The sequence below is a fragment of the Cryptomeria japonica genome, chromosome 10 (genome assembly GCF_030272615.1).
Source record: "Cryptomeria japonica chromosome 10, Sugi_1.0, whole genome shotgun sequence".
Taxonomy (NCBI): Eukaryota; Viridiplantae; Streptophyta; class Pinopsida; order Cupressales; family Cupressaceae; genus Cryptomeria; species Cryptomeria japonica.
Genome location: NC_081414.1, coordinates 14,821,891 through 15,110,248, shown reverse-complemented (window position 1 = coordinate 15,110,248; position 288,358 = coordinate 14,821,891). Strand labels below are relative to the sequence as shown.

The window sequence follows — 288,358 nt, the reverse complement described above, 5'->3', positions numbered from 1 at the left end:
AATTTCAAGAAGCACTTGGAGGAAATGCAGATGACGAAAACCCAAGTACTCCCACTCCTGCAACAATAGAAAGGGCTCAGCATAACCCTCTCTTTAACAGATTGTTTGACGAAATACTCAGGAGCAATGCGGATGCTCACTTCTTAAGACTCACTCAAGAAGGAGCAAAACTCCCCTCTGACTTTGATCTTGCCCAATTAAGACAAGCATCAGAAAGACAAAGTCGCCATGAAGAGGAAAGAGATAGAGATCCCATCAGATATAACATTCCCCGAGGTAACCCACCACCTCCTCCTCCAAATGAAATGGAGATGTTGCGGCAACAAGTTGAGAATCTCGCCCAACAGCTTCATAGTGGTGTCAAGACTAACCAATTCTCCCTCAATGACATCTATCCCTATCCTTTTGATAGGAATCTTTATATGCCACCCTTTCCCCGAGGATTTGAAACACCCAAATTTGAAAAATATAGAGGAAAGGGAGATCCCCGTGATCATGTCAGAGAATTTCATTCTGCTTGTCTCGAAGTAGCATATGAAGACACCTACCTAATGCGCCTTTTTCCCCAAAGCTTGGGAGGACCAACCACATCATGGTTTTCCCGACTATCAGGTGGCATTCGAACATTTGAGGAACTCATCCAGAAATTCCTCGCTCATTACTCTCATAACATTGAATGCGACATCACCATGGCTGATCTGTGCAACACCAAACAAAAACCAGGTGAACTATTCTCAGTATTCCTGCAACGATGGCGCCAAATGTCTAGCAGACGTTCTCTTCAGTTGCCTGAACGAGAACTAGTGGAAATATTCATTTCCAACTTAAACGAAGAAATGGAATTTCACCTGGATGTCAAAGGCACAGACTCTTTTAATGATATGATCACCAAGGGTTTGAAATGTGAAAGGGCACTCATCAATAAAGGACTCATCAAAATCTTTAATGAACCAAAAGATGGTCCTCGCCCACGCTTCAATAGCGATAAACCAAACTTCTAGAATAAAAACAAGAATATCGTCAATGATGGGGTTGTGGATGCCCGGACTATCCAGAATGCACAACCTGTGGTTCGGTTTGCAGGACAAAATCCTCCACCTCAGAATAACACAAGCATTCCTTCCAATCAAGGTCACATCACATCTCATGATGAACCAAGACCTCGTCAGCAAAAACAAAAACGCACATACACTCCCTTAGAGAAACCCATTGAAATAGTATTGCGACAACTCATTTCTCAAAATTTGGTCACTCTACCTAAACTATCAAACTATGAGCCTCAAGTCAAACCGGCATGGTGGAGAGATACTGAACACTGTGAATTCCATCAAGGAAGAGGGCACAAGACAAGTAATTGTCACCGATTGAAAGATCTCATTCAGGATCTTATTGATCGAGGAGAAATTGAAATTGAAGGACATGACCCAAAAACAACAAATAATGATCATCTGATGTTCAAAAATCCACTTCCATCACAAGATCAAAGGGGTCTTTCCACTTCCAAGCGAGGCCCTGATACCACAGATTATACGCAGGCTACGTATAATTACACTGTAAATCATCTGTATGATGCCAGTGAACAAGTTGCAACCATAACCTTCAAAAATCCCAACTCAAATTGCAATGTTGTTACGTGTCGCGGCAAAGTTACCATCAAGGCAGCTCCACAAGGCACCACCTCCATCCCAAAGTAGTACAATCTTGTGGAACAATTAGACAAAACCCCTGCGCTTATATCCATTTTAGAGCTTTTGCGCCTATCGCCCTCTCATAAAACTATCTTGGATCAAGCACTCCAAGAGGCGTCAGTCCCTGCAAATCTGAATACAGACCAATTTCAAGCCATGGTTGGAAGTCTAAAGTCATCACCTTGTCTCACTTTTTCCGAAAGTGACAATTCTTCCTTCCAACAACCTCATAACACTTCACTCCACATCGAAGGATTTATTAACCAACATAGGATCAAGCGAGTCTTGATCGATAATGGAGTAGGCCTAAATATTTGCACACTACAGTTGGTCACAGCATTGGGATATGCGGTAGAATCAGTGGATCCTCATCAGAAGATCACAATCAAAGCCTATGACGATGCGGAGCGTTCATCCAAAGGAGTTGTGGTACTACCAATTCGAGTAGGCCCTATGGTAAAGCACATCATCTGTCAGGTTCTAGACCTTCCTCTGCCATATAATCTATTGTTAGGGAGACCCTGGATACATGCCATGCAAGCCATTCCATCTACCTACCACCAATTTATCAAGTTCCCACATAACGGTGTAGAGATCACAATCCTGGGCGATGCAAATCCCTTTGCATATTGCCATAATATCAGCCATCAACCAGAGATTACCATTCCTAATAATAGAGAAGCCATTTCTTCCACATCATATATAAGTCCTGCCTCTCTTGCCAGTTCAAACACCACTATACCCAAGCAAGAAAAGCTTAAGATGAAGATAGCAGAGGAAGGTCCTGGGGAATACAACTTGAGTCAACTCTTTTGTGTGGGACAAATGCCCACTTCTCCTAGAACACATGGTAAACCACAGCAGGTACTCCCGCAACCACTAAACATACCAGCATGTGCCTTAACACCTTTCATTCTTGGAAAGAGTCAAGAGGAAGAAACACAAGATGAGGACTTGGCGGAATGGATCTATAAAGATCCCATCACCACTGATATACCACAAGTTAAACTTCCTACAGATCAGTATGGCAAAGGCCTCCTCATTATGCAAAGAATGGGATATGATGGTCAGAGTGCTTTGGGATATTGCAAACAAGGATGACATGAACCTCTGCTACCAGAATTCAAGCCCAAAGGTAACACAGGCCTAGGCTTTGAAAAAGAGATCTTTCCTAAGCTCAGATTCAAAGGAAAACCCAACAAACCATTTTGTCCACCTACTGCAAAGCGGACACCTTTCATAATCAAAGCACCCTCAAGCACCATCCCAACTGCCCCACTGAGGCTCCAAAATCCAACACCACCCTCTACAATACCAATCATCCCACCAAGCAAACCAATAATCCCATCAACAGCACCATTAGCAGCAGCAACTGTATCAGAACCCACAGCAGCATCTATGGCACCAACAGTTCTAGCAGAAACCACTGAGTCAACATTACCAATACTCCCTGTACCAAATCCTTTAATCCCCATCAAACGCCCTGCAGCACTGATCACTACAAAGGTACATCAACCAATCACACCTGCAGTGTTTAACTCAAAGGACATCCCAGTATGGTATAGCAATCAGATGCTAGAAAGTGATTCAAAGACCGACTCACATGAGTGGGAATTTGATTCAATACAGCTTAACACTTCAAATGAGGAAGACACATCACCACCTCCACCACGCAAAGACATCCCTGTTTACGGAGAAGCACAGATAAAGACCACTTGGGTTCCTGAACTGGAAACATCTTCCACAGACCCTACGTCTCATCCTACGCCTGATTCTGATAGGGAGAGTACCATTAATGACCTTCACCATAATGTCTTAACCCTCACTGATATGTCCAACGCACTTAACCTAATCGATGAGGTAATGCCCATTATCCACCCTGAACTCATCGAATGGAACCAACCAAATCCCCCATGTCTTGACTTCTTCCAAAATGATGAGGCCATCATTGACTTTTTGGAATTAAGGGATAACCTACCAAGCGGGGATCACAAAGCTGGATTCGCCATTGAACTTAATAGTGCAGCATACTTCGGGGCAGATGCCAAACCTTTCAGCTGCAAAAAATATAACACTAAAGCATGGATCTTCCAGTGAAAACCACATTGTGGCACTGTTTGATCCGACAAAAGTAAAAAGAAAGAGCGTATCCAATGGTGAAAACCTCTCTGAGGCGCCTAAGGATGAAGGGTTTAACATTCTCCCTGATAGTACACAACAGGAACGATCCACGATTCTCATAGAGGAAACCAAAGAGTACAATGTGGTGACTCCTAAAAATCCACATATCATACATCTGGCATCTCTCCTCACTCCAGAGGAATAGCCTAAGTTTATAGAGTTCTTTCAACAGCGTTAGATCAACTTTGCATGGTCATATGCAAACATGCCTGGGCTTGATCCTGATTTAGTCATGCATCACCTCACCGTAGCAAAAGGAGCCAAACTTGTCAAGCAAAAGCTTCGTAAGATGCATCCCCAGATTGCAGTACTAGTCAAAATAGAACTCAAGAAACTCCTAGATGTTGGTTTCATTAGACCAATTGATTATGCAGAATGGATCTCCAACATTGTGCCTATCGGCAAACCAAAAGGGGGCATCCGCATTTGTACTGACTTCAGGGATCTGAATAAAGCCTGCCCTAAGGATGACTTCCCCCTACCAAATATCGACATCATAGTGGATCTGACAGTAGGACATGCCATGCTTTCACTCATGGATGGCTTTTCAGGATACAATCAGATAAAGATCGCACCAGAAGATCAACATAAGACAGCCTTCACCTGTCCATGGGGCACATCTTGCTGGAATGTGATGCCTTTCGGTCTAAAGAATGCAGGAGCGACCTATCAAAGAGCAATGACCACCATCTTCTATGACATGATGCATACCATGATGGAAGATTATGTGGATGAATTACTAGCAAAATCACTCACCAGAGAAGGACATCTCCACATCTTAGATAAAATCTTTGATAGACTGGCACAATACCATGTTCGACTCAACCCCAAGAAATGTGTCTTTGGAGTAACCTCCGGGAAACTTCTAGGATACATTGTCTCAAGCAAAGGTATTGAGGTCGACCCAGCAAAGGTAAAAGCAATCATGGACATGCCACCTCCAAAGAATATCAGTCAGCTAAGGACATTACAAGGACGGCTTCAATCCATCCGAAGATTCATTGCACAATTGGCTGATAAGTGTCACCCATTCACACACCTGCTACACAAGAATATCCGTTTTCAGTGGGATGCCAGATGCCAGCAAGCATTTCAGACACTTAAAGACTATCTCATGAATCCACCACTGTTGATGCCACCAGATCCAAGTAGACCATTGTTACTTTATATCTCAGCAACAAGTACAGCATTGGGTGTACTATTGGCACAACATAATGCAGAAGGAAAAGAGTGTGTTGTATACTACATCTCTCGCACACTGGTTGGCTATGAACTCAATTACACACCTATTGAGCGAGCTTGCCTAGCCGTGATCTTAGCAGCTACTAAATTGAGGAACTATCTGTTGACAGCTCATTGCAAATATTGATCCACTCAAGTATTTACTCAGCAAAGCAACATTGACAGGTTGCTTGGCCAAATGGGTGATGATTCTAAGTGAATTTTACATTGAGTATGTGGACTGAAAGGCTATCAAAGGTCAAGTTATTGCAGATCAGTTGGCCGATGCACCCCTCACAGGCGATCATCCTCTTATTTCTAATTTTCCAGATGAAGAGATATTCATGATCACAACAACACAACCATGGAAACTCTACTTTGATGGCTCGTACACTAGGCACGACTCGGGGGCAGGCATTCTGTTTATCACACCTCAGGGTGATAGCATCCCAAAGTCTTACAAGCTCAAATTTCCATGCACCAACAACATAGCAGAGTATGAAGCCTTGATCACAGGACTCAGGTTAGCCGTACAATGGAAATTACAAGAACTGCAAGTATATGGCGACTCACAACTGGTCATTCAACAAGCAACTGATGAATATCAGACAAAGGATGATAAACTCATGCCATATAAGCAAATGGTGGACACTCTCAAGACATCATTTATTACTATCACCTTTGAACAGATACCAAGAGATCAGAATCGAGCTGCTGACGCTATGGCTACCATCGCATCTCTCCTAGATCTTCCACAAAATTCAACACGCTATGAGTTCTTGGTAGAACAGCTTTGGATCTCCTCTTATGATATCCCTGAATCCGAGATGATATGTCACCTTGTCGGTTCCTAATCTCCATGGTATGGTGAGTTCTACACCTATCTCCGCGATCATACCCTTCCTCCTAACCAATCGAATAACCAACGAAAAACCTTCATTCGCCAAACTGCTCGATATACCATTATTGTCGAAACCCTATACCGACGCGGTCTTGATGGTACTCTCCTTCGATGTCTGGAACAAGATGAGATAACAAAGGCTTTGGAAGAGGTACATGAAGGCATTTGCGGGACTCACTCAAGTGGTCCGTCACTCGCCAAGAAACTCCTGCGCAATGGATACTACTGGCCATCTATGGAAAAGGATTCCTACTACTTTGTCAGAAAATGCAAGAAATGTCAAGTTCATGGCGACCTGATACATGCACCAGCCCAGGAACTGCAACCAATCATGACACCATGGCCTTTTTGTCAATGGGGTCTTGACCTTGTGGGTAAAATCCATCCATCTTCATCCAACGGCCATAAATTCATTATTACCGCCATCGAATATTTCACAAAGTGGATCGAAGCTGTTCCACTTACCCAAGTCACCGACAAGCAGATCGCCTCATTCATCCTCAACTACATCATCTGCCGGTATGGTTGTAGCGTCCTAAAATTGTGACACTTGCAATTTCGACTACATTTCGGTCTTCACGATGGCGACGCAACATGCAACCTGAATGGAGACCCCGAAACCTGATTATGACACTAAAAACTGCATTTTCTTGCACCCTAGCCTGAACCTCCTTTGCACCCTGCTGTCCCGGGAGGTGGGACCAAAGCGCCCAGCGCCCTGGTCCTTCAAGACCAGGGCGCCCAGCGCCCTGGTCCCTGGGTCCTATTTTGGGCCCGGTCTCTTTTGGACTTCGGGTCTTATGTTTGCAAATTGGAAATTATCTTTCCTGGTCGGCCTAAGGTCGGGAAAATCAGTCTATCAGCCCTAAATGACAAGTATATAAACTACTTTTCCTCTCTCATTTTGGGTAAGATGAAAGAAGGACATATGTGTACAAGCGTGGAAACTATACTCAAGCATTCAAGCATTCAAGCATTCCTTCAAGCAATTGATCATTTCAAGTCTCCATTCAAGGCTAAGTGTTGCATTCAAGACAAGGATTCAACCATTGAAGAGGAGATCACATACCACATGCTACAACATACAACAAACAACAACATCTATACCTTCGCACATAAGGATACAAACATCCTTACAACAAGGTATTAGTACTTGTTTTACATACATTTACATTTACAGCACTTGCTCATTTCTTGGTTAATTCCAAAACCGGGGTTTGACCTAAAGGCAAACCCCTAATCCCTAACCCCCCAATCGTCTTCGCTTTTCTGTGTGTAGGTTGCAGGTACGCGGCTGAAATTGAAGATCTGGAATCCTTGTGCAGAGACGAACAGATCCCCCTTCATTTCGCGGATTTTTCGGAGGACCGTGGCGCTCGGGCGCCATCGTCCCGGCAACTTTTGCTCAAATTTGCAGGACAGTGCCGTATCGACATTTTACTGCTAATTCCAGGTCCGCAGCTTCATCCTATATCCCTATCTCAGTTTATAAGCGAATCTTTGTCACTTTCTATGCATTCCTAGCTTAATTCTTCTATGCACATTCTTTACAAAAGAGGGTAGCCTTGTTGTCATAACCCTTGAAACACATTTAGCATCCAATCTTGCATTGTGTGGGATTGGATCTTGTGGGTTTCAACCCCTCTTTTGAATGTAAAGTCTCTCCCCTAAGTGAAAACCATCAACCCTAGTGAATCTCCCTTCTCTCTCCTTGGAGTTGGAAGAGGGGAGAGCAACTAGGGTTCGATCGCAATTTTCCGCTTTACATTTTGGTGAACTCGACGTGAACATCCTTTCTGATTATTCATAGTTAGATCTGAAAATTGGATTCCTTGATTACATTTTCATGTTTGATCTTTTGCAAAATTTTAGAGGTTAATTGCATAAAAACCCTAAATTTTCTTTTTAGTAATTAAGCTTGTGAAATGTTTAATTATTAATGCTTGTTTCAGATCTGCCCTTCTATTACAAATTATCAATTCATATTTGTGCTTTAACTCTAAAAATTAAGTGGTTAAGTGTCAAAACCCTAATTTTTGAAACCCTCTTGATTCAACCTTTGTCCGACAATTTCACTGATCAAAACATCTCCAAATCAGCTGTAACTTTGGATTCCGCAATCAAATCACAATATCTTTCATCCCTGAAAATTTGGAAAAAAGTTGCGAGGACCGTGTGCACTCCGAGCGCCATCGTCCCCGACATTTTTTCCGAAATTTCAGGAGCGAGATCTTACTGTATTTTCCTGCTAAAATCCAGAATTTTGGCTGATTTTATCAATTTTAACACTTTCAAAATTACAGTCAAAGTTGGTCTAGGGATTGCTTGGATTAACGCTTCTAAACATTCAAAAATCATCGAAATTGAAATTTTGTGTCAAAATTGTGTTCTTACTGTCCTAAATTTGAAAAGTGTGTTTGCATTCATTCGAAATTTCAGTGCTTTATTCAAATTCTTACAATTTGTGACTTTTGAAATTAAGTGCTTAATTACAACAACTTTAATTTCTGCTTTCAAAATTGAATTTTGCGTGAAATTGAGTCAATTTTTAAATCTCAAAATTTGCATTGCTCTTGACATTCCCTCTAAAATCATAGCATTCAAAATTTCAGTTTCCCTCTCTTTTTCAAGATTCAAATTTTTGCATTTTTCGACAATCTTGGTAGGGTTCAATTTCGAGATTGCAACTTTAATTTGGCCTATCTACAGATCGTAAAATCACTCAATTTTTTCAGATTAGCTCTAAAATCATCATACCTTTCATCCCTGCAAATTTCGAAAAAAGTTGCAAGGACCGTGTTGCACTCCGAGCGCCACGGTCCTGAACATTTTTTCCGAAATTTCGGGAGACTGTCGTGATTGCATTTAACAGCTTAAATCCAGAAGATTGGCTGATTTTACTGAAAATTGCTACCTCTAAATTCAAAACTTTCTCTCTCTCTCTAGTGCATGAGTTTTACAACAATAAGCCCTACTTACACTATTCCCGTTAGACGAAGCCGTAGGATTAAGTCTTTCCGAGGTTTAATTACTGAGGAGATGGAACCTAATTTGAATGGTCTTTTTAACGAGGACATGGGTAATTCCTCTAATCCTCCTAATGATGAAGAAGCTCTCCATGAGGTTTCTGAAGAACAACTTTCAAAATTGGATAACCAATTTGACGATTTTCGACAATGGATGTCTCAAGAATACCCTGATAGTCAAGCTCTTCCTTTAATTGAGGGTCTAAAACGTATGCTTCAAAGTGATAAGAATGGAATTGATATTTTGTGTGGTATTGCACACATTGTGGATTCAAATGTGATGCCTATGAAAAGTTGTGCCGAAACCTTAAGTTATACACAACCTCCTACCCAAGACAATCATTCTATTCCTTTGACGACTCCTATTGCTAGTATACCTACTTTTACATCAAACATAATGGCTACTTCTACACAAGACATTCCTCCTGTGATCACCAGTCATGGGGGCAACCCTTCTTCTTCAATTAACCCTCTTCCTTCATTTAATCCGACTTCTTCATTCATCCCTTCAATGAGTGTCCCTATTATATCTCCACAAATGAACATGACGCAAGGGGGCAATTCGTTTAACCATTCCATTCCTCCTTGTAGTGTTCCTCATGTCCAATCATCTCCTATGACTAATTATCATAGAGTCCCACCACCTTACTCTTTACCTTCTTTCAATAACATAACACCTCCATCTCAATCTAACACATCTAATATGAATTCTTCGACTAAAGCGACCATTAACAATCTTGCACAAACTGTCTCCTCTTTACAGCAACAAATTGCCTCCATGAATCAATCTAAGTTTAGTGTGCCCACATTTGATGTTGCGAGCCCACTTTCTCTTGACATTGTTCGAGCTATCCTTCCTAAACATGTTGAAATCCCGCATTTGGAACTTTATAATGGTAAAGGTGATCCTCTAACACATGTTAAGACTTTTCAAACAATATGTACTGATTTTGCTTATGACCAAAGGTTGCTTGCAAAATTGTTCACTAGAACATTAAGAGACAAAGCCCTACAATGGTATTGCTCGTTGCCTTCTTATTCTATTACTTCTTTCGAACAACTTGCAAATGCTTTCATTCAACAATTTCAAAACAATATAAGTCCTAAAGTTACTTTGATTGATTTAATGCATTGCAAACAAGGTGTTAAAGAAAAAGTGACTGATTTCATTGGTAGATATAAGCATTTGTATGCTCAAATTTCTTTTCCAGTGCCTGACAATGATATTCAAAGAATCTTTATTTCTAATTTACAAAAAGATATTCGAGACAAACTTCTGTTTTCTGAGTTTACTTCTTTCCAATAGTTGTGTGCAACTCTTCACAATTATCAACTGACTGTGAGTCAAATGGAACAATCACATCCTATGGCTCCGAGTGATAAGGGTGATAGCAGTCAACAACCATTTGGGAAGTTTAAACTGAACAGAGATTCCATCAAATTCAATGAAAACATCATCAACAACAATGTGAATGCAGCATCAGGTGTGCCTCCTATTTCTAAATTTTTCAAGAAAGAAAGAAAGTATACTCCTTTGAATGAATCATTGCATAGTATTATGAATAAGTTATTGGAACAAAATGTGCTTACTCTTCCTCCTATAAGGCAAATTGATCCTGCAAAGATTAGTTCACCTTATTTTGATAACAAAGCTTTTTGTCAATTTCATCGTCAACCTGGGCATGATACTGAAAAATCTTTTTCTTTAAAGGGGAAAATTCAAGATTTGATTGATAATAATACTATCTCTGTTTCCGGAGTGAATGATAAAGGCAACACATCTGTAGCTCCTCCTAATCAAAATCTTCAGATTTTTACTGATCCATTACCTTCTCATACCTCTAATGCAATTGAGGCTAATGATTCCTCTCTCTCATCTGATGGTCTTGTGTCTATGACTCCGAATGTGATTAACTTTGTAGAGCAGCAAGAAAACCCTAAAGAACCTTCCATCACATTTGATTCTAGTGAAACCATTAGGGCACCTGATTGTCCTTTATACATAGTTGCAAAAGTCAAGAATACACCTTGCCGTGGAGTGCTTATTGATCCTTCGTGCATGATTAATGTTATTACTGAAGAATTTCTTTTTACTTTGCAATTGAATCAAGTGATATATGACAAAGCAGATGTGATTGTGCAACTATTTGATGCATTTTCTTCTCCTGCAATTGGTTCTATTACATTGCCTATTGAGGTCCATAACAAATCTCTTGATGTGAACTTTGCTATTATTCCATCTTCCGAACAATTTCGTGTGAAGCTTGGCTATCCTTGGCTATCTTCCATGAAAGCTATTGCTTCTCCTATTCATAAGTGTTTGAAATTTCCCCATAATGGTGAAGTTGTTACTGTCAATCATAGTCTCTTTAAACCAGCTGAAAGAACTTCTAGTGTTCCTATTGATTATTTTTGGCCTAAACAATTCCAATCTCTTCCTCTGTGAAGTGATCCTCTTTTCAAATCTTATCAAAAGTGGAAAACAGATATGATCCTATCTCTAAGTGAACCTAGAACACCCAAACTTGATATTCCTATCATTCTTGAGAAGGAAGTTCTTCCTTTGAAAGATAAAACTAATGTCTTTCCTCAAGAAGATTCCCAACCCATCCCTATGGATGTGACTATGTCTATGCCTAATAAACCTTCTAAAAGTAGACCTATACCTCCTTGTCATGATGGACTTGGTCTTCTTCCTAAACCAAAAATTCCTCCCTTATATGGAGCAGTTCCTCCTCCTTCTTTTTATAGAGAGAAGAGACCTTCTTCTTCTCCTATTATCCAGCCTAAGAGACCACAACCTAAACACCCAAGTGCTAAGGATGAGAACATTCCTCCTCCTCAATCTTCTTCACTTCCTACTAAGACTAAACGAAATCGTTCTGCACGTGAACGCTGACGAAAGCGTCGTCTTAGAGCTCAAACTTTACAATCTCCAAAAACACCTTCAACAAGCATTGTTCCATTTTCTCCTCAGCCGACGATTGAGCCGAAATCTCCTAAACATAAGATGCATGATGGTCTTGATCCTGTGCGAATTAAAGACCCTATTTTTATAAATCTTGATGATGCTATAGATGAAAATGTTATTCATGATGAAAATGTTACTTCTCTTGCTTCTGATAGTGAATATGAACTTGTTGATATTGATAACCATTTATCTAATGAATTTTCTAAAGCACTTATCCTAGCTCCTAGACAAGAACAATGTGGCTCGGAACATGAACATAGCCCTTGTTTGGATCTTGTGATAGCTCCATCTGTTGTGTTGAATGTTCCTCCTCTAGCGTGTTCCCTACCTTCCCGAAACATTGATCAGCAAGATCGGGGGGTAGATGACGTGCTAGACTAGTTTCATTAGCATAGCAGATTCTCTCCTCCTCTCTTTTGTTACTTCTTCTATGTGTTATTCTCATTCTTCTATTTGTTGTCCTTAGTGTTGTCTACTTGAGGACGATGCAAAGCATTGAGATCTCTCGATCTCTCTCATGTTGACTCAAAAGACACATGTGTTCCCTTCTTCTAGGTGACCTTCCTTGATTGGGGAATGAAGAACAATTATGCATACATACATATGATATATATACATGACTTATCATACAGCATACTGACCCCGAGGAACGCGAAGTCACCTCGTGCTTTGTGTTTTGTGTCTATTATCCTTGGGTTTATCTCACAATTGGGGGCTAAATCCTTGCGATAACGTGCTCCTTTCCTTTATCATTTCTTATGTGTATCACTACGTTAAAAAAATCCCCCCCGGTGAGGCGTGTGTGATCGCTTTAACGTAGGGGGGCATACATCCCGTTCATATCTTTTCAAGATACTTGAAAATTTCTTGACAAATTTAGCTTTGCCTTGAAAATTTTTGATATCTTTCTTGCATGACTCATAGTTAGGGAACCTTACTGCTGACAGTCATGGTTCTCCCTCGTGATCTTCCCTTTTACTTTGTCAATCGAAGTCGTAAGATCCTTAGTCCACTGGAGGCTTGGTGTATCTTGCCTCCTTGACGTGGTGAAAGTCTTTCAATGTTGTTTCCTTGTACTTTACCGGAAGTATGAGCATACATACTCCCGCTAAAGTGGGGGCTAAATGTAGCGTCCTAAAATTGCGACACTTGCAATTTCGACTGCATTTCGGTCTTCACGATGGCGACGCAACATGCAACCTGAATGGAGACCCCGAAACCTGATTATGACACTAAAAACTGCATTTTCTTGCACCCTGGCCTGAACCTCCTTTGCACCCTGCTGTCCCGGGAGGTGGGACCAGAGCGCCCAGTGCCCTGGTCCTTCAGGACTAGGGCGCCCAGCGCCCTGGTCCCTGGGTCCTATTTTTGGCCCGGTCTCTTTTGGACTTCGGGTCTTATGTTTGCAAATTGGAAATTATCTTTCCTGGTCGGCCTAAGGTCGGGAAAATCAGTCTATCAGCCCTAAATGACAAGTATATAAACTACTTTTCCTCTCTCATTTTGGGTAAGATGAAAGGACATATGTGTACAAGCGTGGAAACTATACTCAAGCATTCAAGCATTCAAGCATTCCTTCAAGCAATTGATCATTTCAAGTCTCCATTCAAGGCTAAGTGTTGCATTCAAGACAAGGATTCAACCATTGAAGAGGAGATCACATACCACATGCTACAACATACAACAAACAACAACATCTATACCTTCGCACATAAGGATACAAACATCCTTACAACAAGGTATTAGTACTTGTTTTACATACATTTACATTTACAGCACTTGCTCATTTCTTGGTTAATTCCAAAACCGGGATTTGACCTAAAGGCAAACCCCTAATCCCTAACCCCCCAATCGTCTTCGCTTTTCTGTGTGTAGGTTGTAGGTACGCGGCTGAAATTGAAGATCTGGAATCCTTGTGCAGAGACGAACAGATCCCCCTTCGTTTCGCGGATTTTTCGGAGGACCGTGGCGCTCGGGCGCCATCGTCCCGGCAACTTTTGCTCAAATTTGCAGGACAGCGCCGTATCGACATTCTACTGCTAATTCCAGGTCCGCAGCTTCATCCTATATCCCTATCTCAGTTTATAAGTGAATCTTTGTCACTTTCTATGCATTCCTAGCTTAATTCTTCTATGCACATTCTTTACAAAAGAGGGTAGCCTTGCTGTCATAACCCTTGAAACACATTTAGCATCCAATCTTGCATTGTGTGGGATTGGATCTTGTGGGTTTCAACCCCTCTTTTGAATGTAAAGTCTCTCCCCTAAGTGAAAACCATCAACCCTAGTGAATCTCCCTTCTCTCTCCTTGGAGTTGGAAGAGGGGAGAGCAACTAGGGTTCGATCGCGATTTTCCGCTTTACATTTTGGTGTACCCATGTCCATCGTCACAGATAATGGTCTTCCTTTCAAAAATCAGGATGTCCGTGAACTTTGTGAGAAATTTCATATCCAACATCGCTTTTCCACTCCCTATTACCCACAAGGCAATGGTCAGGCTTTAGCATCCAATAAAAACATATTGAGGATCCTAAAGAAGACAGTTAATGATGCTGGTCGTGATTGGCATGTTCAACTAAATCCAGCGCTATGGGCATATCGAACTAGCATTCGAACCCCTACAGGTGCAACTCCTTATTCATTGGTCTATGGTGCAGAAGCTATCTTGCCTATTGAAGTCGAGATACCATCATTACGGGTTTCCTTGCATAATCTGATCGATGACGAAGCATATAGAGTATCCCGTCTTCAGGACTTAGAGTTACTTGATGAGAAGAGACAGCTGCATACAACCATCTCAAAGCCTATCAGCAGCGCATGAGCAGAAGTTACAATCACCAAGTTAGACCTTGTACATTTGAGGTAGGTGATCTTGTTCTTTGAGAGAATCCTTGCAACCAACCAAACAGAGAACATCAGGGCAAGTTTGAATCAAACTGGCTGGGCCCATATGTTGTCACTGCTGTATTCGGGTTCGGGGCATATCAGTTGGCTACATCAGAAGGAGAACCACTTGCAGATCCAATCAACAGCATGCACCTCAAACGGTTTTATACCTAAGCTATACAGAGCATCAGGCTCCCCTGCATACTAGAAAATACCAAAAACATTCAGAAAAATGTCCTGAAGAAATACAAAAACATTCAAAAAAGTAAAGAAAAATCATGCATCCAAACGGTGAACAACCACTCCGGTGGCACCTTGGGTAAGTACGATGGTGAAAACCTGGCAAACAGGCGCCACTCGTAAAGGCTATGGCTCCATTGTCTTTCAGACTTGTTGCCATCACATCTACGTCATACATACATCCATCCATCCAAAAAACCATGGCTTGTTATTCGTCTGCAATTAAGATAGTACTCCATACATTTTGCATCCCGCTTTTTCATAGTCATGTCTAAAACTGGGGGCAATGCCTTTACCCCATTGATGGAAGTGGATTTTACATTGTCTTATGATTCATTAAGTTCTTCATTCAAGCAATCATCAAAATACCAAAAACATTCAAAACAATTCAAAATACCAAAAACATTCAAAAATGTCTCAACACAAAATCCAAAAAAAAAAAAACATTCAAAACGATTCAAAAATCAAAAAAACATTGACAAACCATTGAAAAATCACACAAAAACATGGCAACACTTTGTACATACTCATCCATGCAGATACCAAAACAAACATTGACAAAATACTCACAAAAAGACCACTTATCAATCAACCACACAATCGACATCAACACTCAAAACTGTCTTCAACAAGGATGCATCCTTCCTTACCCAAACCAAAGACAAAAGTGACGTTTTCTTTGACAAGAAAATTATGTTAAGCTATCAAATACTTGGTTCATTTGTGAGTACAATCATTCATTTATCTGTATCGAGATCTTTCAGCATTGTTTTATATCGTTTGCGCATTATTTCCGATGAAGTTCTGGGGCATGTACTAATGGTGTCTACGTGGGAAGTTCACCAAGCTATGTGATCATAGGCAAAAATGCAGTCATAGATCACTACGGCTTGCTGACTACAGCGTATACCTCGACCATATGGGCATGAACCATTACCAAGGATCCATATTCTTTATTCTTTATGTATATATTGTTTGATTGCAGGTACAATGCTCTCCCTTTGGTTCCTCCTACCTCATCCAAACTGGATAAAGGTTTTATCTCTTAGTATGGTATGCACTTGTCTCAGGATATGATTAGCCTAAGATCAAGGACGATGATCCAAGTCATGCATGAATGGAGATAACCCTTGTCTGTTCCGCAAGCATTACTCTGGTCGACTTGACCCTTATATCAAGTCGTTTGTATTAACTTGCTATATAAAATCCATGAAAGGAATACTCAGGTCATCTTGAATCATTATGTCAAGATGCTTGTATTCTCTTCCAACATTTTAAAGCTCAATGATGAAAATAGAGCACTATGGATCATCATTTCATCTCATCTGTTTATATCTTGCATTCCGTTGCATATCACCCATTCATTCATTCATATGTAGGTTTTATATGCAAATGTGAAAATTAAGCTGGTCTTGGATACAATCACGACCAAGTACTCTGATACATCATCAATGCATCATGCAAAGTCTTAAAAACCTTGCATTCCTCATGGTCATATCATCATCGCATTTAGTTGCATCTCGCATTAAGAACATTCATGTCATTTTTAACTTAACATTACAAATAGTTCATCTTGACATTAGTTTTCATTAAATCATTTGCATCATTGCATCAATCATCAATAATTCGATTCATTCATGGGATCAAATTGTCTTTGGTTGTTTTAAATCATTTATTAGGCATTCATTTAGTGTCAATTATCCATTATCCTCTTATCATCTTTTATCATTTATTATTGCATACATTCATTTATCCATTTAGTGAAAAAGTGCATTCATTCATCCATTAACTAAGTATCCTATTATGCTCATTTTAAGGTTCATTCGCATTGCATTCATTATATTCTTTTTAATTGCATTAAGGTGCAGTTATTAAAACATTAGTTATAGTATCATCCCATTATCATTTGTACTTAAATCATATTTAAGCATTTAGAATCATAAAATCCATTTGTTTACAAAACATTGGTTCTTAACATTTTATATCCATTATGCATATGCATTCATTTAAACACATTATCACATAAACATTTGTACTTTACATTCTGTTTATCCATATTGCATTCATTTAACACATTATCATATAAACATTTGTACTTTACATTTTGTTTATCCATATTGCATTCATTTAACACATTATCATATAAACATTTGTACTTTACATTTTGTTTATCCATATAGCATTCATTTAGGCATTATCATATAAACATTTGTACTTTACATTTTGTTTATCCATATTACATTCATCTAAAAACATCTAGATGCATATTCATGCATAACATCATTCATTCGACCATTGCATTAACACCATCACATAAATCATCTCATCATTATATTGCAATAGGAAACACCAAAATCCTATTCATAAATCATCATAAGCATACATCATCATCATGGCATTACATACATAAAAGCATTGCATCCAAAATCAAACAAATCATACATACATAAACCTACATTCATATGTCAATATCCAGCATCATAAAAAAGCATAAACACATGCATAAAAGAAACATCTCATCACAATGCATACATGTACACACATCCATCTAAGCAATCACTCATCATTCTGCATAAACATTCATACATAATCAAATGCATATCATCACAATATAGGACCTCCTCATATATCTCATCTCATATATCAGAGTACAATGAAGTCTACAAAATCGGCTACCAAGAGCCATCCAAGATACAGTCCAAAAAATAGACAATGATACAAATACATATATGCATGAATGCTCTCTCAAATGTCGCTCTGGCCCGATGCTGTCCCAACACCTCCCCCTACTCCACCACTAGTGCCTGCACCCCCTGATCCATCTCTCCGTGGAGGCCTCATCAAACCACCACTCCCTCTTGCATCCCCTGATCTCTCCCGCCTCAAAGGACCCATCACTCCCCCACTGCTCTGCACCCTCTGCGATCGCTCTGATCTGGCCTGCCGCATCTGCGAATAGCTAAGAGCTCGCTGACTCACTGGCACCACCTGCTCATATAACCCTCGCCAGTACTCTATCTCCGCCTGAGCTCGCCGCATCTCCCTCATCACCTCCCCTGTAGGCCCCTGTGCTCCTACTCCAACCCGGACTCTCTCCTGCAGCTCCGCCAATCTCTCCATTGCAGTATCTCTCTCCCGCAGCACCATCGTCAGCTCTGACTCCCGTGCAAATAGCTGCACATCCCTAGCTGCCACCTCTGCCTCCAAATCCTCTATCCACGTCTGCAAGCGCACTATAATGTGATCCCACAGATCTCCAGTGGCTCCCTCCCCGGTGTCCATAGCTGCCTCCCCTACACCTCCCTCTCCAGTAGTCCCCTCCCCTCTGTCCATCAGGATCTCTCTCTCCATCCCCCTCCCACTCAGCTGAACTCCTCTCGGTATCAGTGGTCCCTGTGAGATCTGTAGAGGCAGTCCACCTCTCCCTCTCCGCTGGCTCCACATCCCCAATCCTCCTCCACCTCCACCACCTCCTCCATCTCCTCCTCCACCACCTCCTCCATCTCCTCCACCTCCTCCTCCTCCTCCTCCTCCATCTCCTCGACCTCCTGCCCTCCTCTGTCTCTGTCCCCTCTCATCCTCAAAAGCTGGGATCGGCTCTGCTGGATCCGATATCCGTGGGATCAGGTGTGTCGCTCGGTACTGCGTGTACTCATCTGTAACCCCTGCATCAACGACCCTCAGTCGTAGGTCCCATGGCCTCGCTTGTAGTGTCTGAAACTCTGCCAGTGCCTGATCATAAGGTAGCATTGGACCCCATGCATACCTCTCTCGAATCACCCGCGCATACTCTCCAGATCCGCTAGGCAGTCCCTGCTGCTGTCCGAACTGCCTCATCACTCTCCTAGGCACCTGTCTCTCCACATGATATGCAGTCCTCCCAATGAGGAATCGAGTCATAAAAACATACGGCAGTGCCTCTACGTCATCATCCCATGGCTCACACTCCAAGTATGGCCACCATATCACTGCATCCAGATCATCCAGCACCCGCTGCCACCACTCTAACTTCCCCAAGTGGGGCTGACTCATCATACCACTGTACATAAACATGTACGGCTGATCCACCGCATGGAATCTAAGACTCACTGGACGAGTCACTGGTAGGTTCTCCCATGCCCAAATATGTAGCAGCGTCATGCGCACTGCTAAGGAACCCCTCCCTCGGTACACTACCTCATGCAGCTCCTGATACATGTGCGCCAGCACACACGGCCCCCATGCAAATCGGGTCCCCTCGATCATCATCATCTCGATAACCTGTCCCCATCCCACCGCCAACCCATGTGACCGCCTGTCTGGACACAGAAGTCCTCCCACAATCCCTGACAAAACTGTTGGAAGAGGCTCATACAGTGCCGCTATATCCTCCCACGCGATCGAGCCATCATCAATGAACACATCCTACTCAAAAATCCTCTGCACCGAAAGCGTCCCCCAGGATCTGTCATATGTGACCAACTCCCCTCGAATCGGAATCCGAAAGATGTGCCACACATCCTCCAAGGTCACAGTCATCTCCCCCTGAGCCAAATGGAAGGTGTACGTCTCACTGTGCCACCGCTCTGCCAGTGTTGTGATCAAACCGTGATTCATACAAATCACGGGCATGTGCATCACCTCGTATAACCCAGTCGTGGCAATGCAGTCTATCTCCGCCTGAGTCAATCGGTCCTGCAACCCCTGTGTCGCAGGATGGCGCTCGCGTAACTGCAACACGCGCAGATCCTCCTACACATAGACATTCATCAATCACTATCAGTTGTTTTGTTTTCAAACTTTCTTAAGTTTAAACCTAGACTATCATCAGATACTTTGATCAAGTATCTTTGGGTCTCAACAGGTAAGCAATCATGGCCACCTAGACTTCAACAGGCATTTATCCTCAACAAATGACCTAAGTCTCATCAGGCTGCTATGGTTCAAAACAACTCCCACTTCACCTCACCATCCATCAATCATTGGCATCGGGAGATTTTCTTCATCCAAATTGGGCATCTTTTTATCTTAAGACAAAAGTGCTATTTAAACCAACAAAAGCGCTAGTTTTCAACAAAAGCGCTACAACCCTAACAACAGCGCTCAATCAGCTATACAAAAGTGCTACAACTACAAAAGTGCTCAACCAACTATACAATAGCGCTATTTAACACAATAACGCTCAATTAACCCAGTAATAGCGCTACTTAATCAATAGCGCTAAAACTTGCACACAATAGCGCTAATGAAGGGCAAAAGCGCTCAAACCAAGGGACAATAGCGCTATTGCGGCACAATAGCGCTAATTCATGGAGCAAAAGCGCCAAAACCAAAGTTCCAGTGCTCTTGCTCTGACTTGACTTGGACTCAGCTAAAAACCTATCAAAAATGCAAAAAATTTAAGTTTTCGAATTTGCGTACCGCTGGTCCGTAGTCATCTGGGCGTTGGAACCGTCGGACTCGCTCGAATCTGTGCTCGGTGATGGGAATCGGCATCCTAGCTGCTGCTTGCTCCTCCAAACGTCACTATCAGAGCTCTCGTTTTCAACTGGTCGTGGTCACAAATGATCCTGTTTTCACTCCTTTCACCTCATTTATACCCTTCGTGGTCACCGTAACTTCTCCCCGCTCACCGCCATGGTCCTCGTGAACTTCCCAAGCCCCCCATTTCTCCATGTTTCCCCCATTTTCTTCTATTTTTCACCCGTATGGCTAACTTCTTCTCTTCTACCACCCTGCCAATTTTCATTCTTTTTCGAGAGATCGCCCAATTTTTCAAAAAATTTCGGCCCATCTCTCGAGGGGGCATACCACCCATTAAATTTACATTTTATGGGGCATTTTCTTCACACCAGTTTTTCTTTCTTTGAAATGACGCGATAAACTACACCGTCTCAAAGAGGAGCAAATGTAGTCACACAAATCTGTCCAACTTAATTAAATAAATATTCACTATTTATTTGATTAAAAATCCACTAGCCACCAGTTAATTAAATAAATATTTAATTAATTCATCCCCAAACATTCTTCTATTAATTAAATAAATTATTCAATTTATTTTAATTAATTCATTAAACCAAATACAAATCAATTAAATCCCCTTTTTCCTCTTTTAAATAAATTAAATAAAACATTTATTTAAATCATTATCCCCACCCCACTTGCATTTTCCTACAAATGCAACTTGCACACATTTATTGGAATAAATGAATTTTTATTTTAATAAAATCCTATTTTCCCTCACCCACCAAATCCACTTGCAAAATCTAATCCCCTTCTAGATTCTTCTAACCCCTTCCTAATTAACCTAATCCATCCCCTAATTATTGTCACATTCCTAAGCAAAATGGAGTCACTTCTCAAAGACTTCAAAAGTCTTTGAAAAGCATTTAATGCTTTGTGTGTTCAACAAATTAACCCCCAAAGTCTTCTAAGACCACTAATGGCTCTTACATAACCATTTATGGCTCTTACATAACCATTTATGGTTATTTCAAACTTGTCCCCCCAAACATTTATTGTTTTGACCATATTCATCCATTTCACATTTGCACAAGAGTTTATCTATTGGATAAAAGCTTTATTCTTTGAATAAAGAGTTTATTCATTCAACCAACCTTGACTCTAAATCCCAAGGTCATATCAGGCATTTAATGCTTATTCCCTCCCCTCTCAACCTATCTCACATTGACACTTGTCATCTTGGGATTGGGTTGAAAGCCCTCACATGGATTTGAAATCATTCAATCCTGACCCTTGTTGAGATTGCTCAATCTCAACCATCCATTGCTCCATTTTTCCTATAAATAGAGCCCATTTCTTCATAATCCAGATCCTGAAAACTTGTATGCATTTAAGCTATAGACATTTTTAGAGAGCATTTTAGCATAAGCAATCTAATATCTTGTTATTTTGGTTAAAATATATCATTTTAGCATCAATAGCATAGCATTAGCTTTTCATTTCTGTAAAGCGGAAAATCGCGATCGAACCCTAGTTATTCTCCCCTCTTCCAACTCCGAGGAGAGAGAAGGGAGGTTCGCTAGGATTCGATGGTTTTCACTTAGGGGAGAGACTTTACATTCAAAAGAGGGGTTGAAACCCACTAGATCCAATCCCACGCAATGCAAGATTGGATGCTAGATGTGTTTCAAGGGTTAAGACAGCAAGGCTACCCTCTTTTGTAAAGAATGTTGATAGGAGAATTAAGCTAAGCATGCATAGAAAGTGACAAAGATTTGCTTATAAACTGAGTTCGGATTATAGGATGAAGCTGCGGACCTGGAATTAGCAGTAAAATGTCGATACGGCGCTGTCCTGCAAATTTGAGCAAAAGTTGTCGGGACGATGGCGCCCGGCGCCACGGTCCTCCGAAAAATCCGCGAAACGAAGGGGGATCTGTTCGTCTCTGCACAAGGATTCCAGATCTTCAATTTCAGTCGCGTACCTGCAACCTACACACAGAAAAGCGAAGACGATTGGGGGGTTAGGGATTAGGGGTTTGCCTTTAGGTCAAACCCCGGTTTTGGAATTAACCAAGAAATGAGCAAGAGCTGTAAATGTAAATGACTGTAAAACAAGTACTAATACCTTGTTCTAAGGATGTTTGTATCCTTATGTGCGAAGGTTTAGATGTTGTATATTGTATGTTGTATGTTGTATGTAGCATGTAGTATGTAATATGTGATCTCCTCTTCAATGGTTGAATCCTTGACTTGAATGCAACACTTAGCCTTGAATGGAGACTTAGAAGGAATGCTTGAATGCTTGAATGCTTGAATGCTTGAATGTTTGAATCTTGCTTTCGCCTTTTTTTCATCTACCCAAATGAGAGAGGAAAATGTAGTTTATATACTTGTCAATTAGGGCTGATAGACCGATTTTCCCGACCTTAGGCCGACCAGGAAAGTTAATTTCCAAATTGCAAACAAAAAGACCCGAGCCCCTTAGGAGACCGGGCCCAAAATAGGACCCAGGGACCAGGGCGCTGGGCGCCCTGGTCCTGAGGGACCAAGGCGCTGGGCGCTCTGGTCCCACCTCCCAGGACAGCAGGGTGCAAGGAGGTTCAGGCCAGGGTACTTGAAAAATGCAGTTTTTGGTGTCGTGAGCAAGTTTCGGGGTCTCCATTCAGGTTGCGTGTTGCGTCGCCATCGTGAAGACCGAAATGCAGTCGAAATTGCAAGTGTCGCAATTTTAGGACGCTACAATTTCATATTTGGAGCTATACTACAATCTCAATCCTCCATAAGCATCCATAGTGCAAAAAGCTGCTGAGAGCTACACTATTTTGGAACTTGGAGAGGAGAGGAACAAGGGAGAAAGAAACTAAGAGCATGTTAGGAGGTATTTGGAGATGCCTCATCATGTTTGCTTTGATAGTTAAATATGCTTGCATGTTTTTAGTGTCTCTCTTGGTATGCCTTTTTAGATTAGTTTTTGATTGACTAACACTAACGGTTTTGTGTCTTTGGTGTTGTTTATCATTTGATAACCTTGTGCCATTTAGGAGGGCATCAGTTTGCATGTGTGCTAACTGGTTTGTCTGCTAAACTGTTTTACCGGTTTACTGTTAGTCTAGCAAAGTGTTTAAGTACATTGATTTTTGGCATACTAATTCACCCCCCCCTCTTAGTATTCATCAATTGGTATCAGAGCCAACCTTTCTATAAGTTTAACCACTTGGAAAGAGATATGGGGGAATACACATTGAGGGAACTTACTCATTGGCTCACTCAGTCCGAGCAAACCTTTGATGATCTTATGGTCAGATATAAGGCCTCTCAAGCAAAAAGGAGAGAACATGCTAAAAAGTTGATGGAGCTATCTGAAAATAGTTCTTCTAATGAAGTGAACATGGAAGCCCTAATCCAAGAAGTAGAAAAGTTGAATGAATCCAATTCCAATTTGAGAAAGGAGTTGGAAGGACTGACTATCTGAATGTGCCAAGAGCTTGAAAACCAGAGGAAAGTTGAAGATCTAGTCAAAGACAAAGATCATGAAATCTCCAAGCTAAAGCAAGAGATCAGTGCCCTAACTGCTCAACTCCATACAAGCAAAGTGGAAAAGGAAGACATGCAAGGAGAGCTGAACATTGTCATCTCTGAGAATGAAAATCTAATGGAAACAAATGCTGCTATTTCCAAAGAACTCTCTGAGTCAAAGGAAATACTTGCTAAGTTCAACAAGAGTTCTGTTAAGCTAGAGCAAAAGCTTGAATCTGCCAAACTTGTCAATAATACTGATGGACTTGGTTATTCCGGTCATGAGGAAGGTGAGACCTCTGGTACAAATGTTGGAGCATTAAAGAAACAACCGGCATCAAAGGATAAAAGTAAGCAAAATTTTAAACCTGTTTTCTTTAATTGTCTTAAAGAAGGACATACTGCCAATGTGTGTAGGAGTAAGGCTTACAATAATTTTCCTTATTTTCTAAATGATAAGCCTAGATCCTATAGATTCAATGGTAACTGTTATGAATGCAACAAGTTTGGGCATAGAGCAGCTGAATGTAGGTCTATTATGAACAACACTGGAAGATATCCTTAGAGGACTCAAGGAGTTGGTCCTAAACCTTTTGTGAACCAGAATCACAACCGGTTTAATGCCTTCAATCATCAGTCAAGAAGCGGTGGCTATCAAGCGGCAATCGGAAGGAGAGCAAAATGTATGGTCTGTCATGGTCATGGTCATGGTCATGGTCATGGTCACACTGCTACAACATGCAGGAGGAAGAACGGTAACATGAATAATGGACCTTGGAGAGAACCTGGAATGGTCTGCTATCATTGCAACAAACCAAGTCACATTGTCAAATTCTACAGATCAAGAAAGAACATATCGGATGACATACCGGTCACTCCAGAAGGAAAGATTTGATATTGACACTGTTCAAGTGGATATGAACAAAACCTAGAAAAAGAAACTAGCGGTGTTACAAGAAGAACAGGTTTCTGCACCTAATGTGGAAATAACGGAACCAGCAAACTAAGCAAATGGCGAAATGTTTCGAACCCCCGGTTTACACCAGTGAAAGACCTTAACCAGTATGCGATACCTGTCATTTGGCGGAAGACCAGAAATGGTAAAAGGCAAATTAGGGTTTACGCCCTAATGGTGGAACATTAATTACGATTGGTGAGGAATATGCTTAAAAGGAATTTTCAAATCATTTCTCACTATCATTTTTCGAGCGAAGAAGGTTTTCAAGTGCAGAGTGACGAAAAAGTGATTTGTGTTGCGATTCAGAGAAATTTAGAAACCTTGAAGTAGATTCAGAAGCAAATTACAATCGGTCAAGAGAAGAACGCAAAGCGGTGATTCTGCAACCGATGAAGTGTGAGGTGAAGTAGAATCTGAAAGCCCTAAATTCTCGATTTCTGAAAGGTATTTATCGAGTTTTTTGTTTTTATCATGGCTTTCGCATCTCATACTAGCTCTAGTGCATCTGTCGATTCAGTAAGCTTCATTCAACGCAAGTCCAAATACAATGCCCTATCACAAGTTCCTGCTGGAGTAATAGTGGAAGAAGGAATATCTGATTATATAGACTATAAAATTGAAGACCTAGGGTCTCTAGAAATTCACTCGCAGCTAGGTCTATTATGTGGGAAAGATAAAAAGATCAAACCGGAGTATAGCATTTTGGAGAAGAAGAAACTTCACAAAGCGGTTTACTTCCTAGAAGATTTCACAGATGACCACATAAGAATCATTCTGAGCAGAGTTCATGGTGACAAGATGTACCTGGAGAGAACGCATGATATCACACCACAAGTTGTTCATGCCCTCACCGGTTTCTGCACCATCGGTGAAGTGTCAGCCTTGAGAAAGATCATCAAGACTGAAATGACCAAGCTCACTGGTTCAGTGAGCGATTCACAAGGAATGACGGTTAATTCCATCAAGGATGACCTCGTGAAATATCCGTGCATGGTGATTGGATACCGGACGTTCCATGCCAGTAAAATTAACTCTATATCTGCTGCAGCGGTAAATGCTGCTTACCAGATGATCAAGGAAGATGCATCGTTTGACCTCTACACCGGTATGCAAAGGCAACTCCTGTTGAATCTTAAATCAGTCAAACAAGATAATGCATTAAAATTCAAGTTTGGACAACTACTAGTAGGACTCTTTTTCTACTTCCAAGGTTACTTCCCTAGAGTGGGAGATATTCAGTGGTCTGCGGGCCAATCGGTTACCAAGAAGAAAGCCTGCAAGTAGTTGGAACCGGCTACCCTGAAGTTCTGAACAAGTAATTTGATGAGTTCAAAAGCAAGATGAGTCTGAGGATGAGGATATCCGGTGACATTGTCAAGAAATATGAAGATGATATCTGCTTTATCATCAATGTGGATGAATGCATAATGGAGGTCGTTGAGTCCAGACAGGAAGAAGTAGAGCCTATGGGCTATGAGGTGATGTATGATATGCTAGACGGGTATGCTTCTACCCTAATCACCTCACCTCTTGATCCTAAGGCAAAGAGAACCGACACCTATCTAGAAAGGGTTGCACCGGTTGTAGAACCTCCTAAAAAGAAAGGAAAGGCAGTGCCTTCAACATCGGCACTGGTTACTATAGCTAGTCCCAAAGTGACCAAGTGGTCACCTACAAAGTCTTTCAGAGGAAGAGGAAGACAAGGAATAACTTACCGGACTCAGAAGAAACTATGTCTAAAGAAAAACCCAAGAAGACAAGACAAGCAAGAAAAAAGACAAAGAATGAACCGGCATCATCGGCACCGGTAAATATTGACATTTCTTCCTACAAACCTTTGACACATTGTCAAAGAACCATCAAAAATATTAGGAGAAAAGTGTTGAATGATTTGATTGATTGTTTTGATGATTTCAATGATGATGAAAAAGAAGCAGTTGAACAAGAAATCATTAAGTATTTATGTGTTAATGATCGGTCGCCTTCAGAAATTAGATCTGAGACACTGGATTCCTTGTATAACTCCTTAGACAATAAATGGTGCATTGCCATAGAAAAAGAATAGGAAATGAGAGAGACAATTTTTGCTCAACATTTTCTTGATGTATCAAATTCAGAACTTTTCGAAGTTATGAATAAATACAAAGGCCTCTTCTTCATGAGAAGAAGAAGACTCCTGTTGCTGGAAGGAAAGAGTCAAGAAGTGATCAAGAATACAAACACTCTTGCTCTAGAAGCTCTTAAGATGCATCAAGTGGCTGAAGCCAATAGGAAGGCTGAGCAAGAACCGGCAATAACTAAACCGGATGAAGTGTTTGATAATGAAGGAAACCCTGTTGTTGAACCTACAGACACTATTGATGGCGATGCTCTGGATGTAGAAGATGTTGCGCAAGACACACCATCTAAAGCAATAGGACAAGAGAAGTAGGTTGAACGGGTTGAAAAGCAAGCAAAGGACAAACAGGAAGAGGTAGCAAAGAAATAGGCGTAAAAGAAGAAAAAGGAAGAAGATGAGGAGAAACAGAAACAGGAAGAAAAGAGAAAAGAGGATGAGAAGAAAAGAAGAGAAGAGGATAAAGAGAAAAAGAAACAAGAAGATGCAAAGAAGAAGAAAGAAGAAAAGGATAAGGAAGAGAAGAAGAAAAAGAAGATGAGGAGAAACGGAAACAGGAAGAAAAGAGAAAAGAGGATGAGAAGAAAAGAAAGGAAGAGGAGAAGAGAAAGGAAGAGGAGAAGAGAAAGGAAGAGGAGAAGAGAAAGGAAGCAGAAAAGAAGAAGGAAGAGGAAGAAAAGGAAGAGGAGAAGAGGAAGGAAGCAGAGAAGAAGAAGGCAGAGAAGGATAAGGAAGAGGAAAAGAGAAAAGAAGCGGAGAAGAAGAAGGCAGAGGAGGACAAGGAAGGAGAAGTGGCAAAGAGCACGTAAATGGAGACTCCAAAGGCAACCGGCAGTCAAGCCAAACCGGCTGACCTCACCAGTCCTATTGACCTCCAGTCTGCAAACGAAATGGAGCTGCTACAGAGCATTAAGGTTGCTCAAGAATGCCTTGAAGTGTTAAGGAGGAAGAAGGAGGAAGATTTGATCCAAGCTACGGTGGACACTCTTACCGGTTTGTTACACGGCACAAACCTCCCCAGTACTGACTCATCATTGGCACAATTGAAGCTCCTATGCACCATAGTGGATGATCAGGTGCAGAGCCTAGAAGAGGTAGCAGAGGCAAATGCCAAGAAAGAGCATCAAAAGGCTCTCAACATTGCCCTGGTGAAGAAGCTTAATGAGCTCCGGTTCGAACTGCAAAAAGCACAAAAAGACATAAGGAATGCTCTGGATGAGGGGAATCTACTACTAAGTAAGATTTGCCAACCCCATCTCTTCTATGATGATGTGCTTGTACAGAAGTAAAAGCTGCAAACTAACTTGCAGTTATATATAAGTACCTTCAAGCTATCGTATGACTCTTTTACAGCTTATGGGCAAACCGTTCACCAGTTTCACATCCAATCTGCCAAAATAGAGTTGGAAATCAGAAACCGGACTCGAGATTTGCAAGAACTCCAAGTGGTTCTACTCCCTCGCCTGCAAATACTTCAGAAATGTTATCTAAATCTGGATGCCTTAACGGTGACTCAAGAGATGAGCACATTAGACGCCATGGAAGAACAAGTCTCCCAGATGCAGACAGAGAAGGAAGTGGCTACCTCCCTACTTGAGTCCTGGTCCTTATCTATGAAACAATTTTTGCAGGACTTTAAATCAGTTTTTGACAAGTTTTATTCTTTACTGTCATAAACACTTATTATTTTAATGAAACAGGGGTTAGTCTGTAATATTATTTTTGTCATTGTTGGAAAAGGGGGAGAAGTATAAATTTTGAATGTTTTGATGTATACTTTCATGTTATTTCTGTTATGAAGTAGTATACATTATATTTTATGCAAAAGGGATAGTGTATATGCTTAGGGGGAGTAATTTTGATTATGGCATATTTTTGTTGTAAAACACTTAGATGTCAAAATTTCCTAAGTGTTGCCATCAATGCCAAAGGGGGAGATTGTTGGCATTTTTTATGATTATGTTGTGATTGTCATTGATGGACACACACTTGCATTGAGATCACTTTTATATGTATGAGTTATGCTCAACTGGCAATTGTTCCCAACTGGTATGATGCATTATAGTCCTTAGACTATCGATGTTCTGCATAAAGTGTTTACCGATTTGAAGCAGTATGTTGACCCCAAGCGGTTTGAGGATCTCAAGCGGTACGAAGGATCAAAGTGACAGAACACATGTTTCCCAGTCTTCATTCTATCAAACCGACAATCGGTATTTTGCTTAAACCGGTATTTTGTATGAACCGGTAATACTCTGTGATGAGTTATCAACCATCATTTTGTGATGAGTTACCATCCACCGATTGTTTGACGGTGTCGACACTTCAACGGTGCTTTTTGTGTCGTGTTACAGAATATGTCTAGATGCATTGAACCTAGGAAATTGTATTGTAATCCTATTGGACCAACATGAAATCAAATTCCTTTATAAGGACATCATGTCTAGGGTTTTAGGTTGTTGTTGGGGTTTTAGGTGGTTAATGAGTTAGAGAGTGTGAATGAGAAGAAGATTGAAGTAATGCTCGAATGCATTAGGAATGTGCTATCAAGGATCTAACCAAGCAATCTATGCTATTAGCTAGATCACTCACTTATTGATTACTCACATCTTTGACAAGTCTAAAGCCCTTAACCGGGTAGGCCCAAAAGCCTTTTGCAAATCCTCTAACAAGGTGGTTCACATCCGTGGATCTAAAATCCTCTAGCAAGGTAGTCTTTAATCGGACGTATCTCCTAACAGAGATTGAGATTCCTAACAGGATCTGTTATGGTAAAGAACATTGTATGACCTTAACTGGTCTGACCTTAACCGGTTTGGTTCCTATTCTGTAGATAGTTACTTGTGAGTTCCATCTCACCGTGGTTTTTCCCATTTGGGTTTCCATGTCAAAATCTCTTGTGTTATGGTGTTTGTGCTTCTGTGGGTGAATGCATTATTTTCTATTTGGTTTGCATGTGTGCTAACCGGTTTGTCTGCTAAATTGTTTTACCGGTTTACTGTTAGTCTAGTAAAGTGTTTAAGTACATTGATTTTTGGCATACTAATTCACCCCCCCTCTTAGTATTCATCAGGTGAATGAAAGAAAAGAACATGATGAAGGTGAAAATGCCTCATAGGTTGAGGTAGTGGAAGAGGAAGAAGTTCAGAAGGTAGAGGTTGTAGAAGAAGTTGATCGAGGACCTGATGAAGATGGAACATTGCTTGGAGAGGAGATGAAAAATATTGAAGAGTTAAATAAGGAAAAAGATGTTGCAACAATAGAGGTAAAAAAGAATGTCGCAGTAGCTAAAATTATGAAGGTAATTAATTTTTTTTTTTGTGAAGTAAAGATGAGTAGAAATGAGTTAGTAGATGCAAGGAAAAAATATTTAGTTGCAAATTTGTAGATTTGTATGGAGATATGAAGTGTTTGCATGTGGAAGCAGTAAAGGATATTAAATATGAGACTTGGTGAAGGTGGTTGATTTGTAGTGGGTCAAAACCAATGAAAGAGGAGAGTGAAGAGTTGTTTGGTGGAGGAGGCCAAGTAGTGGTGGGATAGATCCCGTGAAGGAGGAGAGAGGAGAGAGTTTCCAGTGGAGGATGATGGTACATGGTGGAAGCAAATCCATGAGATGAAATAAGAGTAGGGATAAAAGTTGTGGGAGGAGGATGACTATTGTTCCAACAAGATGCTAGAAGAGAAGGAAAAATAAGTAATTTTGTGTACCTGAATTAGAAACATGGAGTTTTTTTGCAAGTTGTTTATAACCTAAAAGGGTAATTATATTACCTAACTCCATTTTGTAAGTTCTACTCACAAAATTTTTCCTACCCAACAAGTCTAATGCAAGATTATCTCGAGTGAATCGACAATAGGCATCAACCAAAAATATGTTTACTTCATTGTGTTCAATTTTGGTTTGGTTTTTAGTTTTGGTTGGTGTCTCTCCTTTAGCTTTGCAAAATCTTGACCATGACTGTGAAGGGTGAAAGGGAAAGTTTAGAACACGGATTTTTTCATCAACATGTTAGAGTTGCGATTGCCTGGTAGATATGACAAGTGTGTTGGTTTTGTGGATGTTGTGCCAAATTTTTAACCTAATAATTGAACTAGATGGAGTCTCATGGAATATAATAATTGTAGCTTGCATAAGGTGTGTAATTCCTCAAGAGACATTGGTATTGTTCATCAAATACAAAATATACCTATTCAAACCGATCAATTTACTCTCTTTGTTATTTTTCATGTATGTGCTAAATTAGCATCTTTGAATCATGAGGCATGGATTCTAATTTGATGTTGTTTTGATGAATATCATAATAGACATATATGTCAAATGTAAAAGCATACAAAAGGCACACAAATTTTTATAAAATGCATAATACAAGTGTGGTCTCATGGAATTTCATGATTGTAGGATATGCACAAAATGGATGCCTTGAAAATTTTTAAGCAAATGCATTTGGTACATGTTAATCCAGTCCCCTCAACCTTTTCCAACACTCTCACAACTTGTGAAATGAGAGTTTTGGAATAGGGCATGTAAATCCATCATCTTTGAATTGTTTTGGGTGAAGAGGCATTGTTGATGGGTGTCGATCCTATACGTAGAAAGAGACATTGTAGGTAGAAGTAGCCAAGAGAGGAGAATCGAGGTTTTCCTGAAAGCACATAGAGAGAGATTTAGTAAGGTTGTGTTATAGAGAAGGTAGTAGTTGAAATGTATATAGTTGAGTGATAGTGCGGAGTGAATGGTCCTTGAAGGCCGAAATGTAAATAAAGTGTTGCAGATTTGGTGAGAGTAAAATTTTGTTTCCTTGTTGCAATCCACTAAACTGGATTGAATGCTGAGAATATTTGCAAGTATTTTGTGTTTTAAGTTTTAAATTAGTAGTAGGAGGGATTCCCTCTTGCGTCAAAATGTTTAGAAATATATGCTTCCAAAATGTGTTGAAACTTGTAAAAATACAAATCTATTGTAAATCACATATATTCAAAAATATAAAAGTATTGAAATTCCAAACCAACTTAACATGTAGATGGAACCTTCAGATGGAACTACCCTTAAGATTTAAAACGGTTTTCATATTCCATATCTTAGAAATCCAATAGAACAATTTAAAGGCTTCCATCTTTAGATTTATTACTTGAACACAAGGCTCAAACTATTGAAAATAATAAAATAAATTTATAATAATTTTTATTTTTTTTTTAATTCTAATAAAAATTATTAAAATTGAAGACATAAATTTTGATGGTCCATTTTTATAAAAATAAATATTAAATCCTTCCAAACCAAATTGATGAAAAAGAGACATTACGATAAAAACAATTATTATAGTCTAAATTGGCTCTTAAAAATCTCACAAATACTTTTCAACACATTTATATTTCATTTTCTAGAGTTAAGCAACCTCATCTCAACAAAAGTTAATTAGATTAGAGTTATATAAATTAATGTAGGGTCTAAATCACTCATTGTAAAAAGCAAGATTCCATGAAAAGAAATCCTACCATGTGCCCTTTAAACTTTTTTATTTAAATTCAACGAACATACAGAATTGAACTTAAGAGGATTAAAAAGGTGATCATCATTAAAATTCAGCCTTAATTAAACTTAATAGACTCTTTTAATATGAATAACATATATGTTACCAAACTAATAGAATTTAAAAGGTAATCATCATTAAATTCAACAGTTGTGTATGCTTTTTCAATTTGATTAAAGTACATGCATTGTATAAAATTCTTAAATCAAAATATTCCATTCGAGGATTGTGGGTTAAAATGATGAATTGAATTGATGTTTCCACTTACTTAGCAAATGATGTGGTCTTGAAATGAGTAGGTGGAGTTGCATTTTCTTAGCACTAGATAAAATATCATTAAAACTATTCAAGATCAATGATTATGACATAAATTTTGAAATCCTACCCTTGGGAATTGTGACTGCACATCTGGCTTACAAAGTCAAATTGCATGTATGATTTTTTTTTAATGTTGAGGCATGGTAAAGGTTGAAGGTCAAATGTTGTTAGGGGTTTTTAATTGTTCTAAAACTTTATCATAAGTTATGGTGGGGTCTTTAGAATATAAGTGGGGAAATACAATGGGAACACTTATTGGGGATCATAAAGATGAATGCATTGCTTTCACAATCTGCCCATGAGATTCATTATAATTAGCTTAGTTGAGAACAATTTATTATTAATTAAGCATGGTCAAGAGAACATGCAAATCTATGTGTTTTGAAATGAAGGATTTTTCAAGTGAGAATGTGACTCTTGATATTCATTTTGGAGATCCATAAACAAGATTTCAACTTTTAAAAGGTATTATTGTATCGACATTTTATTTGATATTGATGTGTGAGATAAGGAATCTGGGGAGGAGAATGAAGTAGATATGTTCATTTAGAGGTATTTTAGGTTATTTGGGCTTTTGTATCAGTACTATTCAAATTTTCTTTGGTCTTGGAATTAATATATTGAATGCACAAGGTAGTTCTAATGCTTAAACTAGCATTCCATTTGAATTATGGAAGTTGTCAAATAGGTTTAGTGAGCTCTTCATAGTACCACTTAGATGGCATTCAATAGGATGAGAAATAGACATGAGCAATGAGGAAGTTTAAATTAGCCGCATAGACTATATTAGCAAAGGAGATCAATTTATTACCCCAATGCATGATTTTGGATTTGAGACAATTTATAAACTATTTCAACATGTCACTCAAGGAAACTCCTAGATCAGAGAGGATACCAAGGTATCAATTAATTGCTCTATGATATTTGTTTCCATTCAAAAGACATCCCTACGGGAGGAAGAGATGCCTTTCTTGAGAAATATTCTTTTATGCATAGAGAGCTTGGATCCTAGGATAGTGTAATTTTAAACTCAATAATAAGTTTTTTATTTCCAAAATACAAATGTTTTATAAACAAGTTATTGGACAAGGTGATGCAAGGAATATTCTTGGGTGCTTGGCATGGAGAAGCTAGCCCAAAAGTATTATTGTAACAACATAGAGGAAGGGTACTAGGGGTGGCATTTGGTGGATGTAACAGGAGTAAATTGTTTATTTTAATTATTTTAAAAATACTTCAAAATAATAGATGTTAATAATACTGTAAACCAAAATGAAAACTATTTATCCATTAGATCATTAGATGAAATATTAGAATAAAGTGTTCACTCCATTACCTATGTCTAGCATTGACTCAATTTCATGTTAATTTTCTTAATCTACATTGTGAACATAATCACATAAACATGTGTGAAACTTTAGAAGGATAGATTGAATAAATACACACACACATCTTCTTCACAAACCATTTTTAAAGTGTTATATATACACATAGTCCATTATCATATTCATAGATTATATACTCAAATTCCACAAAAGACTTATCACAAGTAACAAGTATTTAGAAATTTTTAACTCCTCATTATATGAAAATGACAACAATACATCATCCCCCAAAAAACCTATATCAAATTTTGGGAGTCCAAATAGGCTAAAGTTGCCCCTCCAAATTGAATGGAAAATTAACATGAAATTATAATTGTAAAAAAAATTGTTTATTTTGTATTCTTATTTCAAATTATTTTATATTGATATAATTATCGTACAATCTTCATATTTAATATGTCTCCTTTAGTGTGATCTTACTTTAAAGTCACTGCTCTTGTATGTTTAATCACGTAAAGTAAATTAGGACAAATTCTTTTTCTAGACTTTTTCTATTTCTAGAATAGGTTGCACTTATGATTTTAGCATTTATGGTCTAGGCCTCTAGTTTTAAATTAAAAATATCTTCTTTTGGACTTACTTTTTAAGAATGTGATTTTCATCTCTTATATTATACATCAAAGGCCTCAAGTTGTATGTCTAGGACTTGTACTTAAGGACATCATCGTGTGTCATTTTAATAGTGAACAATTAGCATATGTTCTACAATTACAAAAAATTCAAAATGATGCTAATTGCAATCATAAGTTACTTAGTTTGAATTGCATCACCATTTGCTTATGGTTTCTTGTGTATATTTGATTGTATTACATGGTCCACATGGATTGACTATTATCAAGAAAGTCAATTGTCTTCTCTCGACCTACAACAAGCCCTCAAAAGTACTTTTCAATACCACTAGTTTCCTAACTACAAGAAAGTCGATAGTCTTCCCTCTACCTATAACAAGCCCTCAAAAATAGTTTCTTAACTACAATAGTAGACAATAGATTTAGCCAATTCTAATTGCCAAAATCTACATGAAACTAATATATATCGGAATAAAATATTATAAGATTAGAAAACATATATAACCTTATCTCAAACATCAAAATATTTAAAAACCTATCTCTCATACATATGATGAATAATCTAATTTTATTTTTTATTTATTTTTTTATAACATTTTTCTTCACTCAATTCATAAATATCAGCATCACATGATAAAACAAAAACTCTATTTTTAGATTAATCATTTCAATTATCTCTATTTCAATTTTCTAAATCCAATTAAAGAACTCTATATTATTTTCTACATTGCTAATCTTATGTTATGATAACCTTGTAAATGTGTCAACATTTCAGGTTTGTGTTTACATGTTTAATTATTGGACGATAAAAGTGTTTGCCTTTATGCCAATTATTGGAATATTGTCCACGTACCATTTACTTAAGAAATTAAACAAAATCACATGATAACATTTATAATAGAACCTAAACCTCATCCACTAGTTAAAAGATTATTTTATTATTTTTGTATTGATCAAATTAGAGAATAGAACCTAACACAAAAAGAGTGAATTAACGTGAGTTGTTAAAGTAGAAAAAATTAACTTGAAAAAATTATTCTATTACTAAAGGGAAGAGTTTAAATTACAAATGTGCTGGATGGTCCAAGAGGAGGTTCCCTTTCAAATAAATAATATTAAATCAATGTATCAAAAACAAATTTAAAAATTACATTTAAGTACTCATAATGATGGATAATTTCTAATTAAAAAATTATATCTGTTTTATTTTTTAACTTTGATAAACTTGAATATATATGTTTTCTTTATTAAATTGATTAAAATATCATTTATCAAAGATTGTTAGATTAAAAATTTGCCTTTTTATTATAATCTATATATAGATCAATAAATATTAATAATGATTTTTTTATATTACAATACAAAAATGGCAAGTGTCAAACATTAAGTATCAATATCATAATGATGTGAAGCTTGAGAAGTCACATCACTATTTAAATATTATAGTAATTATCATTTATCTCCTATTTATAATAATTGACAAGTGCCTAAAACATTTAGTGCTAGCTCATTTTTTATTTTTCCTAAATTGATATGAAAGCTTATATCATGCCAGCATCCTTCGTTCATTATATACTATAAATATTATGAGGTCTAACTTCTAGATTCACTTGTGTTTGTCTTTTATGTCAAAAAGTAAACAAAGTCGAATCCAAAAACTAGAATCTTCATGGAATATAAAATATCATACTAACAACTATTATCTAGTATTTATATATTTCATAATATTTATAATATACTTTAACAACATTGTATTTATAAATATATAGTGTGTGGATAGCCACTATCATTTTACTATAATAATAAGAATACAAAAATCATAGATGTAAAATCTAGAGCTTTGTATGAAACCAATCAAAGACTCAATACCCGCAAACTAGACTAATTCTTATTTTTTATTGATCTAAGAGTCTTTGAAATAGGGGTCTTGTTCTTCTTGGAATCTTTGTTCTTCACTTATATCTAACTGGATTAGGAAAAACATTCAAATTCAAAGTAGAATGAAGGTCTCATCCTTTAGAAGACTCAAAACTTTCTTTTATCAACATCCTTTATCATCTAACATTCTAAACTTTTAGTATCAAGTGTATGGCCCTTGACTTCTAAGAATTTCCTTTCGATCAAGATGGTTAAGGCTCCAAAGCCAAATCAAAAGCATTAACAACACTTGTTTATATAGAGATGTTTTGAGTAGCATCTCAAGTGAAATATCTAAAACAATCAAACGATGATATGTATCACCCACTCATCAATTGAGTTCCATAGGATTGACTAAAAATTGACTACCCTACTCATAAACACCTTAAAATCTTTTTTGAACACTAAAAGACTACATGCTTAAAGATGTATTTTTTATAGCAGAAAGTAATTTTCTCATAATCTATAAGTTGTTTGCATCTTCAATCACTAACCAAAAAAAAATATAGGCAAACCCTTAGAAATATTCATAAGGGGAGTGAGGGTAGCTAAAAGTCTTATTAGACATGTAATGATATTTTGAGTTTGTTACCATTAAAAGTAGGAAATCAAAGCTTAATGTAGAGAAAAACTCCTTAAAAATCTCTTGGACAAATTTGTAGAACAAATTTCTTATTCTTTATTGAACCAAATTTAAGAATGGAAAAAATCCAAGCGCAAGAATACATTAAAAATTTATTCTTTGGGTTTATTTTTCCAATATACATATGTCCATGCTTGTATTTCATTTTTTTGCTTTACTTTGACAAATTTGTTTTACCATACTCCCCTACAACCAAATTCCTAGCCAAAGTTTTATTTTTCAATCTCTTTCTCAAAATTTATATTGATTGAAGAAAATTATCCATGGGTGGGTGTGCAATAGTAATAAATTAAATTAAATTAAATTAAATTAGTGAATTTAGCTCACCTTATAATTTTCTCAACTTGAGCTACCCCTTCACAATCTAAAATGTTAATATTTACTCTTCATTTTATTAAAATATGTAAATATTAAATATATGTTGATGCTAATATTGATTTGAAGCTTGACATAGTTTGCCTATGTAAATTCAATCATTGGTAGGAAATGAGAAGACAACAATATTTTTGTAGTCACAAAAGTAATATTTTCTACCAAGAAAGATGGATAAAATTTTATTTAGTTATTTGTTATGGGTATTGGAGAAGAGGTATACAAGATATGTCCAAGTTAGGGTACAAGTTGCACCTACAATTATCTTAGCGAAGGAAATGAAAGGTTACAACTCCTATACAAGTGCAAAGATAAGGTTATTAAGTTGTTGGAAATGGGTGTATGGATTGATAAATTCATGTGAGTCTTATTCCATCTTTTTAAGTAGTATCCAATTCAAATATTTTTTTGAACCAAATACATCACCAGCAAGGCGATCACCATAAACACCATGTGCTTCCTAGAGAGTAATTATGGTTTCAACCCTAGTTATCAAATTGAAAAGAAGACCATTGTAACTGTGTTGATATAGGATACTAGAGAAAAAGGTGTAGTCAAAAGCATTTTTACAAATTCAAATGTGAATATTTTTGGAGTTGGAGGGAAACTACCATCACATAAATAGGAAAAGATATTTTAGTGACATTCTCTTATGTCAAGTGTATCACATGAAGTGTCATCTGGTGAGGGGGTGGAACCCTCAATACTAAGGTAAGAGACAACATGGACAAGAAATCAAAATTCATATGTGTCATTGGCTAAGTATAAGAAGGAAACAACATAGACAAAAAATAAAAAAACCAAAATGCATGTGTCATTGGCTAAGTATATGAAGAAAGAAACATTAGCATGGTTATTATATTTTCTAGGTATAAGAGGAAAGTTGTTCAAGAAGAGATAAAGTGAGGTCATAATAAAATAAATTTGTTTTTATAGCTTGACAAACACCTATAATATAGCATGGCATCAACTGTGAATCTTTATATGTGTGTAAAGAAGTAATACCTAAAGAGAATGTAGTCAACAAAACTATTATGGGGGTTTCATACTCAACAATGTTATTAATACATGGAAAATTAAGGCAAAAATAAAGAGGCATAGGATTTATGGATGCCAAGATTAAAATCACTCATTTTTTCAGGCTTCTCCTACATTGCGGGCAATTAAAGAACATTTTCCAAGGATGTCAATGTTAATTATGAAAATATGCTAATAGGTATCAAAGATTAGGCAAGATGAAAAGAGGTGGTGTATCGGTTAGATGGTTGGCTAGGCCCTGTTCCTTCGTTGCTTTTTTGAGGCCAAAATTTAGGTCGTACTTCATGAGGAGCATTACCCATTTGGATATGCAGTGAGTGTGAGACCATGATGGACCAAAATACCTTATGTGGCAATATAAACATTAAAAAATTGAATGAGTTATCTACAAAATTTGGAATGAAATGCAAAGAAATGAAATACTTATCTTTATTTAACGTCTTAAGTGTAGATTAAACAAATTACAATAACAAATCTACCCTATGATACAAAGTTCCAAGATTAACATCAATAAATAAATAAATGATGTCATTGAACTGGTTTTAGTGGGAGATTATCCTTTCCTGTAACATTCTAAAATACAATTTGAAATATTTCATGTTCAAATTGGTGGACAATGACTAGTTGAAAGGAAATTTCAAATTTTGAAGGTATAAGTTACAAACTTACATAGACCAAATTGTATACCACAAAATAAATCTAGATAAGATAGAAAAGCAAATCAAATCTAAATTTATGAAATGTTAAAAATTGAACTCGATCACAATTCAAATAATACATTAACTTTTAGAGAAAAATATACCACTTATATACCAATTATTGTACAAAAGACTAAATGAAACCCAAAAAAGTGAGAGGCATGCAATTCTCTTGAATTATAGGATAGAGGGGTCAACAATGCTCAAATGACCACAAAATAAGCTCCACTTTGCTCATTATTTGATGGTGTATGTCAAGGTGATGTTCGTAAGGAAAGTTGTGAATGTTGGGATTGGCAGAGAAAACGGAATGGAAAAGACAGCACCTCCAATTATTCAGAGTCATTGAAAGTTTCATATATTTCTGGCGAACATCTGAAATGGAGGAGGCATTAATAACTGATGCTCTTCATTCCCATCATTTCAATGCCTTTGATTGACCTCCATTATATGTATTGATGGGGAATGCTCATAAATCTAATTCCCACTTTGTATTCAATTGGATTTCCATGGTTGAATTTTATATGATATGATATGATGTGAGAAAGTGTTAATTTGGATGTTTATCTGCACAATGCAAATTTAGTCAAGCTTTTACAATCATGACATGGGACTCACTACTGTAGTACCCTCAGTTTAGTGCTTTTCTTTTCCCTTCTCTTATATCACTTTCCACTCTGCAAGGTGCTCAATCTTCCCTCATGTTTTGAATATTGCTAATTTGCTTCGCATCACTCATGAAAACTTTATGGAGATGTGACAGGAGAAGGAAATTTACATGTTTTTTAATTATTATAATTGTTTCTTATGCCTTTTTATAAGGATTTAAGAAGTGGGTTACCTTTGAAATCCTGATGTTTTTTCTTTTATGGGGTTTTGAATGTCAGGTTGAATTTTAGGTTAACTTTTCTACCTATATTTATTTTTATTTGACAATTGGTTAATGTTTCATTATGGTTTTGCTTTTTGAAGTTTGATTATATATTTTTTAATATTTTAATAAGATTTCAAGGGAAAAGATATTTGTAAGAAAAAAGTCAAAGAACATCAAGTTATAAAATAATATAATAAGTTTTTAAATAGATTTAACTAATTAGTTATTACAATTATAATTGTATGTTTATATTTTTTAAATAATAAATAAAAAATATATCTTTTTTAAAAGATTTGATTGACCTTATAAAAATGATAGATCTATTTTTTTTTCCTCTTAGTTGATCATGGTGATGATGCCAAAAAAAAATATCTACACAACTTTTAAATGATTTAATGATGAAATATTTTCTACTAAGTTGACATTGTTGGTTCCTCAAAATATTTGACAATATATCTCATATGTTTTCTTTATAGTATTTGTGAGTATGTAAATAATTAGTTATCCAAAAATTTAAAGTAAAGTTTCATTTATTCTTAATTTAACCTTAAGATTAAGAACATTTGGATTTCTCACCTTAAAGATATTTTAATCATGTTCTTTCATATATTTTTTTTATTTAGCACCTTTAAGATAGTTAACTTTGATAGATTTGCTTCAGTTACAACTCTTATTTTCTCAACAAATGCATAAATACTAAACATTAGATCAATTTTTTAAAATGTTTTTTGTTTGATCCAGGGTCAATTTTAGAGATCGCTTTGATGTTCAAGCCAACTATAATACAAATGATAGAGGCAAAACACTTATTTTAACATAACAATTATTTTCAAACTAACATTTTTGTATCAAAATTTTCTTTGATTTGGATTTGAAGTTGGAAAAAATTATGCTAATAATGATTAAGAGTCTCAATGTTTGTATAGAGTTTGATATAAGAGGTTATCTTAAATTTTTTAAAAGATTAATATGATCTATTTAACATTTATCTTTTTTTTATTAGTTTACTGTGGTTTAAAATCTTATACATGATTATTAGGATCATTCTAATAGTGTGAGACTATTTTACAAGGGTTTTAAGTTAGGATATTGTTTTTCATTAAGGTAAAAAAGGATTTTGAAAGGGTCTAGATCCTTGTACAAAATCAAGAAATAGAGAAATAGAAGTGAGAAACAAGGGTGTTGGCCTTATACAAAACATGTCAAAAGGTACAATGAATTAGACCCAAAGAACCCAAAAACAATAGAGAAACAACATAGGCAAGAGAAATAGAAACAATTGTAGCCAAACTACCAAACAAGACTACAAACAAAAGAGAAAGCAAGGACCACCAGTGTTTGAAATAGACAAACCTAGGTTAGAAGTGAGTTGATTTTTCACCCACAACTTGAATATGAGTTTGGAAAGAGGGAGAAGAATGACCTTTCCCCCTACTAACAATAGTCCAAGCAATACTATCATCCAAATTCTCATTTCAAGGATAAGCATGAGGAGAAATCTCCATGGAGGAGTCATCAACACATGAAGGGGGAGGATCCACATGCACAAGACCATGTGAATCAAGAAGGTTTCCCTATAGAGAGCCTATTAGCAAGAGAACAACAAGGAGAAAGGTGGTCATCCACATCATGAGACTAGAGCTAGTTTGAAGCCAAGGGTAGGTCAAACTACAAGGAGAGAGGAGGTTCCACAACAAGGTCAAAGGGCATCAAAGTTGCCCCCAAAAAAACAGATGTCATCATCCTGTGAGGAGTCATCTGATGAATAATTAGCAACATGGATAGTTATGTGGTCTTCATTAGCATCCTTCCACTATGTAGAAGAGTCCTTGTGATGCAAGAGAGGACAATCTATAACCAGGTGAATAATGGAGAAGCACTAACATCTAAGGGGGAGGCCCTCATAGTCAAGAGGTTGAGACCAAGAATCCCCAACCATCAAAACCACATCTTTGTGAAGCTTAGAGATATCAATATCCACCAAAATCCAAGCAAATGTGGAGTGCCCCATGTATGAAGTAGTGTTGGTGTAATTAATTTATTTCATGTATCTCTAGGAAATAATTTAAACTTTACTTAAGCTTACTAAGGTAATTGCATAGGATTAGTTGGAGCATTTTCACTTTAGGTGGAATTGTCCTTTCCTAGGATGCATAGTTACTTTTTTCAGGTGGTTGAGTTTTTAACTTACAAAATGGTATCAAATAATTTAAAATTGCAAAAAATAGTTTATATATTGATAAACTCTTTCTTTTTAAAGAGAAAATATAGGTTTGAATCATATATATATATATATATATATATATATCATTTTCATTGTATTTTATGGCATAGTATGATAATTAAAGCATGGCATTATTGCTACTGCCACGAACGGTCAAACCCCCACTAGTTTATTGTGATGATGAGATTTGTACCCTCGCTGATATTGGTCTCGCGGGTTTGAACCTTCACATTGATGTTCTTGGCATTCATGCCAAATGACTTAGTGATCAAGAATGTGCTCAAACCCTTGCTAGGTTAGTGTGCTCGTGGACTATATGCCCCACCTCACTCGATTTTAAGTAAGGGAAAATTTGAAAGGTTTTTTATTTTAAGATTTTAATTTCTTTGATCAAATTCATATTTAACAATAAAGAGTTGTTTCTAATATGTTAAGTATACTAATATTTATTAGCATAGCTATCTTAAATACATATAACTAAAAGACTAATATTTCTTGGCATATTTTACATGAGCATTTAAGATATCTATTCTAATTATTTTTTAATTCCTAATTATAATAATTGTAGTAGTTGTTGACCTCATTGAAGTCATGAAACCAAAATTGACAAATGGTGCTCCATAAAAAAGTGGAGAATAGTTGTTAATCATTATTTTTGTTTTTTATTAGTCTTTAAATATTTTTAAGTATACACTCTTATTTCACATATATTGTATATGTCAAGTCTATTCTCTTTCCACATTTATTTTTGTATTCTATTTTTGTTCTCTTTATAAGCTTGTTACATATTGATGATATATTGTTCTTTCTAATAATTAAAATTGATATAAGAGAATCTAGATGAGTAAATGGGCAAAATATGCTTGAGTGGTTTGGGAGAATTTCATTAACTGGTTTCGATAAAAGAAGCGTGTTTGGCAAGAGGTTGCCCCATTAACATAGGCATCTAATGGGAGGAATCTTGGAGTGACTAAGAAAATGAATCTGTATAGCTTTAGAAAATGGTTATCATTGGGTATCAGAGAAATACTTATGAGAAATGATTGTGTCAATTTGACATGCAAATATGAAGCAAATAATGACATAAAATTGAGGCAAACCCAGTCAAATTCAGGCATTTTGTGGCACAAACTATAGTTGTTGCTAGCAAAGGTTTAATATTCTAGGTAATTCTATTAGTATATTGGCAAATATTTTGTGTACAATATATGTTTTTTATTAGAAAAGAAACATTAACAAGGGCGTTGACCCTTAATATAGTCAAGATACTATCAACAACACATTAACAGCACCTTAACAACATCAGCAAAAGCAAAAAAACCTAGACCTAGGAGGCTAGCTTACGGAGCCTAGCCATATCAAAGGCATTGCCCCAATCCTCAGCAAGGAACCTATAAAGTTCCTTGCAGGCTTGTTTATCTGCATCCTCTTCAGCAATCTTGTCCTGTAGGAAGCAACGGTCATCACCGAGTTGTGCATGACTCTAATATAAAACTTGTTGATGCTGACAAGTTGCTTATCTCTGGTGTCCCACCTGCACTTCATCTCCCTGAGTTCCTCCTTCAAATTTTGTATTTCCTTGTCTGCCCCAATGTTGTCTAAACAGTTCCGCAGCTCGCGGACCTCACATTTGAGGGTCTGAATCTCGTCATCCCTAGAGTGGTCAGTGGACTCCGCTTTCTCTTCAATCTGCATTTCATGTTGGTCCTCTTCCACAGGAGAGCATCTCTTATCTTTTTTCTTGTCACTTTTCTTACCCTTGTCCATTCCTTACCATTGTCTACAATATATGTTAATGTCAATTAGGAATTGTCTATTACGACCCCCTAATTTATCAACTAAAAATTGTACCATTTGTGGGGTTGTCTACCATTAAGTGACTGATTAATCAATATTCAAGTATTTAGTTGCTTTTAAAACTACAATCTTCGTAATTAAGAACAAATGCATGCCAAGTTTATGAACGTATCACATTTTTAGCTAGAAAGTGTAATAAAATATTAGTTGTTAGAACCTGCAAAAATAAATGAGTTTCCTAAATAATCATGATATCCTAAGTTATTTTTTCACTATTATCCATATAACTAAATCAGGCAAACTAAAGTTGTAAAAATTGAGTTCCCTATCTGACATAATTCAATGTGTTTTCTAGCCTAAAAACCCTAAAAGGTAAAACCAAAGCCTTGATAACAAGCCATAAGCCATATATTGACCCTATATAAAAATCACACCTTTGTTGAAAGTCCTATTTGTCACCTAATAGTTTCATATCCAACATAATTCTCCTAAAAATACTTTTATATCTCGTTTATCATCTTATATCAGCCACCACAAAGCAAAATTATCAATTATTGCTATTTCGTGGGATGATTATCTTGTTATATTCATCAACTCATGAAATATCAACAAAGTATAATGAAGACTACACAGTTATCGCAATTTCGCAAAACTCATATCTCACCATGCCAAGTAACCAACAAAACAATGATTAAAAGTATACAACATATTGTGACATCACCATTTCATAGAACCCAAGTTCCATTAAATTGAATATTCCACAAAATAGCAACAAGAAGAGTATCGCCATATCATGGGTCCCACATCCTATCACACTGAACAAGTTGTGAAATAGCGATGAGAGGATTCAAGCCCATATAATATCGCCCTATCACGAGGGATGATTTATATTAAAGAAAAGGCACAATGATATAACAATCACCTAAAGAACATAAAGTGTATCACTATTTCGCTGAAGGAGGTTACTAAGGGGTCCAGGAGGATGTGATTTAGCGATAACTTAATGAGCTATTGCTATATCACAAGGAGGATGTAAGTAATAAAAAAACTTGTTGCGATATAGCGATAATGGTCAAAAATTGGTATCGCGAGGAGTTAAAATAAAGGGAAAAGGATTGTTGCAATATAGCGATACATGTTGTCGCTATTTCGCAAAAATAAAACAGGATTTATTTCAAAAGTTTGCAATACTACGAAAGTAATGAGCCAAGTGAAATTGAGTATGATGTCAACAACGTCATAAATCAAATTTTGAAAAGGGTGGCGGAGCTGTTAATGGAACAAATGAATTAAATGCAAAAAAGACCTCAAGAGACCATTAATAACTAATTTTTAGCTCAATTTTTGCATTCCAAGCTGAAGAATTGAGCGAAGTGAGCTCTGCAACGAGGAAGAACGAACCAAAATTGTGTGCGACAATCACAAGTAAGTACCCAGTTACCTCTCCAGTTACCAAATTTGTAAAAGACATTTGAGTTTTCGGTAAAGAGCATAGGATAAAATGCCCAGGAAAAAGGAAGAACCTAGGGAAAGTGAAAGTTCAAAAGGGGAAGAAAATTCTGAAAGAATACCTAGAATGTCACACTCTGCTAAAAGGCCTATGCAAAAATTGTTGTTAGATGCATTACTTGGTTCAACAGACACAGGAGCTAAAAATGTATTTAAAGATAAAATGGAGGGTTGTTGGGACGCCATAATTCCCATCTCAGGAAAGAATTTGTTCTAGTATTTCTACAAAAACAAAAATGGGAAGATCCTTGTATCAAACCCCTGGACCCTTGACATTGCTAAATTAATTGTGCCTAATGTTTTCGTGGATGTTCAGTTAAATACAGTTGTTGACAAACCATTACCACACTATAACCAGAACTGTCAGGATGCCTACTGGGAATCCATTGCTGGTAATCCCAAAATCAGCTATCATTGACTATTTATGTTGAACAAGCAAGCCCTTACCAAGGTTGACCTTGAACGGTTTGAAATGGACTATAATAGGTTGCATAAAACGTTTAGGAAGGATGAGCTCCCGTTTTATAAGAGGAGGGGCATAAATAATAAGCCCATAATGATTATAAGAAATGAGCCCTTCCCTGTGGATGATTTTCTTGTGTACTTCCAAAGAACATATTTTTTCCTTATGTCAAGTGTTGGGAGAATATGCTTGGGCCAAAATGCCAATATCATTGATGTACATGGCCATGAGAATACAAAATTTTGAGGTCAATCTTGAATTTGATTTTACGTCTAAATTAGAAAAGAAAATTCATGATCAACTATTGGCATGGAGAGAAAAGAAGAGTTATGATTTCCGCCACTATTCTTTGTTGTATTATATGGTCTTATTCCAAAACAGACAAGCCTTCACCCAACGGTTGAAATTGGGGATAGTAGATGAAAATGGAAATAGATTACTAGTGCAGTTTTGATGTTACTTATGGGACAAGAAATGCAAGGATGTTGATTACAAGATCTTTCATGACTCCTTTGTCATTACTATTTTTGGTTCCCTTAATCATCAAGTTGAAAGATTATCATTGGATATAAGGTTCTAAGGCCACTATCTTATGATCCTGAGAAGGGTCACACTCACAACTTTGCTGACTGGTTTTACATGGGAGAGCACACCATAATCAGGCTATATGGGTGCCTCCAAACGCCTCATTTGTTACCCTTGTTTGTGTCAGATAGACTTGCTTTTCTAGAGTTCATGTGGCATATGTTGTGGCTGGAAAAGGAAGTGATAGAGAGAAGGAAGAAAGGGACATTCTTGCCTCATCATGTTGCATTTGCAAATTTTCTCATTGGATCTAATATAGAAAAATTACAAAATTATATAAAGACCAATTATTCATTGAGGTCTGGCAGGGAGAGAGTGTGTGATCTTGAGTATCACATCAGTTCTTTTGTTAAAACAATTTCACATGAAGTATTGATAGAAGAAGATATGATTAGGAATTGTATATCATTTGGAGAAATTGTGCAGAGAAAAAAAAAATTGCATGTCATAATGAGAATAGAGGAAGAAAAGAAGAAAGACCCTACTTTCCTAGGATTTTTTAATGAGGAAACAAATGATTGAAAAGAATTGATTTGTGTCTGAGCAACTTTGAAAGAATTTATGGTAAATCAACAGGCGGTGGGTCTCCACCAAAACAGGTCATAGTTCCATTAAGGAAACCCCAAGGGGTAATTATTCATGATGTATTTGATGATGATTTTGCACAGGGGGTTTCTCCTACTCCTCCCCCAACCAAAAGGAAAAAGATAAATGATCTGGACCCCCTTGTACCTTATAAAGAATCCCAGCGCACTAAGGGCTCTAAGAGGAGATCAAACAACAAAACAATCACAGGTTGATCCTCCTAAATATGAAGAAGAAACACATGGCTATGAAGCCCAGTTGACAGAAGGAGTGGAGCCTATAAATACCGTTGATGAAAGAGTGACCATGTCCGTAAGATTCTTGGATGATGATGAATTCATCCACACTCTTGAATTTAAAGATTTTTGGTTAAAAATAAAAAATGAAGGAATTTGAGGAGAGAAAACAAATGAACCTCATGGGTGTGGATGAATCCAAACATGAGGAAATTATTGCTCAAACCTTCAAGAGGTTAAATTTGATGTACATGTTACTCCAACAGAGGCAAGAGAAGTAATTTTGAAAAGTAATATGTTGATTGTTATAGGATTAACCCTAAAACAAATGTTTCTATTAGACAGAAGACCCCATGATGGTGGCACAGTTCGACTCTGAGGAAAGGGTGAACGGTACATGTTATAATCAAAAAATTGAGATACTAGTTGCCTAGGTTAATTTCAAGAGTACTAGCAAACCTAGGCTAGTAGATCTGGTAAAAGAAACTAAAGGAACAACGATCATCAAAACTATGAAGAATATCTCCCCATTGGAGGCGGCTACAATGACAATGCATTCTGCTATGTTTGCCAGGGATGTGGTGAAGCACATGCAGCAGAAAATAGTAAAGCTTGAAAAGGAACATGTGGAAATGAACGATGAAATAAATAGATTATGTATTGAAAATGCTACATTGAAGGAAAAGGCAAAAGAACAGCTTGAAAATCATAGCAAAGCCATGGTCTTACATAAGCATGCTCCCCACAAGCCCATAGACAGCACTGAAGACAGCAAGGGATGAGATAAAGAGAAGGAATATGAAAAAAATATTCAGGATCTAAGAGCAGCCAATGAAGAAGCTTTGTAGAGGGTTCCACAACAAGTCCTCAATACCTTCAAACAAATTTTATCACACGGAGTAAAGTTCATAGTTGACAGATTGGAAGAAGTGTACCAAAGTTACGAATCTTTGTTGATGATGATAGAAGTGTTTGCAGAAAATAAGCCTAAATTGGAGGTTCTATCAAAGAGATGGCAGCCAGCATATATTACTTTGGTTACTTTGTGTAGAGTAACTCAAAGGGATCTTGATGCTCCCCACTTAATAAAGGAAATTGAGAGAACAATACATGCAATTGTTGAGGAACTTAAATATGTTACCAGTGAGGAACACAAAATAAAAGTCAAGATTTATTCTTTCCATACATTTCACCACTAGACCATACCATCTATTATTGATAAGGATAAGCACATAAGAGACTTTGAAAATTGGAGGATTGATTTCTATCAAATGGTCCCAAGAATTATAGCACACATGAAGGAAGAAAAGGATATGAGCATACAAGGTTTCAATCTGTTTCAAGATAGAATCATAACATTGGATGCAGGTTACTCCAAATTTGTCATAAAGCTAAGGTCAATGATAGATAAAAGATGGAAGGATCATCTCACCAACATGCCTGTTGTTCAGAATTTTAAGTGGCCAAGCGATTATGAAGTATATTAGTGGGAGACCATGTACTTGAAGACCTCTGGAGATTGAATGCATAGGAAGCTAGTCGATGGATGTGAAGAATGCCCAACTTAAAGTAGAACCTTGCTGGACCCAATGGTCACGGGTTTCTACTCAAACTGTCAAGATAACGGGCTTACTCATATTCACCGACTACTCTCACAATTTCTTTGTTATGCTTTGTTTTATGTTTGTCACAAAATTTTGTCCAAAAACCGTATAATGCTTCAATTAAGTTCCTTCTAATTAAGCATTTATGATTACTTATGAAAGGATGCAATGTAACGGTCTAAAGCTTGTTCCTTCTCCCCATTTTGTATATAAGGGAAAAACCAGGACCAATCAAATAAAAGATAGAAATAGATAGTGAAAAAACATAACATACTGAAGAAAGATTTGTACTCTCTTTTGCGACTGGATATAATAGAAAAAATTCAAATTCTTGTGCTTAGTTATCTTGTTGGTTTTAAATAATAGTGTATTGTATGGTTGCCTCCAATTCAGTTTCCTTCACATTTGTTTAATTCAAAGTATCAAGGATATTTCTAATTTATCAAAACATCTTTCCTGTTTTGTGTAATTTGGTTGATTGGCTTTTGCAAGGCAAGATTAAAACTCCATTTAATTGAATTACAACAATTTGAAAGAAAATAGTTGGATTAACAAGAAGAGTCAGATTATACCATACTCTTGCATGTTTATACAAAGTATAAACGCTTTTAATGCCAAGTAACTTGAATAATAATCAAGAATTGGATGTTTGTAACTTTGTACCCCTGAAGGGGGCACTGGTATCATTACATAAAAAAAAATTCATTGGAGTTTTAGTTTTTCTTTATTTGTTTAAGGAGATAAGATAAGATTAGGGGTAATAAGGCATTAAGCATTCACTTTAGGTATATGTGTTGTACTAAGTAAATTTTAAACCAAGATCAAAATAAGGTCACAAATCTGTTATACTCAAGGTATACCCATCGAGGTTTTGCAGCAGAAGATATCTCCCCTTAAGAGAATCTTGTTTATTGACCAAGTCAGTTGTTAAATCTGATAACCTGATCATAGAACTTTGCACACTCTTAGGGTTTTGCAATCCGTTGATTTGGGAACCAACATTAGTCTTGTCTGATACAACAGCCAATAAAAATTTCATGACAATAAAACAAGCTCGGGAAACAAATTGCCAAACGAAGTGTATTTATTATATGACGCCCAATCTATGAAACCATCACAAAAATGGAAGATCCAATAAATAAGTCCGAAGCACATGGTAAATATTATGTCAGTTTAAAAGAGTTTTTATTCCTTCCAGTGGAAGGAAAATCAACTCAATTTGTTCTTGTATTGGACAAAATAATTTCCTTTTCAGATACGCGTTGCATGCAACATTATTGACCTTATGTTTCTCCGCATATTTCCTGTACAGTTTGTTGTACAGGTACTGGAACAACACCACCCCAAAAATTATGGTTTAAAAAGAGTATATTTCTCAGATTAAAAACCACACCTACCCGTGTATACAGAAACTTGAATGCTAACAATTTAAGCATCACAAAGTTGAACCAAATTTTGAGTTCTGGGAGCCATTCGTCACTGACATGATAATCAAATTGCTTTCAAACTTACTGAATTCCTACCACACAAATAGTGATATAGATTGACATAAACCAATAAAGATGTAAACTTTATCACTACAAGTGATGGTACATTCTTTTCTGCAAAAATCTAATAAAGATGTTTTTGTTGCTCTTCACTCCAACTTGCTTGCATTTAATAAAATCAAACTAAAAATTTGCATATTTCTATTTCAGTGTAACACCAATAGGGATTCCCCCATGGGCAAAAATTTATGGAATACATTTTGAAAAGAATATAATTTTTATAAAAAGACATTTGTTATTGTCGAAGATGCATATCAAGTTCGGCTGTCATTGATTTTCAAATACCTTTGTTTAATTGCTTTGAATGCTTAATTTATTATATGAATAGACGATATCATATTTTGGCAAGAAACTTCAAATCCAGATGGCTATGACTCGTGAATTGGAATATATTTTTTATTTGAAAAAGATCATTAAAAATCTAGACATTAACAGCTTAAATATATAGTATTGTCATATAAGGTAATCAACTGGCCAAAATCACAGTTTTTCTTCTTAAAGCACCTTCCACAGAATATTGGTTTCTTCCCTTGGAGAAACGTATATTGATATCTATACATTTTGCTGTAAGGGTTGGGCAAAACCTGCCAAAACTTGCTCAAACGTATCACATCTACACATGTAGAATATCAGGAATCTCCATATATCTGAAGCAATAAATATGCTTATTCCACTCCCAATCCTCAGATGCACTAACCCATCACCCATTACAGGCGTCATACCTTCACCCATACCATGAAAGAATTTATTTTGGTAACATTGGCCATCTGCATAATGAATTGAGAAAGGATTAATTTGTTAAAATGCTTCAGAATAGGCAGGACATGGTTGATAACTAGGCAGAATGCACATTATTGCATTGACCTAAAAAGAATGGGATACATTATCTGACAGATCTCACAAACCTCAATTCAGAACCATCATCATCATTTTCATTATCTTCTTTTCTTCGCTTCAATCTCTCAAATATGGTATCTAATGATTCAGTTGGAGAAACATGTGGCCTGGAATCCTCTCTTTCCTGAAGCTGTCGTAAGGGGACAAATCTTTTGGCTCCTAGATTTGCTTTCATACTCTGTAGGCTTGACTTCATCGACTCCCACTTTGTTGCTAAGCCAGAAGAAATATCAAACTGGTTTCTGCTGTTAGGCATATTTTCAGAATTACTGGGCTGAATAGCATTCCTTATATCATGTCTCTGTGGTTGTATCACTCCTGGGTGAAGATGAGACGGTTTACTCTGATGTTCTCTAATCGCAATATACTTACTTGCAATAGCACCCTTGCTCCCTTGTGTATGGATGTCCTCTTTCAGAGTCTTCGACTGAATACCCTTTACATCATCTTTTTTCAATGCCACTTTCACTTCCGTACCAGTCTTATTCCAAGCATCATCAGCACTCCATGTTGATTTCTGGATACAAATCAGAAAAATCAGATACATAAAAAATCTAAGACACAGCACAAACACTATAGTTGGCTTTTATAAGACTTTCCCACAAATTTAACTTGCCTTAGGCATACTGTCTGCTTCAATGTCCTCACTCAGATTGTTGAAGTTTCGGGCCAATGGAACTACTTGCTCTCCAACTGCATGTCCTTGTTCCAGCCAAGTTCTCTCTGAAATTCTTCATTAAGTTAGTCATGGGAACAACATTAATGTATAATCTAATGATAGGCAGCATTTCCAACCACCATAACATCAAAAAAGTCCAGAAGTACTTCCAGGCTCAAATTAATTGATTTACCCACAATGCTTGAAATTATTCAATTTTGTCAAATATATGGTAAATTTAGCAACCATTCAATATTTAAAAACGAAAATAATTTGTTGTTAAATAAAGAGAATGGAACTAAACCAATAAAGAAAATGTTATAGACTGTCTTAACAAAAGTACCACATCATATTGGCAATAAGTATAGATCCCAAGGCAAACTAGAACCTTGTGGTGGTAATAACAATATCATTTTTGAATATACTCGAGGCAATGTAAAAGCTAGATCCTACTAAACAATTTTGAATCTTAGGTGTCAGATTATAACAAACTGCATTATGATGAAGGCATGAGAGAAGAACAGTTAGAAAAGAACTAGCTTGTCACATGAGACCGGCACAGTGAAAAGAATAATTTGCATTATAGTTGAAATGGGAAATAAAAGCAATGTGACGAGACAAAAACTCCAGAAGTACCTTTCAGGCTGGAAAAATGCCTGATAAAACAGGTTTAGGAATTAGTTTTTGTTACAGGAAAATTGTGATTGTCTTGTGTTAATATAAAAATGACATAAATTTGCAGGTATGCAGACAAGTTTAGAAACTAGGTATAATAGTCTTGGGCAGTACAAATAATTCATGTTAGTGATCATGAAGGTGGGAAAAAGTAATGACTTTCACTTCTCCCAAAACTAAATAATCATCTTACTCATCTAATTATAGTGACGTCATAAACTTTGGGAGCTTGGATTTGTTGAACATGTATCTATAAAGTCAGAAATTTCATAATTTACAATCTCCACCATGCATTGCTGCACTCATTTTGACGTCCAGTCCCCTAGCATGTTCTTATTTTACTTGTTTCTGGCCTTTCCCCTGATCACAAAAAGGATAATGAAAGTGGGTCCCAGCCTTAAAAAACTATTACCAAATAACACCAGGAATTTGAGAATTTGACTGCACAGAGATACCTGTGTTAGCTGCAAGCCATGCATGGTTTGATCAAGATGACTATAAGGCATAACTTGTAGCAATGGGAGAGAAGCAAGCCAATACAGATGGAGACAGAACTTGTAGAGGACCATCTTATTGCTACCTCTTGTTAGACATATTATAGATAAGTGTTGTCAAAATTTCGTTTTTGTTTGGTAGTGTACGCTGTTGCATGGATAGCAAACTTACATCCCTCTGTAAGCCTGCATAATAGGTACAAGTAAAATGCCATTATACCGCTTGTTGTGTGGCTTTGTTTCTGTTGAAGATTTAGTACTCTAATATGGTATCAGATTGAGTGATGTAAATCAGAATTTGTTTTTGCAACCATCTTTGACTGTAGCAACCTGTGCAAAGTCATTTTGATTTGGAATTTGACAACGGCCATCCCAGCCCGCAGTGAGGAGTAGATTGTGCTATGTGTGACCCATTGGCATCTGACTGGAATCGCATACACCAGCAACACATTCACAGATCTGCACGTTTTAACAGTCTCTTGGTTTCTGAGCAAGAGTTTATAGTCTCACCCATTAAAGGCTCCAGATTGAGATTTACTGTGGCCCTCTTGGTCAGCTCATGAACCTTCTCCATGGGCTGTATTTTGGCAGAAAACCTTCTGCCATTCTCTGCTACAGTGGCCTCAATCTGTGTGAGAACTCATCCTCCTCCAGCATGTGGCACTGCAAAGCATTTTTTGCAGTAGAGTTGTTATGATAGAGCCACACTCCATGTGGATTTGCAATGTGTGTTAAGCAGAGTTACCAGATACTTCTCCCCAATCTATATACACATCAGCATGTCAAATACAGCATGTATATCATATCCAGATGCATCCACAAACAACCCTATATTTGAGTTGTACCCAATACTTGGATATGGCACCACACCATCTGGTGCTGTATCCAATTTAGGGTTTACAAAGAACATTCAAAACTTACCTGATAACTTAAAATGAATATGAACTGTACACTCACACATATATAAATCACTAAAGACCACAAACCATAGAAACAAGACTTGAACTTAGCACGAACTCGGCAAGGGTGACTCAACTTGGGACTCCGGACTAAACAAAAAAACTTGGTGCATACTCCACAAAGACTCGGCAATTGAAAATCCCAAGAAATTTAAAGATTTTTAAGGATTTAAAACTTGTTTCATGCACCCTTTATTAAATAAACCTTAACGACACAATAACATCATCAAATAGAAGCTAATTTGATCACATACACAAGTATACGTCAATCACATAAGTATAAATGCAAATTGTAGTTGAAGGAAATAGCACGTTTAGATATATAAATATTGTCAAATGTATGCAAAACTCATGGAATATGAAATCCATGACGTCAAACGTTCCAAACAAATATCAAAACAATAACTAGAAGTCTATGGCTCAAAGGAGCCTACATTCCTCCTACAAAGGCATCTAAGGTATTGTTGACGTGTGTTTTGTCACCACACCAACACAAAATAAAGTTTCCCAACAGCCACCTTATCCTCTCTTGATTAAAATCAAATGTATGCTAAGATTGCAGGAAGATCATACTTTGACTCCAAGGTTCCAACTGCGTACTAGCGACTTTATGTGGATATAGGCTCGTGTGGTAGATGTTTGCTGGTAATCCAAGGGGACTTACGTTTGAATCAATCTTTCACTTTTTTGCTGTGGCTGGAACTTCATCATCAAATACAGCAATTCTAAATAAACCAAGTTCTAAATCTAAATCTACTCTTAAGGACAATGATATCAATGGATAGTGCTCTAGTGGACGAATCCAAATAAACCAAGTTCTACTTCGCCAAGATTAACTACAACTCCACAAGAACTGGTGCAATCTTCCAAGAATGTTAAAGGATTTTCACATCAAGAAAGTGCATTTGAATACCCAAAACGACACAATCCAAACGACTATCCACAATCGAACTTAGCACAAATTTGGTGGCTCAAGCTAACTTTACACTACAACTTATAATCAACAAGATGCAAAAAGTATGAACCATGGAAATTCATCAAACACCATTACATTCTCCATTGAAATCAAAGCACTACTCTACTTCTACTCTAAGTGGGGAAGGTGAAACCATGCAAGTTCTGAAAAAATAACTTACGTGGACACCATTAGAAAACAATGTTTCACTGTTATTATCTCAAAAAATTATCGCAACAATTTCATACAAATCTCCCTCCCTCTACAAATGAAGGGGTCACCCCCTTATATAGGCCTCAAGACTTGATTACATGCAAACCCTAATTAGGGTTTGACCCAAAAGATTCCACACACAAGATACAACAAGGTGGGAATAAACATTAATGACCCATCATGCCCATTATCAATTAATTACATTCCTGCCAAAAATGGCATCCATTGTGCATTAAATGCACTTCTTTCAAATTCACCCAATGTGTAATAAATGCTCCATCATACAATAAATTGCCCATAATGCTCTGAATGCTCCACTATCTCCAAAATCGGACATATGCAATAAATGATCCATTATCTTGCCATGCATTGACTCAGCCACCACTTGGTCAAATATTCTAGCAATGAGCGTGCCACCATGCTGCCATGCATTTAATAGATTCTCGCCATGCAAGTGGACCCCGCCGTCATTTATAATTTTCCTAGTTGTGCTTCATTAATACAAAATATTCTCTTTGCATGTCGCCAACACATCCCTTGCAAGAATCTTTCCATTCCGAGCTTGCAAAAGACATTTTGGAAGATTTTCCTGCCTTGGAAGAATTTTAACAATCTTTTCCACTTCTGAAGGATTCCTTGAATGTCGAGAACTCTATGAGAGAGAAAATCTCTGTAGAGAGATTTTCTGTCCTAAAGGAAATTTTATGCATTCTAGTTCATACTTCATCATGTGGGGAGATTTTTCTGACCACTGACCATTTTCCATGTTCAAAGAATTTTGCCCTGTCGTGAGTCCTAGAGAGAGAAAATTCTCACACTTGGCCAACTTTTTTTGTGCTTTAAATTCATCACCTTGCATGCGATTCCACCTTGAGCAATTTTTTTTTTTACTTTTGAATTTTGAACTTTTCCTCCCAAATCATGTTTTTGTATATTCTACTTGTCCTAGAGCGCACTTGCTAGGAAGTGGAGGAATTCTGAAAATTAGAATTTTCTTCCTTGATGTCATTTTGGTGCCCAGTCCTTTCCTAGAGCACATTTTCTCCATGATGAAGGAATTTTGATGCGGAGGAAAAAATTCCTCCTTAACCTCATTTTGGTGCCCAATCTTGACCTTGATTCTACTTTACCCTTGAGGAAGAAATTTCTTCAATCCTTAGCCAAATTTCACATTTTCCAAGAATCTTGTCTTGAAGGAAGAAATTTCCAACACTTAGTCAATTTTTTACTTTCCTAGAATTCTGTCATGAAGGAAAGAATTTCCAACACTTAATCAATTTTTCACTTTTTGGGGAATTTTGTCATGAAGGAAGGAATTTCCAACACTCAGTCAATTTTTCACTTTTCTTGGAATTTTGTTCTGAAGGAAGAAATTTCCAACACTTCATCAATTTTTCACTTTCCTAGAATTTTGTCCTAAAGGACGGAATTTGCAACACTTAGTCAATTTTTCACTTTCCTGGAATTTTGTCCTGAAGGAAGGAATTTCCAACACTTCCTCAATTTTTCACTTTTCTTATTTTTTAGGAATTTTTTCCATTTTTAGCTCCAAAATTCAGGAGAGAAAATTCTCTTCCTTGATCAATTTTGCCATCACCTCGAAATTTCTTCAACATTTGGGCAAATTTTCATGCCTAAGAAGGATTTTTTAATTCTCTTTCCTAAGGGGATTTTCCTTTCTCATTCTTATCCTTAACTTTATCCTTGCTTGAAATTCCTTATCTAAATGCCTTTGAAAGGAAGTTCCTTCCTTCATCGTTTTGGCGCCCAGATGCACACTTGGGCGGAATTTCTCTGTGTTGAAGGAATGTTGACTTTGTTGACTTTTCCTACATACCCCCTACCTAGCGCTATTCTGCCAACTTGGGCGCTAAAATGCTAGTGTGGAGGAATTTTCCTCCATGACCCCAATCCAACACCCATCACTCTCCTTGAGCGCTAAAAACACATGGAGAAGGAATTTTGGGTGTGGAGGAAAATTTCTCCACAACCCAATTTTGGCGCTCTATCTCTACCATGGGCGCCATTTCCAAATGGTCATGGAATTTTGGATTTCCTTGCTTTTCCTTCCTGACCTCCATTTAGCACCCTCTTCCAGATATGCATGATTTCATTGCCTTAAGAATTTCTTCTCCAACTTAAGCCATTTTCGATCGTTTTCCACATTCGAGATGCCATATTTAGAATTAAAGTGGATTTTCGTGCCTTGGGAGGATTTCCAATGCCTTTCCATTTTTGGAATGACTTCTACACTTAGCCATTTTTCAATTAGTAGCCTGCTTTTTCAACTTTTCGGATTTAGACAAATATTCAGGAATGCTCAATCTTCAGTGTCGAGACCCCTACTTGCCAAAAATAACTTACTAAAAATAGTCAGTATTTCAAAATGTCAAAATTAGGGCAAAGCAGGACGAGACGACACTTACTAGCTCTTAGAAACTTACTAAAAATAGTAAGTTTGATTTTTGGCAAAATAAGGACACTCCGGGAGGCAGTGAAATCCCTAAAAAAAGAACTTTCTAAAAATGGAAAGTTGCTTAGAATTTGCTCAAATTTCACTGGTAGCTTCCTTGAAGGGCCCTAACTTCAATGCAACACTCAATTTTTCCAAAACCCTATGGACAAGGCCTCAAACCTAAGTCTTAAGGGCAAAACCCTAAAATGGACCAAACGAGTTCTAGGCTTAGCCAAATTTCCTCAAACGACTTGCAAACTTGATCAAATTCACCCAAAACACTTGCAAATCAAGGAGACCAAAGAGACTGCTGCTATAGACCCAAAAAAACAAAACCAAATGCAAGAGGACCTAAAAAGTAGAGGGTTCCCATTTGCAATGGGGCGAAGTGTGAAAACGTCACAACAAGTATGTCTTGGATGATGTAGCAACCATAATATTTTTTTAACTATGAATATGCAAGGATTTGCAACAAGGGATATGTATTATGTAGATTTTTATAATCATGATGCATCACTGGCCTATTACTTGCTTAGAATTATAGTTTGATGGGGGTTTGGGGCCAACTCCAAAACGAGGTTGAGGGTAGCACCCCTCACAAGGGTATGAGAGAGAGAGAGAGAAAGAGAGAGAGAGAGAGAGGCCTAGATCTTGGGGGCAAGAGAGAGTGAGATAGAGGTAGAGAGAGGGGATAGAGGAAGAGTGATAGGGAGAGAGATAGGTCTAGAGTTTAGGGCAGATAAAGTGAGTGAGATAGAGAGAGCAAGAGAATGCTAATAGGACCCTACTGATTATTGAAATTTGACTATCTGAAAATGTAAAGATCTTCTAAAACCTAGAATTTGCATTATAACTCCTAGGGATCTGAAACTTTTCCTTTCTTATACTTAATGTTATATTTCATGTATATATTTTGATGAAGAGAATGAGATTGACTTGAAGACAAAGATGGGGAGTTACATGTTATATTTCATATATATTCTAGGGGCATTTCAAGACTCGACAAGTCTCGCCAAGACTCAGCCAAGTCCAAGTCCGAGCCCCCAGGACTCACCGAGTCTAGGCGAGTCTCGGAACTCTGCCACAAACATAATATAACATAATAAATATTGTAAACTAAAATATAAAAACCAAAATATATATTAATAAATAATATTTATGAAGTAATGTTCTATACCTTAAAAATATAAACAATTGAATATATGTATACTTTTATAATTGTAGTATCTAGCCACTATCTATGTCGGATATTACAAAAGTTCAATATCCATATCTAAGATTGTATCCATTTCCACGACTTTGGTGTTAAAAAATAGGTGTGAGGATTTTCAGCCAAATCATATGTGGTGTTTGTCAAAGGTTATGTAGCAGCATAAGCACAGTAGTGAATGCTCACAAGAGGCAGCATCCAAGTACATTAAACGTTTTCAAATTTATTATTAGGGTTGCCTCTACTTTTTTAAGTTTAAAACATTTAAAATGTAAAATTAGGTAAAATTCTTAGTTTGGGCTACAAGGTAAATTGTGTAACTCAGGTGGGTAGTTTTGGTTGAAACTTTGTCATATTGTGAAGCAACCACATACAATTCCTATTGTCATTTTTATAACATCCTTGGCTCATCAGTAAGAACCGATCAAAGATATGTTCCATGGACCAGCACTGCCCCAATTGATCAAAGACAAAGCCAATGGAAGCATGACGTGTTAGGTGTTGTCTATCGGGAGCTCAAGTTCAAAGTGTTTTCCTTCATGACTTCGGAATCCCGAAACCCCCAAGTTCCAAGTCTTTTCCTTCATGACCCTGGAATATCGAAATCCCCAAGGTTCCAAATCTTTTCCTTCATGACCCCGAAATCCCGGAACCCCCAAGTTCCAAGTCTTTTCCTCATGACCCTAGAATCCCAGAACCGCCAAGTTCCAAGCCTTTGTTGACTTGGTGGTCAACACCTCCTTGGGGACTTGTGACATGGCTTAACCGCCTCCCATGGGTCGGCTTAAATCTGGCATGTGTATCAAGTGTTGATAGTTCAAGCTTTTGGCGCAAAGGCAAACGATTCCAACTATTGGTATCAAAGCCTTGGGTCACGAGTTCGAGTCTCCCTTCAGTGGGTGTTGAAGGCTCGGTCAGTGTTGAGGCGAAGATTGTTGACTTGGTGGTCCGCACCTCCTTGGGGACTCATGACATGGCTTAATCGCCTTCTATGGGTCAGGTTAAATTCGGCGTGTGTATCGGGCGTTGATAGTTCGATCTTTTGGCGCAACAACAAACGATTCCAACAGCCTTTTCCTCATGACCCTGGAATCCTAAAACCCCTAGGTTCCAAGTCTTTTCCTTCATGAACCTAAAATCCCAGAACCCCCAAGGTTCCAAGTCTTTTCTTTCATGACCCCGGAATCCCGAAACCCAAAGGTTACAAGGCTTTTCCTTCATGACCCCGGAAACCCCAAATCCCTAGGTTCCAAGTCTTTTCCTTCATGACCCCGGAATCCCGAAACCCCCAAGTTCCAAGCCTTTTCCTCATGACCCCAAAATCCCGAAACCCCAAGGTCAAAGTCTTTTCCTTCATAACCCCGGAATCCCGGAACCCCCAAGTTCCAAGCCTTTTCCTCATGACCCTAGAATCCCGAAACCCCCAAGTTCCAAGCCTTTTCCTCATGACCCTGGAATCCCGGAACACCCAAGTTCCAAGCCTTTCCCTCATGACCCCAGAATCCCAAAACCCCCAAGTTCCAAGCCTTTTCCTCATGACCTCAGAATCCCGGAACCCCAAGTTCCAAGCCTTTTCCTCCTGACCTTGGAATCTCGACACCCCCAGGTTCCAAGCCTTTTCCTCATGACCTTGGAATCCCGACACCCCCAGGTTCCAAGACTCCTCTCCCCTTGCGGCAAGACCCGATGTCCAACTTCCGACGACTTTCGACACTTCTGGATGATGTGATCTCACTCGAGACTCTTAATGCTCCACCTACCCCTGCGACTTGTCTACTTTCATTCATGGAGCTACAGAGGTGCATTTAATGCTTTTTGCAAGATTGCCATCAGGTAGAGTCCAGGGCCATGCTTATTTATGGTTACTTGATGAACTTCATGTCAGACCTACGTGCCCTGACTTTGGAATGTCAGACAATCCACCTTCTAGAAGTACTTTTCTTCTTGAGATTGCCTTGTCAGGGTATGGCCAAGTTGCTTGCATATACACTATGTCAAGTCTGTGCACCTCCCTACATTCCCTAACTGACATTCCTTTGTGCACGCCAGGGTCAAGGCTTCCTCTTCTTGACCATTGGTCTCTCTTTTGCGATTAATTTGCTACATATTGGCTGTTAAGCCTTATTGTAAAGGGTTCTCTCCCTGCTAGCTTTAGTTATTCTCTACTCTTTCACTTCTCTCGAAGACTCGTATTTCTTGCATTTTTGCAACTTGGCCATTGACCTTCGAATGAATTGAAATCATCATTCTTGTCTCCCTTCATCTTATGTATGTTGTGTATGTTTTCTTACCTTCATTGTAAGTGTATGTTTTGTGGCTTTCTCTCACGTATATGCTACATTAACTTGTTTCTGGGTGTGACTTGTGGGAAACCTTCTCCCCTTTTGACATTTAGCAAATTCTAACTTCCATACATGCGTTTGGTGTCATTCATGTAACTGAATTTTGTGCATCTCCTAGGTATTACGATTGGTTCTTTGTGTCAAATCTGGGTGGGGAGAGAAACATCTCTTATCTTGGTGAATCACCTCTTTTCATGTTAGCATTTCCTTCTATTTTCCTCTACAAGCTGTTAGGATGGGTCTAGAAGTAGAATTTGGAGTGTTGAGTTGGTTCAACACCTTCACTTGGACTAAGAAGGAAGTTGGCCTTCTCTGAAGATTCAACCCCCTTGTGCAAGGTCCCACACTTCGGAGTTGTTTCCATGTTTCACAAGGTTGCTGAGTTGAGAGCTCGGCAAGGGTGCAAACTTTTGTGACAACAGTTCCTAGTCAATTTGATTGGCTCCACTATGAACAAGTCTCCCTTTTTTTTTTTCTGCAAACCTGGACTATAGTGCTATGAACTAGAATGGCAAGAATCCATAAATTTATTGTGCTCAACGCCCAGACCATTAACTAGAAAGGATTACAATCTATGGAATCATAAGATCCAAACCAGATCTTGTTGTTGGGGCAAGAACTGATCATGTTACAAGGACAATGACAGGATGATGAGGAAGCTTTAATGCTTCTGATATTGTCCGTTGTAGATGTATTGATTACAAAAGTTCGAAATGTCACTAATGCAACTAAAAAACAAAAGCCAAATATCATAGGATGATCAGGCCTTGTATTTGAAGAACCTGTTGTCTTCTTCTAAGTTGCAAGAGAACGGATCCATCTCAGATTACTGAGAACTTGTCATTAAGAACTTGTCCTTCTCCTCACAAACCCACCTTGATCCTGAGAAATATGACATCAAGAATGGTCGTTCAAATCATTAGCTAACACTTTGAATATTATTTTATAAACTACATTACACATCAACTTGAGTCAAAAATTACCTAGATGTCTAGGATCTTTGTTCTTAAAATTAAAAGCAATGAAAATAGAATCCATTGCTTGTGATTTCTCCTTGATTTTCCCATCTCTCTTCAACTGCTCAATAAGGTTTAACCCAACAATATCCCAAGATTTTTGAAAGAACATGGAGGTGGAGACCCTTGAGATTAATTGTGTTGGACCCACTGCCTGTCAAACATTATGATTCTATCCTAATGTAATACTTGTGGCATAAAGACCATATTTTAGGCCAAGGTTCTAAGGTTTGAGGTTTCTTCCAAAAATGGTTGTTGGGATTCCAAAAACATTTCAAAGTGTGCTATCGTGTTAAGAATTCTCATTAACAAATAGTAACTTATTTTCTCTCTGCAACGATTCCTAAATCTTTAATTCAAAACCTGCTATCACATCCACCATCATTTCCTCATGTATTTCCTAGCCCACCTGAGTGTACTATTGGATCCCACACCAACCTCTTTGGTCATTTGTGGACATTAATATAATTTCTTCCACTCTTATTTTTCCCAGCATCAAATTATTTTGTTTGACAGTTTGTCATCTTTTGCTTCCTCCATCCCCACAGCCTATCCAAATCTTCCCCTTTGCCTAAATTCATTCCATATCAGTATTGTTCCTAAAGTATTGACAAACTTCATTTGTCAACAACTACTTAGACTTGAACTAAGATATTTCCAATCTCCCTAAATATTTATTCTTTGGCCAGCATCTAATCCAATCTTTGTCTCTTTTTCTTTCATCACTCATGATGTGTTCACTCATGATGTGTTTATATGTTGAATTCCTTGCATGATTTTTAAAGCACCTTTTCTTAATGTATCATTTGATTAATATTCCCCAAATTTTCTTCATTGTTACTTTTATTTCTCAACGTATTGTTCTCGTTTGGTTTTGAAAATCCATCATTTTAGGCATTCTAGATCTTCTGCTAAACCCCAAACTTTGGCATTTCGGTTACCCAAAAGGTTGCATCCAGCTTCTTAGACCCTAAATACAAGCTACTTCTTGTTAGAACCTGCTTGAAAGAAGGTTGTGAACGAAGAAATATCCACTGCCTCTCAAAATCCTGATACTCGCCAACCAGCTTTCCAAATGGATACAAAGCACCTCAAAAATGGAAAAAACAGGCTAACAAATGAAGCATCCACAGAATGTCCTTATCTGCAATTACCCTTTACTTTATTCCTATCAAAATATTTACATATCTAATTAGCTAAGTTACCAATTTGGGTTCATGTTCAACAAGATTTTGAAAATGGGTTTTGCATTCATTTGGGTTCGTTAGTACAAAAACAATATAAAAATCATATATATATATATATATATATATATATATATATATATATTATAATAATATTGTATATTTATATATGCAATATTTTTTTTTTGCTCGATAATATGTTTTTTTTTAATTTATTCAAAATAGAAAAGGGTACATCAATGGAAAATCTAAACTTTTAGGCAAAAAGCAAATCACCCCAAAACCACCCAACTTCAACCCAGTTCACCAGTACAGACCCAAAAACCCCCAAAATACTTTGTACCGATCCGAATGCGTACTCAAAAATTCACATTCACAGTTTTAGTTTGCAGACAGGACTGTTCAAACCTTGTGAAGCTACCCTATTACATCAAGTATAGAAATAAAAATATGTAGGTCAAATTAAACCTGACCATAAACAATTTAACTTTCAATTCAAAAAAAGAAAGAGAATTCATGCACCCTGAGAGCTTCCTTCATCTGCATTGCTAGTCATCTCGCTCGACCTCTTCCTCTTGCGCGGTCTTAACACTCTGCCTTCAGCTCTCTCTGCTTCCTCCTTAGCTTGTTGAATCACTTCATCAATCTCTGTAATCTGCACAAAAATCTTCAATGCTTCCCACCCTTGTTTAGCTTCCGCCCTTCAGTGTGCCCTGCCACAATCTTCCGGCCACCGAATGAAGGACAATTGTTTCCTGAACTGTTCATGAGGCGCCACTGCAAATCCCTCCCTCACATTAATTCCTACCCCTGGAATTACCCATTCTAGAATTGATTCCATGCCATCTAAGTAGTCTTTATGCACTATTGTCTCCATCACCTTGTTCACCACCTCCACAGACTCACTAGCATCCAATCCCCACGCCATGATTAGTAAATACACATCCATGTTCGTTCGATACATGTGCCTCAGGTTGCCAAAAACCTTCCCCAAGATTAATTGCACACACTTAACCAGTTGTTCGTTTGAAACAAAAACATCCAATCGGAGCCTTCTTTCTGAAATATCTCCATAGAATGGGCACAACTGCTTCTTAGACTTCAACGTAAAATTTGCCTCCATGATCCCTCTGCAAGCAAACACTATCACCTCACACCTCACCAACTCAACAACTTCTTTAGGAAGAAAAGTTGCCAAAACATTGGGCAGTGAGAACAAATAAATGATCATAATAAATGTAACTTCCTCCCGCATTAAATGCATTGTCCTCCACATACCGCCGCCCTTTTCTCACCCCTGCTTCAGACAAAGCAATTAATGAATATAACAAAGCCATACGCTCTGAGAGCCTTCAATTCAATCGCCCCGATCGCTCAAATAAATCCTTCATGGCCAACAACTAACTTCACTTCTTAATTTGCCTACTTTCAAGGTTAAAATCCCACTAAGTTGGCCATTGTACATCTACGTCATCTCCACCCCACCATCTCGTGACAAAATTGTCCAACTCACAGGCCACGTTGGACAAAAGGTACGCCACCCCATTTCCTACTCTACGAATATGAGATATCCAGAAATCCTAGAAAAAACAAAGCCTAGAACAAATAATCAAAATGAATTTATTTATTCTCCAACATGGTGAAGTCCCTTTTGCAATTCCTTCCACCACAACTTTTGAGTCCCCCTCCAAGTGTACCCTCGAGACCTTCATATTACTTGCCAATTCCATCGCAAGCAAAGCAGCTTGCACCTCAGCCTCATTATTAATGCCATCTTGCAACCTCTGCGCCCCTTTAAACATCACTTTACCTTCCTCATCACGAGCCACACACCTTGCGCCTGAAATACCCGGATTTCCCCTTGAAGCTCCATCAAAATTGATCTTGATCCACCCTTGCTCCAGTTCAGTCCACACCTCATCAGAAGCCTTTCCACCCCTGGAAGGAGGATTAACCCTAAAGAACCCATGAACGGGTCATATATACAATGTTATTATATAATATAATATAATATATAATAATCAATGAATTTATAAAAAAACTTTAACCAAATCAAATTAATAATTTTTAACCAAGTGTTATCCTTCAAATTTAAAAAACCAACGCCGCATACAAAAATTTTGAAAAATAAATTGAATGAATGATTCAATAATCGGATAATCTATTCAACAATATACAAGCGTATTTAAAGAGATTACAAGGACGACGTTCTAAATTAAGAACAAGTCGTTTAAAGTGAACTACTAAAAAGCTAAACGCTAAATAAAGCTTAAAAGCTAATTAACTAAAAAGAAAAAGCTAAATGCTAAATAAAGCTTAAAAGCTAAATGACCATTATACAAGGAACTAATAATAGGTGACTAAAATATAATTAAATATTCTAATACCCTCCCTAAATGGTCATTCTATCTACGAACTACCCTCCAGAAGACACTGCAAGTCTTTTGATCACAAATGAAAAGAACACTCTGTTGAAGTGGAGACCCTCCCTGGATCTGAAAAGTGTTAATGACCAAGAATACCAAAATCCATCCAACCTGATGTTGGGTAACCAAACTGAAACTTGAAACCATGATTTTGAGGAAAATTGGCAAACCCTTTTGCAGAAGAGTATCAACTCCAAAACTGACTGCAAGATACCACGGTTGCAGATGTTTGCCCTCGCAGGTGCGACCCAAACTAACTGCAACAAAGCACGATTTTGAGGAAAAAATCGTCAAACCCTGAAATAGGAACCCTCGAAAAGAGAATTTACGATTTTGAGGAGAAAATCGAAAAACCAAGAAATCTGAGGTTACAAATCATCGTTTTTGTGGAAAAAAAACATTAAAACCCAGATAACTAAAATCTTACGCAAATATCAGGGATTACAGATGAGATAATTTTTAAGGGAAAATTATAAACACTGCGAACAATTTTTGAGGAAAAAATCGTGAAAACCCTGAGACCTGTAAGACGAGGTTTGGCCTAAATCAATCAGATATCATGAACATGCACTGTTTCCAAGTGTTGTGGTTGAGGCCACTGAACTTCTAACTGAGTTCCAACATGATGTTGGTCAAAGATGCCATCACGAAAATGGAAATTAAACAAGGTCAACCTAGCGAAAGCATGAGACAGAAGAATCAAATTCAAAAATCAGAATAGAAGCAGCTGCACAAAAAATCTGAAACAGTGGAGGAGAATTCTGGCACAATTCTAAGGCGCGAATTTCGAGGTTTGGAAGAAACCCAAAAATTAAAAAATTTCTGCAAACTTAAAATAACATAAATGGTGCCCAAAAAAACAGCAAAAATCCCAATGTCCACAGAAATAGTAGAAATTGTGAACTATTTTTAAATTCCAACAAATTTGCTGGCACAAAATTTGAGGTGCAGAAAACGAGGCACCCAGAAAATATGAAACCAACCCAAAAAAGCTCTCGAAAAAACCCACCAAGAATTTGCAAGCAAAATAAAATTTCGACTTGAACTGAAGGGTCAAAACCCTAGTCAAAAATTGCAGAAACCCTAGGAAAATTTTCAATCTGCAAAAAAAACTCCAGGTTGCAGGCCCAAAAATCTCCAGAACTCGAAAAAAATGAACTGCTGCTGCCCAACGCAGAAATTCGCCCACAAACCAAAAACCCTCAAAAAGCCTTCTAAAAAGCAAAATCGTTTTTTTTTATTAAAAAACAATTTAAAAAAATCTAGAAAATATTCCAGAAAGAAAGGCATGAATTTTTATTAAAAAATTCACCAAACTTTAAAGAATCCCATTGACCCGCTCTGATACCATGAAAAATAAATTGAATGAATGATTCAATAATCGGATAATCTATTCAACAATATACAAGCGTATATAAAGAGATTACAAGGACGACGTTCTAAATTAAGAACAAGTCGTTTAAAGTGAACTACTAAAAAGCTAAACGCTAAATAAAGCTTAAAAGCTAATTAACTAAAAGGAAAAAGCTAAATGCTAAATAAAGCTTAAAAGCTAAATAACTAAAAAGCTAAATGACCATTAAACAAGGAACTAAATATAGGTGACTAAAATATAATTAAATATTCTAATAAATTTGACTCTACTCGCATCTGGGCCTTGAGTGCCAAACCTGGTAACTTAGCTAATTATTAATCCAAATCTCTTGTGCATTTGAATAAAATGCAAGATCTCCAGCGTAAAGATGATATTGTCATCCCATCTTTTGCAAAACCAAATTGGGTAGGAGAAATGATTTTTAGATAGTAAAGGGTGGTTCCTATTCATTATGCTTCTGGATATTATTTTACAAAAATGTGTTAAAAAATGAGAATAGGACTAGATTTGTCTAGATAGTTGGCTTTTCTGTTCTTAGAGATCATGGCGAACCAGATCGGGCAGGAGAAATGATTTTTAGATAGTAAAGGGTGGTTCCTATTCATTATGCTTCTGGATATGATTTTATAAAAATGTGTTAAATAATGAGCTAGCACCAGATTTGTCTGGAGTTGGCTTTTCTGTTCTTGGAGATCATGAGTTGACTTGTTGCAGTGTGATATTACAAATATTTTGTTTTGCTTGTCTTGAGTCTTTTACTTCTTTGAGTAGGAAAGTCTTGATTTTTCCACCGATTCCTAGAACTGAGCATAAAATCCATCTGGTCCTGTAGCTTTATCTGTGGCTAAGCAGATGAGAACCTCATGCAAATTCTTCTTTGCCAACCTGAGCAACTAGATGGTGATCGTCTTCAGCCAATAGAAACTTTGGATAAGATTTCTTCATCTGGTTTCTACGATTAAATCCCTCCCATGTAGGATCAACAAGAAAGGGTTTAATGACCTGAAAATTAGATTTGCAGAAAAATGACTACTGAAGGAAAAATATAGAACATTTAATAAAAAATTTAGAATCTATTTCAACCCACCATTCTTCAACTTTATATAGATTGAAATCGCCCATGTCTGAATTTGAAGTAAGATTTTAGTATTGGTGAAACCAAATGGATTTCTGTTATACTGCACATAATCAAAGTGTGAGCTGCTAATTTTTTCAAAACTCCTTGCAGACTTCCCAATATTGACATTTGAAGGACGGAACTTACTGTTCTGAAGAAATAATATATTCAAATCTAAAGCTTTGGATACAATAAAAATTTCATCACAATTAGGCAATAACTGTAGAGATCAATTGACCACAGATGAAATGAAATACATAGGACAAGGTAAACTGTCAAACATAGGTGGAACATGTGAGGAATGGAATATTAAAAAAGCAAATCTGAAGACTTCTGTGCATTTCGAATGTTTTACATAGTGCATCATGGTGTTGTATCAAGTTTCAGAAATTAGTTATAAACTTATATGTTCATATTGAGTCGCTTTTTAGGGCCCATCTTTCATGACAAATATTCACCACCCTCCATCTCTCAAGTGTTTGGATGATCCATTTTGCAACCATTGTATATAGGTGATTTCCATGGGTGCGAACTGCCATGAATTCATTCTTAGGAGGTCAATCATCGCAGTACTTTAACTCCAAGTAAAGGACACTTAACAGTGGAGTTTTCCCCACAATTAGGCTCTTTCAGCTTGCTAACCCTTATTAGACTCTTTCAGCTTGAAACCCATTTTGCTAAAGCTTCATCAAGTAATGTCCCTTCGTGTAGAGCTCCGTACAATTTTAACAATCGTTTATTACTATTTAAGAATTGCTTTTTTTGGTGGGGGAAGTATATCAAGGGAATGACAAGTAAAATCAACATTAAAAATTGCAACCAGTTAAACATTTAACAATATCTCAAAGCAATTAAGGGCAATGCCTATTGATTGATGGCATGATATAATGTCCTTACACGAATTAGATACAATATGAAGGAAACATGAAAACGAATATTCATTTCTCTACCTTTTTTAAGGATGATTGAGCCAGATTGATCAAAACCACCAGCATCTTCAGCCTCAGTTTCAAATCTGAATTTCCACCAGCTCCCGAGAAAGTTGATGACTCGATCAAAAAAATTGCTGGCTATTAAAATTGTATAGATAACCATGAAAAGTGGGTATATTTTATTAAATCCTTGTCCAAAAAAAGGGACCGCATCATCAATGTTACCCATTCTCTGCAGCCAGAAAAAACAGAGGCAATAGAAATTAAACAATCTCCAATAAGTAAAATTACAATTTGTGCCTAAACAATCTCAGAGTTTTTATTAGAAAAAGAAAAGCAGTGTTTTCGATATCAAATATTTACAACAGGAATACAGCAATTCATCAACAATCAGCCAAAGCAAAAGAAAACAAAAAGAAGCATGCATGTTCATTGGATGGATTATGGGGCACTTTTGAAACAAAGTCTGATTGCTCAAATTGAGTAATTCCATGCTTTTCCAAGGAGACAGATTTGGCTTCCTCGCATTTGTCTGGAAGGAAACTTTAGAATCTGAGCAAGCAATATCATAAGGCAACATCATGGTATTGTTGATGTTGCAATGTGTTATTGCTTGTTTAGATCTTCAAACAATAACACACCAAATATTGAATAATATTACGTTTATTTTCATTATTTCTTTCTCAGATCCTAGAGTCCTCTAGAGAAAATGGAAGAAGATGAATAAGAACCTCCTTCATAAAGCTTCTTTCTCACAGATTGTAATTCCTGGATCCATCAACCCATTTTGGTTATTTGTGAATACTAATATCGGTCATCTCTTATTGAAGATCCAGATCTATTAAATTTCAGGCTAATTCTCTTGTTCATCTCTTATTCCTAACTTGAAACTTGTTTAGTCAACACCAACAGGATTTGGATAGGTTATTCCTGCATGCCTTTGGAGGCCTTATCTCAATCATGCAGATTCTGAGAGGAGTGGCATTCCTATTCTTCATAGTCCAATCCTTCTGCATATGAATCCTCAAAAGGAAATCTGAGAAAACTTTAGGCATTAAGTTGGTTAATTAGCCTCCTTGGCATTAGACATCCTTCCAAATATTTTCAATCCTAGTCGGTAATAAACTTCACCTTCAACACTTCTCCACCCCAACATCTTTTGAGCATTCCATTTCTTCCACTAGGGAGATGCATGTGCCAAATGGCAATGATCAAAGCAAATTTGGTATTTAAAAGTATATTCAAAGGTGCACAAGATGCAGAAATTGGTCGTGTTTCCAGAGCAAAGACACCTTTAGAAACACAAACCTCTAGATCTCTGAAATCAGGTAACCTAAAACCTAAAAGAACCTTAGAAGTCAGGGAAATTTGTTCCTGTTTTCCAGCCAGCTGCCTAGAGGTTCAAGAATTTGGAATTTTCTCAGAACTTGTTGTAGTATTTTGAGCCCGGACATGCATTGGAGGTCGGAAGGGGTAACAAAATCAAATTTTGGAGGGACTGCTGGTTGAACGAGAAATCTTTAAAGGATTATTAACAGTTTATCCCCTTGATGTCGCATTGGGAGGAGGTGAAGCGGATGTGAGTTAGGGCTTACATCGATGGCAATCCCCCTGAGAGGAAACATAAGAGGACTTCTGCCCCAATGGAGGAATTATGAACGGCTTGTGAGGAGATCCAGAGAAGCTTGCTAAATGGCCATTGTTGGGGTAGGACAAAGATGACAATATGGTGTGGTGTGGTCATGGCAGTGGACCAGTGACAGCCAGTGGTGCATTCCACACTCCTCTAAGAATGTTGGAGACTTCAAGGGTGGGCACAAGATTTGGAGCACTTTTTGTATTCCAAAGACGAATGCTTTCTTATGGACAGATTACAGTTGTTGGGCAAGGCTGGCCCTGTCTGTTCATTCATTGTGAGGTGGTGTGGCAGATCTGATGTCATTTCTGGTCAAATGGGGTTTCGAGTGGGTGAGAATATAGCAGGTTTACTGGAGCCTTGGGAAGCAAAATTTGTTTGCCCAGGTCTTCAATGGATATGAGACATGGCTCCAGGCTCCAGCTACTATAGAGTGGAACTTATTGATCGAGAGGAATCGACACATTTTTAGAGACAAAGAAAATTTTATTGATAGGATTTGGGATAAGGTGGAAAGAACAATTGGGAAATTGAGGGAGATTCATAAGAAAGACAACTGGATTTTGGAAAAAGCTGAGTCAGTTTGGGCTAACGCTTGGCCCAATTTAGGTGCTTTGTGCAGGCTCATGTCCAATCTACAAGAAAATGCAAAGAGTTTAAATGGGGGAAGCCAAAGCAGGGTTGGGTAAAAACTTAAATTAAATTTTGACAGAGCATCCAAAGGGAGTCCAAGCAAAGCTGGTGGGGGGTGTCATCGGAGACAAGGGGTTACCTGTAAGAATTTATGCTCTGGACTCTGGTGTTGACACGAATAACTTGACTGAATCTAGTGTTAATATCTCTTCACGGGTTTAGTTCTCTTCATGGGTTTAGTTTTATTTAGATTAATTTTTCATTAGTTTATTTATTAGGTTTTTCTGTTCCGGCAGTTTTGTATAACAGTTTACAACTGTTTTTGCCTCCTCTTTATATCTGCTTGTTTATTTTATTTTGAATGTACAGTTTTTTTTTATTGGAATACAAATTATATTCAGATTGCCATTCTTTCCATTCTTTTTTTTATCTGCTGCTAACAGAGATTCCAGATTGTTATTTTCTGCTAGGCTAACAGTGGTATCAGAGCTTTAGAGTTTGGAGTATATTTTTATGTGAAGCATTTGAAGATTGCAGCTTTCTACAGAATCAAAATACGGAAACAAAAAAATTGATTCAAGTGAAATCAATTTATTTATTTGTACAAGAATTTTATATCTTGTTATATTTGGTAAAGTTTGGCAAGAGATTTTGAGCAATCCTATAAATTTACAAACTCTACAAATTCTATATACATTTATTTTCAATTTACAATGCAGTCCATTGTTTCATTGATTGGGGAAATATTAACTGGAAAAGATACTTGGTTGGAATGGCATAGAAAAGTGGAAAACACATTAATTTTTAATGATTTATGGTATAAAATATGTGATGGAGATACCCAACCTACAGAACCAACAGATGTTAAAGAACAAGAAATTTGGAATTATAAAAATTCAAAAGCCTTGGCTTTGATAAGAGCTTCAGTTAATGGAGATGTATATCGTCATATACAAGGATGCAAATTTGCTTGGGAAGCCCTTGACAAATTAAAAAATTTATTTGATTCTCATTCAGAATTAGAATTTATTCAGTTACAATTAAAATTGCTCGATCTTGAATTAAAAAATGGTGATGTTATGAGTTTGGCTTCTGAAATTAGAGCCATAAAACAAGATGTTAATGCTGCTGGTGGGAAAGTTGATATTTATCTCACTGCTTTTATTAAGGCACTCCTTCCAACACATTCTACTTATCTAGAGTCCCTTCAAGCAAGTAACCAATTGAAAACCATTACTTTTGATTTATTGGTTGAAAAGTTGGCTGAACGTGAAAAAGCTTTTGGAAGGAAAATAGATAATACTAATGAAAATGTTTGTTTTGCTCACCAAGAAAAACCTCTAAATAAGAGCTCTTCAAGAGGAGGTTATAATGATAGAGGCAAAGGTAGAGGTCAATGGAGGAAAAATGATAATCAAAATGATAGGCAACATTTATATTGTAAAAGATGTGGTAGAAAAGGAAGTCATGAAGCACATGAATGCAAGTTGTCATGGGATAAGATAGAAAGTTTTAAAGAAAATACTTTTAAGCAAAAAGATAAAATAAAAGTTTATAATGATGATAAACATTTAGATGATAAAATTCCAGGAGCAGCCCAATTTGCTTGTGATAGTGATGGTGATCAATATGTGCTTTCTGTTTTTGACTTTGCATCTAATTCCTCATGGTATGATTCTTGGATCTTAGATACTGGAGCCACACAACATATGACATTTCGGCGTGATTACTTTGAGGAATTTCATGAAAGTGCATGTGGTCCAATTTATTTAGCTGATAAATCAAGTCTCAAACCTATTGGAAAAGGAACTGTTCGATTTAAGTTGCCTAATCTTCCAGACTTTGTGCTTCATGATGTATTGTTTATTCCTCAATTGCAATGTAATTTGTTATCACTAGTATTGATTCGACAACAAGGCTACTCTATTCTGTTAAAAGATGGCCAAGTTGTTGTTAGAAAACAATCAAATAATCAGATTGTATTCACTGGATGTGAGGATGGGAGATTATTAAAACTAAATGGCACTTCTTTTTCTAAAAATTTTGCATATCTTACTGAAGAAGGTAGTCTATCTCCTGTTCTTTTATGGCATGCAAGACTTGGGCATATTGGTTATGATAACATTCATATCTTGCAAAAGCATGGTGTTGATGGCTTACCTGTTTTGCCTAAAACAATTGAAAAATGTGAAGCATGTATTCTTGCCAAGCAACATAGAAATTCTTTTCCTCGCTCCACTTGGAGAGCACAAAGAAAATTGCAGCTTATTCATTCTGATTTATGCGGGCCTTTACCAATAAATTCTGTGGGAGGATCTAAGTATTTCATGTTGTTTATTGATGATTATAGTCGCATGACTTGGATTTATTTCTTGCAGCAAAAATCAGAAGCTTTTGAAATTTTTAAAAGGTTTCGTGTTATGATTGAAAAACAAGCTCAATCTCAAATTGGTACTCTTCGAACAGATAATGGTGGAGAATTTACTTCTCTAGTTTTTGAGGACTATCTACGTCAAAATGGGATCCAACATCATCTTACTGTTCCAAGTACTCCTCAACAAAACGGTGTTGTTGAACGAATGAATAGAACTATCATGAATATAGTCCGTGCAATGTTATATTTTAAAGGAATAAAATTACATTTTTGGGCTGAAGCAGCAAGAACTGCAGTTTATCTTCGTAATAGATTTCCATCATCTGCATTACATCAATCTATTCCATATGAAGTGTGGTTTGGATATCCTCCTTCTGTTCGACATCTCCGCATTTTTGGTTCCACTTGCTATGCTTTAATTCCCAAGGACAAAAGAAGTAAGTTACAGCATCACAGTATTAAGTGTATTTTTCTTGGTTATTCAGAATCTTCCAAAGCATATCGGTTGTATGATGAAGTCAACAAAACTTTCTTTATTACTTGTGATGTTGTATTTGTTGAAACCTCCAACATTGCTGAAAATGATGAATGTAAATTCAAACAATTTGATACAATTATAAATTTGTCTCCTTTGATAGAAAACTCTTGTGAGATTCCACATATAGAATCTATATCTCCAAGTGATCTAATTCACGTTGCTCCATCAATAAATGACCAAGAAGAAGCCCATCATGATGAGCTTGAACTCTCTGAACTATTAACCACTAATACAACATCTAGTAATGAAATGGTCACATCTTTTGTGCAACCAAAGTCTTCTCATAAGTGGGCAAAACAAGTCCAACAAACATTGAAAGATTTAAGACCTGATGAAATAGGTAAAACAGGTACAAGAAGCTCTTACAAAGCAAGGCTCCAAGCTCAAACCAATAGTGCAGATAACTTGGAGGCCATTGGTGAACTCAATCTCATAATTGACTCTGAACCATCATCCTATAATGAAGCCAAAAATATTACAGTATGGAGGAAAGCTATGCAAGATGAGTATGATGCTCTTTTGAAAAATGGCACATGGCAGTTGGTTGATCCTCCACTTGGTTGTAAACCTATTGGCTGCAAGTGGATTTTCAGAAATAAATATAAAGCAGATGGTACACTTGACAAACACAAAGCCCGACTTGTTGCCAAAGGTTATGCTCAAAAGGAGGGGATAGATTATGATGAAACCTTTGCACCTACAGCAAAATGGACCACCATTCATGCTTTGTTGGCCCTTGCAGCTCAATATGGGTGGAAAATTCACCAAATGGATGTTAAAACGGCATTCTTAAATGGTGATCTCAAAGAATCAGTTTATATGACTCAACCAGATGGGTATGCAGTCAATGGAAAAGAACATCAAGTATGCAAGCTTGTCAAATCATTATATGGTTTGAAACAAGCTCCTCGAGCCTGGTATGAAAAACTTACCGAGTATCTTTTAAAGTTGAATTTCCAGCATTTTGAATTTGATGATGCCACACTTTTTGTTAAAAAACTTGATAAGATTATTGTCTATCTTATTGTTTATGTGGATGATTTATTTATCACTGGTCCCGATGAGAATAATATTCAAAATGTGAAAGAACAACTGAAGCAAGGTTTTGATATGACTGATTTGGGCCATCTTCATTACTATTTGGGTATTGAGGTAACTCAAACACCTCATTTTATTTTTATCACCCAACAAAAATATATTGGTGAACTTTTGCATAAGTTTGGCATGGCTAATTGTAAACCCCTTAGTACTCCTATGGAGCAAAATCTTAAGCTCTCTTCAGATGACCCTTCAGCATTGGTTGATGCAACTATCTATAGGAAACTTGTTGGTAGTTTGATTTATGCTACAACTACCCGTCCGGATATTTCTTTTGCTGTTGGAGTTCTTTCAAGGTTTATGCAACAACCTAGAGAAACTCATTGGTTAGCTGCCAAGCGCATTCTTCGCTATTTGCAAGGTACTCAGCACTATGGGCTCAAATACTCCAAGACAAACCAATTTTCTTTGGCTGGCTATTCCGATTCCGATTATGCGGGTGATTCTACAGATGGAAAATCTACATCCGGGTATTTAATGTATCTTGGATCTGCTCTCATCTCTTGGAGATCTAAAAGCAATCTGTTCCAGCTACCTCTTCTTCCGAAGCTGAATATATGGCCGCCTTTGAAGCAACTCGAGAAATCTTATGGTTTAGAAGAATTCTTGAAGACTTGCAGACACCACAGATTTCATCAACTCCCCTCTTCATTGACAATCAATCTGCTATCAAAATGGCTAAAAATTCAGTAAGTATTTCATGATCGCACCAAGCACATCAATACAAAGTTTTATTTGATTCGGCATTATGTGAAAGATGGCACCATATACCTTAAATATTGCCCCACTGCAGATCAACCAGCAGATATTCTTACCAAGGCTTTTGGGCAGAGAAAAGTTTGAGATGTTCAGAGAAATGCTCGGCTTAACCCCTTCAGTTTAAGGGGGGGATGTTAATATCTCTTCATGGGTTTAGTTTTATTTAGATTAATTTTTCATTAGTTTATTTATTAGGTTTTTCTGTTCCGGCAGTTTTGTATAACAGTTTACAACTGTTTTTGCCTCCTCTTTATATCTGCTTGTTTATTTTATTTTGAATCTACAGTTTTTTTTTATTGGAATACAAATTATATTCAGCTTGCCATTCTTTCCATTCTTTTTTCTATCTGCTGCTAACAGAGATTCCAGATTGTTATTTTCTGCTAGGCTAACATCTAGGACCATGCTGTGGGGGATGAGGATTGCTAGAGAGAAGAGCTGGAAGAAATTGTGGATTGAAGGTGACTCCAAACTTGTTATAGGGGCAATGAAAGACGGAAATATTCAGAACTGGAGATTAGAAGTTCTTATAGAAGCTGCAAAAAATATGGTTGATGATTTGAGTAGATCAAGTTCACTCATATAGGAAGATCAGGAAACAGGGTTGCTGATTGGGCAGCAAATGAAGGTGTCTTCTTAAAGAAAAATGCTGTTCTGATCTCCAAGTGTCGGTTGGAGGGAATACCTTTTGAGATTTCCAAGCTGATTGCAGAGGAAATTTCTGCCAATTCACTCATTCAAGTGCATGGATGTTTATTGTCCTCTCCTTTGTCACTAGCTGCAGCTGTGCTTTGCTGTCTGAGTGTAGATGGCCTTTCTCTATGCTGAGCTGTTCACATTGGGTTTGGTATGATGCCTACTATTGTGATGGTGGTGGGGGATGTTAGTCTGGCTTCATCATTCGTGTAGCTTCTGTTGGATGTGCTGTCTACTTGTTGCTGTGTCCTTTGGTTTTGTTTTGTTGCTCAGGTTTCTGAGTAATTATGGGTGATTCCCCCTATTTTTGATGGTTCCTGGAACTTAAAACCAGGTTTTATTATCAAGATACATACACATATATATGAGCCTAGAGGAATGGAAAAAGCAGGAAATACACAATTATGTATTTATTCCCATATTCAGTTACAATCTATGTTCCACAGCATTTCCAGGATGGGAACAATGGGATGGCAGTCCAAGGGCCATTTTGGGGGGATGGCAGGGGACAACTCTCTCTCTCTCTCTCTCTCTCTCTCTCTCTCTCTCTCTTATATATATATATATATATATATAGAGAGAGAGAGAGAGAGAGAGAGAGATAAATTTCTACGAGTTTATGAACAGCAGTATAACAACAGCAATATAAAATGACAACATTAACATGAAGTTGAAAGATGTCTGCAGAAGCCTGCGTGCCAACCAAATTCCAAAAAGAAATTGTGTTTGTACTTCCCACACAAAACCACACCGTAGCAGACCATGGCAAATGCACCTTTAATCATGATATATTTATTGCTGTTATGCTGCAGTCATTGATTGATTTAATTGCTGTTATATTGCTGTCATGATATATTTATGCCTTCTGTTATAAATGCTATCATGTTATACTGCTGCCATGATATATTCAACAATCTTTTTTAATGTTATATCTGCAGGGCACACCTTGCCATCCCAGGGATGATTAAGGGACGTCTAAGACATCCCTGACCACCTTGGAGTCAGCCAGGCATCCCCTATATGTTTCCTTCTGTCCCCAATTTTAGGGATATTCAGGGATGTTTCTGCATTTTCCTAGCTTGGGGGTGATGCCCAAGGGGCGTTTCCTAACATCCCATCATCCCTTAAATGCTTCAGGGGATGGAGATTGGGGTTTGAGGGGTGGGGATCGGGACATCTCCTCATGTAACTCAAGTTACAATGCATAACCTCAAATTTTGGCTTTTATAGATGAAGCTATGCACATTATAGCAAAATAACTACATGATGCAATAGAACTTAGGTTGTCTTTGCCCTTTCAAAAAAGGAAAACAAGCTAATAACAGACCTCTCATATAAGTATGAGGCTGCAATCCATGAGATAGTATAGATTTGTGAAATAAAACATAATGACATTAAACACCCAAAGTCATGTACCCAAAACACTAAAGTAGATAGTAATTGTCTTTTCAGTAACCTTCAACATCCATACCCCAAATAATAAGTGTTTATGGTAAGTCAGTGGTAAATGAAGCATGATGCCATTCTGGGTTTTGGATAATCACAGAAATGGTCACCATGTCCTACAATATGAATACAATATAAACATAGGTAGACACTGGATGAAAGTCACTTCAACCATGATGGCATACATAGAGATAAACTTGGCCCAACCAAAATTCATTGATACTGACTTAGAAAAAAAGGATTTCTAACCAACGATGGTTATGTGGCCCCCATAATGGGCCCAGATAATCCCTAAAGGCTAAAAGGCAACTAAATTTTGCTGGAAGGGACTTAAACACTTAGAAACCCAGTGTAATCAAGCTGGAAATGCCAGGAAACATATCCGACAAAGCTTCCAAATCTGGAAACACTGAGTGTAAAGTTTCAGAGAGTTATGTTTTCAAACACGTTCCCCCAGAGTTTCTTGCAACATTACACCTAATCCATCTTTTGATTCCAGATGTAATTACACTAGTATATTAATCCGGTATACATTAAAGAATAAGAAAGGGCACTATAACATTAATGTATTAATTAATCTGGTATAAATTAATTATACAGTGGTGTAATCAAAGATGAAAAACTCTTACTCGGCAATAACTCTTTTGGCCCAAAATTTTTGAAAACTTGGGACTTGGCACAAAAAATTGGGAAAAAATCAGCAAAAACTAGGCAAATTTATCGAACATTTGAAAATATATAATTCTTAAAATATTCTTGAAAAACACACATGCACAGAATTTGTAGAACATATTACTGATTTCCATCATATATAAATCAAAGTTTGAGTTAAATACATATCATATACCAAAAACTAAGTGCAACCTCTAAATGAATTTGAGTTCAATACATATTATAGAGGATTTGCATTCCTTGAATCTCCTTTCTATAGAATTAAAGTTATCCTCTACTTCACATCTTCCATAAAATAAATACTTTGTTCGATAGCTGGCATTGGCATGTGCACACAAAGCCTTTCAAATTTTCAGCTCATCTCATATGCATTAATGAACTTTGTTAGCCTTCACAACATACCTTCAGCTTCAAGAACATGGTTCAAGAAGCATGAGACTTCCATATGAAACTACCATATCATGCAAAAACACCATACTGAAGTTTTCCTCACACATACACCCAAAGGATTCACATTCTTCCCAAAAAGATGCCACATCCCTTGAAGGCACCTATTTTTAACTTGTTGTGGATAGGTCCACAGTTACACTAATTGATTCGCAAATGGCGAGGTGCAAGGTTATGTCATCAATTGCATGGCAGTGTTCAGTAAAAGAATACCCAACAAATCAATATAACAGATTTATTTGAGTTTTTCTCCCGATTTTTTGTGATTTTTTCCAATAAATCGCCCTGATTTTTTCAAAAAATTGCCCAAGTTTTTTGCAGATTAAATCGTTGCCATAAATGACTCGGGATAAATCGGGAGTTAAACGATTTTTTGCAGATTTTTTCATCTATGGGTGTAATTACATTAAACTATTAATCTGGTGTATAATACCCGCTAAATTAATGATATTGATGTAAAAACACATAGCATTAGATTATACATTAATGAATCAGACAGGACACTATTCCTGTAAAAACATATAGCATTAGATTATGGATGAAGTCGGAAAAAATAGTAATTTGTTCAGAAGGTTTTGCTTTCTAAAGACCTAGTTTATAAAATATCAAATATTTTCCCCCCTCAATCTAAAAATTTGATAAACTTATAAAGAAACCTAGTCATCCTCCTTTGCTTTTGTTGGAGAAAAAAGAGTTTGAGTTGAATATTGAAGCTATATAAACTTCTCCCATTTTAAAAAATCTACAAACTAGTCAAGCTAAAAACTTGCAAAGACATTCTACACAAATTATCTAGAAACCTTTTTGGTGTCACAAGAACTCAAACTGTCATTTTATTAGAAGAATACATATTTTCTAACTGCAACAATGGCATCTCTACTTTTATGGCGATTTTTTGCATTTTAGTATGGCAACTCTCATATTATCTCTACAAGCTGAGTCTTGTACCCAGGTTCTCACTCTAAAAGCTGAAAAGCTAGCATTTTTACCAGTTCTAGAAAATTTAAGAAATGGATCAGATTAAAAACTTGCAAGGATTTTTAACACAAATTATCTCAAAAACTCAAGTCATTATTTTTATTTAAAGAACCAAATATCTTTTCCACCTGCAATAATGGTGGTTTTCCTCACTTTTTTTTAATTTCAAACGAAAAATCAAAATTTTGGGGGTCATACGTCACATTCCAACTTTTTAATCCTCTGCATTTTTGTTACTTTTTACCTATGTGCTTTTCCAACTTTTTGGACCAAAATCACACTTTTCAACCCTCTGCCATTTTGTTACTTTTCACTTATGCATGTTTCCAAAAATTTTGCCCAAAATCACAGTTTCTAGCCATCTGTCATTTTGCCCTTTTGCCATTTTACCCTTTTTCACTTCTAGTTAGGAATTGTGATTTCCTATCCTCTGTGCGATTTTGACTTTTTGTCTTCTACTTAGAAATCACACTTTTGACCTCCACTGCTACTTTTCAAAAGTTAGAACAAAAACACACTTCCGGATTCCCCTTTCCTACTATCGCACTATTGTGCCACTTTGAAATTTCATCCTTTGTTCAAAACTTCAAAAGTCAATTTACCACTTTGTGATGACTTCAGCAAAATCCAATTCAAAATCACACTCACACCCTCAAACACTCTGCCACTTTTTGCAATCTCCTTGCTTAGTTAAATATCATGTTTTCACAACTTTGAGGCCATTTTGCCATTTTTCATTTGACATCTTCAAGAAGGAAATCACACATTTGCACTTGCCACACCATTTTTAAAATTTTCACCAAGTTGTAGACCAAATTCACACTTTTCCTCTTTAGCTACCACTTTGCCCGTTTTTGTTAGTTGAGTGTCAAATCACATTTTCCTAATCCAAGACTAAAATCACAATTTCACACCTTGGTTGCCACTTTGCCAATATTAACACCAAGTTAGAATCGTGCTTTCAGATGCCTCTTGCCTCTTTTCAAAACTTAGACCAAAATTGTGCTTTTGTGACTCTTATGCCATATTGCATGTTTTGGTACCTATTTAGGAATCACACTTTCTGACCCCACTTATTACTTTCCAAACCTTGTACCAAAATTGCCCTGTTGGATCCCCTTCACCACTTTTCTTCATTTAGCCATAACTTTATGGTTCAAACTCCAATTTCTTCCTTATTTGAAGCATCAGTATGCTCATCACTGATTATAAGATAAAATTGATTTGGTTTCAAAATACACAAACAAACAAAGGACATGAGTAATTCAAAATGAAGGAATATATTAAGGAAAGGTCAACATTTATGTGCAAAAGTAATTGAGTTAAAAAAAATATATGTATACAACAAAATGTAAGTAAATACTAAACAGTTTTATTAGAGGAGAGCACTTCATTTATGAGATGACTTTGATATTGATATCCATGCTATTTTCTTGATTGGGACCTATCATCTACAACTATGTTATATATCTAGGCCCGTGGAATTATGGTGTATATGGGGATGACGGAATAGCTGACATCTCCCATGCTTAGAACTCGCAAAAATCACAAAACAATGAGCATTGGTACATAATATACTAAGCAGTTAATAATAACAAACTTGAGTGTATCATCTAGAAGGTAGCTTGAGCCCCTTGAAGGCATAATACATGACACTTACCTAACATCGAAAGAAGATAATGAACATTGGGCCAAGTGCAACAAGGAACAACTATCACCCTATGTCATCCATAAAATCTAAAAACACAAGTCACTTTCTAGTAGTCCGCAGCTAATTGATCTAAGTGGATACAAGTAAAATAAAAGTGATCTATATTGGTGTTTGTCACCCAACTTAGTCTTGGTGAGGACTTGCAGATCCAAGTTTGAGTCAAGCTTAGCAAGTCTGCGACTGACTTGCAGATTTGTACAAATCTAACAGTTGAGGCTTCCAATTATGTTGAAACTCATGAGTGAAGCTCGTTTTTTAGACTCACAAGTCTCATTTGTAAATTCGGTTGAGTCTCTGAAAAAAGAAAAGATCAACTTGAAATTTTCAACAAAAAAAAAATTATTTATTTATTTTTTTAATTGCAAAGCTTTGGCCAAGTTTTCCCCCCAAGTCCCCAACTAAATCACATAACAGTATTCCATGTCCAAGGGCTCAACACATTGGTTTCTATACACTGGTTCACAATTAGTGTAGATAGTCCACTACAAAATTCATAGACACAAATCCTACTCAACCTTAATGTGCATTAATTGATTAAGTTTCTGTTACAAATGTAAAAGGTAGTAAAAACAGTCCTTAAAAAATCTACAGTTGTTGAGTGTAAATACCATGAAAGAAGCATGTGTAAACAAAACAGAGAACAAAGAACATGTAGAATATTAAGAAGACGAGCAATTATCCTAAAACCAAAAATGGAAGAAAACTCCATGAGTGAGGAATTTCCTCCTCAAGCCACTAGACTTCTCTAGCACAAACAACAAATTCCAACCACCACACAAGCCTTGCAGCTTCTCTCATGCTTCCCTAATCATACTTCAACCCCTCTAAAATTCGTAGGCTATAGAAACACAAGATCACTTCTATAAACATGCAAAGAAAACACTAAAGAAAACTTATTTACAATGACCTCTCTTAAGAAGCATTTATGAACAAGTTATGAGAGATATCAGAGAGAAGCCCAATAATCTTAAACAACCAGTTGGAGCATATACATTATAGCATTAAAACAAAAAAAGGTTTTGCCTCTTTCTAACAATATACATTGTTATATAGCATCTGCAAAGTATTTGATGTAATCTGCAAAAAGAGAAAAACAAAAGCAACATTGAAAGATACACTGATATGTTGACTGAACGAAAGTAAAAAAAGAAGACTCTAATGACAACCTGATCCACATGGATTCTCCAACTACAGTGTGTGATCTGAAACCACTTACTTAAGTGTGTGGTACTTCCTAGATTAAATATTCATCTGCATCAGATCCCCATACAAGTTTGCAGTAGCACTAGTAAATCTAGGCAGACTGGATGTACTGTCCTCCGAGCAGGCAGCAAAGCTTCAGTCTTATTCATTGGACTTGTCAAGTTTCTAGATGCCTACAAACCAAATTGCTAAGGTTGCCCATTGCAACACCAACTTGCTGACAGTGTTGCTCCCTTGTCCTTAATAAGGTAAAGTCTCACGTACCACTGAAGAGACGAATTTGACCAGTAAATTTCAATACAACTCAACCTGACCGTCAAAAGGTGGAGTTATATGGATTCTGGAAGAACAATCGTCTCATCTTCCATTATGGTTCTTTAGCCTTTGCATCTTTCTAACAATTTGTATCCATATCTGAATAGACAGATATCATCATATTTCAGAGGATAGACATATCTAGTGACATCTCTATCAGGAGTATGTGATGTATGGAACACAAAAATTACTGAAGTTTTCTGTTCCAATTCTATTATATTTTGTTTGCATCATTTTATGTGTGTTATTTATCATTTCCAAATGATTGTTTAACATTCCTTCCATGTATAACGCATCTAAATTCTAACAATCTAGATCCCACATATTGTCTCCCAAGACTTCCTGGGATCAAGATCACAAGCTAAGACCATTTTCTTTTTGTTCAACCGACTATAATACTAATTCTTAATAATTTAAGGAAAGAACATGAGTTCCCTTTACAGCTCAAGATATTCCAACCTTCTCATATAAAAATTCCATAGTCCAGCAGGCGTGACTGAATGGTAAAGGTACCACAAGGATGATCTGAAATCAAAATCTCACCCTAGGAACTATTGAGCATGCTCTAGGTAAATGGATAGAAATGTAAATAAGTGTGTAGAAAGACATCTAAGGTATTGACCCCAGTTTGTTTTGCCATGGTTGAGAGATCCTACAAAGCTCATTGGCCAGCCAAATATGCGAATTTCAATTTATATATCTACATGTCTGTGCATTGTTTTATGTGTCTGTGTGTGTATTTACTTATTAATTTTTTCTTGCACTGAATCCATTTTCACTTGCACACACTTAAACCAATCAGCAGAGTAGTAATACCTTTTCAAAGGTTGTTTTTGCATTCCCATCAAGGTGAATCATGTTCAAAAAATTGTATGATATAGAAGGAGCATACCGAGCCACCATTCTGAGAAGACAATACATTTTTAGATTAGAAAAACTGATATAACTGCCAGATAAAAATAAAAAATGAAAGAGTTCTAGACACAAATGAATTTCAGAAGCTTACGAGCATATCATAAGCAGGCTCACAGAGCTTGACTGTTTTGGTGTCAAGGAGTAAAACGTGAACATTCCAAGCTTAAAAAGAGAATAGTATGTGCAGATGCACATATACATTAGTGGGACGAATGCAGTAACCTGCAGGAAAACAGAATTCCAAAAGTTCAGAAATAGCATACAATTAAAAAAGACTATAACAAAATTCTGCAACTAAGATTTCAAAAAAAACCAAACTTTGACTATTGCTTAAGTTAAATAATTTTAAGTCAAATTGTGTTACAATGGTTCTGGCAGATAACTGTGTAGAATTTTTTGTATCAATGTTTCAGATCACACTCTATGATCCATCATCATGAATATAGGCAAAAAATAATAATTCTAAGGCAATGCAAGAGTTTCGTTTTGCATATTTACACCAGGCCTCCAGTTAATTTGAATGCATCTCCCTGAATGAATGCACCTTCAAGACAATGAAAGACAAAAGGTTGAACTAAGAACTAGTAATGCATGGCATACAGTTTCATCACAATAACAGAGTACATTGCATTAGAGATGTTTACTATGGTTAGAGACATCATTGGTATACTATCCTGTAACCTGACAGTGTATTTCATGTAGCAAGGGCATATTGGGATGATGAGCCTTGTGAAAAACTTAAAACATTATAAAGTTACTTGCACTGTGTTTGCATATTTATTTATGATTTAGAGCTTCAAAGAGTTAACTAGCTCACATACCGATCATTCACTCAAAATGACATTTGTGGATTCTATATCTCAAATTTGAGAATTAAATCCAGAGTTCATTGCTAACCATTACTGGTAAGAAACAACTTGCTACCATTTCTGTTTGTCAAAAAGTGAACCATGAGCAACCACTAACCCATCAAATGGAATGCTGGAGCCTGGATCTATACATGTTTGTAAAGGTAGTTGGTCATAAGTGACTGGTTTGTAAAGGTAATTGGTCATAAGTGACTGGCCACTAATCTATTTGATATCATTAAAATATCAAGAATTTTCAGAGGGCAGTCTAAAAAGTGTTTTAATTAGCAATACAGAACCAAAAGCACTTGCTTCCAGCTAAGACAAGCAACCAAATCATACATACTGTTCATAATATTACATCATTCCTATAGTCGTTAGAACAATAATTATTAATTGGGAGTGCTTGTTTGAGTTGTTAAAAGTTAAAAAACTTGTCTATTTAGGGATGATTATAATGGTTCCCTGTAAAATAGGACAAAACTCCTATTAACATGTAATGTATGTTATTGAACAAAATGAGATAGTATAATAGAATAGTATTATTTGAGTGCAATATTTTCAGCTGCAGCGTAGCATTCTGGAAATTCTCACATACACATAAAAATGTGGTCAACTACCAATGAACAAATTAAAGAGATTAAAACACAGTGCAATTTTGGCAATTTAATCCAAAAATGAAGCCTGGTTTTACCATTTTGAGCTAGAATTAATGTTAATATAATCAAATGAACTGACAGAGTGCCATTTCAAAAACATTTTGCATAAAGTTTAAATTCATTGAAATGAACACAGCTATAACTATAAATGATTAAGAGCATAAATTTACATATTAAGCCCTTTCAATGCAGATTCATATTTGGAATTCCATCAAAACCTATCAATATTAGCTTTGTCTACAGGCTGCTAATTCTAAAATAATAGTGTAATTAATAAAAATAAATGTCTAAATAGGAAATATAGATATATCTAACGAATTCATGTGTGCAGAATACATATAAACTGCAATATAGGAGTCTACATAAATAATAACAAATTTGGTGAAGAACTTTTAGAGTTAGTTATCATTTCTAGGATAATTAACCTTGATAATAATGAGGGAATTGAAATAATTTCTAAACTTTTCAGCATTTAAATACCTGAAAAAGATGCAAAATGAATCAGAAGCATGCAGTGCCTTGGTAAGAAGCAGTTCTTTATTTGTGAAACCCAGATCAAATATGGAAACAGTACTTGCCCATGGATCATAAGCAGCTTCTAGATACATGAAATTAACAGAATGGAATCTTACAGCAGGCTATATTTGGATGCAGATTTCTGCAAAAGAATCTTCTTGAGCTGTGTCTAAATTTTATTTGAAATTTGCAATAGAACTGCCAAAAGTCCTCGCTGGTTTCGTCTTTTGCTAAAGCTGCTGTAATCTTAATATTTGGTTTAGCAGCACCTTTTTTCTCGCAGCACCTACAGAATAACAGCATTCCCTGTGTACCAAAAACAACTGGTCTCAAGGGAAGAGAACAACCCCAAGGATAAAGACAATGCAGTACAGATTGTCAGGCACTAACCAAAACAGTGGATACTAAAGCCCAATCACTAACTTTGAAATATTTCTTAAAATTTTCCAGCCAAGGATATGGAAAAGCCTTCCCAATGAAGAGCACAGAGATAAACTATCATGTGGAATTGAAAGCAGGTGTGCTGCCACAGCAGCAGTTTGTTGTGGCTAAGGAATTGCAGTCAAAGGAAGTGAATGCTAAGGAGGGCCTGGATGCAGAAACAGCAGAGTCAGATAAGCATAAAGAGAATGACAATTCTCTAGTCTTTGAATGAGATAGCCTTTACGGAGGCGAAGTAGAGCATGTTACACCCAGTAGGCCCAATGGAGGAGGAAAAACTAAGCAGGATCTGATGACCAAAGAGTTTCGCCAATCTGGGTATGACTTCCAAATCTCCCTCCCCATTTTTTGTTGCCTCCTACTTTAAATATATAGTTGATTCTCACAGTAAGTTTATTTCCATGTCTCCTGAGGCACGTAGACACTTGCTAATGGCTACATCAAGGATTCTAGTTGACATAGATCTGGCTACCAGTCTACAAGAAGATAACGGTTTGAAAGTAAGAAATGAACTTTGTATGCAGCCAACAGAGTATCAAAAACATACTTTTCACTGCTGGAACTGTTTTCAGGGAGGGCACAAAGCTAAGGATTCTGATAAACCCAAAAGGTCCTCAGGGTGCTCTACTTGGTGGAAGGAAGCCAAACCACCACACCAGCTGGTTGGTTGTTTGTTGGATTGAGCCCTGAATAGCCAAGAAGAAGATTTACATAAAATACGAAATATAATCAAATTGTTGAGGTGCAGCTATCTAGAGAGTTAGGACTGAAGGGAGAGAAAGGTTCAAATACTGACATTGGGCAAAATCAAGAAGTTGTAAATAGGCAGAAGATAGAGCCCTAATATTACACAATCATGACATGTGGCTCAATGAGTAACAAGGGTAGGTAAGAAATACTAGGGGTAGGTAGGAAAAATAATATAATATTCCACAAGAGGTGGATGACCCACCGAATGTGGACTGTAACAGCAAAATAAGACCACAAAAGGTGGAATTTCTCCTACAAGTTCTATCCCTATGTGCACACTTCCCTAAGTGTCTCAAATACAAAATACGAAGAGATGCATTATCCTAAGTTAACTTAAGTAAAGTGTAATAATATCCATAATGAATATTTATTTACACCAACACCCCCCCTTAAGTGCTACTTAGGGGAATGAAGACTTAAGTCAACAATGCAAGATGGGTCCCGGCTACTAGGCCATGATAGGTACCCATGTACAATATGCAAATGCAAAAAAAACTATGCAATGCAATCTCTCACAAACGGAGAAAGGGAGAAAACCCAGTGGGAAAAAACTCCCCCCCAAAAGAGAGATGAAAGTACAAAAGACTCTCAAAGAAGAAGGACAAAACCTCAAAGGGGAAAAAGTCCTCCTCATAAGAGAGGAAGGAGAAGTCAGCTGACCCCCCCCCTAATGACACATCCTGCACCCCCAAGAGAGCTCGCAACTGCTGGAACTTACTCTCAGTGAAAGGTTTGGTGAATATGTCAGCAACCTGCTCCGCTGTAGGACAATATTGCAAATCAATTACCTGCTCCTGAATGAGCTCTCGGATATAGTGCATATGAATCTCGATGTGTTTGGTCCACTGGTGCTGGACCGGGTTCTTCGAGATTGCAATAGCACTCTGATTGTCGCAATGTAGAACTGTCGGCCGTGGAGTGGTGAACCCAAACTCTGTGAGAATCTGCTGAAGCCAAATGGTCTCAATCACTGCGTTAACAGCACCTCGATACTCAGCCTCAGTCGAAGAGAGAGCAATAGCATGTTGCTTCTTGCTCTGTCAACAAATGGGGCTTGAACCAAGGTGAAAACTGTAACCGGAAGTAGACTTACGATCATCAAGATCGCCAACCCAATCAGAGTCTGTGTAACCAACCAAGTGAAGTCCTGTGCCTGCTGCATAGTGAATCCCATAGTGATGTGTACCCTGGATGTAATAAAGGATGCATTTGGCAGATTTCCAATGAAGCTCATGTGGTTCTTGCATGAAGCGGGAAACCATGCCAACTGCAAATGAAATATTAGGTCGTGTATAGGTCAAGTAGATGAGACTACCCACAAGCTGACGATACAAAGTGGCATCAACTGGTGGAGAAGAACATTGAGCCTCAAGCTTGACTCTTGAAAGAAAAGGAGTCGGTGCAGGCTTACAATCAGCCATATGAAAGCATGCAAGTAGATCAAGAGCATGCTTGGGCTGTGATAGTGTAATCCCGGAAGGTGACTGTGAAATCTCTATCCTGAGAAAGTAGTGCAAAAGACCCAATTCAGTCATAGCAAATTTGTCATGCAAAGCAGATTTGACCCTGCTAATGATGGATGTGGTACTCCCTGTAATGATCAAATCATCAACACAGAGCACAAGTATCAAGTGAGAGTCATCCTATCGCAAAATATAGACATTCGGATCAGAATGAAACCTGGTGAACCCTGCTGAGAGAAGAAAGGAATCCATCTTGGCATACCAAGCCCTGGGGGCCTACTTAAGGCCATAGAGAGATTTCCTTAGTCTGCAAACCAAGGAAGTATCCTGGATGAAACCCTGCGGCTGCTCCATATAAATCTCCTCATCAAGGTCACCATGAAGAAAAGCACTCTTCACATCCATCCGATGTACAGCCCAACCATGAGCTGCAACAATAGCAAGTGTCAAGCGAATGGAGTTCATCTTGGCTACGGGCGCAAAGGTCTCAGTATAGTCAACACCTGCTACCTGGGAGAAACCTTTCGCAACAAGTCGAGCCTTGTACTTATCCACACTACCATCCGCTGCAAACTTGGTCCGATAGATCCACTTACATCGAACCATCTTTCTCCTCTTAGGGAGATGGACTAAATCCCATGTGTTGTTCCTCATCAAGGAACTATACTCTTCCTCCATAGCTTGGTCCCACTCAGGAACCCCTGATGCTTCCCGAAATGTCTGTGGATCGGAAGCGGTAGCAATGAATGTATGTGGAAGATCCTGATGCTGTGATCGAGTTCTCCGTGTATCTGAAGGATCCCCAACAAGAGAACCCACGGACTCAAAGTGTTTGTCGAGCCCAACGAGGTCGAGGTGGAGGTGGAGAACGAGGCTCCTCAACTACAAGTGGACCCTGCGGAGGTGTAGCCCTGCGAGTCGGAGTTGAAGGAGTTTCATCATCTGAATCACTAACATCACTATCCACAATGGAGTAAGGTGGAGGAGGTAGAGAGGCTAAGCTAGGAGAGCTTTCCTCAAAGTGAACACTCCTCTCAATGAACACCTCATGTGTCTTAGGATCCATTAATCTATATGCCTTAACACCCTTAGGATATCCAACAAATATGCAAGGTCAACTCTGTGGTTCCAATGCCTTGCGTTTCTGCGGAGGTATGCGAGCCCATGTTGAACACCCAAAGACTCTGAAATGTCTCACAATCGGTTTCCTACCAGCCCAAGCTTCAAAAGGAGTATTACCTTGCAAAGATTTGTGAGGAACCAGATTCTGGATGTGTGTGGCACAACTGATAGCCTCGGCCCAAAAAGCGGGATCAAGAGAACGTGCATGAATCATACAGCTAGCCATTTCTTTGAGAGTTCTATTCTTGCGTTCTGCAACTCCGTTCTGTTGTGGAGTGTATGCTACAGAATGCTGAAGATCAATCCCCTCAAATGTACAAAAATCCTCAAGTCTCTTGTTCACATATTCCCTTCCATTATCTGTACGAAGAATCTTCACCACTTTTCCAGATTGCTTCTCCACACGGGTCTTGAAGTCCTGAAATCTGTCAAATACTTCACTCTTATGAATAAGAAAGTAGACCCAAGTGAAGCGGGAGTAGTCATCAATGAAGGTGAGGACATAGCGGGCCTTACTAAATGAAGGTGCTAGAAATGGACCTGCTACATCGCTGTGAACAAGTTGAAGAACTTCCAAAGCTCTCCAAGCTTTCCCCTTATCAAACTTCTCCTCGGGATGCTTGCCCATGGAACACCCTGAACATACACCCTCTGAAAAACTGATTCGAGGTAGACCTGTGACCATGTCTTTAGTGCTGAGCTGCTGAAGATAGCAGTAGTTGAGGTGACCAAACCGCTCATGCCATTGCTTACTTTCAGAATTTGAATGAGTAAGCAAGGCCCTAGAAGGTGAACTTGGCACAAAGTGGGAGAATGAATAAAGCCTTGAGTTGTCATTGACTTATCCCACTGCTACCAAGGCATCATCATCAAGTTCCTTTACCACAACTGAATCTGGTGTAAACTTAACCTTTTTCCCATTCCCATAGTGAGTGATTTGGTAGATAGAGAGAAGGTTGGTAGACAAGTTAGGAACATACAGAACATTCTCAAATGTTCCATCATCCATGTCAACTGAACCTTTCCCTTCAACCTCTACTTGTGTATCATCACCTATGTAAATGTGAGGTACCTTAGATGGCTCCAATGAAGAAAACTGCTCCTTTGTAGAACCCATGTGATATGAGGCACCTGAGTCAAGTATCCACTGCTGTGAAGAACTTGTTGTAGCCACAAATGCTTGCCCTTTTCCCTTAGACTGTGAGGAAGAGGAAGGAGATGAATCCTTCTTTGTGTAGGCGGATGGCAAGTTGATGTTGTTTTCTTAAGAAGATTAGTTAACTCATCAACTTGCTTTGTGTGGCATCGATGCTCATCATGACCATACTTCTTGCAATATGCACAAGTTGGCTTATCCTTCTTAGGTGGTGTCCCCTTCTTGGAAGAGGATGAAAAATCGCCTTGTGATGGAGAGGATGATTGTCCTTTTTCGTGTTGTGGCTATGACTTAGATTGCTTCTTCTTCTTGTTGGAATCTTTGCCTTGACTTCCTTGATTCCCTTGATTAACCACCAAAGCCTTGGACTTTGAAGACTTGAGAAGCCCCATGTTCAACAACTTAGATTGTTCCAATATCAACATTTCTGTGAAAGCATCAAATGAAGGCATAACATAGGAACTCCCCACTGTCAAACGATAAGTTTGGAAGCTAGACACAAATGCTGCATATTCTGGTGCAAGCTTGTCCAACAAGTTGAATATCAACTGAACATCCTTTTTGTCAATTCCACAATCCTTAAGCTTTGCTCTTAGCTTATTTGCTTTGGTGACATAATCTTGGATTGTATCAAAACTCTTGGGATCCAAGTTGGTGAGCTCATTGTCAATCTTATAACCTCTGATTTCATCAACTTGACCATACAATTTCTTAAACATATCCCAAGCATCTTTGATTGTAGTACACTTTTCAATATGACAGATGAGGTCATCTGATACATACTTGCGCAAAGTTCCAAGAGCCATGCAATTCTTAGTGAGCCATTCTAATTGAGCATTAGGATCAGCCTTAGGATCAAGTGGTGCTGCTATTGTTCCATCTATGTAATGCGTGAGACCTTTTTCCATTAATTTGCTCCATACTTTAATTTTCCATGATGCATAATTATGTGGAGTTGAAGGTGGAAATTTATGAGGACTCATTGCAATAAAACTGAAAGAGCACAAGGAAAGAGAGGCGCAATCACACAAAACACCCCCCCAAATTCACTCAATCAAAGAACCCCCCCAAAAGTGATGATTTGGCACTTTATACTTAGTGCATGTACAATGGGCCACTTGCAAAAAATGGCAAAGTGGACTTCTGATTTCAATTTTACAACTGACTCAATAAGGCCAAAAGAGACTCAAACTAATAATGCAAGAGATCTAAACTAAGATCCAAGCAATTTACAAGTACCAAATAGGCCAAATAAGACCAATATCTGAAAGTACAATTTCTACTTAAAATCTCTTAAATTTGATCATAGATTATGAAAGTAGATGAAAAAACATGCACTTTCAAAAAAAACGGCACCTGAAAAGGAGGTCGTATGAGCTCAAACGAGGCCTTTGAAGTTGCAGAATTGAGGATTGGATAGGTACAGCTAAGAGAATCTGAAAATTCCGAAAACTCTATGCATCAAAACCAGAAAATAACCACACCATTGCGAAGAGCACGAAAAATTAGCCCAGATCAAAAAAAATTGCACCCAAAAAGGAGCAAAATTGAGCAAGTTATGGCCCTCCAAAGTTGACCCAGAAAACCAAACTGCTCAACGGAGAGGGGTCTAAAAATTTCCAAAGAAAATGCTGACTAGGCGCCGGCTGGGCGCTGACTGGGTGCCGACTGGGTGCTGCTGACTGAGCGGTCATTGTGCGCTGCTGACTGGGCAGAAGGTACAGATCCCAAAAATAATTTTTCAATCTGGAAAATAATTTTCAAAAAAAAAAAAAAAAAAAAAAATTTGAAACAAATCCGAAAATTCCATACTGTACCGCCCGAATTGTGCAAAAAATTTCCTCCACACCCAAAAATCGATTTTCGCCAAAATAGGTCGAATTTATACTCGACTTTTATGGAAACGGCCTCCCGAATGCAATGGTGAGGTTGAAAATGCTGTAAGATGCCTCCAAAAAACGCAGTCCCTCAGATCTGAAAATAGAAGCCTTTCTAATTTAGGAATTTTTCATGTTTTTCAGGTGGTAGATGTCAACTCAAGGAGGTATTTCCAAAAAGGCGCAGATGAAGTTCAAAAACAAAGGACCACAACTGGAGTCCAAGAAGATACCGACCTTGGCCATGTGGACTTTGATGACCTCAAGAAAAGAATGTATGGCATCAATGATTGCTTTTCTTCACCATTAACACGCAAAATTATGAGAAATGTAATTGTCCAAGCAGCTGGATTTCCTCCAGCTATGCAATGCAACGAACTGATAGTAGAATGTGCCAGGCATTACAACATCCAGGAGAGAAATTGTGGCACATAATGGCAAAGTGTTGGCCTACCTTGGAGAAATGGACATCAAGGAAGCATTTGGCATTCCAGATTACCATTCTACCATATACAAGACCAAAGAGGAGACTTAAGAATTTTTGAAGTAGAACCTATTTCTTGTACTGAAGTAATTAACAAGCAATGGTTGCATAAGCCAAGACCTCATCCTATTGCTAAATAGAGTCGCAGAAAGTCCTCAAGCCTCCTCATTCGAGCCTTGGATGTATCACTTCATCGATGAAATCACTTCCGGTGTCAAGATGATAAATTGGGCAAAAAGAATCAGTAATAGCATTGATGAGCAGCTAAGAAACTTGGAACACACGAAGTCTTTTTACATGAGTTCCTATGTCATTTACAAGCTAGCGAGATGTTACAAATATTAGGGATTGATTTGCAAAGGCATCGTGGGAAACAAGGATGGTCAATTCAAAACATATGACTGCTATCCGCAACTGCAGGAGAAATCTCAGTTCAAAAGAGTCAATGATGCTTTCCTAATGTGCATGACCAGGATATTTCAAGGAAGCACTCATCAACAATTGACACAGGATGCGAAGGATTTGATAGGCAAATTTGGATCTTGGTATGCTCAATTTCCCATATTCACATACTTGAGCATCCAAGGATTTACATGATGCCCATGCAAACTTCCAAGATATCCTACAAATAAAATGGTATTGCTAGAGGTCATCAGACAACTGGACACATATGAGAAAATCCAAAGAGGCAAGAAAAAGGCTGGAATTCTTTTCCTCTTTTTATTGGAAAAAGTTAGAATCATGTCCATCAGCACATGCAGCTGATAAGGCAGATGTGGAAATGCAATGGTACCCTTTCTGCTTCTATCAATCAAGGTCCAACTTTGATCCCCATCACCATATTGGGATGGTAAACAAAAGGAAGTATAAACACAGAATTGATCTTGAGGATTTCTAGACCAATGCAGCTGATGAGTATGAAATAAGGAGAATGTGGTCCAAGATATCAGTGAGTATGATCAGAACAATTGATCTTTTCCCCATACCTGATCAACTCAAGGATGATGGAAATTTCACCCAACCATGCTAGAAGAAGAAAAGGATAAACCTCTTCCTAAAATAGACTGGTTTGGACCTGAGCTTTCAGATTTGGACACATTAATGAGGCCATTTTTGAAATATACTAAGTGGTGGATGGATCAGCAAACTCACAAGCTAAAGGAGAAGAATACTGCCTTCACCTATGATTTAATAGGAAGCATGGATTCATGTTCTTCCGATGAGGATGAAGTGACTCATGATGCTAAGAAACCAGAAAGGAAATTCTAAGAAAAGGAAAGATACAGCAAAAAGTTCACTAAGGCCAAGAAGAAAGAGGACTTCAGATAAGGAAATTATATGTAAGAAACAAAGAGCAAACAATACATCTTCCTCTACCAACACTTCTCTGGTTGAAGGAGTTGGCTCATCCATAGATAGGAAAAAAGCTTCAGTTGCAAATAATTTACAAATTGAGATGGAAATTCCTCCTCCAAATTGTGAAAAGCCAAATGAAGAACCAGTTCAACAGCAAATTGTTCTTAATGGCATTGATAATCCAAAAACAGTAATGGATGAGGAATTGGAAAATATTGAAGTTGATATCTTAGAAGGAGATTTTCAGGAAGGAATGATTTTCCGCACTTAGAGGAAATGGAGAAAATGAAGGAGATGGGGAAAATTAAAGAAATGAAAGAAATGAAGTAAACGAAGAAGATGATGGCATTGAACAACCAACAATACCAGATTGGTTACTAGAAAGAATGAAAAAGAAAGCTATTTTAGAAGTCGAACCGGTAGATGATTCAGCAAAGTTCTTAGCCAGATTGAACCAGCCTGTGGAAAAGAAGGCAAAGAAATATTCCTTAATCCATAAAGATGGCACAGGATCTCATTCAATACAGGTGGCCATTCAAAAAGTTGACAAAAAAAAGAGGACAACACTCCTGAAGATTATGAGCTAATGACTATGAACTTAGGTCCTGCTACAAAAGAACAAGAAGTCCAAGAGTTAAATGCTTCACTCAATGCCATTAAGGAAAGGCTAAGGAAAGAAGAAGATAAGATAAGATAAATTTATTAATGTCCAACAATTGATCGTAGACGGGTCAAGGGACTGGAGAGTACAAACAAGGGTGTCTGCCACTAGTAGGGACACCAATCGGTGACCAAAGAGAAACAACAACAACAGTCGAAGCAGCCAAAACAAACAAGAAGGCGGGAGGGCCGAAAAGGGGGTACCCCCCCGAGCCACCAAGCAAACCCTAAGAAGTCGGAGCAGCGGAGAAAAACCTCAAGACCAAAGGGTAAGTTGTAGAATGATGTCGTTGGGTAATTCGAATCTGACTAGAAGAAGGGAGTCGATGAGTGAAAGCTTGACGGGGCTTAACAGATCTGGAACGACTAGGACAAACTCAAAGTGGAGAATGAACAATTGAAAAGTTATATCCAACATTTGGTAAATCCTATTAGAAGAGAAGAGGTAGCAGTCACTCCACCTTTGGCTCTTCCACAAGAATCAATTGAGAGTTTTGAAGGAATCGAGATGGTAGCCCAAGAGGCCAAGGAATGGATTGCAAAAGTTGCAGACAAGGCCATCAAATTCATGGAAGAATTTGGCACAGGGCTATGGTTGGATCTCTTCATTCATATATAGAGTCCAAAGCAGAGCTAAGTTTTGGGAAGATTTCCAAACTATTCAAGAAAAGACAATTCCATGTTTAAAGATGTTGAAAGGAATCCCTGGTCAAGAGTTGGTCAATGGAAATGTAATTGATGCCAGAACATCATATGACTTCAGCACATGATATCACGCCTTGGTGGCTAGAGGGGAAGTATTGGAGAAGATGAAAATTGATGGTGTTAGAATAGAAGAAATAATCAAAGCTGTCCAAAACAAGGTCTTCATCATATTTTTTGATGTGCTTGAGCAAGAAATAGTCTAAGATAGGGACTTGGATGTAGAGAATCTGAAGGCCAAGGTTCAAAGCAACTTCTTCACTTCTACAAATCCGAACCAGAAGCAACATTTTAGCAGGGCGTCCGCATTTATGTCCATTGAGGATGGTTTTCGAAAACTCGAAATGGATTGGATAACCACTTTTGCCACGTGGCGATGAGATGGACCTGATGGAATACAAGATTGACATTTTGCCAAGTGTCCCAATGGAAGAGCTCAACCCTATAGTGATCGGGTTCATTGAATTTGCTGCCAAAGAAAAGGATAAGGAACACCCTCTTCTAGAAGAAACTCTGATTTAATAGTTGTTTATTTCTCATTGGTCCGTTTTGGATAACTATTGTAGCTTGTCTTCTTTAGTATTTGATGTTTTAATCTTGGTCGTTGATCTTAGATCAATCTAGGCTATTGCTTTGTAATGGGGTGTCTATATAAAGTTATAAACCCTCCTCTCATTTGTTAAAGAGAGATTTCAGAAAAATTGTTGTAGTAATACTTCTTAAGTAATAGACATAATTAATTGTTCAATATGTTGGTGAGTCTTTGTCCACCTTTGCAAGTTAGCATGGTTTCTTGGCTCTCATAAATTAGATTTGATTTCCAAGTTAATAGATTGAATGAAGGATTTGATGAAATTGTTTAATGTGGAGTTGATGTGTTCATACTTTTTATAATTGGATAGTTTACAATTATTTTGCAAAGTTAGTCTGAACAAGTAAATGAAAACTTAACTTCTATTACTATATTCATTGTTCAAAATGTTGGTGAATATCAATGATATGAAAATCTTTTGAATTCCCTAGAAGATAGCACCGTTCTTGTGTAGTAGTTGAATTTGGCGAAACAAGAATTGGTTTAAATTCCACTTTTGCAATTTTTGTCTCCAAAGTTCATAGGATTAGCTTAGGATTAGAATTATCTAGAAACCCTCATCCTTTTTTCCTTTTTTTTTTCCAAGTCTTAGTAAGAGTAGGATTGAAGAGAACTTATGGCAAAATCATTCCAAAAAAAAAAGAAAGTTGCAAGTGTCGGCAATCAGTAAAATCCTTAAATTGATTTACTCCTCGAACAATTATGTAAGTCCCCCCTTGAGATTACCAGCAAATCACAACAAACCAACTTAGACATTTGGGAACCTTGGAGTTGTCTTTGTGATCACACAGTTCAGCTGTTTAGCACATAGAAGATTTTGATCAAGAGAGAATAGGATATCTCTGGGTATTTTATTTTGTATTGAACGTGCATAAAAACACCACCAAAAGATCATTATCACAGCATTAATCCTGTCCTATTTACAACTCTGTTTCAATCTAAAGGTTTGCTTCTTCATCTCATTCTTGGCGTTTTATACTGAATCTTTGTCTCGAGATTTTGGTGTGATCATTGAGTTTGAGTGTGTTTTTATTCTTATCTCATCTCTAATGAACTGAACTTAATGCATTATGAATTGGTTGAGTTCAGAAGAAGAAGATATTTCATGGCCCCCATCATTACTAGCTACTCATCTGTATTATCTATCTCTTGTGAAAGGTTTGGTTCTTAACCAAGTTTGGCTCTCCCTTTTTATGCCAATTCCTGTTTCTACTTAAGTTGTATTAAGCACTCCCTTTGGTTTATTTTGTGCTTGGGCCTTTCTGCAGTCTCATTTTCCTCTTTTAGTCATGCCCACACATAAATATTTATTTCATTTCTTAAAAACCATCTCAGAACTCTCTATGCAAGATTGTATCTTATTGCATGCAAATGACACTGATGCATGTTCAGCTTCTTAAAGCATCTCGCTCTAGTTGAAATTCCACCCTACCAAATATAGTAAGTCTGCCTATGCTTTTTTTCCTGTTGAGTGTAAAAAAACACAACCCACTCAAACCTAATATTAATTCAGTCTCTTTATATTTATTACTACAAGTAACAGCAATAAAGAAACTGAGCAGAAAGTTATCTTGTTCAAATGCTAGCCTTGCTTCCATTCTCGATGTTAGACTAGTGAAATTGTTTTACATGGTAAATATGATAGCAGTGGCCTTTTAAATTTGGCTCAGGTTCCATTTCTACCAGTTTTAAGTTAGAGAGACAATGAGATTTAGATATGCATGCTGGACACCATAAACTACTCAAGAATTCAGAAAAATAATTATCTTTTATATTCACATGGATAGCATGAAACTGCAAGAAAAAACAATTTTGCACCACCACTATAACATGTCAAAAACATAGAAAAATAAGGAATCTTTAAATTCTTCACTGAACCAGACCAAACTACAGTTGTCATTTGTCAACCTAATCTGGAAGGCTATTTTGAAATAACAAAGTTATCTGTATAATTTGGACTTGTCAACCATCACTTGTCTCCTGGTCTTCCAGCTAGGCCTTAGTTAATTCATATTAAAATGCAGCTTTCAATCTACATTTGCCTTTATATTTTTCATTATGTATTTACTATTTTCATTTGTATTATGTATTCCCCCTGTCATTGGCAACTTATAGCAGCAACCTCCCAAGAAATGGAGCTAGGCAACACTCAAAAAATTTGCACTCATCATTAGGATTACTGAATATGATCAGTTTTGCCTGTAGTCAATCATATAAATAGTTAAAGCATTCGATCTAATTTTAAGATATCAATGTTTAGAGTCCAAATAAAAACTTGCTTCCAGAATTTTCTTTTTGTATGTATAGCCCTAGCTGTTACATAAGCCCACACTGAGTAACTTTTCTTCATCATTATGTTTGCAAGGCATTTTTTATTCCTTTGTTGGAGCGTTTGCCATTCATTGCTTCTTACTTATTGTTGATTATCATGTTTCAAAAAGTTTTGGCTATCTATGGTTTCCCAATTTTAGGATGCCTTCCGATTCCTAATTTAGTTATGTTTGTCCTTTCATTATATTTTATCCAGGTTGCATCTCTTATCGCTTTTGCTAACATTCTTGATCCTACTAAGAATTGCATTTTTCCCTTCATAAAATGTTTACAGCATACATATATGCTATTTATATCTAAGTAATCAATCTAGTTCCAATGAAAAACAATATCGATTTGTGTCTATAATGGTGGAGCGAACTGCGTATATTTTCTTATAACATGGATCACTATTAATGTTGCTGTATTCATGCAAAATAGTAGATTTTTTATTCTGACTTTAAATCAAGGCTCTGAAAACTCCATTTATTAAAATGAGAATGCAAAGAAAAATGTTTTCTAGAATGCCATGAAAATTTTGTGTATATTTCCATTTTCATCTCCTGGTGACAAAATTCATAGGTTAGTCTGAAACTAAAATATCACTGCAAACACACCTGCACTAGCATCTCTTGCTTTCCCACAGCTTTGATGAGGATAGAAAATAGGGAAAGATCAACCCTGCTTGGCAACAATGTGGCTTCTGCTAAGAGAATTGCAGCTGACATACACCCCAGAAGAACTGCCAGAACTTTTTCAAGCTGCCGCCTAAGGACACACCGCCAAACCCACTCTGCAAACAAAAAAATCTTAGAGAAAGCATTTTCTCTAACAGTATCTAAACAGAATTGATATACTAATGCATAAAAATGTCTAAAAATGTTTGAGCACCTCAACAATTAAGTCATCTAATCCATTGTTCACCAAATTATACACTACAAAATGCTTTAACTATTAGAGAAGCTAGTAGAGATAGTCTTGAAAATGTTTGAGCACCTCAACAATTAAGTCATCTAATCCATTGTTCACCAAATTATACACTACAAAATGCTTTAACTATTAGAGAAGCTAGTAGAGATAGTCTTGCTCATTCTGCTATCATATCATATGATTCCAAGTAGCTAAATGGCCCAAGGCAAATGAAAAGTTAAAATAAGCAGCAAACAGTCAAACCTTAAAATGCAGCCAAAATGCAATGATATAGGAAAATGTGGAAAATTACCCATCACATCTAGGTACTGTGCAAGAGAACCAGTGCGAGGAGGACGGAAGCTTGATATATAGCGCCTGCAATCGGCAACTGAAAGTTTATGACAGTCTTTAGGTATCTCAATTCTTTGCTTCTATCATTTGTTCAAACAGAAAGAACAATAACAAGTTAACATACACAAAGCATGGTTGACCTGGCTAAGAAGTTGTTATTCACTTGCAAAACTGGATAAACTTTTACAAAAGACAACAGAACATAAACTATTGTATAGATGGCAACTGGTTGTAAAGTTGTAAACTACAAACTTAATGCTTACTATAGGGAAAAAAATAACATTTCTGCTTTAATGGTCACTAAGACTTAGATTGTTGATTTATATATAATATGAACATAAGATGCTTCTGTATATCTTTATTTTATCCCAAAGAAAGGATTATCTTCCCATGGTAGTCATTTTTCAGATTTTCTATATGTTGAGAAATAAGCTAAGTTGTCGGTTCGGGTTCAAGTTCGGGTTTCCGGTTCGGGTCCTTGGTGCTCTTGGGCTTGTTGGAGAGGGATAGACTCGAGGCGCCCTGTGTGATTCTCCTTGAGCTCCATAATGGGGACAGGTGTAGGGAGAGAAAGGGTTGTTGAATCCTTCATATAAAATGGGCAATATATAAAGAATGTTGAATATATGATCTATCATAGCATAATGGAAATGCTGACTAACCTGTTGTGCAGGTTCCAGACCAAGCTTAGTTGACAATAGTGTCCCTCTATTGTATTTACTATGCACTAAAATTGTGATTCTAGGTCAGAATATAAGAGGGTCCCACTATGAAGATGTTTTGTAGAAAGCATTGGCTGATCGGAAGTCCAACAAGGGAGGGTCTCAGCAGCAGGCTCATGTCGCAGAGCGATCTGAGTAGAACGAGGCACCCTTATATGCATTCTTGGCCAAATGACCTACAGATTATGTCAAGTCTTTTGTGGGGTAGTTTGTAGTTAGTACAATGACCATTAAAGGAGGGTATTAAAGTAATATTGTAATATTGCTATAATGGTCATCTTAATCGTTTAGTTTCTTTTTAGGATGTTTCCTTTCTTGTTTCTGTTTTCGATCATTTCTGTTATGGAAAGATCCTCTTGTAATTTCTATATAAGGAGTATTCCTCTCCTTTGTTTAATAGAATTATAGAACAATCAATTATTATTTCACTTTGGAGCTCGACACAAGGTGTGGGATCATTATGCACATGGAACAAGTGTGAGCCTTTAGGGATTTGGCAGCCGGAAAAATCATCAGTCAAGAAAACATGGTCAGAAGCATTTGCAGCCAACAGGGTTGTGGGTTTATGAAAGGGCATGGTTGCCAGAAGGGTTGGAATTAGGGGACTAGAAGATTAGCAAGGTCATGAATTCGACAGGGTTCAATTTGTGGAGCAAGAGGACTAGGGATCAGAGGCTATTAAGTCAAAGGAAGAAGAGTAACCCACCTACATGGGCTGCAATCTACATGAACAGAGAGCCCAGGACTTGTCTAAGAATTCCTTCAGAGGGGCTTGGCAAGGAGAAAGATGCCAACAACATTCAAGTGAGGGAATCAAGGACTTCATAAAAGGTATATTCATAGAAAGGCATCATCAAACTTAGGAAACTTAGGTGATGTGCAATAGGGCAAGTCATGGGGGAGTCAAGAGAAGATTTGGTCAATCAGATTAGGAGACAATGGGAATTTGCCACAGTAGTTGGTCGGAGTGAAAGTTGGCCATACGCTATCCTATCCAAGTAGTGCAACAGACAGATATTGAGGAGCCTCAATTGAAGGGATATTCTCTTGGAATAATGTAGGTAAGGAGCATATAAAGACCTGTACAACTGAGTTGGTGACAGAGTCTGCCTTCTGATGTGAATGCAAGGGCACATACCCAAGCTGCCAAAAAAAGTACAGGTTCTCCCTGAATCTGGTGTTGTGTGCCATGGAGAACAAGCCAATAGAATTTGTATCTGTGACATGCTGTGTGGGTATTCCATTGTACAAAGGTTAGGTGCTAGGAGCACTGGAGCTGAATTAAGTTTACTGTGAGATTTGTGGACTATCCTGTCCACAAAGACAGACAAAAGTAAGGGTCACCAATGCCACAAGAGGGCACTGAGGGCTAGCCCCATGACACCCATATTTGTAAAGCTTCACCATAGAAGACATTTCAAGTTAGGTACATGTTAACTTGAGATTCCATCTTGTTTTCCAACAGATTAAAAAGATTACATTCATGTAAGAAGACTAAAGTTTCTAAATTCTATAATGAAACATGAAACTTCTAGTTCGTCTTTTTAAGTGTGAAATATGATGATTACCAGACCTTATTAATCCCTACCAAGGATCAATCTTACTAATTATCTCTGAACTAAATGAAGCTATTTAGTTTGGAAGGGAATGAACAGAAATAAGTTGTTACAAGAAAGAACTAACCAATCCGTGGAGCTGCCACGTTCATAGTTCTTAATTGTATCCTCAAGTTCAAGGGCTTCAAAAACATTGCTCATGTATTCACTGCATAAACCATAAAAAACCAATTAATAGTTGCAAGCAGATGAAAATAATCCTTCACTACAAAGAAGTAGAAATATAGGCTAGCAAATTTGAACTTGTAATGTTAGAGCACAAATAAATCTAAATGTAGCATTAAAACTTCTCAAACAAAAGTTTCCTAGAAAATTGTTACAAATAAGAAAACATCATGAACTTAAACAGGGATTTTGCCTTGCCTAGATTTTTGCTATGATACTAGAGCTTCAGAAGTCAAAATGGTTCCACAGATGATAACAAATTCAAAGCTAATATTTTCAATTGATATCAAACTTATACTGACTAGCTCTGAAAAAAAAATTACCAAATAAGTAAACATCAAAAAGGGAATTCAACACCTTCATTTAAGGTTAGTTAGAGGAAACAGACACCATCTCTATGAAATTATGTCCTCAAATATAACACAGGATGTCATTAATACGACCCTATTTTGTTGAGCACGTTATTCCATGGCATTTATCACTCTTCTAGTGCAGAAAAATACCTCTTATAACGATAATATTCCTCCCTAGCTCTTCTTAGTTGACGCCTAAGGGTGGCCATTGATTTTTCATCAGCATCATAGTCCATGTCATTTTCCCCCAGTCTTCCACCTGATGGTTTAAAGTTTGGATCTTCTCTACTCTGTATAAGACAAACAAACTCAAGTTTTTACAGAAAATATGCCCAGTTACCATAACTATCATAAACAGAAGTATGAGACACGGTGACTACCATCTGCACTAGCATATTGTCAATAACATCCATACAGGGACGTAATGGATCCCGCTTGGACATTTGATTTGAAGTAGCCTGGGCAATCTGAAAGCAGCAAAAAGCCACAAAAGAATAACATGATGAATGAGTGCTATAAATTTGTAGTAGAAAAGAGAATCTAAAAAAATAATCTAGAAAAGAGGAGTCACACTTACTACAATTGCATTTGAGAGTTCTTGATGAGCATCATCAAGTTTAACAGCCATTTTAGCAACTCGATGAGACAAAACTTTCTGTCGGTAGATCCAATTTGCATTCCTCCAAATGCTCCTGGGAATTTCAATCAAACCAAATCCTAGAAGAAAAGCACCCGTAACAAGACCAAAAGTATTTGAGCATGCCATGGCCATACCAATTATCGAATGTCCCCTGAAAAACAAGTGTTGAGCTAAAAATATATTAATAAAATTGTATTTTCAAAAGAGAATAAACTATTAGCAAAAATGTTTAAATATTTGTGATATTTAAAATTTATTAACAAATACATGTAATTTGTCAGTCCCATGCCTATTAGTTATACCAATGCACTTGAGAGAACAGTCATAGAAGAAATGATTACGTATGAAATTGTTCATTACAGGTGACTTGTTTACTACACATAGCTCAAACCCAAAAAAAAAAATCTAACTATAGCTGAGCATGGAAACTCCAATTAGTTGAGAGTTCCTAAAGTATATTTATCAAGTGGATGGAGGGAAATAAATCATTTCCACAAATCACTGACAACCAATTAGATTTCAGAAAACCTTGAGAAAACTAGCACCTCTAGGTGCCAAGATATGTCACTCCGAATTATTAAGACACTTTACTAGCATAACCAAGAGTGAACTAACATTTAGCGTTATCAGAATTTATTGGCATGTCAATTGCAATCCATATTTTTCTTCTGCAGAAAGAATTCTTAACACCATAAATTGTTAACTAGCAACCACAAGATACACCACAGAAAAATTCAATATACATTTGAGGTAAAAGGAGTGCTAGTGGAAGAACAGATTACCAGGTTTAGTGTTATAAAATATTCTAAAGATAGGCAGCTCCCAAGCAACCCAAACCATGAAATTTCACTTTACTATTGAATTTCCCTACATAATATAGTCATTCACTCTTTATCACTACTTCTTAGGGAAACATACATATGTATCTATATATTAATTATTAGCATTATCATTTCTTTACAAGAAACTGGTCGATTTGTATTCATATGGGAAAGTTGAGAATGCTACTCAATTAAGATCAGAAAAAATTTAAAAAAAAATTGTATCATTGTTTCAGATCTAAAAATGTGATCTGTAAAGTATCAACAATTAGTAACATTTCTGGTCCAAAGGGTTGAAACAATTCTAGATTAACTTTTGCTAAAAGTCATCAGTGAAAAGAGTAACTTTGTGGAGGTTCAAGTAGCAACATATTCCTGGTGATGGACTCATAGCAAATTTGCTCACTCCTGGGCAGTGCAAAGAATCACCTCGGGAAGCAGTGTTAAGCTTTGCACCAAACCAGGGTGCTATAAACTGGATGATTGTGATGATACTCGAAATTGTGACAAACATGGAAAATCTAGATTGGCTACAGAGTAATGTAAACAATTATTGCCATAACATTTTCCAAGTGAGGATTGCAATAAAAAATAAATAACAGCAATGGATGCACCATAGAATGGCTCATTATCAAGGTTTCTTCATCATCAAACTAAGAACAAGGGAAGATGAGCAATCACATCAAGATTATAATTAAACATGATAGCAAAGAAATATGATTGTTTCAAGATTCTCTGTTGGTGTTAAGGGACTAAATCACTGTTCAAGTTCATTAGAGTCTCTCTACCTTCAAAACTCTTTATGTGCCCCCCCTCAACTTCTTCTAGGCAATTAGGTGTAAGATTTGCTCATGACAAACACTACCTTGGAACAAAATGTATTAAAGCTTTTACAATAACATAGTTGCTCAAAGAAAATGGCATGGACTCAAAATGCAATGAAAAAGACTTAGCCATTCTATTCATCAAGTGTAAACAATAAATGCAATGAAGTTGCCTTTATGGAAAATATGAGGACAAGAGAATCACAACTCACTCTTCAAGAAGTGTAACTCCCAAGGAATGAGGCAACAACTAACTATCAAAAAAGGGAAGCATAAATCTGAAGGAAGTGGTTGACACCTCTCTCCAAAATGGACAAGCATAACTAAACATAAGTAAACAAATTACCTAAGTTTAACCTAGTTTGTAATTTATGCATAAAAACACATAACTACACCATCGTTAGGAAGGACATTTACCAGACATATTATAATCATTTGGATTTCTCTCCCTCAGCCTCCTAATGCTGAGGTGGATTCTATGCAAAGTATTTACTATTTTCCTCAAATTGTGGACATCATCATCACCATCTACAACTATAATCAATGCCATTTGATTTGATCTCTCGGGATTCCCCTTGGTCAACTAAGGGCTTGTTTTCACTAATTGTGTGTTGAGAATAATCATCTCTACTTAAAAGGATATGATTTGTTACCTTTATTCCTTTCAAGATGTAGAGATAATTGAATCTTTTAATTTCAAGTGTCCAATCCACCATAGATTCATAAGAGATACTATTGTCTTTACTGAGATTTGAGTAGAACACTCACTGCCTAAAAGAAACAAAATATATTAATGTCCATAAATGACCAAAAATATATCAACACGATTGGACTATATAGCAGGTATAATAGTAAAAGACTAGGGCAAAAAAGAGGCCCTAGAAAAAAAAAAGCAAACACAAAAAGGGACAACCCACCCTATAATGTAATAAACAAAAGAACTAGGTGAGCAACCGAAACACTAAAGTGTTCATGTTCCAAGACACATTGGATGAGACAACAATAATGATATTGACCATAGTGGGAGCACCAATGCGAAGTTTGAGAATGCTTGCCGAACAGAGTCCAAAGCTAAGTGGAATAGACTGGAAAATCCTAGGAGGTAGCCCATGTCATGTAGAAACCCCTAACATTCAAGGCTGAAAAACTACAACCAATGGGAATAAAGTTGGTAATATGAGTCTCTTGAGAGATTTTCACTGTGCAATGGAGGTGCGTGAGGGCCCCCAATACCAAGATGATATAAAGACAAAATCATGACTGAGTTGAGAAGTTGGGGAGCCCAAGTCATACCTGAACATAAGGAAGAGCAGTGCTTCACAAATCTGTGCTCGCCCATACACAAATCGAAAGTGTCCTCCAACAATGTTGACAAGCTGAAAGAAATAAGTAATCTATTTAGTAGGTCTCAATTCACCACAAAGAGACATGTGCTTGAACCTATAGATCTCACAAAGAAAAGGGCCAAGCACCTCTAATAAGGGTAGCAAGAGAAAGCGGAAAAGAATCCACCAAACTCTTTGTATAGAAAATAGTACCACCTGAAGAGAACAGAAGCGACATAATCTTTTACCCTACAAAATATAGTAGTCCCTCTCAACATGAAGTAGATGGGAAAACACCCACAACTAGCCAAGGGGAATCCTTAAACTCTGAGAACAACGATGCTGAAGATTAATTAGGATGATTGATAATCTCACACCTTCAAGCATCATGTATTGCAAGGGACCCTAGGGCTACCAAATGAATTCTCGCTTTCTTTCAACTTACTTAAGTGGTAGGAGGTATTTTGAGTCTCTATTAACCACATGCATGGTGACAACTCCCCAAGGTTGATTTCTTCTCCACGTGCTTCTATTGCAATACCTTCAACCTTATTTTCTCATTATAGACATGATAACTCTTGTGCTCTCTAATCTAGTTGATTTGATCATACATCTATAACTAATTTCCTTTCTACTACTTAATCCAGTTCAGGTTTGAAAATATAATTTAAGGTCAAGAACCAGGTATTCCTTTCTACAAAAGTTGTAACACAATGTCAACAAGTTTATAACAGAAAAATTTTACAGTTTTCAAAAGAACAAAACAACACCTCCTTGCATCAGAATTTCTTGAACCAACTCTCATATCCAAGTGCTCGGTCTAATACTCATTAAAATTTAGAAATCAAACAGGACAATCAGCATTCTGGACGTTCCACAAGCTCATATTAGTAATAAGCACCATGGAAATAGCATTCTGGGCACTGGATGGCAGCAGGATCGGCACTGGCGATAGGAGCAGGGTTACTGATGTGTGCTATTCCGGTGCGCAGTCTTCGAAGGTTGGATCTTGGAGCGATAAAGCGGACATTGCTTTCCCCATCGAGACAGGTAGATTGCAAGCTGTTCAGAAACCGATTAATGCTAGGAAAGCAAATATGGTCCAGGGCAACAGATATTCCAGACCACGGTTCAACTTTGGAAACCCTTACTCAAATGGCAACCAATGCCCTATTGACCCGCATAAGTGGAAGGAGAATGGTTTCATTTGGAATAACAAAGGCTGGTTTCGTAAGGCTAAGCATCCCGCATCCGAGGCTCCCCGAAACTAGTATCCACCGCCTGAACCTAGCATTTCCGATGCGGCACCCGAGAGAGGCAATCCTCACTCTGACTCTTTTTTGGTTCCCCCGATTGATCACGGTAATCCCCAAAAGCGGAATGGGCGCTTCAGGCAATACAACTCAAGGGCGGACCAAGCCAGGTTCTGGAGATCCAATTTCCGCCCTAACAATCAAAACCCTTGGTCGAGCCACGAAAGACACCCTGACTTTTGAAGAGCAACCTCCCTCCCTCAGTGACCCCACTTTCATAAACCGTTAAGAAAAACCTCAAGACCCACCATCTTTTTGGATGAGAATAAAATTAATTCTGCTAGGTCGAATTTGCTTGAGTCTTGCCTTTTTATCAAGTGGGGTAGTGGAAAGCGGGTTAAGGATAACTTTGAATCCTGGTGTAGAGCGCAGTGGGGTAAGGATATTAACATTAATATCCTCCCGAATGATTTCTATATGATTGAATTTATGAGCAATAAGGATAAATGGCAAGCACAAAACAAAGGTCCATACATCTTAGATGGCATTGAAGTTCACACCATTGATTGGCAGCCCAATTTCAACCCCCGAACGTATGTACTGCTAGACAGCAAGGTATGGATAAGACTATATAAGTGTCCCTCGGATTATTGGCACATTGATGTCATCAAGGATATATGCAAAGACCTTGGCACCTTTGTATCGGCAGATGATATCTTGGAGGATAAATTATGGGGAAGCTTCCTCAGAATTTGTATTAGCACGGATCAAATCACCAAGATTCTCGACGAAGTCGGAATTATTGGGGCAAGGAAGATCTAGATCCAAAAGATTGATAGAGAAGATCAACTGCATATTTGTCCTAAATGCTTTTCCTTAGATCATACCGGTATTAGTTGTGATGTTTCGGCTACGATGCAATGAAGTTATTCCTGTAAGCAATCTCCTATTGAGGTAAATCTGCAACCGGAACCTTCTATTGCCTTTGACACCGGGGAAGCTATTTGCAACAACACTCCTGACAATGAGAATGTCCCACTAACGGAAGCAACCCCTTTGATCATAATTCCTCCCTCCTCTAGTCAATGCGAGAGTCAACGAGATCTTCTCACACTTTTGGAGAAGACCAAAACCCTACAGGCAGATATTGAATCTAAGTTAGCAGATTCACTTCCCCCCCCCCCCCCCCTGTGTGCCTAGGAATCAACTGGTAATTGAAGATGGCAATCTTCACTCTCCGGTTATGGAGACTGGCACGTTGAGGGAGATGGGAGGGCAAATCTGCTCCTCGACAAGAATTGAGCTGGAAGATGGTGAAATTGAAACCTCCACCTCGGAGGGGAAGACTTTGAACCGGACTCAGATCTTATACTGGAGGGTTCTCCAAAAGGTTTTGGTAAATCGGATTCAACTATTGACAAACCTAATTTTAAGACAAAAGGTGTGCGGGGGCGCAAGTCCAAAAAAGTTATGCTTGCAGTGGCTGGTGTTGCCTATGGTCAAACCAAACTTAATTTAGGGAAGGGAAATACCCTTCCCCAGGACCAATGAAACTCCTATCTTGGAATGTCAGGGGCATCAATGCCCCTGACAAATGACGCTTGATTAAGCGCCAGATTGATGACACTAAAGGAGATATTTGGCTACTTCAGGAAACTAAATGGAGCACGGCTGAGGCTGCTGCTAAAATGAGAGTTTGAAACAGTGGAATGGGCTCTTTAGGCAATCGGATGGAGCCTTTGGTGGCTTGGGTATCATTTGGAACCGCATGAATGTTAAGATCTCACTTGTAGGGGATGATAAGTATTGACAACACTGCTCAGTTACCATTCTTGGACGGAATGAGAATTTCAATCTTTTCAATGTGTACGGACCATCTACTGCCGGTGATAAACGGGCTCTCTGGGCTCTCTTATCCAGCAAACTAAACAGCATTACCGACAGTAGTTGCGTGGTAGCCGGGGACTTCAATGTGATCCTCTCTGGCACTGAGAAAAGTGGGGGTATTCAGAGAACTGGTACGTCCCAGAAGGAATTTTTGGATTTTGTTGAGCAGAATCATCTTTTAGACATTGTTCCGAAAAATGGTATTTTCACATGGATGAACCGGAGAACGGGTTTTACTAATATTGTTGAACGGCTTGACCAGTTTCTTGTCTCTGGTGGGTGGTTAGGACAAAATTTATCATCGATTCTCCCGCTTATCGGATCAAATCACTACTTGATCTGTCTGGAGGTCGCCTTGGGTCAAGCGGAGGGGGGCACCCCATTCCGATTTGAGAAAATGTGGTTCAAAATGCCTGAACTATATGACCTTATAGCCGCTTGGTGGAATGAACCGGTTTTTGGGAATTATTCGAGACTTCTCATTCTCAATAAAAAGCTCAAGTATATTAAGGTCAAGATCAAAGAATGGAATAAGAGTCATTTCAAGAATATTCATATGGAGAAATTAAGAATTAAGGCTGAACTGGCAGACTTAACCAGCTCTGTAATCACTTTTGGAATGACTGAGGATCTATTTATCAAAGAAAATTCTCTAAGTCTGACCTAAATGAAATCCTTCGGTGTGAGGAAATTCACTAGCGTCAAAAATCAAGGGAGTTGTGGCTTAAGGAAGGTGACAAAAACACCAAATTCTTCCACCGGTCGGCCATTGCCTATCGAAATAGAAACAGAATATTGGAGATTATGAGACCGGACGGAGTTACTGTCAGGAATTATGAGGACATTGCGCAGGAAGCTGTAAGATTCTTTGACTCTTTGTTGAACAGGGTCCATCAGATCGATCATGAAGCAAGAACCAGAATTCTGAACTCAATCCCATCTGTTATATCCGGTGATCAAAATACAGCTCTCTGTACTCCTATTTCAATTGATGAGGTAAGGACTACCACCTTCCAGCTGAAACCGGATAAGACTCTTGGCCCGGATGGCTTCCCTGCTGCTTTCTTCCATCATTTCTGGGATATCATTGCTCGAGATCTACACCTTGCAATAGAAGAATCAAGAGAGAAGATGACTATCTTAGGGGCTTTCAATCACACCTTTTGACTCTAATTCCGAAGAAGCAAAATCCACAACAAATGAGTGACTTTAGGCCCATTGCTCTATGCAACACTATATATAAGATTGTAACAAAGATCATTGCTAACAGATTGAAGCCCCCCCTTACTCACATTATATCAAATGAACAAAGCGGTTTTGCCCCTGGAAGATCCATTGTGGAAGGCATTATCGTTGCTCATGAAATGCTTCACACAGCCCGAAAGACCAAGGACTCCTGTATGGTTTTAAAACTGGACATCCTGAAAGCTTATGACATGGTGGACAGGGTTTTCTTATTTGATGTTCTTAATAAATTTGGCTTCTGCAAGGAATGGCTCACTTGGGTCACGAGTTGTCTTTCTTCCCCTAAATTCTCTGTTCTGATTAATGGCTCATCCCATGGTTTTTTCTCTTCGACAAGAGGAATCAGACAAGGTGATCCATTATCACCATTTTTGTTTATCATAATGGTTGAAGCTCTAGGTCGATCTATTAGAACTCTTCAGCAAGATGACCTTTGGGTTGGAGTTAATGTGGCAACAGGGGTTGAAAAAACGACTCATCTCCAGTTTGTTGATGACACCATTCTGTTTGGTTCAGCTTGTAGGCGGGAAGCTAGAACTATTAAATCATGCCTTGATGATTACTGATTGGCTTCCGGTCAGAAAATCAACTGGCATAAATCTGAAGTGTTTTTTGTCAACACCTCGCTTAACCTACAAGCTGTATTATCAAGGATTCTTAATCTCGGAGTCGCTAACTTCCCTGGGAAGTTTCTTGGTACTCCCCTCTTCATTGGTAGCAACAGATCTCACTACTAGAAGCATCTTATTGATAAGTGCAAATCCAAACTTGCATCTTGGAAAGGCAAGTGGTTATCCTCTGCTGGGAAGCTTACTATGATAAAATCGGTTCTTTCAGCGCTACCGGTTTTTTCCATGGCTTGCCTGAGATTACCGGTGGCAATTGAAGATTAATTGATTTCTCTAATGAGAAACTTCCTTTGGAATGGTTCGGATGACAAAGGTAAATTCCCTTTGATAGCTTGGAAAAAGATCTACCAACCAAAAAAGGCAGGAGGTGTTGGCATTCGCCAAATCTCGATCATGAATTTAGCAATGGGTGCTAAGTTGGTTTCGGAGATCTGTAGCGGCGAGAAACAAAAATGGGTAAGACTCTTAAAGCACAAATATCTGGACTCCCTGGAGCCTAAAAGGATTCTGACTATCAACAATCCTCCCAGAGGCTCGGCTATCTAGAATTTCATTATGGACAGCAGGGAAATCATCAGTGATCAGGTAACCTGGGATGTCAGGAATGGCAGGGATGCCTCCTTTTGGTTTGATTCTTGGCCTGGTGAAGCTGCCCTATGCCACAACCCCTCTCTGCAACCTATTATGGCAGAAACCTGTCGCCTTTGGGGGCACAATATCTGTGATTATGGTTATCCGATCCAAGAAAATGGTATTGCCAAATGAAAATGGAACTCTTTGGATCAGCTGGACTTGGATCAGCATCAGAAGGACCTATTTACTGGAATTCTCAACAAAAGGTTTATTTTCCCTTCCCCTGATAGGGGCATTATTGGGTGGTGCGGGTCCTCCGATGGCAAATACAAAGTATGTTTTGGTTACAAACTAAAAGAAGCGGCTATCGACAAACAAAACTGGCCTTTTAATCTTTTTTGGCATCAACATCTCCTTCCCAAAGCGAGCTCCTTTGCCTGGCTGACTTGTCAGAGAAAAATCTTGACTCAAGAAAGGCTCCAATCAATGGGTATCAATGGACCCAGCAGATGTCCTTTATGTTTGGAAAAGGAAGAGACTGTGGATCATCTTCTTCTCCACTGCAAATTCTTCAGTCACTGCTGGTGGCATTTCATGGGTAAAATGCGAATCTTTGGCCCCTTCCCAGCAGGGCTAGTCAACTGGTTTTTGCAATGGCCTAAACCGACAGGTAAGGCTGTTTTTGTTGATTTGCTTTTTATCCTCCCATCTCTTCTGATCTGGGAAATCTGGAAAGAAGGGAACCCCAGAATCTTCCAGGGTAAAGAAATGAGCCTATTGTCTCTTTGTGGGAAAATAGAGAACCACCTGACTGAACTCCTGAATGAGGCTGCCCAATCCAAATCATTAAAGAAAAATTTGTTCACAGACTAGGATTGTAAGATTAGGCTGGTTCTTCCAAACCTTCTCATCCCTCCGATCTTCGGACTGGGTACCCCGGTGGATCAGATTAATCCAAGAGTGGAGGTGAAATGGGACACGCCAGAGGTTGGGTGGTGCAAGGTAAACTTTGATGGTGCGTCTGCAGGAAATCCGGGTCAAAGTGGAGTTGGTTGTATTCTGAGGGACTCTGATGGTCTCTGTTTAAATGAAATCTCTGAAAAGATTGGTGTGGCCACTAATAATGAAGCGGAATTCAGAGCGGCTTTCAGAGGTCTTCAGTTAGGGAAGGAGCTAGGGGTGCAGAGAATTCATTTGGAGGGAGACTCATTAAATGTTATTAATGTGATCCGTTGTAATAGCATCCCTAGTTGGCGACTTAACTAGTGGCTTCAACCGATCTTGGCACTGCTAGCTACCTTTGAGGAATTTCAGGTTAGCCACATTTACAGGGAAGGTAATGGTGAAGCTGATAGACTTTCTAAATTGGCTATAGTCATAGGTGACCCCACCTGATTTTTCACCGATGATGTTTTTTGGGGCCAGTTGGTGATGTGGCATTGGTTCCACCGATTGACATGCTATCCTCGCTCTCCTTTTAGGGGGTCGCTCTTTGGTTGGGTCTATTGATGGTTGTGCGCTCTCTGGTTCATTCCGCAACTGCCGATTGTGGAGCAATTTGTTGTTTTGCTCCTCGGTAGCCGCTTTACCCCCTGTCATGGTTTCCGATGGAGAGATCGACCGTTTGCCCTATTTACCTGTTATGGTCTCTTCTCACCAACGTAATGTGACGCTTGCCAGCATCATTGATTAGTGCCAGTTTTGGCCTCTGGGCAATTAAATATAAGTGTACTTTAAAACCTAGCGACTAGATTCTCTCATGATTTGTTTTCAATCACTTGATGGTTAAACTCGGTCGACACCAAGTTGAGGAGCTTTGGCGCAGATGGTTTGTGGATACTTGCAGCTCACGCGTGTGGATATTTATTGGGTATGAATTGCTTGCAGGGTGTCGTATTCTCTGGTTTGATGCCGCGCTATTTAACAATGGTATACCCTTCTTTCCATCAAACAATTGCTTTTCTTTTTGGCGATTCGCTATGGAGACCCTAATCCTCGTTGAAGCTACTTGTCGCCAAATGGCTTTCCTGGGCGAAATGGCTTTCCAGATGGCTTTACTTGTCGCCAAATGGCTTTCCTGAGCAAGAGGTCCTCTTCTCTCGGCATCCTCTCATTCTCCACAGCGTTAAGAGGATTCTAGGAAAGGAATTCCTCATGGCGTATCACAAGTACAGAGCCAACGCCGATATCCCAGCCTTTTTTCTTGCAATGATAATTTACATGGGTACTAGTAAGCAGAAAGCAAAACTATTAACGCAAATGATGTTTAAGCATCGCCTGTTGGGGGAAATAGATGCTGGATTGGACAATATCAATGCCAATCTTAGAATTCCACTACCCCAAAACTATTATATGTCGCTAGGCAACGGAGCAGAGGTTAAGAAGCTTGTGATTGTTAATTCTCTGGATTACGAGTCTCTCCAAGCAACCTGGCCCGGCATCTCCAGGAACATTGATTTCCTGTTTAAAGCGGCTGGCATTCATAGCGATTTCACTTCGGATTGGCAAGCAAAATTTCTTTGTGATGAAGATATTGTGAGTATCAATGACTTTGGGATTTTGGAGAACGGAGATCTGGTAGATGGAAATGACTGGGGTTTTGGGTTGGGCGAAGAGTGGATCCCAAACAATTATCGACTCCCAAAGGAGAAGGCAAAATCGGCTGCTCATGCGAATTGTGGCACGAAATGTCCCATTGTTCTAGATGCGGCTAATGCGCTAGCGGATGATGCTTCTAAAGACTCTCTTTCACTCCAATTGTCACTAGGCACTCTAGTCTCTCTGCTTTTTTGAGCTTGTATGTTTTTGTCTAAAAACCTTTGTTTCTGTAAGAGGTTGGTTTATGTTTGTACTCTTCCAACCCTCAAAAGTGGTCTTTCTTGTCTTAGACTTGAGCTATGGTAGGGGGTTTTCTTCCTGATTCTTTCCCCCTACCACTCTTTTTGAATCAAGCCTTGTATCCTCCTTTTTGTTTAATACAAGGGTGCTGCCCCTATGCAGCTATTTACTTATTAAAAAAAAAAGTACTTTGTTCAAACTCCCACACCACTCTTCCCACTGCAGCATCCCCCTTAAAAAAAGTATTTGTTCTATGTGATGTCCCCTTCTAGTTGACATCTGTCAGCTGAGTAGATTAGCCTATCACTAACCCTCATAGGCTGATGAGGTCGGTTAGAGGGTCTCCCGAAGATTGATTCTTCATCTTCAAAGTGAGCATTACAGGACTAGCTTTCATTTGAGGTCTCCAGGACTCCGTTTGAGACACTTTCTATTTTTAGCAGTCCTGCTATTTTTAACCAGTGGGTTGGGCAGTGGCAGAGTCTGGCTTGGCAGTCTCCAGTTCTGACGGCAGGCAATTCTGATGGATACTTAGAGATATATTAATATTTAATTACTTTAATTAAATATTAAATGGCGAACTTTAATGTTTTAATATTTTTAAGTCACTTTATGTTATAACTTAAGTGAGGGTCTATTTCTCATCGGATGGGGCCACTTTTATATTAAACTGAAAAGAGATTTATTTTTGAAGCTTCAATAGTCAAAAATAAATATTAAAAGTTAAAACATCATTTAATGTCAAATCGTACTTTTCTTGGGAATCGCACCAAACCCTAAAGGGAAGAGATAAAAGAAGTTTTTAGGTCTTCTTTTCATTATGTGAATATTTGATATTGAGTTTGCTCCGAGGAGACTTTGGCTTTGTTGGTTTTAATTAGGGTGAAGTGAAGAGCGGATTCCAATTGCCTAAGGCAACATTGGAATCCGCCCTTAAGGGCTGGGCCCTTTACCTTAAAAAGGTAACGTGCACCCTTTAGGGCTGGGCCCTTCTCACACGCCACTCCTCAATAGGGCTGACCCCGTAACCCACACATCATGATACGCCTCTCTCCAAATGAAACATGTGAAAGGGAAAAAGGAATTAATAAATAAAATGTTTATTGCAAGCCGACCTGAAGGTTTACCGCCAAGGGAAAGATATATATATATGAATCAAATCATTCATTCGGAAAACACACATAACAACGAATTCTATCTACAATCAAGAAGTGCGAAATACATCAATTCAAAGGCCAATATCTTCAAAAGTGCGAACTCCATTAGCTTCCTTCATTGTTATCTTTGTTGTTAAGGGAGTGCTCTCTATCATGCGATCTGACAGTTGAAGGACCTGCTGTTCTGAAGTTGGTCACAGTCATCAACTGAAGACACACATCTGCTATTCAAAGTCAAATCCTTGGTTGCTGGTTGGTACAATAAAAGGCAGATCCGAAAATGGTTAAGAGGCAGATCTGAGAATACTGAAAATTGAAGATGCCATTAGCCCTAAGGGTGAACTGAGATAAGTATTGTAATCAGATCTGAGGATCTTTTCTGGCTGGGTTTTTCCTCCTAAGAGGTTTTCCCAGGGTAATAAGTGTCTTATTCAACTTTGGTTACTTTCCTGTTTGTTCCTAAATCTGAAACTTACTAAATCTGATAGCAAACTATCTAAATTAAAGGTTAATTCTGTTTTCTAAGTTTTCTTTATTAATCTGAAAGTATAAAATCAACAAGCTTGAGGGTTTCACCAGGGGTTTCTTCCTGCAGATGATCTGAAAGTATCAGTACAGGAAAACAGTGGATTTCCGTGCATCAGCATTAGAGGCCGTGAAATATCAATTGATTTTGCTTTCAGTTGGTTCTATCCAGGAACCAAGATTGGGCAGATTAGAAAGGTTTTATTTATTTTATGCAAAGGATTGATTGCAGCCACAGAGTCAGAACAGAGGCAGAAATAAGTGTGCTTACAACTGGGGTTTTTGTGCATGTGCAGCCTGCAGATCTGCCGTAGCTTTCTTCCTTGAAAGGGTAAGATTTTGTTGAAGGAGTCGTCCTAAAGTTCTGAAATAAATCCTAAAGGAGACGCCTAGCTGGTAGCTTCAGTTTGAGCTTTAAACTCAACATTCCGGGTAGTTTGGACTGATAAATAATTTTGCTGTCATTATTTGTTGTTGTACGGCAGCCAGGATAAATAAGGGGTTTCATAAATTTGAGGTATTTGACAATAAATCTTCCTGGTCTTGTCTGATTTGTTTATTGAAGGTGTTTATGCAAATTGGATGTAATAAGGGTTTGATAATCCTAATTTTATGAAGTTCAATTAATTTCCAGCTCTTTCCAATGTTGCTTTTTGCATACTATTGTTCAAAACTAACCTCCTTGTTAGAAATTGCAAAATACAAAACATAAAACGCAACAGATTCAACTAAACCTCCGTTGTCTGAGTTGAGAACCCTTGGTAGGTTCTTACAGTGGTGTCAAAGCTAAATCCTGGCATCCTAAGGGTTTAGAAGTTACATGCAGTCACAGGAAGCACGTTCACACAGGTATTACACACGCAGAAGAGCCCTCCTTGAAGGAAAACAGAGTCTTAACAGGCAGTCAGACACTATGGGTGATAGGCATACAGGCAGCCCACCCAAAGGCCACAGAGCTGAGGATGAGGAGACTAAGAGAATTTTTTAGGACTATGGCTATGGGGCAGCAACAGGTTGCTCGGGCTTTACAGGCACTCACCACCATGATGGAGCGTATGAAACCTCCAAACCGACACAATCAAGAACCAGAGGATAATAGGAGTGTAGCCAATATTCCTAGACCTCACAGGGCAGCTACACGCACAGTTGATAGGCCTTCAAGGCCTAATTTCTATTAATATTATAGTTTCCTAAGTTATTAATGCTCAATAATGTAATATATTGTATTTTTAGTTTCTTATTAGAAACTTTCTAGTTTGTATTTCTTTGTAATTCTTTATAATGATCTTCATGATCATTCGTAAATACAACAATCATTTTTTACCAAATTACTTTCGTAATATGGTATCAGAGCCTTGGTTATTTTCGAAATAATTTTTCAATTAAAAATTCGTCACGAATTTTTTAATAGTTTTTTTGAAAAATTTCTTTGTTTATTCGAAATTGCTATTGGTTCGTGTGGATTGGTTGAGGGTTTTTTCGCATCATTCTTTCTGCTCATGAACAGTGACATGATTTAAAATCATGTTTTGTCTTCTGCGGTCTATTTCCGCAATTCTGTTTTTTGGCAGATCGTTTTAGCTGCGGCTACTTGGGTTTTCAGCTATTTTTTGGCTATTTTCTGCCCTCTCCCGTGACCCATCTCTCCTGCATTTCGCGCGACCACACGATGCAATTTTTTTCCCGCCTACAAATTTTTTTCAGCCATTTTTTGACAGAAATCTGCATTTTCGACAAGGATTTTTACCCTTCAGATCAAGTCGAAATTTTTTTCTGATTGCAGATTCTTGGTGGGTTTTTTGAGAGCTCAACTAGGTTGTTTTCATAATTTTGTGGGTGCATCGTTTTTCGTGCCTCGAATTTTGTGCCAACGGATTTCAATTCTGATTTCAGATTCTTTCTGGATTTTTCACAAGGATTTATGGGTTGTCTTCGGATTTTTCTGGATAGCCGAATTTTTTTCTTGAAATCCGTGTCAGTCGTACTTCATAATTTTTTTTAAGTTTGTACCTGTATCTACCTCTGTTTTCTGCATTGGGATTTGTGCTTTGTATTCTGTGCTATCACCTCTTCTCTGATTTGTGTTTTCCATGCGTTGGGAAACGTGCAAGATGGCGTCATTGACCAACTTGATGTTGGAAGGCAGTGAGCAATTTAATAGCAAAAATTATAACACCTGGAAGCAGCGCATGCTGACAATCTTCAAATATCGCCGCCTAGATGATCTTGTCTTGGGAAAAGAATATTGTCCTTCTGCAGCCGGAGCCGATCAAGACAAATTTGATGACCGCAATAGGGAAGCTGTCATGCTTCTCAAGCTCTCTATCACAAATGACCAACTACCTCAGATTCCTTCTGGTCAATCAGCCTCAGAAATTTGGAAGCATCTAAAGGAGTTGCATGAGACATCTGACAAAAGCCGAGCATTCTTCTTGAAGAACCAGTTGTTCTCCATCATGATGGATGAATGCATGTCCTTACAGGAGCATCTCACGAAGATTAAGGACATTTGAGATCAGCCTGGCGCTATTGGTCGGAAAATGGAGGAAGAGGATATGGTAGTCATAACCCTCAAAAGTCTACCAAAATCCTATGAGCACTTCATAGAGACTCTCAACATTACATCTACGAATGTTGATCTGAAATTTCCAGAGTTATGCACCAAACTTCTGCAACAGGAAACAACAGTTTGGTAGCGGTGCCACTTCATCCTCCTCTGAGCAAGCATTTGCAGCCAAATCCTTTCACAAGGATAAAGGCAAATTTCAATCATCTCAGTTCTCTCAGTCGAAGGGTTCTAGTCAGTCACAGGAAGGCTCGAAAAAGAAGGTTCAATGCAATTATTGTCACAAATATGGCCATCTGATTAAGGATTGTCGCACTTGGATAGCTTCTGAACAACGGAAGCAGGGAGGGTCTCAACCTAAAGCCAATGTCGCTGAGCACACAGAGCAAAAAGAGTCTGCCTTTTACGCCTTCATGGCTAAAAGACCTGCAGACCATGTGAAATCTTCTGCTTGGTATATTGATTTTGGTGCTTCTCGGCATTTCACTCATAGGCATGATTGGTTTACAGAATTTACTCCCTATAATAATTCACTTATTTTTGGAGGAGGTGAGGAGTACACCGTTGTTGGCAAGGGCAACGTTCAGATACAATCTGGTGGGAGGAATCTCATATTCCTCAATGTGTACTACGTTCCTGGCATGGAACTGAACCTTCTCTCTGTGAGACAGATTATGCAACATTCTCCTCAACTTGATGTCATCTTCAGTGCACATAAGTGTTCTATTGTTGATAGTGCGATACGCACTACAGTTGTTGTTGGTATTGAGGATCATGGTCTTTATAGACTTGTGGATACAGGTGATTCTCTTGAGCATGCCTTCACAGCAAAATCCTCCTCTATCTCCCGTCGATGGCATCAGCGATATGGTCACCTGAACATTCATTATCTTGCTCAGCTTGTTCGGGAAGATTTAGTACATGGTTTGTGACGCTAGTCAGGCTGGGAAGCAACACATGACACCGTTCAAGGATGGTGACTCATGGCGAGCATCTAAGGTACTGCAGTTGGTCCACGCTGATATATGTGGTCCAATGAGTACTACTTCTGTAACTGGGTGCAGGTATTTCTTACTTTTTGTTGATGATTACAGTCGTAAGATGTGGGTGTACTTTCTTAGACAGAAATCAGATGTGTTTCCTGTATTTCAGAAATTTAAGGCCTTGGTAGAAAAAGAGTCTGGTTGTTCTATTATTACTCTTAGGTCTGATAATGGGGGGGAGTTTTGTTCTACTGCTTTCTCCACTTTCTGTGCTACACATGGCATAAAACGTCAATTAACCACACCATACACCCCTCAGCAGAACGGCGTTGTAGAATGTCGTAACTGCACCGTTACAGAAATGGCTAGGTCTATGTTGGAACACAAAAATGTTCCCAAGAAGTATTGGGCAAAAGCAGTGTAAACTGCAGTCTATCTCCTTAATAAATCTCCCACTAATGCTGTTAAAGGGAAGACTCCTGAGGAAGCATGGACTAGTCGCAAACCCAAGATCGGCCATTTGAAAGTTTTTGGCTCTCTTGCATATGTTTGGATCCCAGATGCATATGTTTACAGGATACTTTGACAACCATAAGGCCTATCGGTTGATTGATGTAGACACTGATTGTCTCATCTTTAGTGGCGATGTTGTTTTTGATGAAGATTGAGGACCATTTCAGCTTTCCTCCTCTGAGCAGAATTCTGAGGATCCGCCTTTGAAGGCTTTTGATTTAGGTGTTCGTTTTTCATTTGGTTCACCTGATGGGAGGGATGATGCAGATTCTATATTTGATGATGCACTACCTGAATTTCCTCCGGATGATGCTAATCTTCCACCTGTTCCAAATCCTTTTCCACCTCTAGTTCCAATTATTCCTCCTCCATCTTATGTTGGCACATCTACTCTCCGGCCTAAGTGGTAGGCTAAGACCATCAGTGATCTTCGTCCTGATGAGCTCATTGAGGGTAGATCTTCCAGAAATAAGGGCAAGCAACAAAATACAGTTAACTTTTCTCTCATGGCCAACATTCATAGCATTTATGAGCCTCAAACTTATACCGAAGCAAAAGGGATTCCAGAGTGGGAACAAGCAATGGACGCAGAATACCAGAGCCTTTTGAAGAACAACACCTAGGTTCTCTTTGATCTTCCTCCAGGGAAGAAACCCATTAGCTGCAAATGGGTCTATAAGGTCAAGTATCATGCAGATGGTACCTTGGATAAGTACAAGGCCAGATTAGTTGCTCGAGGATTCACACAATGGGAGGGCATTGATTATGAGGAGACATTTGCTCCTACTGCTAAGATGAGTACCATTCGTCTTCTTCTTGCTATTGCAGCTCTGTTTGGATGGAAAGTCCATCAAATGGATGTTAAGAGTGCCTTCCTCAATGGTCACTTGCAGGAAGAAGTCTACATGATGCAGCCTCCTAGTTTCAAGGCTGCCGGCAAAGAACATCAAGTATGTAGACTTGTTAAAGCACTCTATGGGCTTAAATAGGCTCCTCAAGCGTGGTACATTAAGATTGATCAATACTTGGTTGCTCGTGGTTTTCAGCGTTGCCCTTCTGATAGTAATTTGTATATCAAACACTTTGGTGATGATATTCTCTTTCTTGTTGTCTATGTGGATGACTTCATCATTACTGGCAGTTCAGCACATTTGATTGCAGAAATCAAACAAGATCTGTGCAAGGATTTTGATATGACAAATTTAGGGCTTGTCCATTATTGTTTAGGTGTTGAGGTTTGGCAAACTGATGCTAGCATTTTTAATTCTCAGTCTAAGTATGCCAGGAACTTGCTTGACAGGTTTTGAATGCAGGATTGCAAACCTGTTTCCACACCTATGGAGACTAGCTTGAAGTTGTCAGCCAAGTCTGATTCTCCTCCTGTAGATGAAACACAATTCAGGCAACTAGTGGGCAGTCTCATCTATCTTACTGCTACTAGACCTGATCTCAATTTTGCAGTGAGATAAATTTCACGCTTCATGACAGCCCCCAAGGCTGATCATTGGGTAGCAGCGAAGCGTGTGCTACATTATGTGAAAGGCACCTCTAATTATGGACTTCTTTATGCTCGGAGTCATTATCCTAGCCTTAGTGGGTTCATAGATTCAAATTGGGCAGGCTCGGTTGATGACAGGAAATCAACCTCTGGATATGTGTTCAGTTTGGGATCCGGTGCAGTCACTTGGACTAGTAAGAATCAGCAGGCAGTGGCTCTATCCTCGACAGAAGTAGAATATCGGGGAGCAATTAAGGCAGCTTGTGAGGCAGTTTGGCTTCGCCGGATGCTTGCGGATATGCAAATATCTCAAGCAGGTCCGACTCCCTTGTTCTCTGACAATTAGGGAGTTCTCAAACTTGCCAAGAATTCAGTCTTCCATGAAAGAACAAAACATGTAGAGCTTCATTGTCATTACATTCGACAGTTGGTTGAAGACAGATCCATTCAGTTGTTGTATGTTCCTACAGCGGAGCAGCAAGCCGATATTCTCACCAAGCCCCTCAGTACAGATAAGTTTGTAAAATTCAGGGGGTCTATTGGTGTAGTTGATAGATTGAGCATTAAGAAAGGGTATTAATATTATAGTTTCCTAAGTTATTAATGCTCAATAATGTAATATATTGTATTTTTAGTTTCTTATTAGAAACTTTCTATTTTGTATTTCTTTGTAATTCTTTATAATGATCTTCATGATCATTCATAAATACAACAATCATTTTTTACCAAATTACTTTCGTAATAATTTCTTGGTAGAGGAACCTAAGGATGTTGCTAGAGCTGAGGCAAAGCCTCTCTTTGTTGATAATGTCATGACTATACATGATGAGTGGAGTCTTCTTCCACCTGATGTTAGGCAGAATCTGAATTTTGATCAGTTCATGAGGCAAAAACAAGAGGTAGAGAGAAACATGCAAGAGAGGAGGCCTCGTTTCCAACATAGAGATCTTGAGTTTGCCACAAGCAAGCTCACTCTACCTTATTATGATGGCAGCGGTGCAGTTACAGCTAGGTCCTGGATACATACTTCACACTAAGACCCATGATTGAAAGGAATGCAATTAAGTTCGCAACCTTACATTTGGACCGTACTACACATGAGTGGTGGCATAATGGACTCATCACTCTCCAACGTGATGAGATTACCACCTATCAGGAGTTTGCTGATTTGTTAGTGGAGAGGTTTGATAAGAAAGATCCAGAGTCTTACTTCTGTGAGTTAGCACAGCTGAAACAAACAGGGACCTTGGAGGTGTATGTTTCAGAGTTTTTGAAATTATCATGCATGGTAAATAACATGTCTAATCAGCAGTTAGTAGTCTTGTTTATAGAGGGACTCATGGAGCCTTTGAGAGGTTGGGTCAAAGCATTTGATCCCTCAACACTTCTACTTGCCATTAAAAAGGCACGAAGTATGGATGTGACAACCACACAGAATAAATTTGGGTCAAAAGGATCAACGTCTTTCAAAGATAATAAGAATTAGAGCAAAGGGAAGGAAAAGCCAGACTTAGAAATGATTACAAAGGGAAGACGGCAGCTCCCCCCTTAGATCGTGAGACACTTAATAATTTGAGGCAGAAGGGCAAGGCAAACAGAGTAATGTGGGCATATTATGAAGATTCAGAATCTGATCAAGAAGGTCAGCCTGCTGGTTATGATGATTTAGAGGCTGAAAATGACACACAGGGTCCTCCGAGACTTGACAAGATGGATGCAAAAGGTGATGATCACCTTAAGGAGGCACTCCTCACTAGTATTCAGCAGGAAGGGTCATTCAAAATGAGAGGAGTACTTGCTGATCAGAAAGTTATTACCCTACTAGATACTGGAGCCACACATAACTTTATTGATGCCTGGTAAGTTGAGAAGAGAGGAATCCAAACAGAGGAGTTTGAGGGCATCCGTGTGAGGGTGGCAGATGCTTACACTTTAAAGTGTAACAGGATGATTACACAACTCCCATTGCGTATAAACAATTATGAGTTCAAAACTGATTTCTATGTGGTACAGATGGGTGATACAAATTTGGTCCTTGGTATGAGGTGGTTGCATGAGCTAGGCAAGTTTACACTTGACTTGCAGGAGATGGAGATGTCTTTCACTGTTGATGGAAAGACACGTGCTGAAAGCTATTAAGGACAGCAACTTTAGGATGATTACACTCAGGCGGATGGAGAGGCTTGTACACCACGATCAGACTAAGTGGGCAGCAGAGTGTATGATTATGCCTATACAGCAGGATGCTCAGAAAGTTGAATATCATCCTGACATTCAAATACTGAGAACCAAACATAACAAGGTTTTCAGTGACATACCATCAGGGAGGCCACCAAATAAGGGTTTTGAGCACATCGTTGAGCTAGAGGAGGGTGCGAAGCCAGTGATGATTACTCCATACAGACATCCGAAGCAACTGAAAGATGAAATAGAAAAAGATTACTCCATACAGACATCCGAAGCAACTAAAAGATTACTCCATACAAACATCCGGAGCTTCTGGCTATGGGACATATTCAGCCTAGTAAGTCCCCCTTTGCTTCTTCAGTTGTTTTGGTGAAGAAGGATGGCACATTGCGGATGTGTATTGATTACAGGGTCCTTAATAAGCGGACGATCAAAAACAAATATCCCATTCCGCATATTGATGAGCTCATAGATGAGTTACATAGTGCCTGTTATTTTTCAAAGATTGATTTGAGATCAGGCTATCACCAGATTAGTGTCCGTGAGCAGGATATTGAGAAGACTGTTTTTCGTTGTCATTATGGACATTTTGAGTTTGTGGTTATGCCATTTGGGCTAACCAATGCACCTGCTACTTTCTAGTTCACAATGAACAAAGTCTTCAGACATCAGTTGAGGAAATCAATATCGGTGTTCTTTGATGATATACTGGTTTACAGTCGTACTTGGGAGGAGCACCTCAGTCACTTAGATACAATTTTGAGCATTCTGTGTAGGGAGTCCTTGTATGCCAAGGAATCCAAATGTGACCTTGGAATGACTGAGTTATTGTACTTGGGCCATATTATCAGTGCAGAGGGAGTGCAGATGGATCCAGAGAAGATCTGTGCAATTGAAACTTACTCAGTTGCATGGGTTCTTGGGCCTATGTGGTTTCTATCGCCGTTTTGTTAACGGTTATTCACGCCATGCAGCACCTTTGACAGACTTGATGAAGAAGGGTGCCTTCTTATGGACTCCTGAGGCCCAGGAGTGTTTTGATAGGTTCAAGGAGCTCATGACTTCATGTCCAATACTTGCTACACCTGACTTCTCGAAGTCATTTGAGTTACAATGTGATGCCTCTCGTGAGGGCATTGGGGTGGTGCTTATGCAGGACAAGCACCCTATTGCATATAAGAGTAGGAAACTTCGTGGACCTGAGAGGATTTACAGCATTTATGATAAGGAAATGTTGACCATAATGCATGCATTGGCCAAGTTTAGACAGTACTTAGTGGGCAGCGTGACTTAAATGACAGGCAACAAAAGTGGGTCAGCAAACTTCAGGCTTATAACTTTGATATTTCCTACATCAAAGGCACACAGAATGTAGTTGCAGATGCCTTGTCACGTCGTCCCCACTTGACTTCTATGGTCCAGATAGCAGAGGAATGGCAGCATATTATATTGGCAGAGTATGCCAAAGATAGCTGAGCTGCAGGTGTGATAGAGGCATCAGTAGTGGACAGCAGGTATACAATTGTAAATGACTTGATCATTTACAAGGGGAGAGTGTACTTGATCCCAAGATCAGAGTTGAGGAGTAGGGTATTGCGGTTCTGTCATGATGAACCGATGGCAGGACATCCCGGGTTTTTCAAAACCTACAAGCAGGTTCGTGAGCGCTTCACTTGGAAAGGGCTCAAGGCAGATGTTCTACAATATGTTAGAGAGTGCCCTGTTTGTCAGCAGAATAAACAGGAGCATACATACCCTGCCGGTTTACTTCAGCCACTTCCAATTCCTAACAGGAAGTGGGAATGTCTATCTATGGATTTCATCACAGGGTTGCCGAGAGCACAAGAACGTGATTGCATATTTGTGGTTGTGGATCGTTTAACGAAGTATGCCCACTTCTATCCGATTACCACCACTTATTCAGCTATTCAAGTAGCAGAGTTGTTCTTCAGAGAGGTATTCAGATTACATGGCTTGCCTTGGACTATTGTTAGTGATAGGGATACTCGGTTTTTCAGCCACATTTGGCAAGAGTTTTTCAGACTCTGTGGGACCGAGCTTACACTGAGCACCAGTTACCACCCTCAGACTGATGGTCAAACTGAAATAGTTAATAAATGGGTGGAGGGATACCTCAGGAACTATATTTCAGGGCAGCAAAAGGAGTGGGTGAAGTGGATTTACCTCTATGAGTATTGTTACAATACCACTCACCACATGTGCATTCAAATGACACCATTTATAGCATTGTACAGGTATGAGCCTCCTAGTTTCATTGACTTATTGATGAGTGACAGTCGGGTGCCTAGTGCGGGAGACATGCTACAGGAGAGCCAGGACATTGTGAAGACTCTTAAGGAGAATATAGCCAAGGCACAGAATCAGCAAAAGCAATATGTTGATCAGAAGAGGACAGAGAGGTCATTTGAGGTAGGAGACATGGGAGGTAGGAGACATGGTGTATTTGATGTTGCAGCCATATTGGCAGTCTACTCTCAAGAGGAGTGGAGCAGAGAAGCTCAAACCACGATATTATGGCCCTTTCAGAGTGACCAGGCGTATAGGTGAGGTGGCATATGAGTTCGATTTACCGGTAGATAGCAAAGTACACAATGTTTTTTACGTGTCAAGTCTCATAAAGGCATTGGGACACCGTATTGTTCCTTCTACAGTTTTACCACCCCTGGGTGATGAGGGGAAGTTGATACTTGTATCTAAGGCTATAATTGAGTTCAAGGAGAGGAATTTCAAAAGACGTACTATCACAGAGTACTTGGTGAAATGGAAGGATTTGACGGCAGAGGATGCTACTTGGGAGAGCGAGGAGATTTTATAGCATCCGAAGTTGAGATTGCTTGAGGACAAGCAATTTCGGGAGGGGCGGACTGTGATGTCCCCTCCTAGTTGACATATGTCAGCTGAGTAGATTAGCCTATCATTGACCCTCATAAGCTGATGAGGTTGGTTAGAGGGTCTCCCGAAGATTGATTCTTCATCTTCAGAGTGAGCATTACAGGACTGGCTTTCATTTGAGGTCTCCAAGACTCCGTTTGAGACACTTTCTATTTTTAGCAGTCCTGCTATTTTTAGCCAGTGGGTTGGGCAGTGGCAGATTATGGCTTGGCAGTCTCCAGTTCTGACGGCAGGCAATTCTGATGGATACTTAGAGAGATATTAATATTTAATTACTTTAATTAAATATTAAATGGCGAACTTTAATGTTTTAATATTTTTAAGTCACTTTAAGTTATAACTTAAGTGAGAGTCTATTTCTCATCGGATGGGGCCACTTTTATATTAAACTGAAAAGAGATTTATTTTTGAAGCTTCAATAGTTATTAAAAGTTAAAACATCATTTAATGCCAAATCATACTTTTCTTGGGAATCACGCCAAACCCTAAAGGGAAGAGATATAAGAAGTTTTTAGGTCTTCTTTTCATTATGTGAAGATTTGATATTGAGTTTGCTCTTAGGAGACTTTGGCTTGAGGATTTCAGCAAGGGTTTCTTCCTGCAGACTAGGTTGCAGGGAAACGTCTCCCTGACCACCTAGTACGCGTACCTGGTACAGGTTCACATATCCAGTACCAGAGGCGTCTTAGGGTTCACTGGTGCTTTTGGGAGACGTGGGCAGGAGTCGTGCATAAGTTTCCCGACGAATCCCGACCAAAAAATTGTCAAAAACCTAAATTGTGACCTTTTTTCACACCTCAAAACACTACCGCGAGCAAAAAAAACACACATCCACAGCCATTTGTACGTCGCGCGAAGGGGTTTTGCAGGCAAAAATGTGAAAAGGGTCCGATAAATTTTTCCGAGCACACAGGCAGCTACACATTACGTATTTATTATTTAATAATTTTGGACGTCTTTAGTTTTGCGATTTCCTCGTGATTTCTGTCTCTGCGAATCCGAAATCATTCATTCACAATATTCACAGTTTATATACTGTGAATGAATCGCAGAAATTTTTCTACGATTCATTCACAGTATATAAACTGTGAATATCGTGAATGAATGATAGTTTATATACTGTGATGAATCGCGAAAAATTTGTGTGATTCATTCAAAAAGCACAAGTTTAGTTTTAACTTTTAAATTTGTTTTAAATATTTTAATTTTTAATTTTTTAATTTAATAATTTATTAATTCAATAATTTGTAATAACTAGTATTAAATATATTTATAGTTTATATTTTAACTGATATAAACTATTACTCTATTTATAATTAGTTATTACAAATTATTAATTTTTTTTTGTTTTAAATTTTTTATCTTTTATATTTATAATTTTATTATATTGTACTTTTTAATTATAATATTTTTGTCTTTGAATTTATCAAAAATTTCTGATAAATATTACAATGATTGTAAGAAAGTTAAATGTCATTATATTTTTAGATTTTCTATAAATTATTAAATTATATTTAAAAAAGTTGACATCTCCAAGTACCCCGTCTCCTATTTTGAAAAAAAAGTCGTACCAGTACCAGTACCAGTCTCCAACGTCTCCAAGTACCCCCGTACCCATGCAACCTTGCCTGTAGATGATCTAAAAGTATCAGTACAAGAAAACATTGGATTTTTGTGCATCAACATTAGAGGCTGTGAAATATCAGTTGATTTTGCTTTCAGTTGGTTCTATCCAGGAACCAAGATTGGGCAGATTAGAAAGGTTTTATTTATTTTATGCAAAGGATTGATTGCAGCCACAAAGTCAGAACAGAGGCAGAAATAAGTGTGCTTACAGCTGGGGTTTTTGTGCATGTACAGCCTACAGATCTGCCGTACCTTTCTTCCTTGAAAGGGTACGATTTTGTTGAAGGAGTCCTAAAGTTCTGAAATAAATCCTAAAGGAGATGCCTAGCTGGTAGCTTCAGTCTAAGCTGCCAAACTCACCATTCTGGGTAGTTTAAACTGATAAATAATTTTGTTGTCATTATTTGCTGCTGTACGGCAGCCAGGATAAATAAGGGGTTTCATAAATTTGAGGTATTTGACAATAAATCTTCCTGGTCTTGTCTGATTTCTTTATTGAAGGTGTTTATGCAAATTGGATGTAATACGGGTTTGATAATCCTAATTTTATGAAGTTCAATTAATTTCCAGCTCTTTCCAATGTTGCTTTTTGCATACTATTTGTTCAAAACTAGCCTTGTTGTTAGAAATTGCAAAATACAAAACATAAAACGCAACAGGTTCAACTAAACCTCCGTTGTCTGAGTTGAAAACCCTTGGTAGGTTCTTACATTCTACAAAAGAGAGGGTGTCTGAAACCACCCAGACTAAAAATAGGCCTGTCAGCCACCACTTGCAAAGGATGAAATAAGACTTGGCTAAATATAGTGGGCCCAGGGCCAGTTACTCTCCATCAGTCTGAAATAAAAGATAACATCAGCAAAACAGTCAACTTTTCAAGCATTATTCCCTACGCGGCCAGCAACAAAAATAGAAAACAAGAGTCATATAATGGTACCTGCCTAGAAAGAACTAAAAATAGAAGACTGCTCTGTCACTATGCCTGCATAACAGCCCAAAGCAGACTTAAAAAAACAGAGGTAAATAACCAGGCATAGAAGCAAAACTAAAACAAATCTATCCCACCAACTACAAACACAAAGACAAAAGAAAGAAAACCAGAAGAATTCAACAAAAAATTGAGCAAGCAGAAGAGGATAGGATTAATTAGATTTCCTACATCACTATTGAAGAATAATTGCCCTTAGAAATTATAAGAGCTTTTGTGAGACATTATTCACATTCTTCATTGAACAATCCAGCCAAGCCCACAGTATCCTACTCCTGCCCCTCTCCATGGATATCAATAGGTCTTGTGTTGGCTATTTTACGGTAATCAATGATGATGGAGATTGGAACACATGATCAAATTAGAGGCAGAGACTTCCTGCTTATCTAGTACCATCTTTGGCTATGGTCTTCTTTTTCTATGGCTATTTGTTATATTTGTAATGAATTGATTTATATCCTAAACATTTTAGGGATTACCTGCTTTACATTCACACACCTGCTACCAAGACTTCTTTTGGAGATATTGTAGCCTCTTTTGGAGATTCTTTTCACTGATCCATTCTTCAATTTCTCTTGGTCGTATTTTCAATTCCCATTGACCTATTTTGGTCATCTATGTAACATGATTATAATTTCTCTTTCATTCTACCATGGAGCATTACAAAATTGTAAATCAAATTGTAGCCATCACTCCCATATGTTATTGTATAGATTCTATAGATACTGTCGCATATACTGTAAGTGGATTAACCCATATTTAAAGTTGAATTCAGCATTTGCAGAATTTTGAATAGATTTCCATTTAGATATCTTGACAAGAGCAATTTAGTAGGGTTGTAAAAGTATACAGATCACTTGAGACTGAAATACAGTGATAATAGACATCTACCTTGTTCAGTTGAATTAATTTTACAAAAGAAACTGATTCAAGGATAAATTTATTTTCCTTGGTTGATTATGATTTGTGTTTAGAATTCCTTTTCTTCCACCAACCAGGTTCTGGGTTTGATTAATTTTAGATAAGTTGAATTTCAGTACAAAATCACCTGTAGAATATTAATACCAAGACCTATTGAATTGTTTGTTGGAGGGAAAATGACCACACAATCAGTCTCAGCGCCTTGCAAACAAATCAAATGACATCAGAGTAAACTTTGAAGTATTGTTTGACATTTGTGAAATCAACAAGTGACTAAAATGGAGTACCGTTTTTTTCATCAAACATCGTAGAACTATATTATAAAATATAATAATGAAATATTTTAATAGAGAATATAAATCCAATTGTATTACTTTCTTCCTACATATTTTTCTGCTGAGGAACTACAAGAAATAGTAATCCTTGTGTTGATGTTGATTTCTCTCCCTCCATGCTATCAGTATCCTCCAATTGAGGAACTGGGTGGTGTTGTGACGTTTTCACACATCGCCCCATTGCAAATGGGGACCCCCTTCTTTTTAGGCCCTCCCGGTTTTTTTGGCTTGCGTTTTTGTGGTCTTTTCGCAGCAATCTCTTCAATCTCTCCGCGTTGCAGGTGTTTGGGAGTCAGTTGGGGTTAATCTGCTTCTTTGTCCAGCAAATTCTGTGAGGTCTAGGGCCTGTTTTGTCCTTTTTCTAGGGTTTTGCCTTCTGTCCTAGATTTTAGGGGTCCCTGTTAGGGCTTTTAAAAAACTGAACATATGAATGGAGTCAGGACCCTTCAGGGGACCTCCCAGCAAAATTTGAGCCTAAACGGAGTTGCTTTCTATTTTTAGAAAGTCCCTATTTTTTAGGGATTTTTCCGAGTCCCAGAATGTCGCCATTTCGCCAAAAATCAAACTTACTATTTTTAGTAATTTCTATTTTTAGTAAGTTTCTATTTATAGTAAATCATTCATGCGTCCTGTTTTAGGTTCCAACTCTGACATTTTGGAAAGTTTCTATTTCGGGAAAGTCTATTTGTGGCAGGATCAAGCTAGCAGACAGCGAAGAATCAACATGCACAATCACTTCTAAATCTGGAAAGTTGAAAGCAGACAGGCAGGGGTCTTAAATGGCTAAGTATGAGAATCATCCCTGAAGTGGAAGGCACAAAATTGTTCTGAGTCTGGAAAATCCACCTTCAAAATCCCAAAGTGGCATCTCAGCACAGACAGTGGTCAAAATTTGGCTAAGTTTGGATCTCCTATTCCAGAAGAGGAAAGCAAGCATGATCATCCAAGTCCAGAAATTCACATCAATCCACCAATGTCATCCAGATCTGAAAATGGCCTGAAATTTGACTAAGTCTGGAAATTTGGAAGATCTTCCAAAATCCAGAATTTGCATTATAATTCCTATGGACCTGAAACCACTCTCAAACATCCTGAAAGTATATATGAAATATAACTTAAAGTATAAGAAAGGAATATGTCTTTTCCTTTCTTATACTTAAATGTTATATTTCATATATATATCCTGACGAAGAGCCTGAAATGGTGGAAAAATCCACCTCTCCACGGACATCTCCAAAATGCGCCCAGGTATGGGCTGGGGCGCTAAAACCAAGAAGTAATTCACAAGTGCAATTTTTCGCCTCTCCATGGACATCTCCAAAATGCGCCCAGGTATGGGCTGGGGCGCTAAAACCAAGAAGTAATTCACAAGTGCAATTTTCCGCCTCTCCATGGACATCTCCAAAATGCGCCCAGGTATGGGCTAGGGCGCTAAAACCAAGAAGTAATTCACAAGTGCAATTTTCCACCTCTCCATGGACATCTCCAAAATGCGCCCAGGTATGGGCTGGGGCGCTAAAACCAAGAAGTAATTCACAAGTGCAATTTTCCGCCTCTCCATGGACATCTCCAAAATGAGCCCAGGTCTGGGCTGGAGCGCTGAATCCAATAAGTCATTCACAGAGAGAAAATTCATGAATCCTTGGCGTGGTAAAAAAAAATTTCGTCCAAGCAAAGAATTCAAAATTTTGCCTAAGGCACGGAATCCAAGGAGTCAAGGAGGAATAAAAAGAAGAATTCCCCTCGGGCGAATTTTCAGTTATGCTATTTTTAGACATCAAATCCCGGCCAAATATGGAAATTTTTATAGATTCAGAATCGGGGTGAAATTCTTCATCCAATGAACCTGGCTCCTAAATTTTAGGAGGATCCCCAAAAATAGGGACGTTGAAAAGGAGACATGTGAAAATTTGGCTAAGTGATGGAAATTCCTTCCTTCAAGACATAATTCCAGGAAAGGTAAAAAATTGACTAAGTGTTGGAAATTCCTTCCTTCATGACAGAGTTCCTGAAAAAGGTGAAAATTTGGCTAAGTATTGGAAATTCCTTCCTTCAGGGCAGAATTCCAAGAAAGATGAAAATTTGGCTAAGTATTGGAAATTCCTTCCTTCATGACAGAGTTCCAAGCAAGGAAGAAATACACCCAAGGATGAATTGAACATAAAATTTCTAAGGCAAGGAAGGAATCAGGGATGAATTGAACAAGAAATTTCCCCTCCAGGGAAAAAATTGAAAAATCCATTCTCGGGCATCAAATCACATCCAAATTTCAAAAGTTTTACAGATTTGGATTCGTAGGAGAATTTTCTCTCTCCTGGACCGTGGAACCCTAATTTGGAAATTTTCCTAAAAAATAGGAAATGTGCAGAATTGATAAAAAAACCTTCTTCAAGCAAGGAAAGTTGAGGAGACTTCAAGAAAATTCTTCCTGAATCGAATTTTCCCTCCAACAATTCCAGATGTGCAGGAGCGGATATACGACGGCAGAGTCCATTTGCATGGCGAGGATCTATTGAACGCATGGCAGTATGGTGGCACATTCATTGCCGGAATATTTGACCAAATGGCAACCTGGTCATTGCATGTTGAATTTATGGCAGATTCCTTTTGCATGCAGCCGCCGCATGTGGAAATGATGGAGCATTTATGACATAATGGGGTGATTTTTGCATGGATGAATATTCAACGCATGTTGGGCGAATTTGAAGGAGGTGGTGCATTTAATGCGCAGTGGATGCTATTTTGGGTACTTTTGAATTTATTGTATATGGGCATGATGGGTTATTAATTGGAGATTCCCACCTTGTTGCATCATGTGTGGAGAATCTTTTAGGGAAAACCCTAATTAGGGTTTGCATGTAATCATGGCTCGAGGCCTATATAAAGGGGTGACCCCCTCATTTGTAAAGAGAGGGAGCTTTGTATGAAATTGTTGCGATAAGTTTTTGAGAAAATAATAGTGAAACATTGTTCTCTGATGGTGTCCACTTAAATTATTTTTTCAAAGCTTGCATGGTTTCACCTTCCTCGCTTAGATTAGAAATAATAAAGTGCTTTGATTTCAATGGAGAATGTAATGGTGTTTGATGAATTTCCATGGTTCATACTTTTTGCATCTTGCTGATTGTAAGTTGCAGTGTAAAGTTAGTCTGAGCCCCCTAAATTCGTGCTAAGTTCGATTGTGGATAGTCATTTGGATTGCGCCGTGTTGGGTATTCAAATGTACTTTCTCGATATGAAAATCCTCCAACATCCTCAGAAGATTGCACCGGTTCCTGCGGAGTTGTAGTTTATCTTGGCGAAGCAGAGCTTGGTTTATTTGGAATTTGTCCACCAGAGCACTATTCATTGTTATCACTGCCCTTAGGAATAGATTTAGATCCTTCTGAACCCTTTCCCTTTTACTTTCAGTTCATTCGAAGCAGCAGCATCGCAGAATTGCCATATCCGATGATGGAGTTCCAGCCACAACAAAGAAGTGAAAGAACGATGCACACGTAAGGCCCCTTGGATTACCAGCAATCACATCAGCCAACTGAGTCACGTCCACACATCGAAGGAACCTTGGAGTCGATTGTTTGAACTTCTTGCAATCTTAGCATGCAATCGTACTTTGATCAAGAGAGAGTGAAGTGACCGTTAGGCAACTTTATTCTGTGTTCGACGCTGTCATAAAAAACACGTCAACAGGTGGAACTGCCAAGACCTGCTCTGACTACGATATTGATGTCAACCAACATCCACATTCCACCGGATACTTCACCTCCCAAGCATCCACAATTTCAAATTCATGTCGATGCAGATCCTTCTCGATAGGTAGATTGATATCCCCTCCATCCACTGTCAATAAATTCTTGTCCATGCTCTACCTTAACTTCAACAAGTTGGTTAAATAGATATTGACTGTGCATTTCAGACATTGGAATGTTGGTTGCAGAAATGTTTCCCAACTTCCAACCAACAGTACAATAGTTCAGCAGAGAATGAGGCACTTGCTCATGAGAAATAAGAGAACGAATAATTTGGAGTTTTGACTTCTCCCCATCTTATACAGATCAATAGAGTAAGTAACTCCATGACTCAGTAGATGTTTGTTCATTTCAAATAGCTTTTCCATCATCAAATACCCTATTGGTTTCTTGAGCTCACAACATAATGCATCAAACTTTAAAATAAACTTTCATGTCGTCAGACAATTTTAGAAGATGAAGTACACTGAGATACCAGAATCAACACATATACAATAGGATGAAAGAAAGAGAAAAGAGTTGTCTGTAAATAAGCAATCAATTCGTGCAGCCAATTTTTTTCGCTCTTAATATGTACTATAACAGCAATATGAGACAGTATATAAATTCAGAAACTCACAAGATTATTGGCTTACAGCCTCATAACATGCTAACAAAAACCTGAACATTCATAAATATAACTGAAACTACAAAAAAAAAAATTCACCAAAAATTTCTCAATCTTCAAAGAGTACTCAGAATCTTCCCTCCTCAAAAACTGGAATATGTTGGTTACGCCTCCCTCCAGGCTCTTTTATCAATAATTATCAATAAACATACCTATATATTACCCCCAACTTATCAATCCCAGACCACATAAAGTAAAAGAACCCAAATCAGCAAAAACAAACTGCCTCCAGAACTGACAGGAAACTCCCAGAACTAAATTTAGGCAATGAAATTGACTCTGCCACCACCTGCCACATGTACAGAAAGGACTGAATCCACCTCAGACTGCAGGGTTATATAAATTGCAAAAGAAATAGAAAATTAGCAACTTCATAACCAAGTTATGCCTATTGTAATGAAGACAAAGGCATAAAAGAAGAACCGTTGTCTAAGGAAGTTTCCAAGACCGAGTCTGAAATCTTCAGCAGAAAGAACGAATCTTCAAACTGCCCTGACTATTTTGCATTCTGCCAAGGCTAGGATGGACATACTCCCTTATGGTGTATGGTCCAATGCTGAGAGATTGAACACTGTTTATGCTAATTGGACACAAAATTTAGTTGTCAAGGTTACAGCAACATAAATAGTGCACAGTTCATCAAGCTGAAGAAAACTAAACATGCACTAATGCACTAATTGGTAAGAATGTCATTTGCAGAGCCTCCATCAGCACAAATAACCACCTATGCTATACTGGGAGCAGTTCAAACATTTGATTTGGACTCACTACTGTTTCACTGAGTTTGAAGAAGGGGAGCTAATCAAGTGGCAATATCTTAGACAGAAGTGAGGCCAGAATGTGCAGAACTACACATAAAGTCCCAAAAGGAAGCATTGAAATTGACAGACAAGGATGTCTCTGTGAAGTAAATTTGAAGCTTGCGACCTTACACTAGAAAGGAACTGAGATGAGCAGACAAGGATGTCTCTATGAAGTACATTTGAAGCTTGCAACCTTACACTAGAAAGGAACTGAGATGAGCAGCTGATCAAGTGGCAATATCTTAGGCAGAAGTGAGGCAGAATGTGCAGAACTACGCATAAAGTCTCAAAAGGAAGAATTGCCATTGACAGACAAGGATGTCTCCACGAAGTACATTTGCAGCCTACAACCCTACATTAGAAAGGAATTGCCATTGTTCAACATCAAGACATCCAAGGATGCATGTAAGAAGATGCCCTATATTGAGGTGAACAAAAATGAAATGAGCTTTGAATTGAATAACTTCATGGTCACAAGAATAAAAAGATGAAAGATTCTGAAAAAGGGTCAAGGAGAGAAAACTATTAATACAGCACGGAAGTAATCTATTCTAAAAGACACAAAGAACAGCATGCATTGTCATAGCAACAGACATTCGAAACAATTAGTTATGCACTGCAACAAGAGTTAATTGAAATCAAGAAAGCGAACAGAATATTTTCCAAAATCAATAAAAAGGAAATAAGTGAAGAAATGGATGAGTGACAGTCCTAGTGCTAATTAAGGAAGTCATGCCCAAAAGCATCAAACAAACTAAGATAATCCAACCAAAAACTGTAACAAGGAATGGCAAAATGACAAAATTTGTTTAGCTAAATGATCAGTTTGTCTATGTCCACACCAGAGGAGAATTATACAAAAAGCAAAGCCACACCAAAACAGCCTGATGAAAAAAGGTATTTATATTTAGGTGTTGTTTTTAAAGTGTATAAAAATTATAAGGTGTCAATATGGGTCAATGAATATTGACCCAAAACTATGCAGTTTAATCCCAATAAATATCATATAAAAAAGTTGTTGTCAAAAGTGTCAGCTACAATATTGGTGACAAAAAAAATATAAATCTCTAATCCTCAGCAAGAGAGGTCATCCAATTAGGTAAGATTCGAGTATTTGGATATGATGACCATATTTGGCCCACGCAATATAGGAATTGGTCGACACATTTGAAAGAAGACAAATAAATACAAATACGTCAACCCTAAACCTTACCTATTGGCTTGGATAAATATTTAATTTTATTATTTTATAAATACACATTCACCAACAATGTAAATTAAAATTTTCCAAAACAACCAAGTACTTCAACAAGATCATTACCAGAATGCTATGCATTCCTCTGGAGCGGTAGATATGGTTGTGTGGACTTGGAGATATGATCAAAGAGGTATAAGGGTTCATCCATTCTAGTCTCAGTTGATTTGGTGTACCGCAGTGCAATATCTCAAGTGTTGAAGTGTCGCAGTCAGTCTGGGATGCTCTGTTTTCAACAGTTCAATGGTCTTCTCTGCTTATGCCAGCACATAATGATCAGATACTTCAAGAGATGGTTGTAGGGATGCTGCAAATAGTCTACATTGCTCATATCTTGGTTTGCATGATGTTTTTGGTCTCTCCTTAGTGGCACAAAAGTGTACAGTTGGTAGTTTTGGTCGTGTTCCTGATGTTTCGGTTGACAACCTTGGTTCTTTCACTTGTGGTTTGATCCTGACCTATTACATTTGCTTTGGAGGATGTGTTGTGATGTTTTTGGGCCCAGTTGTGCTTTGGGTTGATCCACAACTCAGTTTACTTCATGGCGCATATGTTTGAAGCCGAGCTATGTTGCATCACACATTTCATCTAAAGGTCATCTTGGAGCTGACTTAATTGGTGTTTTGAGATGATGCGGAGGATACAAATACAAGAACAAATAATTTGTGATGAGTATCAATTTAGGAAGATGGAGTAAGTGTGCAAAAAAGAGACTGCCACATCCGCATATGTCAGATGCATCCTTTTAGCAATTCATGTTCATGTTTTTCGTTATAATCTTCATTTGTCTCGCTATCAGATAGTGAATCTCTTCAGCAGGTCTATGTATCTTTGTATCTTTCTCAGCAAGTCCATCAGGGAGCAGTGAGCTTCCTTAGGCAATGAGCCTTAAATCAAAATTGTAAAACTTTGTTCATTTATATTGTGAGATAGCTCTCACCATGGTTTTTCCCTCGTTGGGTTATCCACGTAAAAATCTTGGTGTCCTTGTGTTGATTGTTGTGGTGCATGCTTTACCTTCAATTCTTTCTGCAAATCTGATTTAATGTTTATTCTACAAATGGAATGGTTTACATTTAAGTAAATGTTGATTCACCACCACCCCCCCTCTCAGCACTCTGGTGTTTTCAACAAAACTCTCCTACCCATGAGTACATTGTGATGCAAGAGGTTGATATGGCTGACACTTCATTTAATTGTTCAACATGTACAGCTGATGATAAGTCCTAAAGATAATAAGCAAAATGAGGTGAAATCATTTGCATGTTCACTTAATGTTGAACAGATTAAGGAGAGCGTTTTAAATCTGCACTATGAGATATTTTAGAGGCCAACCTTAGTGCCCAATTAAGAATATAATTCAACTTACCAGACTGCACTGTTGTTGAAAATTAAACTCTAGAGAATTCCAATACCAGACTACAATGCTGCTGAACACTAGACTTTATAGAACTCTAATCTTGCAAGGTAAGAGACAAAGCTACAGATACAAGAATTCCTTGATCAAGCTACCATCAAACCAAGCGTCACATCTTGTTAATAGCAAAATGTGCTAGTTCTGGAGCCAAAGGGCTTCTGCCTTAGCACTCAATAGAGAATGAGATTCAACTTACACCAGATGCAATGCTGCCAAACATTAGGCACCATACAAATTCAGCCTTGAAGTTTAAAAAGAGAAAGTTACGGACACAAGAGCTCCTTGATCAGACAGCCATTAAACCAAGCTTTCCATCTAGTGGATCGCCAAACATACTAGTTTTGTAGGATGGATGATAGCATATGTATAAATATTTGTGCGTTAAACAACATACTCATCTGCCAAGGTTAAATGATATGTTCTATAAGATGTATACAGCAAAATACTTCACTAAGCTGGATTTGAAGGCAGCCTAAAGTCCAGTTAAGACCTCTGACAGGGATACTTGGAAGATAGCATTAAAGACTAAGCAGGGCTTGTATGAATAGAATGGTCCTCGACATTGCTGGATTATGCAGCATGTCCAATATAGAATGATATTCAAATGTGCTAATTCTGGAGCCAAAGGCCTTCTGCCTTAGCACTCAATAGATAATGAGATTCAACTTACACCAATTGCAATGCTGCCAAACATTAGGCATCATAGAAATTCGACGTTGGAGTTTAAAAAGAGAAAGTTATGGACACAAGAACTCCTTGATCCATAAAACCAAGTTTCCCATCTAGTGGATCACCAAATGTACTAGTTTTGGAGGATGGATGATAGCATATGTATGGATATTTGTGCCTTAAAACAACACACCCATTTGCCAAGGTTAAATGATATGTTTTATGTCATATACAGCAAAATACTTCACTAATCTGGATTTGAAGGCAGTCTATACTTATAGTCCAGTTTTGACCTCTAACAGGGATAATTCGAAGATGGCATTAAAGTGAAGATCTGTAATGTCCCCACTTTGAAATAGAATTTAATAATAGAATTAAAATATAAAATAATATAATTAGATATGATTAATTAAAAATTAATTAAGTTAATGAAAAGTCAAAAGACATGAAAGGGAAAGTTGTGACTCCCTCAACAATGAGATATAAACGGGAGAAGATAACCTCATTTGAGAGGGGGATAATTTGGAAATCATAAGTGCAAATCTGATTTAAATAAGAAGTGCAGATGTGATTATGAAAGGTTGTCTCCCTTTCAAAGGGCAGAAATAATGAAGAGTTGCACTCTTTCAAGGGTGACAATGGTGAAAGGGTGTGTCTCTTGCCAAAGGGCACACATGATGAAGAGGTGTGACCTCTCCCTCACATTGAGAGATATAAAGGAAAGGAATCAAAAGCATCTAGTGAGGGCACCATCAATCAGATCAGATCAGAACTGTCATTAAGTTACAGGCAGTAACATCCTTGTTCGTGGTGGTATCAATGGGGATTAAGAAAAAGAAAGGAACGGGCTAGAGATTAACACGGCACTCAGAAATCAAGAAAAGGCAACAAAAGTATTCAGGGACTGGTATGATATAATCCGCTCTCAATATTTTATGACTCTGAAATATATTGAATCTCTCATTCAAACAATTTAATAACTATAATCAATCACAAGTGCAACCATAGTCTTGTACCATAAAGAAGGAATAAATACAAATAATAAGGTTACAGAGAAATGATCAATCTGTTATAATTTCAGCATTCTAACAGTGTATCAGTATATGATCAGCATTATTCATTGACAGAACTGTAATGAAAATATTATATTGGCCTTTCATGTATTTTCATACTTACCATGTATTATGTATATCAGTTTCCTATGAATAAAATTTAGTGCCCATTCTGATTCAATATTAATGCCTTGATATTACATATCCAAACTCATCATGGGGGGAAGGATGAGAGATATAGGAAGAGGGTTAAAGCTGCCAACTAAGTAGGCCACCTTGTTGGATGCCTATGTTCTGCCATCAAGGCCAAGAGGATCAATGTTCCGCTCTTGGGTTTAGTTAGGTTAAGCTGAGAATTCCACTATATTCCCCCCTACCGGACCTACCTTGATAAGTTGGTAGCAACACAAAAGATAACGCATGGATAGGAAAGTAAGACCAGCATCCTGCTAAGTAGGCCACCTTGGATGGGGCTTAAGATCTGCCACCAAGGCCAAGAGGGTCAATGTTCCGTTCTTGCGCTTAGTAAGGTTGGGCTGGGTCACTCTTATCATGTCCTATCCCAAACCTAGAATAGGTTTAATATGATTACAATTAAGCAGAATATTGATTTACATGTTCTAATTGACAGCATTAACAGCTTAATTTGTATATATATATGCACTTGTGTTTTAGATGTGATGATTGCAGGGCTTAAAAGTCAAGAAGTTGTTGGAAAGATTATTATTACAAGTAATTCCTTTAACCCTAAGCTCTTGAATTTGTGTTTGTAGGGTTTAAATTGAGGCAATTAGAGTAGGGGATATTACAAGACCAAGCAGGGCTTGTATGAATAGACTATAGAGTGGTCCACAACATTACTGGGATCGTGCAGGGTGTCCAATATAGAATGATATTCAACATATCCAAGATGCAACATTGTCAGATATTAGGAGTTATTTATCTTCAGCCTTCAAGTTTGACAAGGTAAAGGTACAGATACAAGAAATTCTTGACAAAACAAAGCGTGTCATCAAGCAGATCACCGTCTGTGCTAATTTTGAAGGATAGATCATAGCATAACTATGAGTTTTTTATCATATACAACATAGTCATCAAGAGCAGCTACCAAATGCCAACGTTTGATGAAGTCTTGTATCAGTTGTAGAAGAAACAATACTTCGCCAGGATGGATTTGAAAACAGATTATAATAAAATTTGGATAATCAAACTAGGACAAATGGTAGATGATTCTCAAGGCCAAGCAAGGCTTGTTTGAAAGATTAGCAACGTTGAAAGGTTTCTACAGTGTGCCAGTGACATTCGCAGAGCAAATGTATGACATCCTTCTGTCCTTTGTCAATCACTTTGTCATAGTGTATATAAATGATATACATGTTACTTGAGATATGGAAAGAGTACTTGAATCATATGATATAAAATTTAAATGTTACAAACATTAAGCTAAAAGCCTAAAACAAATAGCAACTGAACTTCAAGAATGCAATTATGTGATAATCCTGCATTTAATACCAATAGCCAGCAGAAAGGGAGGATAGATTTAGGAGCACCACCAAATGTTTATCTCAAGATATTGCTTTTCAAGCATTGAAGAAATAAAATTGTGCAGTGTCAACTTTGAGACATATGCATCCTCAATTACCATTCAAAAGTGAGGGAGATGCTTCAAGGAGTTTGTCCAGGTGCCCATCACACAGAGAAAGAACAAAAGAAAAAAATTGTGCTAAAGTCCACAAGTAACCAAAATAGATCAACAGAACTGAACCGTTGATCAGAACCTTGAATAGACAAGATAACCAAAGACTAAACATTAGAACAATGGAAATATAATTAGAGGGGTGGACCCAAAGCACAAAAAACTTACATGTTATCCAAGTACAAATAGAAATAGCAATGAGAGGATTGATCCCCTCAAGAGAATCGGGTAGTTACAAAAGTTCAAGGCTGGAAGTAAGCATTACAACACATGAATTGTAGCTCCAACCAAAATAAGAGCAATCATCATTACCCACTGCAATGACATACAGAATTTAATAAAATCCACTGGAAAGGCAGCCAAGCTGGACAATCCTGGAAGAAGCAGGATGTGCCCCCTAGATCATCTCTTAACTCCCAAGGTCAGTGGATTAATGTTTGCTTGTCTCCATACCCAAGCTGTAAAAAATGATAGCAAGGTGACCCTCAAGACTCAATAGAAGAAGATCCACAATGGACAAAGAGAGATGGCCTTTGCCTCAGTGATGATTAATTCTCTCAGCCAATAGGATAGGATGAAAAGAGAAGGTAATCAATGTAGCAGGCCCTGAAATACACTGCAATTTCCTATGTTTAAAAGTGACAGACACTGAAAGAAAAAAGACCAAGCAACTCCAGTCAAGATAACAGAAACAGGTGACAGGTGAATGAATAGCCTCCTAAGTCTTCATAGAAACAATAATGCCTATCCTGAATCTCATAGTAAAACATATACCTGTAGAATATAAATTGAAACTCGCCATTAATATGACAAATAACCTGCGTTAGACAAGGGATACATCATCAAGAACTCACCAAAAGCTTCAAATACTTAACACCCCTACATTTCCTAGGCTATTTTGAGGACATGTCAATGTTCACAGGACATATTGGCATTCATTGAATAAAAGGGACCTGTGCTATATCTCCCCAAACATTCTGCCCCTAGCATTTGTGAGAAACATTTATACCAGCTTCTTTTGCATTATACTGGGTTAGAAATTCTGTCGGATATGTTTTTATGTGTTTCAATGCTTGTTTGATGGATCCTGTTGCTAAAGCTGTGCTTTGACCATCTTTTAATGTGGTAACCAGTGGACCCACCAAACCTGTAGATGCACCTTGAATGTGTCAAACATTTTTAATCAAAATTGGGAATTTTAGTGAAGGATCTCACAGAAAAAGATATTGAAAATGATCGACATATTAAGACATCGCTTGCTGATTCCCAAATTTATTTCAAGATTGTGCACACTAACTGTGAAGCTTCTTACCACATTCAATGTGCCTTTCTTTGCAGTGCATTTGGAGGTTGGCATTGTTCACTAAGCTAGTTTTTCATTGTTGCCCCTAGTTGTTGAAGAGGGTTCAAGATTGTTCCTCAAGCAGTTTAACTGTTGAAGAAGATTTTGGCATGATCAAAGACCATATGCAAGTATTTTGTATGTTGTCAGGAACTTTCTAGAAGGCTTTTGATCTAAATTGCTATAAGTGTTAGATTTGTGACTGACTCAGCACATCTGCATTTGAATCAGAACATGAATTTTGTAAACATTTTCAGCATTCAAGTGTACAGCATATTCGGCTACGAGAAATTGAATAAATTTTGTCGTTTGAGGTGTATCATTCTTCTTAAATATAAAGCATTTTCAGCTGTGAATTGAATGAGAGTATTGGTGCATTTAAAGAAACGGATATGAGGCATTGAGAAGAATACCTGAAAACTATAACAGATAAAAGGGACTGACTAATATATGTGAATTTTAGTGGAAAAATAATTTGAATGTCTAGAGAAATGGATCATCAAAGAACAGAGGGATTGGAGATTGGAAGACTTGGCAGATATAGGAAATAAAAATGTTCTGCTGATGATATAACCAACTTCAAGTTTATTGTTGCAAGTGGCTTGTTAGCAGGTTGTGGCCTACCATTGAAATGGTAACTGTGCTGACCATATAGTCAAACTCTAGTGGCCTGAATGTAACCTTGCATTGCCTGATGGCCCATAATATTAATTGTTTTTATAAAAAAAAATTAGAATTTTGTAAAACTTGAAAAAAGATTGCAAATAACCTGCAATTTATATGTATGATGTTCAAAATGACAAAAAACTTTATGTTGGGAAGATCTCAAGTGCATTAGCAAGAAACCAGAATCATATTTTATATAAAGGATTTGGCAGCAGTTTAAGAATGGAGCAACCAACAAGTCACCTTAAGATGGGGCATAATAACAGGCGGAGTATCCTGTGATCTAAAACTTGAGAATTTGATTAGGCTATAGGACGAAACTGATTTGACAGAGAGCAGTGTCTGAAGCAGAGTACATATTGAAAAGAATACAAAACAATTATTTTAAAGCAGCCGAGATTCACATAAGGATTTCCAGTTAACAATCAACAAGCACATTTTGATTAAGGATCATTGATGTAAATTCATTTTGAAGCACATAATATAAACCATGAATCCAAACTTAAATATTCTCTGTATATAAGCTTATGCAGATGTTAAAACTTGCACAATACAGGTATTGTTTAAGTAAACAATAGTACTTTGAACACAAACAGTTCAATCAATTTTAAAATATAGCAAAGAAATAATGGGAAATGAATGTCTGTTTATCATGTCCTGTCAGTTCTCTAATATTTTCTAAAGATTTATGTTTTCACTCCCTGAATTGACAATATAGATGCTATTATGATGGTTAATGACTGCACAAAGTTGATTTCATAATTAGAAGACGCACCAGCTTCTGTGCATGAGAATAAGAATGATAATTCCAAGCAATCCAATAGAGCCCACACTTAAGTAGAAGACAAGATTCCCCTGAACACTTGTTTTTAATCTCTCTGTGACTGTGAAATCTGCAGCATCTTCATAACCCTGAATAGTTGGTACTATAGCCCTATAAAGAAATAAAAACAAGAAATGAAGTTAGCAAAACAATTAAAAGATTACTCATTGTTACCACACTCTTTAAGTTTCTTGGAAAAGAAGATTGCAACGGCAAAATCAAAGAAATTAGAAAAGTTGACAAATCAAGCCTATTTCTATGTGATGTATAATAGCATAATATACATATGAGGAATTAATCAGATTATCAAAACCTTTCTAGAGATTAACATCATGTATCAAGGCTTCAGCCATGGCGTGCTTTAAAATCCCTTCTTTAAAGGGGCAAAGATTACGGTTTGAACCAAACAGTAACTAATATAATTATAAGCTTCTATAGCTATAAAAACAATATGAATCAAGTAAATAATTACAATTAAAAGCCATTGAGCAAATCCATCATTTCTTCTCCCTCTCGTCTGCATTATTTGCAAGACATTTTGCATTAACAGGATTTCTGAAATTTAAGCATCTCGACTCTAGATGGTCAAGCTTTGATGACTTTTTCTAATGGTAGACATTGATAAAAGTGTGCTTACAAAAATCTTTTGGGTTCCCATGTAAAATGACCTCAAAATTTATTCCATTGTCCCCTGATATAAATTAGGAAGACCTGGATATGTTAAAATGTAAATACACTGCAATAGATATTAAAAATAGGGCTTCGCCTAGCAGATTAGAAAAGGACAACACAAAAATCATGTTTGCAGGAGGACACGGAGATGACTGATTGAAGATAAACCACCTGGGTGATCTGAGCACCTAGAGGGGGCTTCCCAACAGGTGAGAAACTGCCATACTAACAGATTTGAACACAGTAGACTTTGTCACCATGTCATATTGCCTTTCTCGAATTAGCTTTGTTGAAAAGACCTATAGCTTATTTTTCATTCCTATTGGCTAGAGGTTGAGCAAGGGAAGGTATTACAATATTATTTTTAGTCAGGCCTGTCAATCTTTCATTTAAGTGCAACTAACATAAAATTCAAATATAATTATTTTAAAAATACTTGGAGAGAATTTTCGATCCTAGGGTCAAAATTCAGAAACTTATTTAAAAATGGAGCCTGTTGGTGTTTGTTTTATCATCTACCAAACATTAGAATAAGATACCCAAAGGTATTCTATCCTCTCCTGAAAAATCACTGCTGATTCCAGGGTCTATATGTGCGAACAAGCAACTTTAGTGGGATAGCTACTTGGGTAGTGTTTGCTGAAAATCTCAAGGCGGACTTACGTTTACAAATGTCTTTCAAGCTTCTGGACTTAGATAGATTTATCAATTTTAGGCTCTCTCTTTTTTTGGATTTTCGAGATTTAGAATTTCAAAAAGGGAAAAAGGGATAGGGTTTAAGAAAGCTGATCTAATCCTATGAATTCTGGAGACGGTGTTAACTAGGTGTTCTCGGGAAACCACACTTTGCTTCGCCACACTGAGGACAACTACACCAAGCGGGTGCAATCTTCAACGGGTTGTGCTTATGATCGAAACATTCGCATACATAGGGGATAGGCTCAGACTAACTTTGCACAGTGAAATGGAATTCATCCATTCACCAAAAGTATGAGCAGAGGTACACTGTCAATTAATACTTATCAAATCCTTCATTCAATTCTAACAACATAAAAGCAAATCTAAATTAACTTTAACTAATGTGTTGAGGAAATTGAAACCATGTTAATCACTCAAACAACAGAGATTACAAAGCCTTAAGAGAAAGCGCACATGCAATATATTATTTGAAAAAATGACCTTCACGCAACAATATATCAGAAACCTCACACTCTCCAAATGAAAGGAGGTAGCCTTATATAGTTTTTAGTTTTCAAAAAATAATGAACGGCCGAGATAAAACAGTGATCAAGGGCCCAGATTGAAAGTTATAAACCCTAATTAGGGTTTCCCAAGACTAACTACCCCTCAACCAATGAGAAAATTACATTTGGGGACACTTGTCCTTCTTGCTAAATATGAACCAACAATGAAAATAGAAGGTTGCTGCATTGTGAAGTGTGCCCTCCTAGAAGCTTCTGGATAAGTCAGGTTCATTAAACCTGGACATGTTGACTCGAAACAATCTGATTGGCTGGAAGATGACAAGGCGCTACCTTGGCGTGTTAGATGTCTTCTCTGAATTTTCCAATTTGTGTGAAGAAATTGTCGAAGTATGAAAATTTGATTTCTTCTTGTCACCATCTGATTCTGATTGGGAGCTTGTTTTTGAATCTTCAAGAGATGAAATCCTTCGAGAAGTTGTCCTAATTGCTTCCAAGAAGTCTAAAATCAAGTCTGAGGACTTTTCTTTCTTGATACCTTGAGGTTCTTCCAAGGCGGACTTTCTATCTTCCATGATGGCGGACTTTGTGAGCTTCATGCCACTTGCTATCTTCCCACCCTAAGGCGGACTTTCTTGCCTCCTTAGACCTATTTCATGGGTGGACTTTTTAGGCATCTCCATAGGACGGACTTTTTAGCTCTCTCCATAGGGCGGACTTTTCATCCCTCTCCACAGGGCAAACTTTTTGAGACCACGGCTTGGGTGGACTTTTCCTATTCATGATCATAGGCGGAGTTTAGAAGAGATCACCAAGTAGGGCGGAGTTTCAAGACTACCTCCAAGGCGGACTTTGAAGTGTGCACTATAAGGATGGAACAACTCTTGACACCAAGTCTGTTTTGTCTGTATATGAAATATAACATTTAAGTATAAGAACTTATACTTTAAGTTATATTTCATATATATTGTCAGGATGTTTGAGAGTGGCCTCAGATCTCTAGGACTTAAAATGCAAATTCTAGTTTTTAGGAGATCTTTCAAAATTTCAGACTTAGTCAAATTTCAGGCCAAATCAGGATGACATATGCGAATTTCCAGACTTACATGATTTTTCGAGCTGATTATCCTTTGAATGTGCCATGACCCCCTAAAATATAGGAACTTAGCTTTTTGGGTCAAAACTTGAAAATTTTCGATAGCTTTCGATGCATGCCAATGGTACCAGTGCAAACCCTAGGTCCCCACTCCAAAAAAGCAAAAAGAAGGCATCCCTAAAAAATAGGAAAAGCTTTCTAAAAATAGCCATACCGGGGATTGGGCAAAAAATGTCAAAAACGAAACTTCCTAAAAAAAAGGAAAAAGCAAAAAAGCAAACTTTCTAAAAATAGAAAGTTGTTCAAATTCGTTCAAATCAATTGCGTTTTTCATCCTTTGGCCTTTCTAGGCACTTTGACGGTATCCGGACTCTGTTATCACTTGGCTTGCACAAACTGACTTTCAATCCTTTAGACTCAAACCGTTCAAAACTGACAAACTGAAGCGGAAGGCCGCGAGACACTAACAAAAACCCTAGTAAGCAAGAAAAAAAAGGAGGGTCCCCATTTGCAATGGGGCGATGTGTGAAAAAGGTCACAACAGAGCACAGCTTCATTTGGATCATCCATTTTCATTTGAGCAATTCTTCATTTTGAGTTTGAATACAATCTACACTCAAAGACAGAAAGCCCTTGACTGCACACATTGATAGGTTAGGATGAAAACCCTTCCCTCTTGCATTGGCAATTCCATATCAATGGTTGCATGGTGGACTGAATTAAAGTTTAATGTGCATGATTTCAGGACCGGAACATAGCAACATAATAACATTTATAAATTAGACTCTTGATTTTAATTCTAATTATCTAATATCATTGAAATTTGAATCAATGATCATTCATCGAATCATCATAGAATAAGATTAAGAACAAAGGATAGCATCATGATCAAATGAATCAAATAAGAGTTTGAATTTCAATTTCATACATTCATAAATTTATTTTATTGAAACAATGAGAAGTATCACTATCAAGTATCATATCATAGATTCATATATCAAAATATTTAAATAAGCAAAGGCTGCAAGTTTCAACTTTCAACAAAATGAAACATTGAAATGTTAAAGTAATAGATCAAGAGCTATAAGTATCATATCATATATCAACTATCAAGATAATGTATCGATGTATCATATAATGTTAGAAGTGAGAAGACTCAAAGTGACAAAGTCAGAAAGTCTCAGACTTCAAAGTCAAAATGAAAACAAAAATCTGTTCCAAAGCTTAGAAAAGGCTATGTATGTAGGAGTTAATGGAACTCCTTGCATGAGGCTTCTAAATCTATCAGGAGAGATTGGGTGTGCAAGTAAGTTTTATTCTCTTCCAATACAATCTTTTTTCTTCTCATTTTTAATCAGATTCTTATCCTAATCAAATAGATCCCAAGTCTTCCCAAACTAATCCAACTGATCTTTTGAAGGTATTGTGTAATTGGTTTTAGTATTTTTAGTGCTTAATGTCAATTTACTAATTAGCAAAATTAGCCAAAATCCAATCAACGTAATGTATCTAAAGGTAAAAAATGTATAATTTTGCATTTATAATGCAAGTCAAGAAAACAAAACCAAAAGTTTTTTCAGATTTTACTCTTGTTTCTGCAACATAGCAGCACTGATTGTACCCATTTTTAGTAGACAGTCATATTTTCAATATATTAATGGATTTGAATGAATGGTATTCTTATCCTACATTGTGACTATGCTTGTGATATGTATCTTAAAGTCATAATTTTGAGAATTTTCATATCTGCAGATCTAGGTTGAGTGAAAATTACAGCTCCATTAGGCGGATTGAAAAAGCCAGGGATCAGCTGGATAAGCAATAAAAAATTATATTTTTTATTAAAAAAAAAAAAAAAATATAAGTGCCCTTACCGCCGGAAACGGCTAACCGTCCCCGCGACAACTAGGGGACGGCTTGGGCATCCCCTGCTGTCCCAGGGATGGTCAATGGTCCCCAGTTAAATAGTTGACTGTTTCCGAAAATTTTCAGAGATCGGGGACGGCTTGGAAACGTTTCCAGCTGTCCCCAAGTCCCCGAAATGGTTTCCGTTTCCAAAACGGGTGCCTCGAGGCCAGAAACGCGTTTCCGGGTAGCACTGGTAATGTCCATTTTTAACTTGCAAGACTGAAAAAGTGCTCTGTCTACAGTTAGAATTAAAAGACTTGAGTCCATCAGTAGTTAGAATAAGGTTAGTTAAGAATGTAGTTACTCCTGGTTAGGATCAGTTGAATGAAGGAATGAACTTGCCAATTAACTATTGCTGATTGAGGGAGGAGCTTGTCAATCAACTGCCATTAATTGAGGAAGCTTGGAATCTAAGCAGTGCACTGGGGAAGAAGAGAAGGCAATTGGAATTTACAAAACCAAAAATTAAAAAAACTTTTCCAGGGCTGGGTGTTGTGTTTCAGCAGCCCTGGCCTTCAAGCGCAGAAATTAAACTTCTTGAGGACTGTATGTCAGTGTATTTAGTAAGCTGTATTAGTTTAATGAACTTCAATTTGCTAGTGTACTGTTTGAAGAAATATTAGAACATACAAAAATATCTGTTTGTTAGATAAGTTCTAGATTTGTCTATTGGCTGCAATTGTTTTTCTAGGTTATTTTTGTTGGGAATAAAAGCTAACTACAATGTGGAAAACTGAAATTAATGAAATAATAATTGATTGTTATATTAACAAAGAAGAGGAATACTCCTTATATAAGCAATTATAGAAGATCTTTCCATAACGGAAATGATTGAGAACAACAAACAGAATAGAAAGATTCTAAATACCGACTTACAAAATAGAAAGTTACTAAAACCTAACTAAACGACTTAAATGACCATTATAAGCTAAATATTACAATATTACTTTAATACCCTCCCTTAGTAGAAGACTTGTCATGATTTGCCGGTCTTTTGACCATGAATGCATAGAAGGCTGACCCTTTTCTCCTACAAATGCTCTGCAACAAGAGCCTACTGTTGAGACCCTCCCTGGTTGGATTTTTTATCAGCCAACCGCTTTTTCGAGAACTTCTTCATATGACCGAGTTTACCACAATAGGTAACACCCTCCCACTATCCAAAGACACAGAAAACAAGATATAACAAAAAAGCTTCTCAAATACGTTCCATTTTTGTTGATTAAAAAATCAGAAAAAAAAAATGAAACCCATGATTTGTTTTTTAAAAAATCGTGCAAAATTTCTGAATACCCATGATTTTCTAGGAAATCACTCTAAACCTTCACGGTTCTAAAAACCCACAATTGTCAAAAAAAAACCAAGTTAAAAACCCTCCATTGCTTCGGAGAAAAACAGCAACACCCACAATTTTGTAAAAAAAACGTCATTTGTCCTAAAAACCCCAGGCACAACCCTAAAGCACTGTAAAAAATTGATACCCACAATTTTGATAAAAAAATCATGCAACAACACTTGCTGAAACAAACCTGTCTGATTAAAAATCAAAAAATTTGCAAAAACGAACAGCAAGAAACCACAATTTTATAAATAATCGTCAAAAAAATTTGTTGAAGACGGAAAGCCACGATTTTGTCCAAAAATCGTCAAAAAGTTGCTGCAAAACAGCACCAGGATTTTGTGGAAAAATCGTCAAACCCTAGATGCAACAAAAAAAGGACCCACAATTTTATTTTATTTTAAAAGTAGTCCAAAAATGCAGCCAGAAATTCCTCACGCAGAAGTAGAAGGTTGCAGCGCTCAGAAAAGAACCCTAGGAACCCACAATTTTTCAAAAACTCGTGCAAAACAACACAAATCGCGATTAGCAACAGTTGCGAAAAAAAAAACCAGTCGCAAAATATTTAAACCCACTATTTTATTAAAAAATCGTGCAAAAAAAGAGGACCAATGCATACAGAAACATGGCCAAAAAAGAATAGGTCATGATTTGCAAAAACCCACGTTCGTGCAAAAAGCGGACTGCAAAACTAGCCGCGCAGATGGAGAATACCAAGTTGCGGGAGCAAGAACCTTAGGTCGCACGAGCTTGAAAGCAGCAAAAATGGCCTAGAAAAACCCTTAACCAAAAAACAAAAAACCAAAAAAAATGATTTTCATCAAAAAATTGTTCCAAAACCTTGCTGGTAAAAACCCTCGATCTCCAACAGAAAAAACCACAAATTTCATTCTATAAAAAAAATCGTCAAAAAAGAACCCATGGTCAAATACCAAGAAAAAATAATTGATTGTTATATTAACAAAGGAGAGGAATACTCCTTATATAAGCAATTACAATAGATCTTTCCATAATGGAAACGAACAAGAACTAAAGACAAAATAGAAAGATTCTAAATATGAGCTAACTGACTTACAGAATAGAAAGTTACTAAAAGCTAACTAAACGAATTAAATGACCACTATAAGCTAAATATTACAATATGACTTTAATAATTAAGTTTGTGAATCTAAAATTAAGTTTGTTTGTTCATGAATTACCATTCAACTTAGTGTGCTTAATTTGTAGAATACCATTAATGGTTTTAGAAAAAGAAATCACCAAACCTCAAGAGAGCATATTACACAAAATTTACACAGAGAACCCCTTGTGGGAAAAAACTCCACATAAAAGAGAGGCTGAAATTATCTTCACAGACAATATTAAAGAGCAACACACACACTTCACTTTCTTTGTCTCCAAACTTTAACACCTGTGTACCTATGAACTCTCAACGAAACAACCAAAACAGGATATCTTACCACCATTCCAAGGCTCCAATTTATAAGAAATTCAGAAGAAGGATACTATTAGGAATTTCCAAAACAAGAAGTGCACAAACCATGGTAGAAAATGGCACCCAAATGCCCCTTGCAAAAATGAACTCCTTGGAATTCCTTCCAAAATGTGTAAAGTCATCCATTTCATCACATTTCTAGATAAGCTTGATACAGTTTCTTATGTCACTATTAGCAGAGGCTAATTCAATATATGCAATGGCCATGCTTCATTACGTTAGTTATGATGTTTTTCTCCTGTCAACTGTGATAAAAATTAAACTGAGTTTTCATGCTATTCATGTTCTCTGATATAGGCTTGTTCAGTTGGATTTTTGCTCAAGTATAGATGGTCTGTCAATGTAAAATCTGCAAATCAATTTAAGGTACAGCAACCGCATAGATAATGCCTCTCAGTTGCTTAAAAAGAATATATATCATTGTGTAGTTCAAAACATATGAAGAAAAATATTCAATAAAAGAAAATGATACCATGTAAGGAGAAAGGTACTCCAGTAAGACCAACTCCAAAAGAAAGCAATTCCTCCTTTATCTTGCCCAAGAATAGTCTGCAACAACATAACACAGAAGGCTTTATTTTAGCTTCCAAACTAAATACTCGTAAGATCTAAAACCAATCAATAATAAACACTTGTAAACCAGGTCAGAATATACACTGGTATCTTAAGATATTAAAAGATTATAGGCATTTGTTAATCTCACAAAAAGTTCAGTATTGCCAGTTTTTTCCTCACTGAGTTTGTTTAAGTGACAATTGCATACACATTCATAGTAATATTATGAAAAACTTCTGTGACATACAGCATAGAACATATTATAACAACACAAGCACAAGCATACAGGTATTACAGGAATTTAAACTATCTTCATAATACAGATTGAGATATGTTTGAAGCTCCAAACATGACATTCAGAGCAACACAATCAAATTAGGGTTTAAAAATTGTTTCTATGAACAACTTCTCAGGAAAATTTATTTTTTCAATTGCTGTTAGAAAGATGTGTATCATCAATATAGATCTTTTTTGAGGTTATGTCGATATTGAAGAACTGTTTGTTAACAAAATAGTCTGACCCTCTTCAAATTTCATCAGGCAAAAAACACAAAAAATTAAAAATAAAAATAAAAAGCTTATCTTGTTATAATCACAGATTTCAGATCAGGCACATACAAGTTGTATCGGAGAACTCCATCAGCCTTCTGAAACAGTAGCCTCATGTGGATGATAAAATTAAATAAAAAAGAAAAAAAAAATACTAATAGCGGAAGAAATAATAAAACCTTCTGAACTAAAAAGGAAGGAAAAATTACTTAGTCAAGGGAACCTTGGTATGGACGTAGTGTGATCTGCATCCATGAGAAAACATACGACAGGTCAAGGCAGAACGGTAATAACACAATACGAAGCATGGCATCTTTCAATATTTCTCTGCAATGCTGGGGAAACCAATTAATGGGACCTTCTACATTTAGTAAAATTATTAATATTGAGGAATTGGGATCCATGAAAAAATCGGGCATAAGGATCTATGCATAATACAAGATTGCTAAATGACACAGGTATCCTCATTAATACAAGATAGCCTTTACTGTGTAAAAATTGAGAGGCTAAACCTTTCCTGACCGACTACAAAACAGTGTGTACAACGGTTAAGAAGGTAAGATTGATATTTTCCAACACCACAACACTGTTAACATAAGAAACATCTAACGGCCCTTCAAAATAAATCAAATGTTTCCATCTATCACTCCTCAAAAACAACAAACTGCAAAACATAGAGAATAATTTCAAAAGACCTTAGCAAGCATCGGATGTCTGCTACTCTGCCATCATACCACACAGTCACATCACTTATCAGAAAAAGAACATAACACATCAATAGTGTAATGTCCCCTATTAGGAGGGCTGCCAGTTTACTAATAATTAACATATATTATTATACATTCTTATGCTTCAATTCATATTTCTTAAATTATTACATGAATTAGTATTATAACACATTTAACATTCATTGCATTAAGTTCTATCCTAGCTTATTTCCTAATCCTAAAGAGGGAAGGGGGATTTACTCAATTAGGACACTGACACCAACTACAAAGAGGCTCCCTCAAGGCCCTGGACTACGTCCCATCTTGGGCTCATCATCACTTGTGATGGGTTTACTCGCCTTTCCCTACATACACCAACCTACCCACTGATAGAACTTAGTAAATGAATTAAGACTAGGCCACTAATATAATAATCTGTCATGTATTGTGAATGCATATGTACAAAATGTAAGTCTTATTACAATACTCCTTTAGGAATGCTTAATTATCAGATTAAAATATATATATTTTAAAACATCTGCAGTAACAGTAGTTGACTGCCACTGATACAATTTGAACTTCTTCCATAACATCACCCTCCTTACTCTCTTGCCAATGATATTGATTCCCCTTGTAATGTCCCTTGGTGAGGTACTTAGTGATTATGGAACAATTACTCACTTTCTTGCACTTATTATAGATCACAATATCGTGCTGTCCCTGGTTATGAGATTTATGCCACTGTGACACTCTAATCTGCCACTAGAAGCCTACGCTCTGCCAGATATTCCAATAGGAATTTGTAATGATCCTTGTTATTAGATCTGATTGGAAAAATAATATATACAGATCTGGAGTTGCTGTTCCTGATGCGAAGGGGTATACTCGCAATGAAATAAAGTCCGTTGTTCCAGATATATCAATTGATGTATGCAATGTTTGAACAACTTTCCCGATATATCCTTTGGCTCCTTGTGAAATCGGCAGGATGTCTTAATGGCCAAAACCACCCTCCAAGAGTGAATACAAACTGCGGATATATATTCCTCCCCCCTTTTTTCTCAGTTATGGACTTCCACCGTCATATATAACTTCTTCCTTGAAAGGCCGCACCTCTTCGAGATCAAGGAGACACATCTCCTTCCAACGTCTTTCTTCATAACAATCGGTTTGGTCATAATTGCCGATGCTTGTAATGACTCATTTAATTTGTTGTTTTAATGCTTATCGATTAGCAATGATTAATAGATATTCATAGTCATACTGACTTAATCAAATTGTTAGTATTAGGAATTATTCGTATGTCCTAAGATGATCTCATGATTCCATTAAAAGATCTTGTTAGATTGAATCTTTAATAAATAACTCTAATGCATCCTTGTCGACCACATTCATGCATTCGCAGACAGAGATACTTCCCTTACAATGGTTGTGATCAATATTGTCATCGGTATCATTAACACCTACAGTATCAATGTTGCTTAATTACTCCGAACAGTATGATTGCTTTGGTGCTTCAATTTCTAGTGGTATGCATATCTAGGTTGTCATCTTAAATAATTATGACTAATTGACTAGTCGACTTCATTCTAAATCACCCTTGGATGATATCGATATTAGTTGGTGCTTTGATTGATGCTTAGTATTAGTATTCTGACCACCGTTGAATTCTCTTTGTAATATCCTTTGACGCACCTATGCAAAATTGACTCTCCAAGGGACTTGACAAAATCGAGCTATGTTGGTTGATAGGATGGGGACATCACAAATAGACAGCAAAAGAAGAAATAAAACAGGTCAAGATGTGGACACTAAAGAACGAAAGAGTGTAAATAAAAGAAACTCATTCTCATTCAACCTAAAATCCCAATGCAAGCCTCAATCTTCATCACCTATAGAATTACCATTCAAAATATCTAAAACAAAGGTGATGACAAGTACAATTCATAATCTAACAATCCTCCCTAATATCAGAGGAGACAACAATCTCTCTAACTTGGAGGAGAAGGAAATAGGGTCGTGAACTAGGACAAAACAAGATCTCCTACGCATAATTTAATAATCTTCATCATACCACTGGTACATAGAACAACCAGTGGGGCAAACAAAATTTGAATGGAAAACCATGTGAAGAAAAGACAAGGACAAACTCCCAATGGATAGAAGATAACATGTAATACTTGGTTTAAGATAAGTCATGGGACCCAAGAGAGGGAAAGGGGAGACAAGGGGCAAGGATGAAGAGGAGGTGTGGAGGGTAAAAACAACATGATCGGAAAGAGAGCCAAAAATAGCCATTAAAGTCTCAAATATAAGGGATCAAAAACCCAAGGGCAAATTTATAATCAGCCACATGTTGTCACATACAACCTCAATAGGGATATACAACCTCTTTATGAGTATATATGTCATAATATTTAATTAAAATACATGTTGCAGTTAATAGGGGCACTTTATTGTTGATATCCTCCATGTTTTGCTTTTTGTGTTTAAATTTTATTGTTACATTATCTGTACCAAAGCATCTTTTGCTACCTTTGGTTGACTTTTAGGCTTTGTTATTTAACTTGAATTTATTTTGTTTAGTAACAATAAATCGCACATGGAGCATTCAAATATGATATCTAAACTGATTCAATTTGATTAAGTTGCTCTATCCTTTGGCCTTCCATTATGGATCTTAGATAATATAGAGAGCAAGATGGATTCAGTAAAGTTGAGCATTCGACAAACTACAATTCATTTTCACCAATTCTATTAAAGATACGCATCATCCATTTACATGGATCAAAAGGGAGACAACTCAGCAGGCAAATCATTTGCTTTCTCATCTACTTAGTCGTTAGACTGAAATTCGATAAAGATTCAGATGAAGCCAATTAATATTGCACCTCATGGGGCTATACAAACTCTCTTTCTTTTTTATTGGATTTAGATGATGGGAGAAAAGCCCAACCTAGTGATTTTCATTCATGCAAGATGTTATTTCAGCTTTCAATGTGCAAACTTGAGTGGAACAAAATGTTCCCACTTGAAAGGGAATTGTTCCCCAAGATTTATATCACCTAGTCTAGGCACGTGTTGGGTAAACCAGAGGTCGATGTTAATGGTTCTGCTCAAGGAGCTATGCTGGAATTCAGGAAAATGCAGCACAATGTTTGGTTTTGCTAAGGGACAATATTGGGGACTATTTAATCCCACTCACTGGATATTGAGTCAAGACCCAATAGGTTTGAACGTGTACTAATATTAATCAAGGCCCGCTAAAATAACACAGGAAAACAGAAACCTGTTGAAAAAGGTTCAGACTTGATTGTAACGTGTGTGTAGAGTGGTTATTAACTAGATTTTTTTCTTCAAACCCAAAAGAAAACACCAGAAAGAATCAAATAACACCTTATGAACCATTCTCCCCCATTGGCTAATTTTTATTTTAAAAACAAAAGAATTTGTTATTGTAAAATATTAAGAAAATACTCATGAGCTACATAATTTACCGTGTTCGTAAAATAATACAAGTATTTGCACTAAATCCTATACTTTTCTCTCCACATATTGACATACAATTTTTTATTTCCGCTATGCGATGAAAAGATTCACCAGAAAAGCAGTTACTTGCTTATGATATCATGTAACTGATTCAATGTATAAGCAAAAAAAAATACAGAGCAGAAGACAATTAATGCATCGAAAGCTGCCTGGAATGAAAGAGTTGAAACTTCCATGATCCATAACTGTTAAAGCAAACAGACTTCTGTTTAAAATTTGTGTAAGGAGTTGCAGGCAAACAAATTTGATTGATTAAATTTTTTACTTTTGAAAACAATCATTTTTAATTTTCACCATTTTTGAATCCACTGCATCATATGAAGCTAAGAAAAGTGAAAAGGGGGATTTTTTAACATTTAAGGTTGTATTCTATTTAACTGTATTTTCTCAAAACTCGCTACAGAGTGTTTGTACAGAACGTAATTATTTTAACTTTAGTCTTTGGGGATTCATAATTTATGAATTGCAAACAGTTTCCTAGATAAAAGCTGCCTGAAGAATTTAGAAGCAGACGGTTTTGATTACTCATATTTTTAAATATTCCACATGTAAACTTTTTGAATTTGTTCTTGTCAAGATTCACTGTGAAAAGAAAAGAAAATTTTAAAAAACAACCGGTGTCTCTTCATATTTGAATCCCTATTAGATCTGATTGATATTTTCTTAAAACTATTTCGAAAGTTTATATCCAGAAATTTGTTTGATTCAAACTGATCAGAATCCAATGTCACTTTTCAGAATCCATTGTCACCCATTCATGCCTTAAATACCAGGATAATTTTTATGGCTAATTTTTATGGCTAAAACTTGCCAATTGGTTACTTCCGCCATTTTCTATCTAACACTATTCGCCATCTGGATATGAAGATCCACCAGAATTTCTATACATAAAATTTTCATGTCATAAAGAATTCGTACGACTATTATACGCACAACACATACAATCTTTAAATAAATTGGCAAAACATCTGTAGATCATTTGTTTATATGGCAAACACTCGAAATTCAATATTGTAAAAAATTGCCACGATTTATAATCTTTTAATGGTGTTCACTTCCTTAAAATTATCCCTAACCCTAATTCAGAGGATCGTATTGCAAACATTAGAGGAAAAAATTTCATAGAGCAAACAGAAGCTCACCATCCAAATATCTGCGGGCACGAGTATAATGATAGACAACGAACAAAACCAGGCATATCCTACGGTAAAGAGAACATAGCGGGGAATGTCCGGGCTGGCGAAATACTTGAGCGTGGCAGCCACCATGCCCAGCGTTAGCGGCAACGATATCAAGTAAAACACCCACATTTTTGCCCTTTCCTGCTCAACTTCGAGGCATCAGTTTCTCCTTTCCTGCAATTTACCTTGAACTAAAAGCTTTTCAATCACACTTCCCTTATAAAAATATGCTTACAGCAGATTCAAAATGACATGATCTGGTTAAATTCTCTGAAAATTGAGTCCGAATTGGACAAGAAAGGGTTTCTTTCCACAAGTTATTATTATTTTGTCCCGCCGGACGCCATCGACGGACAAATTAAAAGAGAAACTTGCGCCGAGTCAAAGGAAATATGTAGATGCGTTTACAATCAATCAGACCTTTTTTAATCGCTTCTGTGTTATTTTCTGAATGATTAATTACTTTTAAAAAAAAAATTGTGGTTTCTTCATAATCTTATTATTAATTTTTATTACTTTGGTATCTCGTTGGGAATCTAGGAGCAAATAACGAGATAATTGAGAGAATATTTGTTAGGAGACCGCGGGAGTTGCGTTGAGTGGAGGGCAAGGATTAGGTAGTAATGGGTACCGTGCTGGTTTATGCGCCATTTTATTATTATTTCAACGGAAATTATTTTTTCATATTTAGTTTAATTATTTGATTATCTAAAAATATTACCTCATGGTTGAAGGGAAAAAAAATGTACTGTTCTATTTTGTAGAGTAAAATTAATGAAGATCTCTATAGTCAATTTGTCCTGTAGAAAAGAGAAATAAATAAATTTAAGTTGTTAAAAAATTTATTTTATTGTAGAAAAGATGATTTATATTTAATTATTTAAAACTATGTTAATATAAGTGGTTTTCAAATGCTATTAGATTTAAGGTTTTAAATGTGAGTGACAAAAATGTTACTTTGATATTTTGTAATTTTAGAAAATAATTTTATATTATTTCTTTTTAAAAAGTTATAAAAGAAAGAATTATTTTAGAAAGAGTATTTTCTTATTGATAATAAATTCAATTTTCAAGAATGAATGTAAGTTATTTCTTCATGTCATAATGAAAACCTTTAGTATGATTGTTTTGAGGATAAAAATATTCTTAGCTATTTAATGTAATTCCACATAAGGATTATCATTGTGTTGTAGCTAATAAAGACTTCCAATTTGAAGTTGTATGCTTTCGTGTGAAATTTTTGAGATTTTGTAGTGAGGCGATATGTTTTTATTATTGAATTAGCAAATTTATTTTGATAATATTAATCCTCTTTACAAGAAATACTTCTAATAGCTCGTAGGAGATTATAGTCTTTTATGAGAAAAAATGGCATTTCATAGTTCAAATCATGGTTGTATCTATTCTACAAGTCATACAATAACAAAGAAAGTGTATGAAAGTATTGCAAATGAAAAAAGAATGAAGTGGGTATTGAAAATATTTAATGAATAGTGAGTGTTATTTTTGGATTCAATTATGTGAGATTTATTTACACCAATGTTTTGGATCACACTCCATGATCCATCATTGGATGTAAAAAGAGAGCTATATGAAAAAATATCATGTGATGTAATCTGAAACATTAATGCAAACAAATCTCACGTAGTCAAATCCAACAGTCACTAACCAAAATGCGTTATAAAAATTTAATCTCTTAAATTGTCAATGAGCATTTCTATTTCAAGTTATACATCTCATGCTACTTTGTAAACTCTTTGCTAGTCCATATCAAACTCATTTTAGTCTAATTGTACAAACATTTAGGCAAATGACACCTAAGTATTCTAGTATGCTTGCAACATTCTTTTCACCCTTTTTTTGTTTTTATAGTTTGAGGAGGTTTATTGCAAATTTTAACACCTAAGTATTCTAGTATGCTTGCAACATTCTTTTCACCCCTTTTTTTTTGGCAAATTTTAATAATTTTTATTGCCCCTTCTTGTCAATCATATTGTTCATTGAAAAAGGCATGCTATTTTTTGTTTGGGCCATGTCACCTTCAAGCTATCAAATCAATCAAATTAGTAATCTTTTGGAGTTGCATGTTGACTATAATATATTTATATTTAGTCAACTATAATAGTATTGCAAGTATCATTTATGTTTGTATTATCATTATGCAAGTCTAAAATTAGTATTATCAAATTGAGTGCAATTTTCAATGATTTTTAGTTATTAAATTGATACAATTTTTTTTTTGTCAAGATTACTTGATCTCAATATTCTAATTTTTATGGCCAATCCAAAAAAATATTCTAATTTTTATTATTAAAATTAGATGGTTTACTATAAGTAGTTAATTTTTAATTATTTAAGATCCTAGACATTTCACATTTGGATTCATGTTTCAATGTAAAATGATCCTAGTCAATTTATCTAATAGATCTCTTTTATCTTCAACATATTGTCGATCAATTTGGCATGTATCATAATCAAGTGGTATAGGATATCATTTGGTGTTGACACATTTTCACTTGTTATCTACTAGATTAGCATGATTGTAGAGTTCCCAAACTTAATTATTTTACAAAATTAAATAATTACATATTTTCCACATCAATAGTGATAATAAATGAATTAACTCCAGTAATTACATAATATCAAAACTACATTTTCAATGTTTGTAAGTGCTTATCCAAGTAGTAACACATATATCTAATACACATTGTTACAAGATTGGCTCTCATGCCATGTAAACATCAACAATATAACTACAAAAGCATAAGTATAATAAATATAAATATAAGATCATAAGCAAAATCCTTGGTCACCTTCAATCCACATGATCATTTGCAAGCCCGAAGGACAAGAACATGGCCCAAGTACTTTTCTGCCAAACCACAAAGCTATGCTTCCTTCCAGTTTTCCCTTCTTCAAAGAATAGTCAACCTTGTGCACGAAATGCCTAGCTACTTGGAAACAATGGCATGATGGAAACCTTGGTGCAACCTGATATACCTATATGCATTTGTAATAATGAAATGCAATGTACTATTATTAGGATATGGTAGAGAAACATATCAATAAATTTTGGTAGGCTAATTCCATCTACTGCAATGAACACATGGCTTTGCCCAAAGCTCTTAAAAATAAATGAATTATCTTGAAAAGAGGATCATCCTTCTCTATTTACCCATATTCAGCACCCTTTTTTGGATTCATGACTCAAACACACACAAGGAGAAGCAATTATTGTTTTTAATCCAAGCAATCATGCATGTGCATAATAAGTTTATGTATTCTCTTAACATGCATATGAACATCATTATGATACTATGCATTATTCTACTACTTTGTCTCCTGAAATGATAATGTATGTGTTGGAGTAATTAGGACAATTATCTAATTATTAATTAGTTAGGTTCTTTGGGGTTACCCCATAGTGCAACGATAGTTTCAAACCCATTGTTGATAATGGGTCTTCAGTTCAAACCCCGCTTGGGTTGTCACTTGTCGATGCTTGAACGGATATCACTAGTAGCTTTGGTGTACAGTCGACGAAAGAAGAAAGAGGGAGGACGTTGGCACAACAATTGCAGAATGTACCCTGACTTGGCGTTGCCCCACATGCCATAGGTAGATGCATTGGACATGCTCCCATGTGCTAGAGTTAGTACCAGGTCTTGGTGACGTTGACTCAACTAGTGCAGATAGATTGTGTTGATGTTAATGCCAACTACAGTTGATGCACCACAAAATGTACGAATAGAGAGATAACTTGTGGAGAAACAAAGAGCAAGAAAAGTGATAGGGTGAGAACAGAGAGATAAGGAGTAAAAGCAGAGTGATAAGGTGAGAACAAAGAGATGAGGAGAGAATAGAGAGATAAGGGAGTACAAAGAAATACGGTGTGCTCGGAGAGATAAGGATTAGGGCAAAGAGATAAGGATGCTCTACTAGCCTAGGAATTAATCCCAACATCTGTGTAATCCTCAACATCTGAGGATGAGGTCCCTCAAAAATGTGACCTCACAAGTTCATAGTTCCAGTCAAAAGTGTAACTTTAACAGATCAAAAAAAAAATAGTTAGGTCCTTTAATTACTTTTTCACTTAGTGAAACTTAGGTGCTTTTTGTTATCTAGAGTTTGCTTTTCTAGCTTTAGTTCAAGTTGTAGTTGAGCTTTATTTAGCTCCTCGTGCTTTTTCTTTAGTTCTCCTAAATTTTTCTTAGGACATATTTGTGCCTCTATAAAAGTACATCATTGTGCATCATAATTTCATCTTGTAATATTTGCTTTTGAGGAATATGGCATAGTTTTCTTGATACTCTCGTTTGTGAAAGGTGTTCTAGTTTGTTGTTTGATCTTGCAGACTTGTGTTGCAAAATTCAACATGTTATCAGAGCTATCAAAATTTAATGTGGTATCAAAGCATGGATTCAGCAAACCCCTTCTCAAGCTTTCAGAGTTTATTTTCTCATAAGTGTTTTAGCTTCACCAAGTTTGCCTTCTTGCATGGATTTGGAAGCAAACAATTTATTATCATCTTTTGGAGCAACACAAGCATCAATTTTTTTCGAAACTTTCTATTGTTGACAACTTTCTATTTTTGGAAAGTTCATATTTTAAAAAAGTTTCTATTTTCATAAGGTTTCTATTTTTGGATACGTACTAGTTTCAAAAAAGTTTTTGTTTTCGAAAACCCTTCAAGCCTTCCAAGCCCTAATTGACATGCAATTGGTTTTTTGGCCATAACTTGGTCATACATAATCAAAATTGTGCAAATGAGATATCATTGAAAAGTTAGTTCCGATGTCGATCCAAATCTACTAGTGGTTTTATCATATTTTGCTCCAATTTTCTGTATCGGACCTCTAAAATCAACCTTCATTTTTTCACTTCTAATGCCATATATCTTGCACATATGGACTCTATTTTTTCAAAAATCAAGCATCATTGGAAAGCTCATTCAGTACTCTATTCAGATCTACTACTATTTTCTCTAGATTTTGCTCCAAATATATTATATTCATTTTTTTGTGTTTTCACTATTTGGTCAATTACTTGTTTTTTTAATATTTGGAATGGATTTGTTTGTTGGAGAGTGCTTTATTTGATGTGCTTTACATGCGTTGAGATTCTTGGGGTCTAATTATTTGATTTGAAAAGGTATCATGGCTTTTTGTATTAATCTTTCTATAATTAGCCTAGCAAAGGGCAATTATGAGTCTTGGTGACATGACATCCTAACACATCTCAGGTGGCTAGATATGTTGACTTATTTGTATGGAATCATACCTAAACCAGTCACATCACGAGGTAAATTAGCTTGGGCTAATATCACAGACCATGTTGTAGGATTGATTTGTTATACTATTGATCATGACACTACGTGTGCTATATCAAACCCTGAGTGTTCCCATGCACTTTGGAATTGACTTTGGGAGATGCGTGGAGACCCTCATATCTCTCTATTCCCAGAGGATCATGTAGCTTATTGTCTTATTTCCCTTGAATATGTAGATTTCCTACCCTTTGATGGTGATACTTTGTGGGAGCTCGAGTATATTAGAGGTCTTACTGTTATGATGGATTAGAGGCCTATCTTCATGTTCCTACATCTCATCTCAACCATCTTCATCTTATGTTGTTTCTGATCAGATTAGCATTGGCTCATGCATAGCCCCCATTGTTTAAGTGCAGCAGGACATTGTTCTTCCAAACATAGCTAGTTGGGATTTGTATCATACTGATATATCATCCTTGTTTATGGAATCTAATATTGTAGATTTGGAGGATTATTTTGAGGAAATTCATCTCCTCTTTGATAATAGCCACATCAATGTTGTCAACTCATATTCATCGCCCCATGGAGCTTGTTCTTCATCAACTTTTGCAAAGCCTTGATGTGTGACCTCCTACATTGATTACGCATGTACCTGATTAGTTTGTAGCATCATCATCTATCATGAACATAGAAACATTTGAGTAGACACCGTATTTGGATTTGGGTTCCTATATCTTCCAATTTATCAAAGTGGCTTCTCCTATCTCTAATGGATTTGTTTCTTCCTAAGGGGAGAAATATTGTTTACATGAAGTGGAAAGTGTTTAGTCTCCTGGCATTCATTATTACCACAAGAGCTACTTCTTCATTGGGGGGATTTCTATCCTCATTTTCTCTCTCTTGTGGGGGGATATTCATTATACTATTATGACGAAAGCAGTCCTTGGGTGGTCAGATTGAGTCCTCCTTCTTTCCTTATTTCTCTAATAGAGTTATTGCATTTCCTCTCTTTTGGAGAGGAGTTTTCTTCCACTAGGTTTTTCTCCTTTTCTCTGTTTGTGAGATTTACATTGTTTTGCATATGAGTACCTAATTAGGCCTTCATTGTCGGAATCATTCATGCATGCATTTTGCATTCATCTTTAGCTCTTTAGCTTATTCCTAAGTTAATCTTTAAGCGAGGGTGTTGGGGTAATTAGAACAATTATCTAATTATTAATTAATTAGGTCCTTTAATTATTTTTTCACTTAAGATAAAATTAGATGGTTTTTGTTATCTAGAGTTTTCTTTTCTAGCTTTACTTCAAGTTCAAGTTGGGCTTTATTTATCTACTCATGCTTTTTCTTTAGTTCTCCTAAATTTAGCTTAGGGTATCTTTGTACCCTCTATCAAAGCACATCATTATGCATCGTAATTTCATATAGTAATCTTTCGATTTGATGAATATGACATATTTTTCTTGCTACTCTCATTTGTGGAAGGTGTTCTAGTTTGTTGTTCTATCTTGCAAGCTTGTATTGTAAAATTCAACATGGAATAAGATATATGAAATTTAAATAGTAAGTAAATGGTATTTCTAGATGCAATTGAATCTACATGACTCTTTGTGCATAATAATCAAGAGTAATTACATGTTCTTTTCCAATTCAAATGAGACAACATTCATGTCTAAATAAGCAAGCAAATTTATAATAGAATAAATGAGATTTGAGTCATAATTAAAATTATAAAAAATATTTATTAAAGAAGGTAAATCACATGTATGCATATATACACATCCAAAAATCTCTTAAATCTCTAAAAAGATCTTCCCAAATTTGCCATGTTGAGGACATCTCAACACCCAAAACACGAGGGGGGGCACACAAGATCTGCATTTAGCTCTCCCCCTTAGACAATACACCTTTAGGTAGTTTATGGAAGAAGAATTAGCACCAATATAGGGTGTAGGTCCAACTTCATCATTTCTTCAACACTATAATCTACTTTCTTCACCCAAGTTATCTCCATCTTTTATCTTTCTTTATTCAAGTAAACCTTCTTACCCAGACTAGTCTTCTCATTCTTTCCACTACAAAATCTAGCAACGTGTCCTGATTTGTTTCAATTATAGTATGTTGGACCTTTCTATTGTCCATTTTTGCTCACCATATTACCTCTGATACTTTCACTCCTCCTTATAATAATTTTGTACTTAGTAACCTTATGCCCAAATATGTTGCATGCATGACAATATCCATTAAAAGACCAAACATTTCTACCATGACTTGTGTTTCCATATTTTCCTATTCATCCTACTTCTACATACATTTGCCTTGTATCCAAACTTATTATAATTGTAACACTAGTCATTAAAGAATTTTGATATGATTTAACTTCTACATTCACTAGCTCTATGTCCAAACTTACTATAAGAAAAACAATTCCCATTGAAAGTTGAATGCTCGATTTGAGCTATGGGAGAACTTTTGACATTTTTCGTGTTCTGAACTAGAGTGAAGACTTGTTAATCTTTACTGGAGTCAATTGATTCAACCTTCACCTTTTTTCTTCTCTTCGTTCAACTGGATTTCTGTCGGGGTGGACACTGGTTCCATTGTCCTACATTCTTATGGTTGATTCAGCTATTCTTCCATCATACTCATCCAACTATTATCTTTCTGAGTAACCTTTTCTTTAGTTTTAGGTTCACATACGATTTTAGTCTGCTACTATTCTTCACAAACTTATGTCAGCAAGCAATTACCATCACTGCAATCCTTCACACAATACACATTTCCCTCAACTCATATTCCTTCTGCAACAGTTTTTTGGACCTTCCTTTTCTAATTTTAAATTTAATCTCTTTAAATGTAACCTCGTACCTTTTATTGCACATATGACTAACACTCAGTAAATTATGTCTTGGACCTTTAACATAATACACATCCTTTGTTTTATGCTTACCATTAATTGAAATGCTTCCTTTTCCATAAATAGGAGTTGCCTCTTCTACAAATTTTACTGATCCACCACCATACTTCTCAAAGTTAATGAGCTTCCCTCTATCACCTATTGTAGACACCTAAAAATGTCTCATTAATCACACACTAATTATTCGTCCTAATTAATTAAGTAATTCTTTAATTATTGAATTAAGCTAATTATTCTTCTAAGCTAACTCAATCATCACATTCAACATTTCTAATTATCGAATTTCTATTCTTTATTCAATTCATCATTAATCCCCTTTCTCAAATATTAATTAAATATTATTTATTTATTTAACCATGATTAATTCCCTTAATTAAATAATATTTATTATTTAATTAACCTCATTTCTAATGTTTAAATAATTTCATTTAAATTATTTAAATTAATTAACTTATTCCTCCAATTCCCCAAATTCAAATTTCAAATAATTTCATTTATCTCAAATTCACAATTCCCCAAATTCAAATTTCACCTCATTCCATTTAATTTCATTTCTTCAAATTCACATTTCATCACATTTCAATAAAATTTCATGTGCATTTTAGCATTCAAAAATCAAAAATCAAATCCAAATAACATGAAATTGAATTTTAAATTCAAAGTCCTACAACACATGTTAAAAATCTTAACTGATTGATCAAATCAATTAACTCGGTTAACTCTCCAATCTCTCCTTTTCACTCCAAATCACCTTTTCAAACTAATTAGTCAATTCAGTCATCTCTCCAATCTATTCAGCCTACTATCCAATCTATTTAGTTGACTACTCAATCAATTTAGTTAACTATTCAATCTATTGAGTTAACAAATCAATCAAGATGAGTTCATTGATCAATCAAAATCAGTTATCTATCAATCAACACTTCAATTCAATATCTCACCCAATCTGTCCTGAAAATCTATAAATTCAACCTCATTTCTCAAATCAATCTAGAATCACAGTCTTCAAAGCAATCGTCTAATCTATGTAGGAATTTCAGTGCAACACCTGAGAGCCATCCTACATCCACAATTCGGAGAAGAGCAATGGAAGCCATGATGCAACTAAGGGAGTTTTCAATCAGTTTAATTGTTTAAATCTCTTATTTATGCATTTATTTCATTGATTTGTGTTTAAGTTACTAAATTAGTTAAGGATTTTGTGATTCGTCATTTTAGTCTAATTAGCTATGTTTAACCTGACAAAGTTTAAGCATGAAAACAATGGTGAACCCGACGTGAAAGCAACAAGATCTAATCTTTTTTGACTTTGTCTTGTAGATTTTGTACGGACACATGGGAAAGTGTCATGCATCCGCGCGTAGAAATTTGCATTCGCTTACAACATACCACATTCAAATTGATAGTAATTTGCAATCGATCATGTAGAAATTCGCATTCGCATAGATGATGACACACATTCGCAATATTTACTTGCATAATTAAATTCTTTTGTTGCTTTTGTTTGTTACTTGATTGCGTTTCTGACCCACAATTATTTTTTAAATCTAGAACTTTCTGGTTTTCTATATAAAATGCATTTGATCCTATGGCAGGAAGGGTAACTTTCAAAATTTCAGGTGTCAGTAAGAGAAAACAACACAAGAGACAAAGAAAAGCACATCAACAATGGATAAGAGCAGAAAAGAGATTTTAAGATCTTGCAGAAACAGCTGCCCTATCTCGATATTATCACATTGTGCACAAGTACCTGGACAGATTCAACATATTTGATGGCATTGAGATCATGGCAAATTTAATAATGGATTCAACTCATGTCATGATCGATTGACCTTTTCTTCTATCTTTTACTTATGTTCATAAGTTGTCCGCATTCGATCATAATTTGCAACACATTCAAATTGATAGAAATTCGCATTTGGATGCACAAAAATTCGCATTCGATTTTACACTAATTCGCATTCGCTAGAAATTTGAAAATCTTTGTCTGTCTTTTTTTTGTCATTTTGTGGTATTTTTATTGTCCTATTCTACAAATAGATCATTAACAGACATTAAGACAAAAATTGTAACCAAAAGAAGAAAATTAGGTTAGAGAGCCCACAATATGCTAACCTTTTTCATGGATTTCTGCAAGGATAGCCGAACTTAGTTTAGATAATATTTCTTTTGGTGCTCTTAAAAAGAACAACACAAATTCCATCATTTCTATATCAGTTAAAATGAACTTTTACTTTCCGTGTTTTCAAGGGGATAGGCATATGCTCTCCCCTTAATTGGGTGACCAAAAACCTAGACCCACCTTTTTCATGCTTTTCATCAATTCAGCATTAGGATAAAACCTTTGGAAGGCTTGCCTCCCTAGTAGCCCATAAGGCCAAGTGAGGGGGAATGATAAGCAGCAACGGCTAAAGCCAAGTAATCTGAGCCACTATAAAAAAAATGTGTTTGCAATTAAAATTGTAAGCAACGAGTGTTGCATGCTATCATAACAACATCATGCCTCCCTCAATGCTTATATGGTATGAGAATATCTGTAGAGCGTAACCTCTACAAATTGGGAGACCTCCTTAATGGAGTGGAAAACATTGTTGATTATGACCACTTGAACAGAACCTTGATTAATATCTTTAAGAAACTAGAGGCCAATCTGAGTCAGTAGCCAGACACTTATACTATCACAGTGCAAAGGTGGGGAAGAATCCGCCCCTCACCATATATCTCCCAAGATAACGAGCCAATTGAGGAGCAATACTCTTTAGTTTAATTTCTAGACAAAGGCAAAAAAATGAGCGCACCTTAGGGTGTGACAAGGTTGTTTGAGCTGACAAAGTATCAAGATGTGGGTTGTGGTAATATTCATGACCTTTTGACCATATGAGAGTCTACTTGATGTGCTATCAAATGACCAAAATTTTATCGAAAACAAAATAAGGTTTTGAAAAAGATCTCAACATCCACAAGGGTTTGAAAAAATCCTTTAAACGATGCTCTCTTTTGGTTATGTCAAGTTGTTTTCCATTGCTTTGCTACTGTGTCTTTGCAACATTTTCCAAATTGTCAAACACCTACAACAAGATCAAGTGTCAACAATCAACGTCAAAATCAAAATCAAACATTGCAACATTCAAGAAATGGAGAAAAATGTACTTTCAATGATCTTAGGTCCTAGGCATTTAGTTCATACATGGTCTCTTTAGTGTCCTCATATTACACAAAGTCCTTGCACAAGTCCTCACTTCATGTAGAAATAGCTTCAATCTTTGTCAAAGATTGCATCCATTTAATCATTGCATCATCATCTAAGTTCGTCTTAGGATCCACCTTGGTCTTGCATATCACAATAGGGTACATTAGATTCCATATTTACCATCTTCGTTTCAAAGTCAATTTTGGTTTCATCACTCAATAGAAGTCTTAAGAGCATATCCTTTGCATGGGTCTAAAAGGCAACGACGATTTCCCATTTGAAAAACCTAATCTTGGGCCAGATGATGATCGGTTAGAAATAATTAATGGTTTGGATAATCTTGCTTGGGAAGTGAGAATTGATCTTCCCCAATACAAGGAAGTTGAACCTATCATAGATGATAACATTCAAAAATTCGTCTGCCTTGAGATGAAACAAAGAGAACGAGAAGAATTTCAACAATTTGTTGAAAAAGTCATGGCAGATAGTCCAATCCCTTGTCAGAGACCTTAGTAGAGTGTCATCATTTATAGATTACATACATATATACTCACTCATTGCATAAGTCTTGCATGCATGTTAATCTACCATTTACATTTTAGAGTGTCATAGTGAGTCATAGAGAGTCAAGATCACTTTTATAGATACATTGATGTCATTAACAAGATCACAGAAAGCTAAGATGGATCCAAACAACAACCCCTTGGTCAATCCCACTTGGAATATGGAATTATCCGTGAATCAACAATCACAAGGTAGAAGACCGGCAATGTTACCAACAAACAACAATAGGATGCCTTCCATAGACGAAATCCAACATAATCTAACATAAGAGGAATTGGAGGCAACCCAACAAGATCCAACACTTCTCATGGTTTTGAATGCACTCATTAATAACGATAGAGATCGATATCTCGCACTTTTTGTTCAAAATGGGGCCAAGCTACCCCCAAGTGTTGACGTTTTGGCAATCTTGCCACCAGGGGTAACATTGACCCAAAATGTAACTCAAACACCCAGTGTGACATAAAATCAAGCAGCAACAACTCACGCTCAATCAACAACTGCATCTTCAAGCACCAATCTCACATCTTAAACCACACCAAGTGTTACAATGTTAAGCATGTTGAATAATTCAACCTAATCTACAACAACCATGGCTCGAAACACTATTTCTGCAAGTACATCTCAACCTACAGTAACAATTGCCATTGGATGTACATACAATGGTCAGAATGTGAACCAAGGATCAACGAGAATGAATAGCTTAAGTTAGCCAAATGTCAACGCACAATTTACATATTTCACACCACTTGGTGGAATTCAAGGCACGCAATTGCATGGTCAGTCAGCATTTCAACAAGCTCCAAGGTACTCACTATTCCTTTTGTGGGAAATGCTTATAGCATCAGTACACCTTTGACCCAAACATAAATTTTGGCTCAACAAGTAAAGAATCTCCAAAAGAATATTACCAACATGCAATCAGTTAATGACAAGAAGAGCTATACTATGGAGGATCTTTGTCCTTATCCTTTTGATAGGACTTTGTACATGCCACCTTTTTCGCCACATTTTGAGACTCCAAGATTCAACAAGTATAGAGGGAAAGGTGATCCTAGAGATCATGTCAGAGAATTCTTCACAACATGTATAGAAGTGGCCCATGAAGACACATACTTGATGTACCTATTCCCCAAAAGTCTTGGAGGGACCACATTATAATGGTTTCACATCTACCCCCTAAGATTGCTTCATGGGGTGAGTTGGCTAAGCTATTCATCACAAACTTTTCATTCAACATAGACAATCCAATTACCCTAATGGATCTATGTGCAACTATACAAAAGGAAGGTGGAGCATTTGCTACATTCTTACAAAGATGGAGAGCTCTATATCACGGATGTCTTAGTCACATTCCCGAAGTTGAGCAAGTAGACATTTTTACTGAGAAACTTGTTCCTCAAGTGAAACATCCTTTGCAAATGCAATGTGTAGGCACTTTCAAAGAAATCACAGAAAAAGGTATAAAGTGTGAGAAAGGCTTGTTAGAACAAGGAATATTGAAGCATCACAAGGATAATGGACCATCCATAAATACAAGCAATAAAAAACCAAAGTTTTGGTATAAAAACAAGAATGTTACAAATGATGGAGTTGTAGATGCCCGTGTTGTTAATAGAGCTCAACTAGTTATATCATTTCATGGACAAGGTGATTCTTTTAATAGGAATTAAACTCAAAACAATAATGCAAATGCCAATGTGGCTTAGTCAAAAAATCCAAGGACCCCAAGGATCAATGCACCAAAAAGAAATTTCACACCTTTGGGGGAACCGATTTAGTCAGTTCTCAAAAAGTTGATACAAAACAATGCCATAACATTGCCAGAAGCTCAACCCTATGAACCTAGTCCATTCAAGCCTACTTGGTGGAATGACAATGATTTATGTGAATACCACCATTCCAAAGGCCACAAAACAACGGGATGTAACAAACTCAAGAACCTGATACACGACCTTATTGATCAAGGGGATATCATTATGGACGCCAATAAGGGATCAGCTAATAGAAACCACACCATATTCAAAGACCCTTTTATTAAGCATGATAAAGGAAAAGCTTCTAGTTCAATGCACAAAATAACAATACAAATTATACCAATGTTGCATATGATTATGCAATCAATACAATTAGTGCGGGAGATGACATAGTAGCCACAATTATAGTGAATCCAACGAACAGAGATTGTGTTGTTACCACCCGAAGATCCAAGGTCACGTTATAAGGGGTGCCATCAAACCCCCCTCCATCGACAAGCAATTACAATATGGTTGACTAGCTGAAAAGGACTCCAACTCAAATTTCATTGTTTAAGTTGCTTTGCATCTCACTAGCTCATAAGGCAGTCCTAGACAAGCCATTACAAGAATCTATTGTTGCCAGAGATATAGATGAGAATACATTTCAATCCATGGTTGGAAACTTGGCAGCTTCCAAGGTAGCATTCACCAAGTAGGATGTACCTATGGACAGGCTCATGCACAATGATCCCCTACACTTAGAAGCTCTTATTCACAGAAAGAAAGTTCAAAGAGTACTCATAGATGGTGGAGCTGGACTCAATATATGCTTTGCATCTAATCAAAGCTCTCAGTTACTCTAAACATTATATTGATCCTACCAAGAGAATCAATATCAAAGATTACAATGATGGGGAACGCCCCTCCAAGGATGTAGTAACCTTGCCAGTGCAAGTAGGACCCGTTACCACATATATCACTTTCCAAGTCTTAGATAGAGAATTGGGGCACAACATGTTGGTCTCTATCGGTGACTAAGAGGGGGGGTGAATCAATCACCTACCAGTTTTACAGAATTAAAAACCTTTTACTCAAGTTTGCACTAACTTAATATTCATCAATACAAACATTTATTGCAGGAAAACATGCATGCATGAAAAGATACACAATAACACCAAAAATTATCTCGTGGAAACCCAAATGGGAGAAAACCAAGGTGTGAGTTGATGCTCACAAAATTTGTACTCTTCTGAAGCATGCCCTGTAAGGATCCATCCCTATTAGGATATTTACCAAGACACTGTTAAGTGTCGCCCAGTTAACAGATTTGAATCTAGGCCTTTTAAAGCCTTTACCCTGTTAAAGGTAGCCTAATTAAAGGACTTAAATCATCAATCAAGATGACACCCGATTAAGGGATTTTAACAATAGGACCTATTAGAGTCCACTTGGTTAAGGGATTTTGAGTTGCAATGGTTAGAAAGCAACATGAAGTTGATCTGCTGGAATAGCTACTGATAGCTTGATCAGATCATAATGAATCTCATACTCTGTCTGCACCGGTTGTGTCTGCTCTGCACTACACCAGTTCTTTGCTCATACCCTCGGCTCTACACTCTTCCGATCTACTTCACACACACACTCTGCTCTACTAAATCACTTAGCACTTCCTCACTCTTCACTCTGCACGTTGGATCGCCTCTCACAGGATTTGCACTTTGCAAATTTTTTCGATCAATCTTTTTGGTTTTTGCCAGAAACCTTTATACCATATTTTGCCAACACATATCCGTTGATTCCTCAATCAGTTTACACCTAACACTTGGTAGATTTGAAATTCAAATCTTTCCAAATCTTCCCGCACTCTCTTTGCGCACTCTCCATCAGTCTCGCCAGCAAATCATCCTTATCTGCCTCTGCAACTCATAATTTCACCAATCTCTGGGTCGTGTTCTGTCTTTTAAATGCGAACCAGAAAATCCGCAAAAATCATGGCTTAACTGCATGATGACTGAGGTTGACTTCACTAACCTTTAGTTTGGTGTTATCAAAAACTAACCAACTCACCTTTTGACATCGCAACTTTGTTACCGATCACCACTCCTAGATTTACGGTGACCACCTATCTTCCTTCTGCTTCACCGGCCTATCGGTATACTACTGCACTCTTCACTACCAGTTCATCCTTTGCTACTGGTTTGTAGTACTTCCATCAAGCCTCTTTTCCTATTTTCCAATGAGGTTCTGGTTTGCATAGGACCTCAAACCTTCTTTCCTAAGTCACCTTATGTGACTACATCATCATCAAAATAGCCAACTTGAAGATCTGACCTTAATACCGATCTTCTTGAATGACACACTGGTTGGCTTATTTTTTCTTCCCTTGAACCGATTGAGCCTTGATCATCTATCTCTGATACTGCTTCCATGTTGTTTTCAAGCCATCACCTTTGCTATTGACATACACCACTCCACCGGTCAGTGTTAGTCATCAATGACAAATATCAGCTAATATATCGATTCACTGGATTAACCAGTTTTGTCAATATCAGTAATGCCAACACAACATGCTACTAGGATGCCCATGGATACATGCCATGCAAGTAGTGCCATCAACTTTTCACCAGTGTGTTAAGTTCCCTTACAATGGCATTAAGATCACCATACATGGCAATCCAAACCCTTTTCAACACTGCAATTACCTAAGAGCAAGCACGGATAATCAAGTACCCATCAATCAGGCAACTCCGCTCCACATACAAATGAAATCCCTAAATATTTCAAAAACACCAACATCATCATCTCATGCACCTACAACACCTCCTCTTCAAATCAAAGTGAAGGGTGCGCCGAGTATTCATGTTCTGAAACATTGTCAGTAGGGCAACTGTCTCCCAGGTCCTTTGGGAGAACATTACCAAGTCCAACAAACAAAGATAAAGAGAAGGAAATTGTTCATTTTTTTCTGATTCTTGTTCATTTATTAGGTGGGGAGAGCTTAATGATGAATCTCTAGATGAAGATGTCAATGGATGGTTGTATAAAGAAGAAAAGGACACTCCAAACATCAAACTACCCTTAGAACAATATGGTAATGGTTTTAAGATGTTACAGTGACATGGTTATGATGGAACCACAGGCTTGGGGGCACATGCACAAGGCATCATAGAACCTATCTTACCTTTAGAGAATCCAAAGAATTGGGGGTTAGGATACACTGGCTTAATAAGAAAAAGAAGAAAAATTCGACCTGATACCCCAATAATAACAAGTGAAGATCATGACTTTGAATCACCAAGACCAAACAATGCATTACAAAGAGTCTTTTAGCCAACATCTCATGTCAATACAGTGATGGAAATAGGGATTGCACCAGTATCAAATACTTCCACACCATCATCACCAACTAGTACATCAACATAAACAAGGATAGCACCAACAAGAGATGGTAATTCAATATTACCTCTATCTCTTATTCAAGCACTCAATGAAGCTTCTATCACAGAAGATGAACCTCCTAGTCTAGATACTCTCCCATTCATCATCAATACAACTGAAAATATTCTTTTTCCAATTGAAGAAATTGATGAATATGAATTAGATAGAGAAACATATATAGAGAGTATAACTAATTCACATGATTATGAGTTTCTATCTATACACAGTTGCAACACATTTTTAGCATTTAGAGCTTATGACAACCAAACAATTGAGGAAGATGACATTGAATATAAAGACATACCAATCTACCCACCATCAATCAAGTATGTTTTTAACAACAGAATCTACATGATCTCGACAACATCTCCTCTTGCTAAAGAAAGAGATCTTTGTCTCATGTATCCTTGCCTAATAAACTGGGGGAAAGAAGGGCAACCACAATTAGATTGGTTTCAAAATGATGAAGCTATAGCTGAATTCTTGGGTGCAAGGGACAAACTTCCTTATGATAATCATAAGGTTGGATTCATCATAGATCTAGATAGAACTACATACTTTGGAGAAGCAAGCTCCTCTTCCAATCTAGATGATGAAAATGAAGCAGAACATATGGTTCAAAATAGATTAGACACCCTTCACGTAGACAAAGAACAATCAACATTTCTAGTTGAAGAAATTGAAGAGATCAACATCGGAGATGCTGAGACAACACAAAGATACACCTGGCAAAATCTCTGGATCCTATGGAAAAAGAAAAGTTCATTCAATTTTTTACACAAAGGCCAATCAAATTTTCATGGTTTTACTCTGATATGCCAGGGTTAGACCCCGAGTTAGTCTTGCATCATCTGCCATTACTTCCCAAAGTGAAACCATACAAGCAAAATCTCAGGAAGATGCATCCTCACATAGCTCTTTTGGTCAAAATTAAATTATAGAAATTGTTAGATGTGGGTTTCATCAGACCCATAGACTATGCAGAATGGATCTCTAATCTAGTCCTAGTAACCAAGCATACTGGAGGTATCAGAATCTGCACCGACTTCAGGGATCTCAACAAGGCCTACCCAAAGGATGATTTTCCACTTCCTAACATAGATATGATAGTGGAATTGACATCTGGAAATGAAATACTATCACTCATGGATGGTTTTTCTGGTTATAATCAAATCAAGATTGCACCAGAAGACCAACATGAAACAACTTTCACTTGTTCGTGGGGAACATATTGTTGGAACGTGATGTTATTCGGCCTAAAAAATGTCGGTGCTACTTATCAAAGGGCAATGACCACCCTATTTGATGACATGATACACAAAATCATGGAAGACTATGTAGATGATTTACTGGCTAAATCCACAACAAGAGATGATCATCTGGATGTCTTAGCTAGAATATTTGACAGACTTGAGCAATACAATGTCCATCTCAATCCCCAAAAGTGTGTGTTTGGAAAAACATCTGGTAAACTCTTGGGGTTCATTGTATTAAACTGCGACATAGAAATAGATCCAGAAAAGGTAAAATTTATACTAGACATGTCGTCACCACCACACCCAAGCAACTAAGAAGTATGCAAGGGAGACTACAATCCATAAGACGTTTCATTGTACAATTGGCAAACAAGTGCCAACCATTTCATCATCTTTTGAATAAAGGTGTCACATTCAAATGGACAGAACAATGCCAAGAAGCATTTCAAACATTGAAAGAATATCTTTTGTCCACACTAGTCTTGGTTCCACTAGTGCATGTGAAATCATTAGTCTTGTACATATCTGCAAAAAATTCCTCTTTAGGTGCTCTCCTAGCACAACATGATTGATGCAGAGAGTCTTGGAGCCTTGTTTGTTTCACCTTCTTGAGCGACTTGTCCTACTCAACCCTACTACTACTCAAGTCCTTCCTATGGCACTTGGTAAGGGTTATGACAATGAGACCTCCAAGGTCTGAACCTTCTTGACTTGCCTCCTAGGTATAGCCAATGGTTTCTGGACAATCAACTCCTCCACTTGAGGTTATCACCTCAGTTACTCACACTCACCTCTCCTCGGCTCCAACCACTCCTGCTAGGATCTTAACACACCAACTCTTCTTATGGTTTCCCAATGCATTAATAAGGTGTCTTCATTGTATTTTGAATTTTAAGACTCGCCAACTCCATCGCCATGGTTTTTCAAGCCTTCTAGGTCTCTACCGACACCTAAATAGGCCTAATTGCATTAGCCCCCCTTAAGCGGTTTTTGGGGTTTAATTTGCAAAAGTCCCAAACAATCCTAGGAATAAATCATGGATTCGGATACCCTTTTGGAATTTGTAGACAATACTAGAAAAGTGCATCTGGGTTATCCATACAGGTGTGGTTTCCAATGTTGCACTATTTTGTGGGGTTTTAGGCTTAACCGGTGGATTGACAAACTTGGTCTAAAACCTTTCACCAATCAAAAATCCTGCTCTAAAAACCTTGGGAAAATTCAAGGAAACTTTGAGGGCTTTCCATACATATGCCACTTGGGCCTGCATCAATCTCCAAGTGCTCACAAATCGCACTTTGCTTACTGTCCTAACTCACCTACTCCCAGCAATGAGCCTAGGTCTTCATTGTTTCTCCTCCTCCTTGACCTGCAACATAACACACCCTATTCCAAAACTATGTACAGACCCTAACCTAGAATTCTTACTGATTTCAACAAGTGCCATCAAAGAATGCCTAGGCTAGAGCCATTTCTTGCTCTTAAACCCTACTTGCAAGAGTTTTGCTCCTAGTTGCAAAGAATGACAGAAATCTTCAAACCCTGGAACAATCAAACTTTCAAATAAACCTTATTGAAAGAAAATACAATGAACATACAAATATGGAAATGATTTTACACCATCTAGTCCGTATTGGACCGTACGAGCAACGAAAAACAAGACAAAACTATAAAAAACCGGTGGAAACAAGATTGTTTCACAAACCAAAAAATTGCTCTTGCATTTCCAATCCTCCAACCCATACAATGAAGTGAAATTTGGCTTGTATCCACTATTTTAGTTAGTTCAACCAACTACCTAACGCCCATAACCAAAAATGCAACTTTTGCAAGAAATTGCAAAATGTTGCTCAGCAACTTTTGACAACTTTTGCTCTAGGATGCAATTTTGCATTCTATTGCATTCTAAAAATCTTGAAGGTCCTCAAACACATTAAAAGACCTAAAAACAACTCAATTGACTCCTAATTCATGAATACCTTCATCTAGAGTATTTTGCCTGTGAACTACCTAAGCATCTCACTTCTCATGTTAACATCTTGGGCACAATTGACTCAAACCAAAATTTGGACAACTCAACCATGGCTCTACTGAGTCCTCAATGGTTGGTCCATTATTACATCATACATCAACTCACAAAACTAAAAGAAAATCAAAGCTTACATTCTTGGAGTGCTAGGTGTTGTGCACCATACTCCCTTGGGTCAAAGAACTCAAGTCCCTTGAGTTATAAGGTCTGAAATCTCCACTCCATGCTGAAGTATATCTGCCTCTGACATCCACATGGCATCTGAATCTGGTAGTCCTTTCCACTTAACAAGATATTTCTTGTAAAATCCCTTCCTTGTCTTTTTTACTATCTTGGTATCCAAGATACTCTCTAACTCAACTGGTTGACTAGGTGGCAAATCCTTTACCCAATCTTCATGAACCGGTGATGGCACGTCTTTGTGATTTATTGGTGACTCTCCCTTGTATGGATAGAGATAACATACATTAAAGATAGGAGATATTCCTAAGGTAGGTGAAAGTTCAACCTCATAGGCATTCTGCCCATACTTGTGCACCACCTTGAGAGGTCCAATTTTCGTCATCATGAGCTTGATAGGTTGCCCTTTTGGAAGTCTCTCCTTCCCGAGGTATGCTAGCACTAAGTCTCCTTCTTGAAATTGTAGCTTCCTCCATGTTTTATTAGCTTCAACCTTGTACTGCTCGGATTTTTGTTGTAAGGATTGCCTTACCTTATCATGCACCTCTTTAATGCCTTCTGCAAAGTTCTCCCCTTGTGCACTCTTGGGTGCCATTGAACTGGGATATTTGAGCTCTAATATGCCACTAGGATGGAATCCATACACTATCTCAAAAGGACTTTTACCGGTGCTATGGTTCACTGAGTCATTATATGCATATTCTGCCTGTCCAAGTACTAGATCCCAAGTCTGCCCATGTTGTTTGGTAAGACATCTTAGCAAGTTACCCAATGACCAGTTAAATACCTCTATCCGACCATCTGATTGAGGATGATAGGCAAATGAGAAAGACAATTTGTTACCCAACTTCCTCCAAAGTGTCCTCCAAAAGTGGCTCAAAAACTTTACATCACTATCACTCACAATGCTGATTGGAAGACCATGAATTCTGACTATCTCCTTGAAGAAGAGGCCTGCAATATAGGTGGCATCATTGGTGCTCTTTCAAGGTATGAAATGTGTCATTTTTCTGAACCTATCTACTACCACATACACACTATCAAATCCTCTTTGTGTCTTAAGCAAGCCTAACACAAAATCCATGCTCAAACATTCCCAAGGCCTCTGAGGTATGACCAAGAGCTGATATAGACCTGCATTACTTGAGGTTCCTTTTGCTCTTTGGAAGATGGTACATTTCTCTACAAACCTTCTCACTTCTTATTTCAACTTGGGCCTATAATAAAACCTACCAACCTACTCCAAAGTCTTATCAATGCCAAAATGACCTCCTAGACCTCCTTGATGCTTCTCTTGAATAATATTTTGTCTCATAGAACATTGAGGTATACAAAGAAGATGAAATTTGAATAGAAAACCCTCTTGCACCATGTATTCCAAATAAGAGACATGTGAGGTATTAGAATAAATCAGTACAAACATTATATATCTCTGCAAAATCCTTATCATCCTTGTAGAGGTCTTTTAACTCACTCAAACCCACACTTCATAATAGAATCTCCTGCATGGTCATTATTCTCCTACTTAGTGCATCAACAACTTTGTTGGCTATCCCTTTCTTGTGTTTAATAGTGAATGTATAAGATTGTAGGTACTCAACCCACTTTAGGTGTCTTTGGTTCAACTTCTCTTGCCCATTGAGAAAACTAAGAGCATGGTTGTCAGTGAAGACTACAAATTCTTTGGGCAGCAAGTAGTGACGCCATTTTTTCAATGCTTGGACCATTGCATACAACTCCAAGTCATATGTGGAGTACCTTTTCTTAACTTTATTTAACTTTTCTGAGAAGAAAGCTATAGGATGTCCCTCTTGGCTTAAAACTGCCCCTATTGCCCTTTGGCTTGCATCACATTCTACTATAAACAACTGATTGAAATCAGGCAATCTAAGGGTTGAAAACTCTGTTATCTTGGTTTTCAACATCTCAAACCCCTTATTGGCTTCCTCTATCCACGTAAAGTGACATTTAATCCCTCCTTTAATAGTATTGAGAATAGGAGCACAAACATGGCTAAAGTTTCTCACAAACTTCCTATAAAAAGATGCCATTCCATGAAAGCTTCTAACTTCACTTATGCCCCTAGGGATAGGCGAATTAAGTATTGCTTCTACCTTACTTGGATCCATTTTTAAACATCCATGAGAAATAACAAAACCAAGGTATACCATCTCTATTTTCAAAAACTCGCATTTTTCAAGGTTAATCTTGAGTTGAGCCTCCTTCAACTTCTTCAAAACCATCTCCAAATGGTTGAGGTGTTCCTCCTTGAACCTATTGTAGATCAGAATGTCATCAAGGTATACAATTACAAATCTACCAATAAACTCAACTAAGACTTCATTCATGAGCCTTTGGAAGGTACTAGGCACATTGGTGAGGCCAAATGGCATTACCAACCACTCATATAGGTCTGCATTGGTTCTAAAGGTTGTCTTTCATTCATCTCCAAGTTTGATTCTGATCTAAAGGTAACCAGACTTTAAGTCGACCTTGGTGAAGTAGCTTGCACCTCCTAGATTGTCTAATAGGTCCTCAATCCTTGGCATGGGAAATCGGTACCTTATGGTAATTTTGTTGATTACTCTGGAGTCCATGCACATTCTCCACTTGCCTCCCTTCTTAGGCACTAACACAGTAGGAACAACACATGGACTCAAACTCTTCTTAATGAACCCTTTGTCTAAGAGTTCTTGCACTTGTTTTCCGATCTCTTCATTTTGACTAGGTGTCAGTTTGTAGGCAGCTTTGTTTGGTAGATTGGTCCCTGGTATTAAGTCTATTTGATGATTTACATCTCTCATTGGAGGCAAGGAATTAGGTAAGTCATCCCTCATCACTTCTGCATAATGTTTGATTAGTTCTTGCACCTCTTGAGGCACTTCACTCATTGGATCTACCTTAGCTTCTTCACTAAGTTTCAACACTATAGCATGGCCTTGATGTCCTTCTTGTTTCAACACTTTGAGAAACTCTTTTCCACTCATCAGCATCACACTTGAGCCTATTTGTTTTTTCTTCCTTTGGTTCAGGTAGTGGATCCATTTGATACTTTTTCCCATTCTTGGTGATACGATAGTTGTTCTTCTCCCCATCATGAGTAGCTTTCACATCATACTGCCATGGATGGCCCAACAAAAAATGACAAGCATCCATAGGCAATATGTCACATAATATTCTATCCTTGTACTCACCAATTTCAAAATCCACCCATGCTTGTTCATCAACCAATACATGTTGCCCCCGGTTGAGCCATGACACTTTGTAGGGTGTGAGGTGAGGTAATCTTTTTAGTTTGAGTTTGTCCACCATTTCTACTGAGACAATATTCAACCTAAATCGACAATCACTTTACAAATCTTTCCATGTGACCTACAAGTGGTCCTAAACAAGATTTTCCTTTGTGGTGGCTCTTGAGCTTGGGGTATCTTGAGGATTGTTCTCCTCATCATCAAATTCTCTCCCTCTATCATTGGGCCCACTTTGCTGATTGAAGAAGTTACACTCTGAGCATCCTCCTCTTGCAAGAATTGAGTTCTTATTTCCCCCATGTATGAACTTGTGGAGCTTGAGGCTTTTCCCGGGCACTTACTCATGGTATTCCCAACTTGATTGCAATGATAACACCTACCGATGAAAACTGTATTTCCTCTACCCGAGTTTCCAAACCTGCCCCTAAAATTGCTCCTTCCTCTATAGCATCCTCTAAATGCTGCTCTTTGAGAGTCTCCACTGCCTTCTTGGCCTTTCTTCTCTTCACTTCTTGAGGATTGCTACCCTCTACCAAAGTTCCCTCTACCTCTGAAATTATTTCCTCCCCTATGTTTCTGATTTTGCTCACTCCTCCTTTTGATCTTCTCTCCTGCCCTTAGGGCCAACTAAAAACACTTATGTACAGTGTCTAGTGTGAGGATACTTATTTCATATTGTATATTCTATCTAAGGCCATTCATATACTTGGCCAACTTCTCCACCTCATTCTCATGCTTCCTAGCCTTCAAGCTGAGCTTATGGAACTCTTCAGTGTATGCATTGACATCTAACTCCCTTTGTTTCACATTTTGCAATCTCTTATGAATTTGAACTTCATAATATCCTGGAAGGAATTGTGCCTTAAGTCTTATCTTCATACGCTCCCACGAAGTTATCTTCTTTTTGCCTTCTTGTATCCTTTCTTCTTGCATCATATTCCACCAAACCAATGTTGATTCTCTCATTCTTGATTTGGCCACATTGAATCTTTTCTCTTCTGCTACCTCTTTGTAATCAAAATGATTATTGAGAGATTCTATCCAATCTAGCAACTCTTCTCCATTGAGGTTTCCTCCATATGTGGGTAATCCATCCAGATTGTCCTTAGAAATGCATTTGACTGCATCTAGGAATAACTTTTGGTCTTGAGGCATAACTACTGCTGGTGGTTCCTCTCCATCTTCCACTTCTTCATCAGTCTCATCACCCTATTTTGTCTTAACCTTTCCCTTCTCCTTCTTTACCTCTCTGGTTCCTCTGCTTCCTTCTGCATCCTTCAATCCTTCTATCATCTCTGCCACCATCTGTCAGATGCCTTCTGGAGTCATTGAACTTGCTTCCGATTCTTCACAATCTAACATACACCAAATCTTTCAAAGAATGGCTCTGATACCACTCTGATGCAGAGAGTCTTGGAGCCTTGTTTGTTTCACCTTCTTGAGTGACTTGTCCTACTCAACCCTACTACTACTCAAGTCCTTCCTATGGCACTTGGTAAGGGCTATGAAAATGAGACCTCCAAGGACTGAACCTTCTTGAATTGCCTCCTAGGTATATTCAATGGTTTCTGGACAATCAACTCCTCCACTTGAGGTTATCACCTCAATTACTCACACTCACCTCTCCTGGGCTCCAACCACTCCTGCTAGGATCTTAACACACCAACTCTTCTTATGGTTTCCCATTGCATTAATAAGGTGTCTTCATTGTGTTTTGAATTTTAAGACTCACCAACTCCATCGCCATGGTTTCTCAAGCCTTCTAGGTCTTTATCGACACCTAAATAGGCCCAATTGCATTAGCCCTCCTTAAGCGGTTTTTGGGGTTTAATGTGAAAAATTCCCAAACAATCCTAGAAATAAATCATGGATTCGGATACCCTTTTGGAATTTGTAGACAATACTAGAAAAGTGCATCTGGGTTATCCGTACAAGCGTGGTTTCCAATGCTGCACTATTTTGTGGGGTTTTAGGCTTAACCGATGGATTGACAAACTTGGTCTAGAACCTTTCACCAGTCAAAAATCCTGCTCTAAACACCTTGGGAACCTTCAAGGACACTCTGAGGGATTTCCATACATATTCCACTTGGGCCTGCATCAATCTCCAAGTGCTCACAAATCGCACTTTGCTTACTGTCCTAACTCACCTACTGCCAGCGATGAGCCTAGGTCTTCATTGTTTCTCCTCCTCCTGGACCTGTAACATCACACACCCTATTCCAAAACTATGTAAAAACCCTAACCTAGCATTCTTAATGATTTCAACAAGTGCCATCAAATAATGCCTAGGCTAGAGGCATTTCTTGCTCTTAAACCCTACTTGCAAGGGTTTTGCTCCTAGTTGCAAAGAATGACATAAATCTTCACAACCTGGAACAATCAAACTTGCAAATCAACCTTATTGAAAGAAAATACAATGAACATACAAATATGGCAATGATTTTACACCATCTAGTTCGTACGGGAGTGTACGAGCAATGAAAAACAAGACAAAACTATCAAAAACCGATGGAAACAAGACTGTTTCACAAACCAAAAACTTGCTCTTGCATTTCCAATCCTCCAACCCATACAATGAAGTGAAATTTGGCTTATATCGACTAGTTTAGTTAGTTCAACCAACTACCTAACATGCAACTTTTGCAAGAAATTAAAAAATATTGCTCAATAATTTTTGACAACTTTTGCTCTAGGATGCAATTTTGCATTCTATTGCATTCTAAAAATCTTGAAGGTCCTCAAACACCTTACAAGACCTAAAAACAACTCAATTGACTCCTAATTCGTGAATACCTCCATCTGGAGTATTTTGCCTGTGAACTACCTAAGCATCTCACTTCTCAGGTTAACAACATGCTGAGCACAATTGACAAACCAAAATTTGGACAACTCAACCATGGCTCTACTGAGTCCTCAATGGTTGGTCCATTATAACATCACACATCAACTCATAAAACTAAAATAAAATCAAAGCTTACATTATTGGAGTGCTAGGTGCCCTGCACCAATGATGAGCAAGGAAAAGAGAGAGTTATCTACTACATTAGTAGAACGCTCATAGGATATGAACACAACTACACACCAATAGAACAAACATGTCTTGCAATGATCTTTGCATCTCAGAAGCTAAGACACTATATGTTGAGTCATAAAGTCCACCTCATTGCACATTTTGATCCACTCAAGCACTTGTTGAATAAAGCAACATTAACTGGAAGACTTGCCAAGTGGGTCAAGATACTAAGTGAATTCGACATATGTCGATGGAAAGGCCATCAAAGGAAATATCATAATAGAACAACTAGCAGAGGCACCCCTACAAGACAATCATGCAATGGTGGTAAATTTTCCATATGAATCAGTGTTCACACTTTCAGCACCAACAAACTAGAAATTGTATTTTGGCGGATCCTATACAAATCATGAAGCAGGAGCAGGAATTCTATTCATAACTCCTCAAGGTGATTCCATTCCTAAATTATTCAGAATCAACTTCTCCTGTACCAATAACATAGTTGAATATGAAGCCCTAGCAATAGGACTTTGTACTACCATACATTGGAAAATCATAGAGTTACAAGTCTATGGAGACTCGCTGCTTATCATCAATCAAGTAAATGATGATTACAATACAAAAGATGACAATCTGACATCGTACAAATAGTTGGTGGAAGAATACAAGCAACAATTCACCAATATAACATTTGAGTGAATCCCAAGAGAACAAAACAAGGTCGTTGATGCCATGGCAACAATAGGCTCTCTCTTGGATATGCCTAATAATGGAACTCACTTTGAGTTCATATTCGAACAACTCATGGTACTAGCATATGAAATACCATCTACCGAATATGTTTGCATGATAGTCAGACCTGAATCTCCTTGGTATAGAGATATATATGCATACCTTCATGATCAATATATGTCTCCTGATCTCTCACATAATCAAATAAAGACACCTATCCGTCAAGCTAAAAGATATACAATCATTGTTGATACTTTGTATAGAAAAGGCCTAGATGGTACTTTACTTCGATGCCTCAATGCTAAGGAGGCGCAAACTGCCCTGAAAGAAGGTCATGATGGCATATGTGGGGCACACTCTTATGGTCTTGCATTAGCGAAACAATTGTTGAGCACCGGTACTATTGGCCAATGATGGAAAAGGATGCTTACAAGTACATCCAAAAATGTAGACAATGCCAAATACATGGAGACCTAATCCATGCACTTGCTCAAGATCTTCAACCATTTACATCACCATGGTCGTTCTCACAATGGGGACTGGATTTTTTCAAGAAGATAAAGCCTACCTCCTCCAACGGATACAAGTTCATACTCATAGCTACTGAGTACTGTACCAAATGGGTCGAGGCAATCCCTATGACTTACACAATAGGCAAATAGATAGATAAGTTCATCTTGAACTATATAATTTGCAGATATGGAGTCCCCATGTGCATTGTTACTGACAATGGGCGACCCTTTAAAAATCAAGAAGTGAATGAACTTTGTGGTCAATTCCACATTCAACAATGTTTTTCAACTTATTATTCGACATAGAGTATGTTGACATAAAGGCCATCAAGGGGCAGATCATAGCAGACCAACTAGAAGAAGCACCCCTACAAGACAGTCATCCAATGGTGGTAGATTTTCCAGATGAATAAGTGTTCACACTTTCAGCACCAACAAACTAGAAATTGTATTTTGATGGATCCTATACAAATCATGGAGTAGGAGCAGGAATTCTATTCATAACTCCTCAAGGTGATTCCATTCTTAAATCATTCAGAATCAGCTTCTCCTGTACCAATAACATAGTTGAATATGAAGCCCTAGTAATAGGACTTCAGACTGCCATATAGTTGAAAATCGTGGAGTTACAAGTCTATGGAGACTCACAACTTATCATAGACCAAGTAAATGATGATTACAATACAAAATATGACAAGTTGATACCGTACAAATAGTTGGTGGAAGAATACAAGAAGCAGTTCACCAATATAACATTTGAGCGAATCCCAAGAGCACAAAACAAGGTCGTTGATGCCATGACAACAATAGGCTCTCTCTTGGATATGCCTAACAATGGAACTCACTTTGAGTTCATAGTCAAGCAACTCATGGTACCAGCATATGAAATACCATCTATCGAATATGTTTGCATGATAGTCGGACCTAAATATCCTTGGTACAGAGATATATATGCATACCTTCATGATCAATATATGTCTCCTGATCTCCCACGCAATCAAATAAAGAAACTTATCCATCAAGCTGTAAGACACATAATCATTGCTGATACTTTGTACAGAAAAGGCCTAGATGTTACTTTAATTTGATGCCTCAATGCTGAGGAGGCACAAACTGCCCTGAAAGAAGTTCATGATGGCATATGCAGGACACACTCTTTTGGTCCTGTATTAGCGAAAAAATTGTTGAGCACCGGGTACTATTGGCCAACGATGGAAAATGATGCTTATAAGTACATCCAAAAATGCAGACAATGCCAAATACATGGAGACTTGATCCATGCACCTGCTCAAGATCTTCAACCAATTACATCACCATGGCCGTTCTCACAATGGGGACTGGATCTTGTCGGAAGATAAACCCTACCTCCTCCAACAGACACAAGTTCATACTCACAGCTATTGAGTACTTTACCAAATGGGCCGAGGCAATCCCTATGACTTACACAATAGGAAAATAGATAGATAAGTTCATCTTGAACTATATAATCTACAGATATGGAGTCCCCATGTGCATTGTTACTGACAATGGGCGACCCTTTAAAAATCAAGAAGTGAATGAACTTTGTGATCAATTCCACATTCAACAATGTTTTGCAACTCCTTATTATCCCCAAAGCAATGGTCAAGTTGAGGCAACAAATAAAACCATATTGAAAATTTTAAAGAAATATTAAGTGATTTGTTTTAGGATTCGATTGTGTATACCATTTTTTTCATCAACGTTTCAAATCACACTCTATGATTCATCATCAAGATGAAAAAGAATACCAAGGAGATGATGAATCACAAAGTGTGTTTTAAATGTTGATGAAAAAATTGGCATACACAATCGAGTCCAGAAATAAATCGTTGAATATTAGAATGGATTGTGGAAATATGATAACACTAATTTTAAAGAAAGTTGTCAATGATGCTAGAAGAGACTGGCATCTTCAACTGAATCCAGCTCTCTGGACTTATCGAACTGGTGTCTGCATAGCTACTAGTGCTACACCTTACTCTTTAGTATATGGTTGAGAAGCCATTTTGCCTATTGAGGTAGAATTTCCATCTCTAAGAGTCTCTTTGAAACACATCATATCGGAGGAAGACTACAAAGTTGCTCATTTGCAAGAACTTGAATTATTGGACAAAAAATGACAAAGCACCCTAAATCATTTACAAGGCTATCAAAACCGAATGAGACGAAGCTATAACAAAAGAGTAAACCCACGTTTCTTCAAAGTAGGGGATATCATCCTTAAGGAGAATCAAAGGAACCTCACAGAACGCGAAAAACTAGGAAAGTTTAAACCTAACTGGTTAGGTCCTTTTGTCATAACAAGAGTAGTTGGAAATGGCGCTTATCATATAACAATAATGGAGGGAGATCCACTCTCAGATCCCATGAACAACATGCATCTAAAAAGATATTACATCTAAGGGTTGGGTTGATTTAGCATTTACTTTCTGGATTTGCATATCATTTTCCTTAACGCATTGTATCTCATATAGTTTCTTTCGTAAATGCATCACATTCGCAATCTTCATAGCATATAATATTTTCTTGTGCATATAGTTGCATCAATAAAACAAGATGATTGTCTAAGTCATTCACTTGTTTGCTTTGAAAGGAGAGAAGGCGATCTCATTTCCTAGATACTTGTTCATGAAGTCTTTAGTCATTTATCTTTGATGTTACCTTGCAATTAAGCTTTATCCATGGTTGTCTAGAGGTTTCACTATCGAGTCTTGTTACCCAACACTATCAATTACTATATATCTCACACATTAATCACATGCTCTAAGTCATTACAGATACCTAGTTGGTCATGTGACTAGTGAAAAATCTAAAATTATGCTTCAGCGCCATTGTGATCATCATACCCAAGTAGGTTTCATTACTTACAAGTCAAAGAAAGAAAAATGAAAAAAAAGGTGCTATGCCAATATCCATATCAAAATATCATGGCAAAAAGAGCAAAGATATATAACTGAAATATGACGCATACAAGTGCAATAAAAGCTTGACTATGGGAACATGCGAGTAACTCCATCAGGGCTATGGACGCTTGCTGGAAATGGAGCAATATTCGAGAGATTATGGTGTATAACCTCATCGGAGCCCTTAAAGCTTGCTGGCAGCGAGGCTCTATCTAGGTTTCTTTATAAGTTAGAATACCTCACGTACCTAGTCACATAGGATTCCAAGGGTCTTTAATGATTATAAGGGTGGAAATAAACTCAAATGTACACACATGAGCAAAAGAAGATCAAAGTTTCAAGAATTGATGGAGAAGTTTTTCGAGCCTCCATTCATAAATCTTGGTTACATAGTGTGTTAAGTTGGATAGTCTAAACTCTTCTAAGAATGGATTGAACTCCTATCTTTGAAATGTTTCGCACCTTTAATTCAATTAGTGCATCTCAAAATAAAAGACACACGCAATCACTCTTGTTCAAATAGGAAATGCATTTTGCATCTTCATAACATAGCTACATTTCAAATTTATTTGTCTCCACCGCATTTTGCAGATCCTCACGTCATCATAGGTCTGCATATTGGGGGCATATCTGAAAAAGTCCTAAAATTTATAAAAAGTCCTAAAAAAATCCTAAAAATCAGATAATGTCATGAAAAAAATACTAAAGACTAGATATAGTCATAAAAAAATCTTAAAAATCAGATAATGCCATGAAAAAATCCTAAAATTCAAATAAAGTCTTGAAAAAATTGTAAAAATTGTAAAAAGATCCTGAACAAATACCAAAAACAATAAGAAAACAACAAAAACTTAAAAATAAAAAATCAAACAAAAACATTGAAATTCGATCCACAAAATCCAAAAACATAAAAAACTCTTAAAAAACAACTAAAAAATTGAAAACAATAAAAAAATGCAATAAAATGTCTCGTGAGAAACAAATACCCTAGCAAATATCCAGCAAACACTTCGCACGAAGTTAAACAAAGGATATAAGTATCTTATAAAAATTCTGCAACCAAACTAATCAATTCTTATCAATCGTCAATATCCATATCAATGTGAGCTTTATCTTGTCTTAAACAGAAGAGGATACACTTGAAATTAGATAGATCAGTCTTAAACGAGGTCCGCAACTTTATGAAACCAAACATTATTGACCATCACATCAAACAAATCAAAGCAAAGGCACAGTCAGTAAAGCTGTTGAGTTTTGTCTAATTTGTACAAAAGTGACTAGAGGAGCTATGATGAGCATGATCCTTTTCTTTTTTTGTTGTTTGTGGTGTGGACCAATGAAGTTATGGGGAAATGGCTCTAGTGGGTGTCTGTGATAACAACATTCAACTTGTGAATACCACACATACCTCGACCCCTAGCGTAATTCCTAGAATGGAGGGTTCATTCCTTGTCTACTAAGTGTTTGTTTCTTACAATGAGATATCTTTATGTCTTGGTTATTTATACTTTGATGTATGCAACTTCATTGTTACATAATAAGGCTCAGTGATGATAATGTGTTGCACAATGAATAAAGACATGAAGACTATTCATCATCAATCATATCATATCATTTCATGTCTTATCATGCTAATTGTATCAATCAAGATCATATCTCTAGTGGATTGAATTCAGTTTTCTTCCTCATCTCTCTCATCAATTCTTTCATCCTAATAACATTTCTTCTAATAGAGTCAAATAGATATTTTGGCACATTTGAAACAAAAACATTAATTGCATTTCATATAGCTAATTTATTTAGCTAATTCATTTATTACCATTTATTTATATCATTCATTTCATTACATTAATTTAGTTACATTTCATTTAAGTGCATTATCATTTGACCACTTTAATAGTTGCATTTCAATAATTAAAGATAGTCACATATACTTAAAATGCATCACACAATCTAGCATTCAATCAAACTACATCACATAGAATCATACATCATATAGAACTGCATCACACATCACATAGGAAGCACAAATAAAATCATATAGACAACATAACATATACATGCATCATCAATAGAACACAAGCATATAGAACGCCGCCAAAACTACATATCATATAACTAAAAAATGATAATGTGTCAAAGTATACAACAACAGGCCCAATGGCTCGACTAATATCATTAAATAAGTGTCACCGACACTGCCTCTATCTCCAGGAGGATCCTAGCTACTGGAATTTTCTCCAGGATGTCCCAATGATGCCCTAGGAGGAACCATCACTCCTCTGATGCTCATTCGTCGACTCATGTCTCTGCTATACCTGCTCCAAGATCTATAGGTTCGATAGCTAGGCTCCCTTTGACCCTCGAGAACAACTCTCTCATATACCTATCTATAGTATATAGCCTCCTAGGCAACACTAAAAAATCTATCTGCCTGTGTACGTGCACCTGTCCCTGGACCAAACAATTGATCATAAGTATCCATGTTTAACTATTCTCTACGCACAAACTCATCTCTCTCCTGCTGGAGGCAATCCCTCTCTGCCACAATGTGATACCTCTCTATCGCAATCCAATCCCTCTCTGCCTCCAAGGCTCCATAATCTCTCCAAAATAGTTCTCTATCATCCCTCCGTCTCTCTCTAACCCTCACCACCACATCCTCCAAGCTCTGTATCTGTGCTCTTAGAATCTGCACATTATCACCGACCCTCCTTTCTTGTCTCTCTATTGCCAATGCATCCTCCGGACTTTGAATCCGCGCTCTTAGTACTTGCGGATCATCATCATCATCTCCATCCCCACCCTACGCTCCATCCCCGCCTCCCTCTGTAGCAGGAACATCCTCTGACTCGGGAATGTCAATGTCATCTGTGCCCTCACCATCATCATCATCCCCTCCGCTGCTCAATGATCTTGAACTAGAATCATCATCTCCCTCCTTGTCTGAACCCGCTGCACTCAGTGTCTCCACCGATGTCTACCTCTGTATCCTCCCCCTCACCTTAATCATCATCCTCCTCCTCCTCCTCTCCTATTTCTAATATATCCAACACATCTCCTCTCTGTTGAAATGTGGCGACTGATCAGCAAAGTACTGTACACTCAGCACGTATCCTCGCCGGGGTCTGGGGCCGGGCTGGGCCCCGGGCAGGGGTTCGGGGGCGGCAACCACCGAGAAAGTGGGGGTTCGGGGGTGGCAGCCCCCGAGAAAATTTTTTTTTGCCGTTTTTTTGTTGATGAAAATCGACATTGTAAAAAAACCCTAAAAAAGGCCGACTTTGTTTGTTGCCCTAAAAATGCATGTTATAAGCGGCTGGGATGCTTAAGGCATTGTAAGGTTGATGTACTGTTTTTGCTGGATAATAAGAAAGATTGGACGGCTGTGTATGGTGGACGTAACCCATTCTGGGTGAACCACGTTAAATCTCTGTATTATCTGTGTCCTGTTTTATTTCTTTATCTTTTGTATTTAAATCTGCATATAATTGTTAGTTCATATTTGCTTCGGATCTGCTTGAAACCCTAACACTCTCCCTCTCCCCCTCCCTCTCCCTCTCCCGCTCCATGACCGTTGATGCCGAATTTGCTGTGGTGATATGGGAATGGTAGGATCTGTCAAAGGAATGGGTTTGTGTGCCAACCACCACCCATCATACTGAGTTGTCATCCTCGGATCTACTGGACCAATCCCCCAACCCCACTGCACAAGATATAAAGAATCAAACTCACCAACAACAACATGAGGTTGAATACAAGCCCCCTAACCACTGATCTCACAAATAACAAGAGCAAAGTATGCAGGCATATCGAGAATACCATGTATCTCTCTGAACTATCGAGTACCCATCTTGGAAGATGTATGCCAATAATCCAATGAGTATCCAAAGCCTGACCAATAAGATATCGTTGTTGACGACAAAATGGTAAATGTTGAGCATCATCTGCCCAACCGGAGCAATCCAAATATGGTTGCCATGTGAAGTATTGTAAAATATCTATTTGATGTCTCTAGTACAAGGTGTTCCCTAAACCCCTATGTCTAAGACCTGGAGTTTACCTATATGCATAAGGTTTCTCACCCTCGAGAGCAACATGAACAACCGGTTGAAAGATGGCTATATGCTCCCAAGCCCAAACCTGGAGCAATGTAACACCACATCCAATGGATTTATGCTACAGACATACTATGACATGCATATGATAATATAAAGTCGCAAGAAGACATGGACCCCAAGCAAACACATGTATGTGTACAATCATATCATGGATCACATGACCCCATCCAACTGGAAATCCATGCGACCTCCTAGTTGGTATCAACAAACCTGTTACTACACTACACAATACTACAGTGAGGTCATCATAGTCCATCCGCTCCCATGGGATCTCATATCGACCTCTCATCTGCAAGTCCTGCTCACTGCACTATAGAGATCGCATAAATTGTCTATACCATCTCTATGATCATATACGACTCTCGTACCATGGATAGGAATGTGCAAAATTTGCCAGACATCCTCTAAGGTAATGGATGCCTCTCGAGTAGGCAAATGGAAGGAACACGCCTCAAAATGCCACCGCTCGACTAAAGCAATGACCATGGCCTTGTTGGTCATAACCTCTGGAAGATGCAAGATATGATATAATCCCAAATGTCTGACCAATGATAATTCCTCAAAAAGAAACTTATCTTGCCTATCGAGACCATCAGGCCTCATCTGTCTACATATGAGCAGATTAAAGTTCACCTATAAGTGAAAACACGACAAGTATGTCAAAAAAACTATTCGCATGACAAAATTCAATTTATACATATTAAATAATCAAAGTTTACAATGAATGTGAATTGGTTATGCCTAATGTGAATTAAAAAGATGTTTTGTGTAGCATTATGAGCGAATGCGAATTTGACAGGGCATATGCATAACACTAAAACCGAATGCGCATAATAGTACACTAATGCGAATCATTTAATCGATTGCGTATCAATAATATTGAATGCGAATAAATAACAACGATTGTGCACAAATTGAAATGCGAATGCGCATCAATTAAAAAAAATTACTTTGGGACAAAATTGAAAAATTTGAAAAAATAGGCATAAACAAATATATTTTTTGAAATACGTACCATGCCTCTAGTCCTAACTGGTCTCTGGTATGATGTGACTTGATCGGACAGGTGCAATTGCACTTGAAAGCCAACCATGATGCTCGAAAAGTCGCAAGAAGGCTCAAAACTAACAATGATCTCCAAGAACTCACAAGAATGCAAATGAGCAAATGAAAGGGCCAAATCACTATTTATAGCTCAAAATTAGGGTTTTTACCACTCCAACGATCGTGGTCCCCCTGAACTTCAAAGCACTTGTAGACCAGTCAAACGAACTCGAAATCGCTCAAAACTTTGCACGATTGCTCACTAGCATGATATCAAAAAATAGGTCTCAATTCCAAAAAAAAATTGACCACTTTTTCTGAGGGGGCATATTTACACTATAAGCGTCACCGAGGCATACTAGGGCAAAAAAATTTCATTTTCTTTGAAACAATGTCGTCTCAACATTGTGTCAAAGAGGGGCAAATGTAGACACCTAAAAATGTCTCATTAATCACACACTAATTATTTGTCCTAATTAATTAAGTAATTCTTTATTTATTTAATTAAGCTAATTATTTTTCTAAACTGACTCAATCATCACATTCAACATTTCTAATTATCGAATTTCTATTTTTTAATCAATTCATCATTAATCCCCTTCCTCAAATATTAATTAAATATTATTTATTTAATTAATCACAATTAATTCCCTTAATTAAGTAATCTTTATTATTTAATTAACCTCCTTTCTAATGTTTAAATAATTTTATTTAATTTAATTAACTTATTCCTCCAATTCCCCAAATTCAAATTTCAAATAATTCCATTTAATTTCATTTCTCTCAAATTTACAATTCCCCAAAATTTAAATTTCACCTCATTCCATTTAATTTAATTTCTTCCAATTCAAATTTCACCAAATCTGAACTTCGTCACATTTCAATAAAATTTCATGTGCATTTTAGCATTCAAAAATCAAAATTCAAATCCAAATAACATGAAATTGAATTTCAAATTCAAAGTCCTACAACACATGTTGAAAATCTTAATTGATTGATCAAATCTGTTAACTAATCATTTAACTCAGTTAACTCTCCAATCTCCCTTTTTCACTCCAAATCACATTTTCTGACTAATCAATCAATTCAGTCATCTCTCCAATCTATTTAGTCTACTATCCAATCTATTTAGTTGATTGCTCAATCAATTTAGTTAGCTAGTCAATCTATTGAGTTAACAAATCAATCAAGATGAGTTCATTGATCAATCAAAATCAGGTATCTAACAATCAACACTTGAGTTCAATATCTCACCCAATCTGTCTTGAAAATCTATAAATTCAACCTCATTTCTCAAATCAATCTAGAATCACAGTCTTCAAAGCAATTGTCTAATCTATGTAGGAATTTCAGTGCAACAACTAAGAGCCATCCTACATCCACAATTCAGAGAAGAGAAATGGAAGCCATGATGCAACTAAGGGAGTTTTCAATTAGTTGAATTGTTTAAATCTCTTATTTATGCATTTATTTCATTAATTTGTGTTTAAGGTTTCTATATTAGTTAAGGATTTTGTGATTCATCCTTTTAGTCTAATTAGCTTAGTTTAACCTGACAGAGTTTAAGCACAAAAACACCTATCATATGGTTTGAGCTTCCAGAATCAATAATCCAAGCGTTTCGTTCAATTTAATCATTCAAAGCAATTCTTTCTCTTACTAGGATTCCATCGTCCAGTCTTCTAGATCTTTCTTTGTCCTTTTCCTTTATAGCTAAACACAAAAACTCTTCATTTGCATCATCACCATCTTCATCGTCAGATGAAATTGCCTCAAATGAGAAAAACCCCCTTTTGCCTCAATCTTTGTCATCAGGCTTCTTGTCTTTGTCATTTCTTTTGTATCTATCCTTCTTCTCACGGTAATTGGATCTCTTGTAGTCTTTCTTATACATACACGTAGAAGCATAATGATGAATTCTTCCACGATTAAAATATTTCAAGGGTAACATACCTTTGTACCTTTTGATTCATCTTTTTAATCTCTTCACAAAGTTTTATTCGATCCAATCCATATATTCACTTGCTTCTAGTTCATCTTCAAGCTTCATTGACACATTGAATGTAATCTCTTTCCCTTCCCTTTAATATGTTGGCATTTGGCATAACTGATACAAATGAGGTGATGTAGTTTAAGATGGATGACTGCACCGGTAAAGGATATAAATCTATTTGTGATGAAGAGATTGAGATTTTGTGATTAGATGAATTGATCAATTATTTGTGTTGTTGTTGATGGAAACTGATGATGTTCCTGATGTTTTGTTTTGTCATCTAAGTGATTTGGTTTACCGGAAGACAGGGTTTACCGACAGAGAATTGAAGTCTGTGAAATAGGACTTTAACCGGTAAAGCAGAGATGTTTTGATTGAATTGGATGATTGGCGATGTTTGGTGATTTGCGGTTTGATATGTGAACTTGTATCATGGAAAGGATTATTTGACCAAAACCGAAACTTGTGAAGACTATCGGAAGGCATGTTTCAAATTTCTAATGAATTTTTTCTAAGGTTTTAGTAGGGTTTAAGACCGGTGAAGAAATCATCAAACCGGTAATGATTTTTGTTATGGCGGTGATCGACGACGAGTCTACATGAAGGTGGTAACATGACACAACCCACATGAAATTATTTGATTGTTGTTTTGGCATGACTCAAGGAAGAATTTCTTGGGAATCAGCGAAACACTTAGTAGAGTGTTTTAAGGTTTTGACTTTGGTACAGATCGGATTTTTGTGATGGGTTACAATCAACCAATAGTTTATATTACATTGTAATTTGTTATAATGATCTGTATATCAATCTGAGATGATCTCTTATGATTTGTATTGTAAATTCATGATGTAATCAAGGTTTAGTGGCCGACCTAGTTGAGATGGCTATTTAGGATGGCACAGTTGATGTTTATGATGTCGGTGGTCTTAGAGAATGTGTTGAGATATCCAAGTGAAGTGTGAGATCTACCTGAGAGTTGCAGAGTGTTGTGCATAACTGGATCTGATCAAGCAAGCAAAGAAGTGCAAGTAACATATCACTTATTCATTGTTGTTCCCTAACAGTTGCAACAAGTTAAATCCCTTAACCAGGTAGGTCCTAACAGTCCTTAAACATTTAAGTCCCCTAACAGGGAAGCTCTCAAAAGAGTGTCAAATCCTCTCACAAGGTTTATCCTAACAGATCATCAAGCTCCTAACCGGGCTGCTAGTCAAATCCCTTAACCGGGTGACTCCTAACAGGGCGTATTGTAAGCTCCTAATAGGGCTAAGCTCCTAACAGGTTGTACTTCAAAAGAGTAAAAATATTTGTGGGTGCCAACTCCCATCGTGTTTTTTCCCTATTCGGGTTTCCACGTCAAAAATTATGGTGTTCATGTGTGGAATGTTTTTCATATGATGTTCTTGTTTATGTTTCATTTCATGCATTATTTCTGAGACACTGGTTATGATGTTGTATCAGAGGTTTATCAAAGGTTACCGATATTGATAAGAGTTGATAGTGAAAAGTGATTGATCTGATAAGATAAGTTGGTAAATGATCAAATCTATATGATTGCTTAAGTGGTGAAAGAATTGATTGATGAGATAAATGATTTGATTAATGTGTTAAGCACATTTGATAAAAGTTTTCATATCTGATATAAGTTTGTTTTTGCTATAAAGTTTCAATTGGTCTTAATACTAATTCACCCCCTCCTCAGTATTAACCAGATCCTCATAGGATTAACAATTGGTATTAGAGCTTTGGTCCTCTGTGTGCAGAAAGCCTAACCGCTTGAGGGAAAGATTCAAAGAAAAGGGAAAGAAACATTGTTATGTTGCAGTAGATGAAGGTGTGACCGATGAGGAGTCTGAAGATGAAGATGACAATGAAGAAATTGTGTTTGTAGCCGTGAAGGAGGAACTGTCAGATGAAAAAGCACTAGTATCTCATATGGAGAATAGTGATGAATGGATTATAGACAGTGGCTGCTCACACCACATGACCAGAGAAAAGTAAGTTCATAACCCTTAATGAATTTGATGGAGGTGATGTTAGATTTGGAAATAACTCTCCTTGCATGGTGAAAGGTAAAGGTTCAATTTCTCTAAATGGGAAGAGTAATGCTAATGATGTATTTTGGGTAGATGGTCTAAAGCATAATCTTTTAAGTGTTGGTCAGCTCAATGATAAAGGTTATTTGCTTGAGTTTAAAAGTGGAGTTTGCAGAATTCTTGGAGGTAATGGTGAACTGATTGCTACTGGGAAGCAAACTAGACGTAACTTATTCCATTTGAATAGCAATATTAATAATTGTCTGGTTGCAAGAATGGAAGATAGTTGGTTATGGCATAAAAGATGTTGTCATGTTAATTTTGATAATCTGGTTAAGATAAGAAAGTCAAGTGTTGTAAGAGGATTGCCCCAAATTGTCAAATCGGATAGTGTAACATGCAAAGATTGTCAAATTGGTAAGATGACCTCTATTTCTTTCAAGAGCAAGAATTGTATTTCTGAGAATATTTTAGATTTGGTACATACTAATCTCTGTGGCCCTATGAGAACAAAGAGTTATTACGGTGATAGGTATTTCATGATTTTCACCGATGACTATTCTAAATTGATGTGGGTGACATTTTTGAAGTTGAAATCAGAAGCATTTAGTAAATTTAAATCATTTAAAGCTTTGGTTGAGAAGGAAACTGGTAAGAATCCGAAGTGTTGAAGATTAGAAGGAGGAGGTGAATTCACATCTAATGAATTTGTTAAGTATTGTGATGAACAAGGTATCAAGAGACAAATGTCTGCTCTGAGGACACCACAACATAATGACATAGCAGAAAGGATAAACAAAACAATAGTTGAAGCTGCAAGAACCATGTTATTATAGGGTGATGTATCCAAAATGTTTTGGAGAGAAGCGGTCAATATTGTTGTATACACTTTAAACCGGGTACTAGTAAAGAGAGGTAACAATAAAACACCCTATGAGCTATGGTATGGAAAAACTCCTTGTGTAAGTTATTTCAAAAAATTTGGAAGTCAATGTTTTATTAAGAGAGATAACTACATTGAGAAATTTGATGCAAAATCTGATGAAGGAATTTTTCTTGGTTACTCTTCTAAGAGTAAGGCATATAAATGTTACAATAAGAGAACTAAGAAAATTGTTGAAAGTGTTAATGTAAAAGTTGATGATCTATCTGATAAGTTTGAAGGTACAAGCATATCAGAACCTGAAAAGGATGATAATGAGGAAAAGTTTGTGATCATTGAACCAAAGGCAAACAATAATGAAGAATCGACAAATGTAGAATGAGATGCTCAATCGGTAAGCGATGACAGTGAGGAAGAAGATGAAGAACCTGATGCAGAAGATGCAGAACCGACACAGGTGATAGTTCTGATACTTAATATAAGTACAGATCCAATAGCCAACGAGATGAGAGGGGGGGGGGGTGAATCATACAAACTTAATCTTCCATAAAAACATCAAATTCAACCTCGGTAACATATATTTCAGTAATATAACCAAAACTGTTAAACATGCAAACTCAAAATCATAGGTACATTATAAATCTCATAACACCAGATTTAACGTGGAAACCCAAATAGGGAAAAACCACTGTGGGATTTCAGACCCACTAAGAAATATACTCTTCTAGAGTATGCTCCGTTAAAAGCAAATCTTGTTAAAGATTACAAACACATTGCTAGATGTGACTCGGTTAAGGGATTTCCCTCAGATCTGTTAGGATCTTCACTTTGTTAGAAGTGACCTTGTTAAAGGATTTCAAACACTCAATCAGAATGTCACCTTGCTAGAGGGTTTTACAAATAAGACTGTTAAGTCCACTCGGTGAAGAGATTTTCTGTCACTTTCACAAAATAACAGTAATAAAAATTTATCTGCAACTTCACATCTAAAATACTAAAGCAGATTCCTATTTGTTCAATACAATCTAGACATAGAACTAATCTTGTCTATCTGCTGGGCTTCTATACTCTGTTATTCTAACAGGTCTTCAAGCTTCTATGCTCGGTAATCACTATGTAGCATCCCTGTGCATACACTTGCCCACATACATTGTTTATCAACAGTTTCCTATTTATAAACAATTAGGTAACCGCTTAATCTCCTTGATCACATTTCCCATGATCAATCATAGCCATCAGATCTTCAATCTTGTCTAGGTTCAATGCATCTTTCAATCTGAAAATGTTTTACCTCGCCTTGGAACTTGCATAGTAGTCTTGGAACTTGTGCCAGGGTATTGCGGTTCAATCTGAGTTGTAGATCTTCATGCCGACTTTCCATTGCCTTAGACTCGTTAACAAACTTCTTCCACGACTTACCAATCATTTAATCCGCTCTAGCTCATCAGCTTCCTTCATTAAATACCGCATGTAAACATTTAATGCATTCTGTTATAGCTCGGTTACAACTCAGTAACAACTCGGTGAATACTAAACTCCACTTGATAGACATTCCGCCTTCATTAACCGATAGCGATAACCTTAGGGTTTACCGACTAGGTTCCTTAGGGTTTACCGACTAGGTTCTTTGCTTGATAACATAGTACAATATTTACCTTTACAATTTACAACATATGTATGATGTTAAAACAATCTAAAACATCATGATCTCATCATTGTCTGACTCGGTAGTAGTTGCCCATTGAATACCTTATTCATCATATTCTTTCCTGTGTCTTTTACCGACATCTTTATAATCTTCATATCATACTTCTCAAGATATGGCAACATCATACTGAATTAGAAAATCAATTTCTTGACATCAATGACAAAATAATAATATCAAGATAGTAAAACATCTTTAATCAGTTATATCCATAATCATCAACAACCTTCTCAATATCCTTAAGAAATGCCAACAATCTTTCATTGTCTGTTATAATGCAATATTGCCAACAATCTCCCCCTTTGGCATTGATGACAAAACCAATTGATTTGACCTTAAAAGATTCAGATTGTTGTGATTCTGAAATGCTGAAATGCTCTCCCCCATACATTAGACTTCTCTTCATTTCTTCATTCTACTTCCCAATCTGTAGTCTGCTCAGTTTGCTCTTAGTCTTCTCCCTTGATAGGTTTTTTTTCTCAGTCTTCTCTCCTTTATAGTAGTCTTCTCCCCCTTTGACAACAATGCCAAAAAGTAAAGAACTACAACATAATTTCTTTCTGTAAGAAGTGATTTCCTGTTGTTGTGTATCAATTGAGTCTCGGTCAGAGCATTTGTCTCCAATTCTTGTTCCCTGTAATATTTCCTGTATTAATTCCAATACACTTTTAGAAAAATATCCTAAAGTGTATAACTCAACATCAACTCCCAAAAGATATTCATTAGAGTCATCGGATTGATGCTTTCACTGAACTCGGTCAGTGAGTAGAAGATAGGGGTAGGACCCCTAACTTCTGAGATATTCAAAAGTGTCCTTTGGTAGTGGCTTGGTGAAGATATCTGCTATTTGCTCCTTTGTGCTAACATATTCCAACACCACTTTCTTCTCTTGAGCTTCTTCTCTAAGATAATGATATTTGATAGATATGTGCTTTGTCTTAGAGTGCATAATAGGATTCTTTGAAATATTAATGGCACTAGTATTGTCACAGAATATAGTTACTGGCTCGGTAACTTTCTCATTTATACCTTCCAACAGTTGTTTGATCCATGCAATGTTGGTACAATTCAATGCTGCAGCAACGTATTCAACTTTTGTTGTTGACTGTGAAACACATCCTTATTTCTTGCTAAGCCAACTCACTAGTCTTTCTCCTAAAAAGAAAGCTCCTCCACTTGTGCTTTTCCTGTCATCAATGTTGCCTACCCAATCAACATCAGTATAAACTTTTAAATCAAAATCATTTCCTTTCTGATATACTAAGCCATAATCCTCTGTGCCTTTCAAGTATCTAAAAATTCTTTTGATTGTTGTCATGTGTGTTTCCTTAGGATCTGCAGAGAATCTTGCAACTATACCTACTGCATGTGCTATGTCTGGTCTGTTGTGAACAACATATTGTAGTTTTCCAATCATGGATCAGTAGAGTGTCTCATCAACAGATGCAGATTCATCATTCTTACATAATTTATAGTTGGTAGTCATAGGAGTACTTACTGGTTTTGAATCATCCATTCCAAATTTCTTCAAGATTTCCTTTATGTACTTGGATTGAGTAATGAAAATCTCATTTTTCATTTGCATTATCTGTAAACCTATAAAATACTTTATCTCACCGATTAATGACATCTCAAATTCTTTGCTCATTTCATTTCCAAAGTTCTTGCATAAAGAGTCATTTCCACAAAATATAATATCATCAACAAATATGGCTGAGATCAGTATTCCATTTTCATCATTCTTCATGTACATGTTGCTATTCTCACTTGTCCTTATAAAACCAATCTTAATCAAATAAGAGTGCAATCTTTCATACCATGCTCTTGGTGCTTGTTTCAAACCATATAAAGCTTTGTTCAATTTACATACCTGATCTTTATTATTGTCTTCAACAAATCCTTCAGGTTGTTCAATGAAAACTTCTTCTTCTAATATTCCATTCAGAAATGCAGATTTGACATCCATTTGATATACCTTGAAGTTCTTGAAAGCAGCATAGGCCAACATTGTTCTTACTCCTTCAAGTCTAGCAACAGGTGCAAAAGTCTCACCATAATCAATTCCTTCTTCTTGAGCATAACCTTTGCAAACTAGTCTTGCTTTGTTTCGAATGACTTCACCTTTTTCATTTAGCTTGTTTATGAAAATCCACTTTGTACCGATTACATTTTTGTCCTTCGGCCTTGGGATTAGTGTCCATGTGTCATTCTTCTTGATTTGATCAATCTCTTCTGTCATAGCATTTACTCAATCTTCACTGTTAAATGCCTCTTTCACTATTCTCGGTTCAAATTCAGATATCAAACATGTGTTCTATCTCAGTTTGTTCCTTGTCATCACTGGATCATCCTTATCTCCTATAATCTGACTTGGTGCATGATGTCTTTTGACATACTTGGCTAATACAGGCTCGGTAGGCTCTGTATGATCTTCTTCATCACTCAGTAATTGGATAATTTCTTCATTTTCTTCAACAATCTTCTCGGTAGGACTTCTCGGTTGAACATAGACAAATTCATCATAGTCTTCTGGTTCTTTGAAATTTTCTTCATCATTTCTTTCTACAAATTCATCAATTTTCACATTTACACTTTCTACTATTTTGTTAGATGATTTGATCAGACATTTAAATGCTTTGCTTCTCGAAGAATAACCTAGAAATGTTCCTTCTTCACTTTTCTGATCAAACTTGCCATTTCTATCATCTCTATGAACATAGCATCTACTTCCAAAGATTTTAAAATAACTAACATTAGGTTTCTTATCATACCAGATTTCATATGGTGTCTTCAAAGTACCTTTCTTCAATTGAACTCGGTTCAAGGTGTAAACAACTGTGCTTATTGCTTCTCTCCAAAATGTTTGTGGCACCTTCTTTTCAATCATAAGTGTTCTAGCACAATCCACAATAGATCTGTTTCTTCTTTCAGCTATTCCATTATGCTGTGGAGTTCTCGGTGCAGAGACTTGTCTTTTAATACCATGATCATTGCAGAATATGTTGAATTCATCATATGTGAACCCTCCTCCTCTATCTGATCTAAGACATTTCAGTTGTCTTCCTATTTCATTTTCAACTCTTGCCTTGTACCATTTAAACATTTGAAAAGCTTCTGATTTTTCCTTTAAAAACATTACTGACATCATCCTTGAATAGTCATCCATAAATAATATGAAATATTTATCACCATAATAACTTTGAACTTTCATAGGACCACAAAGATCAGTGTGCACTAGATCTAAAATTCCCTTAGAAGTGTAAGACTTACTTGTAAAGCTTGATCTTGTCATCTTAACCATCTGGCATCCTCGGCACATAGCATTCTCAGGTTTTTCAAGACTCGGTAGACCTCTTACTCTGTGCTTCTTACTTATTTTGATCAAATTATCAAAATTTACATGACAAAACCTTTTATGCCATAGCCAGGTATCATCAATCTTTGAATGCAAACACTTATTCTGAGTTGAGTCAAGGTGAAATGTATTACCTTTTGTTTGTGTCCCGGTAGCAGCTAACTTTCCATTCTTGTCATGAACTTTGACAATTCCTTTCTGAAATTCTATTCGGTAACCTGTGTTGTTTAGTTGTGCTACACTCAACAAATTGTATTTCAAACCTTCAACCCAATAAACATCATTGCATCTTGCATTATCAAGAAGTGTTATAGATCCTTTACCTCTTACCGGACATGGTGCATCATTACCAAATCTAACATAACAAACTTGTGTTTATCTCCTATCATATGATGTGAGCATCCACTATCTATAATCCAAGAATCATTAGTGTTTATGTGAGATATTAGGGCTTTTTCTTCATACCTTTCTTCATCCAAGCCATCTTTGATAGCCACATAAACTACTTCCTCTGTATCAGTCTCATCTGATTTATCATCGTTAGATTCCTCATCAGCTATTAAGCATGTCTTTCTATCTCTTCTTCTGAAGTCTCGGTGTCCTCTGTAATGATTATCTTTCTGTCTGTTATCTTGGTAATCTTTCTTTTCAGTAAAATCTTTGTCAGGACAATTAGAAGCCATATGTCCTATCTTATCACAATTGAAACATTTCAAAGGTAGTTTTCCTTTATACTTACCTTTTCCTCTCGGTAACCTTTTGGCTAATAGTGCTTCAAACTCTTCTTGCTTTCTGATTTCTTCATACAGTTTGTGTACTTCTTCCATGTTCTTCCGAAATCTTTCACTTGCTCCACTGTGATCTCCTTCAGAGTACTTATACTTTCTTTCATTGTAATCATTAGATTCATCAAGATGAAAATAACTAAATGCAAATTCAACTTTATTTACCAAAGATCCACTGTTATCAAAATTACTTAACTCAAATGCATGTAGCTTACCAATAGTAGCATCCAAAGAAATTGGCATATTAGGTACAAACCTCAATTCATTGATTGTAGAGACTCAGATTGCATAAGCTGGTAGAAGGGTTCTTAACAACTTACTTGTTATATTCTTTTCTTCAATAGTTCCACTTGCTCCTTTGATTTGATTGACAATCTCCTTTAGTCTTGTACTGTACTAAGTTATGTTCTCACCTTCATTCATCCTCATAGATTCAAGTTGTCCTCTCAGACTGTCTACTTTTGCTCTTTGAACATGTTCATCTCCTCCATATACTGATATGAGCTTATCCCACATTGCCTTTGCATCATTGCAACCTTCTAGATCATTAAACTCTGAATCGGTCAATGCAGATGTTATTTCAATCATTGCTTGAATATGTTCTTGCTTCGCTTTTATCTCTTCCATAGTCAATGGATAGGTGCTCGGTGTAACAAAATCATTCTCCAGATAGTATACAACATATTCTCCAAATCCTGATAGATGTAGCTTCATCCTTTTCTGCCATGTAGAGAAACTTGACTTGTTCAACTTCAGTGCATCCCTCTTATACATCTTTGGATCTTTAACTCAAGTGCCTTTAAACTTTCCTTCCAGAGTCCAATGCTCTGATACCAATTGATAGTTCTGATACTTAATATAAGTACAGATCCAATAGCTAACAAGATGAGAGGGGTGGGTGAATCATACAAACTTAATCTTCCATAAAAACATCAGATTCAACCTTGGTAACATATATTTCAGTAATATAACCAAAACTATTAAACATGCAAACTCAAAATCATAGGAACATCATAAACCTCATAACACTAGATTTAACGTGGAAACCCAAATAGGGAAAAACCATTGTGGGATTTCGGACCCACTAAGAAATATACTCTTCTAGAGTATGCTTAGTTAAAAGCAAATCCTATTAAAGATTACAAACACATTGCTAGATGTGACTCGGTTAAGGGATTTCCCTCAGATCTGTTAGGATCTTCACTTTGTTAGAAGTGACCTTGTTAAAAGATTTCAAACACTCAATCAGAATGTCACCTTGCTAGAGGGTTTTACAAATAAGACTGTTAAGTCCACTCGGTTAAGACATTTTCTGTCACTTTCACAAAATAACAGTAATAAAAATCTATCTGCAACTTCACATCTAAAATGCTAAAGCAGATTCCTATTTGTTCAATACAATCTAGACATAGAACTAATCTTGTCTATCTGCTGGGCTTCTATACTCTGTTATTCTAACAGGTCTTCAAGCTTCTGTGCTCGGTAATCACTATGTAGCATCCCTGTGCATACACTTGCCCGCATACATTGTTTATCAACAGTTTCCTATTTATAAACAATTAGGTAACCGCTTAATCTCCTTGATCACATTTCCCATGATCAATCATAGCCATCAGATCTTCAATCTTGTCCAGGTTCAATGCATCTTTCGATTTGAAAACGTTTTACCCCGCCTTGGAACTTGCATAATAGTCTTGGAACTTGTGCCAGGGTATTGCGGTTCAATCTGAGCTGTAGATCTTCATGCCGACTTTCCATTGCCTTAGATTCGTTAACAAAATTCTTCCACGGCTTACCAATCATTTAATCTGCTCCAGCTCATCAGCTTCCTTCATTAAATACCGTATGTAAACATTTAATGCATTCTGTTATAGCTCGGTTACAACTCGGTAACAACTCGGTGAATACTAAACTCCACTCGGTAGACATTCCACCTTCATTAACCGATAGCAATAACCTTAGGGTTTACCGACTAGGTTCTTTGCTTGATAACATAGTACAATATTTACCTTTACAATTTACAACATATGTATGATGTTAAAACAATCTAAAACATCATGATCTCATCATTGTCTGACTCGGTAGTAGTTGCCCATTGAATACCTTATTCATCATATTCTTTCCTGTGTCTTTTACCGACATCTTTATAATCTTCATATCATACTTCTCAAGATATGGCAACATCATACTGAATTAGAAAATCAATTTCTTGACATCAATGACAAAATAATAATATCAAGACAATAAAACATCTTTAATCAGTTATATCCATAATCATCAACAACCTTCTCAATATCCTTAAGAAATGCCAACAATCTTTCATTGTCTGTTATAATGCAATATTGCCAACAACAAGAAATACCTAGATATGTAAGACTGAACCATTCACAAGAGCAGATAATTGGTGATAAGAATATAGGTATGCAAATCAGGAGAAATATTCGAGAGAACTCATGTTTGATATCTACAATAGAACCCAATACGGTTAAGGAAGCACTAAAGGATAACGATTGGGTGAATGTAATGAATGAAGAATTAGATCAAATTGAGAAGAATCAGACATGGTCACTTATTCCTAGACTGGAGGATAAGAATGTAATTGGAACAAAATGGGTCTTTAGGAATAAATTGGATGAACAAGGAAGAATTGTAAGAAACAAGGTGAGGTTAGTCTACAAAGGGTATGCTCAAGAAGAAGGTGAGCATTATGGTGAAACATTTGCACCTGTTGCTAGATTCGAAGGAGTAAGGATGCTACTGGCATTTTCTTTATATAAGAGATTCAAATTTTATCAAATGGATGTCAAGTCAACCTTTCTAAATGGAATTCTAGAAGAAGTATACATTGAACAACCAGATGAATTCTCCTTGACTAATGATAAGGACATAGTGTGTAAATTGCATAAAACACTATATGGTCTAAGGCAGGCACCGAGAGCAAGGTATGAGAGATTACATGCACATTTGATCAAAATTGGATTCCTACGTACTAGTGAGGACAATGACATTTATTTGAAGACTGATGGAGACAAGATGCTGATAGCAGAAGTGTTTGTAGATGAAATAATTTTTGGTGGAAATGATATATGTGTATGGATTTTTCTGATATATTTTTTTCGAGATGATGGAAGAGGCAGCAACGAAATTGAAGATAAGTGATGTATTTGTACCTTTGGCATTGTTGTCAAAGGAGGAGAAGAAAAGAAATCAGATATGGGAGAAGTTGATGATCAGATTGAGTGAAGCATTGGTTAAGGGGGAGATGACAAAAGGAGGAGAACCGACAAATGATGTGATACCAACAAGCAAGTTGCAGATGATGATGTTAATATGATTCTATATTTGATTGGTGTTGCCATCAATGCCAAAGGGAGATATTGTTGGAATTTCACATAACTGATACAGATGAGGTGATGCAGTTGAAGATGGAAGACTGCATCGGTAAAGGGTAGAAGTCTATTTGTGATGAAGAGATTGAGATTTTGTGATTAGATGACTTGATTAGTTATTTGTGTTGTCATTGATGGCAACTGATGTCAAATGATGATTACTTATGTTCGTGATGTTTTGTTTTGTCATCTAAGTGATTTGATTTACTGGAAGACAAGGTTTACTGACAAAGAACTGAAGTTTGTGAAATAGGACTTTAACAGGTAAAGAAGAGATGTTTTGATTGAATTGGACAATTGACGATGTTTGGTGATTTGCAATTTGATATGTGAACTTGTATCATGAAAAGGAATATCTGACCGGAACCAAAACTTGTGAAGATTACTGGAAGACGTGTTTCAAATTTCTGATGAAGTTTTGCTAAGGTTTTAGTAGGGTTTAAGACCGGTGAAGAAATCATCAAACCGGTAATGATTTTTGTTATGACGGTGATCGATGACGAGTCTACATGAAGGTGGTAACTATTGTCCTCATTTTCGTTTTTAAAAATGAAGGACCATTACATGAAATTTTTGTGAAAAAATAAAATTTTTACTCTATGGCATGCTTCCCGAGGCAGAATTTCAACTAATCCTTGGACTGGCTTAATCCTCAGTTCATCCTCGAACTATGTTTCGAATTTTGTCACATTCTGGATTCGTTTGCTATGTCTTTCCTTCAATTTCAAGTTTTTTCTCCCTGACTACAGGTGGGAAATTTCTCTTGAATTGCAAGTTTTAATGATTTCCATTGTTTTGGTCTTTGTAGGAAATTTTTTGGCTAATTACAAGTGCACTTTATTGAAAAATAAGAACTTGTAATTTGCTTTTTATTTCCCCCTTGACGCTTTTTGGCTTTTTAAGTTAAAATAGAGATTTTTTGGTTAAGTTACAAGTAAACTTGTAAATTCTTTTCTAAAACCCCTACTTTAATGGCTTTTGCTTGTAATAGGGATTTTAAACCCCTATTACATATGTGCACATTATTAAAACTTGTTGTAGGGATTTTATTTTCCCTTTACAAGTAATTTTAAACTTGCACATCTCTTTCCAAAACCCGATTTTGTCTAGAAATAAAATAAAGTGACATTTAAAACTTGCTATTTTGCCCAAAAAACCCGATTTTCTCTATAAAGTGCATTTTTGAGGATTTTAAACATGTAATTGCATTTTAAAAACCCGATTTTGCCTTGTTGAGAGAAAAAGTGACAATTAAAACTTGTTATATGGGAAATAAAACCCGATTTCCTCTATGGCATGTGAATACATGGATTAAAACTTGTATTTTCTTCCCAAAAACCCAATTTTCTTCTCCTAAGTCAATTTTTCCACAAATTCTTCCCAATTTTTGGTGGAGAAATTCAAGGAGTAAGGAGGTGATTTTGTAGCAAGGCGATTTATGTGGATTGAAGAACACGTTGCTGCTGTTTGGTGATGATTTACCCTCATTCTTTGGAAAAAATGGTTTATCACATGGTCCCTTGAATCCACATTTTGGAGGATATTTTCTTTGCAAATCATCAATCTCCTAAATCGTTTTTACCTCTCTTACCTAGGCGTTGAAGTTGGGAGAAGTTTTCAGTCATTCTTTGGGCCATTTAAGATGCATTTGATGCCACATTTTTACCACATGATCCTTCCTAGGCTGCGTTTTGGAAGGTTTTGATGCCATGTTTTCATCTCTTCCTTAGGATTTTTGCTTTGGGACTCTTAGGCGTGGTTCCTCTTTGGCATTTTGGCCCTCCAAATTTGGATTTGCTGTCACATTTTTCAGTTTATGGTGTTTTTGTAAAAACGTGGCTAGGGTTTGGCATTGTGGATTGTCTCTATGAAAGAGCTATTCTTCTTTCTTCCAAAGATTGATCATCTTTTGGAGAGGCATTTTCAGATTAAAGCAAGGTATGTTTTCTATTCTTTTCTTGTTTTCTTGTTTTTTTAATTTTCCTTACAAGTTGTAAATTTGTAAATGTGTTGTTCTTGCACCAAAAATCAGTTTTGTGAGAGAGATTTTCCCCCTTGATATGCAATTTTTGAATTGCATTAATCTTCCCCATTTTCCCTCTTTACTTGTATGCGGGATTTTAAATCCCGATTACAAGTTGGATGAAAATCATTGTTCTTCCCTTACGGTTAAAGAATTTAACCATTTCTGGTTAAAATTCCAAGTTGCAAAGATGTGAAATGCTCTTCCTTTCAAAATCGGGTTTTAAGAACCGAATTACATGATGAAAGTTCTTCCTATTTTCATGAAAATGACATTCCCGGTTCTTCCTTTTTTTATCCATTCATGTTGTCGTGCATGTAAAATTCATCTTAAAATAAGTATTCAATTAGAAACAAAGGGAAATCACGAATCCCTATCTAATGAAAGAATTCTAACAAACAAACAATGAAATAATGCAATATCAAACAAATAGGAATTAAAATGTTTCAATAAAACTCCCTATTCCAAGATCGCATATAGCTTCCATTGCTCTTCTCTTCTCTGTGTTATGATGGCTCTCAGATATTGCGCTGGTAACCTGCAAGTGACACAAATATTCAAAGTTCGTGATTCAGAATAAATTGTCCAGGATTGAGGAGGAGGATTGAAAATGGAGATTGAATGCTCAATTTATAAAAAATTGAAGAGGATTGATTGAAAGGTGGAACAAATTGATCAAGAGGTGGAACTCAGGTGAGCTCACATGCCGATTGATAGTTGAACTACTGAATTGAAGGTGAAACATAATAGATTGAATATATTAATTGAGTTAACTGATTGAGAAAAAGCTAACTGAAGGAAGAAAAAGAATGATTGGAGGAAATTAAGAAGATGACAAAGAAAGCTTAATCTAGAAAAAGCTAACTAAAAGATGGAAATAGAGATTGGAGAGATAATGATTTAATTAATTAATTGATTGAATTAATTAATTTAGCATGTGCTTGCACTTTGACTTAGATTTTCAATTTAATCTTTGCATGAGATTTATTCAAATAATTGAATTAAATTCAATTTAGCATTTGAATATATTTAGAACTTGACTTTGATTTTCAATTTGGTTTTTAAAATCATGCACATGTATTTGAATTTGGAAGAAATTAGAAGAATATGAAATTAAATGAAACTAGAATTTGGGGATTTGAAAATGCAAGAATTAATTAGTTAATTAAATAATTTAAAGAAACTATTTAATTATTTAGAAATGGAATTTAATTAAATAATAAAGACCATTTAATTTAAAGGATTAAATCATAATTAATTAAATAATAAATATTTAGAAGAGGGTTGAATGATTAGATGATGAGAGATAGAAATTGAGAATTGATTTATTTAAATAATAAAGATTATTTAAATTGGGGAATTAATCAGAATTAATTAAATAATAAATATTTAATAAACATTAGAAAATGGTTAAAATGATGATAGAAATAGAAAATAGAATAATTAGTAAGATTATGAGGAAATATGAAATTAGAAGAATATGATTAATTAACTTAATTAAATAATTAAAGAATTATTTAATCAATTAGAGGAACAATTAGTACATGATCAATGAGACATTTTTAGGTGTCTACATTTGCCCCTCTTTGAGACAATGTTGAAATGACGTTGTTTCAAAGAAAACGAAAAATTTCCTGCCCCAGTATGCCTCGGTGATACTTAGGGTGTAATGCCCCCTCGAGAGATTGTTTGTGCATTAAAGATATGAATGATCTCTCGAAAAAAAGAAGAATGTGAGATGAAAGATAGAAGAATGGTTAGCAGATTAGAGATAGAGATAGGTGATGTGAAGATGATATTGAGATAGAATATGAGATAATGAACCTTAGAATGAAATAGAATAATGTTAGATGATAGAAAATGATTTAGAAAGAGATGATGAGAAAAGAATCAACAAACTAGCAATAAGCAAATGAGATGAAATGAGAATGAATGATTCACGAACTTGTGCCATTATTTATTGCGCAATATATATTCATCACTGAGCCTTATTATTGAACAATGAAGCTTAGCACATCAGGGTATAAGGATCAAAGATGTAAATATATCTCATTGTAGAAACAAACATGCAGCAGACAAGGAGTGAACCCCTCCATTCTGGTTGTAGTGCCAAGGGTTGAGGTATGTGGGATAGTCACAAGCATAACTATCCTTGACTTTTGCATAGGATATTTGTTGAATGAACATACCAACACAGACAACCACTGGAACTATTACCCCAGAACTTCATTGGTCCACACCACAAACAACAAGCAAAGAAAAAGATAATGCCCATCATGTCTCCTCTAGTCACTTGTGGACATCCCTGAGTAGCATAGGAACATAATCTGTCACCAAATGATAAAAGATAAAGACTAACCCAGACAAAATTCAGCAGCTATACTGACCCGTGCCTTCGTTCTCAGTTGCTTGATGTTATGTTTGATAATGTCTGATCTCATAAAGTTGCGGACCCCGTTTAAGACTGACTGTCTGATTTTGAGTGTATCCTCTTCTGTTTAAGACAAGATAATGATCACTTTGATATGGATATGATATGATTGATAAGACAGTTTGATCAGTTGATTGCATATGTTTGACTAGATAGTTGCATCCTTTGTTGACCTCGTGTGAAGCGTTTGTTGGATATCTGCTAGGGTATTTGTTTCTCACAAGATATTTTATTGCAAGTTTTTTTTGGTTGATTGATATTCGATTTTTAGTTCTTTTCCAAGAGCTTTTTTGATGTTTTTGGATGATTTTTTCAGGATCGTATTTGAATGTTTTTGAATGATTTTTTTAGGACATTATATGGATTTTTTTGGTATTTTTTCAGGATTGTATTTGAATATTTTTGATTGATTTTTTCAAGATCATATTTGAATGTTTTTTATTTGATGAAACATGACCTGTCATCAATTGATAGAGATAAGACTAACTTGGACAAAATCCAATAGTCATACTGACCTATGTCATTGTTTTGATTTGTGTGATCATTGATAGGAATGTCTGGTTTGAGAGAGTGAATATCCCATGTAAGACCGATCTTTCTGGTTTTGAGTGTACCCTTCCCTGTATAAGACATGTTGATGTTTGATAGAGTTTGATCGATAAATTGATTAACAAGACATGTGATTAGTTTGAATGTAGACTTTGAGAGTTTTTCTGTTGTTGATTTGATTTGATGGATGGCCTATGGTTTCTTTGCTTTGATTTTTTGATTTTTAAGGTTTTTTTCAGGACTTTTTATGATTTTTAATATTTTATGCTTTTTTCAGGACTTTATATGATTTTTAGGGTTTTTTCAGTTATGCCCCCAGTGTGCAGACTTGTATGACATGATGATCTGCAGAATGCATGTGGAGACAAATGAATTTTTGACATGACGTATGTTAATTCAATATGCATGATGAAGATGCATTTCCTATTCGAACAAGGTCGACTGTGTTTGTTTTAGCATTTGTAATACACTATTTGAATTGGTGGTGCAAAACATTTCATAGATAAGCGGTCAATCGATCCCTAAGGTCCTTTGGAACATTCAACTCAACACACTTAGTGACTCAGATTTACAAATGGAGACGCGGAAAACTTCTCCATTGGTTCTTGAAACTTTGATCTTCTTTTGCCCATGTGTGTGCAGATGAGTTAGTTCCTGCTCTTGTGTTCACTAAAGATCCTTAGCATCCTATATGACTAGCTACATGGATTATCCTAACTCAAAAGCATCCCGAATAGAGCCTCGCTCCCAATAAGCTTTTAGAGCTCCAACGAGGTTATAGACTGTAATTTCTCAAATATTGCTCCATTGCCAGTAGGCGTTCATAGCCCTGATGGAGTTCCTTGAATGTTCCCATAGTCAAGATTTTTGGCGCACTCGTATGTGTGATATTTTAGTTATATATCATTGCTCTTTTGCCTTGAGATGAATTTGGCATAGCTCTTTTTCTTTTTATTTTCTTGCCTTGACTTGTAAGTAATGAAACCTACTTGGGTGTGATAATTACAGCGACGCTAAAGTAGAATTTTAGATTTTTCACTAGTCATATGATCAACTAGGTGTCTAGAATGAAATAGAGTTTTTCTTAATATGTTTGAGATATAGAAATTGATAGATTTTGGGTTAACAAGTCTCAAATAGTGAAATCACTACCCAACCATAAGTAAAGCATCATCACAGGGTAATGTTGAAAATGAATGACCTTAGAACCTCAAAGACTTCATGTCCGAATATCTAAGAACAGAGATGACCTTTGTTTCTCTTAGATGCAAACAAATGACAAACTTGGACAGTTGCCTTGTTTTATTGATGCTGATATATGAAAATACAAAAATTTTGCGAATGCGATATATTTGAAAAAGAAACTATATGTGATGCAATGCGGAAAGTAAAACCTAAACTAACCCAACTCTTGGATATAATATCGTTCAAGGCATGTTGTTCATAGGGTCAAGGAGTTTTGTGTAGGTAGTTCATCGGCCTTTGTTTGAAGAGTCGGATAAAGATGTCTTTCCCAATAGGATATAAGGACTCAGCTAAGTGTACACGTTCAACATCTCCAATGTTGATTTCTTTACTTTTTGGATTTTATGGACCATCAGAGGGAAATCCAGCTCTAGAACCCCTAAATTCACCTATAGCGTTATCATTTTCAAAGCAATCCAACCATGGTAGATTCTTTTGCCCCCGGTCTTTCAAGTGTGGGTGTATGAGGCAAATTGATTCTAGTTCTAAAGTTGTGACATGAGCGGGTGTTATGCTTGTTTTTGTCCCTACATTAGAATTTGATGATGACACACATACAATTGTTGACAAGTTGCTCTGTGTAGTATGATTTGGATTGGTGATTTCATTGATAAGGGGTTCATGAACAACTTGTGTAGAGGGATTGGGATCACTAGGAGAAATGGTAAGTTTGTTTGAGAGGGAATATTGTGAAGAACATGGAGGATTATGACATGGAGATGAAGGGATGGAAGGACCTTGATCAGGATTTGGAGAAATAATAGGATCTTGTTTAGGACATGAAGGTAAAGGTATGATCTGATCTTGGTTTGTAAAGGGATTATTAGGGAGGATGGAAGGGATGTCTTGATCTTGCTTAGGAGGTGGATGTTGGATGGGACTTGAAAGGACACTTTGTTCTTGAGACAAAAGGGTGTCATTAAGAATGGAATAGAAAAGAGCGAGGGGATCATCATAAGATTCTTGGTCGGTGGGATCTTGATAAAAAATTGGGTAGGATGGAAGTGGTTGTTCTTGATCTTTATTTGTTTCAGGGTTCATTTCTTCTGATTTTGGATCATCCTCTTGACATGGGGAAGCAGTTTAGAAATGCATGAGAGATTGTTGGAATGTTTCAATATTTTGGCCTGATGAAGAAGGATTTTGAATGAGATCCTCTAGATCATGACTTGAATTAGATTGGATTTGTATGATGGATAGCCATTGGGAGGTTGTGTTATTAGATAGAGATGGCATGGACTGGTCTTGTGTGACTTCAGAGGATGATGAAATGGTGGATAGGTATGGTTGATTTGGGATTTGGTTGAAAGGGAGTTGATTTTGGTTGAAAGGAGTATGATTTTGGGTGAAAGATATTTGATTTTGGTTGAATGAATTTTGATTTGGACTTTGGTTGTGTAGTGTCCTAAAATTGTGACACTTGCAATTTCGACTGCATTTGGGTCTTCACGATGGCGGTGCAACGTTGAACCTGAATGGAGACCCCGAAACCTGTTTATAACACCAAAAACTGCATTTTTCTACACCCTGGCCTGATCCCTCCTTGCACCCTGCTGTCCTGGGAGGTGGGACCATGGCGCCCAGCGCCCTGGTCCCTGGCCCTATTTTGGGCCCGGTCTCTTTTGGGCATCGGGTCTTTAAGTTTGCAATTCGGGAAATAATGTTTCCTGGTCGGCCTAAGGTTGGAAAAATCAGTCTATCAGCCCTAATTGACAAGTATATAAACTACATTTCCCCTCTCAAAAGGAGGAGGAAGATAGGTGTGCAAAAAAGGCGGAAGCGATATTCAAACATTCAAATATTCAAGCATTCAAGCATTCCTTCAAACAATTGAGCATTCTAAGTCTCCATTCAAGGCTAGGTGTTGCATTCAAGACAAGGATTCAACCATTGAAGAGGAGATCACGTACAACATACAACATACTACATACATTACACCTTCGCATGTAAGAATACAAACATTCTTACAACAAGGTATCAGTACTTGTTTACATTACAAACATTTACATTTACAACATTCTCATTTCTTGGTTAATTTCAAAACTAGGGTTTGACCTAAAGGCAAACCCCTAATCCCTAACCCCCCAATCGTCCTCTCTTTTTTGTGTGTAGGTTGCAGGTACGCGGCTGTAATTGAAGATCTGGAATCCTTGTGCAGAGACGAACAGATCCCCCTTCATTTCGCGGATTTTTCGGAGGACCGTGTGCACGCCGGGCGCCATCGTCCCGTCAACTTTCGCTCAAATTTGCAGAACAGCACCGTCTCGACATTTTACTACTAATTCCAGGTCCGCAGCTTCATCCCATATCCCTATCTCTGTTTATAAGCGAATCTTTCCTACTTTATATGCATTCCTAGTTCAATCATTCTATCTACATTTCTTTACAAAAGAGGGTATCCTTGATGTCACAATCCTTGAAACTCATTTAGAATCCAATCCTGCATTGTGTGGGATTGGATCTTGTGGGTTTCAACCCCTCTTTTGAATGTAAAGTCTCCCCTAAGTGAAAACCATCAACCCTAGTGACTCTCCCTTCTCTCTCCTTGGAGTTGGGGAGGGGAGAACAACTAGGGTTCGATTTTTCCGCTTTACATTTTGGTGAACCCGACGTGAACATCCTAATTCTGATTATTCATGGTTAGATCTGAAAAATTTGCTTCCTTAATTACATTTCCACGTTTGATCTTTTGCAAATTTTAGAGGTTGATTGCATAAAAACCCTAAAATTTTCTTTTTAGTAATTGAGCTTGTGAAATGTTTAATTGTTAATGCTTGTTTCAGATCTACCCTTCTATGGTAAATTTTCAATTCATATTTGTGCTTTAATTTTGAAAATTAAGTGGTTAAGTGTCAAAACCCTAATTTTTAAAACCCTCTTGAATCCACCTTTGACTGATAATTTCACTGATCAAAACACCTCCAAATCGGCTGTAACTTTGGATTCCGCAATAAAATCACAATATCTCTCATCCCTGAAAATTTGGAAAAAATTTGCGAGGACCATGTGCACCCCGAGCGCCATCGTCCACGACATTTTTTCCGAAATTTTGGGAGCTAGATCTTACTGTATTTTTCTGCTAAAATCCAGAATCTTGGCTGATTTTATGAATTTTAACACCTTCAAAATTAAAGTCAAAGTTGGTCTAGCAATTGCTTGGATTGAGGCTTCTAATCATTAAAAAATTGTTGAAATTGAAATTCATGTCAAAATTGTGTTCCTTACTGTACTAAATCTGAAAAGTGTGTTGGCATTCATTCGAAATTTCAGTGCTTTATTCAAATTTTTTACAATTTGTGACTTTTGAAATTAAGTGTTTAATTGCAACAACTCTGATTTCTGCTTTCAAATTCGAATTTTGCATGAAATCGAGTCAAATTTTAAATTTCAAAGCCTGCATTGCTTTCAACATTCCCTCTAAAATCATAAAATTCAAAATTTTAGTTTCCCTCTCTTTTTCAAAATTCAAAATTTGCATTTTTCAACAATCTTGGTAGGGTTCAATTTTGAGATTGCAACTTTAATTTGGCCTATCTACAGATCGTAAAATCACTCAATTTTTTTAGATTAGCTTTAAAATCATCATAACTTTCATCCCTGAAAATTTCAAAAAAAGTTGCGAGGACCGTGTGCACTTTGTTCGCCACGGTCCCGGACATTTTTTCCGAAATTTCGGGAGATTGTCCTGATTGCATTTAACAGCTTAAATCTAGGAGATTGGCTGGTTTTATTGAAATTTGCTACCTCTAAAATTCAAAATCTTCTCTCTTTCTTTAGTGCATGAGTTTTACAACAATAAGCCCTACTTACACTATTCCCGTTAGACGAAGCCTTAGAATTAAGTCCTTCCAAGGTGTAATTACTGAGGAGATGGAATCTAATTTGAATGGCCTTTTTAACGAGGACATGGGTAATTCCTCTAATCCTCTTAATGATGAAGAAGCTCTCCATGAGGTTTCTGTAGAACAACTTTCAAAATTGGATAACCAATTTGATGATTTTCGACAATGGATGTCTCAAGAATACCCTGATAGTGAAGCTCTTTCATTAATTGAGGGTCTAAAACGTATGGTTCAAAGTGATAAGAATGGAATTGATATTTTGAGTGGTATTGCACACATTGTGGATTCGAATGTGATGCCTATGAAAAGTTGTGCCGAAACCTTAGGTTATACACAACCTCCTACTCAATTCACTCATTCTATTCCTTTGACAACTCCTATTGCCAGTATACCTACTTTTACATCAAACATAATGACTACTTCAATACAAGACATTCCTCCTATGATCACCAGTCATGGGGGCAATCCTTCTTCTTCAATCAACCCTCTTCCTTCATTCAATCCAACTTCTTCATTCATTCCTTCAATGAGTGTTCCTATTATATCTCCACAAATAAACATGACACAAGGGGGCAATTCATTTAACCCTTCCATTCCTCCTTGTAGTGTTCCTCCTTTCCAATCATCTCCTATGACTAACTATCATAGTGTCCCACCACCTTACTCTCTACCTTCTTTCAATAACATAACACATCCATCACAATCTAACATGTCTAATATGAACTCTTCGACTGAAGCGACCATTAACAATCTTGCACAAACTGTCTCTTCTTTGCAGCAACAAATTGCCTCTATGAATCAATCTAAGTTTAGTGTGCCCACATTTGATGTTGCGAGCCCACTTTCTTTTGACATTGTTAGAGCTATCCCCCCTAAACATGTTGAAATCCCGCAATTGGAGCTTTATAATGGTAAGGGTGATCCTCTAACACATGTTAAGACCTTTCAAACAATATGTACCGATTTTGCTTATGACCAAAGGTTGCTTGCAAAATTGTTTACTAGAACATTAAGAGATAAGGCTCTACAATGGTATTGCTCATTGCCTTCCTATTCTATTACTTCTTTCGAACAACTTGCAAATGCTTTTATTCAACAATTTCAAAACAATATAAGTCCTAAAGTTACTTTGATTGATTTAATGCATTGTAAACATGGTGTTAAAGAAAGAGTGACTGATTTCATTGGTAGATATAAGCATTTGTATGCTCAGATTTCTTTTCTAGTGCCTGACAATGATATTCATAGAATCTTTATTTCTAATTTACAAAAAGATATTAGAGAAAAACTTCTATTTTCTGAGTTTACTTCTTTCCAACAGTTGTGCGCAACTCTTCACAATTATCAACTGACTGTGAGTCAAATGGAACAAGCAAATCCTATGGCTCCGAGTGATAAGGGTGATAGTAGTCAACAACCATTTGGGAAGTTTAAACCGAATAGAGAGTCCATTAAGTTCAATGAAAACATCATCAACAACAATGTGAATGCAGCATCAGGTGTGCCTCCTATTTCTAAGTTTTTCAAGAAAGAAAGAAAGTTTACTCCTTTGAATGAATCATTGCATAGTATTATGAATAAGTTATTGGAACAAAATGTGCTTACTCTTCCTCCTATAAGGCAAATAGATCCTGCAAAGATTAACTCACCCTATTTTGATAACAAATCTTTTTGTCAATTTCATCATCATCCTGGGCATGATACTGAAAAATGTTTTGCTTTAAAGGGTAAAATTCAAGATTTGATTGATAATAATACTATCTCTGTTTCTGGTGTGAATGATAAAGGCAACACATCTGTAGCTCCTCCTAACCAAAATCTTCAGATTTTTACTGATCCATTGCCTTCTCATAGCTCTAATGCGATTGATATTAATGATTCCTCTGTCTCACCTAATGATCTTGTGTCTATGACTCTGAATGTGATTAACTTTGTAGAGCAGCAGAAAATCCCTAAAGAACCTTCCATCACCTTTGATTCTAGTGAAACTATCAGGGCACCTGATGGTCCTTTATATATAGTTGCAAAAGTCAAGAATACACCTTGCCGGGGAGTGCTTATTGATCCTTCTTGTATGGTTAATATCATTACTGAAGAATTCATTTTTACTTTGCAATTGAATCAAGTGATCTATGATGAAACAAATGTGGTTGTGAAACTATTTGATGCATTTTCTTCTCCTGCAATTGGTTCTATTACATTACCTATTGAGGTCCATAACAAATCCCTTGATGTGGACTTTGCTATTATTCCATCATCCGAACAATTTCGTGTGAAGCTAGGCTGTCCTTGGTTATCTTCCATGAAAGCTATTGCTTCTCCTATTCACAAGTGTTTGAAATTTCCCCATAATGGTGAAGTTGTTACTGTCAATCATAGTCTCTTTAAACCAGCTGAAAGAACTTCTAGCGTTCCTATTGATTACTTTTGGCCTAAACAATTCCAATCTCTTCCTTCGCGAAGTGATCATCTTTTCAAATCTTATCAAAAGTGGAAAAAAGATATGATCCTATCTCTAAGTGAACCTAGAACACCCAAACTTGACATTCCTATCGTTCTTGAGAAGGAAGTTCTTCCTTTGAAAGATAAAACTAATGTCTTTCCTCAAGAAGATTCCCAACCCATTCCTATGAATGTGATTATGCTTATATCTAATAAACTTCCTAAAAGTAGACCTATACCTCCTCGTCATGATGGACTTGGTCTCCTTCCTAAACCAAATATTCCTCCCTTATATGGAGCAGTTCCTCCTCCTTCCTCTTATGGAGAGAAGAGACCTTCCTCTTCTCCTATTGTTCAACCTAAGAGACCACAACCTAAACACCCAAGTGATAAGGATGAGAACATTCCTCCTCCTCACTCTTCTCAACTTCCTACTAAGACTAGACGAAATTGTTCTGCACGTGAATGCCGACGAAAGCGTCGTCTTAGAGCTCAGGCAGCTGCTTCTCAAACTTTGCAATCCCCAAAAACACCTTCAGCCAGTATTATTCCATTTTCCCCTCAGCCGACGATTGAGCCGAAATCTCCTAAACATAAGATGCATGATGGTCTTGATCCTGTGCGAGTTAAAGATCCTATTTTTATAAATCTTGATGATGATATAGATGAAAATGTTATGCATGATGAAAATGTTACTCCTGTTCATTCTGATAGTGAATATGAATATGTTGATGTTGATAACCATTTATCTAACGAATTTTCTAAAGAACTTATCCTAGCTCCTAGACAAGAACAACGTGGCTCGGAACATGAACATAACCCTTGTTTGGATCTTGTGATAGCTCCATCTGCTGTGTTGGATGTTCCTCCTCTAGCGTGTTTCCTGCCTTCCCGAAATATTGATCAGCAAGATCGGGGGGTAGATGATGTGCTAGACTAGTTTCATTAGCATAGCAGACTCTCTCCTCCTCTCTTGATCTCTTTTGTTACTTCTTCTATGTTTTATTCTTATTCTTCTATTTGTTGTCCTTAGTGTTGTCTACTTGAGGACAATGCAAAACATTGAGATCTCTTTTGGTCTCTCTCATGTTGACTCAAAAGACACATGTGTTCCCTTCTTCTAGGTGACCTTCCTTGATTGGGGAATGAAGAACAATTATGCATACATACATATGATATACATGAATTATCATACAGCATACTGACCCCGAGGAAAGCAAAGTCACCTTGTGCTTTGTGTTTTGTGTCTATTATCCTTGGGCTTATCTCACACTTGGGGGCTAAATCCTTGTGATAACGTGCTCCTTTCCTTTCTCATTTCTTATATGTATCACTACCTTAAAGCAATCACCCCCGGTGAGGCGTGTGCAATCGCTTTAACGTAGGGGGCATACATCCCGTCCATATCTTTTCAGGATACTTGAAAATTTCTTGACAAATTTAGCTTTGCCTTGAAAATTTTTGATATCTTTCTTGCATGACTCATAGTGAGGGAACCTTACTACTGACAGTCATGGTTCTCCCTCGTGATCTTCCCTTTTACTTTGTCAATCGAAGTCATAAGATCCTTAGTCCACTGGGGGCTTGGTGTATCTTTCCTCCTTGATGTGGTGAAAGTTTTTCAATGTTGTTTCCTTGTACTTTACCGGAAGTATGATCGTACGCTTATACTCCCGCTAAAGTGGGGGCTAAATGTAGCGTCCTAAAATTGTGACACTTGCAATTTCGACTGCATTTGGGTCTTCACGATGGCGGCGCAATGTTGAACCTGAATGGAGACCCCGAAACCTATTTATAACACCAAAAACTGCATTTTTCTGCACCCTAGCCTGATCCCTCCTTGCACCCTGCTGTCCCGGGAGGTGGGACCATGGCGCCCAGCGCCCTGGTCCCTGGCCCTATTTTGGGCCCAGTCTCTTTTGGGCATCGGGTCTTTAAGTTTGCAATTTGGGAAATAATGTTTCCTGGTCGGCCTAAGGTCGGAAAAATCAGTCTATCAGCCCTAATTGACAAGTATATAAACTACATTTCCCCTCTCAAAAGGAGGAGGAAGATAGGTGTGCAAAAAAGGCGGAAGCGATATTCAAACATTCAAACATTCAAGCATTCAAGCATTCCTTCAAACAATTGAGCATTCTAAGTCTCCATTCAAGGCTAGGTGTTGCATTCAAGACAAGGATTCAACCATTGAAGAGGAGATCACGTACAACATACAACATACTACATACATTACACCTTCACATGTAAGAATACAAACATTCTTACAACAAGGTATCAGTACTTGTTTACATTACAAACATTTACATTTACAACATTCTCATTTCTTGGTTAATTCCAAAACCGGGGTTTGACCTAAAGGCAAACCCCTAATCCCTAACCCCCCAATCATCCTCTCTTTTTTGTGTGTAGGTTGCAGGTACGCGGTTGTAATTGAAGATCTGGAATCCTTGTGCAGAGACGAACAGATCCCCCTTCATTTCGCGGATTTTTCAGAGGACCGTGTGCACGTCGGGCGCCATCGTCCCGTCAACTTTCGCTCAAATTTGCAGAACAGCACCGTCTCGACATTTTACTGCTAATTCCAGGTCCGCAGCTTCATCCCATATCCCTATCTCTGTTTATAAGCGAATCTTTCCTACTTTATATGCATTCCTAGTTCAATCATTCTATCTACATTTCTTTACAAAAGAGGGTATCCTTGATGTCACAACCCTTGAAACTCATTTAGAATCCAATCCTGCATTGTGTGGGATTGGATCTTGTGGGTTTCAACCCCTCTTTTGAATGTAAAGTCTCCCCTAAGTGAAAACCATCAACCCTAGTGACTCTCCCTTCTCTCTCCTTGGAGTTGGGGAGGGGAGAACAACTAGGGTTCGATTTTTCCGCTTTACAGGTTGAAAGGGGTTTGATTTTGGTTGAAAGAGGTTTGAATGTTGGGTTGGTGTGAATTTTGAATTGGACTTTGGTTGAATAGGGTTTGATTTTGGTTGAAAGGGGTTTGAATGTTGGGTTGATGTGAATTTTGATTTGGACTTTGGTTGAATGGGGTTTGATTTTGGTTGAAAGGGGTTTGATTGTTGGGTTGATATGATTGGTATGACTGATATAGTGTGTCGAAAGAAAAAGAAGGTTTACATGACTCTAATGTTGGTTGAACTGAGGTAGGAATGATTTTATTGAAGAATGAAGGTTGACATGTTTGAATGGTCTCACAAGAAGAAGAAGGTTGGTCTGATACTGATCCCCTCATGGTCATCACTTCTTTGATCATGTTTTCTAACTAGCCCCTATGGTTGTCAGGATTAGCCATGTCTGTCACTTGTTGTTGCAAAGTTTTGATTTATTGAGCTAATATTTCTATGGATGGAGATGGAATAGGAATGGAAGGGAAGGGACGAATCCTCCACCTTCTCTACGAAATGTATAATACCAATCCATGATGTTTTATCGATTGGTTTGGATCACAACATGTAAGATGTTTTCTCCATTTCTCTGGACGTGACAATGTTTGATTGAACTTGACCAACTTGTTTGAGTTGAGGTTGAGTTTGATTGATCCTTTGATTGTGTTTTGGACGTTTGGGGTATGACTTTCTAGGATGATTATGCAAATGACGACGGACTAAGACACACATATATGAGGTCTAGACAAGGACTTATATGAGGATTATGGACGATAATAAGGATGTAAATGAGGACTATGCGGGGACTATGGACGATAATAAGGAAGTAAATAAGGACTATGCAAGGACTATGGATGATAATAAGGACGTAAATGAGGACTATGCAAGGACTATGTGAGGACTATGGATGATAATAAGGACGTAAATGAGGACTATACAAGGATTATGCAAGGACTTAGGACGATAGTGAGGACATAAATGAGGACTATGCAAGGATTATGCAAGGACTATGAATGATAATAAGGATGTAAATGAGGACTATGCAAGGACTTATGCAAATACTTAGGACGATAGTAAGGACATAAATGAGGACTATGCAAGGACTTCCTATGGTCACAAATGTATAAACCTTTGAGTTTTGACGTTTCAAAAATGGACTTTGTTTTCAGTAATTCTGTGTACAGGACAAGCTTTGTGGTTTTTTCAAGTCTGAGAAAAATTGCTTGGAGGTAGGTATAGCTGACTGACTTAATTTTCACACAATCTCAAAAAATTTAGAGATACGTAGGATAGGGCCTGAAATAGCCCAAAGAACTGACTCAATACTGGTCTGATACAACGATACATATAAAAGCACAGAATACAATCTTAGGGTGGAAAGTGGACACCATTCAATGAGGCCCCCGCAACAAAATACCGAAATAAGATGGATAGATAGAGAGTCTGGCAGCACTGGCTCCACTCCACGACACACACTTCTCGGGCATGCCAATCTCTCTTACCCCGAAGATTCGAAGATCTTATCACCGAAGGATTTCTGTCTCATAATGTAAGGTACATGAGGGGTATCTATGGGGTACGATCTGCACTCCCATAGTCACTGAATGTAGGATTTTGGGCTACTAAATTGGTTCGTAGTATAAGGTTTCGAGGGGTCCTGATCCAACAACGGATTCTCAGAGCAAGCCACTTAAGAATTTAGTTAAGCTTATCGGTGCAAGGAAGACCCCCACATATGTCAAATTCACTCAACACTCTAGCCGTCTGACCAGTATGTTTATATAGCAGCTTGAAAAACCTGCTCGAGAGTACGCTGGGAGAGATGATATCCCCAACGCATCCCAATTCGGAGTACCTCTGTGGGGTGATGAAATCCCTAGTCAAAGATACCCCTCACTAAGTGGAATAAAATAAAATTGGATGTAATTGTCACCTCCTTCCTTTCTCCCAAGACCCTGAAGGCGGGTGGAAAGTTAGTTAATGCAACAGTAGGTCCACCCCAAACATGATAAAAATTCTTTACCGAAAGAAAACCAAATATGATTTAATCTAATGCAGCCTGATTTACATTCATTTTATAGCCCAAATTGAGGTGTTGAATACGCATTTGCACACCCATTTTAAACACCAAATTGAAATATGAAGGCATGCATGTCAATTTTAACCATTATTGATTTTAAGCACCAAAAGACAAAGTGTGAGATTATGCATGCATGTCCATTTTAACCATTGTTGATTTTAAGCACCAAAAGACGAAGTGTTATACATGCATGTCAATTTTAACCAATGTTAATTTTAAGCACCAAACTGAAGTGTCATGCATGCATGTCCATTTTAAACCCAAAATCCAAAAGTGACTTAACCCTAAAGGATCCTGCAATCAAATTGTTAATGGTGTCCAAAATAATCTGGAATGATCAAGCCTTCTCTGTAATTTCGCCACACGCTGCAAACAAACAATTAGTAAAAGAAATCAAAATAACAACACTAAAAAAGAAGCTTTTTTATTTTATTTTATTTTAATTTTTTAACCCCAAAATAAAATTACAAAGAAGATAGCCCTGATGAATTTTAGAGAGCTTTCAAAAAATGTAAGAATTTTAGAAAAGGACACTAATTTGCACCCTGGAGAGAAGATTTATGGAAAAAAATGAATTTTTAAAGATATAGTTTTACGTTAATTATTTGACATCAAAATCAAAATTGTAAATAAGATACCCCCTGTAAGAATTTTAGAAAAATTCTCTGATTTGTGCCCAAAATTCAAAATTTATTAAAAACATTAAAATGATCATATCTTGGTCAAAACAAATCGTACAGATCCAAATTTTTTACTGTAGACGTGTCTCAAAATCCTTAACTTTCTGTAAAAAAATCTCACAGAAATTGGTTTATTTGCACAAAAAATCAAATATTAATGAAAAATAATTGAATCTATCATATCTCACTCAAAAATGATGGTGTAAAGCTGATTGTTTTACAATAGATCCGTGAGATGATCATTAACCTGCAGTAAAAAAAAAACATGAATATAGTCGCAATAATGTGGAAGATATGATAAAATCTTTGAACAAACTGCAATCTTGCCTGGAACTTGATTTGCACAATGTTAGTCTTGATTTTTTTTTAATAAAACACCAATTAAGATCAGAAAACCTCTTAGAATATGAATTTAAAAGATAGGTGTAGCTTGCAAGATCCAATACCTATACCTGCAGGCATTTAAAAAATTCCAAATCAGAGTGTTGTTGATTCACGTCGGGTTCACCAAAATGTCGCATGTAAAATTCATCTTAAAAAGAAGTATTCAATTAGAAACAAAGGGAAATCATGAATCCCTATCTAATGAAAGAATTCTAACAAACAGACAATGAAATAATGCAATATCAAACAAATAGGAATTAAAATGTTTCAATAAAACTCCCTATTCCAAGATTGCATATAGCTTCCATTGCTCTTCTCTTCTCTGTGTTATGATGGCTCTTAGATTTGAGCTGGTAACCTGCAAGTGACACAAAGATTCAAAGTTCATGATTCAGAATAAATTGTCCAGGATTGAGGAGGAGGAGGATTGAAAATGGAGATTGAATGCTCAATTTATAAAAAATTGAAGAGGATTGATTGAAAGGTGGAACAAATTGATCAAGAGGTGGAACTCAGGGGAGCTCACATGCTGATTGATAGTTGAATTGCTGAATTGAAGGTGAAACATAATATATTGAATAGATTAATTGAGTTAACTGATTGAGAAAAAGCTAACTGAAGGAAGAAAAAGAATGATTGGATGAAATTAAAAAGATGACAAAGAAAGCTTAATTTAGAAAAAGCTAACTAAAAGATGGAAATAGAGATTGGAGAGATAATGATTTAATTAATTAATTGATTGAATTAACTAATTTAGCATGTGCTTGCACTTTGACTTAGATTTTCAATTTAATCTTTGCATGAGATTCATTCAAATAACTAAATTAAATTCAATTTAGCATTTGAATATATTTAGAACTTGACTTTGATTTTCAATTTGGTTTTTGAAATCATGCACATGTATTTGAATTTGGAAGAAATTAGAAGAATATGAAATTAAATGAAATTAGAATTTGGGGATTTGGAAATGGAAGAATTAATTAGTTAATTAAATAATTTAAAGAAACAATTTAATTATTTAGAAATGGAATTTAATTAAATAATAAAGATTATTTAATTTAAAGGATTAAATCATAATTAATTAAATAATAAATATTTAATTAATATTTAGAAGAGGGTTGAATGATTAGATGATGAGAGATAGAAATTGAGAATTGATTTATTTAAATAATAAAGATTATTTAAATTGGGGAATTAATCAGAATTAATTAAATAATAAATATTTAATTAACATTAGAAAATTGTTAAAATGATTAAATGATGATAGAAATAGAAAATAGAATAATTAGTAAGATTATGAGGAAATATGAAATTGGAAGAGTATGATTAATTAAATTAATTAAATAATTAAATAATTATTTAATCAATTAGAGGAATAATTAGTACATGATCAATGAGACATTTTTAGGTGTCTACACATGTCACCCATATCCGTGCTTTCCAATTTCGTCATTTCCCGCAAGTCTAATTCTCATTTTCCACCCATTTCTCCTTTTGCAAATTTACAAGTGTACTTGCATTCGGGTTTTAAAAATCCAATTGCATGTATGCTTTTTCCAACTTGCAAAAATTTCCCTAAGACCCAAAATTGGTCAAAGTCAAGATTCCCCCATTTCCATTTATTTCCCCTCTTTCTCTCACAAAGTCGTGAAGTGCAAGAGTCGAAGTTCTTCCCATTTGAAGAAGGAAAAATGTTAGTTGCAGTTGATTATGATGTTGCCTTAACACTTTTAAGTCTTCATCATAGTATTCTAGGTTGTCCTTCAACGTCAGATTTGTTGTCATCTCCAATTCCAAAAAAGATGAAGTATAAATATGACAAGTACCAAAATGAAGTTGCACCTTCCCAAGTTTCCTCTCCTTTGGATCGCATAAGAGATACAAAGATAGGGCATGTGGACATGTCAGAATTTGTCAAGAGGGTTGAAGATCCACAAGATAGCAACATGGAGCGACTATTGGACAACCATATCCATCACGCATCTTCTTTCCTAGTGGCTGCCCTAGAACTTGAATTTGTTCTCGCTTGCGCTCATCACTTTGACAAGGAGACAAGAATCAATAAAAACAATGATGGTGAAGCAATAATCCTCCTTGATGTAGACATAATTGAGAAAGTCTTCAGAATACCTCTTGCACCTGTTTACATGGAGATCTCTAAAAATAGTGCAGCTGAGTAGTATGTGAAAAGGTAGAAAGATTGCAAACGTCATATCAATAGGTGGATCCATGAGCCATGAGCCGCCTTCTCAAGGTGGGCTAAGTTGTACCGCTGTGAATTCAAATGGGAAATTGGAGATATCATAACCCTCCTCAATAGGACAATGGGCCTTGAACATTTTAATGTTTTTGAGCCCTTGATGTACCAATTCATCATGTTCATAAGGCAGTCCCATCATATATCATGGGGAGAAGTCATCAGCGATGCCTTGTGTGAACAACTTTCAGCAATCTCTTCCACCATGATTTTCTACATGAACTCATATTTGTTGCACTTGGTAGCAACACTTAGACATTTTTGAGGTCTTTCTACCAAGGGTGATCGCTCGCTTATACCGGTATAGGAATATTATGATCAGTTGCCTTTGAGACCCAACAAATTGTATTTCAAAAGAGTCCAAAATGCATTCTTTGGTTACTTCATGTGTTAGTTTGACATAACTCTGAAGAACAAAAGGGTATCAGATGAGGCATGGGAAAGGGTGAGTGAGTATGGATGCTTGTTTCTTCAATTCCTGACCTTTACCTATATGAGAATCGAATGCTATACTGGGCAACCATACATGCTCTCTAGATACCCAACTGATAAGATCATTCTTATGGAGTTGGGAAGACAAATCATGGCTGTCCACGCTCATCAATCCATTAGACATAAGGTTGGAATGAGGATCTCTACAACAAACCCATTAAAAATTGGTTGGTATTCTCTTGTCACATCCATCAAAGCCAAGGATATGGAGACCGAAATGCAGGAAATTAAGCTCAAAAGGTTCAAGTCCAGAGCTGATTTTGATTACCGAGGTATGAAGGAGAAGATAAAAAAATCCTTCATGCACGTGCATCACATTGAGGATATCTGGGTAGATCTCCGTACAGAGGTCAAAGTTCTGAAGATGGATTACTGCAGGCTCATTGTTGAGAAAGTTGTTGATTTGAACTTGGTGGATATTCCACAAGGGATGATTGACGATGGGCACATACTTGATCCTGAATATATTTCATGAAGGGTTGAGGAAGGTCCACTTCTTTTAATCCAATGGTCACATAAGGAGTGTATATCCATCCTTGAGAGATTTCAGCCTATCTTGGCTAACACCAACGCTTGGCTGAAAAGTAATGGTGTTAGACTCATTAAAATCAAGGTTGGAAAGGAAGATGATTCTACTGGGCCTCTTGGACGTAAGTCAGAGATTCAGGTTGACAACAAGGAAGGTGCATCATCTTCGGGCACAAGGATCAAATTGCGAGTTAGTCAGGCAGTAGTGCTTCCTCCTGAGGGGTGACAGTGCGTGGGAAGGAAAAGTCACGGTTCCATGTTCAGGTGATTGATCTTGATAATCCAGAAGAAGGGCAACAATATGATGATGCTCCTAAGTCTCCAACTTCGGGTTCACCTCATGAGATCCCTTCCTCATTTTCCATTGAGACACCCCTTTATCCTCCTGACTTAATGGTGGAGGAGTCTCCTCAGAATGCCATTCCTATTTCAGCATACGAGCCACCTCCTGATCATCAACAAGAGAGTGTGCTGGAAGTTCTTGAAGATACTCCTGGTTGTATCCAGCTGTCAGAGATTGATACCTCCACTTCTAGTTTTGAAGAATTTATGAAGCAATATTCATGCCCATTGGTTATTGAGAAAACCATGGTCGCCCTCCAAACAAATACTTCCCCCAAGATGACCACGATTATTCAAACAGAAACTGCTTCTCCTTTGCCTACAGCTGCTACTGAAGGAGAGTTGATGTCTTTACCTCCATGACTTAGTTCTTTCACTTCAAAAAGGAAGAAGCAAGAAATCTCACCTGGTGCCTTTGATTATCAACAACTTAAACTATCTAGATCCAAGGTTGCTAAAAAGGCCAAGACTATCTCCAGAGTAACTGTTGACAACAACAAGATGAAGGTAGCTGAAATTGTTGAACCCATTGCAGATAAGCCACTTGAAGAGATGTCAGTTGCTGATTACAAAGTTACAAGGATATAATTGGGTAAAAAAACACATGAGGTGATTAAACATGATTCCCAGTTTTCTGTAGCTTCACTGGTACAATGATGTGATCAACTTCTAGCAAGGAAAGACAAGCTAGAAGAGGAAAACCGACAACTTATGGTAGCTGTTTAGAAAATTATGAAACCTGCTACTGAAGGGAGTAATCCAACAAGTTCTTCCGGTTCCCAAGAATCAATTTGTGGAGTTGAAAGGGCTACTTAGAAGGTACAAGAATTGGATTTCTGGGTTGATTAGCTTCATGATCTATGTGCACAAGTGATGAAAGACATTTTTCAGATGATGTCTAAGTTGGAAACCATTGAAGAGAAACTGGATCAGACTTCCGATACTTTCAAAAAGAATCTGGAAAGTGTTTAAGATAGTTTTATAATCTAGCATACTATGCCCCAACAATAGTTGAGTGTTCTACATGAGCATGCCATCATCTCTTCTAGGGTCATGTACTTGGAATTTGAAGAGCTTCTGAAAAATAAGGCCCTTATTCTTAAATCCCTCATTTAGTAGATTGGTGATGCAATGAGATTACGGGGTGAAGTTTTCCAAGATATTGTCTCTCATTTTGAAAAGGCCTCTTGCAACATAATAAGCTAGGATGGAGAGCTAATACCAGAAGAAGAAGTTCTTGCAGATTTGTAGATAAGGATTCATAATGAATGGAGGAGCGATCATTCTCAGCTGCTTCAATTCAAATATTGATGAAACACCAAATCTTTTTGCATGAAATTCAGTCTATCTTGGAGAAAAATAGCTCTGGGCTCCTCCGATGCCATGATACCATTGTGAAGACCATGGTTGTTGCCAAGAACACCCATGAACCAGATCTTGATGAACTACAAATGATCATCCAGAAGTTTGAAGGATTCATGTCTTCACGTGCTACAACTTAAGTGTTTTTCAACACTTAGTTGTATTTTTCCACATTTGTAATCCTTAGTTGTAGTTTTTTCTTTTGACAAGTTACATGTAAAAGTCTTTTTGTAAAATGCAAGTTAAGTCATTACTTGCACTTTTGTAATTACATGTTAGGCAACTACAAGTTGTGTTCAGTTAGGACTGTAGTTGGAATAAGTCTTAGTTAGTTATTGAATAAGTCTTGGTGGTTGAGAGAATTTCTCAAGTTAGTTGGGATCCTCCCACCTTTTTCTCATGACTCCTCTCCTATAAATACTTAAGGGGTCTATTGTAATTTTTATCTTTTTGGAAAGCAAGCAAAAAATCTGCCAAATTTACAGCAAAGAAGTCTTTGACCTTTCATGTGTGAATTCAAGAATTGAAAGGAATAAAAGGAAATTGCTCAAGCTTTGAGTATTTGTGCTACATACTTGAGTTTGTGTTCTATATTATCTTTCTTGCAAGTGTTTATTAAAGAGCTTAATCACATTTGATTTCCAGTCTTTGTGCTGCAAGTATTTGAGGTTAATATAGATTAAAATAAATATTCTGTTGAGAGAAGCTGTAAGTCTTTGTGCTTTCACTTATTCTTGAGAGAGTTTAGAAGTAGATTTTGTGAGAAGTAGCTATGAGTCTTTTAGCTTATACTACTTCCCATTGTTTTAAGTAGAAAAGAATAAGATATTCCAATCTTTGAGCTGTTATAATTTGTTCTTGATAGAATTAGTGTAGAAAAGGGTAGATAGGACTTCATATAATCAAGTCTTTGAGCTTGAGATTGTTGTCCCGTCCCGAAGGAAGTGATGGAGGTCTTTGAGCTTTCAGGAAACTTCATTTCCTTTCTCTCATTTCATTTCAAAAGTTGTTATTGCTGTTTTATATTAAATCGCTATCACTTTCCTGTGAAGAGAAAAGGATATTGTCTTTCTTGAAAGAAGAAGAAAGATTGTTGTCCCATCCTATTTTATTTTCAAAGTTGTAGTTAGATAGGGGGAGCCTTCCATTAATTAGGAGAGTTTTACTCACACATTGTGGTTGAAACCACAATTTTGTATATTTCCTGAAGTTTACAAAATTTTCAACCAATAGTAACATGACACAACCCGCGTGAAATGATTTGATTGCTGTTTTGGCACGATTCAAGGAAGAATTTCTTGGGAATCAGCGAAACACTTAGTAGAGTGTTTTAAGGTTTTGACTTTGGGATAGATTGGATTTTCATGATGGGTTACGATCAACCAATGGTTGATATTGCATTGTAATTTGTTGTAATGATCTGTATATCGATATGAGATGACCTCTTATGATTTGTATTGTAAATTCATGATGTAATTAGGGTTTAGTGGTCGATCTAGTTGAGATGGCTATTTAGGATGGCACAGTTGATGTTTATGATGTCGGTGGTCTTAGAGAATGTGTTGAGCTATCCAGTGAAGTGTGAGATCTTCCTGAGAGTTGCAGAGTGTTGTGCATAACTGGATTTGATCAAGCAAGTAGAGAAGTGCAAGTAACAGATCACTTATTCACTATTGTTCCCTAATAGTTGCAGTAGGTTAAATCCCTTAACTGGGTAGGTCCTAACAGGCCTTAAACATTTAAGTCTCCTAACAGGACAACTCTCAAAAGAGTGTTAAATCCTCTCACGAGGTTGATCCTAATAGATCATCAAGCTCCTAACCGGGCTGCTAGTCAAATCCCTTAACTAGGTGACTCCTAACAGGCTGTACTTCAAAAGAGTAAAAATATTTGTGGGTTCCAACTGCCACCGTGGTTTTTCCCTATTTGGGTTTCCACATCAAAAATTATGGTGTTCATGTGTGGAATATTTTTCATGTGATGTTCTTGTTTATGTTTCATTTCATGCATTATTTCTGAGACATCGATTATGATGTTTTATCAGAGTTTTATCAAAGGTTACCGGTACTGATAAGAGTTGATAGAGAAAAGTGATTGATCTAATAAGATAAGTTGGTAAATGATCAAATCTATATGACTGCTTAAGTGGTGAAAGAATTGATTGATGTGGTAAATGATTTGATTAATGTGTTAAGCACATTTGATAAAAAGGTTTCAAATATGATATAAGTTTGTTTTTGGTTTAAAGTTTCAATTGATCTTAATACTGATTCACCCCCCCTCTCAGTATTAACAAGATCCTCATAGGATTAACATAATATCATCCATTTCAACAATCTCATAGGAAGAGAGTGAATCGAGGAGTTGGTCCATTGTGTACATATCAAAATCATGATTTTCTTCAACAACATATATCTTGGGTTTGTAGGGTTTTGGTAGAGTTAGCAACACTTTTCTTACAACATCACTTTCTTCCATTTTTCCACTGGCACCCTTAATAGCATTTACTATTTCATTCACTCTATGTAAGTAGTCTTTCTCATCATCAAACATTTTCAGGCTCTCAAACTTGTGCTTTAGGTTCATTAGCTTGGATTTATTTGTCTTTTGATCTCCTTCAACTACATAGCTTAGTTTCTCCTAGATATCTTTGGAAATTTTCAATCATGTAACTTTAGCAAATATTTTATCACTTGTGCAACAAATAATTGCAGCTCTAGGCTTCACATTGTTGTCACGTTTCTTAACATAATTCGAACCCTGTGAACCATTCTCTGGACAAATTTCCCTTATTCAATTTGCTAAAGTTTCCAAATAACATTCCATCCTCTCCTTCTAATAAGAGTAGTTTGTGCCATCAAACTTTGCTACTTTATAGTTGGGCTCTTGCACTATTCCAAATATACCTCAAGTGGTTAAGCTTCTTTAAGAGGAACCTTGCTCTGATACCAATTTTTCAACACATCACAAGACTGAAAGGGTTGGTGTATTAGTCTAGATCAATTATTTTCAGATCTATATAATAATTAATCTTATACTGATGGACTTGCAAAACTAAGGTGCACAACTTTAGGGCAAGATATAAAGAGACTTGCAGAACTAAGGTGCACTATCTCAAGAAAAGATACAAAAGTCTACTAATAGACTCATTGTCTACTAGCAGACCAAAGGAATAGCTGAAACTGAAATGAGTAATATCTCCTAATCATGGAATTGTCCTTGAATCTTAGTGTCAAGTGACCAATACCATGGCAATAATAGATTATCACAAATACCATCTGTGATCACTGTCGCTTTAAAGATATTACTATCAAAGCACTTCTCAACTGATTTTTCACCCATCACCAATACCAAATCCACTCAAATATTATTCTCATACACTTCACAATGACTCACACACATTTCATACCTCAAAACATATGACCATTCATTCTTATATACAAAGTTTTTCATCAACACCCTTAATTAGGTTGGCCAAGGATAGCACAAGAAATATTACATAAATTAGGCCATCCAAACCTAAAACAATCACTCTAGTCCTCTCTAGGAGATAAAGAGGATCAAAACACATCATAATACATTCATTCAAGTAGACTCCAACAAACCACACATGCTACCACAATCTCCAAGGTTGGTACCAAATGGAGTGTGTATAAAGATAATGAAAGACATCAACTAGTTGATCCAAAAAAATCTTCCAATGCAAATTACCATGTGCGGATCACCACACACCATGGTGAGATCCATATCAACATTCTAACTCATCCTCCAAATCTTGTTTGGGCCAAAGAGCATAATCCAAACAAGATAAATCAACTGAAACAATTTAGACTCAACATTGTTGTGATGTTTTCACACATCACCCCATTGCAAATGGGGACCCCAACTTTTTTGCTTGTAGGTAAGTTATTTTGCCTAGATAGCTTAGCTTGGCAACAATTAGGTCTCCCATGAGGCTAGTTTGGAATTTTATCAAGTTTAGTGCTTAAGTTTTGGATAGGATTTAAGATCTTCATTGAACAAGGTTTCACAGTGCAACCTTTAGGCCAAGTCAAGATTTGGGTTCTTCAATAGATGAATAATCCTTAAGGCAAGTAGGGCATCTTAAAGGTAGGACGAGGAGGCAAGGATAAATCAAGCTTAAGTGAATGATGAAGGGATGTCAAAAATATTATAAGTGAAGATGAGATGGATGGAAGGAATATAAGTGGAGTATGTTAGAAATACTTGTCTTAGTTGTCATTAATATCAAACCCAGTGATTCGGATTGGTCTGGATGTAATGCAGAATAGTGGAAGATAAGTATGTATGTTGCAGATGATAGATTTTAGTCATTGTTGATCTATATTACAGACATGTTTACTACTCTTGAAATATCTATTGTCAGTATTAAGATACATTTATCCTGATAAGAGAGACTTGGTGTTGGTTATGGCAATCGGTTTAGTGCTCCAGTCATTCATGAAATCTGATAGTATGTAGTTGGCTTATTTCAGGAGTGTATTCCTCTGCATTTTGTTGTGATGCAGATATGGTAGTGCAGTTTGGATTATTCTTATTTTCATCACATGAGATTATTGTATTTGTGGTGTTGGTGCTCCAGATGTCGTGCTTCGAATGTTGTGCTCAAAAAATGTATTTGGTTATGCAGTGTTGAGCAACTTTTCATGCTTTAGTTTCCTCCAGCTTCTTAAATTCAAATGATAATATTTTGATGGTTCATTGTTCACGTCTTTAACCTCATAATGCTGAGTTGGATTGTGATCATTGTGTTTTGGTGGCATGTTATTATGGAATTTCCAGGACATGCTCTTTTCGGGTCAGGCCGACCTTGAAAGATTATGTTTTGCTCCAGTAATTGTAGCCTATGATTTGACCATTGAAATATCATTTGGGAAAATATTAGTAAGGTTGAATTGATGTATATATATGCATGAGTATGAGTGTTGATGGTGTTTTGATGCACTATCGAACACATAATAAAGTATTGAATACTCTATCCTCTCTTGAGTAAAGACTCTCAAATGTCAAAGATTCCCATAAGGACCACTTGAGATGACTTCAAGGTTCTTTGATGTCAGGTCTTGACTTGTCAGATAGCTTCAATGGTATTGATGTGATTTGTTGTACCTGCGAGGGGACTTATATTGAACACATGAATGATTGAATGATGCTGGAACGTGGGAATTAACTTAATTTGAAAAACAAAATAAAAAAAGATAAGGGTTGAAGAGACTATTCCAACTCTAAGAATGTAGGAGCAATGGATGATCTTTGACGGAACTCTACTAAGTCTTGCTTCGACATGCTATGAACATCTCCACAAGACTAGTGCAATATTGTAAGGAGTGCTTTATGATTTTAAAATCATCACCGCAAGCATAGGCACCATCATGTTGATACATATCAATGAAGGAATGATAACTGAAGTTAAGCTTCGCTGAATGATTCCAGTTGACTACGCAAGGCTTGCAGTCTACAATCAACAAACTACTAGTAGTATGGACATATGAATTTCACCATTAATCAAAGATAGTTCTTCCATTCACCTAAATAAATTGAAATCAAATTGAGAAGTATAGAGACCATGCAAATTGTTGAATCAACACATAGAATTCACCATATCTTCAATGGATTTTACATGTCTTTTACAACAATATCTTGGCAATAATCTTTGCCTTCTCTTTCTACTCTATTCTAACTACTTTCTATTATTGAACTATTGCTATTTTCTAACTATTAACCTTAAAAATGAAGAAGTGAGGCTTTTTATAGTGCTCTCATTTACATTTTAGTGACTCAAATCAATTTGAGATCAATGGCCAAGATTACAAAATAGAAATCCTATCACGAATCATTTAATGCTTGACCAATGATATGATTATATTTGAGGGGACACATGTCCTTCTATGAAAATTCAACCAATAAATGATGATGGTAGGTACTTCGATCTTTGTGCCCATGTGATAGTTATCTCCTTTTGATAGATGAGTCGGGTTTATTGAATCTGGACGCCTTATCTTGATTGGTCATGATTGGTTAAATGATTACTAGGTGCCACCTCAGCTTGCTCGATCTTTGTAACTCATCACAAGTGTGTGAATGAATGAGGCATATCCCTTGATACTCAACATTTCTCTTGATGTGAATTGATCTTCTAACTTTGATTAACTCTTCTGAAACTTGCTTTGTTGCGATCACCTGCATTCATGAGTTTCATCTAGCTATACTGGCAATGATTCCTAAATTTCCAAAAGAAATTCAAGATTGTAAAAATTCTTCTTGAGTGCGTGATGCCGATGCTTATCTTTTGTCTTGATATTGATAGTTATGATCCCATCATTGTGTACCTGTAAGAGCTGACTAAGTTAGCGTCACATAATGATACCTGCTATCTAAGCGTAAAACCTTAATAAAATCATGTAATTTTAAGTTACGCTTTCAACCATCCACTTAATGCAATCACCCTAATCAAATCATAAAAAAATAAAAAAATAATATAAAGAAAATATCAGAATCGAAACATTATCATAATTGAATGAGACAAATCGAATCCACTCAAAACACAATTTGATTAAAAGATGTTTAGACAACCTATTTCAAACTTGACACCAATTTGGTCACTTTTATGAATATTTTGATCAAACAAAGTGATCAAACTGGATGTCATTTCGCTATCACCAAATAGACAATGCTATCACCTTATATGTATTCAATGCGACTTTAAAATGACAAGTTCGCCACCTTTCAAAACTATCGATTCCAATTGGATAATTCACTGTCGAAATCACCACAACAAATGGAGATATCTGTCAAACTACTACTAGGATGATAATGTAGTTTGCTGTTTGTAGAGATCGACTTGTTGTTGGAAACGTGGTTGCTCAAATATTTGCCTTTGTCCACTAAGCCAAAGATCATTTGTCATGGTAAGGAATGAATTTGTTGCCCCATGAATCTGATGTCTAAAATGAAGATATTAAGGTCAGATTGGTCTCCTCAACAAGCAATTCATTGATTGAATTTAAGATGAGTTCGATGTGGTTAAGGAGTTCAAATTCATAACTTGTAAATGAAATTGCTGCCAAAGATAAGATCCTTGTGTGACTCAAATTTGGATTTGACCAAAATATGATCTGCAAATAAAATCAGAATCGCCACCCTGCAAAAATGGATAAATTGTTGATGCAAGTCGGCTAACTGATTCTTTCTTTGATTCACCTCAATGAAGTTGTCAAGTATGTCGAATCATATCAAACCCTTCACAAAAATCGTTGTCTTCATTTTGTTGGCAACAACAATAAAGGAAAACTGAGAGGGGGGGGGGGGTGAATCAGTTTTCACCGGATCTACAAACTTAATCACAAAAATAGATCTGATAAACCGCAGCAATAACAAGGATAAGCAAATTAATAGCAGAACACACAACACCAATATTTTGACGTGAAAAACCCGGTTAAGGGAAAAATCGTGGTGGGAACCTACCCACAATAAGATGATACTCTACAGTAGTATGTGTAAATATTACAATGGGGAATGCACATGCATTCAGGCACACTGCCTAGAGCTCACTGCTCAAAAGATAATGACCTAGAAGGATACAACCCTTAGGGAAGTCTCACTGACTTACAAAAATATTCGAACTACAATCCGGAAGAAATGAACTGCAATAATAACATCTCCAAATGCCTAATGACAGTTCCGGTTAAGCACAATTATCTACTCTTCAACACCAATCTCTGCTCAATCACAATGACAAAGGATGAATCACTTGTTTGCACATACACCACTCTCTGATAATGTAGACACAACCTTGATACCTAAATAACATGACAATACCACCTATTTATACAATTCATCAACCTTGACAACAAGGTCGGTTAAACCCTCAACTCACAATCATAAAATTACATCACACGATACAAGGATCGACTACCAGACCTATATAATGATATACATGACATAGCGGACCTAATTCAAATCTCCAAAAACACAACACCACCAGAAATCATGCTAAGATCAACCATAACATGCTACACCACTAGGAAAACCGCATAACACTAAGAACATCACCAGTTCAACAAAATCACCAAAAAATCGCACAACGATCAATGCAGATCATCATAAAAAATAGGACACAATTAGGAAACACCAAAAAGCATGTTAGAACCATCAGAAATAGTTGTGCCAACACCAGTTATCAAATCTTCATCTGTCAACGTTTGAAAATCAAGAACACTCAAACAACAACAACTATCACGAAGAAAGATAACTCGTGGAGCACCAAATCACAAACCATCTGAAATTAAGATACACAAGACCATCCCAAACAATCTCCCAAAAACTTAGCTCAAGATCTGATCACACCGGAATATACCAGAGGAAATACTGAACTTTGCAAAGCACTGATCAGAAAAACAAACTGCAAACCAGATCATATGATATGATTAGTTAAGCTTCCCGAATCACCAAAACCAATACAAAAGAATATAGTGATACTATAAATACTCCATACACCAAACCATAATCCCAATAAACCAATCTGCAATCACCAGAGCATGAATATGTTGACATCAATGACAACAACATATCCTCGCAGCAACAATGTCCAACACATTCAACATAATCGAATTTTCTAACATTATCGCCCATGTGCTGCATATAATGATTTTAACATGCTAATGAGGGCAGGTCAATTGAAGTGAGATCGCCATCCAATTATGAATGCAAATTGCAGATCTAAGATGAGTATCGCCCCTTTGAAATGATGTATCTATCAAAATCATATAAACTCACAACATTACTTGAATAGTCGCTACTAGTGATCGAATGTAGAAGTCAAGTCAAGTCGTTTTCAAAATATAATCACCCAAGCTCAAAATCATTGTAGCTTTGAAGATCAAATTCGCTATGACACATGATGAATTCGTTGTCAAATAGAGTGACTTTCATTAGATCCCTATCCTCAATTCGCTTATGGCTAGTTATTGCAAAGTTGCCATAAAAAAAAAAATTGTTCGCTATCTTCTTATTGCTATCAAGTCACAAATTTATGATTATAAGTTAGAATCATGGCCTCTTACAATCAAATTCATTGTGTGACTTATTAACATGCAACTTTTGAATATGTATCGCCAAATAGAGTTGATAGTTGATGGTCAAAATATGATCGTTGTGAGAGTACTTAATACTTAATCCAAAGCGATTGGCTATGATGGTCTAATCGCTTCCTTGGTGAAGTTGCCAACTTATTTTGAAATGGCTAGGTCATGGCAAAGGTTCGAATATGAATCACCCACTCGAGTTCGCTAATGTTGAATGCCTTGAATAGAGTCACAATATGCTTGAGATGAGATCGTCGGGTGTGCAAGATAAGTTTGCCCTTACCCAAATAAGAATTGTTGCCTTAATGATCAAAATTTGATCAAACATGAATCATTGATGTCTTCACTCGGCTGTGTGCAAGTCGATCATTGGTAGTTAAAGGCAAATCAATTTACAAATTGATCAACAAAGTGATCAATTTGAAGGAAATAGTAATCGGTAACCCATCACAAGCTTGAACGATTTTCATTTAATGTCTTTGAAATAATTCGACCACCCCAACTCAATGTCAAATCACATAATATAAATGACACTCCAAAAAATCATTGGACACTTATCATTTAATGACATTTGATCAGATGAAAATGTTGCTTAAAAAATCATCTTTTCACTTTCACCAATACTTGTAAAGCATCACACATTGAATGGTTGCAACTTTAATTAAATATCCAATTGTCAAATCATGGCATTTACATCAACTCAATAGTTGCCCTTATTGCTTCGTTTCAATCACTTGATGCCTTTACTTAAGTCCAGTTGCCACCTTGGTCAATTGATTTCAAAGCAACTTATATTAAATGATTGCTCCTCATGGTGGAGTCGCCACCTTAATTAAATACGTGATCTCAAAATCATGGCTCTCATATTTAATCAACTTAATGCTTTTACTTCCTTCATTCACCTCAATCATTTAATATCACTTAGCTGATTGCAAACAAGATGCATCAAACTTTGCCTCCCATTGCAATTGAATATTGAAATCATTTTGAGCAACTTGCATTGTTAGGAGCAGTGATGAGCAATGCATGAAAAGGGCAATACTTTCGAGAAGCAATGCTTAAATAAAGAAATGCCATTGAAAGACAATGCTTAAATAAAATATTGTGCAATGCTTAAAAGTAGTAATGATGTCAAGGGGAATTGCTTAAACAATAGTAATGCTATTAATGAGCATTTCTTAAAAAGCAGTAATGACATTGAGAGGCACTACTGAAAAAGCAGCAATGACATCGAGAGGCACTACTTAAAAAACAGTAATGCTCTTAGCGGGCATTGCTTAAAAAATAGTAATGCTCTGAGAAGCACTGCTTAAAAAAGCAGTAATGCACTTGAGAGGCACTGCCTATTTTCCGTGCCTTTGCCAAATTTTTCATGATTTTCATTTTTTGTGTATTTTTCAAATTTTCAAATTTTTTAAGTTTTTTGTATTTTTGATTTTTTTTTTGTATTTTTGATTTTAAGAGACACTAACTATAAAGTAAACTAAACTATGACACCATATTTACAACTATGCTTTAAAAATGTGGGGTTTCCCATTTGCGATGGGGAGTTGTGTGAAAATGTCATAATAATGAGATATATTGAAAATAAGACATAGAGTATGAGTGAGATAAATTGCAATGAAGTAAGTGAAGAGTAAGGTGGTAAGTGACAAAGCAAAGAAGTTGATGTTGAATGAGTAAAAGAGAAGGACAAATCTATTGTGACGGTGTTTTGGAGCAGGCAGATAGTGGAATGTTTTGCAGAGTTATCTTAACTAGATCTATTGCAAATAATTGGTGTATTGTCTGAGCTTATCAGGAACTGATCTCATGCATATGTAGATGCAAATTTTTTAGTTCATTTTTTCCCTTTTTGGTAGTGAGTTGTTGTAATCTAGTTAGTGAGCCCTCTGATAGTGAGCCTCCTTTTGTAATCCCATATAACTAGTTATATTATTTTGAGAGTTAAACCTCTTTGTGGTTTTTCCCATTTGGGTTTTCCACGTATAAAAATCTGGTGTCTCTCTTATGGTCGTGTATGTTGTGCATTTTGGTTCTATTGCTCATTTCAATTCATGTTAAGGACATCTAAGATTAAGATAAGTTTTAGATTATCAAAGTAGTCTATTATTTTATTGGGGAATATTGATTCACTCCCTTCTCAGTATTTCGATCTATTCAACAATTGCTATCAGAGCCTAGTCCCTTGTTGCTAGCTTAACTGCTTAAGGGAGATCTTGATTTGAACAGATGACTCCTATGGATATAGATGGTGAATATTACTTGGATGAAGAATTGAAGACAACCCTTAAAGAACTGGAGAGTGTGAAATCTGAGAATGAAGACTTGAAAGAGAATGTTAAGGTAGCAAATGAATGTGTACAGAAGCTTTAGACACTTAAATTTGGCTAATCAATTTAGTCAAATTTATTTCCATTAGCCAATTGATTAATCCAATTAATTAATTAACCCCAATCTTGGAATAAATCAATCTATTAATAATTACCCCTTTCCAACCCCTTGAATTAATTAAGCTAATTAATTATTTCCCTCTACCCAATACCTTGAATTTATTTATCTAATTAATTAATTCCTCCTTTCCAATCCCTTGAATTAATTAATCTAATAAATTAATCCTCCCTTTCCCCTTTTCCAATTCCTTGAATTAATTAATTTAATTAATTAATTCCCTTTTTTCCTCCCCTTTATTTGAATTAATAAAATTCAAATATCCCATTTAGAGCACATGGCTCCTAACTTTTTGTTGAGGTTAAAGTTGAACTCCAAAGAAATATCCTGAAACTTGTTAATCCATCATAAAATATAAAAATGAATGCTACAGGAAACTTAACTTCAACCAATGAAGTAACATGAAGTAAATGAAATAAACAAGATTATACCTTCCATGATTTACACCTCATTCTGTCCTAACTCCACTGTTCCTGGTTGCAGATGATTTGTTCTCAGACAAGCACTGGTAGCTTCCAAGATGACATATGAAGAATGGACTGATAGTTAATTGATACTATGATATGCATATGCAAATAATTTAAGCTAACACGATATTAAGCTATGCTAATAATTCTAAAATTGCTAATTGCTTCAAACTCAAACTCACGGATGCAAGATGAAGACTTCTAGAATTACTATATGATTAGCTATTAGTTTCAAAATGGCTTAGGAGACCTCTTTTTATAGATTTTTGAGTGCATGAACTTAGGTGGCAGAGATCAATAGTCATGATTGAATCTTGCAAATTGGATGGCTATGAGCAAGAAGTTGAAGGTTGAGAGAAAGGGGGAAGGAGAAGACAAGTGTCACTCATCTCACCTTGACTGAGTTGAAGACTTGAGAGGATATAGGATAGTTGGAGAAGATGTAGGAATGAGAGGAAAAGTGCACTCAAGTCCTCTTAAGATATAGGGATGTTGGAGAGAATATAGAATAAAGTTAGGAAATATGTGTACGTACACAATATTTTATTTATTTTGGAAGTTGGTGATAAGTGGCTAATAAATGATTTTATTTTATTTAATATCAAAGTAATAAAAGAGTAGACATTTTCATCAGCCAAAGTTGTAGAAATTTCAATCAATTATCGTGAGATCAATCGCTCAATCCAAAATTTTCAATAATTTCACGACCAATCTTCCGAGGGGGCACACAATTAGGATTTTTATCTCCATCAGGCACATTATCGAGACTTGATTTAATCTTTGAAACAATGTTGTTTCAACATCATTTCAAAGAGGGACAAAATGTATACAGATAAAATTGGCTATGAGCAATTAAATAAATATTTTATTCTTCTATTAAATAGTTAATTTATTTAGTTAATTTGATTACTTTGATCATATTCAACAGGTTGGATCTGGTACTCTCTCAGCTAATACTATCAAAGCACTGTATCAGGCTGGGAAGGAGACATCATTCTGGCATCGACGATATGAGGATTTAGTCTCAGAGAGCCAGAGAGTAGGGAGTTATCAGACTACTCTTGTTTCCGATAAGATGGATACTAGTAGCGGTGGGATTATGGGACCTCCTCAGAGGAGTAGGGATTGAGGTGGACAACTGTCTGGGGGATCATCTCGTCCACAACCACAGAGACAAACAAAGTCAGGTGGTAGTGGCATAGGACAACCTTGATTTGTAGACTTGATTTATATTGATGGGGCTTGGTGTACTTTATTATTGATTTGATATCATTGTATACTTGGACTTTTTTATTGTTTTATGATGATCTATATATGCAGATATGGACTCTATATGATGCTGACGATTCATGATTTATTATACATATTACTCTATATGATGATGATCTATATGCATTGATTACATAGATTATATATATGTAGTGATGGATGATGTTATGATGATCTTTTCTTTCCTTTATTTTCATGATGATGACGTTCTAAATGATGCAATGATGATGAAATGAAAATGCATTTGATTTTGATTTTGATGATCATAGATGCAAATGAAATTAATTCTATAATGCTTTTACTTAAATGACGCAAATGTAATGATCTATATGAGAATGCTTCTAATGATTACTTATGCAAATGAATGTTGATTTTTTGTTACTTTTAATGTGTATGCATATAATGATTTGAAATGCAAATGATCTACATGAAATGTATGTGATTTTTAAGTTTGATAATTTAAATGTAAATGATGATTATGAATGCTATGCTTGATCAAACTTATATGATGGATGCTTATATGATGATGCATATGCTTATAATGATAAATGAATCTAAGTGCAAAGATGCAATTAAATGACCTTAATGGATAAAAATGAACTAAAATGATAATGAACCTAATGCAAATAAAAATGATGATATACTACATGATTAATGAAATGCACTTAATGAAATGTAAACTAATGCAATGATTGAATGCAACTAAATGAGATGAATGATAATAATTTAAATGATTCTAAAGATGAATGAACCTACAATGATCAAATGCAAATTGTTTTGGTTTGTCCAAGTGTACTCAATCTTTATTTATGACCGCTGATCTCTGAATGAAATAAAATGCTTATAATGCAACTAACAATGAATGCTTATAATGCAGATGAATAATGAGCTAATATAAAATGATCTAACTGAAATGATACTTCCATTCTTCATATGCTATCTTATAACAGTGCTTGATTTCATCACTAAGCTTTAAAAATTATTGTAAGAAAATACAAGCAACTTGACATAATAATTCAAGCTGACCTAAGTATTTCTTACATGGATTTTGATATAGCAAGTTAATACAAGCAACTTGATATGATGAATCAAGTTGACCTGAGTATTTCTTGCAGAACAAAAAAGGATTATCCCCTTTCACGCATGACTCGAAATGTCCTCCTTGATCTTTTGTTGATCCTATCCTTAAAAAAGTGCATACCTTAATAAGAGATAAACCAAAGACAACAAATAAAGAAAATAACCATGCCCCATCATATCTTCTCTAGTCATGCACATCCTTGAGTCGCATAGAGTACATGATTAGCAATAAAATCAAGATATACATTGAATCTTGTATGTCATTCACATGTTCTCATGGTCATTAACTGATATAATCATCTTGATGAATAATCCTTAATAATATTTTATTACTTGTTGGTTGAAGCTTTGTTTTTTGAGTTTCAGGATTCAGTTGTTACAAAATGCCTTGATCTTCGTTGCTTTGTTGCTCGTTATTTATTTCAAAACCCTAGGTGTTTTGGTTTTTCTAAGTTTTCTGAATGTTTTAGATTTTCAAAGATTTAAAAGATCACCTTAGCAAAAGGAATTAGGATTTTGCCCCCAACGGAAACAAACTTTATTATGGATGTACGAAAGGATGATCCAAACCATGGTGGGTTATAATACAGATATGATTTATAAAATCCAAGACAGTGACTACACTAAGTATGTCAAAGATTGATAATTATTGGTAAGCTGCATATTTCCTGCTAAATGGTTTAGAGCAATTAATGTGAAAGATGAAATGGATAAGCTAGGATAGATGGCAGTGATAGATGCAAATAGGATGTAGTGGATAGGTGTGCGAAGCGATCTCATAGATAGAAGAACTCACTTTTAGATAGCGCCTGTTTACCAGGTTTTCACTATCTAAATTTATTGCATTTTTTCCATATTTAATTTTTTATGTTTTTTATGTTTTTGCTGTTTTATGCTTTTCTGATTTTTACTGATTTCTTCAGGACTTTATATGCTTTTTTTAACTGATTTTTTTTTCAGGACTTTATATCTCAAGCATATAACTTCTTGAGATGAATAGAATTGATGGGCTCATCAAACCAATCGCCTTCAGGTGTAGATAACTTGTATGCTCTTGAGCCATATGCTGCTACTATATGAGTTATAGGATCCAATGTGCGGTGATCCAGGAGCGGTCGAAGTTGTCTAGAACAATGTGTAGATGATTACTATGTAATTCAACGGTCATGTTTGAATCGATATGTTTGTAATCTCTATGAGATCTTAGGTTTTGTGCTGTGTTACCAACCTATTGTATTTTCTTATAAGGTCGATGAATTATTTTGTAATAGTGTTGGGAATTTTGGTTAGGTGTGGTAGTGTGATTGATTTCCGAACCAGAAGGAGTATCTGCAGAATATTTTGAAGGCAGATGGGAGCATAAACGATCTGATTAAGTAGAGCAGTGCTATTACCAGATCAACAAGACCCTGTTGTTCTCTAACAATTACAACAGTTAAATCCCCTAACTGGGTAAGATTTAATAGGCTTAGTGATATCTAAATACTTTAGCTAGGTGATCCATTAGCTTGGATTTGAAATACTCTACTGAGGTTACTCCTAACAGAGTATTGCCTTTAACAGGGTATTGTAGTCAATCCCTTAACCGGGTAATCCTTAATTGGATCTGTTATTAACATGACATTTTTGTAAAGCTTCTAACAAGGCTTAGCTCCTAACAGGGCGAACTTAAAAAGAGTTCAAAATACTTGTGGGTATTCATCCTCACCATGGTTTTTCCCATTTGGGTTTCCATGTCAAAATCATTGTGTCAAGTGGTAAATGATTTTGTGTATGTTTTTGATTTGGTTAATATGTTTAACTGATAAAACCACTAAGACATGTTTAGATGACCGAAAGTGATCTGAAATGAGCTATTACTAATGTTAGTAAAGTGTTTTGATATTTTGGATAAAAAGAATCTAAGTTATAGATCTGTTACACTATTATATTGATATTTTAGTCAACTGGTAAGCTTGACAGTACAGTTACAGTTTATGGTACAGTATCTAAACCGGTTAGTCTAAGAAGTTGTTTATGAGTTGGGATTAAGTTTGGTGAAAGTTTATTTTGTTTTCTATCTACTGATTCACCCCCTCCTCTTAGTAGTTGACCAGATCTTTATTGATTTATCATATCATCATATGTATGTATATCTATGTATTCAGGCAAGCATGAAAACTATTTACGAAGGTTGATAATTAAATACAAATGACAATACCACCCAAGTTCAATGATACTTTAGCCAATACACCACAACAATCTTTTGATACATAACCCTAAAATGTATAAAAAACTATGAAAAACACATGAGCTGATTAATTTATTTTTCAATACATTTATGCTCTTTTTCCTTTAAGAAAGTTCAATTGTTTGTTTGTACATAGTGTAGGCAAATGTCCTAGACCACAGATAATTTCCTGACTTACTTACAAATTGCCAAGATAAAAAAGGCCCCACTAAAGCCTATAAAGCAAACACGAAAAGCATACTTGTGTGTGTGTGTGTGTGTGTATATATACACATATATATATACATATACATATATATATATACATATATACATATACATATATAGATGTATATGTATATATATATATGTATATGTATATATGTATATATATGTATATGTATATATGTATATATATACATGTATATATATACATATATATATGTATATATATACATATACATCTATATATGTATATGTATATATATACATATATATATATATACATATGTATATATATATATATATATGTATACATATATATATATGTATGTATATATATATATATATACATATATATATACATATATATGTATACATATATATATATATATACATACATATATATATATGTATACATATATATATATATGTATACATATATATATATATATATATATATATATATATATATATATATATATATATATATATATATGTATGTATATATATATATGTATGTATGTAATCATGTGCGTATGTATGTGTATTCAGGGGTAAATTAAGCATAAATAACATAATTAGATTATCAAAGCAAATCACCAACACTAATATAATCAAATTACTCCTAAATTACAATGAAATAACATCAAGTCAATTGCATAATGAAATTAAATCTAATTTTTAAAATCCCTCAATTGATGTGATGAAGCTTCCATTTCTCTTCTATATTATTGTTGATGTAGGTGGCTCTCAGGTATTGCACTTGATTTCCTGCATAAGATGGACAATAACTTTGAAGACTGTGATTCTAGCTTGAATTGAGAAAAGACGTTGAATTTATAGATTTTCAACACAAAGGAGGTGATAATTTGAACTCAAGTGTTGATTGACAAATAACTGAAATTGATTGATCTGTTAACTCATTAGATTGATCTGTTAACAAAATTGATTGAGGAGTCAACTGAATTGATTAACCAGTAGACTGAATAGACTAGCTAGTTGACTATGTTGATGGATCAGATGATTGAATTGATTGGAGAGATAAGTGGATAAATTGATCAGTCAGAAAAGGTGATTGATAGTTAAAAAGGGTGATTGATGAGTTAACTAATTAGATAACTGATTTGATCAATCAATTATGATTTTATCATGTGCTGTAGGATTTTGAAATTGAATTTGATTTTCATTTTCAATTAAAATTTGAATTTGGACTTTCGAATGTTGAAATGCACATGAAATTAACTGAAATTCAGATTTGGTGAAATATGAATTTGGAAGAAATGAAATTGACTGGAATTCAGTGAAATTTGAATTTGGAGAAAATGACATGAAATTAATTGGAATTAGAATTTGGGGATTGGAAGAATTAAATTAATTAATTAAATAATTTAAATGAAATAATTTAATCATAGGAAATTGAATTAATTAAATAATAAAGATTATTTAACTAAGGAAAATATCGCAATTAATTAAATAATTTATATTTTGTTAATACTTATCAAGTTGTCATTAGTTTTATATCCAAAGTCATTCTATATACTCTAGTCGGTTATCTCTACCGAAACATTCAGTCGGTATGCACAGAACAATCGGTTAAAGAAGAAAGTATTCATAGAGCCCAGTATGCACTGAGCTGTCTACCGAGTATCATTCCGAGTATCATTCCATGTCTACCGAGCAACAACAATGATACACCGAGTGAAACGTTTTACCAGATTCATTGAACCTAGACACACATGTGGAAACGTGTTACAAGATCGAGGAACATAGAACCGTTATCACATTGGGAATTGCACTTAAGATTTGTGTATGATTTTGAGGTCATCTAACCAATGAAATATTTTGTATGGTTATTCATTCGATAAATCATGTTTGTAAGATTGAAGCAATGAATCGGATCACCGACATAAGAGATCTATTTATACAACATGGATTGAGATCAGATAGAGACATGTAGAGACAAAGAGAGATATAGAGGTGTATGAAGCAAGACATGTGTGATACATAAGAAAGCACTGAGTGTTATGACTATTACAGAGACACAGAGGTCACCGAGAAGGATTTCAGAGAACAGTCAAAGAACAGAGTAAACAGAAGGGTTTATCGAGTTACTTCATGGGTTACCGAGGTATGCTATAAGCAAGGTAATCTCATTATGAGCACATAAAATCTGCTATAACATTTCAGATGTAAAGTTGCAGATATTTGTAATGATTTATTGTAATATTTTGAAGTTGTAAGAGAAACCTTTAATAGGGTAAAAGACTCTAACAAAGTCTATAAATTGCAAAGCCTTTAACCAGGTGCAACATTTACAATAAGTGTTGTAAAATCCTCTAGCAAGGTAGATCTAAAGATCTTTAATACTCCTAATAGGGTAAGCTATCAGAAATAGCTAAACATGTAGCTCTAACCGAGCACTCTTTATTATTGCAGTAGTGAAGTTGTGGGTGCCATCCCCACCACAGTTTTTCTCTCTAACCAAGAGTTTCTGCATAACCAAAATATATGAGTTATGGAGTGAATCATGTATGATTGTTATTTATTTGTTTTAGCTTTATGTTATGTTGCAGCCATTTTTGGTTTATGCATAATAGTAAAGATATTGTTGTCAAGAGTTTTTGGAGTACTGATTCACCCCTCCCCTCTCAGTACTTTAGCTTTCCATATTGGGCCTAACAATTGATATTAGAGCTTGAATCTTGGAAAAGGGTTTAATAGCCTAAAGAGAAAGATCTTATCAATGGAAGGCTATAAACAATCTCAGAGAATTGTGTATCTGCAAGAAGAGTTGGATCATGCTAATCAAGTGATTGCAAACATGCAAAGACAAATGCAAAAATCATTGAAAGTGAGAAGAAGATTATTTGTTGATTTACAGGACTCTCAAGAGTTAGTTGAACAAATTGAAACATCATCTAAGAATAGTATATCTGAAGAGACTGAAGAGATGATTGGACAATTGAAAGAAAAGAACAAAGCACTGGCTGATCAGCTAAAAGCAATGAAAAGAGGACATGAACATTTCAACACACAGATGACTGAAAATCTTGATGCATTGAGGACAACTGAAGATAAAGTAAGAGATCTAGAAAGAGAAAAACAACAACTTGAAGCATTAGTATCTGAAAAGAATGAAGAAATCATAAGGTTGACTGGAATTCAAAGTAATCTGTCAGATCAATTGGGTTATGCACATCATGAAGCAAATCTAAAGGATGATGAGAATCAAGCATTGAAACTTGAAGTATCAAGGTTGACCGATGAACTTGAAATAGAAAAGAAATCCAAGGAAACACTGAAGAAGAGTTATGAAGCATCAAAGATGTTGGATGAGCAACTGAATACAAGAAGACCCAACAAAGATGCAGGACTTGGTTACAAAGGAAAAGACTGCCGAGAAGGGAATTCATACTACCAAGAGAGGAGAATCATCAAAGCAAACTAGAAATAAGAAGAATATCAAAGGAAAGAAGTCCATTTGCAACTACTGTGGAAATCAAGGTCATACTGCTAACTTGTGCCAAATCAGAAAAGGTAAGCAACCGAATGTCACTAAGTCTAATGGTTACTGTTACAATTGCAATAAATATGGTCACACATCTAATCAATGTAGGACAAATACTGTTAACAATTATCAGAAGGCAAAATTCAAAGGGTTTTGTAAAAACTGTAATAGATATGGACATAGTACCAAGAAGTGTTGGCTTAAGAAAAAGAACTATATGTGGTCTGCACACTGAGCAAATGCTATTGGTTACCGAGCTCACATAGATCCTTACCGACAATATTCTGCAGTACCATGGGATTACAATACAAGGATATGGTGTGAATATTGTGGAATATATGGACATATAAGTGCCAACTGCTTTATAAGGTTTGTAATGAACAACCAAAGATCATGGAGAAATCTTGGTATGACATGTTTTCATTGTCACAAAGTTGGACACTTGGCTAGAGATTGCAGAGATCAACCTAGAGGAGACACTGAAGAAATAAAAGGCAAATTACAGATGATTTGGGAAAAGAAGGAAATTGTGTCAAATGAAGAAAGCACCTTACCTACCAAGTTAGGTGCAACTATTCCAAATTAATCGGTAAAGGTATGAAGGGATTGCATTCTCTCAAGGTTCAATCTTAACAGTTCCTATCTTATTATGTACTTAATTCAAAATCTGCATAACTAAGATGTATTAGTAAGTTTGAAATTCTATCAAAGTCTTTTGGAGCACTATATAGGAAGCCTGTCAAGTCGGTAAATGAAGGAAGTCTGGTTACTCGGTGAAAGCACAGAAAGGAAGTGGTACCAAGTGCATTTAATATCTATTGACCTAACCTGCACGAAGCCCGATAAGGTATATTGTGTACTTAAAGCATTTACGTGGTCATTTTTCACTCACCAAGTTTTCAAGAAAGAAGAGCAAAGCAAATCAAGGCGATCAAACCACCTCCTAAGCAAAATTCAAGGTATTTACATCAATCTCAATGTATTGTTAAGCTGGTTTACCGATCATATCAATTTATTATTATCTGCTAAGTGTGAAGCGTCTGCCGTTTGAAAATCTTCAAACCCTAAGGATTTTTTTGCTAGTATTTATCTGAAATCTGCAATGGCACCTAAGATCCAAAATCCTATTGTTGTTGAAAACATCGAAAAGCCCTCACTAAAATACTCTTTAACTCCCAAAATTGCATCTGAACCGGATGACAAAACTGCATTTTCACTCATTTCGGATAGAGTTTTATTAGTCGAGGATGTGAGATTCTTTACTAAGTGTTGAGTTGAAGAACTAGGTCATGTTGAAATCAAAGACACATATGATGAACTGTGTACCGATGGTAAAATGGATAGCAAGTATGAACACATCAGAATCAAGGGATTGACTGAAGCCCTAACCTATCCCCATGTATTCAAACCCCAATGGGTTAAGTTTGTTTTAAGCAGAGTTCATGATGACTTCATGTGCCTAGAAGAGCAATCGTTTAAGATCACCAAGGAAATCACTCATTTGATCACCGGTTACCCTATTTATGATCATGCCCGAGCCCAGAAAATGATATCACAAAAGGAATTGATCAGTTTAAGCAGAGTAGAATCAGATTGCAGAGGACTGAAACTGAACAATGTCACTGATGTAGAGCTAAAGTTTGCCATTAGAGTAATAGGTTATTGTTTCTTCCAATCAGCAAGGGAAAACGGTGTACCCTGTGCAGCAGTAGACTTAGCTTATAAAATTGTGAAGAAAGGCATGAAAATTGATTTATGTGAGGTATTGCTGAAAAACCTATTTGAGAATCTGAACACCATAAGGAAGCCAAAGAAGAACAATTCGGCCAATACACTAAAGTTTGGATCACTGTTAATATGCATGTTTTTCTATTTTGAGAAATTCTTTCCATCAGTCGGTAAAGTAGTTTGGGAGCTACACCGACCAATCACCCATCAAATCATGACTTCATCAAGAAGCTAGGTGATGATTTTAATGATATTATGGATGATTATTTCAGCAAGTTTCAGGAAAGGATGCATAATAGGTACCGGATTCCACCCAAGCTAGTCGAGAAATACAAAGATGACATATGTTTTGAAGTAGACACTGATTACTGTTATGTGAATGCTGTGGAACCGAGAACTCAATCTTTGCCACCTATGGGTTACGAGATTGATTTTGACATCACACAACAAAAAATAGATGCTTTTCTGACATTACCAAGGCATGCTACCGAGCTGAGGTATGGAACATATGAAGAAGTGAAGGAAAAAGTAAAAATGAGCATTGGAGTACCCAAGGCTACAAGGAAGGCAACAAAGATGATCAAGACATTAACGGAGAAATTTGGAGAAGGTTCTTCCTCCACACCTGTCAAAGGTACTATAGTGATCACCGAAGAGGAATCTGAAGCCCAAGAGGCAGCTATAACACTGAGCACCGAATTGCCTAAGGGAAAAGTGTTGAAAAGAAAGAAACATGATACATCAAAAGTATCACCGACTCCTCCAACAAAACGACCTAACACAAGAGCATCTGCAACATCACCGAGTAAGAAAACAAAGAGTGTTGCCACACCCAAGGTAATAAAAACTTACAAGAAATCTACTCGGAGACTCATTTTGGCAAAAGAGTCTAGTGACACCGAATCTGAAGATGCAAGTAAATTTCAGATTGTCAAGAGAAAAAAGGTAAATGTACATAGTGTTGAAAACTTTGGTGCTAATCTAAAGCAATATGGTGGATTTGGAGCATTCAGATATGTAAAATATGAATCCAAATCTGATGATGAAAAGAGACAAATAGAAGAAGCTGTCATCTGCACACTATTGAAATTCCGATTAGCTCCATTGGAATTATCTAAGTCACTTCCAAATGAATTATATTTACATATTGACAATAGGTGGAAGTATGCAATGGACTTAGAGAAACAGATGAGAGAAAGAAGTTTGGTACATCTTTTCCCAGACATGTCGGTAGATGAGATCACCGAACATCTGAAAAACTGCCACACAAAATTCCTAGTCAAGCAAAGAGATTTAAAATTGATGAATAGACTTTACTTGGATGTAGAGAATGAGACGAAGGAAAAATGGCTGGAAATCTTTAAAATAAAAAATTCTAGTGAGCAAGCTAAAGTTGAAATAGTTGATGTAACTGAGCAAGTTTCTGATATTACCGAGCAGGACCCTGTTGACACCATACAAGTAGATGAAGATATCATGGATACAAAGGTACCTGAATAGGAAATGATCAAAGGGAATGCATATGCAAAAACTGGTATCCAGTGAGTTAGTTTTGGAGCAAGTTCATCCCTATCCTCCGGTCACTCAGTCTACTACAATCGAGGCCCCTCAGGATACTACACAAGGGACAAAAGGTCAGAAATCTACAGAAGGAGAAACTACTTCTCAGGCCACCGGGGAACAGTCTCCACAAGCTCCTTCCAACACTAAAAATGTTACATCTGAGACCCCAAGCACTGAAGCACCGAAGGAGACACCAAAGGATACTATAGAGGCTAAAGGAACCGACCAAAGTGTTGCCTCTACTGAGCAACCTACCGAGGGTGAACAAGCCTCACAAGCTATTGTTTTAGTCCAACCGGTGAAAGGTAAAGAAAAGAAGATGAAAAAGCATAGTTTCAAACTAGATTTGTCAAAACCAATAGTGTTTCCCAATGTTGATATATCCAAATTAAAAGGGCAAGCACTCATTGAATTCAGAGAACTATGCAAAGCCAAAGTTGAACAGGAGAAGCAAATGGCTATTCAAAAGAAAAATAAAGTACTTCAGAAGGTGAAAGCACTCCTAACCGATATGCTACCTGAAGCTACAGTAACTAAAGATGCAGCCATCCACATTCAACTGGATGAACTCCTAACCAAGATAGAGACATCTGGAGTAGATGCATCCGAATATTTGAGCAAGTTAAAAGACAAGGAGCTCACTGCTAAAATGATTGAAGAGGTACATAAAGCTATTGCTATTGGCAAAGTTAAACTTGTCAAATTTATTGTTGAGTTGTCCCCTCAACTCAAGCACATTCTTTATTTATTTCAGAAACTCTGTACATTTTCTCTATTCATTAAGGACATCAAGAATAAAAATGAAGCAATTGAGAAAGAGATCACCGATCTCTCTAATAAGTTGACCACTGAGCCACATTCCATTCAGAATTTTTATACCAAGCTTCAATAGCTCATGGCTCAACAATTGGAACTAAGGAATGAAGAGCACAAGATAAGGATGGACATAATGACACTTCAGACATTATTTATTCCTCATCTTTCCTTCGTTCAAGAACAGATCAACAAAGCTACCTCCCTATCCACTCAACAAGAGGGAAGCACCTTAGATGGACTAATCTCACTGTTAGCTGACATTACAACTCAGAATTCACTTATGGACAGTGTTAAGGATGCCCTCTCTGCCGCCCTTACTGATGCAAAGACAAAGTACAAATCCATTTTTGACTAGTTGCCACTACCAAATGGTAACTAAGTCTTGATGTTTGTCAAAAAGAGGGAGTGAGTATCATATCAAAGTATACAAGGGAATGTAGTATACAGGGGGAGTATATATCGAGCAGAGCAGGACATAGTATTCAAATTTTGACAGTGAACAGAAAACAGAGCAGTGAACCGAGCAGTTATCACAGAACATTGATCACCGAGCATGCAAAATCAGAGTTTTGGACAGTATAGTGATAAGGGGAGTATATCTAAATATACTATTTCATTGACTAATGTATATACTGTTTTTTTAGTCAAATTTTGTAAGTATATAGATTTTTGAGTTATGACTTTGAAAGTAGTTTTGTCAAACATCTCAACTAATGTCAAAAGGGGAGATTGTTACTACTTATCAAGTTGTCATTAGTTTTATATCCAAAGTCATTCTATATATTCTAGTCAGTTACCTCTACTGAAACATTCAGTCAGTATGCACAGAACAGTCGGTTAAAGAAGAAAGTATTCATAGAGCCCAGTATGCACCGAGCTGTCTACCGAGTATCATTCCATGTCTATCGAGCAACAACAATGATACACCGAGTTGATATATGTCGAGTGAAATGTTTTACCAGATTCATTGAACCTAGACACACATGTGGAAATGTGTTACAAGATCGAGGAACATAGAACCGTTATCACATTGGGAATTGCACTTAAGATTTGTGTATGATTTTGAGGTCATCTAACCAATGAAATATTTTGTATGGTTATTCATTCGATAAATCATGTTTGTAAGATCAAAGCAATGAATCAGATCACTGACATAAGAGATCTATTTATACAGCATGGATTGAGATCAAATAGAGATATGTAGAGACATAGAGAGAGATATAGAGGTGTATGAAGCAAGACATGTGTGATACATAAGAAAGCACTGAGTTTTATGATTGTTACAGAGACACAGAGGTCACCGAGAAGGATTTCAGAGAACAGTCTAGAACAGAGTAAACAGAAGGGTTTACCGAGTTACTTCATGGGTTACCGAGGTATGCTATAAGCAAGGTAATCTCATTATGAGCACATAGAATTTTCTATAACATTTCAGATGTAAAGTTGTAGATATTTGTAATGATTTATTGTAATAATTTGAAGTTGTAAGAGAAACCTTTAACAGGGTAAAAGACTCTAACAAAGTCTATAAATTGCAAAGCCTTTAACCAGCTGTAGCATTTACAATAAGTGTTGTAAAATCCTTTAGCAAGGTAGATCTAAAGATCTTTAATACTCCTAACAGGGTAAGCTATCAGAAATAGCTGAACATGTAGCTCTAACCGAGCACTCTTTATTATTGCAGTAGTGAAGTTGTGGGTGCCATCCCCACCGCAGTTTTTCTCTCTAACCAAGAGTTTCTGCGTAACCAGAATATATGAGTTATGGAGTGAATCATGTATGATTGTTATTTATTTGTTTTAGCTTTATGTTATGTTGCAGCTGTTTTTGGTTTATGCATAACAGTAAAGATATTGTTGTCAAGAGTTTTTGGAGTACTGATTCACCCCTCCCCTCTCAGTACTTTAGCTTTCCATATTGGGCCTAACATATTTAATTAATAATTGAGATAGGGTTAATTGAATAAATGATGAAATGATAGAAATTCAATAATTAGAAATGTTAAATATTCTGATCAGAAGAAATATCTAATTTAAATAAATAATTATATAATTACTTAATTAAATAGACAAATAATTACTGATTAAATAGACAAATAATTAGTGTAGAATTAATGAGACATTTTTAGGTGTCTACAGTATGTATGTATGTATTGTGTGTGTGTATACATACATATGTATACATATATACATCACATATACATACATATATAGATACACACACATATACACATATATAGATATACACATATATACATATATGCATATACAGATATAAATATATACACATATACATATACACATATACATATACATATATACATATATATATGTATGTATGTGAAGCAGTCATCGGTGAGGAGGGACCTCAAAGAGATCAATCTGGACCAGTCAACAAGAGTAAACACAACAGAAACACAAAGATATGATGGAGGCAATGCAAAACATACTATTTTATTTCATGAAAATTGATTACAACCAACCGGTAACAACCGGATTACAGCATACCGACTCACAGGCCTGGTAGAACATACATAATCGGTCACAACCGGGACCTTGAATCTTAAGATCTATCTACTACACACAGTCTAGCTACTTGATTCTCTGATTGATTCATTCTAATGCGCAATTACAATTATATATATCGATCCAAAGGATCCAGTTGACCCAAAAAGGGATCAAAACCCGAAGAACAAGACCTAACATGTAAAATAACAAGGTCGACCTCCGCCAAGAGATTCCTCCAGAAAATCCAAAGGATGAAATGTAGATCATGGTAAAAGATTGGTCACATGCCAAGGAACATCAAAATCAACACCCAAGGCTCCGCAAGCTTCGGAAAGGGGTTCTGGTAGATCACCAAAATAGGTCCAGGCAACCGGTAACAAGAACTGTCAACCAACCGATAGTGATATCTTGCTGGAAAATGATCCAAATGCAATGTGGTCAGGAAACAAGAAAGATGATCAAGTCTTCAAGTAGATTCCAACTCCATAGGATCCGGTGAGCCAAAACTGGGACACATAGAAAGAAAAGTTGAAACTTAAAACGTAAAACAAAACAATTTTTTTTTTTTGGTTGATGCATGATTGCTATGAGCCAGGGATGCTCCTGCATCAGACATCCGAGGTTATTGAAAAAGTGAGCCTCTCACTTTGTTGGGGTCAGAGAAAAATCAAGTCGGTCTATCTCTGCCTGAGAAATCCAAGATGAATCTGTTGGCATAATTGGCATAACTGATGCAGATCAATAATGGTGACTGGACCGGTAAAGGACTGTTTGTGATGAAGAGATTGAGATTGTATGATCGGATGACTTTGATCAGTTATTTGTGTTGTCATTGATGGAAAATGATGTTTTCTATGTTGTATTTCATCATCTAAGTGTTTTTGTTCTACCGGAAATGCCTTACCAGTATTATAGATAGTAAACTGGGAATTAGGACCTTAACCGGTTAATGAGGAATGTTTTGATTTGATCTGGTGATTGGTGATGATTGAAGTGTTGCGGTTTGGAATGTGAGCTTGTATCATTGTAATATGTATCTGACCATAACCGCATCATGTTTTGGTTATCAGAAATCATGTTTATGATTTCTGTTGTATTTTTGCTAGGGTTTAAGAAGGGTTTAAGGACCAGTAAAAAATTCTCTTAAACGGTAATGATTTTTTTTTTGGCGGTGATCTACGTCAAATTCAATGTTGGCAATGATGTGGCACAAACATCGTGAAGTGTTTGAAAGATGTTTTGGTGCGTTTGGAAAGAAAATTTCTTGGGAATATGAAAAGTGCTTAGCGGAGTGTTCTAAGGGTTTGACTTTGTATCAGATTGAGATGCGATGATCATTCAACGGTTGTAATTTATTGTAATGATCCATGATGATCAATGATGATCTGTAATGAGATGTAAAAGATCTATGATGACCTATGTTGTAAGTCTTAGGGTTTTGTAACTGACTAAATTGTAAAGGTTATTTATGTCGGTAAAGTTGATGTTTGGAGTGTCGGTGGTTTTGAGAAAAATGTGAAGCTGAACTAGAGTATGAGATCTACTAGAGTGTAGCAGATTTAGAGCTTAATTAGATCTGATCAAGAAAGCAATTAAGTATTTTACCCAGATCATTCACTATTGTTCTCTAACAATTGCAATAGTCAAAATCCCTTAACCGGGTAGGTCCTAACAAGCCTTACATTATAAATCCCTTAACCGAGTAGCTCTATATTAGAGTGTTAAATCCTCTTGCGAAATTGATCCTAATAGGTCTCATCATCTAAATCCCTTAACCGGGTGACTCCTAACAAGGTCTGCTCCTAACATGGTGCATTCCGAAAAAGTGCACAATTTTTGTGGGTACCAATTATCACCGTGGTTTTTCCCTATTTGGGGGTGTTCATATGGTGAATGTTTTTATGTGCTATTATGTTTTACTTTCAGTTTATGCATATTGATGAACACTTAATGATCTCTTTTGATAAATCGGTTTAACAATTGGTTATTAGTGATTACTGGTAATGGTAAAGAGTTTACTATTGTTTTTTGTTTTATCTAAAGAAGTTTTATAAGTTCAATTTTTAAGATTGAAATTATTGTTAGTACTCATTCACCCCCCCTCTCAGTATTAACCAGATCCTCTAAGATTATCAATTGGTATCAGAGCATTGGTCCTCTGTGTGCAGAAAGATTAAGAACTTGAGGGAAAGATCCTGAAGAAAGATGATGAAGAAGGAGCGTCCCAAGTTCACCAAGGATAAGTACTGGATATGGAAAGACCGGATGAAGATATATATTAAAGGATTGGGTGCTCAATATTGGAATCATTTGATGAATAAGTATGTTGCTTCTACTACCAGCCCCTTAACATCAGGTGAGCTTAAAGAGCAACAAGAAAACATTAAAGCCTTGGAAGCAATTGTAAGTACTTTATCTGATTTTGAGTGTATAGATGTTCCTGGATTAGAAACTGCATTTGAGGTATGGGAGAAATTAGAATTGATTTATGGAGGAGATGAACATGTTCAATGAGAAAAAGAAGAGAGTTTAAGAGGCAAATTTGATGACATGGAAATGACTGTTGATGAGAACATTAAACAATATGGTCAAAGGATTAAATAAGTTGTAGGTGGTATTAAGAGTGTTTGAGGTAAGATTGATGATGATATTGTTGTTAGTAAAATGCTTAGAACTCTCCTACCACAGTATGCTATTAGAGTTTCTGCAATTCAAGAACTGAGATCTATCTCTAAAGATAAAGTCACTGTTGATTCTCTTATTGGAAGTTGACTGCGTTTGAGTTAAAAAACTTTGATAATAGTGTTTCAAAACCATTTGAATTTTCTTTTAAAGCTCCTGTTACAGGTACATTTGTTAGGAAAGGAAATGATATTTGTCATAATCATGACTGCAGGTCTAGTCATGGTGGTAGCAGAGGTGAGGAAGATAATGAAGATCATTTGGTGGAACTTGAGGCATTATTGGCTAAAAGGTTTCCTAGAGGCACCAATAAGTATAAAGGTAAATTACCCTTGAAGTGTTTCTCTTGCAATAAAATTGAACACATAGCTCCTAACTGTCCTAAGATTGATAAGAAAAAGAAATTCAGAAAGTTCAAAGGAAAAGGACAGAAACGTTGTTATGTTGCAGTTGATGAAGGAGTAACTGATGATGAATCAGAAGACGACAATGAGGAGATAGTGTTTGTTGCTGTGAAGGAAGATCCGACTGATGAAAAGGCATTGGTGTCTCACATGGATATCAGTGATGAATGGATAATAGATAGTGGTTGCTCACACCATATGACCAGTGATAGAACCAAGTTCTTATCCTTTGAAGAATTTGATGGAGGTATAGTAAGATTTGGTAACAACTCACCCTGCATGGTTAAAAGGTAAATGAACTATTTCATTAAATTGAAAAAGAAATGTAGATGATGTCTTTTGGGTTGATGGATTAAATTCATAACCTTTTGAGTGTTGGTCAATTAAATGATAAGGGTTATCTTTTAGAATTTAAAAGTGGAGTGTGCAAGATTCTTGGAAATAATGGAGAATTGATTGCTATTGGAAAGGAGACAAGAGGTAATATTTTTCATCTGGAATACTAATGTGAATAGTTGTTTGGTGGCAAAGATTGAAGACAACTGGTTATGGCACAAGAGATTTTGTCATGTTAATTTTGAAAATTTGATAGAGGTTAGTAAATCAAGTATTATGAGAGGTTTGCCTCAAGTTTTTAAACCAGATAATGTGCTATGTAAAGACTGTCAGATGGGTAAGATGACTTCTATATCTTTCAAGATTCTTTCTCTTCAGAAAATATCCTTGATTTGGTTCATGCTGATCTTTGTGGTCCTATGAGGACTAAGAGTTATTTTGGTGATAAATATTTCATGATTTTCACTGATGATTTTTCCAAGATGATGTGGGTAACTTTTCTGAGAGAAAAGTCAAAGGCATTCACTAAATTTAGAACTTTCAAAGCTTTAGTTGAGAAAGAAACTGGGAAGAATGAGAATTTAACTTTGATGAATAGGGTATCAAGAGGTAGATGTAAGCTCCTAGAACTCCACAACAGAATGGGATAGCAAAGAGGATGAATAGAAAAATTGTTGAAGCTGCTAGAACCATGTTGATTCAAGGTGAAGTACCGAAAATGTTTTGGAGAGAAGTAATCAACACTACTGTTTACACTTTGAACTAGGTACTTGTCAAGAGAGGTTACAACACAACACCTTATGAATTATAGCATGGAAAGACTCCTACTGTAAGTCACTTTAAAATTTTTGCGAGTAGATGTTTCATTAAACGTGCTGAATATACTGGAAAGTTTGATGCAAAGTGTGATGAAGGTATTTTTCTTGGTTACTCTACAAAGAGTAAGGCTTTCAAATGTTATAGCAAAAGAATAAGAAAGATCATTGAGAGTGGTAATGTGAAGGTAGATGAACTCTCTAAGAAGTCTGGTGAGACCAATAGATCTGAACTTGAGAAAGATGAAGATAAACTTGTGTTTATTGAACCAGAGGTACAAAAGAATGTTAAGCAGAACAATGTAAAAATAGGTGCTCAACTGGTAAATGAAAATAGCGATGAAGAAGATGAAGAACATGAAGCAGAAGGCACAACACTAGAACCAATAATACCAAGATATGTCAGACTGAATCATTCAAAAGAACAAATTATAGGAGATAAAAATGTTGGTGTACAAACAAGAAGGAAAATCAGAGAAAACTCCTGTCCGATTTCAACTATAGAGCCTAAAATAGTAAGAGAGGCATTGCAGGATGATGATTGGATTAATGCCGTGAATGAGGAACTAGATCAAATTGAGAAGAACAAGACATGGACACTTGTTCCTAGACTAGAAGACAAGAATGTGATCGACACTAAATGGGTCTTTAGAAACAAATTGAATGAAGAAGGAAAGGATGTGAGGAATAAAGCAAGGTTGGTATGCAAAGGCTATGCACAAGAAGAAGGAGAAGACTATGGAGAAACATTTGCACCGATGGTGAGATGGAAGGAGTCAGAATGTTACTTGCTTATGCTGCATTTAAAGAATTTAAGGTCTACTAGATGGATGTTAAATATGCTTTTCTTAATGGCATCCTTGAGGAAGAAGTGTACATAGAACAACCAGACGGATTTTCTTTAACTGAGAATAAAGTTATGGTTTGCAAGTTGCATAAGGCACTGTATGGATTGAAGCAGGCACTGAGAGCATGGTTTGAAAGATTGCATGCACATTTGATCAAGATAGGATTTTAGCATATCAACGAGGACAATAACATATACCTTAAGACTGATGGAGACAAAGTATTGATAGCTGAAGTATTTGTAGATGATATAATTTTTGGAGGTGATGATGATTTATGTATGGTGTTTGTTGAGGACATGAAGAAAGAATTTGAAATGTCTCTTATTGGTGAAATTAAGTTTTTCATTGAGTTGTAGGTCCAACAATTGGATTGTGGAATATTTATTTGTCACAGTAAGTATGTAAAGGAAGTGTTGAAAACATTTGTTATGGAGGATTGTAAACCAGTTGGAACTCTGATGGTGATAGGTTGTAAACTATCTAAGAAAGATTCACCCTCTATTGATGAAAAAGAATATGGGTCCATGATCGATAAATTGCATTATGTTGTTCACAATAAGCCTGATATTGCACATGTTGTTGGTTTGGTTGCTAGATTTAAAAAGGATCCCAGGGAGACTCAAATGGTAGCAGTGAAAAGGATATTTTGGTACTTGAAAGGCACAATAGACTATGGTTTATGGTATCCTTATAAAAATGATTTTTCTTTGAAAGTGTTTATTGATGTAGATTGGGCAGGCAATGTTGATGACCGGAAAAGCACTCTCGGTGGAGCTTTTCTTCTTGGAGGTAGATTGGTTGCTTGGACAACTAAGAAGAAAACATGTGTATCATAGTCAATAGTAGAGGCATATTATGTTGCAACATCAATGAATTGCACGCAGGCAATATGGATGAGACATGTATTAGAAGGTTTTAAACTTGATATTTTTGAACCGATAACTATTTATTTTTGACAATACAAGTGCTATTAATATTTAAAAAAGTCTTGTGTTACATGCAAGGACAAAGCACATAGAATTGAAATATCATGTATTCTGAGGGAGAGAGTCTAGGAGAAGCAAGTCAGAATGGAGTATGTGACAAGCAAAGAGTAGCTAGAAGACATTTTCACAGGACCATTGCCGAAGAATACCTTTGAATACCTCAGAGGTAAATTAGGGGTCATAACCTTACATAAGAAGAACTAAGATGCAGGAGATGCATCAATCCAGTGGGATTACTGAATATCTTTCACTGAGGATTGATGAAATGGTGGCTACTCCACAGGGGGAGCAACTTAGATGAGATTTGGTGACTAGCGATGCATATGTACCTTTCACATTGTTGTCAAAGGGGGGGAAGAAATATATTAGTGTAAGGAGGAGAAGATGTGTAATAGAAAGGGGGAGAAGAAATGAAGATTAAGTTCCAGGTAAAGATGAATTGAGTGAACCGACAAAAGAGTGAAGTACAATGGAGAAGTTTCATAACTGAGCAACATAATTTTAGTTGAATATGTTGGAGTTTATGTTGGTGTTGCCATCAATGCCAAAGGGGGATAATGTTGGCATAATTGGCATAACTGATGCAGATCAAGAATGGTGATCGAATCGGTAAAGGATTATTTATGATGAAGAGATTGAGATTTTATGATCGGACGACTTTGATCAGTTATTTGTGTTGTCATTGATAGAAACTGATGTTTTCTATGTTATATTTTGTCATCTAAGTCTTTTTGGTCTACCGGAAATGCCTTACTGGTATTATAGACAGTAAACTGGGAATTAGGACCTTAACCGATTAACGAGGAATGTTTTGATTTGATGTAGCGATTGGTGATGATTGAACTATTGTGGTTTGGAATGTGAGCTTGTATCATTGTAATATGTATCTCACCATAACCGCATCATGTTTTGGTTATCGGGAATCATGTTTATGATTTTTGTTGTATTTTTGCTAAGATTTAAGAAGGGTTTAAGGACTAGTAAATAATTCTCTTAATCGATAATGATTTTTGGTTTGGCAGTGATCTACGTCAAATTCAATGTTGGCGATGATGTGGCACAAACCGCATGAAGTATTTGAAAGATGTTTTGGCACGTTTGAAAAGCTAATTTCTTGGGAATATGCAAAGTGCTTAGCAGAGTGTTATAAGGGTTTGACTTTGTATTAGATCGAGATGTGATGATCATTCAATGGTTGTAATTGATTGTAATGATCCATGATGATTAATGATGATCTATAATGAGCTATAAAAGATCTGTGATGATCTATGTTATAAGTCTTAGAGTTTTGTAACTGAATAAGTTGTAAAGGTTATTTATGTCAGTAAAGTTGATGTTTGGAGTGTCGGTGGTTTTGAGAAAAGTGTGAAGTCAAACCAGAGTATGAGATCTGCTAGAGTGTAGCAGATTTGCAGCTTAATTGGATTTGATCAAGAAAGAAGTTAAGTGTTGTACCCAAAACATTCACTGTTGTTATCTAACAATTGCAATAGTCAAAATCCCTTAATTGGGTAGGTCCTAACAGACCTTACATTGTAAATCCCTTAACTGGGTAGCTCTATATCAAAGTGTTAGATCCTCTTGCAAGGTTGATCCTAATAGGTCAAAGCTCCTAACAGGGCTCAACATCTAAATCCCTTAACCGAGTGACTCTGAATAGGGTCTACTCCTAACAGGGCATCATTGTAAGCTTCTAATCGGGCTAGGCTCCTAACAGGGCGCATTCCATAAGAGTGCACAATTTTTGTGGGTACCAATTCCCACAGTGGTTTTTCCCTATTTGGGTTTCCATGTGAAAAACATGGTTTTCATATTGTGAATGTTTTTATGTTCTATTATGTTTTACATTAATTTTATGCATATTGATGAACACTTAATGAGTTTTTTCGATAAACCAGTTTAACAGTTGGTTATCAGTGATTATCAGTAATGGTAAAGAGTTCACTAATGGTTTATTTTTTATCTAAAGAATCTTTATAAGTTCAAGTTTTAAGATTGAAATTATTGTTAATAGTGATTCATCCCCCCTCTCAGTATTAACCAAATCCTCTAAGATTATCAGAATTCTCAACTGGTCTGTCCTTCCACTTCACAAGATACTCTTTATACTGACTTCTCTGGGTACTACGCCCAATCCTACTATCCAAAATATCTTCAATCTGATTCAGTTTTATTTCGGGGCAACTGTTTCTCCAAGTCTGTAATATTGTCCTCACTGAATTCTGGTTCATGATACTCATGAAGATCTGTAATGTTAAACATAGGTGAAATACTCAGACTATCTGGCAACTCCACTTCATATGCATTTCCAGAACCCAACTTCCTCAAAATCATGCAAGGTCCAAACTTCTTCATCTGCAATTTGTTATAAGTTCCAACCGGGAATCTCTCTTTTCTTAGATATACCATCACTTCATCACCAAATTCAAATTCCTTATGTCTCCTCTTCTCATCTGCCTTCTCCTTATACTTGTTGTTCATGTCTTCCAAATGCTGCTTTACTTGAATATGCAAGGCTGCCATGTGATCTGCAAAATCTTCTTCTTCTGAACTTCTTCAGTCTTCACTGCTAATGTCTCTCAATTCTGATATACCTCTAGGATGTACTCCAGTAACAATCTCAAAAGGTGTTCTTCTGGTACTCCTATTTACTGAATTGTTGTAGGCAAACTCTGCTTGTGCAAGGATCAAATCTCAACTTCTGGTTTTATCTCCCAATAAAAATCTCAACAAGTTTCCTAAACTCCGATTAACAACTTTTGTCTATCCATCAGTCTTTGGATGAAAGTAGAACTGAACTTCAAATCTGTCTTCATCTTCTTCCAAAGTGTTCTCCAAAAATAGCCAACAAACTTAGTATCTCTCTCTGAAACTATTCTTTTAGGTAGTCCATGCAATCTCATCACTTCCTTGGAAAATAGGTCTGCTACATGCAGTGCATCTCATGTCTTCCTACAAGGTATGAAATGAGCCATCTTCAAGAATCTATCCACTACCACAAATATAGAATCATTCCCTCTTGGTGTCTTAGGCAATCCAAGTACAAAATCCATGCTTATATCCTCCCAAGGTCTTATCGGTATTATCAAAGGTTTATACAATCCCACATTCTGACTACTACCCTTTGTAACTTACCAAACTCTACAACTTTGCACATATCTCTTAACATCCTTATGAATCTGGGGCCAAAAGTACTGCTCACTCACCAATGCTACTGTTTTGTCAATGCCAAAATGTCCAACTAAACCTCCACTGTGTTTCTCCTTTATTAGATTATCTCTCATAAAACTCTTAGGTATGCACAACTGAACTCCTATGAATAACATCCCATCCTGAATGAAGTAATCCAACCACTTGCTTCTATCTACCATAATCGGTTCTCTACATACTATCCAAGGTTTTGCAAAATACTAGTCATCATCATACAAGGTCTTCAAATCTTCAAATCCTATTACTGTCACTCTCATCTTTGTCAGCAAATTCCTTCTCCTACTCAATGCATCAACAACTTTGTTAGATTTCCCACTTCTATGCTTCAACACAAAGGTGTGACTCTTCAAGAATTCTACCCATCTCATATGTCTCTGATTCAACTTACTTTGACTGTTGAAATACTGCAAAGCTTGATGATCTGTATACAACACAAACTCCTTAGGCAATAAGTAATGTCTCCACTTCTTCAAGGCTTGAACTATGGCATAAAACTCCAAATCATACACTGAATATCTCCTATGGGCATCATTCAATTTCTCACTGAAATAGGCTATTTATCTCCCTTCCTGACTCAAGACTGCTCCTATTACTGTTCCACTTGCATCACAATCCACTTGAAATACTTTGTTGAAATTTGGTAAAGCCAACACCGACTGCTCAATTACTTTCTGCTTCAGCAATTCAAAAATTTTGTTTTCTCTAGTGGTCCACTTGAATTCCTTTTGATCTCCTTTGATGGACTTAGTCATAGGGTTAGAAACTGATCTAAAATTTTCGATAAACTTTCTGTAAAAACTAGCCAATCCATGAAATGATCTTACCTCTCCAATGCTTTCCAATGTAGGCCAGTCAACAATTACTTTCACTTTCTTAGGGTCCATCTTCAAACCATCCTCAGATATCACAAATCCCAAATAGAGTAACTCATCCTTCATGAAAGTACACTTCTTGATATTGATCAACAACTTCTCTTCTCTCAACCTCTACAAAACTTGTCTTAACTGCAACAAATGCTCCTCTTTTGTCTTACTGAAAATCAAAATGTCATCCAAATACATAATAACAAACTTACCCAAGAATTTCTTCAATACCTCATTCATCAGCCTCATGAAAGTACTCGATGCATTAGTCAATCCAAAAGGCATCACCAACCATTCATATAGTCCTTCATTTGTCTTAAATGTTGTATTCCAGTCATCACCTTCTCTGATCCTGATTTGATGATATCCACTCTTCAAATCTATCTTTGTAAAGTATTTTGCTCCACTCAAATAGTCCATTATGTTATCCATCCTAGGCAAAGGAAACCAATATTTCACTATGATATTGTTTATTGCTCTGGAATCGGTACACATTGTCTATTCTCCATTCTTCTTAGGTGCTAATACTATTGGTACTGCACAAGGGCTCAGACTCTCCCTGATCAAACCTTTCTTCAACAACTCCTGCACTTGTCTATTTAGTTATTCATTCTCTACCGATGTCAACTGGTGTGTAGCTTTGTTAGGAAAACTAGCTTTGGGAACCAAGTCGATGCAATGAATAATACTTCTCACAGGTGGAAATCCATTAGGTACATTATCTGAAATGATGTTTTCATATTCTATCAACAAATATTTTACTTCTTTCAGTTGTTCTCCTTCCGGTTCCAGCTTCTCAGTCTTCTTAGGAATTAAGGCAAAACACACATTCTCATGTCTCAATCCATCCATAAATTTTTTTCCATCAACCAAAAAGATTCTAGCATTCGTACAAACTTCATTCTTCAAAGGTTCCTCTAAAGGCAACAAGGTTTGCTTCATCCCATTGGCCACAATAGTGTATGTATTTTTCCTCCCATCATGTACTGCCTATCTATCAAACTACCAATGTCTACCTATCAAAAGATGACAAATATCCATAGGCATAATATCATACAAGACTTCATCATGATAATTCCCAATTTTCAATTTTACCAAACATTGTTCACTTACTAACAACTTATGTTCATCTTGAATCCATGCTATCTGATAAGGCTTAGGGTGTTTCAATCTCTCCAATTTCAACTTATTCACCATTTCTCCTGAAACAAGATTATCTGAACTACCACTATTAATAAAAACTTTACAACATTACCGGATACCTTACATTTGGTTTTGAACAGATTCTTCCTCTACAAGGGCTCTTCATCTCCTCTGGTATGACACAAATCTCTCCTCATCACCAACAGTTCTCCATCTTTCGGTTTATTATCTGTTGGTGGGGTTTTCTTCCACCATTGCTTCTCTTCTGGGTTTTTTTTTCCTTACACTCGAATGCACGATGTCCTTCTCCTCCATACTTAAAGCAAGTTCCTCTAAATATTCTCTTGTCTTTTCTTCTAGAATTCTCATTCCAGTAACCATCCAGTTCTCTCCTTTGGTAGAAATTTCTATCATCCTTCCGGTATGAATTACCTTCTTTGTTCACTTTTTTTTCCTTGTTCTGATCTGTACTAGTTCCTCTACCTCTGGTAAACCTTCCACCTCTGCCTCTCTGCCTCTACTCATGTCTCTTGTTTAACTTCTCCTCTGCCTTTAGGGCATACTGGTAAGCCTCTTCAACACTCTACAATTTGATCAAACTGAGTTTATCTTGTATAGACATCTGCAGTCCATTCAAATTTCTTGAAACTTGTTCAAATTCATCATCAACATGTCCGGATCTGATGTTCAACTTGTAAAATGCCTCGTTGTACTCCTTCACACTAAATTCCTTCTGTCTCAAATTTTGCAACTTTCAAAACAGATTCACTTGATAATCAACTGGCATAAACTTTGACTTCAAATTAGCAATCATCCGATCCCATGTATTAATCTTCTCTTTACCTCTTCTCTGTCTATCAAATGGAAAATTCTCCTGCTAAAGAGATGCATGACCTTTCAACCGGGTATAGGCATATTTCACCTTCCTCTCTTTTGCAGTGCTTTCAAAATCAAAATACTTCCTCCATCTCAGAGATCTAATCCATCAAATCATCCAAATCTAACTTCCCATCATATTTAGATGGGGTAAAATGAGGTTTAGTATTCGCCCTACTCAAAACCCTCAAAATCCTTTCCTCATCCAGATCAACCACTGGTAGGTTTTCTTATTCTGCTCGAGCTTCTTCTCCTTCATCTTCACTTACATCTTTGATATGTCGGCCTCTTTTTTGAGCTGTCTCCATGGCTTCGAACCGGGCTGCTATACCTCACAACATCTCCATCACAACAAGGTGTGCATTCCCACATTCTCCACCATTCCTAGCTCCTCTTCACGCCATTGTTCACACTAGTCCTCTGCAGCTACAGGTCAGATCCACAATCCGCCACCCTATAACAAAAATTTCAGGAGACACAACATCCAGAATGAAACTTCACTCTGATACCACTTGAAGCAATCATCGGTGAGGAGGGACCTCAAAAAGATCAATCTAGACTGGTCAACAAGAATAAACACAATAGAAACACAAAGATATGATGGAGGAAATGCAAAACAGATTATTTTATTTCATGAAAATTGATTACAACCAACCAGTAACAACTGGGTTACAACATACCTGCTCACAGACCTAGTAGAACATACAAAATAGGTCACAACCGAGACCTTGAATCTTGAGATCTATCTTCTACACACCATCTAGCTACTCCATTCTCTGATTGATTCATTCTAATGCACAATTACAATTATATATATCGATCCAAAGGATCCAGTCGGCCTAAAAAAGGATCAAAACCCGAAGAACAAGACCTAACGTGTAAAACAACAAGGCCGGCCTCCGCCAAGAAATTCATCCGAAAAATCCAAAGGATGAAACGTAGATCACAGGAAAAGGTCGGCCACATGTGAAGGAACATCGGAATCAATGCCCAAGGCTCCGCAAGCTTCGGGAGAGGTTCCAATAGATCACTAAAATAGGTCCAGGCAAGTGGTAACTAGAATTGTCAACCGATAACATGAAACTATCAAGGAAACCGATAGCGATATCTTGCCAGAAAATGATCCAAATGTGATGCAGTCAGGAAACAAGAAAGATGATCAAGTCTTCATGTAGAATCCAACTCTATAGGATCTGGTGAGCCAAATCCGGGACACACATAAAGAAAAATTGAAACTCCAAACAAAAAGAAAAATACAAAGGAAAATGTTTTTGGTTGATGCAAGATTGCTATGAACCGAGGATGCTCTTGCATAAGAATATATGGATTTTTAGGGGTTTTAAGAATAAAACATATAAAAAAAACTAAATGAAGGAAAAAGAAGTAATCTTATCAATTGAAGTTACACACATTCAAGTTGAGATACCAAAACTTGACATGATAATCTTTTCCACATGCAACATTAAAGGAAAGAAAATGGTTATCATTGATGAAACGTAAGAATATTAACAACAACACGTGAGATTGAATTGAACACACATCCAAAATATTTCTCTATTGGATTCTTGCTCGAATAGTACTTTTTGGAGTCCCCGAGATGCACTAAAAAGATCAGAATGTTCCCCATTAATTATCATCGAAAAGGAAACTGAAGTAACACTATAGACGTATAAATCTGACCACTTTCCTAAGTGAATATTTAATATTTATTTTAACCTCATTCCTCTATTTAATTAAATTCTTTATATTAATCTATTTGATTAAATGAATTACTCAATTTATTTAATTAAGTTCATCTAAGCCTTTCATAACCTTTAATTAAATAAATTACTATATTTAATTAAATTCCCCTTTCTCCCCTTTTAATTAAATTTACATTTAATTAAATTAATCCTTGCAAGTAAATAAATCTAATTTATTTATTTAAATCCCCCACTTGTATTTATGCAAGTTGCATCTATTTTAGTTGAACTAAAGTAATTTATTTTAATTAAAATTCCCCTCCACCCACTTGCATTTTCCTACATCTTCCACTTGCCTCCCTAAACCCCTTCTAGATTCTTATAATAAATTCTAATTTATCCTAATCCATCTCCTAAATATTGTCACATCCCTAAGCAAAGGGAAGTCACTTCTCAAACCCTCAAAGTCTTCAATAACCATTAAAGGCTTTATGTCCTCAACAAGTTAACCCTCAAAGTATTCATAACCATTAATGGTTAACTCAACCTTCTTGCATGATTAGAGACTTTTTTCTCTAACTCAACCCCCATTTAACCCAAGGGTATCATCAAGCATTCATGGCTTTGACCTTGGTTATCCTATTTAATCCTTGCACAAGATTTTACCCTTTGGGTAAAGGCTTTATCCAATAGGAAAACCCTGGTCTAACCTTAACCCTTACCTCCTAAGGTAACCATCATGTCTTCTCAAGCATTTAATGTTTCTTTCATCTCCTCTCAAACAACCTCTTATTGACAATTGTCACCATTTCATTGGTGAGAATTGTAAACATGGATTGATAACTTTCAATCTTAGCCCTTGTTAATATTATCCAATCTTGACCATCAATTGCCCTATTTTCTCTATAAATAGAGCTCTCATTCTCTCATTTTGAGATATCCAAGTTTCATACATCTAATCTATAGTCATTTTACTAAGCATTTAGCCTCTCTTTGATAAAAATCATCTTAATAGCATTTAGAAGTAATTTTAAATATCATAGCATATCCATGTTAGACTAGTATATATTGTTAGGAGATGATTACTAATCTTTATCATAACATCATAACATCATATTCATACTAGTTTAAAATCATCATAGATTCAATATCATACATATTTAGGAATGCATTCATGCTAAATAAATCAAACATCACTCATTCTTGGAGTTGTCATTCCTAAGTCACTTTGCTCAGTGATCTGAGAACAAAGACATTGACTTGAGGGATCCCGTGAGATAGAGAACAATGGAAAATCCCTTGGGAAGTTTTGCTATTCAATATAGCTCCATAAATTGCACCAAGAGTCCCATTGGTGTGTGGATCTTTTTGGAACCTGAATTTTACATTTCTGTACACCATATTTCCCACACACATTTATGGCGCCCACCGTGGGGCAAGACCCATTAATCTTATCATTTTTGATTCAGGAGCAATATTACAAGCACACGGGAAAGCTGGTTTAGTGCATTGGGAACTTTCTTTAGCGCTTAGAAACCTTTAGTTAGCACTTCTGGTATACTGTTTAGCGCATTAGACCTCTTCGCTAGTGCATTTAGACTTTCTGTTAGCGCCTCATATTCTGGTTGTATTTTGTATCATCATAATGCATTCAGCAAATAGAGTAGTGCATTAAGTAACCATCTTAGTGCATAGAAGCCATACTATAGCGCATCTACACATTTCTGTAGCGTACTTGTGCAGCAGTCTAGCGCATGGCTCTGACAGAGGAAAAGGCAAAACTGTAACTGAAGAAAGAAAATTTTAGGCTTCGAAGCCCACCCTCAGAATTTGATTATTTTGCTAACTGATTTTGTGTAGGAGCAACATGAGTTAGTTTAAGTTTTTCTTTGCTTCCTTTCAAAATTTAGTTAAAAAGAACTCACCCTCTTTTCTTTGCAAAAGCTTAAAATAAACCTCATAAGTTCTTTGGGATGTTTAAAATGAACTTCATACTTTCCTTTGGTGTGTAAAACAAAACTTCATCTTTTCCTTATTGCATGGGTAAAATGAACAACAAAGCAAAAATTTTCATTCTTGCAAGTTAGGAAAACATTTCGTTTGGGTTTAAAAAGAACAACAAATTTACTTTTCAGTTAACAAAGGTAAAAAGAACTTCACCTTCCTTTGGTGCCTAAAAGCATTTATTTTAATTTATTGCAAAAGTAAAAGAACCTCATCTTTATTTTGTGCAAGGAAAAAGGGAAAGTTCTCACTTATCGACTATAATTTTGTTGACCAAAATCGCAATTTCTTTATTGACTAGGATTTCCAATTTTTAGATAAAAAATCATTGCTATACAAGGTTAAAAAGAACACCATACTTTTTGGAGCAAAATCCTCAAATAGAAGTTAGCAAATCATTGCTTTGAAAGGTAAAAAAGAAAACTTGTGTGCCTTGTCTCGAAAGTGGAAGGTATATGCTCTCCCCTTAACTGGGTGACCAAAAAGCCAAACCACTCTTTCATGCTTTCTTCATTTCAAGCAGTTGAATCCTTTAGAAGGACTTCCCTCCCAAGTTGCTCTTAGAGCGCCATTTAAATGGTCGGTGAGAGGGGAATGACCTAAGTGGGAAACAACTTTATCGCCAAGTGTTCCAACCCACTATAATCAAAAGTGGAAGCTGACGAAAGTCCCCTTCAATGGTTTTGCTCAACGATTAGCCTTCCCCTAGTATCTTTAAGATACGTAAAGCCTTTGTTATAAATGTTGGGAAGCCTCCTGAGGTATTTTATCACTGAAGACCAAACATAAGCTTGATTAAGAACCTTAGAACTATAAACTTTGAGCCGAGTCAGTATCCAAATGGTGTAGGAGCACCTAGGACTTAGGCAAATTAACTTTCACAATTTTGGCTTGTACTGACCCTAGCCAAGTCAGTGGTGAATAAGGATTCCAGGAGGGTCCAAGTGTTAGTATTTTGTGTCAATGTAGGCCTAGGTTGAGTTCATTTTACTTAGGTTTGCATTTTTGTCTAAATAGTGAGTTTGAGTAGGTATTTGGCCTTTTTGTTGGTCAAAAGTGTCAAAAGTTGGTAAGAGAATTAGAGAGGGTTAAATAGATCTTAGAAATATTTGATATTTCATATGTGATGACTTGAAATAGGTCTCATAGGTTGGAGAGACCAAAAGTGCAAAAATCACAAAGTTACAAAAAGTTGTCATGACAACTTTTGTCCTGAAATTGGTTAGCAGTCGAGTTAGGGATTTACCAACACCATGGAAGGACTCCACACGTGATAAATCTATATAAAACCTCTCTTTCACATTTACCAAGGTTGGTGAAGTGTGTTTTGTAAGTCCAACAACTGAAACTACTCATTTTCAGTCTTGTTGACAATTTTTTGGCTTGTTTTACTCAATTTTGCAACAGAATATGGATTGAATCCATTAATCCAACAATGGATTGAGTTACTCTTTTGTGTTTTTGTACCATTGGTTCATTTTAAAGCTTTGTAAATACTGTACATAGGTGTTTTCTTGTTCAAGTTTGTAAACAACCAGTTTTGGCTTGTAAATAACAATTTCCTTGTAAATATGGTTGCCCCATGAGTCCCACACGTTCTGCCATCACAGTGAGTTGGGACATGATTGAAAACCTCCTATACATTGTAAATATGTAGGTTCAAGTACTATATAAGTGTTTAAACATGACTGCCCCCTTATTCTAGGCGAGTCCAGGAGCAACCCGACTAGAGGAAATAAGGTGAAAAAGTGGTGTAAAGTGCAGGGGTGAGGGCAAGATCACTATTTCAGAGTTTGGAGGGGTCCATGGGGTTGGGGAAGACTTGTTTATGCAGGGAGGAGCCTTGAAAAATCCATTTGACATCAAAACCCCAAATTGTTCATTCACTACCAGTTAAAGGCCTTATAAACCCTCAAAACCCTCATTTTGGGGTTCACACATTGTACGGTCAGACCAGGGCCTAAAACCACAAAAATATTTTAGGGATGGGTGAATTATTGAAGAAAAACCAAACTTGTGTGGGGGTCCCTTGAATCATTTTCCATCAAGCCCTAGAAAACCGGATTTGGAGGCCTAATTAGGCCTAATTCCTTGTAGCCCTTTTCTAGGCAAGATTTTGGAATCGGTAGGAAACCTCAAGGTTGTAAACCACTAATGGAATCCAAATGCACTAAATTTTTTTTATAAGACCTCTCTACACCTCTACATCATATCACAATAGTTGGAGGTCATTTTGACAAGTTGAAGCCAAGAGGCCAGAATTGAGCACCTGAGAAGCACAGCGAATTGATAGGGTTCCTCACCAAAAAACCTAAAGAAAACACCTTATTAAGGTCAAGTATCAAACCCTAGAAGAGGTTGAGAAGGACTTGTAGGTCTAGAGTGCAACTAGGCCTAGTGAGTTGGTGGAATTGAGCAACACCAACTAGGTGGAGTGTTGAGTAGGCTAGGTAAACCCCATCAAATTGGTATCAGAGCCTATAAGATTTGGGCTAGATGAGTTGATGTCCTCAGTGGAATCTGTAGGAGACAAAAACATGGTGACCAATGCAGAGTTGGCCAGGAAAGTGGATGATCAGGAGGAGGAGAATAGACTCTTGAAAGAGAAAGTGATTGAATTGGAGAGTAAGCTTGGTGCAATTGAAACCAAGGATTATGAAGTGTTGGTAAAGGTGGAAGGAGCAGAAGGGAAGAGTATAGAAGTGTAAGAGATAGACAAGATACCTGAACTTGATCCTATCCTAGAGCAAGAACCTTTCTTGAAGGCATTGAAGGCCTTGAGTGGAAAATCACTCGAAGGATTGTCATTGTTCACTGGTAAGATGGAGGCAGAAGTGGTCCTAGAATGGATAGAAGGTATGGAGAACCACTTTGAATGTGAAGGCATAACTAAAGTTCAGAGAGTCAGGGTAGCCAAGTCCAGGATGAGAGGAGCTTCCCTCACATGGTGGTAATTTGTACAAGATGAGAGGAAGAAAATGGGCAAAGCACCCATCTCTTCTTGGAAAGGGATGTTAGTCAAAATCCAAGAAGTCTATCTCCCTGATGACTATGAAGTACAAATTCATAGGAAGAGACAAAACCTAAGACAAAAATATCTTGATGTCAGTAGCTACACGGAGGAGTTTCACAAACTCAGCCTTAGGTCTCATGTGGTGGAAGAGGAGAGTCTCAAGGTAGCTAGATACCTAAATGGTCTATGGTGGAACATCCAAGAAGAAATCAGTTTAATGAGCCCAAAAACAGTCCATCAAACCTTTCAACTTTCCCTTAAGGTGGAGGAAAAACTGAAAAGAAAACAAGACTCAAGCAACAATAGGTGCAGAGGTAGAGGAAAGGACAATAGAGGCCATAGGGGAGGCTTTGGTGGAAGAAGTTCTGAACAAAGAACACAAGGAGAGTCTAAACTCATTGAGCAACAAGATAGTGGCAGCAGTAGAGGAGGATTCAATAGAGGAAGGGGATCAAACAGTGGATCCAGAGGAAGAGCTAGTGGACAAGGTAGAGGTTCCTCATACTTTGCAACAATGAAGTGTTACCATTGTAACCAACTTGGTCATCCAGCATATAGGTGTCTAGAGAAGGGATCATCATCACATGGTGGTGAAAGAAGAGTGAGTTATCTCCAAGAAGAGTCTTCAAGCAGCAAGACTTCAAAAGTTGCCTTAGAGTCAGAAGTAGGTGACAACTTGATGATAATGAGGACTTTGATCAAAGAATCGGTCAGAGAAGAGCCAAGCCAAAGAAGGTCCTTATTTGGGATCAAATGCAAGATTATGGACAAAGTGTACAAAGTAATCATTGATTCAGGGTCTACATACAACATTGTGTCAGAAGAGGCAGTGAGAAAACTCAAATTGCAAAGGATACCTCACAACAATCCTTATAGAGTTACTTGGTTGAACAAAGGTCAACATGTTCTTGTTAATGAGCAAGCATGGGTGGATTTTACCATTGGAAGGTATAAGGACAAGGTGTTATGTGATGTCTTACCCATAGATGCATGCCATCTTCTTTTAGGAAGACCATGGAAGTTTGATAGACAAGCTATCCATGATGGAGCCAAGAATGCATACTCATTCAAGAAAGATGGAGTCACATTCAAGATTCAGTCCATCCTTGAGGAAGGTGAAAAAAGGCAGCAGGTCCTAATGTTCTTTTGGTGAGTGAATAACAATTCTTAAAGACACTTGAGGAAGGTGAAGGTATAGGGTTTGCACTTGTGATGAAGCCCAAAGAAGAAGACAAGAAAGAGCAACAAGATTTGCCATTAGAGGTGCAAGATTTGTTGAAGAAATTCAAAGGCATAGTAAGTGAAGGACAACCAACCACCTTACCTCCTAAAAGAACCATAAGCTATCAAATAGACTTCATTCCCGGAGCATCCTTTCCCAATAAGGCAGCCTACAAAATGACTCCTCAACAAAACGTTGAAATTGCCAAGCAAATCCAAGAGCTCTTAGACCAAGGCCTAATTAGGAAAAGTATTAGCCCTTGTGTTGTTACTACCGTGTTGGCACCAAAAAAAGGTGGTACTTGGAGATTGTGTACTGATTCTATAGCCATAAATAGGATCACCATCAGATATAGGTTCCCTATTCCTAGAATAGAAGACTTAATGGATTGTTTAGGGGAAGCCAAGTACTTTACCAAGATTGACCTTAAGAATGGTTATCATCAAATTAGGATTAAGGAGGGTGATGAATGGAAAACTGCATTCAAGACTACTGAGGGTCTTTGTGAGTGGCTTGTAATGCCATTTGGCTTATCCAATGCTCCAAGCACCTTCATGAGACTCATGAATGAGGTGATGAAGGGATTCATAGGTAAATTTGTGGTAGTATATCTTGATGATATTCTCATTTTCAGTAAAGATAGGGAAGATCACATTAATCATTTGCAAGATGTATTACAAAGATTGTATGATGAAAAGCTAACCATGAATTTGCATAAGTGTGAGTTTGTCAAGTAGGAGTTGGTTTACCTTGGGTTTGTGTTATCTCAAGTAAACCTCAAGATGGATCCAAGCAAGGTTGAAGCCATTGTAAATTGGCCTACTCCTAAGACAACAACAGAGGTGAGAAGCTTCCATGGACTAGCTCAGTACTTCAAGAAGTTCATTAGGCAGTTTAGTGCTATATGTGCACCCATGTTAGACACCATTAGAGGTGGAGTAAAGGAAAAGTTTCAGTGGGGTGAAGCAGAAATCAAAGGTTTTGAAACCTTAAAGGAGAAGATAGCTACCCAACCGATACTAGTGTTGCCTATTTTTGAGAAACTTTTCATTGTGGAATGTGATGCAAGCAATGTTGTAGTAGGTGCTGTCCTAAGCCAAGAAGAAAGACCAGTAACTTTCCATAGTGAGAAGTTAGGTGATGCCAAGAAGAAATACTCTTCATATGATCTTGAGTTGTATGTGTATATGGTGAAAATGGATAACAATAATAACAATATTGAAAGGCTAAATGAATTCAACCACAAAACCCTAGCCTAACAATCAACAAAGATCCACCATAACATATGAAGATTACCTAAGACAATGCAAATCAAATGAAATCACAAAGATTAGACCATCACATGTCCAATAGGGTTTTGATCTCCATTCTTCCTATCTCCATTGATCTTGCTTGATATATTTGCTCTCAGATTTTATATGCACAAGAGCTCAACAAAGAACGGAATGTGGTTGCAAGTAGGATCGTAGTGTAGTCAATTGATCAAGTAGTTAGCTTATCAGCTCATTAGGGTGATTGATTAGGGTTTGATAATGAAGGAAGCATCTCCTTATATAGAAGACACTATATGAAATGGAGGGATAAGATTGAGAGGTGTAAAAGGAGGTCGGCTATGATTAGAGGGTAGGTAAAAGAAATAATAAAATAATGAAAGGGGTAGGTAGTGTATGAATTAAGAGATGAATGACATGTGTCATAGGTAGAAAAGGCTAATGAATTAATTAAATAAATAAAGATTTATTTAATTAATAGAAAAAGTAGGATCAATTAAATAAATAAGATATTTATTTAATTTAGGAAAATGATAATTTAAATAAATAAATGTATTTATTTAAATGAGAAATAAGGCTAGAAGAGGATAAATGAATTAATTAAATAAATAAAGATTTATTTAATTAATAGAAGAATTAAGCTTAGATAATTAAATAAATAAAATATTTATTTAATTAGACTGGACAATTTTAGGTGTCTACATTTTGCCCCTCTTTGAGACAATGCGACTTGTCGCGTTGTTTCAAAGAAGATAAGATGAACTGATACAGAGTTGCCCCAGGATGGGAATGATATGCCCCCTCGAGAGATTGGATGAAAATGTCTGAAAAGATTGCAGACAATCTCTCGATAAGAAAGAAAGGCTAGAATGGATTGACCGGATAAAGTGACAAAGTCACGGGATAACGAAGACTGACTCGGGAAACGAAGGCGAGGGCTAGGAGTAGTCTATAAGATAGACCATGGGGGAAAATACATCCTCATTGTCATCTACACATCCACGAGAGCATAGAGTGCAGAGAGAGAAAAGAGCAACAACAGTCAGCAGCGATGGCTTTGGTTCATAGATTTGACCGCGTTCGCCGATTCCAGAGGCCAGCAGAGGTAGGAGAGCCAGTAAGTACCACCAAACCTCCTCGTACTTTGATGCATTTAATTTTTTCATTAATGCATGCTAGATAGGGTCATAAATGCACTTAGACTAGGGTCCAAAAAGTGTCAAAAAATGTCCAGGCGCGTCTGTGTTCGCGAGGCGCGTCTGTGTTTGTGCCAGGCGCGTCTGTGTCTGGACCCAATTCTGCGTCAATTGCGGCCGCGTCTATGATGGATAGGCGCGTTTGTGCCAAGAAGGCACGTCTGTGTCTCCCAGGTGCGTCTGTGTAGAGCATAGGCACGTCTGTGTCAAGAAGGCACGTCTGTGTTTTTCAGGCGCGTCTATGCAGTCTTTGAGCGCATTTATGTCATGTAAGCGCGTTTGCATTTGAAAAGTATGAATTTGCATCTTCTAGGTCAAATCGGCAGTTCTGTGATGAACATATGCTGTCGATTGGATAAGCTGCTAAGGGGATACACTCAAGCAGGTCCTCTAGGAAGACTAGGATAGATCAAGGCACTTTGTGATGAACAGTGAGTACCAAGATAGAGTACTTTGTGATGAATAGGGAGTACTGAAATATGAGCAGCACTTTGTGATGAACAGGGAGTGCAAATGTGAGTAACACTTTGTGATGAACAGGGAGTGTCACACACGTAGTACTTTGTGATGAACAGGGAGTACCACTAGGATAAATAGCAACACTTTGTGATGAACAGTGAGTGTCACTAAGGTAGATAGCCATATGCATTTAGATAGCGAGTAGCATTTTGTGATAAACAGTGAATGCCACTATAACTGACATGATTGAGTTGTTTGACTGCAGGAGTATTTGCCGATGCTAGAGTCACAAGAGAGATTCCCGTCGACGTAGAGATTGCGACCTGAGTTGTGGCTCGAGGACAGAGCTGCCATCGAGGAGATGGGTTTGAGACATGTACTGTATGTGCCTGAGTTTCGGGCGAACATGGGACTGTTGACTGCGCTGGCTGAGAGATGGCACTCTGAGATGTGCACGTTTCATCTGCCGATGGGTGAGATGACAGTCACCCTGGAGGATGTATATAGGATTATGAGGATACCGATCGATGGGGAGCTGATCCCATACGATCGAGATGGCGATAGAGAGGCCTTGAGACGAGTATTCCAGGACCCTGGACTGGAGATGAGGACAGGACACGTGGCATGGGACACCATGATAGCCATCGGGTTAGCATTGTCGATAGTGATCGGAGGAGCTATCAGTGGTTTCCTGTGTCCGGACAGGGCGACACGGGGGTTAGCTGTGGGCTGGGGAGGAGCACTGGAGATGCTGGTGACACAGCATACCAGATATGCCTAGGGACCATGTGTGTTGGCCCACTTGGTATAGATTCATGTTGAGGAACCCCATATCTATTTTGCGCATGTATACCATATTCTACAGGCATGTCATGTTCCATTGTGTTGCCCCCAAATTTGACATGAGGTTTCCTTGTGTCCAAATTTTGAGCATGCCTTTGAACATCCAATTGTTTTGGTGGTTGATCCTTAGCATTAGTATGTGATTGAGCATATTTGTCTGCATAAGACTTCCATAATGGTCTACGAAGGTAAGTATGTATATGGTGAAAATGGATAACAATAATGACAATATTGAAAGGCTAAATGAATTCAACCACAAAACCCTAGCCTAACAATCAACAAAGATCCACCATAACATATGAAGATTACCTAAGACAATGCAAATCAAATGAAATCACAAAGATTATACCATCACATGTCCAATAGGGTTTTGATCTCCATTCTTCCTATCTCCATTGATCTTGCTTGATATATTTGCTCTCAGATTTTATATGCACAAGAGCTCAACAAAGAACGGAATGTGGTTGCAAGTAGGATCGTAGTGTATTCAATTGATCAAGTAGTTAGCTTATCAGCTCATTAGGGTGATTGATTAGGGTTTGATAATGAAGGAAGCATCTCCTTATATAGAAGACACTATATGAAATGGAGGGATAAGATTGAGAGGTGTAAAAGGAGGTTGGCTATGATTAGAGGGTAGGTAAAAGAAATAATAAAATAATGAAAGGGGTAGGTAGTGTATGAATTAAGAGATGAATGACATGTGTCATAGGTAGAAAAGGCTAATGAATTAATTAAATAAATAAATATTTATTTAATTAATAGAAGAAGTAGGATCAATTAAATAAATAAGATATTTATTTAATTTAGGAAAATGATAATTTAAATAAATAAATGTATTTATTTAAATGAGAAATAAGGCTAGAAGAGGATAAATGAATTAATTAAATAAATAAAGATTTATTTAATTAATAGAAGAATTAAGCTTAGATAATTAAATAAATAAAATATTTATTTAATTAGACTGGACAATTTTAGGTGTCTACAGTATGCTTTAGTACAGGCATTGAGGAAACGGAGACACTATCTCCTCCCTAAAGAATTTGTGGTCTATACGAACAACCAAGCATTGAGTTTCCTAAACTCACAAGATAAACTCAGTCACAAACACATGAAATGGGTGGAGTACATGCAAGCCTATACATTCACCATTAAGCACAAGAAAGGGCAATTAAACCGGGTAGCTGATGCATTAAGTAGAAGACTTTTGACAGTCCAAGAAATCCAAGTGAGAAGCATAGGTGTGGATAGTTTTAGAGACTTGTACCCAGAGGATGAAGACTTTTAAAATGCCTACAATGTGTGTAAGGAGTATCAAAATCACTTCCATAGCGAGTATTCTGATTTCACTTTGCAAAATAGACTATTGTTCAAAGGTGGGCAACTTTGTGTGCCTAGAGGCTCAATGAGAGAAAACCTTATTCAAGAAAAGCATAATGGCAGCCTTAGTGGACATTTTGGAGTCAATAAGACTCAAGAGTTGGTTAAGAGGTGCTATTATTGGCCAAGGATGAATCAAGATGTGAAGAAGTATGTGGAGACTTGCATAGTTTGCCAAAAGGCCAAGGGCACTTCTACAAATTCCAGTTTATACCAACCTCTTCTCATACCAAATAGACCTTGGGAATGCATTAGTATGGACTTTGTAGTAGGTTTACCAAGGACAAAGCAGAGATATGACAACATTTATGTCATTGTGGACAGGTTTAGCAAAATGGCTCACTTTGTACCTTGCAAGACTACTCATGATGCATGCCAAATTGCTCAATTGTTCTTCAAAGAGGTGGCGAGGATACATGGTTTACCCATGAGCATTGTTTCAAATAGGGACTCAAAGTTTATGAGTCATTTTTGGAAGACACTATGGCAGAAGCTTGGCACCAACCTCTCTTTTGGACCATCCTACCATCCTCAAATAGATGGGTAGACTGAAGTGGTGAATAGGAGCTTGGGAAACTTGTTACGGTGCCTTACTAAGGAATATGGACAAGCATGGGATCAAGTACTCTCACAAGCTGAATATGCATACAATGACACCATGAATAGGACTACCTGAAAGAGCCCTTTTGAAGTGGTCTATGGTGTGCACCCAAGAGGCATTTTGGAGTTGAGAGACTTAGGAAGTTCAACAACAAGAAGTGGATATGCAGAGGACTTTGCTGAATCAATGAAGGAAGTCCATGATTCAGTTAGACAAGCATTGATGGAGAACACAAGCAAGCTCAAGCAAAAAGTTGATGAAAAGAGGAAGAACCTCCAATTTCAAGTAGGAGATCTTGTCATGGTACACTTGAACAAAGCAAGGCTATAGCAAGGAGTGCCAAACAAGTTACAAATGAGGATGATAAGTCCATTTTCTATTCTAGCCAAGTATGGAGAAAATGCCTACAAGGTGGATCTACCTAGTGACATAGGATTGTCACTGGTTTTCAATATAGCAGACTTAGTTGCATACAAGGGACTAGTTAAAGGTTTAGATTGCAGTCACTCAGAGGTTTCAGTAGATGTAAACAACCTTCAATTACCAGCCAAACCAAATCCAAAGGCCGAGAAGGTGTTGAGTTCAAGGATTGCCAAGAAGACAATGCATCAAGTCTATTGGGAGAACCTAATCAAATGGAAGGGTATGGAT

At 36.8% G+C, this 288,358-nt stretch overlaps 1 protein-coding gene across 1 annotated transcript; it reads right to left on the bottom strand.

Moving 5' to 3' along the window:
- Positions 1–51,416: 51,416 nt before the first annotated feature.
- LOC131076713 (uncharacterized) lies at positions 51,417–161,495 on the bottom strand. The gene is made up of 15 exons (XM_058014015.2): positions 161,030–161,495; positions 155,000–155,076; positions 146,768–146,926; positions 105,007–105,220; positions 104,810–104,896; positions 104,580–104,719; positions 103,979–104,059; positions 101,533–101,597; positions 100,928–101,103; positions 85,466–85,596; positions 85,276–85,363; positions 69,972–70,185; positions 52,559–52,665; positions 51,951–52,459; positions 51,417–51,812 (listed from the first exon to the last, which is right to left on the bottom strand). Exons 1-15 carry the CDS (start codon positions 161,195–161,197, stop codon positions 51,791–51,793), a joined length of 2,238 nt encoding a protein of 745 aa, XP_057869998.2. The 5' UTR covers positions 161,198–161,495; the 3' UTR covers positions 51,417–51,790.
- Between the last annotated feature and the right edge of the window lie 126,863 nt (positions 161,496–288,358).

Bases quoted from the DNA above. Each gene is read 5' to 3' on its own strand.
- LOC131076713 (XM_058014015.2), bottom strand. From the start codon at position 161,197: ATGTGGGTGTTTTACTTGATATCGTTGCCGCTAACGCTGGGCATGGTG. The intron at 104,060-104,579 runs GTATTTTTCTGC...TGGTTTATGCAG, and splicing joins GAATATTATCGTTATAAGAG to TGAATACATGAGCAATGTTT. The intron at 101,598-103,978 runs GTTAGTTCTTTC...TGCCGATTGCAG, and splicing joins CGTGGCAGCTCCACGGATTG to GCGCTATATATCAAGCTTCC.